At 41.1% G+C, this 288,358-nt stretch overlaps 8 protein-coding genes across 16 annotated transcripts; 4 read left to right on the top strand and 4 right to left on the bottom strand.

Annotated features, from left to right (window-relative positions):
* The first annotated feature begins 14,944 nt into the window (after positions 1-14,944).
* On the top strand, positions 14,945-18,718 carry NFKBIA (NFKB inhibitor alpha). The gene is made up of 6 exons (XM_030452355.1): positions 14,945-15,319; positions 15,681-15,789; positions 16,304-16,514; positions 17,017-17,105; positions 17,223-17,483; positions 17,990-18,718. The coding sequence occupies exons 1-6, from the start codon at positions 15,096-15,098 to the stop codon at positions 18,035-18,037; spliced, it is 942 nt and encodes a 313-aa protein (XP_030308215.1). The 5' UTR covers positions 14,945-15,095; the 3' UTR covers positions 18,038-18,718.
* A 27,687-nt stretch (positions 18,719-46,405) lies between these two features.
* PSMA6 (proteasome subunit alpha 6) lies at positions 46,406-57,872 on the bottom strand. 2 transcript variants are annotated; one of them, XM_030452168.1, is made up of 7 exons: positions 57,503-57,872; positions 53,412-53,506; positions 52,594-52,675; positions 52,191-52,346; positions 50,165-50,343; positions 47,958-48,052; positions 46,406-46,614 (listed from the first exon to the last, which is right to left on the bottom strand). In XM_030452168.1, the coding sequence occupies exons 1-7, from the start codon at positions 57,576-57,578 to the stop codon at positions 46,557-46,559; spliced, it is 741 nt and encodes a 246-aa protein (XP_030308028.1). In that variant the 5' UTR covers positions 57,579-57,872; the 3' UTR covers positions 46,406-46,556. The 2 variants fall into 2 exon arrangements, with proteins under 2 accessions (XP_030308028.1, XP_030308029.1); XM_030452169.1 differs by lacking the exon at positions 53,412-53,506 and having other exon boundaries at positions 57,503-57,593.
* Positions 57,873-61,633: 3,761 nt separating this feature from the next.
* Positions 61,634-107,322, bottom strand: PRORP (protein only RNase P catalytic subunit). 3 transcript variants are annotated; one of them, XM_030452316.1, is made up of 8 exons: positions 107,204-107,322; positions 105,232-106,623; positions 102,973-103,020; positions 98,969-99,101; positions 86,457-86,564; positions 65,080-65,228; positions 63,432-63,627; positions 61,634-62,044 (listed from the first exon to the last, which is right to left on the bottom strand). In XM_030452316.1, exons 2-8 carry the CDS (start codon positions 106,230-106,232, stop codon positions 61,916-61,918), a joined length of 1,764 nt encoding a protein of 587 aa, XP_030308176.1. In that variant the 5' UTR covers positions 106,233-106,623; positions 107,204-107,322; the 3' UTR covers positions 61,634-61,915. The 3 variants fall into 3 exon arrangements, with proteins under 3 accessions (XP_030308176.1, XP_030308178.1, XP_030308177.1); XM_030452318.1 differs by having other exon boundaries at positions 107,269-107,289; XM_030452317.1 differs by lacking the exon at positions 107,204-107,322 and adding an exon at positions 106,939-107,015.
* A 198-nt stretch (positions 107,323-107,520) lies between these two features.
* Positions 107,521-120,654, top strand: PPP2R3C (protein phosphatase 2 regulatory subunit B''gamma). 2 transcript variants are annotated; one of them, XM_030452319.1, is made up of 13 exons: positions 107,521-107,588; positions 108,786-108,913; positions 110,024-110,128; positions 110,685-110,797; positions 111,374-111,471; positions 114,151-114,221; positions 114,961-115,093; positions 116,097-116,152; positions 116,226-116,301; positions 116,928-117,064; positions 118,646-118,783; positions 119,451-119,510; positions 120,202-120,654. In XM_030452319.1, exons 1-13 carry the CDS (start codon positions 107,540-107,542, stop codon positions 120,388-120,390), a joined length of 1,353 nt encoding a protein of 450 aa, XP_030308179.1. In that variant the 5' UTR covers positions 107,521-107,539; the 3' UTR covers positions 120,391-120,654. The 2 variants fall into 2 exon arrangements, with proteins under 2 accessions (XP_030308179.1, XP_030308180.1); XM_030452320.1 differs by having other exon boundaries at positions 107,562-107,644.
* Positions 120,655-121,406: 752 nt separating this feature from the next.
* FAM177A1 (family with sequence similarity 177 member A1) lies at positions 121,407-137,617 on the bottom strand. Its single transcript, XM_030451778.1, has 5 exons — positions 137,440-137,617; positions 133,145-133,321; positions 126,107-126,173; positions 124,491-124,588; positions 121,407-123,647 (listed from the first exon to the last, which is right to left on the bottom strand). Exons 1-5 carry the CDS (start codon positions 137,524-137,526, stop codon positions 123,435-123,437), a joined length of 642 nt encoding a protein of 213 aa, XP_030307638.1. The 5' UTR covers positions 137,527-137,617; the 3' UTR covers positions 121,407-123,434.
* A 3,512-nt stretch (positions 137,618-141,129) lies between these two features.
* On the bottom strand, positions 141,130-155,307 carry SRP54 (signal recognition particle 54). The gene is made up of 16 exons (XM_030451777.1): positions 155,156-155,307; positions 151,727-151,835; positions 150,936-151,027; positions 150,273-150,357; positions 149,435-149,539; positions 148,176-148,242; positions 148,014-148,071; positions 147,173-147,323; positions 146,137-146,285; positions 144,686-144,786; positions 144,490-144,576; positions 144,003-144,076; positions 143,663-143,771; positions 142,751-142,921; positions 142,231-142,326; positions 141,130-141,586 (listed from the first exon to the last, which is right to left on the bottom strand). Exons 2-16 carry the CDS (start codon positions 151,802-151,804, stop codon positions 141,495-141,497), a joined length of 1,515 nt encoding a protein of 504 aa, XP_030307637.1. The 5' UTR covers positions 151,805-151,835; positions 155,156-155,307; the 3' UTR covers positions 141,130-141,494.
* A 413-nt stretch (positions 155,308-155,720) lies between these two features.
* On the top strand, positions 155,721-177,999 carry LOC103538841. 3 transcript variants are annotated; one of them, XM_030452154.1, is made up of 8 exons: positions 155,721-155,854; positions 166,616-166,737; positions 167,816-167,954; positions 168,800-168,876; positions 170,624-170,734; positions 174,733-174,839; positions 176,224-176,314; positions 177,743-177,999. In XM_030452154.1, the coding sequence occupies exons 1-8, from the start codon at positions 155,758-155,760 to the stop codon at positions 177,857-177,859; spliced, it is 861 nt and encodes a 286-aa protein (XP_030308014.1). In that variant the 5' UTR covers positions 155,721-155,757; the 3' UTR covers positions 177,860-177,999. The 3 variants fall into 3 exon arrangements, with proteins under 3 accessions (XP_030308014.1, XP_030308013.1, XP_030308015.1); XM_030452153.1 differs by having other exon boundaries at positions 168,800-168,921; XM_030452155.1 differs by lacking the exon at positions 155,721-155,854 and adding an exon at positions 158,850-158,876 and having other exon boundaries at positions 168,800-168,921.
* A 33,097-nt stretch (positions 178,000-211,096) lies between these two features.
* On the top strand, positions 211,097-276,434 carry BAZ1A (bromodomain adjacent to zinc finger domain 1A). Of its 3 annotated transcripts, none has more exons than XM_030451938.1 (27): positions 211,097-211,156; positions 212,528-212,677; positions 219,962-220,240; positions 231,656-231,799; positions 237,600-237,701; positions 238,246-238,333; positions 240,114-240,248; positions 240,926-241,028; positions 245,477-245,643; positions 246,454-246,549; positions 248,324-248,462; positions 248,903-249,049; positions 251,862-251,957; positions 252,086-252,310; positions 252,953-253,118; positions 253,376-253,489; positions 254,682-254,806; positions 255,939-256,547; positions 259,796-259,959; positions 260,143-260,297; positions 262,666-262,814; positions 270,320-270,567; positions 270,676-270,902; positions 272,115-272,599; positions 273,036-273,181; positions 274,783-274,870; positions 275,403-276,434. In XM_030451938.1, exons 2-27 carry the CDS (start codon positions 212,565-212,567, stop codon positions 275,591-275,593), a joined length of 4,701 nt encoding a protein of 1,566 aa, XP_030307798.1. In that variant the 5' UTR covers positions 211,097-211,156; positions 212,528-212,564; the 3' UTR covers positions 275,594-276,434. The 3 variants fall into 3 exon arrangements, with proteins under 3 accessions (XP_030307798.1, XP_030307797.1, XP_030307799.1); XM_030451937.1 differs by lacking the exon at positions 211,097-211,156 and adding an exon at positions 211,581-211,798; XM_030451939.1 differs by lacking the exon at positions 211,097-211,156 and adding an exon at positions 212,034-212,093.
* The last annotated feature ends 11,924 nt before the right edge of the window (positions 276,435-288,358 follow it).

Here is a 288,358-nt window from a genome sequence, read left to right as displayed (position 1 = left end):
TCTGCATGGGGTCTGGGGCTTTAGGCCCTCAGCAGCTGAAATCCTTTGCTACCTTAAAGGGCTATATTTGTAGACTTCAGGACAAGGTCAGACATCAGCTGAGACAATGTTCTATCATCAAAGCTTTGAACTGAAGCATCTGACCTGTTTAAGTCCCATGACTGTGTCCCTCCTAGAGCTGGATCCTCACCTGCCAGTCATTGCTTTTCTGTTCCTAGTGCTGGTGCTTTGTCTAAATAAAAGCTAATTAAAATCCTTTAAAGCTGTTCCTACAAGACTTAGTATAATAACAATAATATTTAAAAGATACAACATTAATGAACATGCACTAACCAATATTATTTATTTTAAATAATAACATTACTACTTAAACACACTAATAACATTTTAAAGTACACATAATAGCTTTTTAATTTTTAAGAGAAATAATCAGAAGAATCACCTGCTTTCCCTGCCAGATGTCAAGCAACAAAACAATATTTCTTTGTCTCATCAGGAGACCTAAGTAATCTTTTCACATATTCATTTGCACAAATCAGTGAAGTATGCCAGAGACTCTCTGCCAGTCTGAGGTCTTTCTGAAGGGGAAGAGGAAAACCAAATATGAAGAAAGATGCTTAGGGAGCTTTAGCAGGGAGAGCTTTTGACAGCCCTTGCAAAACATGTGCATAAAAATGAAAAAAAAAAAAAAAAGAAAAAAAAAAGAAAAATAAAAAGAAAGAAAAGAGGGTCTGCAGCTCAGCAGTCAGTGCTGCTTGTGGTCTGGGGATCTGGAGCTGCACCAAGACACTGATGGGAAGAGTGCAGTCACTTAATGGCTTCTAGCAGCTGCTGCTGAAGGGACTGAGGGAGATGGCAGGTTAGCAGTAAAACACAGGGAGGAAGCAAGGACAAGGGCAGTACTGGAGAATTAAATCGACATTGCCAGCATGAAGGTCCCAAGATGGTTAAATGTGGATCAGCAACAGGTGGATCTCCTTAACCTTTGCCTTGCTCACAGTCTCGCTTGCCTCAGAGGAGACTGTACAGTTAGACTGGGACAGAGGAGAGAGGTTTCTCTGAAGCAGTGACACAGAGGCACAGGGCAGTGATCTAAGGCAACCGGAGCTGGAGGCTGTGGTTTGCAGGTCCTGCACCTTGCTCTTCCAAAATCTTTGGTTTGGTTAATGCTGCACAGGACAGGTTACAAGCACCTTCACTGGGCTTCCTAGCATTCACATTTGACAGAGAAGAGCAGGCATGTGTCATGGTTTAACACTGGCCCAGCAATTAAACCAAATAACAGACGCTCTCTATTAATCTCTCTCTCCTCCTTGATAAAGAAAGGGAGAATAAGGGAGACTTATGGGTTAGAAACTAAACTACACAACTTTAATGAAACAGTAATGATAAATAGGAAAAATTACTAAATATATACAAATATACAGGAAAATGGAAACCACATTCCTCCCCCTCTTTCCCCCAGTAACTCTCATGTCACCACTGAGGCTGCAGGGCAGCCCTTGGAAAGTCCAGGCTGGACTCCTGGAGTCAGCAGCAGTCAGGAACTGGAGGCAGGAACACACAGATATGGGCTGGCACAGATCAGGACCACAGGCAGACGAACGGACGGGATCCTTCCAGGATGCCGGGTGAAGGAAGGGAAGCAGGAAAGGCAGGAAGGGCAGGCAGCCGGAAGCTGGAAGCAGGAAATCACAGCTTGGCCCTTGCGATCCCTCAGATTTATACTGAGTATGACATATATGAGATGGAATACTCTGTTTGGTCAGTTCTGGCACCTATCTTGTCCGTTCCTCCCCAAAGCAGGGCTGCAGGTGAGACCTCTTTACTCCTTCTGGAGAGTAAAAGTTTTCCTCAGAGCTGAGCAGTGTCCTTGGCTCTGCATACCAGTCTTTAGCAGTAACTATAAACATCAAGTGTTATCAGTTCTAGAAGCACACACTGTCTGAGAAACTTGCTGTTAATTTCAGCAAGTGCAACTACTTAAAGAGACTCAGCTAAAAGCAAAAGTACAAGACAGAAAATCACCTTTATCCTGGCCCAAACCAGGACAGCATGTAATGCTGCTTACCCAGAGTAACTCCAAATATCTCCGGAAGGTGTGGTGCAGGGCACCCCATCCTCAGGCAGGACACCTGCATGCAGGGAGGGCTTCCTCACCTTTGGGCTCAAGCTAGCACACTCTGTACCATACCAAGCCCTTGCCATTAAGGATCTTTGCAACATACAGTCATCGATGGCATTTATATCACATATAAGAGGAGATGAAGGATTTAGCTACTTCCAGCTTCCTTGAGATGTGGGACATTTCTCAAAGGATTTGAAAAACGCCTAACCAAGAATATCACCACCAAAGCTTGGAGGCCCTGCAAGCAATGGTGGAGAAGCAGCTTGCTGGAAGACTGATGTAGGAGCAAGGGTATACATGGTTGTTATTTGTGAAGGGTTTCTTGTCTGTACAAGGTATTTTACCTCAGTTCTGATATATTTAAGTCTTTCTTCCCTGGAAATTTAAAGCATGCTTATTTTCATCAATTCTCCTCAGCTTCTGCCTATTGCTCATAATAGTAAATCACAGTGAATTAGTGAAAGGGTCCCAGAGTCTGACACAGACTTCCCCTAAAGGTGTATCAGGTGATCAGGAATCAACCTTGATGCTCCAGCATCCTAACACAACAAAGTACAGATTCCTGAAAACAGGCTCTTCAAGTGTGTCACAAACACTGCCCAAAGGCCAGCGGGCTCAAACTGTGGGCTGCACCAAACAGCAAATGCAACAACCATCACTTCACATGTACAGGGAAAGAGACTTCATACAGCCATATCTGGGGAGTCTAATGAAGGAAATTAGTTGTGGGTAGGTTGTGGGTTTTTTTGGTTTGGTTTAGTTGGGTTTGGTTTTTTTTTTTTTGCCGTAAACGCACCGCGCGGGGACATACTGCCACCGCCGGGGACCGGTCACTGAAAGAAAGATATTTGGCGAGCTTTGAAACCCGTCGAGCCGCGCCGGTCCCTCGGCGGGGACACCGCATCTTCCTGCAGGGCTCCGGCACCACTAGAGGGAAACCCAGCACCGCGCCGGGCGGGACCGGGGCAGCGCAGGGGAGACGCAAGAAAGCGTGAACAGGAAAGGACGAGGGGGAAGTCGTAATAAAATAAAATTATTTTAAAAATAATAATAATGTTTACAATTAAAATTAAATAAATGAAGTCCTAATAAACTGAGGAGGGACTGCTGGGAGGGATGCTAAAGCTTCTGAGGATGTACAGGTACTCTTAGACCGGTGGGCACAGGTTTTGATTTGAATTTAATTACTACCCAGAAACAGCTTCCTCCTCGTTCTCTTCATCTCTCCAGCATGGAAATCTCCCCCACTGGCAGGAAACTCTTGACAACACTTTTAGCTCCTAAGAAGACGGTACTGTTCCAGCTACAGAAGTGTTTGTTACTAAGAAGACCATCTATCAAAGGAAAGAGCAATGGAAAAAAAAAAAATTATAACTGACTACACTTAGCTTATATGACAGACGTGTCTCAGATTTTGCCTTTAGAGAAAGGAAAGCCCAATTCTTCACCATAGCCATAAATAATATTGAAAAGGGAGTTAAGTGTGAAGTAGCAAAGGCTGCAGACGATGCAGAATTATTCAGAACAGATTAAACTACGGTTGAGAAATGCAGATATAATACAATGTAGAAGAGTAATAAGAATTCAGGTTTTGCATCACATTCCACATCAACAAATGCAATATACAGCATCCAAGAGGAAAAATCTATACATGTACAGTCATGGGCTTTAAATGAATTGTTTTACTATGAAAAGAATCTCCGCGGTCGATACTTGAGGTCAAAGCTCCATGGTGGGCAAAACAGCAGAAAGAATGAACAAAATTCATGGAATAAGTAGAGACAAAGCTGAAAACATCATTTTACCTTTCAATAAATCCTTCTGAAATGCAGTTAGTACACTGTATCAAAGAGCTAACCAGAAAAACATGACCAAGTATGGTAAGGCTTCCATTTGAGAAAAAAACTAACCAGGTTAGAAGCAGGAGTAGCTGAAGCTTGGAAAGGAGATTCACATACCAGAGGTATTCCTTTTTCTCAATTAAACATCACCTAGTAGTTTCAAAACAAACACCAAGAAGTCTTGGTGGAGGGTTTTTTTTTCAGCACATCTATTACTAAATCTCATTCTTGGAGGATATCGTGGAGGCTAAAGATGTGCAGAAGCCCACCAAGGGGTTAGATAAACTCACTGCAGCTACATGGACAAGTGAACGCTATAAACTGGTGCCTGGGAAGCTCCTACAGCTCTGAAAGCTGGACAGACAGTCCAGGAGGAGGACCATTATGTATTTATCTGCTCACATATTTTTGTCCACAGGTGTGTTCAGTTGGCTCGTTTCAGAGATAACGATTTGGACTAATAGACTGACATGGCATAGCCAAGGCTGTGATTTTCTGAAGTTCACATGAAAATGAGAATGGAGTTGGGAATTGACTTTGCACTGACAAGGCATCATCCGAGGGATACAGCAATGCATAACTGCAGGGGCAGTTTCCCTGGACAACTGTGTGCCAGAGTTTCACTTGCTGGTCTGAAAATGAACGAGGCAGCAAAAGTGATTAGCAGTGGAAAGACACTAGACAGCTGTAATTACCTAAATGCCTTCCTATTAACCATGTGAGAAACTAAATCCTCACAATCACATTCGTTAGTAAAAGCTAATGACAAACTAACTACATGAAGTTTCATTTGATTAGGTAGAAGAATTCTACTCCAATGTGATTATATTACACTGAATGACTCAAAAAACCAACCAACCAAACAAACAAAAAACAAACACAACAAAACAAACAAAAACAAACAAACAAAAAAAAAACCACAAAAAAACCCAAACCAAAACAAAACCAAAAAACACAAACAAAAACCTTCCTGACTTAAAGAGCAAATGAATGTTAATCGTAGCGAACAGGCAGAGAAGCCCCATCCTCGCGGTACAAGGGCTCCCTCAGCTGAAGGCTGGGAATGTTCCCGGCTCCCTGGGGCAGCTCCTGCCCCCCCTGCCTGACCTGCTGCGGGTGATGATTGCAAGCGGGACCGAGCTGGTTCCGCTGCGGGTGCCGCTGATTCACTGTGTATTGCCCTCGTTTAGAAGTCCCTGCCATGTCATAGTGAGAACAGAGAGGGGCAGCAGGAGAAATTTGCCTTGTTGATGCCTGCGCTGTTTTTTCACCCAAGGGGAAAAACGTGGTTCAGTGGCTGGGGCATCGGCATGAGAGGCGAGAGCACAACCTGGCGGCTGCTGACCTCACTGCTGCCGGGTTTGCGCCCTCCCCGGCACCCCGCGTTGCAAAAGTGCGTCACCGGTACCGGTGCCAGACACACTCACTTCTTCCTGCGTCTGCAGAGCACAACAAGAGCTAAACATAACAATTTGGACAGACGTGTGAAAACACCACGGCACACATCAGTTTTCAGGGCATGCTGCTTTCCTGGTACCTTTGCTGATTCCCTTCTTGAAATACTGATAAAAATCAGGCTTTTCTGAGTCTGTCTCTTCAGAGCATCCACGGATATTGGCTAAGAAGAGTGGGCCTGCTGGAGACAGGGATGGAGGAGTTCACTGTGCCTTTCTGGGAAGACGAAGGGCAATTCCAGCACCAAGCTGAATCCCACTGGATATACAGCATCCATCATTTCTAGATATCTAGGCGCTGTGGTGGCAAGCATGATGCCAATGTCCAGACATAACAAAATAACACCCATACACGACAAAATGGACTATGTATCAGAGTCCATCCAAAACATGAACCACTTCAAAGAAAACCTATGTGCATCCAGAGCCTAGGTACCACAAGGACATGAGGAGAGAGTAAAAGTCTGGTCCAGAGGGTCTGTTTCCAAACTGAATAGAGAGCGATTTGTTCTCGGCTGAAACTGTCGTTGTAATTTTTAAGCATTAGTTCCCTCTGTACCCTTTATTTTCAGGCAGATGATATGCATTTCTAGTGCTTGTATGATTTTTGCCCAGTTGTCCTGTTCAGAAGATTCAGATCCCCACAAAACCCTTCAGGCAAGGAGGCAGAAAGGAGAATGTAGCCTCTCATGAGGCCGCACAACATTTCTGTGGGGGCACAAGTGTCTCTGAAACTCATGAGAGCTGCTGCCTTCCCAGCCAAAAGACCCCTAGACATTGTGTCACTGCTCCTCTGCTCTCCAGCCTGACTGGTGGACACTATGCGTGCTGTTGGCAGCCTGGGGACAACATGTGTGCAGGTGCCACAGGGCAGGCAGGTGCCAAAGCAACCAGCTGCTCCAGAGTCCCATCCTGTCACAACACTGCAGGTGAATTCTTTATACATAATCAAATAAACCAGAAGGTTATTACATTTGAATTAGCATTCACTAACACAATTGATCGTGTGGATTTAGCTATCTAAATGGTCAATGGTAGGACATTTGGATAATTATTACTGCTTAGTGATATTTCTTCAGCTAATTGTTTTTTATTGAATTATTCACTTTGATGATGCAGCTGAAACAAGTGCAGCTGGGCTCCTGAGGACAGGCTTTTAGCAGCCCAATCAGCCTCCCAGAGGCTCCATCATTCCTGTAAGATGATGCATTTGGGTTCTTCTGGATGGTCCTTAGGAAAGGAACCCTCTGGGGACTATTCCTGTCCTGCCAGTGCATGCTTTCATATGTGCGATGATTACTCATAACAGCTCAGCTTATCAGGGTTAAATAAAACTGAGCTAAAATAAACTGAAGTTGGTTTTTTTGAAACCCCACCTGATTATGTTCCATATGTGAGGGCATCAGTGCAACAGTGCACAAAAGCTGAAATACTTCCTTCTCCACCCTCTTAAGCACACACCACCCACACCCCCACAAGCAAAGCCCCCCTCATGCTGCCCACTGCTTTCTGCTCAGCCCCATTGCCTCACTCCCCAAACCAGGCTGAGCCCCAGCCCCATAGCAGTGCCAGCCTACATGGGAGGGCTCATGTGGTGGTCAAATTCTCAGCAGCCTCCTGCAGGCAGGCACAAGGAGAAAGAAGCTGCATACCCCACCCGGTAACCATGGCCCACACTGGAAAAGATACAGGTAGAAAAGCTCTGCCCACACAGCACCATGCCACTGTAAAAGCCAGAAAGCTCAGAGCTGATATTAAAGCTTTCCCACCTGGAAAGGTCTGGAAAAGCCCAAATGAGCAAACTGCTGCTCCAGCAGCAAAAGCATATCCATGCCTGCTTCCCTGCCATCAACACCTTCCTCCAGGTATGACTTGTCCCCAGATCATTATTGTGCTCCCTATGATTAGTAGCATCAAAACAAAGCTTATCAGAGATGAGACAGCTGAGAGAGGGAGCAAAGGGATACAGGACCGTGAGTCTAGGCCTCACAGTCATGCTGTGCCTGAAACTGGGTGATCTGGCTTGGTCTTAATTCTTCTCATTTGAGATCAGCTAAGCCAAGCATAGGGAAGAAGCCACAGAGATCTGGCAGGTAGTTCCCAAGCAAAAGGAAATACTGCACCTCCAGCCCAGAGAGTGGAGAGATGCTGCTCAGGCTCACACAGGATGGCTCAGACTTCTTCATGGTCACGCAGCCTCGGCGACCTTGAGGTGACAGAAACTTGATGCTGCTCACTTCAAAGAGTGAGAGAGAGCATCTCACACGCACAATCCACAGATACCCTTTTGCTGTTCATTACTCACTAGCTAATTGTTCACACACATCCTAGATGTCTTAGAGAATGGGACTGCATGGGCATATGGCTTGGCCAAGTTGTTCCAGGAGACTGTTTTGGGCAGAGCTCTGAGCACAGGGATTCTAGCACAGGGACAGATGAACAGGGCTACATCAGGAAACAGCAGATAGGTGGGGCTCTGTAGAAGAGAAGATGTGACTATAACATGATGGACAGGGCATTGCTTTATATATGTAGTGGGTGAGATGCAAGGTAATGCTACAGCCAACTGAGTCCTGCAAGAGGTCAGGTTCTTGTAGGCTCCTGGGAGATAAAGATATTTTGATTTTTATGTCTTCTACTTCCCAGGTCTGCGGAAGCAAAGAACCGTCAGCCTGTGAGGATACACGAGGTAGTCATGATGGCCATAGTAGGATGCTGGGTTTTGGGAATCCAGGGATGCAGCCAAGGAAACAGTTTGTGTGCATGCAGGTAGGTAGACGGAGCTGAACTGTGTGACTGTCTAAACACTTGCTTCAAAGAGTGACCAATTTGGCTTCTCTGCAGTGCCCAGGGGAAAATCACATTCTGCCACCTCAATTTCCTCACTGGCTTTCCCACAAATGTGTTTCAGAGCCTTTATGAATCTTCCTGTCTCAACCATAAAACCAAAACCCCCCAGCCCCAGCTCTGTATTGCCAGAGGTCAGGGTTTTCCCAAGCATGCTATATTTTTCCCTGCTCAGAAATTTGGTCTGGAAAGGACCCATTTGTCCAGGGTTCCCGGACATCTGGGAAAGGCCAGCACCACGTGTTGCAGGGATTATGTTGTGTGCGGGCTCTTCAGATGTCACCACGGCTCACGCACAGGACAGGGAGTTCACAGAAGAACTTAATATGTTTGTGCCTATGCACAAACTGTCTCTCCAAAAAAGGCAGAAGAGGTATTTCTGTCTGGGAAACACCACAGCTTTAAGTTAGTAAACAACGCCCACGAAATCTGAAGAAATCAGAGCCCTAAATGGCATATGCTAAATGGGAAATCATCCCAGGAATGGATGTGGCCTTGGAGAGAGATATATTTAAACTTTATCCAGGCTGGAAAATCTTCGTGCTGTCTCCATCTGCTCCCTCTTCCTCCCCACCACTCTAATAATGAATCACTGGCCCCAGCACTCTCTGAAAGAAGTACAATTGCTTCCAGTTCCCTTTTACTACATGCAGCTTGCGTAGTGCAGGACAGGCAGGAATGCCCACCCTCTGACCACCGGCCCCTGTAGCTTGTCCTCCTGAGTTCCTTCAGGTAGTGGTGGCCCAAAACTTGCTGCTAGACATCATCCGTTTAGGGGAAGGTCGTGCTTGTAGTGCATAGTGTAAGGAAAGGAGGTTTTTATTATAAACCAGTCTGAAGCACCTTTGTCCTAGCAATACACTACAATACCCTTTACATGCAGAGAACAGGATGCTTGGAGTTTGGAAGAACCTGCTTTTAACTCCCCTGAGCCTGCCTTTAGCCTCTCTCAGTCTGTAAATCAGAGCTCACCTAACACCCCTATAAATGCAGCCCAGCTCTTTGCTGTCCCTCAGAGGTCTTCCCTTAGCTTGCTCTCCCACAGAGAATACTAAGCTACCCCAGGTGCTGTAGTCCTCCTCTCATCAACAGCCATTTGTATCGGCAGAGGAGGAAGGATGGGCTGGACCAGGGCATGGCACCAGGAGCACATCCAGCCCTTGGCAATGCTGCACAGGCTCCCTGCTTGCACAGCCAGTGCTCCAGCTCAGAGCACACAGCCCACAACTATTCTGCCGCTGGAAAGAAAAAAAAAAAAAAAAATATCCTTACGAACGTCCCGAGCAGAGTCCCGGAGCACTCTGACAGGCATTTTGCCCCAGGAGACTTGAAGCCGAGCCCTCCTCGGCAGCAGAAGCTGACACGCGTTGTCAGCCGGGGCGGCAGATGGGGGTTACCCCTCCCAGAGCTTTTGCGGTCTGCTGGGTTTCAGAGCTCCAAAGGACTTTCACCGGGAGAAGGTGCAGAGAGCCTGTCGCGCTGGCAGGCCCAGAGCTTTTTCAGGAAGCTCATAGCCCAAAGTTCAATTTCTGTTGTGTTTGGGTTTGTTTTTTTTTTTTCTTCTTTATTTTCAGGGTTATGCTCTTAGTATTGTCTAGTATTTCCTGCTTCCTCCTCTGGCAGCTCCCCGGCTAGCTCCGAGGCACAGCTACAGCGCTCAGTGCATTAGCCCCTCCTGCGTTTGCCACATCCGTCCCCAGGGAAATCCCTGGGCCCACACGCATCTCAGCTTCTCATTAAGGTTTGCCGTGTGCCTGTCTGCGGCGCCGGGCTCCCACTGCAGCAGGGTATTGGCTTTTTATGTTTAGTCAGGATGGTTTGCACCCCGCATCTTTAGGCACAAGGGCTTCACAGGAGCACGAGGAGGTTCAGAGCAAACTCTGTGTTCTGGGATGGATGCCTCTCACTGCCCAGCATTGCTCAGTTAGGGTCTTTACTGTGCTCAAAATGTCACTTAGTAACACAGGGAAATTTGTGTCTGGATCCAGCTTTGAACTTCTGGATCTGTAATCCAACCAGAAAGGAAAGCAGCTTCCTTCTTGGCATGGCCCCACTGGCTCCCCCTCTGCTAGGCAGAGCTCCCCATTCTCAGTTCTCAGCAGATGCATTTTCTGCACAGTCCTACCATGCTACTCTCTCCACCTTTGCAAGATCCCTGCTTGCTGAGAAGAACTAGAGACTGTAAAATTACCAAATGTCACAGCTGCCTGCAGGGGGAAAGTCCCTTTTTAATTATTAGTATGCTCCCAGTTCCTATTTTCCCTGTCAGATGCTTCCACTCTGCAGCCACAGAGGGGGCTGTACTGATGGGGACTAACATCAGTTGTATTGCTGAAGGGTAAGTTGTACAAGCTCAAGAGATTTGCCTCTGCTCCCCTGGTCTCTTCCCCCAGCCAAGGTCTCTTCTTTCCTACATAAAACACATGTGGCAGCAAGCTTTGCTGCAAAAGTCTCTGAGCATCAGCTTAAAGCTTTGCAAGCAACATGTTTTAACAAAACTTCCATGTGAGAAGTGTGAGTGACAGCTGAGAAAACATCTTCCAAGGGTAGCTGATTTCAAATTACTTGACCTATATTTACCCTTAAGGCATAACAATAAAAGCAGTTTAAAATAACATAGTACATCTCATCCCTAAGGATCTCCAGAAATGCAACCAATTGATACATAAACAGCCCACAGTTCACACAGAGAAATGCAGTGAGCAGGGACACAATATATCAGTTTAAGATGCCAAAAACAAGCTGGAGTCTAAAAATAAAAACCAGAGACTAGTGTAGTCAGCCAGAAATCTGGATCCATTAGACTCTGGCCAGGACATCCTAGTTAACTCCATTTCTGCATCTGTGTGGCCTAGGTAGGTTCTTCAATGCCCTTACTTAGACCTTGGCTTTATGTGTCAAAAATGACCCCCGAACTGTTTGCTTTGAAATTATATCATCACAAATAAGGTGAAGAAATGCTTCCTACTGCATCTACCACACTACTTTTTGGAGCATCTGACTGTCCCATAATGAAAAAGCTTGAGAAGGTAGGATAACACTTTAAGCTCTAGTCCAGCTGACAAAAATGGACATTGCTTATATTTGTCCCTTCTCATTTGGCCATTTTTATAAAAGCTTTCAAATTAGTAACAGTCATATTATTATTAGAATGCAGGAGGGAAATACATTTTACTTGTTTACTGCTGGACTAATTGTTTGGGGCTGCCTGGTTCTTATCTCTACAGCAGCTGTAAATGGGAGCCTGAGATAGTGGATTCTAATGGCAAAATGTTATCAGAATGACAGCATTAAGTGCTCCCTTGCTTCCATTGCACTAGCACAGTCCTCAGCCTTTTGGAGCAGTAAACCAGAGTCCTATTCCAATAGGGTATCTGCACGTGTGTGTACACATGCAGCCAGCAGGCTTACTTCACTCTTTTGCTTCGCTTTTGGGTTTAACAACCTGGCATAAGGTTCCATGCTGTGAACTACCTTTCCTGGAACATTTACTGCAAGCCAGGCATAGTCCTGGAGATTAAATGGGAGGAAACAGTAATAGGTATCTGCAGCAGCAGTCAGAAAAGGATAAAACTGAGGGACCAACACTGGTAAATCAACAGCACCTCAGTGACAGCACTAGACAGTTCTCATTATTAGTGTGGCAATCAGTAAATTACAGTTTAATGTGTTTGCTGGAGGAAGCAGCATGAGAACCTTTCATATACTTTAAAAACTGATTAAAACCCTACTGCTCCTTTTCAGCATCAGGCACGGAAGGCTGCTTCTCAGAGACATGACTGCTGCTTTTTGCAAGACAAAACATCTTGTCCCTGCAGCTCCACAGCCCTGCCAATTGAGTGCTCAGGGCACCCAAAGGGGATGGAGCCTTTTGCAGAACCTAGACCCTAGCCATCAGGTGCAAAATCACCTCTCTTGGTTCCAGCTTTTACATTGTTAAAGTGACTTTTAGATAGAGATTGCTAAACCAGCTCCATATACAGTACTGCAGAGAGCCTTATCTCCTCTAAAGCTGATGAGCATAAAAAGCACTTGAGTGAAATTAATACACACAGAGGAGAGGTATTAAAGCAGAATACATGAGGACAAATGACCGAGGGGTCCAGAAAGCTTTGCTGCTGTTTCAGCAGGACTATCCCCTGTCCCTGGACAAGTACAGCTGCCCCATCCCCCTGGGGGCATGTCTGAGCCTCCCAGGACTGGAACACCTGGGTGGGAGGCTGTGTAGGAAATCAGAGTTGTGATCTGCATCCTGTATCTAAAAAAACAGATATCCAAAAGACAAATTTGTTTTTTTCTATTCTATTTCCCTTGAGGACCATGTAGAAAGTTATATTGAAGAACTTCTATCATGTTAATTTAAAACAAAAACAAAACCAAACGAACAAAAAAACCCCAGTACCTCAGTAGCACAAAAGCAGCATCAACGACCTTCACCCCCACTTCAAATGCTTTGCTTTATACTATCCTCTGTATGCCACACTTTATGCAAATGTTGTACAATGACCTTGTTAGCTGTGAGGAGTTACAGGGAAGGGTTCTGCTTGCCCCTGCATCCATGGCTGCCTGCTACTTTACATGTGGGTCAGGATTTGGAGCTGAATCCCTTCTTGATCCGTGCTTTTAGCTGCCTAATACCCAGGGGTGCTGGACGATGTGGGGGCCTCCCTCTTCCCCAATACCCCAGGCTGGGCTGCAGAGCAGCTGTGGGGATGGCAGTGTCTCGCTGGGGCAGGAAGTGGGCTGGCTTCAGCATAACTTTCCGTCCAAAAATTACTTTCCATCTCCTTTCTGCCACCTACCACCAGCTGCAGTACCACTGAGTTAAAAGGCACACAAAATGAAAGCATCCTGCACACCTCTAAAAAGAGGTTCCTGCTGGCAAATGCTCACTAAAAATAACCCCATGTTAGCCCATGACAGCAGCTGGTGGTCACTTACAGAGGAAGCAAAGAGCTTCCTTTGCTGAACTCACCTCCCAGCCACCACAGGGAGGATAGGAAGGTTTAAAGTTTAATTTCTGTATGATGTTAGCAGAACACCAACAAAAAGCAGCATGGTCCTGGCTGGGCTTGGTTTCTTGCCAGTCAGGGCAAGAGCTTGCTTTCCAGCTCCCAAGCTTCCTTTTTTGCAGGGAAGAAAGTAGGAGGAGATTTGTTAATTAAATTTCCCCAGCCAATTTACATGAAAAAGGGGAAACCATTTCAAGAAGCTCATAAAAACTTTCATAACCCTTACCCTATAAAAGAAAGAATTGTATGGCTTTTTTTCTAAACCTGCCCAAAAGCACCAGCGGGTTGTCCCAGGCCAAATTATGAATTATGAAAAAAAAAGTCCAGGAATGGTACAGCTGCACTGAAAATCAGGAACATCTGCTCATAGCAAGTCAGGCGTTCACCCACTCCTCTGGCTCACCCTTTCATCTTTGGATTTTCTCATAAGTTGTTGTTCAAAGGGATGCCATCCCATGGGAAAATGACAAAAGGAAAAAAACACAGACACTGTTACTCAGTGAAGCCAGCAATAGTTGCAAGAGAAGAAAAATTCTTGATGGGAATCCCCCACATCTGAGAAGTAGAAGAAAATTCACCAGAGAAAAATTCAGCACTGTCAGTCTCACAGACAATGCCTTTTATCCATGCGGCTGGGTGCATTTTCTAGTTTTCGTTATGCACACATGGTGCAGTAACAGTAAAAGCAGAAAAGAATCATTAAGAATTGTCTAGAGAAAGTCAGAATAGTGACAGAAGATGTAATTTCTTCTTTAAAATGTTTGTTCCTTTCTGGATATGTTGAAAGAGGACTGTTTAGTCCTCTTCCTCAGTTTAACAGAACTGAGTGTACAGGAGTAGCACAGAAATCTCCTTTTCATTCCTGATTCCACTGCACCAACTGAAATTGTGAAAACTTCTACAGCAGTGATGTAAAACCCTTCAAACACTGTGGCAGCACCTGCACACCTGCAGGCATCGGTTGTAGCACCAGTCATGTGCCATACTATCTGCATGTCTCCCAAAATCGATACCCCCTCCCAAGCAATACAGGGCAGGCATATATCTGTTCCCGATAAACGAGCTCTGGTTAACACCTCCAAAGGCAGACCCTCTCACCAGCCTTCAAAATTATCCTGGCTGGGTCAAGGATCTGATGTTGTGCAGATGAGGGCCGTGGAGGCAAGCTGTCGCGCCATGCTGCATCTCGTGTAGTGGAGCTTCTCCGAGTGTGGTGACCACCACGGTGTATCTGCCCTGAGACATCCTACAGCCCCTCATACCAAACAGAAGGATGGCGGGGTGCAATCAAGGCCGGCATGTGCAGGGGGTCCTCAGAGTGCAAGGGGCCTCCGCTGGGACCAAGGACCCCCACAGCATGCAATGTGCCCCACAGCGATACAGACACCCGCTGCCCTGCCGGGGAAGGGGCACGGGGAGATCCATGACCGGGCAAGGCAGGGAAAGTCCCCCCGGGAAAGCAAGGAGCAGCCTCCCCGGGGCGCAGCAGGGAAGTACCGACTGGGACGCCGCTGAGGCGAGTATTTCCCCCTCGACGTGGAAAAACGCCAATTCCCCCACCAGCCGCTCTCTTCCCTCCCCTTCGCCTCTAGAGGGGGGGTGGCGACGAGGGGAGGGGCCGTCCCGATCTGATCCGCCCTCCCTACCACCGCCCGCGGCGCCGAGCAGGATCGGACCCGTCGGTCGGGCTTTGAGTGGCTGGAAATTCCCGTCCTCGGCGGCTCCTCCCCCGCAGAAATCCCCTCGCCGGGGTGTATATGCCCAGCGCCGCCGCCTGCGCCGCACACTCGCATCGCGCCGTAGCTCCGCCGCCATGATCAGCGCCCACCGCCCCGCCGAGCCGCCCGTTATGGAGGGCTACGAGCAAGCGAAGAAAGAGCGTCAAGGAGGGCTCCCCCTCGACGATCGCCACGACAGCGGCTTGGATTCCATGAAGGAGGAGGAATACCGGCAGCTGGTGAAGGAGCTTGAGGACATTCGCCTGCAGCCCCGCGAACCGCCCGCCTGGGCACGGCAGCTGACGGAAGACGGAGACACGTAAGTGAGGGCCTCGGGGAGAGTGGAGGGGCAGAGGGACTCGGGGCCGGGTGGGGGAGGGCTAAGACGGGGACAGGATGTGCTGCCGGCCGGGAGGCGCCGAGCTGGGCTGTGGCGCGGCGGGGAGGGGAGGGAGGGCGGAAAGTCCCTGGAGGGGCGCCAGGGAGAGGCGGCTCCGTGGCGGCGGAAAGCCCCGTCCGCCGAAAGCCCCGGCTTGCGACACCCGCAGGGGACCCTGCCCGGGCCCGCCTCGCCCCTCTGCCCCTCCCCACTCCCCCCGAGGGGGTCTGGGGTTTTTAACGTGGGATTTTAATGTCGGTCGTTTTATTTATTTGTTTTTTTGTTTATTTATTCCCTTCAGTTTTCTCCATTTGGCGATTATTCACGAGGAAAAAGCCCTGAGCCTGGAAGTGATCCGGCAGACGGCCGGGGACCGTGCTTTTCTGAACTTCCAGAACAACCTCAGCCAGGTATTTTAACCTCTACAGCCCCAAATGTGGATATGCGCCCTCCATTCTTCCAAATATTCTCTGTGGAATTCCCTCCCCTAAAAGTCCTTTTTATTTTTTTTTTTTGTCCCCTCAATTTTTTAATTGATGGATATTAAATCCAAGCCTGCATTTGGGGAAGTCCCCAGCTGGCTCCAGCCAGAGTTAGTACAATGCTTCCTCTCCTCCAAGAGTGGCATTTAACACCCACATTTTTCAAATATGATGCAATGGGTTGCATCCCTCTTTACTGGGATGTTAATGATACCCTTCACACGGATTGGCTGTTTTGTATCCAGCGAGCCCTAAATTGTCCACTTTCAGACTAAAGGGCAACTATACATTAAGTCAGGAAGCGTAAAGACCTGAGTTTCTGGGATGTGACTTTATCCAGGGGCACAAATCACCAAGCAGTCAAGGGGTATGTTGGCCCAGACGTTGTGGCCAAGTTTGCAAGTTGTAACTCACAGGTCTGCGTTTTCTGTTTTGCCTGCAGACTCCTCTTCACCTGGCAGTGATCACCGATCAGCCTGAAATTGCTGAGCATCTTGTGAAGGCTGGATGTGACCTGGAAATCAGAGACTTCCGAGGGAACACCCCCCTGCACATTGCCTGCCAGCAGGGCTCCCTCAGGAGCGTCAGTGTCCTCACACAGTACTGCCAGCCTCACCACCTCCTCGCTGTCCTGCAGGCGACCAACTACAACGGTACGGGCATGCTGCTGTACATCCATGTCAGTGTGCTGTGTTGGGGGTAGGGCTGATGTCCTGTAGGGCTCAAAGGTCTCTGGAGACGTGGAGCAGAATTATGCCCATTTGGGAGTTGAGGAGCCCAAAGCATGCAGTGGTGTCTGATATCTTTAAAATGTCAGTGGCTTTTAGGCCTCCTCACTGCTGATTATTGGCACTCATGGCTTTGAGTTTTGCATTTTTAGAGAGTATTTTGCAGTGCTCCATCTTTTGAGTTTTTTGGTTTTTTGTTAAATAAGTTGTAGTCAAACACTGGAATAAAGGCTCTAAGAAATCTTTTCAAAATCCAGCAAATTTTTCATACTTAATGGAATCTGAGAAGCTTTTCTGGAAAAGGCCCTCTTGCCATAGGTGAATTGCAAACCTAAGGTAGTGACATGTCCTATCATCTTGACTCTAACCTAATGCCTTACCATTCAGTTAGACTTACTCAAATTTTTCCTTCATTTGTGTTTTGCAGGACATACGTGTCTCCATCTGGCCTCTATTCAAGGATACCTGGCTGTTGTTGAATACTTGCTGTCCTTGGGAGCAGATGTAAATGCTCAGGTATGTAATGTATACCATGAATTTAGCTGAGCAAGGCTATGTAGTTGTAAGAAATGACAGGTCTGGTACTGGCTCTTGCTCTCCTAACATCCTGAACCTTGTGTTATTTTCACACAGGAGCCATGCAGTGGCAGAACAGCACTACATTTGGCTGTTGACCTGCAGAATTCAGATCTGGTGTCACTTCTGGTGAAGCATGGGGCGGATGTGAACAAAGTGACCTACCAGGGCTATTCCCCCTATCAGCTGACGTGGGGAAGAGACAACTCCAGCATACAGGAACAGCTGAAGCAGCTGACCACAGCCGAGCTGCAGATGTTGCCCGAAAGTGAGGATGAAGAGAGCAGTGAATCGGAGCCTGAATTCACAGAGGACGAAGTAAGTAGCTATTTGCGCCTTCTCAGGAGAAGGGGGAAATCCTGCCCTTTGTAGCTTTTTTGGTGTTGCTCTGATGACAAGCTTCAGTGACCTCTTGCCTTTGTTACGAATGGTTACAAATAGGTCATAAGTAAAGTTACACTGTCAACCATCAGCAAGATGGCTGTGGGGGCAAGCTTATAAATAGAATAAATTTAAGAATAAAATGTAGATAAATAATTTGAGGGAATGGAGATTGATGCAACACAGTTCTCTGAACGCCATTCTGTTGCTGATACCTACAGAACCTTGTGAGATAAAATTGTAGTTAGTGGGTGGTTTTTGTCTCCCCATCGTTTGTTTTTCTACAGTTCTCAATGCTTTTAAATGGCAAACGTAACCATTTCAGTGTAGAAATTGTATATGCTGCCAAAGTCAGGGCATGCAGAATTTGGCAGTTATCCCAAAGTGGATACAGTACTCCCAGTAAGAGTTTTGCATTAATAGTCTTTTGTTTTTTCTTGCAGCTCATATATGATGACTGCCGTATTGGAGGACGACAGCTGGCATTTTAAAGCAGAGCTTTCTGTGAAAAGAAGTGACTGTGTATCTCTGTATAGAAAAAGGACTGACTTTCTTCATTTAAAAAGCAAGCCACAAGGGAGAGGAAAAATCAAGGAGGGAAATACAAAACTGCCTGGCAAGGAGCACGTAATTGTAACAGGATGGTTCCAGGTTCTGGCCTATGTTTAAATGCAGGAGTGGGATGTGTAACATCAGTAGAGATCTGTGATTAGTCACGCCACCTCATAAAGAGCCACATAGCCAATCTTCTCAACCCTATGGAGGTAACAGACTACACCTCCATCCTGCTAGTTACCTTGTGGCATTCAGTACCCCGAGGAATTCATGTCCTTTCATGGCCAGACAGGCTTATACGAACACCCCATCTTCTCAGTGACTGTTAATCTGTGTTGGACCAGGGGTGCTCCCTGGCCTTACTGACTCACCTCAGCTGCTCTCAGTGGGGTGTCCCAGGTGGAAGAGTCCAACCAAGGGACTGGTGACCTCCTGGCTGTTAATACAAAGTAGCAATAATGTTAACTGTGGGCATTGGAAACTGTGTGTTTCACACCATGTGTGTCATAATTGCTACACTTTTTAGCAGTTGTATATTGTGTAAATATTGTACATTTTTTTTGTTTATAATTATTTTGGTACATGTGAGATGTATTTATTAAAAAACGATTACTGTACCTGGTCTGTGAAATGATTCATTGCCCACCTCGTTGCCCTGAAGTGCATGGGAATCCACCTGGTTTGCTTTTTAAGAAATATGTAACACCTGGTAGACCAATGGGGTCAGAGGCTCGGGGGTTTTAGGTGGTTTACCCCAGCAGGAGTGAGACATCTGAGCAGCCCATATCCCTTCTGCTGCAGCTAATTTTGGAAACAAACGTAGGTGGTGTTTCCTGTGCCTCTTCAGCAGGAAGGTCAGGGAGATGGGATTCCCCCTCCACCACCCAAGCGCCAGGCTGCTGGGCTGCCAGAGAGGGGTTTTGAGGCCATCTTTGTCAGCACCCACCTGCCCGCCCTCACAGCACCTCTTATTCAGCTCTGGGACTCAGCAGCTCTTGCTGGGACTTGCCCAGGGCAGGAGGGGGGTTTGCAGCACAGCCCCACACCCACCCGCCCGCCCTCTCGTTTATCACCAACCCTGGGTCTGGTTTGAACTCGGACACCTTTGGATTTTCCAACGGGGATTTCCGTGGGAAGAGGGAGCATACGCCTGGAAACGTGCTGCTGCCTTCCACCCCTGAAATTCAGCCACAAGGCCTCCTCCCTCCCAGCTGCGGGAGCCATGGATCCTTCCCTGCCGTGGAGGAGGATGTGGCTTTAACCCACTGCAGTTACTCTTGCCTGTTTGTCTCCAGCATTCAGGCAGGCAGAATCCTCACCTAGAGCTGATCACTTCTTGGCAGAGTGTCACAGCACAGGACTGGTTCTAGATTTTAGCCCATTGTGTGACCACGTAATGGATGGGTTGTGAGGAGGGTGTGTGCCCCGTTCCTTCTCTGCCGTGAGCCCCTGGATGGACACTGGGTGCAGCAGAGCTGCTGACACAGAACAGGGCTCTGCCAGGAGTGCTGGCCAGGGGACTTCTGTGGGGCTGGCAACCAGCCTGGCTCAGGCTGCCAGAGAAGGCCATGGCTCCAGGTTGTGCAGGAACACCCATTCCGTTTTCCGCCTCACTCTTCCCAAAGAGTTCCTGCTACACCACCTACTCTAAGGAGGGCTCTCTGGTATGAGGAAGAGCACCACAGCTGGCTGAAGGTTTCCTAATTTGCATGGGAGCCAAAGGCCGTTGTGGAAAGGATTACACAAAATTGTCATCCTGAGTCATTTTTATTTCTCTTCCACTCTCATTGCATGAGCATAGCCCAGGTGTGTGCACTGGAACTTCCTTCTGGCAGACAGAGCCATGCCTTCATTGGAAACCCACAAAATCTTCCAGGTGTGGGACTGTGTCAGAATCTGCCAAACCTTTCTTTTTCTTCTTGGGGACTCACCTTGCACTCACAATGACTGCTAAATCTCATCTGGGGATAGGGACTTGGGGGGTGGTTAGTCTTCTTGCTGCTACAGGTTTTTTGCTGCCAAAGAATTCTGAGTGTATTCTGAATTCTCAGCCTTTCTAGACTAAACACGATGTTGCCACAGCTGGAAATAGAAAAGGCAATGATCCTCTCATTAGCTATGCTTCAGTTAATTTCCTTTTGCAAAACAGGAGCTGAAATGCTGTCAAGGCTCTGCAGTAGTGTTCACCAGCAATAGATATCAGTGTTCTGGAAGTGCCCAGGTACATGGCTGGACATGGTATGCAAATATTTAAATAGATACCATCTGAATGCAAATACTTTATTTGAAGTCCGGAGGGAGGAAAAGTGTAGTTATCAGTAGGTTGATGGAGGAGTTCCAGAGGCAGCAGTAGGTTCTTGGCTGCCCATTGCAACATTTATACAAACAGTATCTTAGGAAGGTGCTGCATAATCTTGCAAGAACTCTATAATGACTTAATAAATTAAGCAAATGTGTTACTGTACAAGGAAGTTTTGCAGCTAAACAAATCATTGCCCAGGTACCGCATGCTGGTTGTTACTGTTTGCCTCTGCCAGTCATGCAAAAGTAACCAAGTATCCTATGCAGAGAACAACATGTAAAGCAAGTAGGACAGAGATTAATGTGAGAATATGTGTGTGTTAGCAAAATAGGTTGGGATGTGTTGTGTCTCTGTGCATTGCTAACATGAGGCTGTTCAGTGCAGAGCTTTTCCTGCTCACTTGATGATATGATGTGAGTGTCCACTAAAGGTCACCCCCAGCTCCCAGTTTCAAACACATGCTGCATGTCCGCTCTCTGGCTTCTCCACAGCCGTGCCTTTAGAAAGATCTTCTGAGAGGGGTTTTGGTGGTGACCTGCCTTCATGCTACTTTCTTGGCACTCTGGCAGATATATTGCACATTCTCTTTGTAGGACTCAGAGGAAGAACTACTTAGGCATTCATTCTGTTAGCATCACTTTTTCCTTATCCAGCTGCCATGACTGATATTAGCAGAGCATGCTAGTTTGCTTTTGCTTGTCCTCCTTGCCAGTGTTTTGCTACACTGGCCCGAGATTCAAAATTCTCTCCCAGCACCTTTGGCAAGGTTCTGTGGATTAAGGTCCTGTGAAGTTTATTTTTAGTTTCCTGACTGACTCTCTCTCCTTTAGCCTTTTTCCTTTCCTCAGCTCCCTCCATGTCTGTGTCCTCTGCACTTAGAGTCCTTGTCACCCATGTCCATCTGCTTTGTTCTCATTTACGAGGTGATCACCATTCCCCCGTTCCCCCTTTCCTTTTCTCCTGCACACGAGCTCACTGTGAACTACCATTCAATCACCACGATACTGCATAGCATGAGGCTGCTTTTTTTTTTTTTTTCCCCAGCCTTTCCCCACTGCCCATTCTTGTAAATATATTTGATAATCCCAGAGGGATATTCCCATACTTCCTTATATTGCACACAAAGACCTGAACTCCCCATTTCCTCCCACACCCTCCTCCTCCTCCTTGCACTTCACCTTCCTGCAGGCCTCCATCACCCCAACCACAACCCAGGGACCAGATTCAGGCGCTTCTCTCTTGCCTTTCAGCCCTCTCAGCATCAGCCCTGGACCTCTAGAGAACCTTATGGTGATGACAGATAAAATGCAGGCTGCCAGGGCAGCAGTGGTGGAAAGTGGAGTCCAGATACTGATACAGATACTGATTTTTCAGGAACTGCAGCTTTGGGAAGTGTTAAAAACAAGGGCAAAAGTGAACCCTGCAATGCAGTGGGAGGCTGCATCCTCCTGGTGTCCACAGGGCCAGCCCAACCTTTGCAGTTATAGCAAAAACCTTTCACCACCCTCCCCTCCTGCTCATTCTGCTGCTCTCTGGTTATGGTGTATTCTGCTTCTGTCACTCAGCTTGGGCTGTGGGGGCTGTAAGGTGTCTCGGCTACACCTACACATAGGTGTAAGGTGTCTTGGCTCCTTCAGCAGAGACAAGTGGGACAGGCAGCCCTGAGAGCTGCCTGCCTGCTGATGGGCTTGGACATCATGAAAGGCCACAGTCCTAATCTGTGGGCCTTAACTCTCACTGTCTTGCCCCTCATCCTTCAGCCTTTTGATGTTAGGAAGGGGCTCCTTACTGATTACTTAGCATTTTACACACCAAGAACTGTAGGGCCAGGCAGGGGCCAATGAATAGTGTTTACCAGCCATGGACCCCGCATCCAGCTAGTGGACGCATCTACTTGCCTGCCCCAGCAGGGCTTGATGCACCAGAAGGCAGTGAGGCCAGCAGAACCATTAATCTATCCCCAGAAGTGGCAGACCCACTGCTGCTGGGGTTTTTTCCCACAGCTTCAGTACACATTTGGATGAGCAAAATAACTGTGAGGAAAGGAAAATGTAGGACCTACAACAAAACCTGAGGCAAGACAGCATAATCTCTGAGGAGTACAAGTATAATTTGTGACTTGTTTTAATGGAAAATCTTCAGTGGTGGTGGAGTCTGGGCAGAGGCCCAGCGCAGATCATTTTTCAGCAGAAGCTGAGGTATGGAAATAATTAACCATCTGGTTGTTCCTAGAAGAAAGAAATGCAGAATGGAGTTCAGGGGCAGCAGGGAGGACCATCTCCTGGGAAAACAGCCTGCCCTCACTTCAGGGAGGTGGAAGAAGGGCTTTTCCCATGTTGCTGTGTTCCCAGCACTGGTATTTTTTCGAGAGTGAGAGTTGTGTGGGACACATTCCAGCCAGGACGGCACACACAGCCAGAATGGCCACTGAACAGCCTCCCCCCGTCTCCATAGAAAAGTCTGGCAAAGCTCTGGCACCTCCCCGTCCCTCCAGACAGCCATCAGGGCCAAAAGCCTCACCTTAAACATGGACACATTTATCAGGTCATAATGTAAGAAGCCGAATTCCAGAGAGGTTGAAACAGAAATTCCCCCATCACCCTGGAGGTTTCACTGCCCTCCCCTTGCTCCAGCGCTCAAATTTTCCCAGAACCATCTCCTTGTCCAGGTTTCCAAACAGGACTTTCCAGTCCCTGTCAGAGGAGAGCTGGGGTTTTCCCTGCTCACTCCTTTCTGCAGTTTCACCCCTTTACAGCAGCCACAAACTGTGGTGCTGGGGTCGATTGCTTCTCCAGCAGTGGGAAGGCAGCCTCCTGCCTGCCCCTGGGGATTCCCAGCTCTGAAGGAACAGGCCTGCACCCCTTTAATTTAAATCCTTTCCCCATTCCCAGTGTTAGCTAATTCAGAGTTATTTTCCTGCCTATCTTTCAATGGAAGCTTATCATCCCTCCAGGTGAAAGCAAAATATAAGCAAACGTGTGCAAAGGGATGCAAGAAAGCACCTTTTAAGGTGCATTTTAATGCAAATATTTTTAACATTCATGCACCCTGTGAAGGGCACACAGCTACAATTACAGTACAACACTTAACTCTGTTAATTATTACCCCTGGATTTCAGTAGCTCGAAGGAGGGATTTTCCCGAGGCCCTACAGAAGATCCCTGTGAGCAGTGCTGAGCATTGCTCCCTGTTTGCACAGGGAAGTGCCCAGGGCTCCAGCAGGGCACATAGCCCCCCTGGAGGAGCACTAGTCTTAAAGGATAGCCCATGGGGTTTGCTCATGGAGCATGGGAGGATCCCCTTGGTGCTTTCCCTCTCCGTGTGGTGAAAGGAAACACCAGGTCTCAAAACTCAGCATGCTGAGCTGAGAAGGACTGAGAGATGGCTGCCAAGCCTGTGCAGCACACAGGACAAAACCACACTGTTCTTTTAGCTTTTTCTAAGTGGATGGGTTTCCATTCTGGAGTGTGTCAAAGCTGATGTTTCTGGATATAAGCTGAAAACTTAGACCTTACGCCTCCTAGAAAGTTCTCTGAGACATTTTGCCCCAGCAAACAAAGCCCCACCCCAAGTTGCATGGAGGCTCCTTACCCTGGGGCTTTGCCGAGCCAGGCTCGGGGAAAACCCTCTGGAGGAAGGGCATTCACACCATCTACTCACCCTTGAGCACACTTGACCTTCACCCCCTCTCGAACAGCCTGTGAAGTCTCCTGAGCTGTAGTAAAACATCTGACATTGTCCATCTGCCCCAGACCTCTCCATGCTCCTGTCCTTGCAGCTCTGACCCCCAGCAGCAACAGATTGGTGCCAAGCTGAGGGAAAGCCTGCAAATTGCCCCTGACCATCACACTGACAGAGCCCAAACCTGTGGCAATATAAATAATGGTGTGGAGATGGTGTGGGAGGCTGTCAGGCTTTGCCTGCAGTCAGCTGGGTTTAAACAGGTGATCAAACAGCATGAGGGCATGTTCAACAACTGTGAAATTGAAGAAAGGCAGCAGGGGAAAAGGCAGTAGTATCACAGGATGCAAAAGCTAGGTGAGACATCACCAGCAGCAGACATGGGTTCAGTAGCTCCCCCATGTCCACTGCTGAGGTCATCTCACAGCCCAGCAGTAGAACTTTTCACACTGAAATGCTTTAGCTTTTCCCACTGCATCCTTCCCTCTGGCTCTGTCCCCAGGGGAGGGGAACTCAGCAGGTCCAGGAAAGGCTGGGACTTCTGACAAGGATTGGCTTCTGCTCTTGGGTGATGGCATGCAAAGCCAGTTTTCCTTCTCCATACAGCTGACTCCCAAAATGATCTGATCACCCACTTCCCACTGCAAGCCACCCCAGTATCTGAGGGACTTGTGGAACAAGAACTGATAACTCTTAGTTTCCTTTTTCAAAGAAGTTCAGTCAAAGTGAGAAAGTGAAACCACGCGTCCTTCCATGAGAGTTCCAGGCACAAGGCAGCATGACCAAGCCTTCCTAAACATGCTGCTCCAGGAAGCCTCTTCCAAAAAACAGTCATGCTGAAGGGCACAAGACAAGAGGACCAAGCTGTATCTATGCACTGCAGAAAATAAGAGCATCTGACTAGAGCACTTGTGCCACAAGTAGGACCACAGACATTTCTCACAAAGATTTGTGTGTGCATCAGGCGGGAGCCCAGCTGCATAGCAGCATCTTCATAATGAGTGCAAATATCTCCAAGTTTTCTGCTTAAATTTAAGAAGTGGAATAATTCAAAATAGCCATTCTTTTCCATTTTTCTAAGGAAGTGTTCTGCTCTGATTTTTGCAGTTAGAAACCATGCATTGTTTTAAAAAATCATACTATTTAAATCATATTGAGATCCTCCCAAATGAGACATTACTTCTGTTGAGTCAGAAAACAATAATTTATTTCATTTTTTCTTACTCATTGGGAACTTTAGGTGTTTGTTTTCTCACTCACCTGAAAAATATTTTCTCCTAAGCTTTTGTGGTTTCAACATAGAAGAATTTCCTCTCCCACTCTTCTGAGTCATATGAACTGGGCATACCTCTGACCTGGGGCTTACTCTGTTGTCTCTGAAAAGCCACCCCCTCAAATTTGCATCCAATTGCCATCTGCATAATAGCTAATAAACTCCTCATGCTTGCATAGGAGCAAGTCTTCCCTTTGCCTTACAGCTAGCAGCCTCCCATCAGGTCTGCTTGGATGCTTCTTGTGTAGCAGCATCCACTCCCTCACATGCATACATCCTATTACCTCTACCCAGTAACTCCATCTTTAGGCTGCTCTAAATTTAGAAAACTCAAGAAGAAACTCAAGAAAACAAGAAGAAAACTCAGCCTATGGGAAGTGATAATTTCAAAACTGATCCTGAGGGAGCTCTTGTACTGGAAGGTTTGGGGCTGCAAACCAATCTGTGGCAAGTGTGCAACTTCTGGCAGGTAAATTGATGCTGGTTCTGACACCAACCTGTATCCTGCTGCTGGACATTTTGCCTGTGACTTAGACCGTGTCTGGAGACTGATTCAGCCCAAGGCATGAAGCTAATGCACATGACCCAGGGAGTGTTAGGTATTTCCCACGCAGATGCTTTCATTCACCAGTAAAGCAAATGCAGGTTGGTGTGTCCTCTTCCTGGAGGCAAATCCCTTGCATTTTAAGCACGTTTGTCATGAAATGCCACCACACATGGCTTCTCAACATCACTGCAAGAAAAATGCTATCTCCACAGCCATTCCATTTCACTGAGTTTAAGCTGGGCCCTTGAATACTGTCAACAGAAACTGCACGGGATAAAGAGAGTTCCATGTAGCCTGATTAACCATTTTGCTTAATGACACATGGAATTCTTCATCTCCAGTTCCCAGAGGATCTGAGTCCTGTCCCTGTAGGAGGTGGGAAGCCTCCCTCCTGAGCTAGGGTGTGCAGGTGAATGCTGCATTGGTAAAGATGCTGCTGCTCTGCAGGGTGCTGGCATGGCACCAGAGTTCTCCTTTCCCTCATTCCCTTCCAAGTCTGTCTGCTGGCATGGCAGGGAGATCATGGCCCAGGAGCTTATGCCCCAGTCTGGATATGACCGTGACCCAGCACAGAGGTGGAGAAGGATGCAGCCCTGCTAGGTCTCATCTCAAAGGTGGCTTTTAAGGGTGAACTAAAAGGCAACTGTGCCCTAAAGTTAGGCAAACATTTTTATTATGTTTCATCATCACTTAGCCCAAAGAGCACTGCTGTGACACACGCTCAGAGGTTGCTGTTTGCCTCTGGTGGTGGTTTGGTCCCCATCTGGGTTCATCCATCAGGCACAAGTACTCTTGACATCAGAGCCCACAGCTGGAGCAGATGTTCCTGTCTCTGCAGCACCCCAGCACTTGGCATGCCAAGTCCTACCCTGTTAGCTGTCGCTTCAGCAAACCACAGAAGGAAGTCAAAGACAAGGTGTGTGAGATCAGTGAGGCATGCAAAGCACAGTCCTGCTGAACCTCATCAGCCTGCCACCGGTGTGTGGAAATCCAGAGTTCAGGGCATAACTCACTGCAGTGGATGTAAACCACCGTGACAGTCAGAGGAAAGCAAGCTTCTAACTGAGAGCAAGCACGGAAAACATCACCTGTCAAAGTGTTATAGCAGAGAGGTGCCATGTGCTTTCAACCTTTGTTGAATCTAGCAGGAGCTCCCCACCTCTGAACTGAGCCTCCAGGAGCCCTTCAGAAAGGAAAGTGTAAGATGGAGTAGAATGACTGGGCTGTTTTGCATGGGATTTCATTTTACCTTGTTCTATGAAGCTGTGGTGAGGAGAAGAGGCAATGATGGTAAATGCAAATATCTGCAAGACATCAAGGCCTCAGTGGGGACCCTGCTCAGCTCTGCAGCCCCTGAGCACAGGAATAAGGGAGCTGCATGGCTGTGATCCACATGATTGATGTGGATCTTGGTGCAATGATTGACCAATCTACTGGCTGGGAAGTAAGTCCCTTTATCTCATCAACATCAGTTGGGGCTTATTTTGGCTCCTACTCAGACATGACTGAAATAAGTGCTGAAGATCTGCTCCTAAAAGTGAGAGCTCAACACGCATGGCTGCCTTTGGAATTACAAGAAGTGCAGAAGAAAGACGAAATTATTTGAAGTGTCCATGCAGCCTGAGCTGCATAATGCTGCAGATAGGATGATTCTTCTCCGATGTACTTCAGCAGCTACATCTGTCTCTCTCAGTGCTGATAGCTAAATTATTTCTTGCACAGCTATAATCATGCACCTAATGAACACACTCCTGCATAAACCCAGACCATCTGCCTTTTGCTTACTGGCAACCTGTTGCACACTGTATCCCTGCACAGTGCCTCACAGATCTCATGTGCAATGTCAGATATGCTTCCAGCAAGGTTTTCAGAGTCCCCATGAGGGGCCTCCACACAAGCTGTGTGCTTCCAGCATCTGCCAACTGAGGCTGCAGATGTCCTGAGGGAAAACCTCCCTGTGAGAAGCCAGAACAGAACAGGCTGATCAGTACCAAAGGCATGAGGGAGAGTGAAGGAAATGTTTTTGCTAGCAGACAGCCAGCAGTTTAAATTAGGAATTGCATTGAGCAGTGGGCCTGACCGAATGTGGTATTAGCATCGCAAAATACTTGTAGTATGAAGGCTCTAAATTCCCAGGGGAGAAAAATGAGGTTCAGATAGTCATTGGTTTATGCTGCAGCATAGGAGGGCTCAGCCTGTTCCTTAACAGCAGGTAGGGCAACAAGTAAAATATTGTCTTTCCTTAAAGGCATTTTCTGGTAACAACGGTGAAACAGGCTGGCAAAGGCCAGGGCTGTCTCCATCTCTGCTGCTTACCATGTGTGTGGCTGGGGCAAAGCCACTGCCACCCTGTGCAGCTCTGCTGCTCCTGGCCCCGTCAGGCTCACGTGTACCTCAGGGCACTGCACGCCAGGGTGTACAAAATGCTGCTCTGGGACATGGAGTCACAGCCCACACTGGGCTTGTGGCCAGTGGCACCTCTGCCCCAGCTCTGGGCTGTCAGATCCCCAGGGCAGGCACTGTTTTTAAGCAGATTTTTGTGGAGCTGCCTGGAGAGCATAGACTACCAGTCTCCTCTGCAGAGCCACAGGAAATACAAACTGGTAAAACCAGCACCTGTGGTGTTGGAGCAGTTGGTGCTTCCAGCTGGTAACATACCCTCTGGTCTGCCAGGAGAGCCAAGGCTGGGGCTGTGGTCTCTGCACTGGGCCTCCCTTGGGGTGCTTTAGGCTCTGCCAAATCAACAGGCTTCCATCAGCAGTGTGCAATAAGATAAGGTAAAAGGCTGTGGACCCTGGTAACCAGAGGTATGTGGAAACTCAGGAGGATTTCTCGCTGGGCAGGGGCCCTGCTGTGCTGTCAGGTTTCACCTTTGCTCAGCCCTGCTGGCAGAAGTACTCTCTGCAAATTCCATTCTCTGAGCTTTCACACGAGGGACTTTCAAGTGGTTCATGCTCTTCAGAAAAAAATTCATAGGATCAGATTTTCCTATGGCCCCTCAAGTCATTTTATTAATCATCAGGACCATTCTCAAACATCTTTCAACACTGAGAAATTCCACTTAATCACAGCCTGCCCTGCTACAACCTTCTCAGCATCAGATGGAGAAAGAAATGATGCAGTGAGGACCTTAGTCACACTAAGGCTGCTTCAAGGCTGATCTGGGGAATGGGAGATGAATCATCTTTGCCTTTCCTTTCAAGGGAAATAAAGAAGCTGAGTGCTGCTCTGAGGGTAAAACACATGAAGCAGTGACAGGTCTTCCTGTTTCCTTCCCATCTGAGGTCCTTACTCCATGCACTTAGCTGAATCTATTGAAAAAGCTCATCTCTCTTTCAAGCTATTCCTTAGAGATTCATTTACCACATCTCAGCAAGTGCAGATCCACGCAGATCTGTTTTCCAGGACCAGCTGGCAGAGTGAATTGCAGGATATTTTCCAAACAAGCCAGTTCCTCTTTACGCAGGACTTCTCCGTGTGTACAGATCCGTAAGAGCAGCGGGATGTGGTGCTGGGAGATAAAAGACCAGCTCCTTGGAAAGACATAAGTATGGCAATGATAGGCATTGTATGGCCTCATTTTTACAAGCCTGTCTGCTTGTTAGAGTCTACTGAGCATGCCTGCTGCCAGGGTCAGAGGGAAAGCAGCTGCTTATGGAAGCAAAGGGGAATGCCAAGGACAGAGGCTGTCCAGGGAGGAGGTGAATCGGGATCAAAGGGCATGGCACAGCTGAGCTGTGAAACGTGCTCTCTGTGGCCTCTCCTTTTGTCCCCAACCCAAGACATGCAGAAAGGAGCACAGGAGAGCACAGGGCTCTGCAGACCATCCCTATCCCATAGCAGGATAATTGAGTGAGGCTTGCTCCAAGACACCGTAATATTACACTCTCTCTCTTCTAATGGAAAATGCTTAACCACAACTTGCCATGGGTGCAGTCCCTCAGTAGAGAAACAGAAGAATCCAGCATTTTTTATGTAGATGTACTCTGAGCAAGGCTTAGGTAACACTCAGCTAGAGAGCCAGGAGCTGAAAGCCACACTAACACTACCTCCCCCACTTCAGTTAGCTCCTGCCTGAATAAATGCTAAGATCTTCTGGGGCAGGCAGCCCAATGCCTCAGCTGTGACTCCCTGCCAAAGCAACTGGGAGCTGCAGCCCCTGCATCTGCAGCCAGCAGCTGGGCACCCCACAGGCCTCTGGAAGATTCCAGAACAGGCTGGGTCCGAGCTGTAGGCTTGGGTGCTGCAGTAAGGAAAAGGATGCAGCTTGCTGCAAGTAAGCTGGGTCATGGTTTGCTGCGGAAAAAACCCCCAGTGCATTGCTAAGGAGAAATGCCAGCAAGCTGCTTGGGGTTGCCCTATTTCTGCTTGGGGTTTCCTGGCCTGAAACAAAGGTGTTTGCTGTGAGAGAAGCTGTTTGCAGGCAGTGAGCTTTGGAGGTTGCATGTGTGGAACGATTGGCACAGTACAGCCGGGGCACTCCAGATGCACTTGTGCAACAGAGTCCAGGATTTCCAAACACTCCAGTGACTGGTTACAGCTGCTGTTTTGCAAGGGTTGCTTAATGTCAGCCAGCCAAAGACCTCAGCTTTAGCACAGACAACATTTCCAAGGGTGAAAAATGAGCATGTCCAGTGAGGTAGCAGATCCGGGGCAGGTGGCCTGTGCTGAGCAGATCTCCTCCAATGCAAAGGTCAGAGGAATCATCCCATGCAGACTCCATCTCCCTAGAATGGAGTTGCACTGCCCTGCTGGCCCCTTCCACGTTTCCATGCACATGTACTGGCAGGCTGGCAGTGTTCCTGGCTGCACTCAGCCCTGGTTTGGACAGAAACTTGCCAGTAATTCAGCAGCCAGGGCTGTGCCTGGAGTAGCCTGTCATTAACTTCTGTGCAGCTTGCTTTTCTGTTGCTGGGAGTTTGCAGCCATCTGTACTCAAAGGACATGGAGAGCTGGGAATCCCCCCACCTCTAAACCTTTCTATCACCTGATTAAAGTCACCTCCGTGAAACAGGCCATCATCCTAGTTCCAGCTGTTGGCAGGATGCCTGCAGGAACATGCTCCAGCCACATAGCAATGCCAGAGCTGGGAGACAGGCACCCACCCGGGCTGCAGAGCTACCTATAAGAGACAGCTTCCAGGGTTTTTTTTTGCTCTTTTGATCCCAATGCTCTCCCCTCTTTCTTCCAGCCCACTGCCACCCAGGAGCTGCCAGCTGTGGCCACTCCTAGCTTCTGGCCAGCAGCACTCTGGTCACACAAGCTCCCATGTAAAGTAGGTTTCTCAGCTCACTGAATGCTTATGTTTTGTTTGATTAGATTTCTCAGCTTGAAGGGGATAAACAAGACTGTTCCTAGAAGCTTTGCAGCAGCAGCTGGCAACCTCTATTGGCCACCAGAGACAACTCTGCATGAAGGTGGTGCCAAAAGTTACATAAGCAGGGAAGCCCCCAGCAGTTTATTTTGCAACAACATCCACAGCATCCAGGATGTCCTGGCAGATTCCACCTTTGCTCTTCTCCATCGGCTCCAGCATGTCTCTTTGGTGGGTGCTGCAGTAGCTGCACACGCTTGCTGAGAACTTGCATAACTTGAGAATCAAAGCTGTGCTTGGGGCAATCTGAGCTCATGTTTTTTTATACTTATGCTGCAAAACAGAGGCCTCATCCTTGGAGTTGAGCAAACCCATAATTTCTGCTGGGGATGATCACCTCGGGCACACGCAGAGCCACTGAGGGAGCTGCTCACGTTGCTGGCTGCACTGCTATTTATTTGCTAGCCAGGCTATTTCAAGCTGTGTCAGGGACACTGAGTTACATGAAGAAAACAACTTGTTGAGCAACAAGCTGAGTTTAACAGTTAATAGGGCCACTGCAACCACAAACCCAGAGGTCTTTCCAGTCTGGTGTGTTGTTGTCTTCAGCCATGACCAGTCCTGGAGACACTGGGGTATAACCTCGGCTCCTAGGCAACTCGCAGGGCAGAGCTGTGCAAGGACATGCTTCTTCCAAGGTCAGTGACTATCTCAACTACCCAGAAGCAGAAGAATTTAGAGCAGTATAATCCAGTCCCAGCTGGAGCTGGATGCTTCAGGGCCTACAGAAGGGTCATTCTAAAGTGCCACAAAAATACAACAGCCATTACATCCCACCTTCATGAAAAACTACTTGTTCTCCAGTAGCACCATAGAAACCATGCCAGAAACTGGCATGGATCCCAGAAGAGCCTAAATCAGGATTCTGGTAGGCTCTGAAAGCCTATGCTCAAACCTGCCATCTGGAAAGTCTGTGCCCAGCAGTTATCTACCTCCTGCAATGTGTCCTGCTCATGAGTAGCTTCTCTCTGCTTGGCTTGGAAGTCTCTGGGCAGTTTGCGTAGGTACATGCCTCACCCAAGGACCCTCTGATGGACACTGCATGTACCCCACTGGGGGAAGGACTGCTAGATCTTCCTCCCAGCTGAGCAACTTAATCCCATAGTCTTGTCCATTCTGCACCTGACCCTTTGCCACTGCCCAAAATCCTTGGCATTAGGGAAGGAGGGGAGACAGCCTGTCTCTTCCTACTCACTCCCCTGCCCTGGAGGCCAGTTCTTACATTACGCAGAGATGTGCCTGGCTGCCCTTGGGCTGTGAGGCAAGAAACCCATTTCTTGGGTGGCTGCCCAAGCTGGAATTTTGATTATATTCACCTAGGAGACTGTTTTTTTCAGGAGGAAATAGAAAGGCTGTAAAAGGGCAGTGCTGTTCACACCAGACCCTAGGAAACAGCCAGCCCCAGCTGAGTCAAGAGTCTAGGTGTTAAGGGAGGCAAATCTTGAGGCAGAGCCTGTGCTCAGTGCTCCATTTAGCACAGGGATGGTTTGTTTTCATCCCTTTGTGGAGAAGCACACCACCAGGACAGGGCTTGCTTCAGCCCCAACTTTGCTGGTGGAAGAGCTGAGGACCCTAGTCTGCCTGGCCACGACAGCACCCTCATCACTGCTGCCAGAGAAGACTGCACAAGCTTTTCCCTAGTTCAGTTCAGATTGAACCAGCCAGTGTAGCTTAGAGTTCAAATCACCCCGTGTAATTTTGCCTGAAGCAAACACAGGGCACTGCACTAACTACTCCACCAACCATCTGAGGGGAAGCAATCTCCAGTGGGAGGGGTAAGTGAAAGCAGGGAGACTGCAAACCTCTTCCAGAGATGGGTCCAGAGGAAGAAGTCATTGTGGCCCAAAGTATGCAGGAAACACCTAGAAATCCACCAAACTACCAGTGTGAGCAGCAGCAGCATCTCTTCCTAGCAGCTTTCACTGGGCCCAGAGGAAAGGAGAGGTAAAGTTTGTGCACTTTCTGTATAAAAAGACTTTCTCGTGGAAAGAAGCAGGAAAAGTCAATAGGACTGCCTGCAAATGCCTGGAAGCACGGAGCGGGTCAGAGGCAGAAGAGGGTCCCCCTCAAGGGAGCAGCCAAGGCCAGAAGGATGTCAGGGAAATGGATGTTGGACAGACTGGGAGACGGGGCTGCTGTGAGAAACTGTCAGGCAAAACAGTGACTTGCACGGCTGAGTGTCTGCAGTAGTGAAAGAGACAAAATAGAGAAAATTAGGAGAAGAGTCTGCTGGCCCTCAGTGCTTCATCATGGCAACCTGCAGTGTCAGTCTAGAGCCCTTGTAGCCCCTGGGACACTGTGGGTCAGGGAGGAGAAGAATGAGCAGGACAGCCGTCCCAGTATGCAGGTATTGCCTCTGCTCATGTACCAGGGCTCACCTTGAAAAGAGGCCTGGCACCAGGTAGATGGGCACTGAGCTTGAGGTCTGGCTGTCAGCCAGAGGAGCCAGGGCCCTTCTCAGGAGCCTGCAAGGAGGCCAGGGAGGCTAAGGTGGGGCATTGGAAGGGATGCCAGCTGCCCGATGGAAATGCTGTCAGGTAAACCCACTGCTCACACCTTGGGAAATCCCAGGCTCCTTCCACGAATGTGTTGCTCCTTTTGCAAACTTGTTTTGATGGGGTTCCTGCCTACACCCTGGTTGTATAAACAAAACCAGCGCGGAAAGTAAAAGCGTCCATACTGTGCTGTATGCAGGGCTCCTTTTGCTGCTTCTGCTAATTGTGGTGTGATGAGCACCCTCCATCACCTCTGCAGCATTCTCGGTTAAATTTGATCCCTTTGAACAATCTCTGGTGTGAGCAGCACATGCCATCACGTGTGGGTCCTCTGAGAGGTGGCTGGCATTTCCCAAACCAGCTGCTGGCAGAGAGGTGTCCTGGTGACTCAGCTCTCATGAGCTGCTGATGCTCAGCAAGGAGGGTTTTGCCACTTCCACTCTAATTAGCTAATTGAGCAAGGCACATGATTAGGCTGATCTTTTTTCTCTGCTTCATGGATGCTCTATGTCATAACTGAACTGTCAATGCACTTATTTCTTCCATTTCCTTAGAAGGCAGAGAGCTACAGGGTGGATTTGCCTTGAAGACTGTAAACCAGTGATGTGCTGTGCTGAGCACAGGCACTGCAGAAGAGATGTGAAAGGAAAGAACCTTGAAGTGGAAGTGCCCTGGAGTATCCAGTAAAACCCTGGTTTGGGGGGTAAATATATGATGTTACCCACAACATCTCTGAGAACCCAGGAAAACTTCTCAGCAAGGGCCAGGGTTGGGGGCAGAAGCACAGAAACTTGCAGAAACTCCGAGCGATTTGGGAAAGCAATTGTCAGGCAACCAAAGCAGATCAGAGCAGAGATACTGATGAATACATTGCCTGAAATTGTTATCCTCAAAGCAAAATCACCCCTGGATCAAGCCAATGCAATTTCTAGCTACATGTACAGGATTTCAGTAAAAATGGGTGTGCCGTGCAGATGCTCTTTTTTAGGTTTTTTGCTCAGAAAGCAGAGTGTTTCCTGTGAGAACTTGCAAAGGCAGAACTCCTGTTCTCTGGTTTTGAAGGAAGATGCTTTTCCATGCCCTCCAGGGAGAGTCTCTGACGGGACATGCTGGGGAGAAGGCAGGGCTTTCTGGTGGGCTCGGAAGCAGCAGGGAGAGACATCTTCCTGTCCTCATACTCTTTTCTTTCTTTAGAAGTGCCTGGCAGCTGCAGGAGCAGGAGGAGAGGCTGCTCCCCCAGCTCCCGTGGAAAGCTGCAGTGGTGGAGCTGTGCCAGCACTGGCACCAAGCCACTCATTTGGCCTGGACTGTGGTTTTCTGGGGAATCACCCAGACCAAGGCAAACACAGCACACACCTGACAGGTCTTATTAAAGTGTTTCTCACTTCCCTAACACAGGCTGCCCAGCCAGGGTGAGGTTGGTCCTATGCCTCACCATGGCAGGTAGGGGCAAAATCCCCCTTGGGACAATAAGGCACATGAGGTGTTTTGGGCCATTTTCTGGTTAATACCCATTTGCCCAGGGTTCTTCTCACCCACTTTTATAGTGATTCAAGTGGAAAACACTGTCAGCCAGGGCCTGATTTCCACTGAGTGTACAGACTCAGAGGGTCACATGCTGATGGGAAGGTCAGTGACAATCAGCTGTATTCCCCATCCTAGTCCCATTTAACCCCTTCTTAACACTCTGCTGCTCTGAAGCACTGAAGAAGCAGAAGTTTTGATCCACAAGTTGAGATGCCTTTTCCTAATCTAAATGTCATTTGGGATCTCCCCCATTCTTGCTGAGCATTTGCCCAAAGTCGAAACATTTGAGGATATTTCCAACAAGTCTGCAGGACTGGGGCAGAAAACACACACATCTAAAAGTCAGATTGGTTGGTTAGGAAAAATGGATGAAAACTAAGCCCACAGGAACTGTGGGATGGATGTGCTACAGTTCTTCCTTTAAAAAAAAGGCATATTTCTCTCAATTTTTCAGCCAGCTTTGCCTCGCAGCTGAACACAGCGAGAGACGTACACAATGACAGAACATCTCCCTGAATACATTTCCCCTCCCTTTCTTTTTTCCATCTTTTGTTCACTTGTTTGTTTTTGGTTCTTTTCTTTAAAAAAAATTATCTTCTGCTTTGTCCTATGTGGCAACAGCTGCTCTAGGAGAAAAGCATTGCTCTGGGCTCAGCATCCAGTGGTTCAGCTTACTCAGCTTCTCCTCAGGGGGATTTCAGAGGAAGGTAATCAGCACTGTGGCTAAACCAGTTTCCCTTCAGCAGCAAGTAAATAATCCCCGACCTCCAGAAGAGGAGCAAATGCACTTCACTCAGGCAAAATTCATTCACGCAGTCCATGGTAATTCCTGGTGCCCCTCCTGCTGCTGGCAGGGGGAGGAGAGTCAAGGCTTGCATTCCAACATGTTCATAGCCCCTAATTCTCCAGGCTCTGCAGCTGAGCAGTCAGGCTTGAGGCATTTGAAGGGATTTTCCCCTTTGTGAAAAATGTATTTCTGCTAAAGTTAAAAGCTCCGTTAAGGCTGCTTGTACAGCACCTTTTCTTCTGTTTGCACACAGAGTGTTGTACTTTGCTCTTTACCTGCTTAAAATCAGGAACATTTTGGCTTAAAAATGTTAGAAAGTTAGTGGTTTTTAAAAGGTGTTTTTCACAAGCAGAACTGTCTATTCTCCTGACAAAATGGCTGAGGATAAAGGGATGATGCCTCCCTCTTCCTCATGCCAGAAGGGTCTCCCAGGAGGTGAGTCTGCAGAGACTGCAGTGAATGGACCCTGGCTGCAATGCTGGCCATGCTCTCCTTTTCTTGCCCAGAGGACACTCCGGTTGTGTAATGACAAAGCCACTATGTTTTAGGAAGAAGAAAAGAGGAAGGAAACTGTGCAAGACTGGGGTTTCCCAGGCTGTGACACTGTCTTTATACATGGTACTTTTGAATGGAGGGGAAGTCTGGGAACTGGGAAACCAGGAGGGGCTTTTGGTACCTCTACTTCTCCTATCTGAGCCAGTATCCCGGATCCCAGCTGAAGATGTGGCACTTTCCCCACCCCGGGCAGCCCACAGCAATCACCTGGCAGGCCCACACAAACCAGGTGAGACCCTGTAAGCTGTGAGACACAGGAAGCACCCAGAGGACCTCCTGCCTCCTGTCCTTGTGGACCTGCTGACACTACAAAAGGATGCTGGCAGAGCTGGGGCTGACGTGTGACATCGGGGAAGGTGGGACTGCTCCGTCAGCTCCTTCCACACCCACACCCTGCCAGCCTGCCAGCATCACACCCACCAGTCCTTCCCAGTACCTCCCATGCTGCTGCTGCCAGGCAGCTGGGATGGTGTAGTGCTCCCATATCCCTGCAGGGGAGGGTGGGACCGTGTCATGCTCCATGGCACGGAGGGGACTGCAGGGTTGGGTGCCTGCATGCCTGGGTGCAGATAAGCTACAGCGTCCCCACACAGAGCCTGCAAAACCTCACTGCTTGCACCCTCTGACTCTAATTTGTCTTTTAATTTGGTCCTAACAGGCCCTTTTACAGAGCTCACTGAAGAGGCCAGCCCCCAGACTGAAGCTCTCAGATGCTAACCCTGCAGGGAATTTCACTGTGAAGCTGTTATCTGCACTGTAGTATTTCAAGCACAATGAACTTTGACCCCCAGCACCTAGGTGAAAAGATATCGCTGCCCATCTGACTACAAGAGGTAAAAACAGAGACCAGACCACTCTAGCCTTATCAGATGAAAACCCATTATTTTTACCTGTTTGTATATAAAGAAATAAAAATAATTTTAAAAAATTTAAAAAACCACCAAGACCTCACACTGTCCCAGCTGCAAAGGCCACCGTACCTCTCTTCACTGAGCAGATGCCATTTGGTTCAGCTGCAAGAGATTCAAAGATACTAGCAGAGAAAATCTTTAGAGGGCCAAAGGACTCGGAAGAGACCATGCACATTCATATAGATTTCTACTTTATTTACAGAATCTGGAATCAAGTTAAGTTCTGGGCTTGTTGGATATTTGGCCTCCCTGCAGCAGTGCAATTACTGAGCGTGGGAATTCCCTCCAGGGTGGAGCCCTGTGCTGTAGGTGGGGTACCAACAAAAACAAGCACAGGTTTTCACTGCTTCTTTCAGGGTGGGCCTCAGAGCAGCTGGGGGTGGGGAAAATTGCCTTGAAAATTTTCTCCTGTTTACAGTTTAATAGAAGAGTAATTAACATCTAAGTGCATGGAAGTTAGAGGGGACAGGACTAGGACCTCTTTGACAGATTTTAAACTACCCTCATCCTGGTATTGTACAACTTGCTTCCTGCAGAATTTGTCTTCTTTTTTTTTTTTTTTTTTTTTTTTTTTTTTCCCTTGATCTGGGTATAAGATGTTTTAAAAACACCTGTAAATGAGACCAGTTTAGTTAGTTGGTTGGCATGAGACTGCTTTTTAAACATGTTAAAATTGTTGAAATAACCATAATTTTTTATTAAGAAGAGGCAAGAGAGAAGGTTGGCAATATTCCTCAGTGTCACCAGTGGCAGTGGGCTCCAACAAAGCCATGTGAGACACAAGGCTGTAGCTGTGCAGGAGCAAGCTGAGCACCAAGAGGTAACCACTGAGGGACTAAACCAACAGGACTCAAAGCCTGGGGAGATATGTCCTCCCTGGTGCTATCACTGGAGAGACTGCACCACATGAGGATATTTTTAATTGAAATTTCAAAGCACAAATCCAGCTGAAACAAGCCAAGCAGGTTCTGCTGCAACTATATTTAATCACTGTTCTGAATCCTCTCCCACAGCCCATGGCACAAGGCTCACGAGAGCCTGGTGGTTCTTGTGCTGGCTTCCTCTCCAGCTTGGCTATCCTCACGTGACCCTTCCTTACAAAACTCTTTTCTTTCCCAGCTCTAAAAATCAACAGATGTGCAAAACCAAGTGCTTAGGTTTTGTTCACAGTCATTGCAAATACTCAAGTTGTGTAAATACACATCTTTCACCTTAGGTGTACTCCGAGATGTTTGGCTTAATTTTCTTTATCGATTTTCAACAGACCTTCAGAGGGCAAATCAGAGGCAGAACATTTTGGGAGAGCAGGCAGCAGCACAGGAGGCAGCACAGCTCACCTGTCTCGGCAGCTCCGTTGTTTGTCAAGAGCAGAGGGAGGGAGCTCAAGGCTTCCACCAGGAGGAGCAGTTCCAGGCAGTAACTGCAGCTCTCAAATCCATCTCTTACAACCACCTGCTCTGTGCAAAACTGAAAGTTGCACATGCCTGAAGTTTCGTATGCCTCATGTGGGTCTGAATGAGTGAGGTGCCTGCAGAGTGGGCTGAAGTACAATCGGGAGGATGGTCCTTGTACTGCCACGAGCAAGCGATGAGTGCAAAGTTGGCAAAGAGCAATTGTTTATTCTCCTAGGTAATGATCCATCTCAAAACAGTTTAAAATCCCAACACAGTATAACCAACCACAATAATATGTGGCACAACCAAATGGAGGGGTGATCTTTTTGCACTCTGACAGGATGATAAAACATGAGCCTGTGCTGAGCTGGGTCCTGCTCTCCCTGTTTACATAAGATCTATCCTCTCCCTCCTCCCTTGTGCAACTGGGGTGAGCCAGGCAGCTGAGCCAGGCAAAGTTAATCCACAGTGACAAAGAGGCAAGTACTAGCCCAGACAGACTCCTTGAGCTGGGCCAGCTTGCAGTCACATGTATGGCATTGCTGGCACAAGGATGGCACGGGACCATGCAGTGACAGAAGGCAGTCGTTTCCACCTTGGATCTGCTGAAGATAGTGTGGCCCGTGCCCTGACCTGTTCATACCAAGAGCCAAACATTATAAACCTGAGCCAAGAAACTGAAACAAGCTCCTTTGCCTGCTCTGCTCTTGCAGCACACCTTGGCCTTGCCAGCCCTTTTGAAAGCTTCTCCGCACCCCCAGCACAGCTAGATTACAGCATGGATCTATCCACACATGTTGATTCTTGTAACAGAGCACAGTTCACAGACTGTGATGGAATGTGTTTTCATTTGCTACAAAAGTGGGAAAGCATCACTTTCTCATTATTTTCTGCACCTGAAATAAAGTCTGTAACCTCATTTTGTGTGTGCTTCATCAGAGGCTTCAAGAGAAGCAGTTTCCCTCTCATCCTCCTTCTGAATACATTGCATATGACAATAGCTCTAGCATAAGAGAGCAGAGAAATATATTTTATCCTCTATTTTTCTATTAATAACTAAATCCCCTTCTTAAAATTGAAAGGGAAGGACCTTTGCTACTTCATTCCTGTAATACAAACCACTTCAAGTGCTACTTATCATTAACTCTTTTTATCTTCTTTCTGTAGACAAATTTCTGCCCTTTTTCAGACCATCAAAACCCTCAACTGGATATTAGGACATTTGTAAAATTTTTTCTCTCCCATGCAACTCTGTTACTCTCGCCTTTGAATTTCTGGACCATTACTGCACATCAGGCAGATGTCCCTACACAAGAGTTCAGGTTTGTTTCCCAAGTTTGAGTGAGAAAGATGTAGTCGTCAGTGCAAAGTAGTCAAAGTAGGAAAAAAGTTTAAAAATTGCTTCCTTGTGTGTATTGCTGTCACCCAAGAGATACAACTTTTTGATATCTTTGCACTTAGGCAATTTTACACTTTACTATACTGTATTTACTTGGCAAGATAGGTTACTGAGAGAAACTTTTCCTGAAGACAAGAAGATATAATATCATCCCCTATGGTTCTAGCAAGCATTCAGCAAATGTTTCATGGGTGCAGACACCCGTGAGGCAGAACAACCAAGAGCTACAGCCTGAGGAATCCAGCAGGGACTGAGGGCTTGGGCAGCTCACCACTACCTGGCAGCACGCCACCGAAAATCCTCAGGTCCCTCCCAGTCCCTTCAGCTCACAGCCTCGACCCCAGCCCTCTGGCCTTCTTACAGTCACCTCCTGTTGCCTCGAGGGGCAGTAAGTGACTGTGCTAACCTGGTAGCCTGTTTTCAAAGGTCACCACATCATAGAATCATAGAATCATAGAATCATAGAATCATAGAATTGGCTGGGTTGGAAGGGACCTCAGAGATCATCAAGTCCAACTCTTGATCCACTACCACTGCAGTTACCAGACTATGGCACTGAGTGCCACATCCAGTCTCTTTTTAAATATCTCCAGGGATGGAGAATCCACTACTTCCCAGGGCAGCCCATTCCAATGTCTGATCACTCTCTCCGTAAAGAAATTCTTTCTAATATCCAACCTAAACCTCTCCCGGCACAACTTGAGACCATGCCCTCTTGTCTTGCTGAGAGTTGCCTGGGAAAAGAGACCAACCCACACCTGGCTACAACCTCCTTTCAGGGAGTTGTAGAGAGTGATGAGGTCTCTCCTGAGCCTCCTCTTCTCCAGGCTGAACAGCCCCAGCTCCCTCAGCCTCTTCTCAGAGGGTCTGTGCTCAAGTCCCTTCACCAGCCTAGTTGCCCTCCTTTGGACCTGCTCCGGGACCTCGATATCCTTCCTGAACTGAGGGACCCAGAACTGGACACAGTACTCGAGGTGTGGCCTCACCAGCACTGAGTACAGGGGCAGAATCCCTTCCCTGGCCCTGCTGGCCACGCTGTTCCTGATACAGGCCAGGATGCCATTGGCCTTCTTGGCTACCTGGGCACACTGCTGGCTCATGTTCAGCTTCCTGTCAATCCAAATTCCCAGGTCCCTCTCTGTCTGGCTGCTCTCCAACCACTCTGTCCCCAGCTTGTTTGTGTGTTTCCTGTACATGAGGCATTTCCAAATATTGTTAACTGAAACTAAGCTAATAATGCAAATAAATGTCTTCACTATGCCCTGAAGGTGTGCACAGCTACAAGTGGTTTAAGGGACAGGGATAGAAAAGGGAATGGAAGAAATGCTGCCCATCCCACTTGTGCAGTTGTCCCCTTCGGCAGCCAATTTGCTGTAGGTTTTCTTGACACCTTGTTGAAAGTTCTTCCTAAACATCCTAAATCTGCACTGCTCAGAGGGACCTCTGCCTGGCCAGCTGTGCCAGCTGCCAGTTAGATTCCAGAAAGGAGGATTCAAAGGATTCAGAGAACTGATATGCCCTCTCTCTCTAAGGAAAATATTTGCTTACAAGGAAGGATTTTGACTGCCATTCCTACCACACACCACTGGTTTTAGCAGACCCTCCGTATGCATCCTGTCCTGCACTACTTCCTGATCCATGTGGTGATGGCACCATTGCAGGACCAGGATCAAGGTCAAACCAGTGCCCAAACTGAGTTAATGCTACTTCAATGGATGGATATTTAAATTTAATTATTTTTTAAAAAAACACAGACTTGTTTCCAACTCAGATTCCTGAGATTCAGGTAGCCCTGAAAATTGCTGGACTATACAATGGGATATGAGCAGAGAAACCAAGGAGGAACCAAGGTCTGACTCTCTAGAGAAAGAAGGTTGTTTTCTAGTTGAAGGAATTCCATGAAGGATTAAATACCTTATGTTCACAATTCTCTATGCCAGTGGATGTCACAAGACAGTTTTCTGGGAGAAAAAACAAGCAAATTTAATTTTTCTGGCAAAAAAATTACAGTGTGGCTTTTGTGCCCTAATTTGCACTGCATGCTAGGCTGCTAAAGCCTCAGCTAGGAAACTGCATTCCAGAGGCTTCTGGTCCCATGTACATTATGAGCTAAGCCACAATGGGCTGCACAGCAAGGCCATGTAGTGCATCTGCAGCAGAGGGAAGCTCAGTTGTGGCTGATAGGTTCTAAAGAGTATCAGGAGAAAACCATTGTCCCAAAGAATGAAAGCACACACTTCACTCTAGATGACTCGATTCTGCCAAATGCAGTTATCTGGACTTTAACTTAGTGACATGCTGGGTCTGTTTATTCACCAGGGTTACAGTCAAGTACATCACAATTCCCAGATTTAACACTGTAGCACAGAAGTGTCATAGATGATGGTGACACAGGTTAAGACTGGTGCTCGAGAGAAGATTACTGTGCTAAGGAAAGCTTGGTGAACAGCAGCAAATGCTATTAATTTGGGGTTTTGACAGTCATTTAAGACACACAGGTTTATCTGTACATAGTACAAAGGACAGGAGAAAATGTTTTGTGTTATGTTTGGTTTGTTTTGTTTTTTAATGTGAGAATCAGGATACACAAAATCTAGACACTATTTTAAGCAGCTTTGCATAAGCACATGATGATCCTTGTTTTAGTTGGGGCATGAAGGGTTTAAGTTCACTGCTCCAACTGATCCTGAAATACAGGATGTCTTGCATTGTTTCCAAATAGTTTGGGTTACAACAAAACAAGAGAACAGAACAAACTGTTACTAGCAAGAACTGGCTGGAACAAGCTATGACAATTTAAGAACTTCCCATCTCAAGAAAAACATAAATCAGTGATTACAAAATGAAAACTAGTGCCCCTAGTGTTACGACTCTGGTAGTGTAGGGGATTTTTCCTAGAAGAAAACATGAATATTGCCATGGATACGTGCCACAAAACTTGACCTCATGAGTCAACAAGGCTGCTGTTTTGCAGAACTCAAAACATCCCCTGATGCTCTGTGTCAGGGGAAGGAAAAAAAACAACAAACAGGGGAAAGCTTGTGGTCTTTTTTTTTTTTTTTTTCAGATGCAAGCCAGCTACAGATCTACTTGTCATGTTACTTCAAACAAGATGCACTGAAACAAAATATTTCATATTTGGTACACCTGGACATTGGCTTAATAACAGGACAGAGAAGAATCCAGCATACTCCATGTCATTAAAAATGGTTTTATATATCTACATGTAGGTGCTCTACCTGAATTTCCCATTTACTTCTCTGTGCTTAGACTGTCACCACTGGGGGCTTTACAGCATGAAAAGGTCTGGTCTCACTTTGTGCATTACAAGTTCGTTCAGCAGCACATTGCACTTAAGTATCTGAAATCCTGGAGAGTTTCATTACCACCTGCCTTAACATCTTTTGTTTCCAGGATGAATGAACACACAGGCAGCTCCCGGTGACCCACAGACTACTGAAGTTAGGACTCCCTGCTAAGCTAATTCTGTCTGTAACACATGCTGTAGCTGCTTCTACGGCCCCCTCGGGGGTTGTTCCTAAGAAATCCAGATGCTTTTCACAGAGTCCAAAAAACACGGATTTACCAAAGCTGAGGCCATGTACTTGGCATTTGCATCCTTACACTCTCAACCACAAATAATAAGCAAATAACAAGTAAAACTTGATCCTATTCCTGCTTAGCATTCACACTCTTAACTGCATCTGCCTGAGTTTTCAGCACTGGCACAACACATCACAAACATACAGAGTGAGCCCAAGTCTGGTATCACTCCTTACAAGCTCTGCCCAAACCAGAAGTGTCAGGATCATATAATGCATTCTCTAGTTTCTCTGCAAGTACCAGGTTTGGAAGAGCAGTCGATACCAGGTACAGCTCAACACCAGCTGGGGCTGATACAGGATGGTTGTTGGTGCTGCTGCTCCAGGGTGTGAGGAGTGTCATCACGTGGATGTGTAACACAAGGGACTTTCCCACTGGGGCAGGCAACCCCATCTGTGTAGCTGCCCTATCTTAAGCAACAAAAAGCTTTGACTGAGTAAGAAAACGCCTCATAATCTGTATGAAAAGAGAACCGTGAATTTTCATTAATTTCATGAATTTTCACAAAATACTACCAAAAATGGCATTTCAGTTGCTGCAATTTTAACCTTGCTTATTTAAAAAAAAAAATGGCAACACTCCCTGTTAATATATTGTAGGCAGCTTATTTCATCATCTCTGAATATGCTATGGGATGTTCTGCAGTGCAAAATCATAAGGTACAAACACCCAGTGCTCTCAAAATCACCACCTGAGCTACACAATCTTAGAACTAAAGGTGTTAAGAGAGCTTTAATACAAATCACTATGCAAGTGTGCTCCAGTCACATAGCTCCCCAACTGACATCTTCTTTAGAATTTGTTCAGTTAAAAAAAATATTAGCAAAGTTTCATGTATATAAAGTATCGGTGTTAATGTGACAATGATTGAGTCTACTGAAATTCCAGGCTGTTCTACAACTGTAGTGAAGGAAGAAGGGTCCTAGGAAGTTGCAGGAACTGAGATGTCACTTGGCCAGGATTTCACTTGTGTCACTTGACACAGACCTTTGCAATGTGCCATTACTATTTGTTCTGCTAGTTGCTGCACAAAACCACACCAAATTTTCAGGTAACCAACCCAAACCAGAATCAAAGTGGCTTCATCTCAACATCTATCCATTATATGGCAAGAGAGAACCTGAAGTTTGGAGGCACTAACGGAAATTCATGTTAAGTCAACAATTCACAGTACAGTTGAATCTCCTCAACTCACTGATCACAAAAGGCTAGCATTAACTTTTATTAAAACCACCAAACATAGACTTGCATCTCCTTTACTACCATGAACTTGAAAAATACACATTCAAAGAAAGGGCTTAAACTGTAAAGTGATACAAAAAAAATTAAGTTATCCTAATTTCTGATGACTTGTGAGGTCTTCCCCAAAGGTCTCAAAAAAGAAAGAAAAACCAACCTAAAAAATTTCAGGAAGTATTTGGAATAATTTTGAAACCTCTTCAACTGCAGCAAAACAAAATTTCTTCACTTTGACTCAAGTTTTTGCAGTCTCTTCTTTTTTTCCTAACCCAGAACCTTTTAAGGAACCAGGAGAATTGTTTCCCAGAGACATTCTTGTTAATGGACTTTGGTGGCCTCCTGCAACCCCAAGACTGTTTCTGGTACTGCTCAAAACCAGGTAGGTGAAAACCAGCCACAATTGCAAAGTACACACTGCACAAAGAATCTGTTCCCCCAAATAAATGTTAACTTCAGAGCTGCTTAATTATAGCAATGACCATTAAATTCTCTACTTGCACCCCTGTTGGGGAGACAGTTCAGAAATATACAGGTTGTGAGAAATCCTGACTTACTTCAGGCCACATTGGGTTAATGGTTATTGAGGCCTAGTTAGAGGCTTTCTAAAAATGAGCTAATGGGAAAGAGATAACTTAATTGGCAACAGAAGGGGAAAATAATTACGTGAGAAGAATCTTTCCGTGAGAATGTTATGTGTAATTGGAATACAAAGCCACCTGCATGATAAGATGGTGTAAACAAGACTTCTCTATATAAAGTGAGTGCAAGTTGTTAATAAATGATTTCATACAATCATATTGATGTGCACATGGAATCCTTAAGCTTCCACAGACTGTTTTCCCACACACCCCAAATAAATCAGCCTCAAGGAATGATCTGGAATTTGCAGCTCAAGTGTTTTCCAGCTGGTTTTGTCCTATATCCTCATACAAACCTGAGCAAATACAAAGATCTTCATCTCCTCACAGCAGCATTACAAGCCTTGAAATACCCGGGCAAGAAGAGAATGTGTGTAGTTGTAAGACTTATCTCAAGACATGCACACATGATATAAAACTTTACACTTGAAGCCATATACAGCAGAGTATAAAATTTCTGATAAAATATAACTAAAAGGCAAGCAATCATCAGAGAAATATTCTAACTCATCATGCATTTTTATGAGTGTTTCATAAAACTGAAAGTTAAAAAAAAACTACATTAAAAGGAGACATCAAGTATTTCAAAAACCTCTGTTTTATTTGTACAGAGTAAAATACATCATATAGTGAACATTGTTTTACACCCATAACCTAAAGCCATTAATAAGTGTTTTCTTTTCAACAAATATCCTGGCCAAAAGCACCAACAATGCAAATGGGAACCCTAATTAGTCTCTCTCTGCCAGAGCTACAAGGTGCACATCGATCTCTGCTTCTGTAAGGATCCTGAAAGAACAAAAAGAAATGTTAAATACTTTAACTGATTCTTCTCCTTGAGCTTCAATATTACAATGCAGCCCTTTAAAGCCCTGCTGCCAGGGCCACAGGCTGACTTTCCAATTCTTTTTGAAAAATAAAGGAAGAATCAAAGGCACTAGAGAGAAAAGAGGTAACAACTGGTAAGCAAACTGGTAAGAAAAGAACAGGTAATTCCTCATGAGTAATGTATTTGCAAGTTGGGACATGGTGGGAAGGATGGGTATAGTAATTGGTATGATTACTATAGGGGGACACAGATTTTCTTAGCTTTCTCCCTCTCTTTGTTATCCATTCTTCCTGAAAAGAACATGAGAGCAGTAAATGAAGTTTGGCAGAAAGATGGCGTGTGACCCTTGAGCAGCAGTAGAAAAAGGGTAATGCATCTCCCACAGGCTTTCTCCAAAACACTGTGCTGTTCTGTTGTTCTAAACAGACACCACCAAATGCAAAAACACCTCTCATCACCATGTCAACTTTAAACACGTTAAGGAGCACTAAAAATATGCACTTGTAGGACCTAAAGGTTTGAAGCTGCTCTCCAATCCCCACTTATCAAACAGCAAGCAGCAGAGGACACTTCTTTCTCACCTAGTTATTCCTCTTTGCTTTATTTTTTTATATTAAAAAAAAAAAGGCAGGAAAGACTAAGGGAGAAATAACTGAACTCCTCTGCAGCAAGCCAGCCTTAACTAAATATTTGGGAAGACATACCAAAAGGGTACTTTTGCATTAACAAAAAAGCCCCAAAACTTATTTGCTCACATTTAATACATTCTTCTGCAGCTATACATTGTGTTGTGAGAAGGCTGTCAAAGACACTGCATCTGATGTGAGGTGTAACCTTCAGCAGGAAGATTTCCAGGTGTTGTCTCGACAGACTGCCAAATAACCTTGCTGCTCACAGTGCATGGCCCTCAGATTTGGGCAGTAACAGGGGAGGAAGGGAACTGCAGGTGTCTTGGTTTCATACTGGTTCAGAATGCAGTGTACTCAGAAACTGAAAGTTCAGCCAGATCCAAATCACTGCAGTGGTTTTTAAAATGTCAGATTTACTAATCTTGTCAAATTAAAAAAGAGTATTTCAAATCATACAAATTTGTAATCTATTAAGTGAAAAAGGGCAAAATTTTATAGCTTGGTTAACTTTTTTTAAAAACAATGTATTTTGCCCTACACATTCGGTAGAGTTACAAGTAAAATGAGCTTCAGCTTCACAGTTCTCTCAATTATTTTGCATTGCAACAGGAAGTTAAAACTAATTGCACATAACCAGAGAAACACACCAAGTTTAACCAGCACTGATGACTTACCTGAATTTAGGATTTTCCACTGTAACTACACCAACTTCTATTTCTGAAGGTTTGAAATCAATGGATAGTACAGTAGACAGGCATGTTATTGCTGTCTGAAAGGGGACAAAAAAACTATAATTAAACAGAAAGCACTCATGCTTTTTTCTTTTTAAAGCTACACAGCATTACTGACTAGCCTTCCCTAGAGTTTTAAGTTACCTCCTTTAACCTCAAAACCTCTGCTGAAAACTTTCAAACAGTTTCTGATACAGAATGAAGTCCCTCTCTGGTCCTCTCTCTAAAAAACCCTATCAACAGGATGTATCATTTTTGCAGCAGAAAAAAAAAAAACCACCCCACAACAAAATGAAAACCTTTTATCAGACAGAAAAAATCCCCAAGCCTCAAGGACAGAACAGGTTTCATTAGTGGCAAACAAGACAGACATCACTGCAGTCCAAGATTATTCAAAACACATCACTTGAGTAGCTTCCATTTGGGCTTTCTCCTAGGTAATTAAAATTACTCTGTTTCTAAAAGCTGCATTTTGCCAGACCTGAACTTCTTTTTCCACCCTGATCATCACCCATTCTAAAGGGTCTTCTCTGCAACCTCACTCAAACTAAACCCTGCAGTGAGGTCATAATAATGCTAAAGATACATTCCTAAAATGATGACTGAGCACAAAAAGAAGTTCCATAAAACAGCCGTGTAACCAGATGCTCATCATATCAGTTATTATGACAGCATTTAAGTATGATCAGTAATGTTTTAGGAACTGTAGAACACAAGATGCAACTTTTCTAAGGTTTATTTAAAATATACTGGTAACACATTGATTCTGTGATGACCACAGACGTCAAAATGTAAAAAAAAAAAAAAACCACAACACCCAACCAACCAAAACGCAATCCAAAAAACCCAATCAGAATTCTTATCCTTGGAGCATTACCTCTAACACAACACCACAAATTATTATTTTTTTAAAATAATAATGTGTGCACAAGAAGAACATCACAAAAACGTATTTCTTGTTTTCACTTGGCAGCCTTCCTTCTCCCTGACACTGCTGACTTTAGAAGAACAGTGACTGATTGACACTCACAATCTCAGCATTTTCACAAAGACACACAGGTACAGTAGAGCATCCAGGATTTCACTGGAAGATCATTTACCAAGTAAGAATTTCCACCATACCATGGAAGATTTATGAGTTATAAACAGTAACATGAAAATACTGTTTTACCTACCTTCAACAACTCAACTAAAACATTGACACATGCACATTATAAACAAGCAGTAATACAAAAACACATTTAAATTTGAAAAATATTTAGCCAAGCTAAAAAAAAGAATGAGGGCATTTCAAATACATTCAATTTCAGTATGCTACAATTATTTAACCCTCTCAGGATCTTCTCTTTAGAGAAATCAGTACTTCCCAAGATGTAACACTGATGAGTCCTTGCTGAAAATCTTTGTTTAAAAATGGTACTTGCACAGTAATGTTGACTTCAGAAGTAAGTTAGCTGAAGGTGTGAATATGCACAGTATTCACATTAATACAATTCTCTGTTTAATCTTACAGGGGAGTTAGGCTACAGCTAACTTAGCTTAGGTTATTGTTCCTCATTTCAACCACTGGTCCTGTGATGCAGCAAATATAACACTATGGGAGAAGAGCAAGAAGGTGGGCCATGCAAAAGGACTGTTTAGACAGATCTGTACAGAGTAAGTGAAAAAGTAAGGATGATTATGAAATAAGTTCATTGACCTATTCTATAAGTAGGATACAATCTTATAATGGGCCTTGAATAACAGCTTTCACAGTAGACATAACAACTGGTCTTGTATTTACAAACCAGACAAATAAGCACTACCCCATCCTGTTTGGAATGGTTTTTAACTTGAAGATTGTTTTAAGTGCCACTAAAAGACAACAGTAGTGGTATCCACAGAATTGAGCACTGCAGTAACCAACCAGCTACAGTGGGAATGCTACAATTACAGGTTCTGTTTCAGCTAATGTAGAGCAGAAAAAACAGATTACATATCTATTTAAACACTTCCAAAATACCTTCAGAAAATTTTTTTGTTGAAATAACTGTACTTTCTCTGGCAGTAATACAGAATTGTAAGAAAACAGGAAATGCATTCCTTTGTATCACAAGCAAACATACACCACATTAAAAATACTTCAACAAATCTTTATTCTGCTGGCCTACCTCTACTGTTTGCTCATACGTCCAATCAAATTTCTTCTTTACTTTCTTTTCAAGAAAACTGGTTGACTCTGTCTGTTTAACTCCTGCAGCTGTGGCCTTGAATCCACAATAGTAACCTGCTGGGTCACACTTGTACACCTGAGGGCCATGCTCTTCATCGATACCAATCAAAATCATACCTTGAAGAGAAAATTTGTTAATGTATTTTTTCACAATTTTAGCAATTTCATTCAGTTGCACAACAGATCTTCCTCCCCTGTGAAACATGAATTCACAGCAGTACATTTTTGGGAACCATTCCATTGGGAACCATACCTAGACCTGTGATTTCCTCTGTATTTCTAATCTGCTGGTGCTAACCAGCACCTCATCACCAAGTATGCAACTTGGTTTACTGCAAACCAGATTTCTTTCATTCCCAAAGAAGGGAATTTTTGCTACACTGTATATAGAGAACCACGTCAGGGAATACAAAAAAGTTTAATCATGATACAAAGTTAACCCAGATACAGGTCTCTTCCTGTGCACTGCATAATATTTTAATAGAGTGAACAACAGTTCTAGTAAGTGCCTTCTATCAGAAAGTAACTTCAGAAATATGCTGAAAATAATGAAACTATTAAAACAATCAACTTTAGATTTCCTGACTGTAATCCTGAAAAGGACTGCATTACATCCCTTTTCCTCCTTTCTTTAGAGAAAAAAAAACTATCTGACGTGAACTGTGAAAATACCAGAACATAAAACTGAGTCTTTGAAGACCATTTCAAGTTGGACAGACTTCAAACAACACAATAAGGTCACACCAACGAAAGGCATCTGTGTTTACTTCTACATTTATGGTTGTATAGTCTCAATATGCAAACTAAAAATAATTTAAAAGCAGTACTTGCAAAAAAGAAAAAAATCAGAACAAGGACAAGGATCCGAGTCTTTCTTTGCACTTGTGTAATTTTCAACTAGTAGTTAGAGCTGATAAGCTTCTGAGCAACTATTACTACCACAGGAAAAAAGTATTGCTGTCACTTTTTCAAAGAAAGGCTAAGTAAAATAATAAAAAAAAAATATTCACATAATTTAAAAAAAAAATCACTATCATGGCATGGGAAATTCCAACAGAAGAAAATAATGATCATTCCTGCATGTTACAAGCATAGGAAAGTTGCCCCATCATGGAAACTGTGGTGCAACCCTGAATGTGAGCTCTTTAGTGAGGAGTTTTAGTGCCTACTATGATTACAAGAAGTGATTCATCAAATCCTAAAAGAAGAAAACCCACAATAAACCCAACAAGCAAGCAAAAAGAAACCCACATAGAACATATAATGAAAAAGCAATTGAGTAAATATTAAGTGTTTTATCTCACTTCCCAGACAGCCTAACAGTATGGTCATAACTTGGTCACAGCCAAATATAAGACAAAAAACCAATCAGAACCAACCTCAGAACACACAGATGATCAAGAATTTCTGAAAAAAACTTTACACAGACTTTTTTTTAAATTTAAGCTTCATGTGCTGTTACCAAAACAAGATCGGTGTAAAAATGCACGAAAGTGAAATATTTTTAAGCACCCCTTTTCTATACTATACATACATAGTAGTTAACAGTACCTATTATGTAGATTTTTGCCCTATACATATTACTTAGATTTAAAAAGGTCACAAAATCTGCACAAGTGTAGTTTAACAGTGATGTTTACCTACACACAGACAGTAAAAAGAGCATCTCCCACTCACAGACATACATCCCTTTTAAGTGCAAACAGACTAAGCCTTAAAAACAATGAAGAAATAGCATTACATGTTTCAGAGAGCCTAAACCTTTTACTCCAATTCAAATGCTGAGCCAATGGCAAAATCGTGGCTCTAGTTCAAGACTTCCCACACTGCTCTCTCATTTGGCTGTTCATCCCTTCTACTCCTTCAGCTACATCTGTATCTTGCAAAGTTTGAAACTGGGCGAGAATTTCTTATACTTGAAGTTGCAAGAAACAGAAAAGATTAATTTCATAAACTATACTTACAACAACCAAGAGGCCTCATTTCTGCATTCTGTGTATAGACCTGAGAAATATCTGCAATCCTTTTGCACAGCATATCCACAGGGATGTCATAGCCATACTTGTACTTCCAGTTAGCAGCCTCATAGCGGGCTCTCTGCACCTGGGATCTGCTGTCAGCTAGAGAGGAAGAACTCATATTAATTTCACTGAACATTTACCACATTATTCCTATCATTGCTTGAGAATGTGAATTCCAGGCTCAATTTTAAGTTGTATTTCAGTGTACCTAGCAGAACTAGAGAAGTTCTCAAAAAAGATGGAGTAGAAATCTCCTAAAGCACTTGTTTTACATGATGCAAAGTAGATGAACTACATAAAAAAGCTGACACATTTCAGATACTTAAAAGGATGGTGAATTCAATACCTGTCATTCCTGTCATCACACAGCCAATATTTTCAGTAATCCTGAATAAATGAGTCACTGTGTTGGAATCCAGTAACTTGTCCTAAAGAATAAATAGAAATAAGCTGATATAAAACACTGTCCTTCAAAGTACAAAAAAGACAGACTCTGGTATTTAGAGAAAACAGAAAAAATAATAATCAGCTAACAGCTAGAAATTATCTTTCAGGCTCTCTACTATTTACTGCTACAGGCATATGAAGGAAAAAAAAAAAATGAGGGAGGCAAAACCTCAGTAATTGGAAAATGCTGACAGCTAGAGCATGGCCAACATCAAAGTCCTTTTACCTCTGAAGAATCTCTTGAGAGCACACATACAAAAATTTGAGCAATTATTGCACTCTGCCCTCAAAACATAACATTGTTTTCCCCCTTAGTCAACAACACATCACCACTGTGCTGAAACACTCATGAACATCTGTTCTGCATGCTACTGGTATAACATCTTCTGAGTAGGGATGAAAGAAATCAGGAAACTGATTATGGACAACTCAGCCCTTACAAGCCAGAGTAATGCAGGCAGGCCAAACTACAGCAGGACCAGCTCTGTATTTTAGCTTTAACCCTTCAACAGCTACAGAGAAAACCAGTATTACAGTACTTAGTGAGGAAACATACAAATGAGCACTAAGTGGAGCTAGAATTTGTAGTAAGTAGAATGATAGTAAGATATCCAATATATGTCAGTGATAATAAATACAGTATCCATGTTGCAGAATCTCACCCCCATCTTTTTTCTTGTCTCCTTCCAGCCTCCCCCCCAAAACCAGACTACTTACAGGTACTTTCTTCTGTGTTACAATTACTGCAGAATCTTTCCCACGAACAGCTACAGATGTAAGTCCACCCTGGTTTATGGCCTTAAATGCATATTCTAGAAAAACATGTAAAAGTCAATAAACCAGCATTAGAGATATCAGTACAAATCTGACACACTCTCTGACACACCTCCCCCAACACAGAAGTCTCACCAAGTCCTGGTCATTTTAATACTTTAATATTTGTGTGACTCTTTGTGTGTTTAAGGTCTCTAATGCAATGTACTCAAGAATTTTCTGATAGGAATTTGACTTAAATTTGTGACTCTCTTCACAAAACCACTACTACTGCTTCCTCCAATATTTCTAGTAATTTACCTTTTTGTTCAGTTAGCATCAGAACATCTCAGCAGCAATGGAATCTTTTAAAACAAAAAGGCTGTTCTGCATCCAAAATGGTCCACCCTTAACCTACAGTAAATCCTTACATAATACTTTTTAACACGCACAGGTTTAGTAATTCAAGCATTATTACCATTGCAAGGATGCAATTTTCTTTTGCAGATTTTAACCTATACAGGTGAAAATTGAAATGATGGACCAGAAGATGGCACAGAAGATTGGTTTTTATCCTACCATCAGATTTTCTGACTTGACATTACAATACTTCAATGCTTTTATTCACTATTTAAAACAAAACCTATGCACATGCATTCTAAATAGTATTATTTAGATATATATAATGGATTCAGATATATTTTGTATGATCCATTAAATGAACTTCCCTTGAGTGGTTTCAAAAGCCTTAAGAAGAAAATTTTAAAAATAATATATCTTGTGATATATGATAAACATTCAGAAATCCCCAATAACTTTTTAGGAGAGGCAAGTTTCAGGCAGTAGGTAAATGTAGGTGATTTTTGTCAGCTATGTGAATGAACGTGTCTAAAACAACAGTGCAACAAACTGTTAGATCTTCTAACATCATGAGAACAAGAAATGCCTAAGTTTTAAAAGCTGCAAAGCATTCAGATCCATGGAACAGACTGCATATAATCTGAGGAATAATCTGAAAATGAAAAAACTCTTGCAATACCAGGACCTTGATGTTCAATTTGCTGAGTCAGTGTTATGGAAGGGAGCTGCTTGCCATGTATTTATTACTCTTGGGCATCAGAGCATTTACTGGTTACCCAAACACACACTAAAGAATGCTCTCCTTTTCTCTCCATGAGATGCACAACTCAGCTCACTTCTTCACTTGCCTTCCCTGGGCTGATCAGCACTAGCCTGCAGTCAAGCACAGAACCCAGTGAGAAAAAAGCTAGCACTGCCCACAAAATGCTCATGTTTGAAGCCTCAGGACAGGGCTCTGCAAAACTTGTTTATTTATGTGTACAAATATCTGAAAGGAGGGTGTAAAGAAGATGGACAGGGCCAGGCTCTATTTTAGTGGTGCCCAGTGACAGATGGAGAGGCAATGGGCACAACCTGAAACACAGGAGGGTCCATCCAAACATCAGGAAATGCTTTTTCACTGATGTGAGAGTGACTGAACTCTGGTACAGCTTGCCCAGACTGAGGAATATCCATCTTTGGAAACATTCAAAAACCATCTGCACGTGGTCCTGGGCTACCCCTCTAATAGCGGGTTGGACCAGGTGACCTCTGGAGGTCCCTTCCCCCCTCAACTTTTCTGTGATTTTGTGACACTTAGATGGGAGCAGGTACAGGTGCCCTCACAAACTGGTTTTGCTCACAAGTACTGATAACCAGACTTGCTGAGCTGCATGCAGTCCCTTCTTGCCCTGTTCTTACCATCTGCACTGCTCAGAAACAAGTAAAAAAGTGGCTCTTACGGTACAACAAATTCAAATGACTTGTGGCGTTTTAGATCTGTTTTCTGCCAGGTATTTCAGTAGTACTGCACGCCTACTTTCTGAAAAGAGCAGTCTCTTCTTGTTCCCTGAACACATCACACAACAGTCAGAAGTTTGATGATAATAATTCTCTTCACCTCCCAAAATCCCACTTGGATGAAACATCCCATCTGAAGACTGAAACTAACAGGTGGCAAGATAACACTGATGCTCTGGGAGATTTTTAACTACAGCAATGAGAAATATAGGTGAAATAACTCTTTACTTTTCTAATATGAGATCACTTCAAAGCCACATGAGCTTTCTGAGCCTTGGAAGCAGAAGACAGATCCTAAGGTAAAGCATAGGAATTTCAGTCCAGTATCACTACACCAGAAATACCCGTTCAAGTAGTGCCAACTTCCAGAAAAAATTCAAGTTTTAAGGTGGCCTTAAAGCACCACACATCCACGGCCATCCCTGACAGCACCTGGTAAATCTGAATCCAAGGATATACAGGATTGAAAAAGAAGGGAAGAAAAGGAGCAAGCTAGATTCAGCTCTCTGACCACAAGCCAACGTGAGTTTTCTGTCCATGCTGTGGCTAGATGATGGCCAACAGAGACACTTGTGTGGCACCATGCCAGAGTTACCAGCCTGGCCACTGGTAGTGTGAGTTCATACTTACTTGAAGTCAACTATGCATGCCTAGATATTTTTTCTTCTCATAGCATACAGGTCTAAGACAGCTGGTCTGTGAGCAGAGGCTCAAATGCACATGCATATACTTGCTGCTAAGAAGACTTGAGTAAAAGACATGGAGGTACTGCACATTTCTCACACATTAATCTGAAGGCTGAATACACCCAGGATGCAGGAAACCAAGGCTCAATTACCTCTTCACTACAGGATGCAGAAACCTTTTCCAACAAGTAGCACTGCAACAGAGAAACAGCCAGAAAGGCAGTGCAGACCAACCAGCCCGTTTAAATGGCACCAGAAGGTCAGAGCCCATGACTCTTCCACCAGACTCACTGACATCCTGTGTGAGGAAGCACTGTCCTTACCACCCATAAAGTGTAAGGCTCAGTACACAAGTTGCATGCAAGCCTCATGCACACTCAATGTGTAACACAGCACCCATATGTAGGTATCCAGTAGAGGTAATTTTCAGTACAGGTAGCTTTCTACCTATGTATAGACATGTACAGAAAGGCACTTTGCTAGTTCCTCTTTGGAAAACAGACTGCTTGTGACTGGGATGCCTGCTCATGAAGATTATTTTACACAGCCTTTTTCCTAGGAAAAAAAAACAAACTCAGGAGCAGACACTAAAGGATCTATTGGCTAGCACACACAATTAATGCAGTGTGGTTCCAGCAACCTCCTTTCCAGGAGAACAGATGGAGGTATGGACATGCCATGCACTGTATGTGCAGCTGGGGAGGAGCTGGTAAGCTCCAGGGGAAGATGGCATCAGGATGATGCTGCAAAAACAATGGATCTGGCCCTGTTGTGAGGCTTCTCCAGGCACACTCCCAATTAACTCTCCTGCCAGACTGGGGAGCTGACAATTCTGCAGAATCTGCTGCACTGTACAAGTATGAATAAAAGATTCCCTGGCCTGCAGAAGAAGATGAAGCTAGGCTGCAGCTTAACTGCAGAATGTTCAAAGAAGCCTGGAAATAAAGGATGGCTGCTGCTGTCTCACAGACCACAATATGCATAACACATGGCATTCAGGTGTGACGAGAAGAGAGCTTCAAAAACTAAACCTGTTACTCTGGCACGCAGGGTTTGAGGCAGCTGGAGTCCCATTTCTAACAGCTGTGGTTAAGCCTCACGTTACAAAGCACAACGCTCCTAATTTTACAAGACTAACTAAAAAAAACCCCAAAAAACCAAGTTAGTGGGAATAATTAGCTTCAGGATGGCGGCCAGTCTGGTCGCCCAGCATTTGAGAACAAAGACGGGAAAGGGGGGAAGGTCTCTGCCCATGCCAGGGACCACCCTGGCTCGAAGCTTCCTGAGCCGGGCCCGCGGCACCGCAGCTGCTCCGCACACCGCGGGCCCGAAACTCCCCTGCCACGGGAGGCACCGCGATTTCCCCCTCCCCAGAGGCAGACGGGTTCGGCGGGAGGTTTTCCCCGCAGGCTGCGGCCCCGCCGGGCGGGAAGCAGAGGCGGCAGCGGGAGCAGGCCGGGCCCGTGACGGGGCAATTCAGCGGCAGCATCCCCCGGACCGGACACCCACCGACTTGGTAGAGGCGGCCCTCGGGCGAGAAGATGGTGATGTGGCGGTCGAAGCCGGCGCTGGAGCCTCGGGACATGGCGGGCGCGGGGCGGGGGCGGCGGCGGCGGAGGGGCTGAGGGCGCGCGCAGGGCCCCACCGACACCGCAGACCGGGACCCGCCGGAGCACTTCCGGGTCACGCGCCGCGCGCAGGCGCCGCAACACGAGCGCTGCTCTCGCGCAGCCTCACTGCCCCGCCCCGTTCTCCTCCCGCCGTCGGGCGCGCGCACGCGGCGTGTCGTGTCGCGACAGGCGGCCCCGCCTCGCGAGAGGAGTGCGGGGTCTGCGGCAGAGCGGCTGCAAAGCGCTGAACCCGGAGGGGGGGGCGGTGGCTCCCTCTTGATCTTCCCCCCACGCAGCCGACGGGGCGTGAGGGGAGCCGGGGGGCCCCGGCAGCCGCATCCGCCCGGAGAGCCGCGTCGGGTCCCCTGGGTCGTGCGTTGGACGTGCCGGAGGGGGCAGGCACAGGGCCAGACCGGAGAGCGGGAGGGAAAGGGTCATGGAGAGCGGTACAGCAGCCAAGGAAACAACACCCCTCCTGAGCCTCGAAGTATTTCCATTGGTTCTCTTCTCTGGGTATAATTTTAAAGTGAAGAAATAGCCTAAACAACAACAACAACAAAGGTTTCAGATGTTCATAATAATTGTTGCTGCAGCTGCTTTATAATGTGATGGTTGAAAGTGTTTTTGTCAGTGTCCAGTACCAAGGGAAATTCCCCAATTTAAACTCATGAATGTCTGCTCTTTTTGCCTCTCAGCATCTTGGATTTCCCCTACTCTGTGGGAAGGCTTTTTTAAAAGTCAGTCATTAAAACAGCTGGAAAACTGTGTTTTGGTATCCACACTTCTGTTTTAAAAGATCATTATTAGATGATTTTAGTCTTTGTTGAAATAACAGACTGCAGGTACATTTTGTGTACTCCATACGTTTAAAGCTCCCCGTTCTTGAATTTTGCAATATTCTTTCCCTCACTTATTAGTAAGATGGGAGAACAACTGTGTATTACCAGACACAGAGTCTGTCCCCTTCATTAGGAGAGCTCTCTGTGGGCAGACATGAAATGTTTGAAGCCGTGATGCAGAGAACACAGAAACGTAAGAACGTCTGTGCTGGGTCAGATAGAGTCTGTCCAGACCCATGCCGAGCCTCCAGCTGCTGCCAAAACTCAGCGCCCGAGGAAAAGTATTAAGAGAGCCTTTAATGATACCCTCCCTGAACACTCACCCCATCTCTGACCATTTGGAGGGACTTCCCAAGGCAGAGATAATGTCTGGTTATTTATTATCCCTTGCTGGTCTCCCCTTGAACTCACACAAACTTCTTACATCCATGACATGCCGTGGCAAGGAGCTGCTTAGCAGAACGATGCGTTGTGTGTGATTTCATCTGAAACCTCACCTCTGACTGCCAGCACCAGTTGGTGCTGCCTTCGTACTGGGAGGGACACCAGTCGATCTCTGTGCATCCCCTCTGCAGCACTCATGGTTCTTACAACCTCTGTGCCTCTCCCTGTGTTTCTCCAAGCTGAGGATTCCCACCCTTCCTCCCAGTCCTTCCATGTACAAAGCTCTTCCATTCTATAACACTGGAGTTTAATGTCAGATTTTTTTCCCTTGAGAAAAAGGAGATGGGAAAATGGAAGTAATTAGCAAGCATTCAGCCCGATGCACAGAAAATAAGCAAGAAAATCATTAAGAGTTTGTAATCAAAGGTTCAATATTTGACTCAGACCAAGGAAGAACAAACAGTTGCCCAATACCATGGACATGAATAACTGGAAGTCATACTACTTTCAGGATATAGCTTCTAGAAATTTTCTCCATCTTTATAGCAATGTTGTCAGTTTCCAAAATGCAGTTTTGTTTCAGGAAAGCACTAATGTCTTTTTCTGGTTAGTGTTTATTGCCTCTGATCAACACTATGAGGGTCAAAGTCTGTGTTGCAGGATGCTGAGGAAGACTGTTCTCACTGATGTGTTTTTAACATACAAACAACGAGTGGGTCATCTCAGAGATGAAGCTATTCACAGAGTAGCTGTAAGCACAGGCTGTCAGTTCAGATCTCTTTAAGTCTATCTTGCCAGTGTGTCTCTGTCTCCATGGCACGCAGCAGGCTAAATTAAGCGTAAGTTCCTTCCAGTTCCCATTCTCCTCACTCAGCATGCTAGCAAGGGGACATTGGTGTCATCTGCCATGATTTCAGGTGTGATGATTTCAGTTCCAGCAGTGTTTGGAGGACTTGCCTTTCAGGCATTCAACATGGACCCATCAATCTAATAAACTACTACCAGACAGACTAAAGATCCTGGGATTCTTACTGTACTGCTGTAGTAACAAGCAGTAGATTCAAGTAGGTCTGCTGCTGGCAGGTGTCAGTAGATTCACTGGTAGATTGCTTCAGTTTGGCTCTCTGATTTATTGCCAATGAACAACACTCCCCTTCCCCAAAACTCCTTTTATATACTCAGAAGCAAATCCTCATATTCAGTGTTAACTCTAAATAGGCTGTTTCAGTGATCTGGTATTTCCAGACCTATGGCCACATGAAAGCTGTAATATTTGACCTCTGACAGAACTGAGCCTCTGGAGACTGTATACCTCTATATGAACAGGTGGTATGCAATTGAAAATACTGCAGTTTGATTACTAATAGTGCTTCCTCTTTGGTTCCAGAGAGGCCATTAGCTCACCATAAGGATCTGCACTACAGTGTGTTAGTAGCAACAGTAAGAAGAAATTCTGATACTAATGTCAGGACATCTTCCTGTTGTAAATTCCAGATTCTGTTCCCTCTTCCCCTAAATACACTAAGAAAGTGTATTTTGGAAGTGTTGCTGTTTAGAAGCTATTATGGTATTTTTGTAAGAACAGCTTTGAGATGAAAGTCTAGTGACTGATTATGGACATGTCTGTTCTCAGTCAAAAGGAAGTATAGGATGCATTTATTCCACTTAGATGTTGGCATTATGCATGGCTGTCAATGATCACTGTGGGGTCAAACATAGACTTCAGTGCATGAACCCTTGTGATGAAATGGATAACCTGAAGGTGCAAGCTGACCTGAGGCAGAGCTGCAGGGGCTCACCTTCTGCACCCCCCTTCCACACAGGTAGCAGTACTTGTGCAGTGGTGTATTGTGTATTCCATACAATACCTCCAATTTCAACCTAGTAAAAATATTTTTGTAAAAGATTTGCATTCAGCTGACCCAGCTCTGAATTGCTTAGGACTGCATGAGCATTGGAGTTAGTCCCAAACTGGCACTGTAACAGCACTGATCAGGACCAGTTTATGCTGCAGCAAAACTCCCTACAGAGCTCAAGTAACCCTCATATGGAGCAACAGTTGCTAACTACATAGTCCTGTGGAGAAGACACTTCATTTAACAAAGCAGTATTTACATTTTCAAGGAGATGTGGCAGTTCTCTGACTTCCAGAACTGTAAAAATAATCTTTTGACAAATTACAAGTAAATTGGTTTGAGGAGCAAGAGAAGATCCAATCTCTCTGCTGTCCCTGTCAGACTCCAGAAAGCAAATGACACGTGGGACCTGGGCACATTCCACCAGAAAAGGGGTCTGTGATGAATGCTACCCAGGTTCTAGATTACTTTAAAAGGTATCCAGCTCCTCTACACTTTCTGCACAGTACCTGAAGAACATGACTGAAACATGACTGCTGGTTTACAAACCAGGAGTAGAAAAAGTGTTAGGATAGCTCTCTGATGTGAAAAAACCCAGCAGGGAACATGCTTGAATGCTAAGAGTCCCGTGGGAGCTTGTTGCACATAAGATACTGCAAAAGCTCAGGCAAATACTATATAAAACAGATCTGTATGGAGGATTTTTCAGTGTGTACAGCAAATGTGACAAATGAAAAATATGATCTTTCATCTGAGATTAATGTGGCATTTTCATGTTTTGCACAGCCAGCCCTGCCCATTTTGTAGGGACTTCGAAAGTCCTTCGGAAGTCCCCTGTAGGGACTTCAAAAATTTCTTTGAGAATTTATAAATTTCAGTGTAGATGGAAAACCAGGAAAAAAAAACAACCAAGCAAAAACAAGCCCACAAAACAAACCCACAACTTGAAACTCCAAGAGAGAAAACCAAGTTTTAATTCAAATCACATTGAGAGGCCAAAGAAAATGCCTGTAACGATGGACCTAATTCATCCCTGGTGGACCACCATAGGTGTTAACAGATTTACTGCAGGAATGATTTTGATAAAACACAGTTGCTGAATTTTCTTTAGTTACAGGTCTCACACATTAATCCCATGATTGTACCTCTGAGTTCTCTTAGTTCAGCAACATTGATTAAAAAAAAACCAAAACAAAAACCAAAACAAAGCAGCTTCAGATTGTGCAATCTTCATCATTTCCTTTGAATGCAGAGCCATTTTCTTGGCACTTGATATGAATATTTTTCCTCAAAGATGTCTTTATAGGGGATATGCCAAGTATCACCTGTGGTTTGTACCACACAGTCATAACGGAAAGCAGGCTGTTGGGTCAAGACAGATAAAAACATTTTTTCAGCTTTACACAATATATTACTAAAATACCAGTTATAGGTAGTTATAGCTTGAAACATTTGCCTTAGAAATTTCCATAGGTTCATCTCTAACAGCTCTCATTTATTTCCTTACATAAAAGGAATTCTAAATTTTAATACTGGAGGAGGGTCTAGTTGAACAAATATAACAAACTATTTTTCAGGTCTATTGTGTTACGGGTATACTAATTCAACACACATAACACAACACAAATACAAAAGAAACATCATTGTTTGGCAAATTATGGATCTCAGGACATACTACCACTCTATTTATAGTCTTGGAAGCCTATTTTCTTATAATGGTTTCCAGAATAACCTAGAAGACAGCTATGACTGTGAACATCAGTCATCCAAATCACTTTTATGGGAATTAAGATATAAAAATTACTACCCTTTTGTGCAAAAGAAGGAAACAAGATCGAGCTAAAGCTGAGTAAAGTTACTCAGGTAACCCCACATTCAGTATTTGGTTCCACAAAAAGAAATATACATATGGCAACACTGAATTAAAGGTTCCTGTTTTTATAAGCCTGCATCATTATGATCTGTTTGTTATGAGTATTATTTTACAATTTTATCCAGAGCAGCAAGAAGATGAATCTGCATAGGTACAGTACTGCTTTCAGTAGGCAGCAATGATGCATACAGACCAGATCACAAAAAAAATGCATCATATGGAATGTAATATGATTAATTTTTCCAAAGAAAAATCTTAAAATGGCTGCAGTCCTGTTGAGCTGCTTTTCATGGTTCACAAGCATACATGTCTCCCAGACAATAGCAGCACAGTATTCTGCTATAAGATGATGCAATGTTTGGAAGACTGTAATTTCTGAACTGAATACTGACTATAAACCTGACTATCCTGGGCTTTCCTTCATGAAACTTTATACATGTGTTAGGCTAATATTACAGTGACTACTGAAATACCTGTATTTTCCTGCTTCTTTGAAATAAAGATGAAAGAAATTGTATTGTAAAATTAGAAGCATAATTTTTTTTAATAGCACTACAAAGGAGAATAATGTATTTCAAAGGTTTAAAATGAATGAAAATATTGGGACTTACATTTTAAAGCCATGGAAAGTTTTGTATATAATGTGCAATCACATTTTAAAAATTTAGACAGCACTTCTTGTCTTTTTCAAAGTTTTCATGTTTGTGGCATGCTTTGTGAGTCCAGTGAATTTTCAGTAAGCATGGGAGTTTTGAGCCCATCAGCACAAATCCATTTCCTAGACTCCAATGAGAATCTTTTTGCTTCCAGAATTTGAAATTGTGTATCTTTAAAGAATAGGCTCTGTGTGCTTTCTGACTGCAGCAGCAAACTTACCAAAAATTTAATAGGCTTTCCTCCTTCAGAAGGGGAAAACACGATTTGGTGTCCACGCTGCCACTTACGGAAGAGGTGACGTGTCAGGCTGTCGGTAAGACAAGCCTTGTGATCCCGGAGGAAGTCTCTAGTAACAAACTTGCAATGTTTGCCTGATTGAAGAGTGGCGTATAACAAGAAGGCATCGTCTTCAGAGCTTAAGAAAACCCATGGAAAAGACAGACATCAGGAAATGAGTCAAATGCTGATCTGAGATTTATTCATCAGCAACTCTGAAAATTCCCATCACTAGTCTAGTTCCCTGGTAAAATAAAGAACCTCTGCTTACCACAGGATACCTGAAGTTAGAGTGCAATAAAATTTATTTGCATGCTACAAAGTATTCTTCCCTCCTACCACAATCTGATAATACAACAATACAATCTCTTGCCACATAACAGTGCTATGTGGAACAGAACTGCTAACACCTGTAAGGGTTCCCCAAAAACTTTGTTGGTAAACAAACAATCACCACAGCTGACAATAAAGTGTAACGTAGTCAACAGTACAAATTTATGAATCTTTGTCTTTACATGGGTAAAGTTTCAAAGACCTTTCAAAAGGTCCTATGATTATTTGGAAAATATACTCAATATTAACTACTATAAAACAAAGGCAAATTGAGGAGAAAATATCTAAAAATACAATTATGGTGGGCATGAGATAACCCATACTTGGACAAGCTGAGCAGAACTTCACTTGAAAACACTTTTTGATTGCTGTAATAGTAAGTGATAAGACACGAGATTAGCAAAGATTTCTGGCCTGAGGAAACCGAGTCCCCTTTGCTGGTGCTCAGATAGCACGAAAACAAGGAACAGGATTCAACAGCAAAGAAAACAAAAGGCAGGACTGGGAAGGGGATGAGGGAATACAGATCAGAAAGAAGGAGTCAGACAGAAGAGACTTGGGACTGGCTGTTGGGACAAGGAACTTGGTCTGAAGTTCTGGGAACTGGGATCACAGAGGAAATGGAAGAGACAGGCAAAGGATTAACAGTGCCCAACTCAGATGGAGAATAGGGAGAGCTGGAACTGAATAAAAACACTCATTAGATGACAAAAGAAGGCTCAGAAGAGGGGACACTGAGGCAGAGGCAAATACCTATTTTAGACACAAGGACAGGCTTAACTGGGCAAGAGCAAGAGGGCTGAAGTTCTTAAATTAGAGAGGCAGAGGGTCTGTTTCCACTCACAGAAATATTGCCCTGCCTGTGCTCCAGACTCTCCACACTGCTGGGCTGCCAAGCAATGCTGGCTGGGCATGAACTGTGTTAGCCAGGCAGGGATAACACAGCACACCACAATTGTACACTGGTGCTATCAGATGCTCTGTAAGTTTACTGTGGTCTTGGCAGTGGTTTTAACAGTTACAAATTCTAATAAACCATACAAATATCAACATGATTCTAAGTGATTAAATTCTTCATAATGCAACTTCTAATATGTATTGTTTTTTGAAGAAAGTATAGTAAGGGATATGTTTTTCATACACACAGAGATGGAGATACTAGCAATGGTTCTAGAAATTACACCTGTTCCTACTGATTTAAAATGCACAAAAATCAGCTGTTGATGCCCATTACTTTTAGCTATTTTCTTAAACTTACATATTTTCAGCGAAGAAGAAGTCTGCCTTACTCTGCATCTCCTTCATAATCTCTCTTCTCCAATTTGAAGAGTTGGACAGCATGTGTTTGCGTCCCAGCACAAGCACTCGGGTTTTCCCTTTTGCCAAGTAGTTGACAGCATCAAATAGCTGCAGAAAATAAAGCAAATCCAAAGATTTTCTTAGCTGTAAATACAGACTGACAGGAAACAGTTTCACATCTGTGTCTCAACTAGTGGGACTTGCAGTGTACCCTCATTTCCTACTGTTCTCAACTGCAATATGAATTCAGTAGATACCTAGTTTAACTCCCTAATGGCAAACAAAAAAAAATCCCACCAAAACAACTCATTGCAGGAAGCTGCTCTTAAACATACAGAAAATATACTGGTATTAGAAATCTCTCCCAGCTCCTGCAGCTTGAATGACACAAATGAACTCAGGAAGAGTTGTATGGAGATTTCATAAATTCAGCATCAGCTGAGGGAACTGAATTACACTGGGATTGAAGTAGTACCTAGTTTTGGACATGATTCAGCACTGAAACCCTTATTGGTCTAAAGCATACTGCATTTCCAGCCCCATCTACTGCTGAAATGAGAGAACTGGATGTGATCTGGGCTGCCCCATGGGGAAGAAGCAAACAGCAGCAAAAGGAAATCTTTAACCTCAGGATTGAGGGTTTATGAAAGCCACATCCGGACTAGCCTCCCACTTATAAACTAACATCCTAAGGTGGCAAATTCACTGCTACACCAGCTTCTCTTCCGTAGGACTTCTCACCAGCCTCTTAGGGCTATGCCTGTTCAGCAATAAAAGCTTCACAGGACAGGAGTTGGTGCCAGTGGCTTTCCTCCCCCGCTTCCCCCAGAGTTGATGGAGGACAAAGGTTCTGCCTTTCAGCACGCAGGTTACAGCCCTGCAGAGCTCACAGAGCAATGGCATTTCAGTTCTGCCCAGAAAGAGAGAAGAGACGTTTCCTGAGATTGAGGCATTGCCTTTGAAGGCTGAGGACAGTAAGCTCAACCTCCAAGGAAAAGTGTTTCCTAATTTTACCTGGATTTTCTGCCACTGTCAATATACAACCTCTTAATTTTTCACTTACTCCTCTTCCTGTTTTTCTAGCTACTTCCCTCTTCTATACCTTCAATTGCCTTGTTCCTTCTCTTGATTTCCCCCCTCATTTCCATCCTATCTATGATCCTTATAATTATTTGGGATCATTATTTTTGTTTAAGGAACTAAAAAGAATTGTTCTTCTAACTCTTCTTAGAATGCATTTAGCTTGATCAGCCTGCAATGATAATGATAAGCCAATGATAAGCACAAGGGCCTAACAGTACGTATTGGAACTGACTTTCTGCTTCCAGATCATGCTGGACATGCATACAATCTGCTTTTCCCTGGTTAAAACAAACAGGTCATAGTGTGGGCAGGAAATGGCCAAATGCAGTATTTTCTGCTTATAAAACAAGGTAAAACCAAAAATGGCATTCTCTCCATTGCAGGCCCTGAATCTTTGGAGATATGTTTCAGAATTTTTGCTGGAACACAGGATTGAAAGATAAAAACTAAAGCAACTTGTTTTATGTTACTGCAAGGTTTTCAAAGTAACTACATTAAGTAATCACATATCATCTTATCTATGTGATATAATTTGTTACTAAATTATGAGTTTATTAAAAATTTCAAACCTGAAGTTTAGTTTTTCAATACTGACTTCCCTTTTTGGAATGTCTCATCTGAGTGTAAAAAACTGGCTTAGCAATTCTATTTGTTTACAGCTACTTGTATTTTTTGGTCTCATACTTGGCCAAATCCTGCAAGTATCTGTATACAAATACCAAAGAATTGTTTGTTAAGCTGAGTTAATTAAACTTAGTAAAAGTCAGGAATGTACCTACTGCATTCATACATGTTTTCATGCAGGTAAGTCAATAATGAAGAAATATCAACCATGAGTAAATTAACAAACCTCTGTCCTGGTTTGGGCCAGGATAAAGGTGATTTTCTGTTTTGTACTTTTACTTTTAGCTAAGTCTCTTTAAGTAGTTGCACTTGCTGAAATTAACAGCAAGTTTCTCAGACAGTGTCTGCTTCCAGGACTGATAACACTTGATGTTTATAGTTACTGCTAGAGACTGGTATGCAGAGCCAAGGACACTGCTCAGCTCTGAGGAAAACATTTTACCCTCCAGAAGGAGTAAAGAGGTCCCACCTGAACCCTCCTTTAGGGAGGAACGGACAAGATAGATGCCAGAATTGACCAAACAGAGTATTCCATCCCATATACGTCACACTCAGTATAAATTTGAGACATCACGAGGGCCAAGCCGGATTTCCGGATTTCCTGATTTCCTGCTTCCCTTCCTTCACTTGGCATCCTGGAAGGATCCCGTCCGTTCGTCTGCCTGTGCTCCTGATCCGTGCCAGCCCATATCTGTGTGTTCCTGCTTCCAGTTCCCGACTGCTGCTGACTCCAGGAGTCCAGCCTGGACTTTCCCAGGGCTGCCCTGCAGCCTCAGTGGTGACGCGAGAGTTATTGGGGGAGAGGGGGGAGGAATGTGGTTTCCATTTTCCTGTATATTTGTATATATTTAGTAATTTTACCTATTTATCATTACTGTTTCATTAAAGTTGTGTAGTTTAGTTTCCAACCCATAAGTCTCTCTCCCTTATTCTCTCTCCTTTCTCTATCAAGGAGAGAGAGATTAATAGAGAGTGTCTGTTATTTGGTCTAATCGCCGGGCCAGTGTTAAACCGTGACAACCTCTTACGAATTCCAAATTAAAACACTTTCTCTTCTTGCCTTATGTTTTGCTTCACGACAGGAAGGGTTAGCAGAAAGTCATGTAGTAAAGAAGAGAAGCTCCAAAATTTTTCACAAAACACTCCAGAAACTGAGTCTAAAATACAAAACTTGACAGCAAGAGCACTCTGATGGGACAACAGAAGAAACAATTTCTAAAAGCAAACTCTGAGTCAAAAAGAGTCTCAGGAACATAGCTGCACTGGTGGTACTGCACATGATTGCCAGTAGTTGAACTGCTGGAGTTTGCCCCCAGTAAAATAAAGGAACATAAAGGCAGATGGATTTCCAGATACATTTTGGTCAACTGGGGCTTTTCCCAATTTTACAAAAACTTAACTGGCTTGGATCCAGCTCTCTAAGTCTTTCTTTCTGAAGGTTATAACTGGTGTCACTTTCTACCTGTTAGTCACAAGGACTTTTTTCTCCTACATATTATTAGCGTACAAGGTTCACTGGTATGAAGCACTTCTGGGAACAAATTGAGGAGCTGATGTAAATTACCTACAGTTTTGCAATGGAAAAACTCAAACCAGGCTTAAACCATAATGAAATTAATGGGAATAAACCATTAAAAAATTCAGAAATTTCTGCACATATACAACACACTGTCACTTGTCTACTTACCACAAAGATTAACCTTTACTTACACAATGAAACTCAGGAAAGAGAAATTATTTTTGCTTTCACAAGATAATAATGATTTTGTTCTGCACACCCCCTTGCCTGATGCAACTTTAGTAAAGAGAGTTTAATCTCACTTTAGGCTTGTGTGCTTACCAGGAGTGGTCTACAGGGAACCACACAACTTATGTGGGGGGTTTCCTAAGTGTGCTACTCCCATACCTGGCTGCTTCTCAAGAAAGGAAGATGTGAGACACACAGTAACACTTGGTTTAGTCATAGAGGAAACAACATAATACTGTTAACAACAACAAAAAAAAAAAACGGCAGCAGTGATCTCTCGCTTAAAAAGATGCAAATATTAATCTAGTATTCCCAAAAGTTATCTAAAAATCAGTTATCTGTCACTATACAATGCAAATATGCAGATGCACCCTTTGTATGTTTACACACTATTTAGGCAGCAATCGTCAGAAGCTCAGTAGGATAATCTGTTCAAAAGGCAATCTGCACAAAATATTAAAAGGTATACTACAAATATATTCCCTATGCTACTAATTTTCCTGAGACTGAGGATTACAAATTCTGTGAAAGAATGACCTTTTATGAATATTAGTATCTTTCCAATTTGGACAGCAGAGCATATAGAAACACATTTTCTCTGAAAACAGGAATAGTTAGATGCTGTTTTGCACATAAGGGGAATAAGCATGGGTAGGCTGTCTGCTTCAGTTGGCGAGGAAAGATGTGGCTGAGGTAGTGCAAGAAGAAGCTGAGCATCTCTGCTGTTCTGCTCAAGTCACTGGTCACACAACAAGGCACTGGAAGTATTATTGGATTATATAGATAAATACAATTGCATTCAGTCTTGGTTTCTTTTCCTCTGACAGGGTGAAACAGAATCCATGTTTCTTTCTGAACTGCACAGACACTTTCATCAATGGTGAAGATCGCTAGATCCTTTTCCAAGAAACTCATGGCCATTAGCACCTCCTGAGTATGTTCTGAATGCAATTCCTTCCATCATTTACCAGCTACATTGAAATGATTGCTCTCTCTCAGTCTTTGTTTAATTAGATCTTTCTCAAGTTTCTCCTAAAGCCTAACATGTCACTTACAATGCAAACACTTCTGTGTTCACAGCACTTGGTGGAGCCAGGGTGAAGGCACAAAGAAGTACAGAACTATACACAGATCTATGGAAGAGTCAAGACCAGCTGTTCACAAAGATATCAGCTATCTCCCATTGTGGTTCATCTACAGACACTGCTAATCATTTCCCTATTTTAAAAAAATTATTAAAAATAATGCAAAGCTAAATGGATGTATATAGCTGCTGTGCACATTCTAACTCTGACTTCTGCATGCTAACCTGTGATTCAGTGAAAAACTAGCACACTTGTATAATACTTTGGCTGAGTGTATGCATTTATCTTTTCTTGGGACAGTCCCAGAGATATGAGCTACTGCCCCACACATAAAAAAGTTCTTTTTTGTTTCTGCAGCAACACCATTTTACAGAATTTCCCCTTCACCATCAAGCTCCTGCCCTCATACCACAACACACCTTTGTTTTTTTGATTTTTCATTCCCCATGTACTGATAAAATCTATTAGTTAGGCCATGTTTTCAACCAGATCATGGCACAATCACAATTGCACTCACACACTAGGGCATGAACTTCTGGATCGGAGGAGACAGAATGAAGAGAGGTGGTGAGACACAGCAGTGGTACACAAAATTCATACTCCCCTGGATCACTGTGATGTTGAATTCCTCACATCATGTGAAAACCCTGAGCCTTGCCAAAATGAAACAAAGTACCCAAAGATGCTGTACCTGCCAGTTTTACACTTCAAAAATCAGCAAGTTATACCTCAAAAGAACCCCTTCTCGGGTAAGAACAAATATTAACAGTTTCCCATCAGAAGGAAACTTTTCTATACGAATTCCTGAAAATGGTTTTGTACTGTTTCACATTCACAATTCTGCACAATTTAATGGGAATAATAATAAAAAAACAAAACAAAAACCAAAACTAAACAGGAATTAAGATGGGATAACAGGGATTCTTTGTCACACTGCAAGATCACTTGTCATTCCTTAACATTCACAAAAGCCTTACACAGTACATGCTTGATTACATCTCCATTTTACACAAGTGCATAATGAAGCACAAGGAAGACAGCTTAATTACTCCACCTCATACAAGAAACTACCAGCAGAGCAGGATACAGGTTTCCTAGTGCTTTCTTGCCAGTCACCCGTTCTGACCCAGTTTCAAAGGTTGGTTTGCTGGAGGACAGCCTGGCTCCTCGGGTGCTCCTGGTGGTTTCCCACTTGTCAGATGGGAAACCCCTGAGCATTTCTGCTAGCAGGAACACCATTCAGTGATTCAGCAATTCATCAAAAAGTGGTTTACCTGTATATGGGTTTGGGATGAAGAAGGAATCAGCCAGAAAAAAAAACTAAATCAGATTTGTTAATAGATCAGGTTTGCCGTTTTCTAAATGTTTGGTTTCACTTACTTTCATTTAAAAGCAAAACACACCTACAATCTGCTAACAACAACATCAAACAGTTCCATTATTGTTACTTTCACCTGTTGTTAGTACTGCCTCCCAACAAACACTGTATCTGTGAAACTGCAGAGGAAACCCCAACACTGACCCCAGGTACAGAGCTGCCATAAAATACACTACCAGGTGGGGCTGAGCATCAGCATTCTCTCCAAAGGTTAGCAAAGAATGAATTTCCACCATCACTACAATTATTTGATACAGTTTCCTAATTTTTAGTTCCCTTTTTACATACTGGAGACAAAGAAACTCAAAAAACCTGTGTTTTTTTAGTGCCACACACAGGGGTGACTCAGTGGGAAGCCAGAGGTTTTCCCACAGCATGCCCAATGACCCAGGGAAGGCAAGGGTGCTGCTTACCAAGACAGACTGGACTTTCTCACTGAGCCTGGCAATTCAATACCATTATCACAGCACTAAACACAATGGAAGCTGCTTCTTATCTCCTCTACATTATTACTGCTAGCACAGTGTAACTTAGTCTCAAAGTCCTCTTTACTCAAATGAAGGGGCAGCATACACATTTCTTGACCCCTCAACAGATTACCTGCCCCTGACTAGCAAGGGGGTAGCTACTTGGAAGAGAAAGCAGTAATGGATGAGTAACAGTCACTCAGCTTAATCAGCCTGGTTTATGTTTGATACAGCCAGCAGCTGACTCTTGGGAATTACCCCTTATGACTCTGGGGATCTCTGCAATATTGCAGCAACAATGCTGTTGAGAATATTTATATCCTGTTTCCTGTGCAGGACAGTCTAGATTGATGCAACACACACATCATCACGCAAAACTCAACCAACAACAGCACTTAACACATCAATGATAGCAATCACACAATGTTTATCATGTTTTAACCCAACTACATTGACTTCTTACCTAGAATTGACTTACCCTCTCTTGATACATTCACTAGAGATATGTTTTCAGTCCCTATCACAATTCATTAAAATTTGCAGTTCATTTTTAGATTCCAGCTTTTGTTCCTGACTTCAGTCAACTGTTAATCAAAGGCAGATTACTGACTGAGCAGGAGAACTAAACCACAGAAGCAAAGATCCCTGAGCTGACTTAATTTAGACTGAGGATGGTAGAGTAGCTTCAGTTTGCTCAGAGGATGTGTTGTCTAAACGCAGCTCTGCTGCTTAAAGGACATGCTTGTATTCAGAGGCATCTTGAGGATGCTTTTCTTGACAGATTCAAAACTGACTGCGTACTAAGAGACCTGGTGGCCCTGCACAGTCCAGGACTTGGCTCAAGTGTAGCTATGTGTGCTTTACCTCCAGGTCACAATTGACTACTTGGATATTCTAGGGACTGTGTCTGAGCTAATGAACCATCTTGAATCCTGGGTAGCAGGGAGAGTAAAGCAGGGTAAATGTAAACAGAGTCAGGTTAGGTAGAGAAGCAATAGCTTATAATAATAATTTATCTTTTCCTGTATTCATAGTACCCTGGCTGTTATGCCAGTAACAGAGACATCTTTAATTACAACTCTACTAGATTTCAAGTAAAGATGCATCTTTAAAACAGTTCTTAAGTAATATGTTTGTAACTAGGCTCTGACATTGCATTCTGCTATATTATCAACTGCAGGTAGAATTTCCAATTTCTAACAAGCTTTCAGAGCCACCCCTGCTTTTTATTCTACTGATCAGCTCAGAGAACAGCAAAATACAAACCAAGCCTATGTAAAGTAACTTTAGGTTTGGAAAGACTGTTACTAATTTCTCCCATGCAACATGAAGATAGGGATAGATCCCTATCCTTCCCAGCACACAGGCATGTAAGACATAAACGTTTCAAAACAGATATTGTCTAATATATAATCTAATAACAGCCATATCCTTCTCTATCTTATTCCAAAAGAGGCATGGGAAATAGTGGTTCTATGGACTGTGAAGCAGCATTTCCTAGGAGACTAAATAGAACCAAGGCAGGATGCATGCAGAGCCCAAAGAGATACATACACAACTTAAACACAGAATTCAGATTTTGTGTATGACATGAAGGATGGGAAGGTAGGAGCAGGATCATAAGGCAGAGCTAACATGAACTTTCTGGAGTCTTGGCTTTTCAGAATGAATTGTCACTTTTAAAACATCTCAAACACTTTATCAGATATTATGCCTGACAAGACTTCTAGTGTGACCATTCTTGCTAACACTTTTTGAATGTTACTCCTTTTGAATGGTAATGACAACTGTCATCCTAATGATCTTTGGATTAAAAAAGGTCAACCACGAATAAAAGAAATAAATATGGGTAGTGACAATAGTTAGCATAGCATATTATTAAATGAACAATGCCAAGAACTCTGGAAATTATGGGTAAAGAAGAGATGGACAGTTGGGAAATTGCTGTATTTATTTTTGTATTATAGAACAAATTGCAAAAGAGAGAAACAGGCAATTTTTTCTGACTTTTACAACAACTGAAGAAATATGCGGACAAACACTGTTCAGCTGCATAATGGCATTTCTGGAAGTTGAATTTTGTAAATCACTGCAGTCAAGTTCCTCAGTCCAAAAGTTTTGTTAACCAGCTACAATACCGTTTACTTTCCCAACGACTTAAAAAAATATAATATTGGTTTAAAAGTACAAGTAGATCCTTAGATGTTGGCTCAGTAATTACAAAGTAGGCATAAAGATGAAGAGAAAGTGTGAATTTGAAATCCAAAGCAGCATTTTGATACAGCAGCAATTGGGAAATGTTCAGTCCACAATTAACTATAGCCCAGTCCTGGGAGCTGTAATATTTGTATTTTAATTATGGACTGGCAGGAAAACGTTTCCTTTCATTAATTTGAGCTTTACTCAAGAAAGGAGGACATTCAGAATGTAAAAGGGCAAAGATAGTTCTCTTTTTCTGATCTTTATCTCTGAGATATTTTTTCTACATAGCTGACACCATTGTACACTTTTATCTCCCCTCTTACTCATCTTTCTTGCAACAAAGAATACCAAGATCTTGACCATACATATGGGGCATCTTACATGGCATCTTTTTTATCCAGACTTCTCCTATTTGTAACAAAATCTGGACAAATGCGAAGTATTTTAAAAAGAGTTCTAAGTATCAATCCTCCACACTAAGCTGAGCTGGGTGATTCTGTCTGTCCATGAACATACAAGAGTAGAAAAATAAACATGTAAATGCTGAATGAACATGAAGCTCTACCCATGCATTTCCACACATCAGTACTATCCTTTGTTCTTACCCTTGAATTCTTTCTGCCTGCACTGCTGTTTCTTCAACAGTAATATGTTACGGATCATTGCACCAAGTACAAAATGCACATGATCTTTATTTTCATAAGGAAGTAAATGACACAAAAAGGAAAGGGTACAAAGGTTTTTTACTTGTTTTTGTATAGGATTCAGAAGTGAAACTGTACCTATCACAGCCACTGAGTGGAAATGCCATAATTGTCCCAGCTGAAGTTACACTGCCATCTTTCACTGTAAATCCAGTCTTTGCCATTACATTGGTACTTTTGTATCTCTACTATTACTGTAGCAGGTGTATACAACTACTTAAGGCCATAAGAGAGTTTCTCTTAGTATTTCTCCCTTTGGAAAGAATGCAAATGGCCAGCTATTAGAAAGGAACATTTGTGAACTAAATGCAGCTGTGCCAGTCTTAGATTTTCACTGCATGGATCAGAAGTTTTATTTAAATACTGAAAATCCAAAATGTGAGAGGATCTCTGGGCACTGGTGGCAATGGTGGCATTGGGGTGTTATGAAAATGAAAACACAAGCTTGACTGATCCTTTCCATTGATAGGAAATAACTTGGTGCAGGACTGAAATTGGCTTTTTAAGACTGAAACTGACAGTTTAAGATACCAGCTCTCACCACTGCCCTATGAAGATGTCTGCACAGCATAACAGACCCAGTGTGATGTGTTTTTCCCCTCTCCAATCTGTGGTTCAAAAAGCCCCAAGCGGTACTTTTATTCTCTAAGAAAGGTGCTGCAGCAGTTTGGGGACATCAGTGTTACAGAAGGCACATTCAAGATGCATTAAACCTATGTTCCTGCAGTGACATCCTATGCTTTAGTAAACTTGACAGTTCCACGGGAACTTTATTTTAAAGTCTATATCTATGCTTACAGATCAACAGCCTTATTGTCCCTGTAGAATGATGCCATAACCAGGGAAACTCATTAGTAAATTGATTGCTTGCAATTGAAAAAAAAGAACTGGATTGCAACATTCAGTGCATGCATTTATAACATAATTTTCACACTACTTTTCTTCTGTTTCTCATTACTACTATTTTCCATGAGTACTACATGTAGAATAAGTGTATGTTTCTCATTAGTACTGTATGTAACAAGCAAAAGATTATTATTCAGAGGTAAAGAGGATAACTTCAAAAACAATTGTTCCAATATGAACAATTCTGCAGTTCTTAACACAAATAAATACATTGACAAACACTACCCAAGTGAATGGTGATTTTTTTTTTTTTTAAGATCAGAAAGATGAAAAGTTGTTTAATATGAAATGGAACATACAAAATGTTCTTCCTCAGTATAGCACAGATATATTGAGATATATCATAAGAGAGATAAATCAGCAGAAGCAAACTAAAGCACAGAAGTCTGAACTGGAAGAGCAGCTGTGTGGTCAGTCAGGTCCACCTACTCCCAGCAGATCATGCACCAAAGCTTTCAGCAATAAGGGACCAGGGAAGCAATCTGTTTATTACTGATAAGAGTATAAACTTAGGAGACTTTTGTATACACCTTGCACTGCAAGTTTCATGAGTCAGAGGTTCAACTGTCTCATTTAGATCATGGCTGCACGCTCTGGTAAGAAACACTGCAGACTGATGCCATTTTACTACCAGTAACCTACGCCTGGAGATCCTAGGCAGTGAAGGTCTGAAAGCCCCCCAAAAAAGCTACAATCCACAAGCTCTAATATACTAATATATATATAATGCTTTTAATAAAGGTTTGTTGATAACAGTCTGCAATACTCAATGGCCGGACAATGTCTAAAGTGTTTTCTTCAATTCAGGAGGTAAGATACAACAATTTGACAAACAAATAATATTGCCAGCTCCTACAAACTAATAATGGATGATATTTGGCATTTGTTTAATAGCTCTACCTCCTGAAAACAACTAGTTATATGAAAATCTTAGTCTACTTGGTAATTTTTCACTTCTGTAGTCAAGAGAAAGAAGCTTAAGAATATGAAAATATGAATACCAGAATGACTTGAACAACAGAAGCCAAGTAAGAACCATCCACCCCTATTTCGTAAAAGGATATATCTATTTTAAGTAGGTTTTGGGACTCAGCATTACAGTCTCCAGGTATCTGCATATGATTATACATATCAGCACACTTGAGAAATTGATGTATCTCTTCCTCCTCTCTCCATTTCCATGTGGAAAATGGGAAAGAATGCAGATACCCACATAACAACTCCTTGAGCACCCAGGACTGAACAGTGGTGATCAAGTGCAAGGGAGAGCTAGTTTCAGAAGTATTTTGTTTACCAAATTTATCAGATAGCTAAAAGTTAAAACTCTGTGTCATACTACTGATTGTGTTAGCTAGGCTGTGAGAATGAATGATTTGGGGAAATGAGAATGAGTGTAATGGGAAAAAGGAAACCCCTAACCCACAGCATTCATATTTCTGAAAGTACATTTGGGGATGCCCATTCAAAGGAAAGTTAGAGCTTTTCTTAAATACCAATGAGAAATTAAAATGTCAAAGCCCTTCAAGTCTTTTAAAGACACTTCCTTTAACTATTAAGACTTAAGGCCATTATACATAAATGGATTTAAACAGTACATTGCAATGTGTTACAGGGGTATCATGTAAATTGCTTCAGATGCTATCAGCTGCATAGCAACATTACCATGAGACAAGCCCAGGATAAAAGCTCTTAATAAGGAGCAGGGTAAATTAGCACCATTAAGACTGACTGGGTCTGCTCTATGACTATCTGCTTGCAGCCCTCTTACTACCAATTCACTTCCATTTTCTCAATTGTATGGCAACATAAGGCTGTGATGGAAAACAATTCCTATCATCATTCAATCAATCATTTAGCTAAGGGCATAGGTAGTATTCAAGGAATACTTACCTTCCACTGTGCTTTCCTCAAACTTGCACTGAATGTAGAAGTTCAGATTCCAGTGAACTACAGTTCTAACAAGGACCTGCATCATACTTCTACTTTTTTTTTTTTCAGTCCATAGTATAAGCACTACCCAGTTTACCCCAAAATTTGACTCCTTAAAAGCTCAAAAAAAATCAAAACATCAGAGGCAGAAGAAATATTGGAGAAATACTGCCAACTCACTTTTTCCCTCTTGTCAGTCATTGAATTGAGCAGGTAAATGGATGAATGCTGGACTATTTATACATATTAGGTTAATCTAATGTGTTGTAATTTAGATTCACACCACAATAAAATGCATCAGGCTGAATGACTCTGGGGACCATTTTATTTTGACCTTTTTTTCTTTCTTCCCTGCTTCCTTCCCCCTCTCTTGTTTGGGATAAATGCTCAAAGATACCTTTAAATAAAATAAGATAGAATAGGGATAGCCTCTTGCCTGGTACCTCTGCATCTGATGCACAAAGTCAATACTGGAAAAGGTGAAGTTTTCATAGCATTTTATTCAAACTGTCACCTGAACAGTGTAATTTTTCAGAAGTTCAGTTTGAAAGAGGAATTACTGTGAATTGGTTTTAAGCAAGTATGCTGCCAGCCTGATCATGTTCCCAGCACAAAATCTTAACTCTAGTGAAAATGGTCTCCTAGATTCAAATAGAAGTCACTATTTCCATGTTCCAGGCAACATGAATCAATCAGTTCATTAAGAGATTTAGAATTAAACCTGTGGACAATTGTACTTGACTTGCTATGAGTCTAAAATAAAATACTTATTCTTACACAGAACTGGCAACCAATTCGTAACCCAACCTTAACATTTTCTGGCCTGTTTCCCATATCTTAATAGCTCTATAGTTTCCCACTATTATAGAGACTTTCCATACAAGAATCACTTCTAAAGAAGCAGTTCAGTTCCCTGAACATAAGGTTTCCAATTTGGAGGCCCAGCACACTTCTTAATGCCACACTGATAACAGTTCCATTACTAGGTGAATCAGCCAGGTTGCCCAAAGAGAACTCCTCTTGTGGTTTCCAGGGAGAAGTGAAAACAAGACTGAAACTCATCCAGTCCAGAAGATACCTTCATAAAGTCCAAGATGACTTTATCACCCTGATTTCAGCATACAGCAAACAACTTGTTGCTACAGTTGCCAAGTTCAATGGGACATGAATCATCAAGACCTGTTCATTCTGCTCTGCTGAATTTCAAGCTTGTATTCCTAGTAATTAGAAGATTATGGAAGATATTATGCAATTCCTCTCATAAAAAAAAGGAGTGCTTGGGTGCTCATGTACTTACCTCAACTTTTATTTTACTGCTGTCACCAAATACAATGGTAGAAATTATGAATGCCAGAGAGAACCCAATAGAGATAATAATTTAATAAGAATTTTTAAACTAGTTTTATAGCCAACAAGAGAGGATGGAAATAGAAAGGGGCTGCAACACCAGGAAGTATCTGACTTTGGTAGAAAACAACAGGGAGAAGCTGTCAACATGCCTGGGCAGAACCTCAAATCTGCTCAGTTTCTGCTGCTCTGTTCTTCTCATCAGGAAATGCAAAATCAAATTGTAAATCTTTGAAAGGAAAAACAGCTGCTTAGAGTCAACTGTTAGGGAATCCTGCCAGCCTCCCCCCCTTTTCACAATGTTGGGAAGGTAAATCTGGTGAGAGTGTCTTCCTGTATTCTCATGTTACCAGTCTGACATCTTATTTCTTTCCTTAAGAAGTCCTAACTACCTCCTACTCTTCTCTTCCAATGCTACAAAAGAGGCAAAGGATGTAGAGTCAAACTCGGTGGCTCAAGGTTTGTAGCTGATGTCTGTGCTCCCTCCATGAAGATCATCTGCTAACCACTTGCATAAGTACTTCTAGAATCTCTGACACTCATGTCCAAAACATCTTTGCTTACTGTGTATTGGTATAGAAAGCTGGATATATTAAATGCCCTTTTATTTCTCTTTTAGCCACAAATGGGAACTGACAGGTTTCAGAAGAACTGCAAGGAGAGCAGACTTGCAGGGCAAGCCTCTCCCTCAGGTTTCACAGGCAAACGAGCTCAGTCTCCTTTAGCTCTCCTAAGCTGCTGCAGAGCCCTGTCCTGCTGGATCTCGTGGCCAAAATTTTTGAGTTTGAGTAATCCTATCATAGGATGGCCACAATATAGGGGGGAGGGAGGGGGGGAAGAAAGGGAGGGAGACTTCAGTATGTCACTATCAATGCCTTATATGTGATTTCAGAGAAGAACTTGACTCAGACCACTTGATGAGATATTCAATAAACTCCAGAAACTAACAGATGAAAGATGAATACAATGATGAATGTTCCAGTCACACATCTCTTAAAACAGGAGAAGCTGCAAGGGTACCCCTTAGTGCTTGAGGTCCTTTTTCTTCTAGGCTCATGTTATAGAGAGGCTGCAGGTGATTTTCTGATAACCCTTCATGTTAACAATTTGGGCAACATTTCAAGGAAATTAAAACACAGGTCTAAAGAATGAAACACATGTTGCAAAGACAGAAATCTCTCCAATCTTGAGCAATGGGGCAAATGTTTTGTTATCATGGAAATGCAAACTTGAACAACCATTAGAAGATAGGAAAAAAAAAGAAATGGAAAAGGCTGGGAGCAAATGAACAAATATGTCTGTCTGCTTTGCTGAGTGGTAAGACAAGAGTTGGTGGGTGAAGAATTGATGAACTGTCACAGTATGACAAATAAGATCTCAGTTGCATGTATTGATTCTGAACAGAGAATGACTCATGGATCTACTTAATTCTTGCTTCATTTACAGACAGTAAAGCACTAGAACACATCACAGATGATGCCAAATGAATCAAAGAAGAAAAATCTCTTTTCCATGCATGACTTTTTTGGGTCAAATTTATTAGTAAGTGCTTTTTTTTACAGGACAGCTCAGAAAAGTAGAGCTTGTAACTTTGTTTCAAGTAATCACTATTTCTAATTGCGCAGCTGACCTCTCATAGGCATGTTGCATGGTTAAGATAGAACTTGACTGGGAAAAATTACCATATGAAAACCTGAGCATTAGTATGTGTGTTTGCCAACTATGTATGTATGCACAGGTTCAATTTGTCTGCTTCAGAGCCTCAAGTTAATTTTTAGTAAGCAAGACTCAGGGAGAGAACATTTTATTTATTATTTGTTAAATATATTAACATATGCTATTTTATTATTATATATATTAATATATTATTATGTTATATTTTAATTATTTACTTAATATTTTCCCCAAATACTATAAGCTACAATGCTTTTCCCCCCCTTTTTTTCATTATAAAGGTTTATAGGCACAAGGGTAGTGATTTCAAAGAAACAAAATTATTCTTCAAAACTGATTTGGGCTACTAAACCCAGAGAACATCAGTCACAGATGCCCTGTTTTTGTGAGAGTTCTTTCTGGCTCTTTGTAAACTTTATTTGAAGAGTTATTATTTTTGTCTTGGTATTTGACTTTATGTTTGGAAAATGAACTTTAAAATGTAAATAACATGCATACCAAAGCAATGGTTCTCAGCTGAATTCACAAAGCATAATTCATCAAGGTTCTTCAATTTCTGTAGCCACAGATGGTCTGTATTCAAAAATTTAACATGACCATTCACCATTTGCCTGTAGACTTGTATTCTACATCCTGGTTTTCTCCCCTGTCCTGATGAAACTTTTTTCTCAGTTTCAGCCTTCCCTTTCAGGCTGCAACCTCTCTCTGCTCATTGTTTTCCATACTGCTGAAGCTGTCAGAGTGTCAAGGAATAATACAGAACCACTAGAATACCTAAAACTATAATATCAGTTTTAAACTTTAAATCCCCTTAACAGATGCTATTTTTTAAATATTTAAAATACGGAAAACTGAAATGCAAAAATCTGGTCACATAATTACTGTGCTACTTGTCACCACGAAATTCATTTAGTCCAGAAACCCTTCTCCAATTCTGAGAGCACTCCACAAGTCTGATGCTTCTTCCCTGGAAGAAACAAGAAATATCTGCAAGGCATGTCCTGTCCCCTCTGCCTGTCACAGAACACCCCACTGCAGCAGTCACTGCCTGGCTCTTTGTGGCCACCTGAGAGGTGCAGGAAGGCAGCTCTGGCAGCTCTCCAGGCAGAAGCTGCTGCTGCAAGTGGGAGATATGGCACGGGTGGCATCCCAGCCACTGCCACCAGAAGGCGATGGAATGGGATGGGAGGGGAACAGCAAGGATCTGGCTTTGTCAGCTGTTGCTCAGGCCTAATGTAATTTACATGGGAATTAAATGAACTTGCATAATCCATTTATAGAAATGCTGATTAAGTTTGGGAGCAACCACTTTGAACTCTCCGCCAAGAGCAAAACCTATTCCTTTGTGCATTGTCACCCTTTAGGGACTCAATCTGGAGCTATTTTACCTCTTTCAGAGGATTTACTTTTAATACAGAGATAATAGAAGGTAAAGTTAGGGCAGGGCTGACCCCAATTTCCAAACTATTTGAAGAAAGGAATTGTAAGTTAACTTTGATGCAATACACATTTGAAATCTGTGTTCCATAAAGTCTAACACCAGATGGGTACAGCTGACAGAGAAGCTGGCTGCATACTGCATTTACAATATATCTATCTCCACGTAAATTAAAAATAGTACTCCTTAAACTGCATTTGCTGATATTGCTCCCTCACCCCCCCCCCCCGGCCCTTTACACTCCAGGGCTAGTTAGAGCACAGCTCTTCATAGTTCTTTCACTCCTCTACCATAGCAAAGCAAGATGCTCCAGAGCCCATGATACTACAGCCCAAGATACCCAGATGACACTTGGATTCCCCCTCATTCCAAGGAATACTTCTATAGAAAACTGTCATAAACAGGAAAAATACATTTAAAAATTATGTAAAAGTTTGTGTTTATTAAGAGAAACAAGCAATTAGAATGTGGAAATTCCCTCTCTTGACCTTTATAAAGGTGGGGACACTAGGGGGAATCATGGCAGCAGAGGACAGAGAGTACTAAATGTCAGTGTGTTTTGCTAAGGATTTATGTAATTAGATGCATCTGGAGAAAAGGATTAACTCAGTGTCATGATACAGCCTGAATCAACTTAGTTGAACTGCAAGGATATCTCAATTTATAAACCGCCACGTTTGCAGTACAAACAGTGATTGAGTCACTGGCAAACATGCATCAGGTACAATCTTAAACAGCAATGCACAAAATACTGGAAGAATACAAGACTGAATGCTTTTAGGCTTTTTAAAGCAAAAAAAATTTCTATTCTATAAAATCTTTTAAGGGGAGGCAGCTTTAATTTAAAAAACTTTAAACTGCTGTAGTAAGGAAGGAAAGGGTTGGAAAGAGGTGCTGGGTAGTGTCCAGTGTTGCAGTTTTACAGCTACTCTGTGCAGTGTCTTCAAAACATGATCTCACTATTCCCCAGCCCTCAAAAATCTTTTTTCCCACCCTTGTGCTACCTTCTCTTTTTGTCAGTGATCAATACAGCCACATGCTGTTTTTACCAGGAAGCAGAACTAGTATGAAACCTACCTGGAAAAAAGGGACTGTAATTACAACCCAACTGTGTCATATCCTAGAGAAATTGCCACAGATTATTCCTGTAAATCTGCCAAGTCGATAATATTTGTGATGATCTGCTAAGTAAGTGTTGGCTGTGAAGACTGAAGTTGCCTGGGGCTACTGGAAGTCACATATCTAATTTTCCAGAATGTCAGAGCACTTTGGGGATTAAATGAGTAAAAAATCATTCTTCCAGCTTCTGGTTCTTTTCTTTCTATTCTCATCTCTCAAGGTACTTGTGCCTTGTCTGCACAACACAGCCCTTCCCCAAGATGCCTAAGGATCGCCAAAATGGAATTACAAATGTTAGGACGTTCAAAAAAAGGGAATATTTTATCAATGTTTTCTTATATTAATTATATGACTAAGAGTTAGCTAGAGTTGGTCTCCAGCAAAAGTTACAGATCATAAAGTAAATCATAAACTGGAACAGTATTCTTTGTTAAGTTTAAGGAAAGATTAGAAAGCATTTAAACTACCATGTTATTGTCACACAAATCTGAAGCCCTCTCTTGTATTTAACAGTGACCTTTATTTTGCTATTCTCTCTAAGCATGCAAAGGGACATGGTCAAAAAAACCCCAACAACTTGAATACAGTAACGCTTTGAGTCACTTATAAGCGGAGAGCAACAATTTCATTTTCTCTTTCAACCATCGCTGCACACTAAACTATACATGGGAACCCCTGAAAAGAGCACAGACTGACTCCAACCTGGAAACTTCAAATAATTTAGCAAGGAACAAGAGTTGGGCAAACTTCAACACTGGTATTTGGAAATACTGTCCCTTTATAATTCCCTCTCCAGTCGAACAGAAGAGGTCACTAGCGAGTCACAGCCTGTCCCTCTGCAAGGCGCTGGCATGCTGTTCTGCCCAGCAGCTTGGACTCAGCAGCCAAGCTCTCACCTTTCCATCCTTGGGGCTCTGCCGCCAGCTCCCATTGCATATATTTCTCCTCTCCATCCTCTCAGTTACTCACTACGTTTCCCTGTGTATATTTAAGAGTCTCATAAGGCAAACTGTGAATGTTAGAGACCTGCCACTCCTCATCTATGAGGAGGGCAGGGTCTGAAAGGGGGTGTTTTGTGTCACAGTCAGTCACAAGACAGACTGCAGCTCTCAGGTCAGCGTTCACAGATGGGGGACTACAGCAACACCAGTAACCAGGAGAGCAACGCGTGGAGAGATTCCTGGGGCCTTCCTTTCCCTCATCTGGAAGAAAAGCTTGGAGAGAGAAGAAAGAATTGCTCTGCTTTCCATGTTTTTTTGTTTTTTCTCTTTTTAGCAGTCTTGAAAAAAAGTGTGAGAAAACAAGAATACATGCTTTTCAGAAGTATCCCAAAAAAAGAACAGAGACACAGTCCCTTTCTGATACAAGTCATACAGGAGTTCAGAGTAATAATAAAAAAAAAACCCACAGAATTCACTAGCATCCAGCACCATCTTGCATTTAAACAAGGTCTGCAGTGGAAAAACCTGTGAACTCAACAGTTAATATTGCGATTGTGTATCCAGACATCTATCATAAAAAGTAAACTAGCTGAATGAATAAAGAGGCTCAATACAGGAAAAAGTATTTAGGAGTTCACATGTCTAGAAGAGCTATTTTGTTGCTTACAAATACACACGTCACATGCCAAAAAAGGTACTTTAAAGTGAGCGAGTATTTACAGGTACAAGTCAGGAGTAATGGGCATGTCCACCCTATCTCCACACTCAAAAACAGGGTCCATATAACAGAAGCAGCAAAACACAACCTGGGGGAAGCTCCAGTGATTTACATTGATTATGCATGACAAAATGCAATCATTATTAACAGCAACATAGCACACAGAATACGTAAATTTTAGCTAAACAAATCTTCTGGAGTGAGTCCAAGTTGCTGTTCTGTTGTGCAGGAAGGACAGACAGATCTTCCTAAAAATCCTCCCAATTTGTAAATATCTGGAATTAAATATCTGACCTGTATCTCTATGGAAAAACTAAGATGGAAAAATGATGCCCCCACACTGCCTTTCTGGAGATCCCTGGCATCATGAATCCCAAAGTCATACAGACATTTCTTCTTGTTCTATTGCTTGTTATTTGGTAGAAGAGACCAACTCCCCACGTTGCTACAACCTCCTTTTTGGCAGCTGTAGAGAATGATAAGGTCTCCCCTTCGGCCTCCTTTTCTCCAGGCTTAACAACCTCAGTCCTCTCGGATGCTCCCCATAAGACTTGTTCTCTAGACCCTTCACCAGGTTTGTTGCCCTTCTCTGGACTCTCCCCAACACCTCAATGCTGTTCTTGTAGTTAGGGCCCCAAAACTGAGCACAGTATTTGGGGTCATTCCAATACAGCAGAAGCTAAGGAGGAACACAAAGGAGTTTATGCTGCTCTGCATACTGATACCTTGTAAGATTTCTGATCAGAATTCTGCAGTAATTACCCTGAAAAACCAGTCTGGCTCTCTTCTCCACTGTTTCCAGTGTTTACAGAACATTCAGGATCCCACACTAAGGAAGGAGCTTCATTTTTCTTCCCCTTCTTTGGCAGCTACAGAACCATCATTCTAAGTCTTAAAAACATTGTGCCCCTACGTGCTGCCTGGGATTACTCTCAGATAATCAACAATTCTTCCCCAATGCCATGAAAAAAACTTGTAAACTTCCTCTTCTATTTTCATTGTAAGGAAAGTACCGTCTTCATGAGCCAGTATCTCATGAAACTTCACTGTAGTTCTCAAACAAACATCTTTCAGCAAGTTTATTTAACCTCTCTAGCTAAGCTGCTTTTATCTCCATACAAGAAAGCATATCCTGCTTCTTAAGAATAGATATAAAATAGTCCTTAGAAAAAAAATTTTCTTGTAATTATGGGAAGTAAATTACTTCATTTATTTTGAGGCTCATTTATAACTTAGTTTTCATTTCAAGAGCATAAGAATTTAAATTCTGACTTTGGAATACATGTAAGCAACTATTTAATTATTCCTAATTTAAATTAATTATTTGATTGATTAAAAAGAAAAAAAATCAAAAAACAACCTTAAGCCATTTCTTAGTGAAATGCTAAAAGGGAGTGCCTAAAATTCTTAAAAATAGGTATCAGAATTCTTAAAAATAGGTATCAGTGAAATATCACCAAGTGAAAGGAACTGAATCCAGTTCGAGCTGCCCTTGCAAGAACAGTACTCATATGCTTAAGGCAATAGGAAATGAAATAAAGCTTCAACTTGTATAGGATGTGGTCTGAACTAAGCAAGGGGTTATTTTAAGAGGAACTGTATTAGCCTAAATTTTCTGTATGGTTGATTTACTCTGTTTCCCAAAGTCCCTATTATTATTAAAACATACACACCCACACAACGTATGTCCTAATAATGTTATTATCAGTAACTGAGATGTAACTATGAGCATTGTATACACAGGGAAATTTAGACATGCTATTTTACAGTGAATAAAGTCAAATAAGTAAGAAGAATCACCTACCTATTGATAATGTTTAGTCTATAAAGTCTAAATAACGCTTCAAACTTCATTGTAATGTGCTATGAAAATGTTTGATCAGTTTCTCAAGAAGATAATAACGAGGCACTAATTGTTATACAATCAGCCAAAGCATACACAAAACTCTTAATGAATATTTAACCAGCACTTACATTTTCACACTGCATCTTTTTGAGTTTTATGTGGGAAACATTGAGTCCATCAATAACGATATCAAATGGAAGCCTGTTTTCCACAAACGTTTGAAAGGCTTCGAATTCCTGAAATAAATATACAAAGAGGTGGGAAGAATATATTAAGTTTAATAGAAGCAGCTTTCATTCAGTTTTTATCCAAAAAAAAAGCAACAATGCCTAAATCTCTCACTTTTCCTTTGCTGACTACATTCTGCATCTTTACTTGGACATTTGCTAATGGCATAAAAAAAATTATAAAAATCTTTAAAAGCCAGAAGAGCAACACTGGATATTTCTAATATAACTTTAAATTATATTACAACAGAAAATCAAAACGTTACAGTTATCCAGATTTTCATAATTATAATCCAAACTATACTTTAATAAAGATACATGCTATAACTATTGTTGTGCAACAGCTGCAAGACAAAGCAACTTTACATATCAGTAGTGCCACAGTGACACTATCACTATCTCTTCACATTTCCAAACGTAAAATAAGCATTAAATCTAGCTTCTCTGTAAGAACTCTGAAATCTCTGAATGCCTGCCTTTGGATAACAGACCTCTATTATTTAAAGAAACATTCATTTAGAAACACAGCACTCCATTTGTGTGAAATACACAGCTTTAAAGCCATCAAAACAATAAGCTTTCTTACTAGGTCAGAAATGCAGTGATTGAGCAAACCAACAATATCCATCCAGTTTTTCCAACAGAAGGAAAACTGCAGTTGTTTTAGGCTTAAGACCCCATAGGATGACAACAGAATACAAAATAAAAATAAAATTGTCAGGAATTCCTCTGTTTATTTTTGAGGAAAGATCCAGTGCTTTTAGTAGACACTTGCATTAGATTTCCACTTCCTGATTTTGTTTTTAAAAGGCACAGGAATGCTCATCCACCCGGATGGGCAGTGACCTGTTTCATAAATGACATTTCTACTAACAGATAAGATGTATATAGTGGATAATACATATTTCATAGTCCCAAGGCTATAAATGAAATTTCACAGGACCTCAAAATAACTGCAAAGTTTATGCTTTCTACTCAAAATTCGAGAAGCACTTTTCTAATCTTGCCTTTTCCCATGTTGCCATATAGTAATATGTCTAAAGAAAATAACATCCCCTCAGCACCCAAACAAAAAAATATACAGCACGTACAATTCTTCCTCAGAAAAAGCAATCAAAGAAAGAACTTATTTGTCCAGAAAATACATTGTTGTCAGGCAGTAACAAATGATCAGCTACTTCAGATTCAGTCAGAATGGTTATGACCAATTATAGTAGGAAAAGGTTACTTGTAGCAAGAGTACAAACACACCAAATGAGATATGGGTGCCTTGCTCAGATGTCAAAATTTCAGTTGTGATTTCCAAGCAAACATAGGTGTATTCATGGAAAGCACACTGATGGGAACAGACAACAAAATTCTCAGTCTAGCACTACCAGAATCAATTGACTTCTATGTGATCTTTCATTTCTCTGTGGCTTAAATAAATGTTGTAACTGAGGAAGTATAAAAATCTGGGCAAGAAAACAATAATCTCAAACATAAATAAATTTTTGGCATTGTTTACTGCTTCCCCCGGCCTCCCAGCTCTATTCTCAATGTATTTAATATAGATTAATAAATATTCTCATTGCCATCTGCCAGAGACTCGAAGACACAGAAAGAAAGTCATTAGCATAGGTTGTGGAAGGGAAAAGGAGGAGAAACAAATGGAAAATGAAACAAGGATTCTTGACATCTGGGCTTATGCCATTCAGAGGACTCCCACCAGGTTCAAATTTAGATGAATCATCACTGAAATACTGGATGGGTGTTTGAAATGTGAGAAGACAAAGAGAAGGAAAACATATACAGACCAAATGAAGGTAAAATAAAATCTTAAGACGAAGATTAGTGAAAATGATGAATACAAAAGAAAGAACAAGCAGATGAAAAGGCATGGTATACAATCACATACAGCTTTATTTTCTTAATGCCAACAAATGCCAACGTTATTTGAAGTAACGTTACAATCAAGTAGACCTTTTTATAAAATACATGAACATGTAATCTTGTCTTCAAGAGCTCAGTTCAATTCAAAACAAACACTTTGTGGAGAATTTTTAAAGTGCTATTTTATTTCAAGTAACAATTGTTCCAGCACAGTTCCTGAAGGGCAGGTTTTCCCTGGTGGGCAAAGTCAAGTGCTCTGCCAATGCAACATTACAGCATGAGTTGGGGGAGCAGCAGCAGAGTTTGATGGGTCAGTGCTCCCCTCTGCCCATTCTTTGCTTGGCTTCCTTTCCTCTTCTTATCTGCCAGGAGATCTGTGCTGACAGGTACCAGGATAGGCTCAGCACTCCTGAAAAACCAGCTCCTGGCTCTCTTGGGTTTACCTTTGGAGCTGGGAAGAAGCTGCAGCCTTTTCCACATTATTCCCTTGGTCACCTCAGCCTTCCCAGCCACCTCCTTCTGGCCATGCCTCCTATGCCATTCCCAACAGATGCCTGACTGCATGCCCCTGCTGTCTGTTTAAATGTTTTTGCCTCACTGCCAGTAAACTGTACAATACAGCAGGGAGAGGTTTGCTGCCACTGGAGATTCTTACTCACACAGGGAGAGGGGGAGCTAATAACAAAATAAATGCAGAAGATAAATGGCCAAGTTTGATTTATATCACAAATACAGAAGACTCCAGTGGAAAGCATTAGACAGACTGAAAATCCCCAAGGATCTGTTCATTTTCTCCTCAATGTCCCTATTTTCCCAGAAACACACACTAGAGTGATCCTTTCCTTTTCCATTAAAAAAAATAGAGAGAGAACCACAGAGATTATCCGTATCTGCTCCCCTGAGCTACAGTTTTTTAGTCATCGTATTTTTCATCCTCTCCAGATACAGGGAAGAAAAAAAAGCAAAGCTTGGGAATAACTAGCAGGCTACATCATCTAGGTGCAGTCTAAAGGATTACTAAAACAGAAGACAGACTTACAGCATAGAAGAGAAAATATACAATTTGAAGGATGCTGATATGTTGCAAAGATCAGGATTTGTCTGGATTTTATGTGGATCCTTCTCACAGCCACAGTAATAAAGAGATGGTTTACCCACCATCTCTAAAGATATGTCCCTCAATGGACAATTTTAAGAAGAAATTAAAGATCTTTACAAGCAGTAAATGATGGAAAGCCCAGCTGAAGGTACAGCTGACCAAGAGAAGCCAGACAAAGAAACAACCGATGCAGGACAAGGATGTTGTGAAGGTTGACTCAGGCCAAAAAAAGTGAACTATTCATACCAGCTTCCCCTTCCAAATGACGAATGCAGTGTGTGATCGACATACAGCCCTGTGTATGCCTCAGGAATGTTTATATGGAAGCTTCCTGCTGAACACGACAAGGGGCACTTCTAATGAACCCCTTCAACAGGCCAGCGAGTAGCAAAACATCTTTCCCTCTTTCTCAGAAAGAGCACTGAAACAAACACAGCAAAACTTTCTCACTTGTTCTGACCAGGTTAGTCTCACATAGTTCCTGACTAAAAGTTCTCACAAAGTTCTGAGTAAAAAAGGCTCTGAACCACTCAAATTTGCTTCAATAGTTGGCAACTGAAGGGACAACACTTTAAATGCAGTATTGCTTACTGACATGACCTGCTTAATGCCCAGGAGCTATAGCAGAGTGCTGCAATACATCCAGGCTGCTACCTGACTGCAAGGCTTCCCCGAGCAGCCCATGCACCAGATGAACATCCCTCCCCACAGCAGGAACATCTGACATGCAGCAAGGTGCTCATGGCAGGCTCCAGTGATACTCTGGATTTGCTCTGTCACACCATGAGCAAAAGGAAAGGCAGCTTTAAAAAACCACACCTGATTTCATCCATGCTTAGTTGGGAAAAAAGGGGAATGCCAACTATTCAGCTGGTAAGAGATGATTCATCACCCCTTTTCCTAAGAAAAATTATCTGTACAAATGGACACTGTACTGACTAATGCTGTGGTTCTGCGATTTGGAAGCAAGAGCCAGCCATAACAAACCCGTGATGGAATTTATATTGGCATGAAGAATTAGAGATATTTAAAAATATTTTTTGTTGAACTACTGGCTCAAGTCCCTTCCTATCTCATCAAAAGCACAAAACAGTCTCGTAGTTTTTTGGAATTCCACACCAGCTGGATGACCCATGCACTATTTCATCATTATTTCATACTGGTATATACTGATGCTGACATAGAAAGAGGTATCTCTACCTTCTGTCTTCCCTGAGCCATTGATTCCCAGCCTTCTCCTCTCCTCTACCTATGCACACACATATGTTCAGACAGACTGAAGTGGATGAACAGAGTCCATGTGAACTAAGTCAGTGTAACAGCCTTTAGTCTGCACAGGCCCCCCTGTTCAGGTCAGAGCACAGAGGTTTGACTTGACATGAAAATGTCCTGGGAGAACAGGGAATAAGAACGAGACTCTAGCGAAGACTACTGGGATCACCTTCTCCCATAGGTAGGGCTGGCTATGCTGACTGATTGGACTGTGGAACTACAACATTTTATGAGATTTCTCTCTCAACCTGGGGTATTGTAGCTAAAAAACAGATAGAGGTTGGTTTAAAAAATCTAGAAGTATGGGAAATACTGTTTGAAAAACAAATAAAAAAAAACAGAAGCCAAACAAACATATTGGTTATGCTATATTAAATTAGTTTTAAAATGTTTTAGAAAAAACATGACCTAAAGACTTCAGAAGTCTGCCTTACACAGCCCACAATATTTGCAACAGCAACAGTAATAAATCTGAGAATAGGACTTTTCTGTAAGAATATTATTATTAATTCAACTTCTGTAAATACATTTATAAATAGGAATGTATGCTTTTCTTTCAGTATCAGTGCATATACAAGACCTCAAAAGCACAACAAAAATGAGGGGAGGAATTAGTTATTAATATTTACAGATTTACTATGTTAAATATGATAACGTATAAGTAAACACCACAATTCAAGACAAAACAAAGAGCTAGACAAGGACATCTTTTGATAAGAACAATGAGAGTAGTTCTAAAATCATTTCCATGTCCGTAACAGATCTAAGGGTATGACATTTTGGATCAACGAAAGGTTTGATTACTTGAGCATTTTCCTCAAGTCTAAATAGGAAATGTGTTGGAAACTAGAAATAAAAATCATGGCATTGCCCAAATTATTCAACATCCAAATTATCTATTAATCTAAATGCAAAAAAACCCCCAGCACCTAAGTAGTATAATATATAAAGGAGATACATGAGAAAATGCATAGAGGACTTTCTAAATACAAAAAAGAAGCTAGTATCTTTCTGCCAACACATGGAATTTGAAACAAAAAGGGGAAAAAAGAATAAATTATTAAAGTAATCCAACCCTACGAAAAACTATTACAATAACTGCAAAACAGGCTGCTTGTCACTTCTAAACAATAATGGTCACTCATCAGGAACGGTGGAGAGACACTAAAGTCAAAATAAAAAGTGCAAAAACTACAGCATTCAACATGTATTGTTTCCAGATGCATTCACAATAGTTTAAGCTTTATACAACAGAAAAAGCAGTGCTCCCCCTCTCTGTATTTAATGACAATATACTCAAGTGCAAGGAAATAGCAAATTCTCATTAACAGCGTATTGTACGGCACTTAAGAATTATGTTACTCTACCCTTTATTATCAAACAGGATGTTTTTCAACACCATAAGAACAGCTTTTAGAGAAGTGAAAACATTCACTTTTTAGCAGTTTCAGAAAATAAAAAGTGACAGGGCTTGCTTTGTTTTCAGGAATGTTTCTCTCATCAAAAGAAAAACACAGGAACAAGCACCAGAGTGATGAAATAGAATTCAGCTGTCAAATTGACATCCAGCCAATTTTTTCTATGGCGCCTTGCTGGAGCACTCTTAAATCTGTTTGTTGCCATGCCTGAAGGGTTTGAATATTTCCCCCCCAGTTTCAAAGCCTGGAAATCCCCTTCGAACCCTTGTAAGCAGGAAGGCTTTTCTCACCATTGTGTATGGTATCACTATGTACTCTGGATTGCATACAATTTATTTGCCCTCTGTTAGATGCTTCTAAAGTTCACAAATAATCCAGGAGTCACAGACTCCTTTGAGATATTGCCACAAACAGGAAGGTTCTCCTAGGGACACTGACAACCTGGATGAGACATGCTCTGTGTTGCCTGTTGGTAGTTTTCTGATAACCCAGGCTGTTCTTTTAGGGAATCTTGTTCCTGCCTGCCCACATCAGACAGCAGAGGGTCAGTGCCAAGGCCAATGCAAAACTTGGACCTCAACAATCCAGGCAGCACACTTTTGAAACCTCCTTTCTGAGCATATTTAACATGGAGGGAGGAAGAAGTAGTTTGTGCTGCTGTCTTCAGTGGAAAAACACCCTCATCTTTGCAAGGCTGCCATCATAAACACAAGAGTACAGAAATGGACCACACCAACTTTTCTTTTAAAACAAACTAAAAAACCTTGCAAAGGCAAAAATATTTTGAATTCAGTGCTTTCAAAATTAAAAACATTATTTTGGAACATTCTCAGCTTATGGCAAACCTCTTAACAGAATGCTGAAGCAGGAAAAGGTTGACTTGAATGCTTAAATGTGATGTAAGGGGCATTATAGAAAGACAGGGGAATAATATAAAAGTAATGCACAATGAACTTCATAGAAAAGACAGCATTCCAAGTAAGTGAGGCAGACTAGTACTGAATTACAGATGATCCATAACACCCATGTGCAAAATGGCTACATGAATATCAGACAGCTGGAAACACCTCCATGCTGCTGCCTCTCCCATGCTTGTGAAAATGTTTGAAGCAAGTCTGAATGAGGAACTGAACTAGCTGAAAAACCAAAAACCACAAGAAAACAAAACATTATTTTGTCCCCTAGGTCAGTATCCTGCTTACCATGGGGTTGTGCTCACTTGTTTCCTGGCACACTGGCAGGGCCCAAAGGGGTCAGGAAAGAACAGCTGGCAAGGTAGTAAAGGCACGTTATGCTAGTTTGAAAATCACACTGCCATCAAATACTTATGCTAACTACTATTTGCAACAGCAATATAAACAGCAACTGTTATGGGAGACTGAATGGCACTACATGTTCTACCCTTATTTAATATTTCTAGAAACAATCCAGAGAACTATAAACCTATACTTCTAGCATCTGCACATGGTAATATGGCTGAACCAATTACTCAAAATTGTGCAGAGCCTCTGGAAGAAGATGATCTGGTAGAGTTTGATGCATACACTTTTTGCAATGGAGTATCATCTAAACATAAGACTTCATAACAAACTACTAAAACACAGAACTATTTATAGCACTAAAAGAGGCAATATGAAAAAGCAAAGGGTCATGCTAAAAAATTAGCAGCATCTTTCAAAGTTCTGTACTAATTCCCATATATATGAAATGAAGAAGCCAAACCAATGACAAATACAAAACCAAACTAAATGTAGCATTAGAAACAATGCATAATACAGGAAGAGAGTGCACTTGCATTTTACAGATTTCTGAAGGAACTGTATCAGCTGAAATGATCACCACAGTGTAATGAAAACATCTGCTCTAATTGCTGATGCTCTAAAACAAATCCAATTAAATGCTAAGAGATAAGGTATTGGATAGATAACATGAAATTATTATAACTTGTTAAGCTGTTCTAATTGTCATAAATAATAATAAAGCCCTGCATCAGACAATTCCATATAGGCCTCTGAAAAATTTGAAGAAACTGTCTTGGACCATAGCTGGGGAACACCTCCTCAGAACCTTTGGCAACAGACTAAATGACCAAATGGTAAAGGACTATTTGATAATGCTTGAATTCAAGAGGTAACATTTTAAAGTGTCTTAAATAAACATCTGCTCACACTAAGTTTACTTTAGAAGTATTATCACAGAACGTAGAAATATTCAGAGACATCAAACACTTAAAAAGGGGGTGGTAGTGTATGCAGTCTGCAATATGTAAACACGTCTCAAGATCCTACTTGGTGGAACGCATGAGCTGCAAGTCAATGACCGTGCCCAAGAGATTTCTGATAAAGTGATCTCCTTAGAGAACAGCTTCTCAAATAATTCAGGTTAGTGTATTTCTTTAGTTATAAGTTCCTGTTCTCACTTCATGTTTATGGTCCTGTCTACCTCTGTGATGAGTCAATGAACAGGAAAAAAAAAAGAAATACATTGTCACGGTATGCCATTCTTAAACCTTCAATTTCTTCTATTTCTGTTTATTTATTCTTACATATTCTTGCTAATGTAAGGAAGATACAAATGTGGGAAAAATCACTGCACCCACATGCTTAGCAATTATTTTGCTTAGCAAGATCTTCAGATGATATAGAACGGAAACAAGTTAAGGTTAGCAACTGTATTTTAACCAAGAACTGGTTTCCAAATAAAAAAAAACCAACCCTACAATAATTTCTTACTTGATTGCACTAACTGGAATGTATCGTGTTAGGAGAATTTCCAAATGCAGAGACAAAAAAGTAGTAGCTTAAAAAGACCGGAGGACAATGAAACAGGTTTAGACAATGGAGTGGAAGCAATGACCATTCTTATGTTGCAAGCTGAACTAATTTTACTGTATAACCATTTGATGGAGATAACCAGTTATAACCATTTTTACTGTATAACCATTTGATGGAGACCAAATGACCTGAACAAAATCTCAGCTCATTTCTTTCTATATGAATTGAAAAAATAACTGTGGACTGCCTCAGAAGGATTCTGATCCATCCCTAAGATTCTCTACCACTGAGGTAGCTGAGGGAAAGAAATATGTGATGAATTTATAATCTTTTCATCTAGATCTCTTTCTTGCTGCTAAAGAAGCAGATAGGTCTTTTGTCATCCTGCCAAAAGACTCTCTGTGCTTCTGTTTTCTTTTATTATAAGGAGTCTCTGCGGTAAGGGAAGATGCAAGAGAAACCTTAAAAAAATTCCAACTGTCTTTGTCTCTCATTACCCATTTCCCATTTGGTCTCCCCTCTTCCCCTTCCTCCCAGAAGTTCCCTTCCCTCTAGCAGATCATATCACAAAAAGCATGCAACATCCACCCTGACTTAAATGGAGGCAGAAGGACAAAAAGTAACCCTATCTTCAAACATCTTGTCTCATCTCTAGGCTTCCCCAGACATATGACTGCACATCTTCATGATCATCTTCATGATCTTCAGGAGTCTCCAGGCTTGCTATCAGTGTATTTAATTCCAATTGCAATGCCACCACTAAGTTAATTCTCTGGCATAAGTGAGTTCTTCAAAATATTTTAACTCCCAAATACCAGTTCTTTACCTTGGTCTTATCTGTAGCCCAACACAAATATGTACCAAATATGTTTGGAGTACACAGGGGTTTGGGAAGTAAAAAACTAATTCCAGAACAGGATTGACATACACCACACAGGCCTTTGGGCATATGATGGAGCTGGAAAACATGCTCGTGTGGAAGAACCAAAGCATTACAGAAAAAGCATCAAGCTAAAAGACAAAGCTTTACTTTCAAGGCTCCTTGAAAACAGCACAAGAAAAAATAACTTGAAAAAATAATACTGAGAACACCTCTTCCCATACATTCTCTTATATTCCAAAAGAATATGTGAAATGCTAGTTTTACATACCTAGTGTGGGGACTTCACATGCCCACAGACTCATCTCTTCCTGCCTTCTTGATAGCACTTAGACATCTCCCATGTGTTTCCGTCCCCCTGCACCAAAGTTCTTCCAGGCTTATCAGGGTTATGAAGTAGCCATGAAGGCCTTTACATATTTGAGCAAAACGTGGGAGAAGCTGCAATATGGAAATGCTCACAGCAAAAGTTGATTCTGCCACCAATTACATCATCCTATGCTCAATGGCATAGCTCCAGATATATGCAGCCAGAGAAACTGGCTAAAACCTGACAGAAAACATCATACAGACATTGCTACAAAAGGTGACAGTATTTTTACAATTGTTTTCTTTCTACAGCAGCCTGCAAGGTTGCAGCTCACATTAAATCATCATATGACATCTTAACAGATCTTTCAGTAGCTGTGCATCAAGAGCTGAACCCATGTCTATTTCTATTGTGTAACAGGTATTTCCTTATCACAGATAATCAGCTTTAAACAGTTCATGCAAGTCATTTTTGCAACACATTTGTAAAGTGTTCACTACCATTCTGATGTACAAACCTAAGTTGTCTGATTTTCTTTCCCAAAACTAATTACAAAAAATATAATTTTTTAATCACAACACAACAGACAACCTTTGGGGGATCTGCAACGAACCAAATCTTTGCTCCTACTTTTCTACACTGATTGCTTTTATTGTAAAATAAGGCAGTGATGGTGTTGTGAAAGTTTGACAAAACAATATTCCTCTTTAAAAAAAAAAAAGAAAAATTCCAAATGCATTATAACTTTAATTTGAAGTACTGTTGGGAAAAAAAAAAGTTTAGAGCTCAGAACAATTCAAACTGTTACCCTGAATAATCATTTAATTGCAGGAAACACAGACAACTGAAGAAAAAACTAATTAGGAGAAAAGAAGAAATAGAAAGCAAAAATGTTTTCTATCTGAACTGCAGCTACTACAAAAAAAAGTGACTGGCTGGAAAATGGAAACCCCCCCTCTCAGATATACTTGCTTACATTTCAGCTATTTTCAGCCTCTTCACCTAGTTTCCCCTCTGGAAAACCCTGGCTCTAGGAGAAGTCACACAGTCTACCATACCTAAAATGGGCAGCATATTTTCATCACCATACGTATGCTTTCACACCTCAAAGTCAACTAAAAAGTCCCAAATTTATTTCTGGAAATGTCTGGCACATCCTGACATCCTGTGCCTCTACCCCCACAGCCACGCACAAAATTCACTGAGGGAGCAGACTTTAAGCTCTATGGCCAACAGTAAACACAAACAACTTCATCTCCATTCAGCCTCCTGGTGGCTGCCTGGCAATAGGGAACTGGAACAAGGTCAGCTTGGACCTAGCAAGTCAGTGGCCCCAGACTGGTAAATGACAGAATTTCAGCTACCACACGGACTAACACAGCCTACTGACATTAAGACTTAAAATAGTGTATTGAGTCTTTGCTTTGTTAATGTGAACAACCAGGTTCTTGAACAAGGACAACATCATTTCCCCTGCTGCTCATCTTAGCTGTGAATATCTTGTTACCCATAACACCCTAAATCTCCCAGCATTCAACCAGTACTGCCAATCTATCTCTGTGTACTTGACAAATTTGATATTTTCAAGCCAGCAGTCACCACAGGGAATAGAAATGAAACTTAACAGACAAGGCAGTTGAGAAGTTGAGAAATGAAAATTTTGTTGGTGTTGCTTTCTTTAACAAACCAACCTGAACCATAACTTTCTCAAAGGCTTCTACAGAGCAGAACTGTTGAACATACAATAAAACACATCCTTTTGTTTATAACATATAATACCACTACCCACTAAAAATTTTTAATTATTGCTACATTTTTAATGATTGTTTTACTCCCTGTACAATTTACATCTAGATCACTTAAAAGTTCTGAACTGAGGAAAATCTGCATGGAAATTAGATGTGTGAACAGTAGGCTCCGTGAATGAAAAGCATGACAACACCTGCTGGTTTTAGTTCCTTTATCTGTTACACAGGCAATGTCTGTGTCTGCAGAAACCCTAAGAATTAAACCTGGTGTCGCCTGCCATGCTTCCCGAACCGGTTCGGCACTGAGGTTCCAGCTGCAGCCAAGAGACATCAACACGGAGCTCACCACGCACCCCTCGCAGAGGTCACGCAAACCCCCCCAGACGTGGCGCGGGTGCCCCCTGGTGGGGCCGAGGCGGCGACAAAGGTAACGGGGACGGATGCCAGTGGCTGGGAATGAAACCTCTGCCATGCTCACCCCCGAAAAGCCTGACATCCTTGAAGTGGGCTGTAATACAGGCGCGGGAGTTTATCTTAAAATTGAGGGGCTTAGTGAAAGCTGACTGAACAAAATGGTATTTGATTCTTTATTGTGGCTGGCAAAGAGCTGCTCGATTGAAGAGGTGAAATACTCAGCACATAAACATAAGCTTCAGATACAATACTGCTGAACTTAAGACATACTAGGACTTCTACTTTTTTTGCAAGCTCAGAATACTTGATTTCTCACTCTGGTTACTGGGTTTTATTCATATTTTAAATTTAGCTTTGAAAGGGTTAAAAGATTTCCATACCTTTTAATTTTTTTCATGTAAAAACAAATTACATTTTACTTACTTCAATACGCATTAATAGCTGACTGAAAATATAAGAACAAAGACAGTATGAAGGAAGTGAAGACTTATAACTATTTATAAACACATCCAAAAAAGACACACAAGATACTTCAGCACCCAAAGGCCTATTAGTGTTTAAAGTAAGGAAAAAAAAGTTCAAAGTAGCTGAACATTAATTATGTCACACCTGTGTTCAAGACCTACCTGTGGACTTGTCTTTCTAAAAGTGTCAGTTCCATGTATCACATCCTTTATTATTCTTTCTCTAAGATTATTATACTCCTCTTCAGTGAGGTCACTGTCCTCCAACTGGTGGCTGCAAACTGGGCACTGTCCGCTGTAATAATGTTGAAATAAGAAAATAAAAGGATAAAGGCTTTTAAATAAGAAATACCTTAAGTTTTACTATCTATGTGAATGTCTGTGTATGACCACATTACTTGACAAGAACTCCAGCACAGTACGCTCATCAGGAAATTATTGTGCTCTTTCTGGGATGAATTCAAAACCTACTAAAATCACCGGAAATATTTTTATTTGATTTAGTGAGATCAGGATCAAAGGTCTGAGAGACATCTGAGGATTTAGGACTAAAGCTGTTCATGAGCATGGAAAAAACAAAACAAAACAAAACAAAACAAAACAAAAAAAACAAAAAACTAAAAAAAAAAATCCACAATAAAACAACAACAACAACAAAGAGCATTTAAATATTCACCAACATTTACTCAGGCCTTGAGAGTTCAATTCTCAGCATTACCACAAATTTCCATATCTCTAGTATTGGAAGTTTCCCTGCTACACAGGAAAGTCAGCGTGGATACAGTGGGAAGGTGATGCAGCTGCACTGGCCTAGCCAGAACATATGAAGCAGCCATGGGCACACTAGCTGAAGCTAGCAGGCAGGGCACTGAGCCTTCGTCTAGCTAGAAATCTATTCCATCAAGAAAATGCACCAGTGAAATCTTCCACTGTTGCAACTAGGCTAAGACTGTTTGTTCAGATCTCTCCAAGGTGATCAAAGTAAACAGACTGAGAGCAGTGTGTCACTAAAACAATTTGAAACCCCTCAGCAAGACTGAGCCACACTGGCACTGCTTGTCTGCATAACCCCCAGTTCCACCAGTATCAGGCTGACTGCACCCAAACAGAAATCAGTTTTACAATGCTGTCTCCTGGTGCCTCATCACTTCTCTGTAGCACAGGATATACATCCACAAAGATCTAGGACTGCTGCAGATCAAAAAGCTCTGCAGCTACAGTCAACCAACACCATCACTTAGGCATCATTTCCCAGAGCCAGCACCACCACCACTCTTTCATGCCCAGCTGTGGCAGTGACTGTACCACTGCTTGCAGCCCTGGGACAGTTTCCTTTATCATTCCTATCATCCACTGCTCAGTACTCTCAGTTTCCCTGTTGAAGAGCCAACAGCTGTGGTAACAATTGTGGTTCTGCAAATCCCAAATTATACCTTGTTTTGTGTATGACACAATAACACTCCACTAATCTGCCCATGCATGTTTTTAAGACTTCAAGACCAAAGCAAATGGAAATCAATTGCAAAAGAAAAGATTAGAGAGTAGAACAATTGGGGATGTGAACAACTAGACCTCAAACTCCTTAGTTCCTCAGGAGGGGTGCTGGCATGTCATAGCAGATCTTGAAAAATTTTCCAGAACACCCTAAGTGAGGCAATACTACAGAGAACACACAGATCCCTGCCAGCCAAGGCATAACTTCTTCTCTGGCCAACCTAGTGCTGCAGAAACTCCCCAGCACTGTGAGAGACCATCAAAACCACAACCATGGACTATGCTATGCCCAACAACTGCTACGGGTTGGGTTTTTTCTACAGCCTGCTTGCTGTAGAAAAAATAGGGCACAGCAGACACGTAATTCCAAGATGCAAACCAAGACAGGCCTAACTTCTGTGGCCACCTCTAGATTTTTGTATGATCCCTCAGAACTATATACTAAGAAAAAGAACAAACGCATTTTTTAATATCTAGCCTTTTCTGCTGTTTTGTGTCCCACAGCCATGACCTCTGCCCTAACACACAGTCTGAAGGAAATCAAACTAGAACTGTCACCACTTCCATGTACCATTTATTCACCTTTTTCTTTCTTAGTTGTCTGTCGTGTTAGCCCCTATAAATTAACCATGTAATCAGGACAATGCACAACTCATATGCCCAGCTCATAAATGTCCACCATACATCAGGCTGGGTGAAGAATAGATTGAGAACAGCCCTGAGGAAAAGGACTTGGGGACGCTGGTTGATGAGAAGCTCAACATGAGCCAGCAATGTGGGCTTCCAGCCCAGAAAGCTGGAATTGTGCCCTGGACTGCATCAAAAGAAGCATGGCCAGCAGGCCAAGGGAGGTGATTCTCTGCCTCTACTACATTCTCATGAGACCCCACCTGGAGTCCAGCTCTGGAGCCCCCAGCACAGGAAGGACATAGAGGAGGGCCACAAAGATGATCAGAGGGCTGGAGCACCTCTCCTATAATGACAGATTGGGAAAGTTTGGGTTGTTGAGCTTGGAGAAGAGAAGGTGCCATGAGGATCTCATAGCAGCTTTCTAGTACATGAAGGAGCCTACAGGAAAGCTGGAAAGGGACTTTTCACAAGGGTATGTAATGACAGGACAAGGGGTAATGGCTCTAAACTGGAAAAGACTAGATTTAGATTAGATATGAGGAAGTAATTCTTCATTACAAGGGTGATGAGACACCGACACAGGGAACTTGTGGATGCCTCATCCCTGGAAGCGTTCAAGGCCAGGTTGGATGAGCAGCCTAGTCTAGTGCTAGGTGTCCCTGCCCGTGGCAGGGAAATTGAAACTAGATGATCTTTAAGGTTTCTTCCACCCCAAAACCTTTTTTTTTTTAGGCACTTGTTCCCACTTGAGCTTCTCTTACATGCAGGGCCATGTTGTTGATGTTTCACATTTTCCCTTCCTATCATGCTCTGCTCAGAAGCCTATATTCCCCTGTCTGGGACTAGTTTGAACTGAAGGAGTAACCATTCTTCACCATAGCCATCCAAATACTTTATTTTCTCAAGCACAACCTCAGAACTGAACCATAGGATTTGAGCTTCAAGTATTAAAATGGAACGAGTTACTCTCCCCTGCCTGCCTCTACAGAGATATCCTAAAAATGCCAAAGCTAAGTTGTAATTTTCTAAAACAATGGCAATGAGAAATCTCGAATTCTCCCAGCCACTGATGTCTAATATACATTAATGCAAATGCCATAAACCTTAACAATGTGCTTTCTGAACCAAAGATACTACATGTGGAATCTCAAAAATGGACATTCACTGCTGCATACAAACTGCACTCCAGCTCCTCACCCTATGGTGGCTGCTGCAGGCTTAGCCTCCCTATTAATACATGCAATGACACTGGCTCCTCATATAGCTTTTAAGTTACCATTAAATATGTATAATTGCATTAAGGAACTTCACAGTTTGGCAACAGAGAAGAAATACCTAACAAATTGTTACGAGGCTATTTCAAAATCATTAAGCCTAAAATTCCAAGGATCCTGTCCCCATTCTTGTTCCTGTCCCTATAAACCATTGGAGGTATTCTAATACAGTTGTCAACTTGCTACAAAACCATAGAATTAGGTTTCAAACCGTATAACATTTAGAGTAAGAATTTATGAATATCAGAATAACTGCACTGTAATAAAAACACATACCCAAATTATCTCAGTGAAAATCTAACATAAGAATTATTTTGTCTGCACTGAAGATCAGGTGGGGAGAACCCTTCCATGTGTAGAAATTAACTGCAGCATCTGCATAGTATCAGTTTTCAAGATATCCATTTACATATCAAAGATGCCCTGTTAAATATTGTATAAAACAATGGTATTATAAAGTCAAACAAAATATTGCCTTTAATTCCAAAACAGTAAACAAATAAGCCACCCAGCACTTATTTTTCTCTCCATTTTTCTGTCTTGACTCTGCTTAGCATAACTCCTTTCCAAGTGTGCGTGTTGGATCTTGTTTAATGCACAATGAGCTGGAACTAGAGTTTGGGAAATCACAGGTCCACAACAAATATTCATATTCTCAAGAATTAAAATATTTTCTTACATAGGAAAGCTGTTTTTTTACACTCATGAAAGAGGTTCAAGATAGAATAATCAAGACAATAACTCACTTTTAAATAGTATTCTACTTACCTGTCTTTGATGTTGGTCAAGTGTCCTCTCCAGTTCCCTCCTGGTATACTAATATGTACAGAGGGAAAAATAAATCAAAACATTAGATTTGTATTTAATAAGTCCTGAATTACAGATAAATAACACTATTTCAGTCAACATTTAGAAATAAGAGACAATCGATCACCTACCTGGCAAAGAAATCATACAAAGATTTCTATGATTTAGCAACACTTGAAAATATTACATAAAGAACAATAACTTAACAACATACAGAGAACTAACACCACCAACCTCCCCAGTTTGTTGTCAAAACCAGACAAATAACCAGGCTGCACTGACAATTTTTGAGGTACTGCCTTACACATTCATAAAGCACCTCAGAATTCAGATGGGAAAGCAGGAATCACAGTTTCTATGTAAATGTCATGCTGAAAGATGAAGATACATATCCTGCATTGAGGCTTTTTGACTTCACATCATTATCATCATCATCATTGCCACTACCACAGCTGCCATCACACTGCTGTAAATATTCCTTTTTGCCCACAAGACACAAAGTGGAGCAGGTTATAGAACAGGAATACAGATACCAACGAGCAACTGCAGACACCTCTCCCTTTGCCATTGTTTATTATCATAGGCTGCACAATTGGCACATGCTGTGGGCTTTGGAATAACCCTCCTGCTTCTGCACTCTTCCCATTTCTCATGCTGATACACAGAGGTTCTTTAGTTATCTTACAAAGACAACAGAAAATCCTGTGAGTATTTGTTGCAGACAGATCTCTCCATCAGATCTGGCTTTTTACTCACTACTCACTATTAGAAGTCAGTGCCAGTCTGTTCTTCAGAAAAATAATTTTTTATAACTAACACTTCATGTTACACTCACAGAGGCCACTTCTGTACTTACTGCACCAGCAATTTCTTTTCTCAACAAAAGTCACCTCCCAATCTGCACTGTTTTTGCAAGACTAACAGTGCTAGAAGTCATCAGATTGTAATTCTTTTTAGTAACTCCACATAAACTGCTTGTTTATTTTCAATGACCAGCACATACAAGTTCAGTGCTATCAACTGGACCAGATGAGAAAAACCATTTGACACAGGTCTACAGATAAAAAACCAGAAGAGATCAGCCAGTTTCATCCCTCTGTTATGGTCTTTGTTTCTTTTCCATTTTGAAACATGTACTTTAGGGAAACACCCAACATTAATCTTAAAATATGAACCTACCGCAATCTCTTGCAAATTGCTTTAACAGTCAAATACCATATTAAAGATACAAACAGGAGTTTGTCTATGTTGTTTGCCAGTCTATACAAGAAATATATAGAATTTCAACGTACTCACTGCCCCTGCAGTCTCCTTGCCAAGGACTTTTTACTACATTGGGTTTCCTGCACATGCAGCACTCACCTACAGGCAAGTCCCTCTCTACGTGCTGGGGTAATAGCAACCCCTACAAACTTTCAGCCACTAAACCAGTTCAACTCAAGCCTCCTCTCTCTGCTCCCTAGCTGTTCCCAGGAAAAAAAAGCAGCTAAGCCACTCCAATAGTGGTAGTGTGTTCTCACAGCCATACCTTCCACCCAAGATCAATTTGTACAGAGGTTGTGCAGCTCACATAAACCAAAGCCAACACTTAAAAATATGGGCTCACATACAATAGCATGAGACATATAAATGGGCTCAGGTCAACTACACTGCTTATGGATGGTGTAACTGGTTACAATTTGCAGAGTCTGTCAGTACTCAGGAAAACAGACTAGGTGGCTCCCTAAGTACCGTGCTAAAACAAAAAGCCTCCTATCAAGATTTCTCCCCTCCTATTATTCTCTACAGTTTCAACACTTAATCTTCACTTAACCTAAGCTAAATTTGCTGGCTCTTTCGAGAAAGAAACTACCTAAATTTTCAAATAATTTACTACTTCCACACTATTGACATATTTTGTGAAAAATCATTATACCTGTCAGTATTTCTTATGTACCAACCCCAGAAAGAGATTAAGCTGGGTATTTGGACAGTCATGGTCCTTCACAATTTCCATCTTTTTCTCCCCAGAAATAAAATTTAACAGGTAAAATCTTTGAAGAGAATATGAAATCGGTAACTTTACACTTGAAGCAAAAATCAAATGCATCTTTTCATTACAATATGTCTCTCATAGAGAAGCAACAACTAAACTAAAATGCTGAGGGATATTTTTAGAGTTGATTTATGGAATAATCTGAATCCCATTCAAATGGAGCTTGCTATTGAAATATTATTTACCTTTCAAACCATAGCTTTATACTCCGCATAAATGTTTTGTGAGGGTATATCTGGTTTTCTCTCAAATGTAAGAGGATACCAAACAGCTCTTTTTGTAACTCAGCATCTTTCATACCCCTGCTGAAGTCAAATAAGGCCTTCAGGATATCCAAGGTTGGCATCAAATCCTTAGACAACATGTCATGGTAAAGTTCAAATGCAAGGCTCATTTCTTGGTGACGACCAGCTGCTTTGATACAGGATTCATAGTTTGTCCGTGAGGGAATCATAATCTTTTTTACTTCTTCCAAAAGACTCAAGGCCATCTTCCATTGATCTGAATTACTCAGCCCCTTGATAAGAAGGCTGTAAGCCCCACTTTCTAAAGTCTTAAATCTGATTTTCATTATATCATACATTTCCTGAATTTCTGCAGTCTGCCCCTGCTGGACACACAATGCCAGATATTTGACCAACAAATTATATGCAATGTCACCATTACTCTGTGCTACCTGGGTCAGCAAGGACTTAGCCACATCAATGGGGCTGTTGGATTTGATCATACTGTTAAGCATGACTTCTTCAAATACTTCAGGTGATTGAAAGTTTTCCCTCAGTCTGTTCCACTCCTCAGACTTCAGGGGTTTTTCTGGAGGCTGTATGCGGCTAAACTTATGCCTTGACAGAACTTGACTCATTAACTGCTTCTTTGGAGCTCCAACAGAGGAAGAAGAGTGGAGTTTCCCTTCAGATACTTCTTTAGTCTCATCATCCCATCCTTTTTCTTCCTCATAATCAATTTCAGACCTTTTCTTCGTAGGAACGACATCAGTTCCTTTGGGACTCACTGGTAATGCAGTGCTGGAAGAAGTCATAAAACTGAAATAGTTAATCTTTTCCCCGTTGGGGATGCTGAAAGAAACTGCAAACAGTTGCTGGAATCTTGAAACAGGCCAGAACAGACGACATTTCCACAGCAAGGCCTGAAAACCCTGTTGACTAACTTGAGAAAGGAGTGCCATGACAAGAAGAAATTATCTCACTGTTAGTTCAAAGAAAGTTATATAATGCAGTTTGCATGAGGACATTTATTATAAAAGCCCAAGGGCCGTCAGTGTCTATAAACTTGAGTTTCAAAATGCTTGTTCTACGAGTCCTTTCTGCCTCTTAAAAAGACAAAAAATGGTAAAATCTCTTTTCCCAAAAATCACTCTCTTAGCCTGTGAGAACATTCATCCAAAATGAGGAAACCTTTCTTTCTAGAGCAGATGTTTTGCACATTTCCAGCTTATCATTTCTGTTTGTTGGCTTCTGTATTGAGTGTGTTGCACCCAGGCAGGCAACTGATGCAGCCAGGCAAAAGCCAGAAGTTTTCTTCTCCCCGTCTTCACGCACATCGAGTCTGGAGATTTCCTAAAAATTAAAAATAACACTGCACAATCATGACCTCCTCAATTCTTTCTTGACATATTTACAGCTGCACTCTAGCAAACAAAGTTCAAGGTCCCTCGACAGTTTTAGGTCAGGAATCCCGATCCTGATCCCTCGGGCAATCCCAGCATGGGATTCCTAGGCTGGTGGTTCTCACACCTTTCAACCAGTGATAAACTTACGTTCAACACGATTCCCCAGACATAAACCCTTGGTAACGCTGCTGCCCCTAAGGCAGCACCCCTAACAGCAATTACAGCGGAAATCCCACAAGAAAGGTTTTATAAACGCAAATACCGGCAGGCTCGCCGGCAGCCGGGCTGGCAGCGGGAGGGTCTCAGGAGGAGGCCCCGCAAGGCCCCACGTCCCTCGCTCCCTGCCCTGCGGCCCCGCTTCGCCCGCGCTCCCGGAGACTACAACTCCCAGCGTGCACCGCGGCCCGGCCATCGGCAGCGCGCTGCCCGAGGGGAAAGTCCCTCTCTCCCTCTCTCCCCCCGTTACCCCGCCAGAGTGTAACGAAGCGCGGTGCCGGTGCGCCCGGTCGCCTCCATCATGGGCTTACCTTGCTGGGTGCGCGGCAGCCATGGGCACCTCGGCGCCGCCAGCCTCCAGCAGGGAGGCGCTTACCGCAGAGGCCGCCGCACGCCGCCCCGGGCGCTCTCCTGACGCAGCCCCGGAAGAGCTGCCGGACCCGCGCCTGATCCGGGAACCAATCGCGTTTCACTGGGCTGCCCAGCGCCCGACTGCCCGGGCGGAAGCGGCAGCTCCGCCATCTTGGTTACGGGCACTGCGCTTCCCGATGGCTGCGGCGCGCCGGGGAGGGGGGGTCGCGCATGCGCACGGGGCCGGGCGGCGGGTAGCGCTGTGGGTCACGTGGCGCCGGGCGCGCGGGGCGGCCATGGACTGGAAGCGGAGCCTGCGGGGCCGCCTGGCCGCCCGCCGAGCGCGTGAGTGACCCGGACCGGACCGGACCGGAGGCGGCGCTCCTCGCCGCGGGGCTGGGGTCCGTCTGTCAGGAGAGAGGGGTGGGGGGCAGGGAATATGTCCCATAGGTGGTCGCACTTGCCGGGGGGCTGTGGCCAGGCTGACGGGGCAGGCGGCGGCGTCTCCGGTGTTGCCTGAATCCCCCTTGGGTCGGACAGGGCTGGGACTCGTTCTGCGGAGAAACTGACTGAGAGGTTGAGAGGAGGGGTGGGTCTGAGGAGCCGGTGCTGTGCAGGGCGGTGTGGCTGCTGTAGGGACCGCTGTGACAGCGCTAGCGGGTCACGGCTCATCGGTGAGCCCTCCCAGAGCTCCTGAAGGCAAAAGAACAGCAAAAAATATGAAACGTCAACAACAGAGAAGCTTAAGGGGAAACGAGTGCCTAAAGAAAGTATTTTTGGGTTGGAAGAGACCTTAAAAGATCATCTAGTTCCAACCCCTCCTGCTATGGGCAGGGACACCTCGCAGTAGACCAAGTGGCCCAAAGCCCCATCCAAAATCCAGCCCAAAGCCCTGAGAATGTCCCGTGAACACTCAGGGATGGGACTGACTGCATCTTCCCTGGGCAACCTGTTCCAGTGTCTCACCACCCTCACACGAAAGAGTTTCTTCCTCATATCTAACCTAAATCTACCCTCTCCCAGTTCAAAGCCATTTCTCCTTGTCCTGTCACACAAGTCCTTGTGAAAAGTTCCTCCCCAGCTTTCCTGTAGTCCCCTTCAGGTACTGTAGGGCTGCTATAAGGCCCCCCCAGAGCCTTCTCCAGGGATATCTTGATGTTACAGAACAAAAGGTGATACTGTGGTGCTGCTTATGCTAAGCAGTACCTTGAACTATGCTGCCTCTGTAAAACAAGAATGCTGCTGCTTTGTCACTCATACCCATGTGTCTCTTGCAATCACATAACCTACAGAGAATCAGGTTGTGTGCACCTAGTGGAAGAAGTGCTTTGTAGATGCTCAGATAGAGTATGTATGTGACACATTCAATATACGTGTTATATAATTTACATCATATTCCTGTTCTCCATTCTTTTCAGCCCAGTGTTTGTGTTACTAAAGAGCATAGATATATAAGCATCAGCATTAACTTTTTTTCCAGCTCCTTGTTAGATTAAAACCCTGTTTGAACTACAACAAGAAATTTTTTTCTGTGTTAATCAGCCAAAAAGACTGACCAAGAGCTAAAAGATGAAGAAATGGAATTGTTCACAAAATATTACATGGAATGGAAAGGAGGAAGAAAAAGTGGCATTACATCATATACAAACATACCACGGTTTTACTACAGGGTAAGTGAGGTGTCCAGATAAACTTCCACAAGAGCTTATTCTATGTTTTAAAGAAGGTTGTGCTTATTCAAATGGGCATTTCTGCTTCAGAAGCTTAAGTAGCTTGAAGTCTGCATTATTGCTAAGCATAATTTTTTGTTTTGTAAAATTGTGGTTTGCAGCAGTTTCAGATAATTGCTAAGCATCTCATCAAAGGCCATGAATTAGTTCTGTGATCAGGCTTGGCTGTTTACTAATAGGAGGTCCTTTTTCAGGGAAACTTCCTGTTTTAACTAAATTTTGACATACCAGTGTTAAAAGTACTTATCTTCGTGGTTCTCTTAGGACAGAATGGGACGCTGCTTCATGAAAATGTTGGGTCACTGGTCTTTCAGACAAAAGATGGGCTTGTTGTAAGCATCATCCAGCAGAAACACCTGGTCAAGCAGTTTGTATGTGAGATAGGGGATGGGGGAATATGGGTGCACAAGTTTGACATCTTGGTATTACTGTCAGTTATCAGCTTGACTACTCATCTGCTATCTAACCTTGCAAGGTCCCACATCCCTGAGGTACATGAGAGCTTAATCAGCAGAAACTCACGATCCTATGTTTTAGTTGCTGTATATATGCAACAACCCAAGTTCAGCTGGTTTTACATGTAGTTTTACATGTAAACATCAGCAGAGCATTCATGTTAAGTGTTCTTCTGGCCAAAACAATTCTGGTAAACATTCACACTTCTGACAGTGAGCCCTGCCACAAATAGGAAGTGCTGCTCTCTCCTGAGTAGAAACACAGCAGTAAATGTCCCTTACGTGTGAGCCCTCCTATATTGCAACCAAGGGGAAGTGCTTATTGGATGGATTATCACGTATGAGGTAGGTCTCTGTCTCTTGTGTTAAAGATGTCCTGCTTTAAATAAATATTAAAATAGTTTGAGTATGCAAGTGATATCGCTGTAAAAGAAGCAGGCACCATACAGCATTGTGGTAGACAGGTTGTTACTTTCTGTCAAGTAAAAAGCTTCATTGTAGTGTGTGAGTCATGACTACCTAAGAGTACTTGTTAGATGTGTCATTTTTGAATGGTACCACTGTACAGGAGATTAAAGTGCCATGATGTTTGTAGTTGCCAGCTGAAGATGAAGTCTTGCTGCAGAAATTAAGAGAAGAATCCAGAGCAGTCTTTCTGCAAAGAAAAAGTAGAGAGCTGTTGGATAATGAAGAGCTGCAGGTAAGAAAATATTTTCTGCATGTCTCATAGTGGCTTCTGACAAGTTTTCCTCTTTCTACAGTTTTATTATCTCCTGTCCATCCACAGAATCTTGTGGTAGGGTACTTTTTATTTAGGCTCATTGTCTGGTTGTGAAATCCTAGCTGAGGCTGAAGTGCTGCATGATCTTGGGCAGGTGATGTCAGTGTAAAGCTTCCTCCTAACGATGCATATGAGGACTAAATCTGTGGCTTCTGGTTTTCCAGCACATTTCAACAATTTCTGTAGTAGGCCCAGAAGAAATAAGTTCTCTTTATGTATCACTGAGAGAGACTCCAAAGATGATTGAGTTCACTGCAGTGTAAAGACCAAAGGGATGTGACCCTAGAAATCCTAGTGAGTGAGAGAGTGTGTGTTTAAGAGCAGTGGAAGCATCACTTGCTTTTTTGGCTTAACTGATGATGTGTGCTGATTAACTGAGATAACCTTGCAGCAAAACTGTTTTTAGATGCTTTGATTTAGGCACATTGATGTCTGTAGAGAATGTCTTCTTAACAAGATATAAATGCCTTTTAAGAATCTGTGGTTTCTACTGGACAAACATCAGACATCACCAATGATTGGGGAAGAAGCAATGATCAACTATGAGAACTTCTTGAAAGTTGGTGAAAAAGCTGGAACTAAATGCAAGTAAGGCTTTCTTCTCTTGTATTTGCTATAGTGTTAGTGGTCAGTGAACAGCACATTTTGTACTTGAAGAGGAAATCATGTCTCCAGTGATATTGCCAAACTTTCCCTAATATCTTCTGATGGAAATTTTCCCTCCAGATAAATATTTCTTCTTTTTGCTGCTGCTGGAGACTGCTGTTGTGCATATAGCTTTGTGATGGAATTTTGGGCAGAAGTAGATTAGTTGTCAATACTGGCAGTTCCTTTTATGTGAATATCATTGTACAAGATTGGAAGTTACCAAATATTTTGTACTAAAGAAACATTAAATTGAATGAAAGCTCTCAAAACTCCTGCATCACTGAAGAGTCAGTGATGTGAGCAACAGCAGCAGTTGCTTTTTACTGAGTTTATCATTGTTACTCAGTAGGATTTTACTTGGTGGTTGTTAGCAAATTAACCTATTTGGCTACACAGAACATGTTCTGTATTGTTAAAATAATATTTTAAAGTGTCTGATGTTTTGATACTGTAACTGGATTTGTCAGTGCAGTGTAATCAGATGCATGAAAGTGACTTTGTGGTTATGCTTTACAGGCAGTTCTTCACAGCGAAGATCTTTGCTAAATTACTTCATAATGATCCTTATGGGAGGATTTCTATCATGCAGTTCTTCAATTATGTCATGCGAAAAGGTTAGTTGGTGCTTATTCTGTGTTCAGGAGAAGCTGTTTGATTTTCAACACTATCTTAAGCTTTATTACTTGCTGTTCTCTTCAGCAGCAGTGAGATCTCACCCTGGGTAGCTAATTCTGCTTTCCTGGAGGCTTGGGAATTTTTTCTGGTTACTAGGAGGGGTGGGAGTTCACCCTGTTTCTGAAATCCACCTTTCCTCTCAGCCAGAGATACTCTGTTAGTTATATATCTTGTCATTCTGGCTTGCTTTACTCATGCCTTACTGTGAAGAAGTTCAGTGAAGTTCTGTGGCAAGCGTGATCCTAACCAAGTTGTGATCAGTCTGTCTGCCAAATATATTGCTTTGCTATTCTTCCTTCTACAGAGTGGTGTTTTCTAACTGTGCTTATCACTATAGCCTTACTATTCTTTTATCTATTTTTATTATAAATAGCCACTTGGGCTATTATTTTGCAATTATTTTGTTTTCTTCTAAAATCTGTATTAGATCTTTAAAAAGATGAGGCTGGCTAGCAGAAAGGTTGCCTCATTGCCTTGTCCCTGGCTACTGGGTTCTTAGGTTTGGTAGAGCCTTCAGGAGGGGAGAATGACACCTCTCTCTAAAATCTTGTGGTCCAAGGGATGTGAGATGTGCCTGCAGGAAACCCAGTGACTGGATGTGCAGAGTAGGCAGGAAAGGAGTAACGGGCACGCTTGTAGCAACTGGCAAACACAAAACTTTCATGATAGGAGATCTGTGAAGAAGTCTGTAGAAATTGGATACCTTTCAAGAAGGTTTACCCAGATGGACACAACAGAGGTTCTTTCAAGAGATCTTTATTTCATTTGTGTCACTAAGAAGTTTTAAATTCTGCGTATTTATGATGGTAACTTTTTTTCCTAAAAATACCCAAAAAAAGCACCAAAATAAGGAAACAAAGACAAAACACCCACTAAATTTAGACATCGAAAACCTTTTTGCATGTCCCGTCTTGATAAAATTTAATTTTCAGACTCTGGCCAATGTTGGTCCTATTGCAGTGGTTTTTTGCAAGTCCCTCTTGGGTCGGTTGGATAAAGACCCTTGGCTTTGCTAGCTGACAGCATTGGAATTGCCTAACAAAGTTAGCCCAGTAGCAGGTCTGTGCAGTAGCTGAGATAATTTCTGGTGTTGGTTGTATAGCATTCTGTATGAGGGCTAAAGGCCGGATAGTAAAGGAAGAAAAGACTTAAATTTCCTGTAGGAGCTTCCAGTTACTACTATAGACTGGAATTAGTGATTTTCATCTATAGTTACTGCTAAATGTCCTTCAGTGAGGCACTGAAAGGAAGGGAAAGTATCAGATGATTAAGTGCGTTACCCTGCAGCTGCTTGAGCTGATCCAGGTTAGGACAGTGCAGTCCCTCATTTCACCTTCTTTTGATGAAGCTCCTGCAGCAGGGACTCAGCCTGCAGAGTGGTGCTGCAGCAGAGAAAAGGCCATAGCATCCTGAGCTTCAAAAATGTTAAGCTGTGTGTTAACACGTGTGCCTCACATGTGTTATGCAGTTTCCTAACCAGCTGAACTTTAATGTGAACTAATTTTTAATTTAAAGCTGAACTTCAAATAACGAGCTTTTGAGGTTTTTCTTTTGGATGCTTGTTAAATTTTTAGGAGTACCTGTATGTATTCACCTGCATGTATTATACTTGCGCTAAACATGTAGCATCCTGTCTTTTTCCTTCCTACCTCCAGCTGGAAGATTTCCTGCAGTCCATGCATTACAGCTTTTCTTCTTTCTTCGTGCTCTACACAGTCCTTTTGGGTGGGGGTGAGAAAATGGTGAAGTTAATAACAGTGCAATGGCAAAGCATTTCCCAAAGCACCATCTGCCTCCAGTTGCACTCACCCTTCAAAAGGAGAGGAGGTTGAGTCTGTTGAATCACTTCAGGCTGTATGATGCACTTACCTTCAGCCAACAAAGAAACAGCCTCACCATGTAACCTCTGTTATCTTTGAGTGATACTTAGTTCACCTTGACAAACACCTTCAAGAGCTGAATGTTGGTATGAAGCACAACTTGGATTTAATAAGAGGGGCTTTTAAACAGCTTCTTTATGAAATGGAAGTTAAATTTAACATGAAGTGTGTGAACAATAGTTTTTATGTTTAACCTGAACTCCATCTCTGCTAATGTGCTGCAACAATGGCCTCAAGCACATTGTCTGTAGGATATCTGATTAACATGGCTCATTGCAAAAATAGAAACATTTGCTATTCTAATTCTCCTGTTGTAACTCATAAAGGAGGACAAGACCTTTGGCTGTAGCTGCAGTGTCTTGCAGCACCAAGGTCTATAGCAACCTGACAAGAAATCTGTATATGACATTGTACCTCTGTTTTTAATGCAATAAAAATGCACTGTCAGCCAGATCTCTAGGTCAGCAAGACAGAAAAAAAATCCATGTTTCATGCAGCATATACAATGGTGTCTGCTCAGCTGTTTCCCACATCTAGTTAGTACAAGGCAGTCTTGGTCACAGCAGACCATGAACCACAACTTAGACTGAAATGGCATTTCTGGGCAGGACTGGTACATATCATGGATTTGCTTCCATAAAAATAGGAGATAGAGTTCCAGTGGTGCCTGTGGCATTTAAATAACTCCAAACTTTGGTGAGGCTTCAAAAACCTCTAATTCTGTTTCCTGTTTTACAGTGTGGCTTCATCAGACAAGAATAGGTCTTAGTTTGTACGACGTGGCAGGACAGGGCTACCTCAGAGAATCAGTAAGTAACTTCTTGATTAACTTAATGTCTGTCTTTACTCAAATGACACATCATCTAAAACACTCCAATTTTCTTCCAGTCTTATTGCATAAAAGCTTGTATTGTAATTGAAGTTTGGGGTGGGCCCATTTTTTTGGACAAACAACAATCTCTGTATTCTAGAGATACAGTGAGGGGAGTGCTGCTAACCTCTTCCACCACACAGGTAATTCTCTGAAAGAGAAATCAGAGATATGAAGGTTTCATGTTATTATCACTTAACTAGATTTAGTCAGATATAGTAGAAATCACAAAAAAGGATGGCTAGCGTGTGTCTCAAAGAATTATTCTCCTATTCTCATAGGAGTTAATGCATGTCCTGTCTAACAGGAGTTAATATTATAAATAAGAAGGTTCTAGTTACCACTCTAAAAGAGATCTATTTAAGAATATTCAGCCATGGGACAATCCAATTAGGAGTGTTGCATTTTTATTTGTAAAAGGTACAGTTGAATGCTTTTGCATTTGCTTGTAAATATAACCTACTTTGTTAACAATCTGCTGTTTGCAGACTGTTTCAGTCATGGCATCACACCTGTATTTATATAACCTAGGATTTCTTGCAGAGAGACAGTTTTTTGTCTGCTTTCTTGCTCTTTCCTGCAGTGTTGCAGGAAATGTAGTGGAAAGCCAGGTGGAATACAGCAAACAGTGCAACCATAGTAGTGCTTAAGGCTTGTTTTCTTTCTTAAATCTTCAGGATTTAGAAAACTATATTTTGGAACTCATCCCTACTTTGCCACAGCTGGATGGTTTAGAAAAATCTTTTTACTCCTTCTATGTCTGCACAGCAGTTAGAAAGTTCTTCTTCTTTCTCGATCCTCTCAGAACAGGTAGATTTCAAAATTGTAAATATATGGCTATGTTTTTACTTTAAAACTGTTCCACTGAAGCTATTTGTGTTTTCAAAGTAGTATGTAGTTCTCCTTGTAGGATTTTGTTTATCAATCTTGTATTTTAAGATTAATGTCCACTGAAGATCATGAGTCTTTATGTGGGTCTAGTAACCTTCTTCTCCAGCTAATTAATTTCTGTGACATAGCCATCAGTTGTGGAGTTGTGGTACTATAGAGCTATCTCACAGAAACCAACAGATGAAATACTGTTTCATCATACTGCATCATTAGCAGTAGCTAATTTTATAAGTGTTTAGGGTGAATAGAAAATGCAGCAGCTAACCACAGATATGCTTGGCAGAACATCCCTAGAGCTCTGGAAACGGTCAAAAATTTTGACGTGCTTCTGTTGTGATTAAATTTGTGTGCACCATGTAAACTTGTGGAAAAATGTTTGCAGTTAGGACTGCTAATCCTGAGCAGGCAGATGGAGCTCCCTCAGATGAGAGCTTGCTCAGTCAAAGCTTCAGTTTTGCACCAGCCAAAGCTACACCAAGAGCAGTGCATTCTGCCACCTTAGCTTTATGTGACACCTGTAGTGTCTGAAGATTTAAAAATATCACACCAATTAAGAGACTCTGTTTTTCAAATAAATATTTTAAACATACAAAATAAACATTTTGTATTTTGAGTTGAACACTCCCATTTTTTTAAAATCTAGTTTTCTGGCTTTTAAGGCTTCACAATGTTGCTTCTGCCAATATCAGTCTAGTTTTATTCAGTCATTTTTATTTCTATAAGCTTATAGGCTAATTTTATCTCTTAAGTTACAGCTTTATCCTTTATGTTAGAAATTGGTTTTCTCTGATTTAGTTTTTTTAAAAGGCTTTGGTTTTCTGCTCAGAATATTCTTTTCTTATATAGAATGACCTAAATGAAAATAATCAAATGTATATGTTGGCTGGGCAACTATTAATGTTTTTTCCTTTTCCTGTTGCAGGGAAGATAAAGATTCAGGATATTTTAGCTTGCAGCTTTCTAGATGACTTACTGGAGGTAGATATCTCTTATCTTGTACTATTGTATTTTAATTTACTCTTTCTGAATTCTAACTTTGTGTTTTGCTTAGTTAAGGGATGAAGAACTTTCTAAAGAAAGTCAGGAAACAAATTGGTTTTCTGCTCCTTCTGCATTAAGAGTTTATGGTAGGTTCCTTTATGTGTGTTCGCTTCACACACAGACATGCTTTTTCCTTTTCCTCTAATCCCTGCCTTGTATGACTTAGTCACAATAATAATATTATTTTCCTCTAGTTTTGTCGATTTAATCCTCCTGGTAGCTTGTCCTTTCAACACCTGTAGCCATCCCTTCAGTATATCTTCCTGACTTTCTTCACAATTTAAGTTCTTCACTATTGCTCTTTACCATGGTTTTTGTCCTCCATCATTTTTTGCTGGTTGCACAAGAAGTTTCCTCTTTACCTTTCCCTTTTCCCCTTGGCTGTTCTGTTCATGCTTTTGTGTCACCTTTAGCTCTTCTTTAATGCTTACAGCAGATCTGTTTAAAACAAGATGCCTTTAGCCTTCTGCTCCTTAGTATACACAGCCTTTGCTTCTGAGTCTTGAGTAGAACTGCCTTCATGTTCTGTGCTCATTTATGGTACTGTAGGAGTATTATTGTGGATCTAGCATTTTCACACTTAAATATGTGTGAAATATTAACTTAACTTTATGGTGAAAATTATATAAATGTTAAGGAATTTTTCTTTCTTTGTTGAAACAGTTCTTTGCTGATATAAGTGCATTATGTTTTGCTTTCTACATCTCCCTAGGCCAGTACTTAAACCTTGATAAAGATCACAATGGCATGCTCAGCAAAGAGGAACTGTCTCGGTATGGAACAGGGACTCTGACCAACATATTTTTGGATCGTGTCTTTCAGGAATGCTTAACTTACGATGGTGAAATGGTAATCCCATATTTTCACTTTCTTCACAATGTAGAAGGTTTGGCTTATCTAGATGGGAAATATCTCATCATCAGTATCTTAAAATAAGGAATAGCTTGAAATGAAGTAACTTTTGTTTATCATTGTACACATAAATTACTATGCAGCAGAGAAGGAAATTAATGTTCTAAACAGCAAGATGATCACAGTGTGGCTTAAAGACAGTTTGCTTGTTTTGAAGAGCAGAGGTGATACAAAAGTCAGACAGGGTAAGATAAATCCTGTAGATTCAGTAACGTAAAGTGCATACTGAAAAAATGTATGGATGTAGCAATGCTTTTACATACATGCAATTTTTTAAAGAAAACCAAAGACTAGTGCAAGGTAGGTGGTCTGTCTAGTTCTTCATGAAGACAACAGGGATTTTTGTTGAAAGCTTTCCATAGGTCTGAAAAATGAGAAGTCTAACTAAATCAGAGTTAAAATAACAATTTTATCATATAAAATTTATATGTGTATTTATTATGAAAGCTTTACTTAATGTATTTCTAACCTTGTCATCTGCATTCAGATGACTGAACTCTCAAAGTGAAAAATTACAAGTTCACTACACAGTCCTTCTACTGCCTTAGCAGTTTTTTGTAGAATCTCAGAATCTCACTGAACTCACTGCACTAGGCTTGTCTTTCTTTTCTATGGAGGAGTCCAGCACAGGACTTGGATGTGGTCTAAGCAGTGCTGAGGAGAAGGATCATCTTCCTCAATTTGTCAGCAAAGCTCTTCTGAGGCAGCTCAGGATGCTGTCAGCAAGGGCACATTGCTGGGGTGTGTTCAGATTTGTCACCTTTAGGACTTTGAGGACTGTGCACAGCTGCTTTCTGCCTAGTCAGCTCCCAGAGTGTACTGAGGTGCATGAGGTTCTTCCTTCCCAAATCCAGGGTTTTTCATTCCCTCTGTTGTACTTGGGGAAGTTGCTGTCAGCCTGTTCTCTCAGTCTGTCAAGCTCACTCTGAATGGCAGCACAGCTCTCTGGTATTTAAGGTACACAGGGTTATTATGTAGACAGGACTGAAGGATTTCTGTCCTTGTCAAAACTGTATCTTGATTTGGAACCCAAAAATTAGTACTATTGGAAAAGAAAAGTGTGATGCATACTTCTGATGTCTTTTAATGCTTCTACCACATGATTTGCTAAAGTATTTACTCTGATCTAAGGATTATGTATTTTAATTTTGTATTTAATTTGCTGTTAATGGTTAAACTGCCACTGGACATTTTTGTTAGTAAAAACCTTTTATATGGCTCTTCCTCATTACATGAGCAGTCTAAAGATGTATTAAAAATTGATTAAAATATATATAGCATGTTAAATTTAGATTTAGGTTTGGAATCCTATTTTACCAGGATTTTGTATTGTCAGCAGTCATGCACAACTCACTTTTCTGTTCACGTTGGAGGTAGCAGCCATTTTCTGTTTCATGTTGCCTTTTTCAGAAAATAGCCTGATCCCCTACGATGAAATAGCTGCCAATTATAAAGTTCCTGCTTGCAAAATCGATTTAGAAAGAAGACTATAATAAACTTGATTATATCTACTTTTAGGACTATAAAACCTACCTGGACTTTGTGCTTGCATTAGAAAACAGAAAGGAGCCTGCAGCTCTGCAGTATATTTTCAAGCTGCTTGATATAGAGAACAAAGGATACCTGAATGTCTTTTCCCTTAATTATTTCTTTAGGGTAAGTCTCTTTATACAGGTAGGCCATTTTCTGTGTTTGTAGTGTTATAGCCTGTGTGCTTCTACATGCAGATCTGCAGGAAATCACTTTAAATTACCAGTGCCCACTGGGAGGCTAGTAACTACTTCTAAGAAGATTTAAAATATTTTTTTGAAAAATTCCAAAACTTGGAAAGAAGTCAAAAGGTGTTTTCAACAATTTATCTGCAGTTGAAATGAACTGCTTTGATTTTGTTCAAGAAAATTAATTTATAAAATTAGGATTGTCCTAAAATTGCTTAATGATTATTTACTAAAATCTGTTGTGATGGTTCTGATTGATTATTGCCCCTGGTTTTAATTTCCACTGTAATCCTAAAATTCAGTAAAAGGAATGAAAATAATGAAACGTGCAGTGATGGGTGTTGAATGCTTTGTTACAGGGCTTTACAGCTCAATATCTCCGTCCCTGGAGATATTTAAAAAGAGACTGGATGTGGCACTCAGTGCCATGGTCTAGCAACTGCAAGGGTGGTTCAAGGGTTGGACTCGATGATCTCTGAGGTCCCTTCCAACCCAGCCAATTCTATGATTCTATGATTCTAAGATGCAAAAGCATTTAAAAAGTTCCATACAGTGTCAGTATAATACTGCACTTCCTATTCCTAATTTTTATTTTGTTTTCCTAGGCTATTCAGGAACAAATGAAAATCCATGGACAAGAGCCTGTTTCTTTTCAGGATGTCAAGGTTTGTTTTACTGAATAGAGAACTACTTGAATAAGCATTTCATTATTCACTCCTATTGTAGTTTCTAGGTTTTTTTATATTTAGTTGCAAAGTAGTAGGGATGGTCAGACTTGTCCTACTCATAGGTTTGGAAATGTCTTTCTATTCAACAAAGAATAAGAAATCTGTAAGAAATCTGTTATGCAACTGTTCTTGTAGTTTCCTTACTAATAGACAAAATACCTGTTAAATACATAATTGCTGTGCCTTACAGTTGAAGATACTTGGCATGTCTATTTTATGGTTCAGGATCATCCCTCTGAGGCAGGGGGTTCTACACGCCTGTCTGTAAAACTCTATTACTGCCTACTTTGCATTTAGCAGTTTTAGTACTTAATTAAAAAAAAAGTACCAGAGCTATAAAACTTAGTTCATTTAAGCCAACAGAGACTCAGGTTGCCACTTTGAGGCTAAAGCCTCTCCTGAAATGCAAATTCTTATTTGTGATGTGGGAGCTGAGCACACTGCTCCAAAGCCAGTTACTGTGCTTTATTATTTTAACTGGTTTGGGCCTTAACAGCAATTTTGTTGTAAATCAGTGGAGGCAGCACTGGTTACCTAAAGATCATTCTGTATCTGGTATGAAGCAGCCATTATTGTGCTTATAAATGTGCTGGGGTTTTTTTCCACAATTTTGACTTTTCTTTCATAGGATGAAATCTTTGATATGGTGAAGCCTAAGGATCCATACAAAATCTCCCTTCAGGACTTAATCAATAGCAGCCAAGGAGACACTGTTACCAGCATTCTAATTGATCTGAATGGGTTCTGGACATACGAGAACAGAGAGGTCCTTGTAGCAAGTGATAATGACAGTGCTGCTGATGTTGATGATACATGACTGTGAACAGGAGCAGACTCTGTCCATAGAGATACCTCAGTCTGATGCAGCAGCTGTTTGAAGCTGGAAACATTCATTATTTCAACCAGTGGCTCTTCCATTTTACTTACCTTCCTCCCTTATCTCCCTCCCCCACATGATACAAAATGTGGTATGTACAGGAATAGCAGAATTAATTTCTTAAATCAAAAAAGCAACTGTTGTTGTTTAGGAGTTTAAAATTCTTTTTTTTTTTTTTTTTTTTAAATAAATATTTTTGGACTTCTTTCCTGTGTACCAAGCCCTATTCTTATTTGAATACCCTATACTAAACGTGACTTTACCCTGAAAGTAAGGATGTGATTCTTGGTATCTTCAGCACTGGCCTGTACCCATCATCCAGCCATCCCAGGCCTCCCTCTGCATTCTGTTTGGCTTCCTCTAATGATAGCACCGTCAAGCATTCTGTTGTAAAGGCAAAAGTCTTCAGTAAGAGAGGAAAAATTTAGGTTTTTTTTTTTTTTCCCTTATGTTGTCCAGCTTTCTGTTAGACACTTGGAGGATGAGTAACTAACTACTGAACTGACTGAATAGTTACCTTATTTTTCAGAGATTAATTAACAGAAACAAAACTGCACTAGCTTTAAAATGAATCCAAATACCTCTGTAAAGGTTTTCACCAATTTAACTTCCTATGCAAGTATTTTATGTTATTTAACTTAATTGTACAGCAGAGCTATAGCCATAGTTAAAGCAGTGACACTTTGAGATGAAATTACAGCAGCTCCAGGCCAGAGGTTGCAGTCCTACCTTATTTGTTTGAGGTAGTGCTGAACACATGCAGTACATTAACAAGTGCTGCATGAGACAGTAAGGAGAAGGGGAAGGGGTGGTAAGATCTTTTGAATTTCTGTGCTTGGATATTCCCCCAGGATTGTGACTCAGTAAAGGTGGAACCAGTGAGGAGCCACACGCTGTGGTGTGCAGGCAGAAAGCTGCAGAGACCGCACGGTTTTAAAGGAAAAGCCGTAGCCAACTTCCAATTCAAAAATTATATTAAATATAAAATAACTAGTTAATGCATTTACAGAAAACTTAAACCATTATGAAAGTAATCACTTTCATACAGTTTGCAAAAAACTGAAGGAAGGATTAAGTTAAGGCACAGTGAGTAATACAGTATTTTATACAAAGAAGTTCAAACCCAAGGCAGTGAGAGAATTCCCGATGCAACACGTAACAGGGAGAGGAGCAAAGAAAAGCAATGTAACTGACATTAATTTCTTGGCAGAAAAACAAAGCAACCTTCAGCTCTAAAGGTTCTACTCTTGAGCTTTGTGAGGCTTTCAATCTTTTAACATTGCAGGAACTCCCAACAAGCTGTTTTTCTGTGTGTTCCCCCAGTGTTGAACTCTGCCTTGCAGACGCTCAGAGCTAAGGAATGTTTTTACACAGCTGTCATCACCCTCTGTCTTACAATTCAAAAACAGGCAAAGAACAGAGTATCAAAGCAGGTAGAATAGAGCTGATGATTAACTGTGATGATTAAGTGCTGGAATGCTCATGGCAGATAACAGAAAAAGGGATTTGTGCTCTACAGGACACTACTTCAGACAAAAGGTTATCTGAAATACCTAACTGGAAACCAATAGCCAAGTTGCTTGGTCTCTGATATTACATTAGGCTCCTTTGCTAGTTGGTAGTGGGACCAAGGCCAGGGTTGACATGATGCCAACTGACACAAAATTTCACTGAAGACCATTTTTACATTATTATTTTTTTTTTTAATCTCAAATAAGGGAGTGTTTCACATTGTAGCTAGTGCAGGTTCTCTGTCTACAATAAATCTCTATGGAAAGTGGCTGGGGCACTGACACCTGATTGTTGCAAAGTCAACTGTTCAAAACTACAGGCAGAACAGCAGTCACTGTCATAAAATAGCCTGTATTGATATTCAGAGCCACTTAAAAAGCTCTGGAGCTACCTCCATCTCACTTTCACAAAAATAAAAAACTACTGTTGTTGCAGTATTGTGACAAAGTATTTTGTTTATTTCAGAAGAAGGAAGTATCAACAATGTTGGGTTCATGATTTCTAGTTATTTATGTACTCTGTGCTAGAGAGGGACAAGAACATCTGTGATGGCACACTCCTTACTGATACTTTAACATGAAACAAATAGTCTGTTTAGGTTAATCAAGTGATCAACACAGGTAATCTATGCCCAAAAAAGTTTTCATAGTTCTAGATTGATACCATACACAGTGTCCAGTGCATTCAGGATAATTTAGTGAGACTCTCAGGGACCATTCAGAGGATACAAAGTATTCAAGCAGGTGGGTGTCTTAATTCTTGGACTTGGAGTGAGAACATCATACACTGCTGCTAGTTCTGTGCTTTGCTGTGGCACTGAATGGAGCAGCTGAGCACTATTCACCTCCAAGACTGCTGGTACTTGTTGTTAAGGGTGTTCACAGCCTCCTTTGGGGTTGTTTTTTTCTAAGAAAAAAGTCAGTAGACCCTTCAATCTAATTAACATTAAATCTGACATTACCTCATGTTAAACAACAGAAAAAAATACATGCATACACAGTGACAATAAATAGGGGAAAAAGAGACTATTAGAATGACTTGAGAGTTACAGGATATTGATTCCTATTAATCTATTCACAGAGAGCTGAGTTGCAAACAAGACACAAATCAGAAATAGTTGTTTAGAAATAGGAAACAGCACTGCATCTGCAATCCACAGGTGTTAAGAGAAATAGCAGTTGGAAGAAAAGACATTTTTTACTTGCTTTACACAGTAAATCTGCTCACAGGTTCTATTTTAGGACAAATATTTGTAGTGCAATTTTCATTTAACTGTAGTGCCCATTTGTCAGAATGCCTCAGCCTTTATTAGGCAGGCAGACTGAACAGACATCACCCAGCTCTCTCCTGATCAATAAGAATGCCAGAAGCTTTATTTCACTGGAAAAATTTAATCCTATTTATTCTGCTTCTTCTAGCCAGATTGTGACACCTGACACTCCCTAATTCCTACATTACACAGAGCTTTACACTTAAGGAGGGACAGGAACTACATCTTGTTTATTTTCCCCAATGGATTGGCAATTTCCCTCATTTTCAAAGTTTACATTCACAAATGAAGTGCATGCTGTTGCTTCAGGCTGGTCTGTCTGGACTGGAGTTTCTGCTTGTGGTTTGTTCTGCTGTTCCTGATGCTGCCTTTCTGCTTCTTCTGACATTTTGTTTTCCTGTTCCTCCTCTTCTTCCTAAAGATAGATAACCAGGTTTGTAAGCTCTTTACCACTTACCTTCACTTTAAGTCTTTCTGTAAGAGCATACCAGTTCCTGTGACAAAACAAGGGCATTTGTTCACTAGAAAATGGTCACTAGTTGATTATTAGATGAGGTATATTCCAGAACTCCCAATATAGGGGAAAAAAAATTACCAAAGTGAAGGGTTAAACTGTATTAAATAAAGAGAAAAATGTCATGTGTCTAAGCAAGCAGTTTTTAGTCAACAGCAACACTGATGGGTCTGCCTTGTCTAAGGCTTTTTCAGCTCTTATAAGTAGTAAAGCTTTAAATATGTTCCCCATCTCTTCCAAATGAAAATTATTAAGGTTTGGTGTGGTTTTTTGTTGTTTGTTGGTTTTCTGGTTTTTTGGTCTTTTGCATTAAGCACTGGCTACCTATTGGTCATTTCCAGTTATGGTTTAGAATAAATGGTAACTTTATGCTCAATTTATCCTTGACACTTCATTGATCAAGGTTTAGAGTTGGAACACCATGCCTAGCAGCCACCTCTGTAGTGTCCAGGAACTGCTCCATCCAGCTTTCTCACACCATTGACTTAAAAGTGCATTGTTCTACAAGAGAAATAAATAAGAGCAGAGGTCAGGACCCAGCCAGTTCTAAGACTGATGAGCTGGTGAGAAAAGGTGGATGGATAAGCAGGCATTAGTCATGTATCAACTAAAAACTGAAGGCAAGATGAAACAGAGGTTCTAAAACTTCATTTTAATGCTGGAATACAAAATCATTTTTTTTAAAAGACCAGGGAAGGCAACATGGAGGCAGTGGAACCCAAGAACCATATCTCACACACATACCTCTCTCTTCATTCTGTAATACTCATCAATGGCATACTGGTATTTTGGTGTGCTTATGCCCAGAACAGATGCAATCTTTTCCCCAAGGAAATCACACACTAAAAAATAGAGAGATTTAATTACAATTAGTATCTAGAAGAAGATTCTTAAGCAGTTTAATTTTAAAAGGTACCATCATCTTCCCTGATTCACTCAGAATACAAACCCAAAATCTGCTAGGTTAACATACTTAAGATGTAATTATTAGCTCAATATACTAATTTTGATTTAAGATAAAGAACAAAATGAGAAGAACATGGAAATTAATGGTGGTGGTGGTAGTGTTTGTTTGAAAGCTACTAATTTCAGCTTTGGATCTAGGTTTGTTTTGATAGGGGATAAGTTAAAGGATAAACCTTTAACTGAACTTTAACTGAAAATTCCAGTTAGACAAAAATACATGGTTATCAGCTCTGTTGGTACTTCAGTCTTACAGCACCAGCAAACTAGAGAGTTATTTATTTATTTATATATGCATACTTGGAGTCTGTAGCAGTTTTAACAGTGTTCTGTCTTGCATACTAATGGACTAATAAAATATTTAGGTTTGAGCTGTCTCAGTTTTCAAGATGGAGCACTACATGCAGCAGTACAAAACCAGCAGTGCCCAGTCAGAAGTATGGAATGAGTAGGCTTGTGTCAGTCAGCCTCTTTACAGTGGTGACAGCTACAGAACTCATCTATGAGTAAAACCAAGCAAACAGTCAAATATATTGCATAACAAACTCCAAATCTGCCCTGAAGATGCAAGTGAGTCAGTCATCTTCAGGGAAAACAAGTTAGAATTCAGCCATTGACTACTTCAATGAATATTCACTGTAACTACTTTTATAGATATCTTGGCATCCAGAGCACTGTGAGAAAAAAACCAATTCTAATTACAAATGTATGATGCAAAACTGAAGTAGGAAGAGTCTCTAATCTTCAAATTCATAAAAGACTTCTGAAAAAAAGGCAAGCAGTATCTACCTCTGTGTATGAAGAACAGACATGAAAAGGAATGGAATTACACTGTGCATTAGAGAAAGAAGTGTTTCTGAAAATAACAGTAGGTAACTTTATAGACTGCCAATAGTTTTAAAAAATATTAAAATATTAAAAACTAGGTGTAGAATGACAAACTCCACAGTACTTGTCAAATAAAACCAAAACAAAAAACCAAACAAAAAACCTAATAAAGATACTTTTTATCTTGGAAAGAAAACAGACAAGGACAAACATTTTTAAAACTCTGCAAAATTTTATGAGGGTCACAGGTCAAATAAACTTCTATGCAGTGAGCTTAAGGCTAGTTTAGTTATCAAAAGAGCATTCTTTTCAGATGACATCACATAAAAGAGTTTCATAAAAACCTAATAGAAAGCTGACATACTCCCTTGCCAACACCAGCCTGCCTATATATGGAGAAAAAAGGGGAAAAGTTGATGAGTTGATTGAAAGTAAAAAAAAAAAAAAAAAAAAAAGCCTTAGGCAAGAGAGTAGAGGCAGTAGCTCACAAAGATGATTTACAATCTGTCAAAGCAACTTTCAGCAGTCCCTTACTGGTTCTGGTGTATCCAGGATGTAATAAGCCATACCTGATAAGGTTGATGTGGCAACTCGCAGCATGTGAAACCACAAGTAGGGTCCCCATGTGAGTGTTGTCTGTAAGGACAAGAGCAGGATGAATAGGTATAGCTGTACATTCATGGCACATAATAATAACACATCAAAGGTCAGAGTGAGAAGAAAAATCTGCAATGTTTCCTGTTTAACAGCTACCAATATATTTTTGTTTTAAAACATGTCTATATCAGAAATACATGAAGCAAGGTATCACAGCGAGATGTGAACCATGGTTTACATCTAGGAACATTTCACTGTCTTTTCCCACTCCCAGACTTGAGGAATGACCAGCATCCAGCTCACTCCCAAGGTAACTCCTATAAATAGAAAGACCTTTCCATGATATTCTGAATTCCATCAGGCAAAGAAGAGAAGTGGGCTAGCCAAGAAGTCCTTCATTACAATTGGGTCTGCAAGATTCTTTAAAATCAAATCAAATGTTCAAAGTGGTCCCTGAGCAAGATGCTGCTTCCAAGTATTTCACACCACCAACAAATTATCATTGCAACTGGAAAACAAAACCAGGAACCATGAGGGAGGGAGAGAGCTACTGCAGCTCTGGGGGAGTAGTGGACAGGCTGACAAGCAAAGCACCCACAAAATGAACAAAACAGGGCTCAAAGGGGGTCAAGCATTGGCATGTAAGTGAGAAAGTCTCTCCAAAGTGCTTAGGCACAAAACATGGGAAGTAAACGTAAGAAATGCAAGATCTGTATGAAGCTACAGGGCTGGGACGTTCTTGGGATTACAGAGAGGTGCTGGACGGCTCACTCGACTGCAGTGTGGCTGTGGAGGGCACAGACTCTTTGGGATGGACTGGATGGGAAGGGGGGTGGGGGGTGGATGTGGGGAGGAGTTGTCCTCTGCATAACTATGCTGTATTTACCACCACAGAGGAAGTACTGCAGCCTCCAAACAATTGAGATACACGCAGGAAATTAAAGAAAATTTAGAAGTTAATGGACATGCATAAGCTATCCTCTTCAAAAAAGGCTCTCTCTTTTTTTTTTTTTTTTTTTTTTTTAATAAATTAAAAAAATAAAACAAGCAAAAAAACCTCAAGCCATTTAATAAAAAGGAGAAGGGAGAAAACCAGATTGGAGTCTAACTAGGAAAAAGCTGTAGGCTTTCACTTTTGGGAAAAAGCAAACTCAAAATTCATAGTGAACTAAAACATTTTAACAGTCATACTGTGTTCAGGAAAGCTCTTTGTTACATATTCCACCTCAGTAAGGATCTCTGCAGAGTTACTTTCCTTCTTGAAAGTAGCAATTAAAAGTGTCAGCTTCTATTAAATGAAACCCATGAGCTTCACCCAGTTACATATGTAACCTGTCACTATAAACTGTTTGAAAGTAACCATTTCCCGTGATCTTATTTAATAGATATCTGCACAGGACAACCAGTATTACTGTAAATAACACAGCCTCAGAGTTTAATTGCTATAGCCTCAGTACACATGTACACAACCAGACCTCAATGCTTTCCAAACACAGCCTCTACAAATAGGTGCAGCAAAAAATCATCTGTCAAGCCAGAAACTCAAGTCGGGCAGGCTGAAAAAAGCCAGATGCTACATATTTTTGGCAGTGGGTATGGAAAATGTCCTGCCAAGGTAAAAAACGTGTAAGCAAAACCAGCTGCTGTCCTGCTTGCACAAAAGCACCTCCAGCTTGTTGATTATGTGCTCAGCTGGCAGGCAGCTGAAGTCAAGAAAAGTGCTGGAAAAGCTTTTGCCACAGGTGCAAATAATGGCATTGACAGGGCTCTGTACAATCCTTCATAACAAGGTGACAAGGTTAAAAAGCGTTCACACAGTGCAGAGGACAAACAAGGGCCTGCTGTGCAGCTGTGAGCAAGAAGCTGCAAGAACCCCGCTTCAGAGTGAAAAGACAAGCTGAACTGCAGCATGACAGAAGCAACTCAGACACAGGATATTCTAACCATATGTGTTTTCACACAAACATAGGGAACATCTGAGGCTTGGCATACACTGAGGTTCTATTCCTAGTTCCCTCACCACAACTGAAAACCAGTCTGGTATGTTAGAAACACTTTTAAGTTCAGCTTCATGGAAAACTCTGCTTTCTGACAAGGCCAACCAGACACTTCTTCACCTCCACCAAGCAAGGCTTTGCCAGTCCCTCAATTTATAAAAGGAGCAGTTCGAAAGGCAACATAAAACCCCAAGTTACTTCACACAGGTTCGACAGGAGAAAAGAGATGGCTTGGAAAGTAAACCACCAAGAACAATCAGGAACATGGGCACACATTCAAGGAATAGTAATCCTTTTTTTTTTTCCTCCCTTAAATCCTCAGAAGAAGTCTGGATGTTTCCCAGAGCACCTCAAGAGATCAAAGCAGCAATGGCAAACATGAGGTGGAAGAGGCACTGGGGAGAAGCAGAGCCTCTGGGGTGGGATGAGCAGGGCTGCCAGGCAACAGCTCAGCACAGACTGACCCCACTCTGAAGGAGCTTCCATGCCCTGAGCAACACTACAAAACAGCACCCAAGAATCACATAGCAGGTCCTGTGTGTCAGCCTCCTCTGGCCAGACAAGCCCTGTCTTCAGTGAACCCAAAGACACAGTAATTCTGTGTTTCTTGACTGGAAAGAAGGGGCAGCAGTATGAAACACAGGACACTGGTTTATAATGAGGGGACAGTATTTCTCCTGCCAGTAGTCTCTTTAGTACATTTCTATAATGCTTAACTACACTATTCAGCTATCCTGACTTTATTTTTTTGTTTAAAATAGAAAACACAATGGTTATGATACCTGTACAATTTTAATCCAAGTGCTGTGTTTTAAGTAGGAATGAACATACTGGATTAGACCACTGATAAAAGCAAAAAAGCTCTGGTTCAACTACAGAAAATGATTTTGTTTCCTAGTACAGGGCTGCTGAATGAAATACACACGCACTCCCTTGAACTTCTGAGTACATCAGCCTCCTAAACAAGCCACATCTATGCTTATTTCTGCCAGCTTTCAGTTCCTAATAACACTTACACTTTCCAAAGAGTGCAGGGTTTGGGCTTTTTTGCCAGAGAAAATGGCAAAATGAGGAAAAGAAAAATTTCTTGATTAAAGAAAAAAACAAATCCAATATTTGAGTTGATATACACCACCAAGTAGATACTTTTCCCTTGTTTACTGTACCAAGATACCTTTTGAATGTTTAATTTTTGCCTCTTTACAGCTATAATAGGTCCGTCAGTGCATGCACCATGTAAAACTGTGTGTGGCATCTCAGACAAGCCAGTGAAAACAAGATCAGAAACACAAACACCAGCTTAAAGAATCACACACACAAAAACAACAACAACAACAACAAAAGGAAAAAAACCCACACCAAAACCAATAAAAACCCCACAACAGATGGACACTCTGGTCCAATAACGTCCATGAACTGAGTGCTGACCTAAAGAAGCATAAAAATTATTGTTTCAAAGCAAATATTAAGACCCAGTCCTTTTTAAGAATTTGCTTTAAGTGGCAGTCATCCATAACACTGAGTGCTTTGGTTATCATTATACCAGGGTATATATATATATATATATACACGTGTGTCATTTTGCTTAGTAAGAAAGGCATGGCCATTGTCTGCTTAGCTCTAAAACACAACTAAGCCAAGGTACTTGCTGAGGACATTTCTTCACAACACAGCAAAATATTTGTTTCCCTTAAGCTCATTCAGAAGCTGCCAGGATGCCAGTCCCAGCTGAGCTTTCAAATTTCGTGATGAAAAGTTTCTATTCAAAACATAAAATGCGCTTTTCCTAAAAATAATTTGGACCAGAAACAGCTATTACTTGCAACGTACTTCTTCATATCCCAGCTGAGATAACAAGTTTTAGGCATGCTGGTCCCAGCAAACTGGCTATTTAATTGCTTTTATAGAAATCCTACAACAAAAACATTTTTAAGGCAGTTTTTGGCTAAAACATCAAAGCACAGCTTGGACTAACATTTCTTCAATTGTCTGGCTCAGCTGGGATATACAAAGCATGCAGCAGATAAGGTAAACTACACTTAATCACAATCCTTAGTCTAATCAAGTTTATTCTGTCAAGGTAAAAAGCAACACATAATAAGGCATACTGTGCCCCACAACAAACTTCTGGTTTGGGGGGGTCCTTTTATTAAGAAGCATAATAAAAAATAAGGATTTCATAAATCACTAAAGGAGAAAAAAGCAATCTCAGTTGTGCCATACAATAAATTTTTTGGTATTAAAAAACAATCGGTATTAAGAAAGCAGGAGACCAATCACACTGCATTCCTGGCTGTTGTGCACATTTGAGGGGTCTTTAGTTAAGTGTCCCTTTGTACAGCAGCATGCACAGCTCTGGCCTCACAACACAAACATCAAGGCTCGTGAGCCTTCCATCACTGCACCACAGTGGAACTTTTCTACTGAGAGGAAATGGCACCAAAAATTACACAGCTCAGGTCCTTCGCTACTTAAAGTAGAGAAAACACCTCTTATACATCCATGGATACCTGACATGATCTCCATAGTGAGGAACAGATCTGACAATAAAGATACCTGAACACTACTGTAATATTCAGTAAATTTCACAGTTTTTGCATTTCTTTGACCAGATCCTTGGGAAGGAAACAAAACCCTAACACCCGCCAAGGCAGTTTAATGTCTGTTCATTGTTTGTGAGTATAATACATGTATTTTCAACCTATAAACTTCAGGAGTATTTGATCTTGATTATATCCTACCTGCTCTCAGAATAACATTACTTTTTGTTGTATACAAAAACAGCCTAGCAAGAAAGAGAAAGTGGTACCATCAATAGATCCAAGAGAAGATACAACAGCTTCACCTGTGAATCACTTGGAAACTCCAATCCCAGCTGAATTTGCATTGTCTCACTGCAGCTCAGTCTTCAAAACATTTTTTTTTCCTTCAAGATAAAGTCATTTCACAGAGGGAAGAAAAAAGAACTGATTGACACTCCTTCCCAAAGCAAAGCCCTTATGTCTTACCACTTCTTCAGAATGTAATGAGCAGAAAATCTAAGCCTTCACTGCAGTCTCCTCAACAAACCAAGTTCTTCCAGGATGGATAGGGACATGTATATAAATAAACACAGAGCCTATTATCATGCTGTAAACAGAGAGCTTCAGCCACAACATATCTTAATCACAGATTCCCAAACCATGGTGCAGAAGACATTTCAAGAGAAAACTGTGTGCTTTCCATGCACACAGACTCTTTGAAGTGTGGGAACAAGTAGCTCTACACCTGCCTGCAGCATGCAAACCAGGCAGGGCTGGCTGCTGCACACAGCAACACCTCCCAGCTACCTGACCACACACCAGCACACCTGACCACACACCATCAGGAAGGACATAGCCTATTTTGGAGCCTCCACCTCTAGCTCACTACACGCAGCCAAGCCCAGAGGGGGCCAGAGAGGGAGGCCCATGGGCAGGCAGGGAAAACGACAGCACACTCAGTGTATTGTGGTAAGAAAAGAGGTGGCTAAGACCATATTGTGGGAGTGTCATAAAAGAAACATGAGACTGGGGATGTGGAGAGATGAAGAAATGGATGTGGATGGTCTCTGGGACTGATTGCCAGAGGGTGTGGAGCTGCTGCCACCAAGTGCTGGCACGCACAGCTGCGAGCTCTGCAAATACACCACCACTACAAAACAGATAGTCAGACACACCAACTGAATAAAACAGATTATAAGTTTCATTTTGCCTTTAAGTATAGAACCAGAATAAATGATGAGAAGGAAAACACATTTCAGCAGGTACAATACCTACTGCTGGAGACAGCTTCAGTTGTCAAAACTCCACTTAAATTTGGATCAATTATTGAAGACTCCATTCATAGACTGAGCAACATCTTAATGGCTTTCAAGACAGATGAACACTAGCAAGGACTAGACAGGTCCTTTGAAACCTGTTTTTGATGTATCATGAATTAAAGCAGCTTTTCTTTCCTTCTGCAAGTCATCTGCTTCTTTCCCTTCTACACTCATCAAGGGATGCTGTGTTGCTGAGGGGAATTGCTTCAGAGTCAGCCTGACCCTCAATGGAGTGGGAAACCTTGGCCAATGGGGCTTTTTTCCTCAGGAAGGGAAACACCAGGGCAGCAAAGAGACCCATCAGGAGCCAGCAGCTCTTGTATGAGCCACTGACCAGATCTGGGCACTGCCAGGGCTATGGTGACCACCCCCACACCTATCAAAATCCACCTGGGGAGCACAAGCAAACAGGGAACGGGAGGGCAGCTTGCATTGAAGGGTGCACAGGAAGGGAGTAGTGACCCTACCAGCTCAAGAGGTAAGCTCAGCTGGTGGTCATCACCCTCTCATAATGGAGTTTATCTATAGTACTCACCAGGAGGGGAGCTCTGTGCTCTGCAGTCACCATAATGGATGTGGCCACCAAGACAGAGCTCCCAGAAAAACATGGAGGGAAGTTGTAGATGCCCCTTTCTCTGGAAGTGTTAAAGGCCATGCTGGGCTTTGAACAAACTGCTCTAGTGGAAGGTGTCCTCAGCCATGAAAATGGGGTGAAACTAGGTGATCTTTAAGGTCCCTTCCATCTCAAACCATTCTATGGTTCTAGAATACTCTTTCAATTATATCAAATTGCTGGTATGGTAACACTAAGTACAGGTTGAACTTTCCACTGTCACCAAACATAAGGAACTAATACGTTCCCTGCACGTTTTTTTAAACAACCATACAAATCAAGGACACACCAAGCAAATATTATTAGAGAAGATGGATGATGCTGGAGATGACAGATCAGAACCCTGAAGAAATTAAAACTGAAAATGGGGCTACTTTAGTGGAAGAGGACTCCAGGACAAAACTTCTCAGGAACTCTTCTCACAGATTTCTCAGTGCCCAGAGCAAATCAAATTAAGGGAAGGTTTAATACCAAATCAGATTTGCAGCACAACAAAGTATAAAATGTGGGTAGTCACTCAGTGAACCACAAGCAGCAATTTATCAAGTAAAATACCTACAGGATCTACAGGAGGTAACAGGTCTTTTTTCTCTTGTTCATCTTCCTCTTCATCTGTGCTATATTCTTCCATTGTTTCTCCACTTGCAAAATGAATCACCCTCCTTGGAATTTTCTTCTTTTTTCCTATGACACCCAGCTCCACATTCTCAAAGCCTCTATCTCCAGTTGCAAGTTGCTATGAAGGAAAAAACAACATTATCTCAAGTACATGCTTCTGGAACTGGAAAAATTTCTCCTTGAAGAACTTGATGAGGTTTAAAAAATACTTTAAATTGATTAGCATACACAATGGGCATTTGCAAGAGCTTGCCTGTAGGTAAAAGATAAGAGTGAAACACTGTTTGCAGATACATAAAAACTGATCTCTTCACTAAAAATAACAAAAAGTTTAGTGCCTTCACTTTAGCATGGACAGGTGGTATTAAAAACATCTATTCCGATAAAGCACTGTGTTATGTAGGAGTTTCTAAGCAGGAGTCTCTTATTTAAATAACATGATGATCACATAAATGTTAATATTTAAAAGTATCATTGGTGCCAGAATGAATAAATAGTGAAACTAATCAAGTAGTATACAGGCCACAGCCACCTCTGTGAAAGCTTAGACAGACACCTCAAGCACAGATGAGAAGTGAATGAAGGATAAGCTACCAAGCTCAAGCTTTAACAAGATACATCAAGGAATCTGCTTGATTCCCTGTGGGCTTTCATCAGCAATCACAATTAGTGCCAGGGACCATGCTAAAAGAACAACACTTAATTTTGTGGCTAAGGACATATGAAAAGAAAAGTACAATGTCTGGTTTTGTTCTTCCAGCTGCTGAATATTACAATGCAGTCTTTGGGTCACAAGCATTAAGAAATATACTTCTACTTCAAAGGCCAATGAATAATTCTTTAGGCTAGTAGCCGCTGTGGCCAGAGAATTTTATTAAGATTTTGTATCATATCTATTAAAACAGAGACTTCAGCTTTTAGCTATTACTGCATCAAATGCATAAAACTGTTTTGAAAACAATCCTGTCATGTGGAGAAGGACACAGAAGCTAGGAAATGCCAGCCACATGGTTTTAATGTACCACAAAGGTTTTTAAAAATGCATGAGCTCATGTAACTTAAAACTTTACCATAAGGAAAAAGATGTGTGTATGGGTGCACAGAATTCAGGTTACATAAAACTGCTGTATTCCAATTTTTGACTGCTTGTCTTTGCAACCTTCACTGTCTTCACAGAGGCAACTCAAAATCTTGGTTAAAATACACACTGTATCACATAGGCACCCCATAATCACTAGAAGAACTGCATCACCATTCCCATCTTATGCTAAAATACTTAAATTAGCTTTACAATGCAAACAGTGGGCATGGTAGAGAGGCGCAGGAGGGGACCATGGGGAGCAAAACAGCTTCATTCATTCCAGGCACAGATTTTTTTCCATGGCCACAGAGCAGAGGGAGGGGAGGAGAGGGAAGGTAAAGATCACGTGCCGAGCTCTACAGTGTGGAGACACATTCATCATCTCCTCCAGCCCTCCTACCACTGCTGCTCAAAACTGCAAGTCATTTCAGCTTCCCCCAGTATCTCTTTAGCTACCAGGGCTACTGTTTTCCTGGAGAAGCAAAGAGAATGAGTGGCAAGTTTCCAGGAGTGTAATTCAGCTGAAGCAGCATTATATTTCTGGGCAGAATCCCACTGTCATGTAGAAGTACAAAACTTACTATCCTACCCAGAGCCCAGCACATTCTCTCAGCTGTGTTTCAGCCTTGGGAACAGATCAGGAGCAGAATGGCAGAGCTACAAAGATACAAATACTGAAAATAGTGAAGCAACCTAAACACAGGGAGAGCTCCTCACTACCACTATAAAAGTGGGCACTACTTACTGTGACTCAGTTCTATATTTTTTGGAGCAGAGAGCACCACAGAATTAGCCTTTTATGAACATTCCAGGCTCTTTTATTGGCATCATACAATAATACCATTTTTCATGTTTGGTCACAGTGCTGAAGAGCACTATTTCTTTCAACACAGCATCACAAATATTACTGTGATTAACAACAGCAAGCAGTGTGAGCTTCTCCTTAGAGCTCCTCTGAAGGCACAGTCTCTTAATCTGATTTTGGCTCATTTAACTCAAATGCTTCAGATATTTTAATTTAGAAAAACACCATATCTAATATTTAAATTTTAAAAAGCAGACTTTAATTCCCTGTATACTCATCCAACACTCCACTGACACTACCTACAGAGAGCAGCTCCACATAGCTGGTACTGCTACAAAATTTCAAGACAGTAAAGATTCATCAAGCAACACTGAATCTGGTTCCCTTAATAATCTATTAGGTCCAAAGCTCTCAATCATTAAATAAAATAATACATATGGACTGCCACTTTGGTTTTTATCTAGTCAACAAACCTTGATGCAGGTTTTAGTCATTACTGTAGCTTCTATCCTTTTAATTTTTACATGCACAACATCAATAAAAGCCAACTCTCCTAGCTGCAAGCAGAAAGTCCAGCACCAGTAAATTTTATTTATTTTTCAAAAACTGTCAATGCAGTCAGCTAGAACTCTCAGCTAGACTTACTTTATAGCTCAAATGTTACAGCCTCTCCTGTTTGAGGCTTGGTACCTTTGATATTCCTTTACATATTTGACCTTCTTTCCCAATTCAAGAAGTTGTTACACAGATCACTCTTCTAGTCCACAGCTTTGGTCAGGTTGTCACCTTGTTTTATTTTACAAGCTCATCTCTTTCCATCACATTGTATGGGTATTGAAAGTCTCAGTATTTGTCTTAACCTCATGCCATAAAGTACTGACTTTGGCTTTGATTCCAGCAACTATTAGACACAAAGACCAGTCACCCTTCTGCTTTCACCACACTGGCTGATCCTTTCAAGGTACTCAATGGACACAGTAAAGCAACTTTCTTTTTCTGTCAGATGCCCTCTTCGAATTTTCTTTTGTCTTTATGGCACCCATCCAAACCTCACCTGCAGGAAGTCAGCACCTGAAACTGCTGCTCCTTACTTACCCTCTCTTTTATCTCACCCTTTGGCCAGAAACAGAGGGAGGGCAGGGCACAATTTGTTGGTGTTGGTACAATACTCAGTACAATGGTGTTTCAGTCCACAACTACAATGCCAAAATAAATAAACTACAATTAAAGATGAGGTGTGCCAGGACACCTGCTCATAAGCTAGGAGAGCTGAAACAACTAATACTAGGTAATGCAATAACACAAAGTTGCCTCCTCCAAGAGAAGAAGAAAAGCAAAAAGTAATAAGGAGAGCAGATAATTCACATTGTCATATTTTAATGTCAGGGTTGGATATATTTATAATATGACCCAAAATGCCGCAGTGTGTGATGTCCACTCTGCCTCACAAGATGAGTAGTTCTCTTTGCAGAGATCTGCTGACCTGACACTGCTAGTTACTAGAAGGCTGGTAACAGTTAATGAGAAATACTTCTACCCAGCCTATCGTGCCTGCCTTGTTTTAATTTGTGTTACTTTTTTTGGATAGAGTGTTTTGGGGGAGGGAGGTTGTTTGGTGTTTGGGTATTTTTTTTTTTTTACACATTGCTTGACTTTCCACCCTATTGTTTCAACTACAATTAACCAGCACAAGTCTTTCTGAAACAGAAGCCAGCAAAACAACAGAGTCAGAGAATGTCTGTAAGAAAAGACACCCTCGCAATAGCAAACCTTGGAAAAGCACCCTAACCAGTGAAGATGCAGAGCAGGAGACACTCCGGGTGAAGCCCAGGCCACTGGCAGGGACATCTGTGGAAGGGTAAGAGAGCTCCCCAGGTCAGACTCTTAATTAAGAGCCGGTGTCCGTGACCGCCTCCAATTCCTCCGCCAACTTGGCAGGGCGGAGGGGATCGGACGCCTCTCGCCATTTAATATTTATTGGACTCGTTTGTCAGAGACATTATCTGCCGGTCAACAGGAGACACCGGAGACACGCCTGCCCGCCGTGCTGGCTGTAATTACAGAGCGCTGGAAGGCGGAGGGCGGACAGACAGACGGACGGACAGACGGACAGACAGACAGACAGACAGACCTCCCCCCCGGCTCAGCCAGGCCCCCAGCGCCGGGGACTTCCCCCGTTCCCGGGTGGGACAATGCCACGCTCGCCACCCGCGCCCCGGACGGACCCCAGCGCCGCTGCCCCAGGAGCCTCGCCCTTCCCCGGAAGCGGCCTCCTCCCAAGCCCAGTCCCGGGCGGCCCGGCCGGCAGGAGCCGGAGTGAGGCCGCCCAGCCGGCCGCGGCTCCGCTCACCTGCTCCGGCTCCATGGCGCAGGCGGCAGCCGCGGCTCCGGCGGCGGGCGCGCAGTAGAGGGTGATGGCGGACAGCCCCTGCTCCATCCTCCCGCCCGCCGCGACACCGGGGGAGGGCGGCAGCGGCCCCGCCGCGGCCCAGGAAGGCGAGCAGGCGGGCGGCACCGCCCGTCACACCGCCCGCCGGGGCGGTGCTTGGAGCCCACCGCGGCCTCGTCCGCCTCGGCGCCCCGAGGGGTGGGGCGGGTGCCCCGGCGGGGCTGCCCGCGGTGTTAGCACCACCTGGGCTGGGGGCGGCTGCCCGGACCCTCCGGCAACGGCAACGCAGCCTCTGCGGCCTCCCCTCTCTCCCTGCGGGCTCTGCAGAGAAGAGAAAGGACGGAAGAGACCAGAGGCAGCCGGGCTCCCAGGCACAGCCATAGTAGCTACAGCCGGGAGGAAGCGTACCCCTCTGCAAAGAGGGAAAGCCCTGCGTGTTTTGGGGAGATTCCTAGAATATTGGACAAATCTGCAAATATATATATATATATATATATATATATTTTATTTGGGAATCAGATAAAGTTACATGGCAGTATTTAGGAGTCCTTCTCTTTCTCAGAGCCCAGCTTGCTGAGCCTTGCAGCCCCTGCTGTCCGTTCAGGCATATCAAAGGACAAATCATAGAACAAGGAAGAAATACAAACCAGGGGTGCCCTGGCCCCTGGAAGCACTCTGGGTGAGAATATAATGTTTATTCCCAGCATGCAGGGTAAAGTGTTTGTGAGATACTGGTTTGCTGAACTCTAGTGGAGAGGGGAAAGTCCTTTTCCTCCCCCCAAGTCTGTGTCCATACCTTCTTGCGGAGCTCCAAGTGCTTGCTACAGGTGATGAGGGCCCAGCCTGAACGAGAGGCAAAAGGCACACAAGCCACTGCTAGTGAAGGCAGCTGAAGATAAAAGCTATAAGTAATGTAAAAGTATTGTATAATGAACAATAGTTTCCAAATAATTACAGTTTGTAGCATAGGTAGATTCTTAGACACCATCTTAGTTGTATTTTAGAGCCATAAACATATTTGGACTGGAAAAAACCTTTATGATCTATTCAACTGTTATCAAAGCATCATCCAGATCCCATGAGAAAATAAAAGTCACCAGCCTCTAGAGCAGGATGCTCAAAGCCCCATCCAACCTGGCCTCTTGAACACTTCCAGGGAGGGGGCATCCACAATCTCCCCAGGAAACATGTTCCAGGTGTCCTACCACACTCATAGTAAAAAAATTCCTTATATCTAATCTAAATCTCCCCTTTTTTCAATTTGACACCATTGACCCTTGTCCTCACACTACATGCCCATGCAAATAATCCTATCCCAGCTTTCTTGTAGGCCCTCTTCAGGTACTGGAAAGCTGCTATAAGGTCACCTCAGGGCCTTCTCTTCAGACAGAACCACCCCAATTTCCTCAGTTTATCCTCACTGGGGAGAAGCTCCAGTCCTCTGATCATCTTTGTGGCTCCCCTCTGGACACATTCAAGGAGCTCCATGTCCTCTTATGTTGAGGACTTCAGCATAGGACACAGTAGAAACAGCATTAAAGAACAGCATTTCATCATCAACAGGCAAATATCAGTATCAGGCAAGTATCAAATATTACTGTATCAGCTGTACAGTAAAACTGAAGTTAATCTTTCCCTCCCAGAACAATTATCATTTGCAACTTAGACAATCTTAATAGATTTAGCAAGGGTCAATATTGAAAGTGTGTGCTAACAGTCCAGCTCCTATATCTATTGACCATCAGAACTGTTCCCTCCTAGCAGGCTGCTCAGCAGAGAGGCTTAAGAATAGTTGCCATGAACTAAATGCATCCTTTGCCCTACCTGCAATAAGAGGATATTTATATTTGACCTGCCACGGTCCTCCTCTTTCTTGAAGGTGTAAGAAAATCCAAACCTATCGTTCTAGTCTTATGGGTAGTTTTCCTTAAAAATGCAGCAAACGGATAAAGCACCCACCAACAACACATTATTATTATTATTCCACAGCTTATAAAGGTCTTCTACTTTTACAGAGCAACTGTTTTCCAAAGTAAACATGCCGTAGATACCCATTTCTGTGTTCGTATGCTGAATGTCAAAGCTTACTAGCATCCTGTCACCAAAGAAAAGGGTGACTGGAGGATGTCTTGATACGAGGGTGCATTTCTGAAACAGGAGTCGAGCTTACTTTTATACATCACTCCCTTGTCCATTGGCTCCCTCTAGTGGCCTTCCCCATGCGCTGCAATTACTTAGTTAAGGCCCTCATTACCTACTCTTAAATTCTCCACGAACTTCATTTAGCCCTATGTCCAGACACCAAAAGATCACACAAATTTCTGAGCAGTAGCAACTTCCAGTAAGATACAGACAAAAAGACAGTCTTCAGCCTTCTAAGTTTTTCCAGTGAACTTTGTTTGCCTCTAACTTTTCAGGCTTCTTGTACTCCAGAGAAAACTTCTGCAGAACACAGCGAGGTCCTGTGGGAAAGTACAAAAACCCTAACCAAAGAAAATGGAAAATGGTGCTGTGACAGCTGCTACTTATGGCACTGTTTGACAGTGTTTGACGTGGCCTCTCCCATCTGGTGCAATCAACTCTCCAATTCAGAACACAGAATTGAGAACATCAGTAACATCCTCCCCTCTCTTTTCCTCAACAACCTTAGGGTTTTCATCTACACATTGTGCACTGTAGGATCCACAAAAAAAAAATTACCCACATTTCCTATGAAGCTATGAGAGCATTTTATAACTGCTCCTACATAATTGAACTCTTCTTTGAAGTGCCTCCAACATTCTGGGTTTCTTTTGGTTTTGTTTTTATTTTCATTTTCATTTATTTGGGGTTTTTAAATTATTTTTTAAAGAAACAAAAAAACAAACAAAAAGATCAAACAAAAACTTGAGATCTCTAGGCAATTATTCCAAACAGGCTCCAAATTCTTCTCTATGTGGCATGCTAGGGTCAGAGTAACGCATTGCTATTTGCAGTGTATTGCTATTTCCAGTGTATGCCTTAGGTTTAACAATTGACACATACTTTAAAGGAAATGCTTCCCAAACTTGCCCATGTCTCTGCCAAAACAAGTGACAGCTCTCTTCCCATCTGGTAGTAGTTTAGAAATTATGACTAAAATTAAATGGATGCAATTAATTGAAAATAGAGTTAATTGTTACTAACTGGACAGTCTGACTGAGCCTGTCCAGAAACATATTGTTTTTGTCAGAAAGCACTCCCCCTCTCTCCATTTTAAATTCTAGCACAGAATTCCATCTAGTATGTATTGGAAATTATCTCCCTAAGAAAATAACTGCTAAGTTGTCAGCCAAGTATGAAGATTATCAATGGTATCCAAGGCTGCCTGATATCATCATACCTGTGTATTTTCAGTCCCTTCATTCTTTATGTACATGGAAATAAAGATACAATACTGGGAAAAAAAGTTTAGTACAAACCTGAGCACAGCACATATTCCTTCTAAAAATGCTCCAAGAAGAACACCCAAGCAGCAGCAGCAGATTTGCAATACTAAATTATTCTTATAATATCTATGCCAAGCATGAGCTACAGTCATGAGAAAAAAACAAAACCAGAAAACCTAAAAATAATCTCATTACATACCGATGAAGCACTGTCACAGAAGAACTGAAGAAGCAGGCCATTCCCTTGTTTATAACCACTTACATTTTATTTTACAGAATATTTGTGACATTTTATGTTACTATAACCAAAGATTAGAGTTGTTTACAAATATAATGGCTGCCATTTGATGTAAACAATTAAAAAGTGTCTCTATTAAAATTTTACATCATGATTTTGTTTTATTAAATTGAATTACTCTTTGTGCCATCAGGTATTAGTGAAGAGGAACTAATTTAAGCAAAAATAGTTTCCAGAAATTAGATATAGAAACTGAGAAGCTGGAATAAGATTTCAAAAGACTACTCCTCCCATCACTGTAAAAAGAAAGCAAATTCGTTCACTGAAGTTGCAATTAAGAGTCAACCAAGTCCATTTTTATTAAGGCTTCTTTACATATTGTTAAATCCCATCATGCCTTTCATATTCCCAGCAGCACCTTGTTGAAATTGTCTCATCATTGACTGCAATCCTGCCATGCCACCTGCAGAAAATAAGTGAGAACATGGATCTGTTAAAGAACCCTGAAGCACAGCTACCTTGCTTCTGAGGCCTCATTACACCACACACACTGTTTCAACAACATGCAAATTCAAAAAGCCCAAGACTGTCAAGCCAGGTTTAAATGGCTATCAGAAATAGACAGCTGAGTGACTAACTACAGAAAGGCCTGCAAAACACCAAGCTTAAAACAGGTTTTAAGATGACCTTGACAAAAGAAAAAACTTGGGAAGAATGACCATTATCAATTAGTCAGGTCCCAAAACAGAAGTCTTTATTTCAAGCTGCTCTAACAATGTTTTATTATTTGAGGCAAATCTTTGAAGGGAAGAGTAGATTTGCTTTACTACGCTCATACTTCAAGTCATCACTATACTATTTGAAACACCACTCCAGTTGCTCGTTTTGAGAGTTGAATCCAAATGAAGAGAGCAGATTAAGTGCCGCTAAGTGCAAAGCATTCATAACATATTGACTGAACGTCCTGATTCTTGTTAGAAAACCTAGAAATACTTGACACTGGTACATAAAGAACACATTCTCACATCACCTTCCTCATGTCTATACTTCAAATACTCTGCTATAATTGGAAGTCATCACCTGAACCTGTAAAAAGCCAACACATACCCATATGATGAAGAACTCTTGGATCCATCATCTTTGCCATCTGTTGATTCAGTTTAGCCAACTGAGATGGGTTCACATTCTTCGACATATCACCACCTGAAAAAAAAAAAGCAGCAACTGTAAGAAAGTGGATTAATACACAGGACTAAAATTAAAATAAATCAGAATTTAACATCCTAATTCTAGATAAAAATCCACTCTAGTCTCTGATCAGCAATTAGGATCAACAGTCGCTGAACCCCATGTTGTTACTACAATGGTGACACCAGTCTGTAATGAAGTCTACACTGATAAAGCCAAACACACCCCTCCCTCCCCCCAGTCACTTTCACTGCTAAGTTACACATTACTGTCCTGAAGAACAGTGCTGCTCTTATAAGAGATTTCAAACATCATGAAAATGAATTAGCTAGAACTTACCTTGCCTTCCCCCAACACCTAATGAACATTTTAATATTTCCTCTGTGTTCACACATCAAGTGACCTCCCCACTGAGTTAAATGTTTTTATTCTCTTTTACCTTTGAAAAGTCCTTTGATGCCTCCCATCTTTTTCACCATCTGTGCAAACTTAGTGTATTGGGTCAAAAGCTCCTGAACATCTCTGGTAGAAACACCTGAACCTCTTGCTACTCTTTGGATTCTTCCTGGCTGCTTACTGAAAACTTTGGCACCATCTGTACTGTCAAGTTCTGCAGTTACAGTGTGGGAAAGAAAAAGCCATTAGTTACTGACATTAGACTCTGTTACAACTGGTAGCAAACTTGTTATTGTTGAGAATTTAGTTTTGAGCTAGAGAACAAAAACTTAGTTTTAAAAGTGACAATGCAGAATTTTACATAATTGAGATATAATATTCTGGGAAATAGTACTGAAAAGCTGTTGTGTTTGCATGCTAATTAGACAAAGTTGCCTGAATAAATTATGGTCTTGGCATACTTAGTCCTAAACCGTATTTATGTGTTCAGCACTAGGGTAAGAGCATGCTCCTCCTACAAGAGTTATGGGTGGTTTAGAAACAATACACCTGGAACTACAGACACCAAGCTACTTCAAGTAAATTTGAGGCTGGGCAGGAAGAAAGACAGCAATGACAGATAAAAGATTAATGTTGTTTTTTATTTTGCAAGTGTAGCGTTAATTTTAAAAGCACAGTTATAGTACAAAAAGTAAAGATACATTAATTTCCAATAGAATACTTCAAAATCCCACCTATTCTACACAAGACAGGCCAGCAGACAAGTGCCAACATATCTCTCAAATGTTTAGACTAGAGACACATAGGTACTCTGCCATTTTTAAGAGCAATAAATGCTCCTTGTCATTTTTTGTCACTGCAGATGCTGCTTTATGTCCAGATTGTTTCTAGAAAAATCTCTGTAGATAAACTTGTTCAGCAATGGAGAAAAAACAGTGAGTGAAATTTGTTTTACCTTGGTCATTCATACTGTCCATTATAGTCATCAGTTTCTTTAGCCTTGCCATTGATTCCTGTTCATTGCCTTTACTCATGAAGTCAGTTCCAAAACCAGGGATCATACCCTTGTTTTAAAAGCAGAACACAAAAGCTGTGTCAGAACAGTCAAAGCTAACAGCCAAAAATATAGACAGTAAGTTTTAATTCAGTATTTACTGCAGTAGGCAAATCATTTCACCTTTTTGAAAAACAAAGCACAAACTCTAACATCAATTTCAGTGAAGAACTTTAAGCTTACAGCACAACTTGATCAAATATAAATCAGAAAAAATGAAATTATTCTTTGGATAACTAACCAAGATCTGACTGAATGGTCCCATTTTCATGATGTTTTGGAATTGTTCATACATATCTCTTAATGTAAATTGACCTGAAATACAATTTAAAAAAAAAGATCAGCAAAGGTCACAAAGCACTTTGGTCTTCCTGTCCTTTCCCAATTCTTGTTTATATTTACAAGGTAAATACTAAACTTCCTAGATCAGCAGATAAATAAACCTCTTCTCTACTATTAACAGAGCTAAATTGTTTCAAATGGCACACACTTAAGAGTTAAGTTCTGCAGTTATACAGTTACATTCTTACAGATTTAACACTCAAAAAACCCTAACTCTATTTATTTGCCTGCCACATTTGTCAGAGAAAGAAGAACCATTTTTCATGAAGCAAGTTACTTGTCTCTAACACATGACAAATTACATTAGTGGCCTACATCTCTCCAAGAACTTGCCATGATGAGGTCATGGTCATACACCCACTATTCAGGCTTTGGGAATAACTTACCATGTTTGAGCTTTTCTATGAGTGCTTCATTGTCATCCAACTTCAACTCATTTACTTTATCTATCAATCCTTCAATATCACCCATACCTGGAAAAACAACAAATAGCACTCAAGTTAGCATAAAAAACAATTACACTTTGACTTTCTATTATCCAATTCAAAGCATCTTTTGAGTACAGTTTTATGTAGTACATACCAAGAAGTTTGCTGATGAAAGGCTGCGTTTTAAAGGGTTCAAAGTCATCTATGTGTTCTCCAGTTCCAATAAAAATAATAGGACTCTTTGTGGCAGCAACTCTGCAGTAAAATATACTTTATGAAATGGCCTCTGAAAAAGCACCTATCTTTTGTACTACCTATTAACATAATGAACTAGGCATCATCAATGCAACACATCCTCTCTCAAGTATCTTTCATACTCCTCAAACTACTGATATTCAAAAACAATGAGCATTTAAGATTAGTAGCTGAGAGCAGCTGACAAGATGTTTCTGTATGTAGTACTTTGTAAAATACAAACTGCTCTGAAAAACCATCAACAGAATAGAGGTTGCTCATTTTCATTGCTACACTTAAACTGGAAAGGAAAGAAAAATAAAATCATCTCCATCTTATGATAATATCAGCAGTCAGATGAAACAAGCATTGATTACTTTTTAAATTCTGCAGATACTTCCTACAGACAGCAATCTCATTTTCAAAACAGGGAAAAAAGCTTGAAATTAGAACTTTTTCAATTGGTACTAGCTTTTAGATTAACTCAGCTTCTGGTCTACAGAAAGTACAGAACAAACAGACTTAATGCATAGAAGCACAACTGAAGCAACTGAAACAAGTTTTTCACATTTTCAATTAGCTCTTAAGTTTACATTTCCATCACAATGCTATAAATAACAGCATACTACATATGGCAGTTTGTGAACTCTATCACTCAATATCAAACCAGAGAGTGATTTAGTAGGCAGGTCCCAGTTAACTTTGACTGTTTTGACAAATGATCTCAGGTCAGTACAAGCTATGTCACTGAAACAGAGCTAGAGATAAGCCCGACATGCCATCATAAAAGGCTGTACAAACATGTAACACTTTCTAGTTGATACAGTCTGTCAAGATGCAGCACATGGGAAGCACACCAAGAATGGAATTCAAGGGCATATAATTGCAGACTGATTTTTTTAGCACATTGATAGACACTGGATAACTAGAAGTTTTATTTGCATCAGTTTTAAGGCCACTAGATAAGACTACCTATTTTTTCCCTTCTGAAAAAAAATCTTGGGCACTAAACAAGAAGCAAAACTTTTCAGGTAAGCCATATCTATTAAGTCCAAATTTATATCTGTTGTAAAAATACCAGATACACAAAATGCAATAAATATAATTGCTTGATGCTGTTTTAAGAAGACAGAAGTCTGTCATGTGTCAATACACACTACTGTTCTGGAAGTACACCATAACCCATTCTGACCAATGTTAAATATTGATGAGGGATCTTATCCACCAGAAGGAGGGTAAAAACATCCCTATTACTGGCTTAAATGTCAGATTCTGTGCAGTTTGAGAGTTTCACAAGAGAGGTTTCTGTGACACACTAACATCTCATCATGTCCACTCATGGCCAGATCACTTTCATATCACAATACTTACGCACTAAGAGCTCCACCTCCTTTTGCATGTCCGTCAAGCTTAGTAACAATAACAGAAGCTACATCTACTTTATCTTTGAAAGCTTTAGCTTGAGCTTCACAAGCTTGGCCAATGGAAGCATCCATCACATAAACAATGTTATCTGGTTGCTAGGAGAAATGAGAGGTTAAAAAAAATAATTTTCTGCATCCTTAAACAGTGTTCATGCATTCTGTTCACTAGAAGAACCTACTGCAGTAACAGTCTGTAAGGGCTGTGCAGCTTAAAACAAAAGGGTAACCATTTTATGATGAGTATTGTCTAAGGACTATCTGAAAATTCTGGTGCTGTAATACTATGTGGAAGATTTATCTACAACACAGAATATTAAAATTTAATGGATTATTATTTATGCTTTGAGTGATTTTAGCCAGTATCTGAGACAATTAGCTAATTGTTAGCCATTAATTGTTTGTAGATACTAACATCTTCCATTTACATTAAGAGCTTTTAGACATCCATCCATTCCTCTGAAAACAAGTTAGCAACCAGCAGGAGTTGTGTGCTAAGTGTCATATTGGCATGCAAGACCAGAACAAATACCCAGACTTTTTATCCCTACAAGAAACAGCAGCTTCATTTACATATCAAAACTGTTGAAAGTTATCCAATTATCTTTGCTGTTTCAGGGCAATTATTCGTGGCAATCAAAGAAAATGCAGTACCCTTAACTACAGAAAACCAGATCAGACTGGTTCTTTGATCTAGTTTCTCAATGCAAAGATCCTGAAAAGCAAAGTTAAAGCCAGAATCGTAGTCTAGATATGTACTAGCACCCTTGAATTACAGATACAAGAATTAAAACTGACACTACCAAGCACTGATAATCCAGTCCTTGTCTACTCATAACCATTTTTAATTTCTAATATAATCTAGGAGTTAAAGTGTTGATGCATTCCAGAGGAGCAAAAACCACACAGAATATTAGAGATAAACATAAACAAACTGGAGTCAAATTACTGTAACAGAAGCTATTGTATTTCTTGAAACTACTCACTATGGCATTAGCAACTTGCAACATTTCTTCAAACAGAGAGTCTTCCTGTTTGTGACGTCCACTTGTGTCAACAATTATTATTTCAAAGTTTTCATTCTTAAATTTCTCAACACCTTCTGAAGCAATAATTACAGGATCCATTTCTGTGTAACTGATCACAAAAACAAACATATATACATATGTGTATCTCCAATTCCGTGTTGCCAAAGAAACTAACTCAAGCTTTCACCACTCAACTATACACTTGTTAATTTTAAATCTACCTGGATCTCAAGAGCAACTTCCTCTTATATTAAGCCAAACCTGACAAAAATTACACATTCCAAAGCCATTTGCCTTTACTATTCAGTAAACTGAAGCACAAAGGACTGTCTGTCTCATTTGCTGAGGACTGCACAAAGTTCTACAAGCCCTTCTCTGAAATAAGGTTTAACTGTGCACCTAGATAGTGCACATCCACTGAAGCACTGGGGAAAAGTTATTTACTGCTTTATAAAATCTACTTCAGGTCTACTGCTGCCTTTACTTGACAATAAAAATTAAGGCTCAAAAATAAAAAACATTCTTTCATCTGTAAGGATATTTCCTGAAAATCTGACTGTAAAGGCCTATAAACTGCTATACACTAATACAGCATTCTAGGGAATTAACCCCAGATGCCTGATCTCTTCTTACACTCTTCCTACCTGCTACTACTGAACTCAGCAGAATTGTCAGCTGCAATTATAATAAAATCTAAGTATTTAGGCAACACTGAATGGGGCTTAGTGAGAGATGTACAATAAAGAACTCATTGTTGACAGTTGAATCATTCTCCAAAATGATTCTGAATGCTGCTTACCTCCCATAAAAGGGAATTCTTGCTTTTGTGGCATTCTGCTTTAACTGGTCAAAAGCACCTGTAAGACAGGTATAGTTAGGGGACTATTTTAAAAATAATAATAAAAAAAATAATCAGTTAAGTATCAGAGATGAAGAACCACACCAATAAAGACTACATTACCTGCTCTGTATGTGTCTGCACATATCAAACATGTCTTCCAACCTTTCCTCTGATAGAAGTATGCTAACTGTGAAAAGAAATCCAAACCAAGTGGTTACAGCAAAATCTCACCAGAAAGCACAACACTGTGTAATAGCTTCCAGTCACTGAAATACGCACAGAGGTTACTAAGTCAAGGCAGCCCTACTGTAACTGAGACAACTTAGTAACACTGTAAAAGTATCAAATATTGACATCTCTGTTAGTAGAGTATGTTACAAATAATTACTAATGGTGAGATGAAACAGCTGCTTGATTCTGCTTCTGATTTCAGTCTTCTGAGCTAGAAATATTGCAAATAATTCCAGTTCCCATTTTATTATCTCCTGGATTCTGCTTACTGTTAATACTACAGACAGGACTTGTTTTTAGAAACCACCCAAAGCAGTAAGTGCTTCGATATTAAGTACTGCAATGGCTACAACTTGTACAGCTCTTCATTCCTGTACTTTCAGATGAACAAAAACAGTTCCATTGCAAGGACATGTTTTAAAGTGATGGAATCCTTCATTTTAACAGCTTCACAGGTAGAATGTATATTCACAGAACATCTGACTGGCCAAAAACAAACTTTCAAAATATAGTTCACCTACAAAAGCACTAGGAAAGTCTTATGAAATCAGAGCAGTGGTACATTTGGTATAGCCTATGTCTGACGCTCAGCTGCAGAAGTTGGAAAAAGAATGATGCAACTTTGTTGCTTTTTCCAGCAGGATAATTATTCTTCCCAGCAACCATCATAAATAGGTTAAACATTGAGCCAAAGCATTCTTTGTAGCCTTAATAAAAATAAATTTTCTCAATAAATCTGAGTCTGGAAGAAGTTTCACACCATCAACTCATATTCGAGTTATCTAACACAGAGGCCAACTTCCACTGGTTCCCTGAATAAGTAGTGGAATGAGGTAGGCTCCATCCATAGTACTGGTATTAAACCCAGAAAGCAAATAATAGAAAGATTCTTTCTTGCCCATATACAGTATTGTTTCAAGAGTTTTAAAAAAAAATATTTCAAGGAAATCTTACAAGCCATAAGTTGTCCAAAAAGAATATTAATTTGGACATTCATCTTAGAACCTCTCTACATTGTAATCAGTTAGTACTTCCCTACTAATAGAAACAGCACAAATCACAAGCAAATCCTACCAAAGGAGTCCCCTGAGCACTACCTCCCCAAAGGAAAAAAGAACACCCACACAAACTGATTCAGTGCAAGTTACCTTTGAACAGGTTGTTGTTTTACCACTTCCTTGTAAACCAACAAACATTATAATATTCTGTTTTCCTTTTGTAGGTGTCCATGCTTTGACTCCAGGATCCACGAGCTAAAGAACAAAGTACATGTTGCAGAACTGAATTTCAAAAGCACAGAAGTCCGTGTCACAGCCATGCTAAATGCTTGGTTTTATATTGAATAGAGCAAACATATTTTTGTGCATTCTAGTATCAATTTTGCTTAGATGCTTGCTGATTTACAGTGAATAGCAACAGCCCATGCAAGCTATCTACAGTCTTATGCATAGTAGTCTATATAGTGCTACACATAATAATTCAGTAACAGTGTTAATTTCTTTCTAACACCAACACAGAAACTTGCTGGTAACCAAAGGGGAACAGCTCCCTCCCACCATCACTGCTCAATATGGACCTCTTTTGGTCAGAATCCTACGGTATAAAAGACTTTTTAGAGCTCCTGCCTGACTTCCGAAGTTGAAGGTGCATACATCCCAGAACACCATCCTATAGCTGGTAGGTAACAGAGTACAACAGAACAAGAATCTGTGTTCTTAACTGGGCAGATGACAGAATACTTCTACCCAGGTGCTGATCTGACCAAGCAGGCAGAACTTGAAGCTTAATTTGTAGTTACTCAGAGATGTCCAGGAAGTAATTGGAATCAAAACACTACTGTATGCAACAGTAAGAAGCCTTAAAACAGAAAGCATCACTGCAGGTACCACACAACAACCTTAAAGCTTGGCTTGCTGCAGTACTGCTTCCACATCCCAGGCTATACAAGAGAAGTGGCATAGCACAGAATTTTAAGGTAGGTCCTACCTTAACAAGTTCCTTAAAAACAGCATGCTGAATCATTTTTCTTTTGTTAAGGCCAGATGCCATTTCTTCAAGATCAATTGCAGACCTGAGTTTAGGAAAACCATGAAACACTATCATAATTTAAACCATCCCTTTAAACAAGTAATAAAGGAAGTCTTTGCATTTAGAACAATACTCTGATTTGCCTGCAGTTCAGATGACAGGATGTATGCATGCACTGGAGACATCACTTCTGCATGCAGGAAAAAGCAGGTTTCTAAAATAATTGCATCTTTCAGACTTGCATCTGCTTGAATTACACATCTGAAAATAGCCAAGGTAACAGTACTGGTCATATACACAGATCTATTTATATCCAGCAAGAACATGTGAAGATGAGGTGTCCAGGAAGTAATAAAGAACTTGTTTATTATACCACTCAACTGATGATAGATTTTTTTTTTTAAACAAGACTATTACAGCAATAACTGGCTAAATTTGACAAAGATTCTTTTGATGGAACTTGCCAGACATTTAGTTCAAACTGTATTTGTGTAACTATATAACTACATTAAAGGCAAACTGGATGTGTCTAAGAAAAACATAGAAGTTATTCTTCTGTAACCTCAAATTACAACTTTCACAAGCACTGGAAGTTAAACCTACTTTTGTTATTTCACTTACTTGACATTTTCTCTGAGTTGCTTCACAAGCTTAATATTAACATCAGCTTCCAGTAATGCTGTACATACTTCTTTTAACATAGCATTTAAAACCTTTGGAGTATAAAAGAAAAATGGTTTTACAATGAACAGTATTGACCAGATCAGTATCGGTTCAAACTCAAAGTGAAAATGTACTTATATTATAATCAAGGCTTTAACAAACTAAATGCATGCAGTCCTACTGTTACTTTGCCACAAAAAGAGTCTATGCATTTGTTTAGAATTAATGAATGAAATTTAAACTTGAAAGGGTAGTACTGGAGAACAAGGGCTTTCAATTTGTAATGTGCACACTATAACAATGTAACACAGTCCATTAGGGACAACAGCATCTTGTAGGATAACCAGACTTCCTAAACTTCCCCTCAGTTCCACACTTCAGCTTCTAGCAGCCTCGTACACATCTCCATAGTCCAGCTGTGCACACATATATAAATCAGAGCACTATATGTAGTCTCACAGCCTACCTCTCCACTTAGGTACATACTGCCTCCTCCAGCATCACCTCCTCAAAACACTCTCTTCTGTAAACACAGCCATGGGGCTCAAGGTCCCTTTGACCTGAAGTGATTATACATCTCTAAATCTGGTTTTTATTTTTGGCAGTAATGGCTGGAGATTAAAACATCTAGCTAGAAATGTACTTGAACGAAGAAACCTCAGGATAACATCAACTTACTTCAAACATCAGCCTTTGAGAACTTTACCTCAGGACTTTGCATTCTGAACATGAGCAGACACACCACATACCTCTTCATTGATAATCGTAGCATTGCTCAGGGAGCGCAGTGCTGAAGTTATTTTTCTTCCAAGATCTGCTAGGACCATTTTGGCAGCTTCACGTACAACTCAGGAGAATCTGGAAAAGAAACATTCATTCAGTTTAAAACTATTTGAAGCTATGTCTTTGCAAATTTATTACTCCAGTGTATTTTGGGCTAAGAAACCTGCTTTGCGTTCCAGAAAGTGCACGAGTTTTACATTTTAAGAGTTATTTTAAGGAAACATTGGCCTGAAATTAATTTTAGGCTATCCTGATGGCCTACTTAAAAACAGATACCACACTGCAATCAGAAAGTATTTCACTGTCTGGACTATTTGAGCATTGAATTCATAATGAAAGAACAGTCCAGACAGACATCCAGAAAGAACACAAACTGCTTTTTATCTTCTGATAAGCAATATGCTACATGACAGAATAAAGTCAAAGAGAACATCCTAGAACTTCTGCATTCTGTGAAGATAGTGTGATCAGAAGCAAAGTCTTTTTGCCATCAAAATTGAACATTTACTAGTTATATTTTCCCATTTCAGTAATCTTACAAACATACTTGCATTTTATTAAGCAAAATTTACATTGTATTTTTAATAGCTTTATTGGAAAGCCAGACTAATTTTGTTCACTACAGACACAAATCTTAAATAAAAGCATACCACAACTTATAGTTAATAAGCCATAAAAAGTTAATTTCTCAAAGGTATGCATAAGCTAGTCAAAATGCTAAACTACCCCACCTCCTGTATAAAGTGGCAAGATATTCAGAACATGTAGCAGATACAGCAACCTAAAATTCTGGTAACGGGCAAGCCAAAATTTGTCTCAAGAGCAAAAAATTTGCAACACCATAGTTACTGCTGAAATGGCACACTTCAGATACTTCTTGTTTATCTTCTAATCTCACAGCTGTTTTCTTGTACCCAGCTGAAACCATTCCCTCACTGATAATTGAATTCAGCATTTCATGTTTGAGTTCTTCCTATCAGAACTCAAAGCAACCTCCCTAGTAACGGGCTGCCTCTGTAACCAAAGTAGCTGACAGCTTTCAAGATTTCTGGGACTTGGTCTCCCTTCAAGTAATAGAAAAGGAAAACAAGAAAGGCTGGTCCATCTGATGAAATGAAGACCATATCATTATCTACATTCTTATTTTACTTGAGAGTGGAGCCCAGCCTAGGTAAGATAGAAAGAAACTCAGTTGAGAGTTACTAGATGCACAGGCCCTAGAAAGCAAGATTTGTGATGTGTTTATAAGAAAGTACAAAGACATATGCCAAAGCAGGTAAGCCAAATCACCATTGTAAGTCAACTTCCTGAGTGATCTGTATAATTGGGAGTTAATACTGTCACAAATTTGGCAGGTTAAAACAAAAAATAGCAAAAAACAAACAAACAAAAAACCCCAAGTCAGTTCAACCCCTCTGCTACTAGGGCCAAACCACAGAACAAAGTCTCCACAAGTTTCAGAAGATGTAGCATAAATAAACCCAGTCTAAGCACAGTAGCAAACGATGCAAATAAATATATTTACAAATTTGAGATTGAATTGAGATTGGAATTGAGAGGCAATTCCAAAGTGATATGCGTTACCATCCCACCTTGGTACTTCATTAAAAATTAGCCTATGGTTCCTAGCAACTCTACCCATAAAACGTTTGCAGATCAGTACACTAATATGTACAAAGCTACATCTCATTTTTATGGAAAAAGACTTCTACATGATACGTTAAGTAGGAAAACTCCAAATTTTCCTTATGAGGTATCCAAGTCTCATTCCTGCATAGTAATTCTGAAAGAGTGTTATTAGCAACATGATCTACTGAAGAGTGTCAGCAAAACAGCTGTTCAAAACGTACAAAAAATGTATTTGTAACTTCCCATGAAAATCACAACACAAAAAAAGTCTATTATGAAATGGCATAGCATTTCTGTGAGCTCTGAGCTGCTGGAACTGCAGCGATGGTCAAAGCTTCATTAGCACACTTGGCTATAAGCACTAAGAAATTTGATAGAATAACCAATATCCAGCAGTTAAGTGAACACTCAGTACTTAAAATTAGCTGCCCAAGTTCTATGGATCCTCAAATACAAAAAGTTAATTACTTTCTAATAAATGTTTCCACTGCAGAAATCCAAAAGCCCTACAACAAGTATAATGTAAATACTATGTTCAGGAAAGGAACTGCTTTCTCTAGCATACTAAGGATTTATAAGCCATCAGAATTACTAAGGGATGCCAATCACAGAAATTAATGTAACTTTTCACGTAGAGCCCACACGAGTTGTGTGCCACACTACAGACAAAAAGGCACATAAGCTATATCAGCAGGTAGCCAGCTCGGGCTGGCTGGTAGCCAGAAGGCCATTAGCAGTGACTGCACTGCAGAATGTGAATTTGCTGTGTTCAGAGCATCTGAAGTTCTGGAAAAGCTTTTTAACCTTGAAGCAGCACTCCCCAGATGCACAGAACAGGTTTAAAGCTGGCAGAGCCTCACAGTAACCAAGCCAGGCTGGATCAAGCAATGTGCTGAGCTCTACACAGCCTGAGCTCTCAGGTCATCGTCATCCTACTGTCCCCAAACCTCTTCTTTTAGGTCTGACAAGTATGGGCAGCACGAAATAGAAGGTAACACTGGTGAAACTCCCAGGAGACACTGTCTGCATCTGCCTACCCAGCTGGTATGAGCCATTCACCAAAAGTTGCCCAGTTCAGCTAAAAGTACTCTTTAAAGGATGGAATTTTTAAAGGGAAAACTGTTTACAGGTAACAGTTGTTTAAAAGGCCAAAAGAGATGGTGCACCTAAAATCTATTCAGCAGTTATACTAACACAGACACACAGACAGGCTAAGAGCCGCAGAAACCCTGCCCTGGGAACTGAGGGACTGGTGGAATTCTCTTGAGCCACAGCAGTGCCTCTCAAACCCCGTTAGCAGCTTCCCCCTTCTACAATTATCTGACCGAGGGGCGGGAAGGCTCCCCCGGGCCCTAGCAAATAGTCACGGCCTGACGCTCTCGTTTTCACGGAAAAACCCACAACACTCCGTGACAAGATACGCGCCCGGCACCCGCCTTCCCGGCCTGGGCACCCAGAGCCAGACACAGCCAAGGGGCAGGTGCCGGGCTGGGGCGGTCCCGTCGCAATGACGCGGGTGGCCGAGGCTCCCCCGGAGCCAGGGGGACGCGGCAGAGCAGTGCGTGGCAAACCGGCGGCCGCTGCCCGGCTTGTCCGCACGGTGCCCGAGCTACCGCAGGACGGATCCGCCGCCCGTTTCCCCCAGAGCCACAGGGTCCTCGGGCGCCCGTCCTTCCTTCCGCCGCACCGCCGAGTCCCCGTTTCACCCCAAGAAACGGCCACCACGACGGCTTCGCGCCGGTGGCGGCAACAGCCCGACCACTCACCCGGAGCGCGGCGCGGGGCCCAGCTCAGCCCGCCGCCGCCGCCGCCAGGCGAAGTCGCGCAGGACTCCGGCTCCGCCGCCGCCAACAGCGAGACGCCAGCTGCCCGCGAACAGGGAAACGTCACCACTCGCCCCTCACCCCCCGGGCCTCGCTCACTTCCCCTTCCGGGACGGGGGCGCCCGCCTCCGTTTAAGGTGGCCCCGAGGGAGCGCGCACACGCGCACGTCCCCTCTCCCAGCGCCCCGCGCCACGTCCAACAACTCCCGCGCGCCACCTTAAGGGCACGCGGCGCGGCCGCACGCGGGCAAGGGGCGGGGCTCCCCAGCGGATCGCGCGCCCTGAGGGAGGCGGGGCCAGCATCCTGAGCACGCGCGGGGAGCGGGGACTCGGCCGCGAGACCGCGCACGCGCGCAGGCCCCCGCCGGGTGGTGGCGCGCGCGCGCACTGGCACGCGCCCGGGCGCGCAAGGGGCGGGAGCGTCCCGAGGCAGAGCGCGCCAGAGGCACGTGGTGCCGGCGGAAAGCGGCGGGCAGAGTGCGCAGGCGCGGCGCGGCGCGAGGCCCACGCGCGTCGGATGCGCCCCCCCGCGGCGGCGCGGGGCGATGGAGCTGGAGGCAGCGCAGCGCGCGGTGCTGGCTGCCGTGCGGGGCACGTGCGCGGCCGACCTGCCCCGCCTGCTGCACTGGATGCGCAACACCAGTAAGCGCGGCGCGGCTCGGCTCGGGCGCCGCGCTCTGGGTGGGGCCCTGCGGGCAAGCACCGATGGATGGCGGGGGAGAGGCCCAGTGGGCGTAGCGGGTGGGCAGGGTAACTCGCCGTCGGCCCTGCGGCGTGGCTGCCCTGGCCCGTTACGGTGGCAGTCGTGGTGCTTCCCCCCCCCCCGCGGTCCCAGTCCGTCGGGAAGGTCCCGCCGGTGAAGCGAGAAGAGGGGCCGCTGCGGTAGCCAGGGCCGGGGCCTCTTTCTCCCCCTCGCGGGGCCGAGCGCGTGCCCGCCTAACAGTCTCCGGGCCGAGGGCCGACGTGCCCGGGATGGTGCTGCCGGTCCCCGCCTTCGGCTCTGCCGGCGACGCGGGGCTGGCAGGGCCCCTCTCGGCGGATACCGGCCGGCAGCCCCCCTCCCGAGGCAGCCCCTTTCGGAGCCCCCTGGCGCGCCGCGGCTCGGCCTGCCGGGGGCGAAGTGGGGCCGCCGCGACGTGGGGTGCGGTGCTTGGGGGGGCTGAAGCCGTGGCGCGGGCAGCCCGTCTGGTGCCGCCCGCCCTCTGCGACTCCGAGCCAGGGGTTGCTGTGCCCGAAGCTGTTCCTTGGCCTGGCACGGGCCTGCCCGTTTGTCGGCCGCCGCAGCCTGCAGGCGGTGATGTTTGTCTGACCTGGAGTCAAGGGCGTGGGTTAGGGCTGCGCGTGTTGTGTCAGGGATACAGATAGGGCAGGACAGCTGGAGGTGTTACCCGAAACACCAGTGTCAGGGGTCATTGGGAGGTACTCTGCTTCTGGCGTGACTAGAAATTTTTAGGCATCAGTCTCGTTTAGCTTCACACATGTTCATAGCAAGCTTTCAGAAGCTTGCAAATAGCAGTGCAAACTGTTGGCAAACACTGCTTTTCCTATTTAATGTCATCTTAATATAACTTTCTGTTTACTTTCTTGTTTGTGCTTTGCTATAATTTCACTAAGATTCTGCAACTAAGCATTTCAGGACAGATGAGAAGGAAATGTGGGTCAGTGTGCAAGCTGTTAATTTGCAATTGAAGAGAAGGATGACCTGGAAAACCTGAATATAGGCAGTGCACTAAAGCTGTGGGCACATAGTGCTATACTGAATAAACTGACTTACCTGCTGCTTAGTCTGTGGGTATATTTGTGTTTTGCTGTCCCATATATGAATCTTGATGTCTCACCAAATGCTTAGATCCAGCCTTAACAGAGCGTGTCCTGTTTATTAATCGTTGCCTATTGGGGTCGGTAAATCCAATCCGTGGTGATCCTGTGTTGTCAGGAAGAGATTGTTGCCTGATACTTTGCTTCCCCAGGTCGTGCCCTGTTGTGCTAGGATTATTCCTGTTCAGGTCTTTAGTTCCAGCACCCCCACTGTACGATGGAAACATCTTCATAAACAAACACGTATGGACTGTTGCACAAAGGCCAGCTATGACACCTAGTCCGGGTGCTAAAAACTAGAAACTCACAGTTGCTTTGTGGATTTCAGCTCCCACAGCCACTCTGATGGAGAGAGGCAGCAGAGATCCTTCTCTGGCTGCACAGGCCATCTGCTGACATTACCGAAGAGGAACCAGCTGGGAGCACAGTTTACCCTCTTTAGTGGGCACCCAGTGCTCTCACCCTAGGAGTGACATAGCCAGATGTTTTAGAGCATTGTGAGTCACCTTTTACCATTGCAGCAGCAGTGGGACTCACCAACACTTGCAGGCTGAAGTTCAATAGATGTAGTCAGTCTTGTAACTAAGCATTCTTATTTTCTGTGTGTGTGTATATGCATGTGTGTACACCCATATATACACGTATGTATTTTGTGTTGGCATCATGATAAAGCAATGTGCTACAAGCATTTTTTTCATCCCTTTTTAAGTGCTTGTCTGGATGCAGTAGCATACTCTGCTTACTCAGTTGTTCCTGGGTTACTGTAAATAATCTTGTAAGAAGTGGTTTTCTTCTGCCCAATATGCTCTAAGTTAAAAATGTAATTGAATTTCATATGCAATCATTCACGTAGCTTGTTCACTTAATGTAAATCATTACAGCTCCTTCTACTCTACATTAGTTTGTATGGTGCATGTACATGCCTTTCTCAGCTCACTGATTCCTAGACAGTAAAGCACATGGGAACTTACCAGAAAAACTCAAAAAGCTAAACTCTTTCAGTTAAGAAATATGTAATTACTATTTTCTTCACTTTGATTTTATGATCATGCTTTACTTGTACCATAGAAATTTTAGCTAATTGCGTAATTAGGTAGACTTGTAAAAATCCTTTGTCGAGGAGTAACATTTAAAATTTTTATGCTGCAGCCTTCAGAAATTCTCACAGATACAGATTTCTGTGGTTCCAAGCCTTTTTGAAATTACGGTATCTCAAATATTTTTCTGAATTCTAATGATTTACATCTGTGTGTAGGCCTTTCAGTGAAAGGAAATACATATCCTTGCTTCATACGTACTCTTCATAAGCTAAAAAGTAGATCAGGTTCCAACAACTACTTTATGCTTAGTGCATCTGCAGTATGTGTCCTTCTATTTTTATATTGTTTGCATCAGTGCTGATTGCTGCTGCTTCACTGTGTACATCATCCTAAACCTATCGTAATTAGTTTTGCAGTTGTCATTCAATGGCTTATTAGCTCATGTGCTTCATATCAGGGGACAGAGTAGACAAGATACATAGGGCAGTCAGGATCGGGCTGAAGTAATTACTATAATTTCATCTTTGTAGTCTCCTTGACAGACTTTTAGAATTTTTTTTGGCTTAGGATTCTTATAGTTGATATCTGTGATATTTTGTTCTTTTTTCCAAGGCTTGTGCTCTAATAATAATTTATAAATTCTTTTTCAGAAAAAAAAATGTAAAATCCCCACTGTTGTCCTGGCTGGATGCTATTAACTAATTTTCTGAGAAATTAAATTGGACTTTGGGCATCTGCATCTTTTGGCCTTTCCTTACAGTTGGTGATTGTATTTTGCCAAGTGCTGATGCACTGTAAAGCTCTGGGTAGCCATGTTTGTTCCCAGATATGTTAACTGGGATATGTGTGACTTGGGCTAATTTTATTTCCCATATTTCTACATTTGTGGAGAAATTTAGAGCCTATAGACTTTGGCCTCATGCTACTTCTTGTAGAAGTCGCCAGTTTCTGTATCTGTTGATAGTGATGCTTTAAGTGAAAGTATTAATGTTTGCCCAGTTTTTCTATTATCTTGAGATGCTGCAGTCTCCCACTCTAATGTAAATATATATATATATATATATGCATATGTAAGTATATAATAGACGGGAGGAATTTAAAAACTGATATTTTGATAAGATTTGCAAAGGTATTTTGGATGATGTCCCCAACACAACACTTGATGATATTTAGCATTTTATTGTTTCTCTAAGCTGCTTCTGTGGCTCCACACTGACAGTAACTTTTAACTGTGATATTTCTCTCTCAGAATTGTTGTGTTTGAGGAATCACATTGCCCATTGTAACTACTAGATACTGGTTGGACAGAGGTTAGTGAGAAGCTGGTACCTAGGTTCCTGCTGCAGTACCCTGAATACAGCTAAATTATTTGTGATCTCTCTGTGCAGAAAGAAAACAGTTTTATGGGAAATTATAAAAAGTTACTAAATCTCTGTACCATGCAGAAATAAAAGCCTGGTATTTGGCAGATACAGGAAAGGAGCAAACGTGTGATGAACAAAAGAAAAAAGCTGTAGGGATGGGGAATATATCCTGAATGAAAAAACTGTAAGCAAACAAGGATAGGATAAGTGGAAACAAAAGTGGCATCATCACAGACAAGTTGTTTTTCTGTGGTGCATGAGTTTCTCCCCCACCTCCTACTGCCATCCTATTCCTGTTCCTGTCAAAATTTGAGCTCACAGTTTTACTTCCAGCTGAAGAGGACTGGGCACAATTCCAGTGTTAGCTGTAGTCAGGCTTTTTTCCTCCCTCATGCCTATGTCTCCAATAAAGTGTACATGGAGCCTTAGAGTAAAGCCCTGCATAAAGTGGTTGCTCTTCAGGATTAGCGTGGTTGAAGACAGCCTTGTTTAATAATTTAATGTAGTTGATATTTTCTGACTGACATGCTGTATGTATGGAATGGTACTGAAAATCTTTTCCATGGAAAAGCCAAATTACAGTAATGCAAGTTATCTGAAGAAAAGACTGACATATATGGAACTGGGAGAACACTGTACAAGTTCTCTCTGTAATGATTTCTGACTAATATCCCCTTGCAATTATGGGAATGTAAGTGCATGCAAGATGCTGTTCATTTTCTTCTTCCTATGAATGCAGAATAAAATAGCCAGTTTGGTTTTTTTCTTTATTTGGTATTGCGATTTTTAGAAATTCCACATCTTCACGTATGATGAAAAAAGACATTACTCTTTTAAGGCAACTGCTTAGCAACACTGCTTTGCTGTTTCGCAATCAGCCAGCTCAGCCCACACACTGCAGTGAAATGTACGTCATTTCACAGTGACTTGCATTCCAGCTTTTCTTTTGAGTTCATCTTAAATCTCAAAGAAGATGAAATAATAAGAGTTGGAAAGAATAACAGGAACTTTTGGTGTCTTAACGTTTTTTTTTTGTAATAGGATGATTAATGCTTTAATATCCTTCTGCAATAACCACGTTCCAGAAGTTCTGGCTAAGAAAAGTTGGGTGAAGCCCAAGAGCTAATTCAAATCACTTGGGGAACCCCCCCACGGAGTTCCCCCCTCAGTTTGGTCCCGCCATTTGATGTATAGCTTCTGTGTACATGTGTGCATGGTCATAGTTGCTCTTCCTTCTCCACTGCCCCAAATCTTAAAAATTTTTAGTACCAGGAGAGGTTGCATTTGGTAAGAATGAGTGCTGGAGAAGATAAGCAGTTACAGCAGAACTGATCAGGCTCTCTCTATGCAGTATTGAGATGGAAGTTACCAAATCGGTCTGCTTTCCGGCAACTCTTGAACAGTGTTGCTGTTCTTAGAGCTTTAATGCAGGTCAAAAAAGGCTGTCTTTTGATTCATGTCACTGAAGCACAAATAAGGTGATAAGACCCTTTATGTTTTTTCATGTACCATCAGGTCTAAGATTAACAAAATACTTTTTTCAGCAGAGCTAAAAATACTTTAAAAGTAGCTCTTACTTGATTTTTTTTCAGTCATGTAACAGTAAAACAAAGCAATCTTACACTCTTTTTCCAATCTGTGCATTTCTTTAGAAACAAATATAAAGCTAAGGTTTCAAAGTGATGTCCTGGTCTGAGTTGCTCATTTTAATACAGCAATATATTACTCAAAACAACCATAGAATAATAAACTATTGCAAGTCCTCTTTTAATTTAAGGATAAACAAGATAATTAAGTACAAATTAAGTTTTTATTGTGGATTTACTTGGGCTGGAAGCAGACCAGCTTTTTAGGTGATTGGCATAGAATTTAGTCTTGTGAAGTTGAAAGTTGAGGGCAGTCAGTGCTATAGGTTCAGGCTTTTAATGTGCAGTGTGGGAGGGGTATTCTAGAAAATTAGCTTAAGCAGACATGGAGGATGTGCAGCATTTTAGTAGTGTTCTGCATATGGAGAATATGCATATTCTCATCATACTCTTAAGAACAGACCACATCTGGCCAGCTTCTTCTAGTATATGCTTTATAATTTAGGCATTGTAGTGATTCCAGACCTGATAGTTAATCAGATGATGGTTTTCACTAGACCACAATAGGAAATAGTGCAAGAAAAAAACTTGACTCTTTTAAAGGAATTTGGTGTTTCCTTTCGCTGTTGGTGGAACTACAGTGAAATGAGTTTCTTCAAAAAGATGAAAGCATGGCTTTTTGTAATGTAACAAGTATAGTTTGTAATTTTGTCTCTAAAAAAAGCAATTTAGTAGAAGGCTTGATATCCAAATTGGTAGAATTGATTTATCCAAGTAACATATCCCTTCAGAAGACATCAAAATAGCATTGCAGAGCCATATAAACTGGAATGTATTTCTTTTTAAAAATTATGTCATACCAAAAATCTTTTCCACTACTCTGTTCTTAGGTAAACTAAAATGAGATGTTACCTGTAGTTTGATAAATCACCATCTTTGAGAACTGGCTTTAATTTTCTTTGTTTTGACAAATGATACTGCTGCAAGACAGGTCTCAGGAATACTAAGTACTTCTAAGTTGTTAGTCACTGAAACTTAATGTTGGGGAAAACTAGTGATTGTAAAATAGCAATGTGAGTTACCTCGTTTGAAATTTAACTATGAAGCTTCTTTCAATTTACAAATGTAAAAAACTTTAAAAAAAAATATTTCTGGTTATATTCCTGTTGGAAAAAGATTATTACTTTCTACCAATAGCTAGCTATGCTTGAGGATAGAAATAGAGTTATTTAGAGTTCCTGAATAAGTTGGTATACTGAGGTCACAAATTTTTTCTGAAGTTTTTTAGTCAAAAAAGGAGATAGTAATATTTTACAGATATGGGACTTCCTCCTTCAGCTATTTATTCAGTATGATTTAAACACTGAATTATTACTTTGAGCTTGTATTAAGTAACATAGATGTTAGTGTTTGATTTTTACTTCTGTGAGTCTAAATATCTAGAAAAAAGCTATAGGATGCTTGCTGTTATGATTTCCTTTACTATATCCTCTTCTTGTGATGTGACACATAATCTGTTATTTAGAAATCATGTATTGCTTGTGTCCAGTCGTGTATTTTGTAGTGTCAGGATCTTCAGATGTTGCTATAGTGGTGATCTCTATGCAGTGTGAGGCTTTATGATGTTTTCAAAGCTTGTGTTCTGTTTGCCATAGAAAGGCTGAGCAGCACCAGGTGTTAATTAGGCTTTTTGCAATGTGTTAATTACATTTTATAAATGCATGTTGAGTAGATCCAGTGGAACCGGTTTTTTGAAATAAAATACAAACACTGTGCACTCAGACTTCCTCTATAAACACATGATTGTGATTCATCTTGCAGTATTTCATGAACTGTACGGTTCTTTCCTGGTTAGTTGTCTGTTCAGTAAATACAGGGATTGCCTCACATACTCCGTTTCGTATATATAACAGGTGCTAAAATAATACAAAAATAGTTTTCTGGTTTTGTTTCTTATTTGAAGATCCCTTGAAAGGTGATAGTAAGATTCTTAAGAAGGAACAATTTGTTAAACACGGGGATGGAGTTGATAAAACTACTGGTCTGAGGCAGAAGTGCCTAATTTCATATTTGGCACCTGTGGTCCTTACTTGATGGCAATCTATAAATATTTACATTCTGTAAAAGTAAATTAATTACCCTGGTAGCTGTTGCTGCTTCTTGCTTTGACAAGAATGAGGAGACTCTCCAAATCTGAGTTCAGTCACAGACTATACACGCAAGCACAGCGTTGCATGCTCAGCCTCTACTGAACCTGCCATTTTGTTATCTCTGAAAGTGTGTTCAGATCTCCTCCTCTCTCTCTCTTTTTTTTTTTTTTTCTCTTTTGTTCCTGCAAGCCTGTGCTTTACAGTATTAACTAACAGTTGGGAAGGAGCATTTCCATTCATAATTTGTGTTTCAGTATCAGTGTTTCAGCAGTTTTTTGTTTTAGTTGCATATGTGTTGTAAGATTTTCCTTAGGACCTGCTTCAGAGGTTCTACAAGAACTTCTGTGTCTTAACAAAACCTCAGAGGGTCTCTTGTAAGATGGTCGGTGTTCTGACCAGTATTGTACAAATGGATGTTAAGGCATGGAAGGGGACATTGGATTTAAGAAGGAAGAGTGTGCTACCTGTATACTGCTGAAAGTATCCATTTCTCTACAGTAGAATAGTATAGCCTGTAGAGCTTCTGTTGGCCAGAAATGGTGATCCACGTCATGAGGGAGCAGATTCTATTGACACATCAGCTCTGGGAGAAAGGGAGATGAAGTCCTGCATTTACAGTGTGATGTGGCTGGCCTGGTGGTCTGTGAACACTTCCTGCATGTCATTATATGGTATATATGAATTCGATACTCTTAACAGGCAATGTAACAGCTGGATGAGCTCACTTGCATAGTAATAGTATTGTTTTAAAGCTTGTGCCAGATGTAGGGGCTTATTGCCCACAGGCACTGGTCTGTACAGCTGCTAATATCAACTTTCTAGACTCTTGCTCTGTCTACCAGTTTTTCCCCTCACTTCCTCACGTTACCCACCTCAGCAAACTGGCCCCTTTGTACTCTGAGGGCCTGTCATGGCACTGACAGTCTTAGTTAAGACACAGTTAAATGTTCACCTTCCTTTCCCACAGTCTCTGGGTTTACTTCTGTGATTTGTCACCTCCCTGAGCTGATCAGAAAAATTATTCACTGCTTCTGGGATGTTCATTACAGATCTGTGAGCTGCTGGATGGACCATGAGGTTAACTGGAGATAGATGCACATAAGAAGTCTAAAATTAAAATGCTGTTAAGCTGGAGCTGCTGCACTGCACCTGTCTTGTTTATGCTGCTGCTGTTGCAGCTGCTGCCTCTATCCCTACAGTTCCTCAGTGCAAAGTCTCTATCTCTTTAGGAGGGGGGTTCTGGAAAATTTAACTGTGAGTTCTTTGTAACAGTGAATTTCATCCTGTTTGTTGTTGTTGTTGTATAACAACTACCAGTGTTATGGTGCCCATCAGGGCCTTGGAGCATTGTTGCTGTGCATTTAATAAATAATAAACCAAATAGATGTTATGGGAATTCAGATGACTTTACATTTCTTCTGCTTACTATGAGGGCTTGAGGATTATCGGTTGGAGTTAGTTTTGGAATGCATTGAAAACAAAGTTTACTCTTTTACAAAGAGAGTGTCTTGCACTAAAGAATGAAAGTTTAATTATACTCTTCTCACTTCGGTGCTTAAGCAAAAAGCATTTCAGAAGCCACTTACCATTAAAAGTTTGGTTGGTCTCTGTTTCTCATACTAGCCTTAAAATTTCTCACTCTCTCTAGAATTGCCTGTGTTCCACAGGAGGATTGACTATATAAGCACAGAGAAACTTGTAGCGTGTCTGTAAATTTATACTGACCCTGCTTGCCATCAAGCTTGCCTGGTCTAATGTTCCTGCCTGGGACAGCAATGGTAAAAAATGTTAACTTTTTAAAAAAGCTTCTAAAGGCTGTCAGATCTTCTTTTGGTGAGTGATATATATATATACATATATATATATATATATGTAACATATGCTCCCTGCTTAATTTGGTAGCAGTCTAAATAGATCAAGAAACAAACCAGAAGGGGTGGGGAAGAGAGAACAAACATTTCTATTTTCAGACAAGAATCAACAGATGGGTTTGCTGTGTTTTTTAGGATTAGGATTATAGTTGCTTTTTGTTGTGTGTTTTTTGTTCCTTACAGGTTTGTAGTTTTGACCAGAGATGTGCCTTTGTTTAGAACCAGGTCAGTGCCCTCAGAGCAGTGAGATGTCCAGATGAAAAGAAATTTCATGTAGTCCTTTTGCGGCAAATGTAACAAAAAAGGAACAGAGTACAGGTGTACAGGAGATCACATGCCGAGTGTCAGTTGGGAACACCATACTCTGGGAAGAAAGCTTAACATGAAACTGGAGTGTGTAAGCAGGATCTTGTCTGCAAGATGTGGAAAAGCTGATTAGTGCAAAAAACTTTAGGTTGGATTGATGTGTATACTTCTTAATACTGCAGGTCATAAAGAATGAGTCTAGAAAATCCAAAGGGGAATGAGGAGAATGATCAGACCCCTAGAAAAAAAAAAGGCAGGAAAGGGCTGGATAAGAGAAGAGAAAACTGATGGGGGCACTGGTAAGTGTTGGAAGAACTAAAAGGTTGCTATATTCAGGAGAGAAACAAACTCCATTTCCACTGCAAGTGGGACAGAGAGTATGGAGTTTAAATAGTGGCAGAGGAAATCTAGATTGGTTATTGCAAAATATATTATTTTCTAATAGTAAGAGTAGTCAAGCATAGGAGTAGTTGCTAAGGGAGGTTGTGGAGTCTTCAGCATGAACAATCTTTTTTTAAAAGAATAGTTTGGATAAGTAGTGACACTTACTGTTTCAGCCGTGCAAGAAGAAAGGTTTGGTGGCTTCCCAAGGTTCCCTCAATCTTTTCTTTAGATGTCTTTAAAAAAAAAAAAAAAAGTGTTCAAATAATGCAGGGATATCCTGGAAAAAATAGCAAGAATTTATAGTGTGGCTTTGCAAAAACATAATGGTTTACATCCGTTCCTGTTTTCTTTCACAGTTGAAATATTTCGATAGTTGAAGTCAGTTAAGATGTATTGTAAGTTGAACTGTTGAACTGTGTATTATCCCTGATTTTTCTGTAACTCTTTTATTAGAAAGATGGTATATATAAAAAGAAACTTGTATTAAAAAAAAAAAAAAAAAGAAAAGCCTGCACTCAGGCAACTATGAGTTTTGTAATTTCTCCAATAGTTCAAAAACATCTTTGATGTTTTTTTCTCTTAAACTGAAACAGTATCACTTTGGTGGCAGCCCAGACCATCATATGTGAGTTATAAGTTTATAAATATGAAAATAATTTGAGATTTCAAAAAAGTGCTGTGTTTATTTCAAGTGGCAAAGTTAATACAATCCAAATCTGTCATGGGCTGAAAAAGCTAAGTCTGAGAAATGCATTTCAAATAAAAACCTTAACCTTATCCATCTGGTATTGTTTATGTCTTGCAAGTGTATTGTACTGGTCATCACTTAGTCCGCATGATCTATATCTGATTGTTCAGAGATTTTTGTTTGTCTTGATTAATAGGTGACTTTGATGAGCTTGTGGTGAGTAACAGTGATGTTGTGCTCAAAAATATTGCCGAAGATTTGCGGAATCATTTACCCATCGAGGCAATGTTCAATTCGGAGCATCGAGCTGTTCAGAAAGTAAGCTAATGGTACAGTCTTGTGCTGAACCACATCATTTATCTGGGCACTATGCTGATTTCCATTTTAGTAATAGTTGATAATAGAGAGTGAGCACTGAGTTGGAGTATAGGAAGTCTTCATTTGGTTCTCAGGTCTGTTGCTGCATGATTATGTGACCAAAGGAAAGCTGCTTCATATTTCTTCATACTTTGTTCATAAGTTACTTGGCATAGCTTTCATTCGGTGTGGTATGGCACCTGTCTTAGTAATTCTTTAATGCTAGCTTCATAATTGTCTGTAACAGCCCCCTTAAAGAAAACAGAAATACAGGACCAGTGTTTGGCTGTTGCCATAATGTGGGCAGCCCAGAAATGATTTCCAGCTCTTATCAGATTCTGATGGCTCAGAAAGAGGTGGGCTGTGTGTGCTGTGGGAGGGCAGAGAACCTTTTCTACTTGAGCTGTCAGTATGGGTGGAAAATTAGCACATTTCCCAGAAAAGTGGTGTGTGGCTCTTAAATGGGAAAAGTGGATTGGCCACATGCAGCAAGCCCAGAAGAGGGAGGAAAGAGTAGGAGGGTAAAGATTATATTCCTTGAAATGATGAGAAGGCAAGCATCCCAACTGGTATGCTTTTGATTGAAAATGACACCCATGTTATTCAGGGGTGTTTCTAGACTGAGGTATAAGACATGAAGATTGAAATAGTCAGACAACTGAAGTTGAGGTGCAAAATTGCCCTTTCCACTAAATTTAAGCTACATTCTTTTTGTTAAAGGGCAAGACAAAAAACTTCCTTTACCCTATGCCTCCTCTGTAGGCAAGCAAGAGCTAAGGATACAAAATTCACATCAGGTCTCCTACTCAGCTCTCAAAACAAACTTGCTTTCTATTGTTGACTTCCACTTACTAGTTATGTCAGTGGAATTAGATGATCCAGTTCACATGCAGGTTTCCTGTTATTTAATTTTGATTTGGAACTTTTGAGGAGGGAAGAATTTGGTTCTCCGATTTTGGAAAAGCTTGGATGGTAGGACTTTTAACTGTATAGCAGTGTAGATGAAGAAACCTTTCTTAGGTGGTGTTCCTCTTTTCAGATACACCAGCATCCACTGCCCATGATTCATGTTGATGCATTCCTTTATGATGATGATTTTGTTGATTCATTGTGTGAGGAGGGGAAGATGAGTAGGAGCTACTGCACAGAGTGTGGCTCATTCAAGACTGCATCTTTAGGTAAGTGCTCTTCTGGAAACACAAGAAACAAAGTTTAACTAAACTGGTTTTTACAGTGACTCAGCTGGACAACACAAGATCCAGCTGATGGAGGACTTCATCCAGGCTGGTGTAGTATACGGGCAAGAATTATTTCCGATAACCAATGGAAGGAGATTCCTACACATGTAAGTTTAATGAATTTGCAGAGTATGAGAGGCACTGCTTGCCCACACAAACAGGCAGGGAGGAGGCAGGGTTGTGTACTACTGAAAAGGAAGATAACAAGAGGAAGACAATGCTGTCCATGCATCAATCTCCTCATGTGCACTGAAAAGCAGCAGGAAGCACCATCTGTCTTAAAGCTTGTGTGGTGTGGTACAGATCAGTGCTGTTGCCAGTATAGCATAAGCATTGAAGGAGGAATGGTCTATATGGGGAACATTTCATTCCTTGAAAACCTTGGAGCTGAAATTCAAGCTATTAATATGTCTGCCCATTCAAAGATTTGCATTAATTGTGTTGAGCCTTAGGTACCATGTTACTTTTTTCACTTAAATGATTCCAATTCACAGATTTTGGTATTTTTTAACACATGTAACTGTGCAGAAAAAGGCAATTCATTTCCTTCGAAGGATTTCGGATTTCTCCATGAGAGGGAAGGAATCCCCAGACTCAAGACAGACTGCTTGGCAAGCTATCTCCCATCTGCAGCCCCTGTTTTTTGAGGATCCCCAACACTAGTTCAGGCAGGAAACCATACAGGTTTTCAGTTATGATAAATCTTCAGATTAATATTTCATTGGTTAATAACACAGTAGTTAGTACTGCCCACCCAACACTTTTGTTCTGTTCTTATTTCCCAGAGTTTATTTCGCATTCCTTTTCTCTCACGGAATTGAAGTTTCTTTATCACCATGTACTGCCTGACCTGACAGGAAAGGTAGTGGTTGACGTTGGCTCCAGGCTTGGTGCAGTGCTATTTGCGGTAACTTCCAGCACAGGAATTTGTGTTTTATTACTGTGACAAACACTTTCCCTCTTCTGTGACTGCCTACTCTTGTTACTCCATCTTGGACAGGTCATTCTGAGAGGCACCTCTGATCTGAATCTCTGAACAGTATAAGGTGCTATTTATTAGCAATTTCAGTTCTTGTTCTGTTCCTCACAAGAGGGAATACAAATGCTCTTGCTTATGGAGTTGAAAAGTCTGTTGTCCAACAGAGAAGCATATTGCTGTCACACATGCTGCTCTTTTGCTAGTTCCTGCTGTCTTCCCTTCATGTAGGTTTGTCCTCTATGTCTTGACCACGTCTATATATAGATTACTTATGTTCAGCTTCTTTATGAAGCTGAAAAACTGTTAAATCAGACAAAGGACGACTTTGATATTAATTTTGTCTCCAAAAACATATTGTCCTGCTCTACATTCTAAAATGCACATAAAATACTTCATCAAGAAACTTGAGTGCAATTTTGATTGCTTTTGGCATGGCTGGTGCAGCATATGGCCAACAGCAACGCAAAATACACATTACAACTTTCTTACAAAAGTCAAGGGCTGTTTACAGCTCAGCCTTGGAAACACTGTAGCATGTAATTTTACTCATCTGAATAATCTAATTTGGGGACTACTCAAATTGGGAAGGTTACTCCCATTTGTAAATATTTGCAGCATTGGGTCCTTAAGTGGTAACACTTCTGCTAGTCCAAATTTTTTTTCAAGTACTGAAATGCTTGTGTTGTTATAGTAGAATGTAGTCTTAGAATAAAGGGAATGAAATGTTTTCTAAAAGTGTTCTCCTTGTTAATCATGTTCTTGGCTTGTATTGGAGGAGAGGTGACTTCACAGGTTGCTCTCCTGCTCTCTGACTTGAATGCTCTCAGGAAGCTTTAATAATTAGATTGTAGTACACAGATATCCCAGATACTCTGTATCTTTAGCATTATTTGTTTGCCTTTGCCATTGTTGGCAAAATGCAATTACGGGGTTCAGTGGAGACATTGGCACTTAAAGCAGTGCCTCTTCATTAGGGCCCTGTAGGCTTAAATATTTGTACTTTTTTTTATCCCTAACATTTCCAACAACTTTTAAAAATCTGAGTCAGAAACAAATAGAGCTCATTATTAAGAGATAAATTATCTCTTTTTTCATAAATACCTATTGGAAGCACCTGAAAATGGCAGTTATACAACAAATAGAGGTGCTGACAAAGACTGGACTGAAGTCTCCTATTGCTATTGCTGGCACGTTTTTCTCCATTTTCAGTCACACTGAGTATGTATAAGCTTTGAGGTTGGTTTGGGGTTTTTTTCCTCTTGCTCTTTTCTTCTCTCATTCTCCCAAGAACTAAAAATGTGGAGAGACTTTTCCTTTCGCACTATTTTTGTAACTTGGTTCGTACTTCTCTTTTCCTTATTAGCCTGTGTCTTGCAATTGAAGTTGGAACTTTACTCTTCTTTTTATTATTTGATATGTCATTTTGGATATTTTATTAAAATTTGTGAGATGTATTTCCAGAGCAGGGGCTTAGCTCTAAAAAATATGTCCACTGAAAAACATTTCTTAACTTGCTGTTTTAAAGTGCTTCCTTAATCTTAACCTGTGTTTTATTTTTTCTATTTTAATTGAAAATTTTTAACTTGTTGTAAAGGCACCACAGTTACTAAATTTCCTTTTCCTGATGTAGGGTTATCTTTATAGTTCAGCATCCCAACTGTATGGAGTAGAAATGAATGCAGACTTTTGTCAGTTGCAAGAAATGATGATTGCAAAATACCAGTTCATTGACAGAATAAAGGTAACTAAGTATATGGTTTAGAGTGTGTATTTTTAACCAGTGTGTACTAGGTTTTCTGGTTTACATGAACGGCTGGTGAATCACCATTCTGAGAAGTTTCTGCCTTTGCTTCATGTGGTCTTAAATAAAGGTTTTGTATTTGGGGGGGGGAATCTCATAGGAGAGAGGAAGGGGGAAATCATCAAAATATGATAACATGTTGAGTTGCTTACCCATTTTCCTGAATGAACTTAGCTACTGGATCACACAAACCAGATATACCTTAGATTTTTCTCACAGTGAAATCAGTTAGATTATTGATACCAACTTCTGTGCAACTCAGTGTGTAAGTTTCTGTCATGAATAACAAAACTAAATGTCTGTGTTTCATTAAAGTTATTAGAATTTTATAGGATTTGCAAATTTGCATCTGAGGACATGTAGAGGACTTAGAGCTATTGGTATTTCTTTCCTTGGAATGTCACTGCATGTCTACCTTCCAGAAACAAATGCGTTTCAAACAATGTGGTATTATTATGGGGACCATTACTGTAGCCCTGTTATGGAAATTACTGTTGTTTTAATGATTAAAAAATACTATTTTTTTTCCTTTCTGGGGAATGCCAGGTATTATGTTACTGGCAAGAGTTAGTAAATTAGAATATGCTGGGTAGAATGCTGACTTTAATCCTGTATTGCATGCAATGTGTTGAACACAAACTGTGGTTGTAGTTATTTCTTGAGAATTAAAGTAACCAACTTTAAACTGGAAAATAAAAAACATGAAATATTTAACACAGGGTAAGAAGTATCATTGGGTTGCCCAATTCAATCACAGTTGCTGCCAGGTTATCCATAACCTCTGGTTTTTGCATATGTTTTGTGTTCATAACACCTTGCTGTGTTAAGACTGAAAGTGCAGTTGGAAACTGTCAGGTTAATCCTATGGAGCTGGAGATCTGTGTGCATTCTTTTCAGTATTGTATATTCTTTATTATAAGCCTTTCTGTTTTTCCTTTGCACCTTGTAATTCTGCTGAAGTATTCATTTCAGAGCATAAAGATAAGAAGATAATACATTTTCAAAGTAATGCCTGAGGACTTCGCTATTTGAGTCTCATTAAATGCTTATTTAGTCACGTGACTCCTGTTATCACACTGCTTTGAACATTTCAGTCTCAGATTTTTTTTTTCACCCCCAAATTAATCATCTCTAGGGATACATACCAACTTGAAAAATAGTCAGAATCTAGTTTGCTAGTAATTATGGCACAAATACTTCTTAGAGACCCTTCTTAAATAGCAATTGTTATTTCAGGATAGTCTGAATTTTTATTTAAGTATATTCTCAAACAGCAGCAGAGTACAATTGGATCTTTAGTGGCTACATCTCTAAATCAACCTTGTGTTTCTTCACTCACCATTTGGTCTGTTAAAGTACACAGAAAGTTGCTCGGCATATTTTTCCATTTGAAGAAACACTTCTTAACACTGGAACAAGAAACACTGGAGCAATACCTGGATCTGGCTCATGGTGCCGCCACACATGCTTATGTAGTCCCACGTTCCTCAGTAGCAATGAGGATGTGTTTGGGGAGAATGGGATGCTTAGGTCAGGTTAGTCAAAAAGGTCACCTCCTCTGCCAATGCAGACTAATTTTAAGTTAAGGTTTAAGTGTTACTCAAGTCAAGGAATCATCAACACATGTTCAGAATTTCTTAGTAGTTTAAGTGTATTTCTAAATTGAGACTTAAAATATGAGGGCTGCCATTTGTAGAGCATTAAGAAAGTTTAGTGCTAATCATGACTTCTTGTGCTACATGAAGTCCACTGGTAGAACAGTCCACCAATCACTTGTGTTAGGATTAAAGGACTTCTGCTTGGGTTTTTTGTACAGAAATTCTGTGGGCTTGTTATTTTCGCCCCTTGAAAATTAGAGTAAAGTAAAATGTCTCATTAGCCTCAAAATAGTGAACCAAATCCCACTTAAACAGTTTGGGTAAATCTGGGTTCTGATGCATGAGTTTTGGCAGAGATAGCTGAGGCATGTTTATTCCCTAGCTGTCTGTCCTGCCCAGCTGCAGGAGGCTGTTGCCTGTGCAACAGGGCAGTAGTCAAGCCTGCATCCATAATATCTCTACCACTCCAGTTTATGGTCTTTAATTTGAATCTACACTTAGCAGTGGCTTTATGCAGAGAATACGCGTTGACAGCCAGGACCCTACAGTATTTAGGCTGGCTGATGGTGGCCTGACTGGTTTGTCTTCTCTCTCTGCTACCTGAATGCTTGAACTTCTTTGTCAGCTCTGTACTGCTATGGTTCACGTTACACTGTTTTAAGATAAACTATTGCTAGTCTTAATTGTCCTAAAAGCTCTTTCATGAATGAGTGGATAAATAGTTCAGATGTCCACATGCTGGATGTGAAAGTATAAATTTGACCAGTCATTCTGACAATTATCTGTATTTCTCAATGAGATAAAGCCCACAAACCTGCTAGTTCTGGGTAAGGAACAAGAACACAATTGCTTCTATTCCACTCACTGCAAGCAGTGATGGACAACTTGGCATGGTAATGCGTCTAAGGAGATAAAGCTGTTTGTTTTACTGATATGGAGCACTCGTGGAGAACCTATGGGATATGGTTCTAAGGATGAAATGCTGTGTTGCCTGATTTTTTATGAACAGTGCTATTGTTTCTGTTGTTACTGATAATTGAAATACTTGGATATAATTGCAGCTGCTGTAATACATTCTGACAGCATGAACTGGAGTCATAAACTGGCAGCTCATCATCTTTTCTGCACTTGATCAAGTTGCAGAGGTGGCAGTATCTGTTTCCTCCGTCAGTCAAACAGCATTCTTTGCATGTTCATTATGAGGGGGAATACATAATGTACCCTCCCAACAAGTAGTGATACATTGTTAGGTGGGCAAAACGTTTTTCAACAGATGAGTGTTTTTCATCTTCTATACTAATATTCAGCATTCCTGTCAGAAATAAGAAATCCTTTGTACGTCTGTCCAATATTGGAAAGATTTGACAAAATGTGAAATACTGATACCATCAGGTTAGTGTGCGCTCAATGCAACTTACTAATATGTCGCACAGGAAAGAAAAGCAGCTGTTCAGATTTTCTGTCCATTTTTGACATGCAAAAATGGACTTTCAAAAAAATGTATGGAATGGAAGTAGTATTCAGGTTAGCTTTCTCTCCCATACCATTTCAAAAGAAAGTTCCAGTTAATATTTCTTCTCAGATTTAAGACATGATGTATTTCTCTTTGCTTAAGAAGAAATCAAACACATCAGAGTGTTAATGAACATCCCTATTCTCCTGTCACCATAATCTCACTTGTTTGAAAATGACATGATGTGCTAATATTCTTTTTTGGTATGTGAAGGTAGATGAAATCAAACCAGTCAGCAGGCTGGAGAGGCAGTTGTTAAGCAAGGTAAAGCACTTGCTGTCCTCCAGTTCCACTGAGCTTCCTGCCTTTCCAGGCATTCCCAGTCCCATTATGTGTCAGGAGAATTGAGGTGTCAAAGCTGGGTCTGTGGTGTCTTTTCTAGCTACAATCCTTTAGTAACCCACTGAGTGTGAGATGCCTTTTCATATCTTAAAAAAGCTTTAGCTAGCTTTGCTCTTTTCATTAAATCAATGACCATTTGTAATAAAATATAGGTAAGTGAAATGTAATAGCTATCACATACCTCATCCCTTCTTCTAAGGCACACAGTGTTCTAGACCAAAAGTCAGATGTAATTTATTTCAGTTAATGTACTGAATCGAGTGTTTCAATTAGGGAAGATAAACCTCATTTTTATTTTTATTTTTCATTTTTAAAAGCGTATTCTGATTAATTACTTCTGGTTTATCTACTGTGAAGCCAGTGAAATACTTTTGTGGCTAGTTCAGAATGGTGGTAGCAGGTGCTGTTGACAGGCTTCATGGCTACTTGAAGGCTGCATTTGTCTCTTACTTGAATTTATGCCTTGTGAAATTTTTCTCCTTCAGGTGTTTCATGCAGACATCTGTACTCAGGCTTCACTTCTTCAGAGTGCTGATGTTGTTGTAATGAATAATGTCTTTGAATATTTTCTTGACAGACAGGAACAGGCCAGGTAAGCTATGTGTCCAAACAGGTAATATATTTCTTTGGCAATGTGTGTGCAGCCGTGTGAGTTAAGGAAAACCTTACGGTTGTGCTTTCTGAAGTCAGATACCTGAATTACATAAGGAAATAGTTTAAAACTACCTACTCTTAATTGTTATACTTAACTGCTAAGGTGTTATGGCAGTTGTTTGTTGATAAACCCAGTAAACACTACTGCCTTGTTTACCCAAACCTTGTCCAAAATCTTTGCACTGATCTGTTAAAATAGCATCTTGCAGTCAAAGGATCTGGAATTATTCTATCAGCATAAAACTTAATTTTCAGAAAAAGGTGGGTCACTAACCTGTGAGCTTTAATATAGATGCACTGCAAAACATGGTCATTAATGGTATTTCTGATAAAGCTTCATAAGGATGTGATAGCAAACAAATATATATGGCTTAGGTTCTTCTCAACCAGCTACAAGACACAAATGAGCTTTTGCTAATCCAGCACTATCAGCTTGAAATGTAAATAGCTTTGCCATCCACAGTTACTGTGCCTTGAGAATGGGCAGTCAAAAAGAAAGGGTGCCTGTGTCTCCACTATCCCAGCCAACAGTCTGACAAGAACTACCAGTTCCAGCTGGGGCTTGTCCTGCTGCCCATGATACCAAGTGGTTATGTCAAGTGAAGAAGCACAGAGTGGATGGGTGGAGGGTAGTGGTGTTTTGAATTGCCAGGAGATTTGTTTACAGGCACATGGCTGAGAATGCATTTGATTCTTCAGAAACTCAGTAGTAATGGTTTAATGTTGCTTTAGTACTGTGAAGACAAATGACATATGAAGAATGCTGGAAATTAAATTCTTTTCAGCCTGAATTGCCATGCTGTGAGAAATGATCTGACTTGAAAAATCAGGAAAAAGAAGTGCTGGGGGCTGTAATTAAATGCTTCAGCGGTTAATGTCTTAAGAGAAGCTTTTTGTCACAACTGCAAAGTATGTGTATAGAGAGCAGCTTGTTGTTAAGTTTAATAAAGCAGCCTGCAGAGAGACTGGGTTTTCTTCAAAACCAAAACTTTAAAGAGGCCAACTGTTGATGTTTAATCCTAGTCCAAAGTGAAAGTGTTGCCTGTGCAAAATGATACGTGTATGTATCAGAGTTAAATAGTTACAATATCTAACATTGTAAGACCATTTATTTCCTCTGTTTTTAATATGAAACTTGATTTTGTTCATACAAAGATATTTTCTTAGGTATTAATAGTATTAGTGGTGGTTGATAAGCACATATAGCATGTCTAAGTTTAGTCTACCTCTGAGCACTAAACTGTAAAAGTGTTACATTCATTTTATATCAAAAACTTTTGGTTTTGTCCTAAACTGGTTAACTACTTCTAAATATGTTTCAGAGCTTGGGAATTTATTGCTTGTAATGTAAGGAGAAGAGGGTCCTTATTAGTGACAGTTCCAAGCCTTCAGGAGTCACTCTCAAAGCTCCAGGTAAGTTCCCTCAGCTGGTTGTATCCAACACCAGCACTTCCTATGAAAGTGTCGGTTCTGTAGTTGAGGTTGGCTGCTTGCCAGTATTGCTGTGAGGAAGGATATGTCATTTTGTGTATAGATGAAAAGATGTAGGACTCTGGCTTCTGTTCCCAGGTTGACCACCAACATATCTTCCTGTAATTTGATTGTCCCCACCTGTAACATGGAAATCCCAGCCTTCGTCAGTAGGCTGTATGAATCGTTATATTATCATATATATTATTAACAATACTGTAGCAGGGAGGTTTAAAAATTCCCACAAAACATTAGCAAAGCCGTATTAAGAGGTAAATTTTGTGCTAATTGTATCCACTTGCATCAGACTTCTTCCAGGTATAGGGGCAGAACTTCTGAAGTACAGATGTATTTATAAACTTCTAGAGGCAAAACCTGGAAATGTTTTCTCTGTTTAGCTCAACATTTGCACGTTGTCTTGAAACGTGACAAATGTTTTGTTACACCAGAGGGATAGAGGGGCATATTAAAGAAGGACCATCCCTGAGGATATACTTGTCTTCTGGCCTGCTGTCAGCATAGAAAATTTTTGATATTACATTGGTACAAGTTGTTGGAAGTACAGATTAGGTCTCCCAACTAGCCAAGTGATTGCCATCAGGGGTGTTGGATCAGTGACATAGCTTTAAATTGCAGCTTTCAAAGATGCTGAATGTCCTGTGCTGCTGGTGTTCCCTGAGCAGTAACCACACCAATGGACCAGCCTCTCCTCTGTGTCCATTCTGCCACAGGTCATCAGTCAATTACAGTTGTTAATGTGTATGATGCCTAGACAAATCATGTAGGATGGCTTTAGTTGGGAAACAAAGTGCTGATGGTACATGACAAGGTATTTGTAAGATAGATTTCTTGCCATAATAGTCCGCTTCAGAGAAACTGGATCAGTTGTTGTGTGTATGCTAGTGTGTGAAATAGATCCTCAGCCCCAGGAGCAACAGTAGTGTCATTCAAACTGTTCTTTGAGCAGGCAGTAGTTACATAGCAGCTGAGAATACATAGCCTTAATATCATACTCCTGGGGTGTAGAACAAGAAAATAACTGATTCTTCCATGGTACAGTTAGCAGCTCCCTCAGCACTTCCATCAGAATGGAAGCATCCTCTGATCAGGATGCTGAGGCTTATACAAATTCATGTTGATAGCAGTTGTAACATGCTAGCAAAATATCTAGACTCATCACAAATATTTTTTTTAAGTTATTTTATTCTCTCCTATTTAAGTTAAGCATCATTTACAGAAATGAATTATGCTGTGGCACTTGGAATGACTAATCTCATTATGTCTTGTTGCCTTAATGTTGTACTGACCTTGCAACTCCTGCTGTATTTTTCAACATCATGTCAATCTCATTATTTATTTTCGTTGTTTCAGACAGATGTACAGCTTGACCAGTGGGTCCAGGAGATGCAGCTAGACTATGATGTGTGTATGGAAAAGGATGTTGACAAAGAAGCACTCGAACAAATACATTTATACAAGATTCTCTAGTACCTGAAAAAAATTAATACTATCCTTGTAATAGCATATAGATTGGGTATAAAATTAATTTTAATTGATCTGTATTAATAAATCAGGTCAAAATTCTTACTGTGATTAATCTGAGTCGTATCTGTGGTTGGTAATTTAAAAGTTTTTTTTTATGGAGGCATTCTCAACAGAATATACTGACTTTTATTAAGTAGGAGATATCATTATCCTTTTGCAGAAATGTTAGAAAGAGTGGCTACATACTGATGCTATAAGAATTTTTGTTCACTGGCATTGTGCACTGCTAATATTTGTTAAATATATCAAACCTAAGAATAATGAATCATTATGTGTTATAAGAATGCACTTCAAGTAGTATTACTTAAAAGCACATAGGAGCTTCCTGTTCTTTTTAGGTCTAGACCATTTGTTATTATCAATAATAAGATTCATTATTAACAGTATAATCTTTTTAATGGAATTTGCAGGTTTTCTTTCCAGGATTTGCTAGATAACCAGATCATCTATTGGCATCAGTTATGGGAAGCAAGTCCTTCCATTCAGTTAGTTGTTCATAAGATGGTGATTATTGTAAAATACTGAAAGACACCAAGGAGTTACTGAGAATTAATACAGCAAGTCCAGGACAACAGAACTCTGTTTCACTTCCTGCACTTCTGCTGGGGATGGTAGGAAGTATAATAAAGGGGTTAAGAAGCTGAAAATTCTGAACAGGTGTCACGGCTTTGCGGAGGCTTGGTAGTGGCGTAAAACATTGGAAATTCGTAACAGAGCCTCCTCAGAGAGGAGATCCACATACGCCCACCACATTTATATTTAGATTTTACATTTTAAGGATATGAAGCTTTCAGTCAGTTGAAGAATGTTACAGTTTCTAGCAAACATTAACAATCCACTTGCAAAAATATTAACTTCAGGAGTTTTGGACTAAGTGTGTTGTGTATTTGAAAGTTTGCTACACAACTGCTGTCTGTTGCAAATGGGAAAACTTCAAACTGGATTTTAGTCTTCAAATGGTTTCTAGGTCTGTGAACTTGATAATATGTGCTGTAAGCAAAAAGGAGCAGTGGCCATTAGGCACTCACTCTCATAGGAGGTAAATGGTTCTGTAGAAAGGATAGTGAATTTTAAGAAGTCTTATTTTTCATGGTCTGCTTGGAGTGGAAGAGGATGTTTTAACTTGAGTGATACTGAACTGCTATTGAATACTGTGTTGAGTCTGTTCCTCATGCACTGAAAAATGAACAAGGATGGAAAGCTTTTCTTAAAATGTTTATTTTATCAGAGAACAATAACTGAACTGTTGATTACTTAGTTGTCAGTGAGACAAAGGGAATCTAGGAGAGGCTAAGCAACAGGGTGGAGGTAAAACAAGGCTAATGGATCTGACAAAGAATAAAAAATAACAAAAGAAATGCATGTGCCATTCAGAATGAGGAAATGAGCACTATAGTAATCAGCACAGTACAGTGGAAGCTGTGACTGAATTTGGAGTGTATAAATAGGCTGCTATAAAAAGAAAAGTGACCGGGTCTTAAAAAGCTACTTCATAGCTGTATTATCATGTGAGAAAAAAACACAGTCTGTAAGATCTCCTGTCCTGTAAGATCACCCAAATCAATTATCAGGACTTTGGGCTCACAATACTGAGTATAGTGTGTGCCCTGCACCTTGTTTTGGTAATATGGGAACTATAGCTTTCATTGCAGTTGTTTTCACCCTTGATGCTGAGTCTTCAAATACTTCTTTTGGGTGTTGATCTCAGATAAAAAAAATTTCAATAGACTGGAGCAGATCACCAGCATATTTAATGACATCTGTATCCTCTGACTCTGGAAATAGCATGCATGCATCTGGAGCTCATATGCAACAGAGGGTGCAACAAGGAAGCTCCCCCTATCTTTTTTAGAAATCAGGAGAAATTCAAGAGGTGAGTTTAAACTGGTGAAACATCTGTCTTCCTCTCCTGCCCTTAGCAGGTCCTTTATTTAAACCTGCACCCCATCATGTTCACAGGGAAGAGGTGCCAGTAATTAACTCTTTTTTTGTTAAACAGATATTTGTCTCTTTAGACATCTCTTCCTAACTTGACTTCACAGGGATGGAGCTCATAGGGCCATTCTTAAGGATGTAATGAATGGCTTAACTCATCTGCTGAAGAGCTAGAAACAACTACTGTGTGAAAGAAGGTATTAATTAATTTTGTTCTTTTTCTGGCTTTAACTTTTGTTACCTAGCTCCTTTTAGTCCCATTACAGATTCCTACACAGAAGGGTAGCAAAAATAAGGTAGTGTGAAAGTGGGCAAATCGCTCCTCCATGTATATGCTCAGAAGGCCTCAGATGCCAACTGGAATCCTCCTGAGGGTGTGTGTATTAACTTGGGCTTCACTCATCTGGCTCAAGGAAGCTGCAAAGGGCATATGCAGTGTGCCTGGTGCCTGTTCTCAGTTTTACTATTGTTGTGTTGCCTGGTATTTGGCAGATGATGGAACTTTTCCCTGCCTCAGTGTCTACAGTGAAAATGGGAATAACATATCCAAAATTGGAGCAAGTTCGCAAATTCATTTGGTATCGGTTGCTTTGAGATTGTCATGTAAAAAATGGTAAACAGACAAGATGTTCTTTGTCAAGTGACCCAATTTAAGACCTGAAAGGCAAAGAAAATACTAGTACATCTCTGAGATAAATTTCTGGCCTTTTTCTTCACAAGACAAGTTGAAAACATTGGTGAACAATAGTACAGTGTTGAAAACATGTAAATAATTATTCCCTAGTGTCCTCAGGTTTTTTTTACACTCTTCTTGCTGTTAGACAGCCACTGGTGTTGGGAAGAGGGGAGGGGAGAAGCAAACTGCCACTGGTATCCAGATTTTTAGTTTTGTGTGCTCCATGACAGCTACTGCAGATGGCACAGTGGCTGTTGCAAGCTGCCAGGCCCTGATCTGCCTGCTGCCTGAACAGCTCTTTGGCTGCACAGCTGGTGTGCCACATCTTCCCATGGAAAGCTGCTCCATACATGACCTGATGGATGTCCTAGCCCTGTCTCTGACACCAAAACCCTGGGGTCATGAACAACTTGTAAAATATGAATTTTCACATTTGCAGACCTGAATTAGAACAAATTAATCTGAGGGAGATGCACAGCTGCAGTGCTTGTCATAATCACCAGGAGCCTCTGGCACATGGAAAGGGGCTCTGCTCTTGCCCAGCAGCTTGACTTCCATGTAGTACTCTGGCTTCTGCAGAACAAGCTATCTGAAATTTAAATCCATCAAGAACTACTTCTGTAAACTAGAGAAGACTTCTTGGATCTGCTGTAATAATGAAAAAATATCAAAAATCATAGATCGACTTTGCAGTCAGGAGACACTGCTAATACTTTAGCTTGTGATGGTATTTTCAAAAAATCATCAGATGCCTGGTGTGGGCATCTTTGCTCTCAAAGGTAAGTAATTTTCCATGTGTCCTTTTTCCCAGTAAGTGGTACTGGAAGGGTCTAATAACCCATGCTTGGAAAAGCTTGACAGTGGGGAAAGCTTGAAAAACTGCAAATCCAGCTCCTTCATTTCTCCCGTGTTTCTCCTGTCTCTTCTCAGCCATCTCCCTGCTCCCAGTGCCAGGACTGGCCCGTGGTGCAGCAGGAGCCATGCGGAAGCTCCGCCTGAATGTGGCTGCACTCTTTGGAGTTTTCTCTCTTCCTGGAAGACAGTAATAGCAATAACAAACAGTAATAGCAAACGCAGGTGGTGACTGCAGCTGAGCAACTTCTGGGGGTCAGTGCTGATGAGTAACAATGGAGATATAATTAGGGGGCTCCTTTGCACTGTCCAGGAGTTCATGGCATGGACTTCAGAGAAACAGGGAGAATCGGCTCCATGAAGGCTCTAAGGCTTCATGATGGACCCAAGCTCCAGCTCCCCTTCCTAGGTAAGGTGGTAGCTGGGCATGCACAATGTCACTGCTCCTTGCCAGGATTTTAACAAATGGCCTGTAAATTTGCCCTTGGGCTGTCAGAAGACCTCTGCAGTAGAGGGGCTTGGATTTGCAGAAATAAGTGGAGAAGGAAGCAGTGCTGCTTGGCCAACAGATATATGTGAAATAATCTTACTTGCCACATTTAAGAAATGAAATGTCTGTGGCCCTGGGGATTATTTTTTTTTCCAACAGGAACAAGCAGTGTGCTTGAAGGCTTGGAGCTTTTCACCTCCAGAGTCCCTTGTAGTTTGTGATGTAGAAATCTCTTACGTGAACACGTGCTGGAGTTCATCCACGCCTCTATTTCAGGAATGCCAACAAATAAATCTTAGAAAACCAAACCTTAAAGTTTACTATTAGTTTAAATCTTTTCTACTAAGCATTTTGCATTCTCCCCTTTTTTTCTGCTGCATGACATCCACTCCCCTCCTGCAGTTGTGGTACTTTACCTGTAGACCCTATCTTAAGGATTTTTTGATTCATTCTCCACTTGATGGGACAGAAAAAAAGAGGAAAGCAGTTTTCATTTGTCATCTGAGGTTACAGCAGAGACCTCTTGGGCTCCTAATCTTCCCATTTCTGCATGGAAATCTCTGGGAGGGCAGGGTTTTCCATCACCTGCCCTAAGACGCATCAAAGGCTTGTGGGGCACTGGGGGAAGAGTGGAGGCTCTGCTTCTCTCCTGCCTCTGCTCAGCTGTGCTTCCCCAGGTTTGCTGGAGCATGGAAGGCAGCCAGCCAAAACTGTCAGCCCAGGCTGGAAATATCCAGGATAGGGAAAGTCAGCAGGAGATTTTATGCTAAAATTTGAAGCAGAGTATTTCACCAGAGCTCCTAGCAGCCCCAGCAGTGATCAGGCCCCAACTGTCTGCAGCATTGTGTGAGCATGTGTATTGTGTATGTGTTTATATATATCCACCCACAGCATGAGACTGCGTATCCTCAAGAGTCTACTACATACATGGACAAAGGTAGAAGAAAGGAAATATTATTTCCTGTCTTCCACATGGGGCATTGAATTTTGTGTCGTTATTGTGATTGTGTAAATGAGGTAATTGCACGCACATGGTCTGCTGTAGGATTGGTGAGTGCATTTTTGGTGGTAAATATATTCAGGGCCTTAGACTTGTGAGCATGAAAATGTACACATAGCTGTTAAAATAAATAGTCTGTATTCTGAAAGTGCCATTCAAAAAATAAATAATACACAATTTACTTGGGAGGGTGGCGGGGAGGGGGAGAATCACAGACAGCTTCCTGGCAAAACATTTAAGATGCTAGAATACAGGCATCAAGCTGACACACAGATAAACATTGCAAGGGCACTGGTGTAATGAAAAGAAGAATTTGGGTGGAGCTGCATGCTTCCAACTGCTTGAACAGAGACCCAGACAAAGGAAAACCTAACAATTTCAGTAGCAAGTTAAATGGAAAGATAGTAAAACATGAGGCTTAGTGTCTTAAGATGAAACTAAGTGTGATCTTGCGAAAGTTTTTGCCAGTTAACTGGGGATGGATGCTGAAGAGCAGTTTTCTGTACTGGAGATAATAGATGCCTGTATGTTTTTGTTAAGTCCTGCATAAGATGTGCAGGCTGAGGAGGTGCATAAGCTGGTAAATTTTCTTGGTAATATTGAAAGCATTTTGAAGGTAAGTACATTTCAGATATTAAGAATAACAATTAGGGAAAAAAATTACTTGAGCTTACTAGTAATCTTATAAGTAATCTTCAACTACAATGCTATGTACATGTACTAGAAGTCTGTGTCTGCAGAGGAGCGTTTCAGACCTCACTGCTCCTTTCCCACTTGGGGATGTTAGAATGACAACAGTCAGAGCTCTGTGCTGCTGGGGCAATAACCCAGAAGGTCATCAGCATAAAAATCCAAAACAGAGCTAGGCAATGAGAGGGCCACAGTAAGCACTCAAAGATTTTATAATCAGAACTAGCATGCTTGTAAGTACAACACATGTTGCAGCACTGTGAGTCTTTAATTCTAATGCACTTAACTGGAATTAGGACCTCCACTGCCTCCTGGTTAAAATCTGTGCTTCATAGACTGACTCACTGTTGCGATGTCATCGAGGTGTCAGCCAAAAATTCTGAAGCTACACTAAGATTTGCTGTGGAGGAGAAGATTCCAAAATATGTACAGCTTTTGGCCTTCTCTCAGGAAGGGACTGATTGTAGAGTATAGAACATGTTGTTGGGCTTTTTTTATTTTTAAATTACTCATATTTTGGACCTTATTCATATTGGTCTTTCAACATCAAAAAGAAATTGCTCTTTAGGTTAAGCTGTTGTTTCGGTACTCATAGAAACAGACATCAGGTTTGTCTATGGATTTCACATCTATGCATTTTTCAGAGTGAAGTTGCCTCTTTAGGCTACTGCTGACATTCAGCTGTGGCAGTGTTATGCCAGGCTTAGTGCTACCTCTGCTATGTTGCTTGTGCACACACAGTTGTGGGATATAGCTAGGGAGTTACCTTTCAGATGCAGCTACTTTTTTTGTTCATGCAAGCGCTGAGTACAGCATCTTCTTCCAGCTCCTGCTTTTGGGCCACCTCCTGCTGCCACCACACTGTCCTGGCTGCCACCACACTGTCCTGGCTCTTATGTTCTCAGCTCTTCTTACCCACTGGTGTGATTCTGCCTCTCTGCAGGGCTGTTTCTTAACCCTCCGTCACCAGGCTTTCGCGTACTGCTTCCTGATGTGTGCCAGCTTTGGAGAGGAGCCTCAGCTCAAACCTAGCAGATAATTTTAACCCTGTGTTCTGCCCTGTGCCTCATCCTGGATGCCAATGTGCCTCTGCAGTGAGGCACGCTCCCCTGCTTCCCTGAAACAAGTGACTTGGAGGCATGCACAGGAACAGGAGACCTGCTAGCTCAGGTGCCAGAAGTCAGGCACCAGCACAGAGGTTGCTGCAGGCCACTCATCCCTTCCCATCAGGTAACTGATGGGGTTAATGAAGCACAAAGTCTGCACAATTTTAAGCATTTTCCCTTTATAAAACCCACTGTGACCTATCACATGGTGCTGAGAACAGACATTGTTAAATAAAGGGGAGCATGCTGGTTTAACTCCATGCATGCAAGACTTCAGTGAATTTCCTTCAGGTCTTACAAGCTGAATATCTGGCTTTTCACCTTTAACTCAGGGCACGAAGACTTCTGAAAATGGATCTTTACACCTATTTATGCAGATACTCAGATCCTGAGCTACAGCCAAAGGTGTGGGCAGAGGGAGAAAGTACAAAAATGCCTTTAAGCTACTTTGGAAGTTCTTCCATATCTTTATTATTTTGTTAGCTCTGTAAAAAAAATATTACTTTAAATTGCAGAATAGCTGATGTGAGCTAGTTAGCAGTTATTTCAGGGACTCCACTACCAGCTAACATCTAGAAGACCAAAATCACCTCTTAAAGCTACAGTTTTCTTCTCATCCTCCTCAGGCTTTCCTGCAGGTAAGAGCAACCTTAAAAATTACTTTAGTTGTCCTATTCTGAAAATGCTTTGCTCACAGGAACAGCATGACTGAGCACAGCATGAGAATTAGATTTATTTATTTTTACTTACAAAGATGAGATGGTTTCGATGAAATTTTCTAAACCCTTTCAAATTAATCCCCTTTTACAGCACCTATATTACAGATAATCAAACCTCTTGTGTTGTCATGATTTGGTTTTATTTGATGGTTTGTTTGGTTTTTTTTCTGGTCAACAATAATGTCTAGACTTTCTATTTAGATTATTTGATGCCACCCTGAAACTCTGGTAACAGAAGGATTTTCTTAGGTGTTTCAGTATTTTTTCTTCTTACCACCATTGGTTTGGGTTGATATTCAATCTCTGAATTACCAGAAACCAGTTGCAGCAACCACATTTTGTCATGTATGTATGGTTTAGCTCTCACAAATAACAGAGATGAGTTCATATTTACTAGCTAGAAAGAGGAATTTTACTGAGACATAGAAGCAGACCATTCAACCCAGAGCTACTTGCCTTTCAGTTATATGCAGTTATGCTTTTTTATGTACTTGTACTTTTATGTACTTGTAACTACAGTATCCAGACTTTTGATTATTCCTTTGTCTTTCCTGCAAGTGATATGAAGGGAGTGTAAAAGACACACAGCTGATCAGATACTAATTCCCCCTTCCCAGTGCAGGCCTTAAGAATGGTGAAGGAAAGGAGAGCAGACAAATATCCTGCATGTGTGTATGATACCCACCCTCACAGCCCAGATTGAACTAGCGGAGCTATCTAGGTTCCAAGGCAGGTTTTTCTAGCCCATGGGAATGGGCTCGCCTCACTGCTGTGACCACAAGGTGCATCCCCAGAGCAGCAAACACTGATAGAGGTCTGCTGGAGAAAGTAATATACTGCTCAGTGCCTCAGAAAGAAGAGGTAGAGCCTACAATCCCAGTGATGACCTGAGTCTAGGGATACACCCTATTTAGTGCTGCACCACAGCTGAGCCCTTTCCATCATTTGCAGCCCTGAAGAGCTTGAACCCTCTGCAGCTGCAGCCACTGGATCTGCCAAGTCAGGACCTCTCCCAGGGGGTGAGCTTCCCTTTACTCTTTCTACAATGTTTTCAGAAATGCACGTGGGCTGCCCCATTACCCCTCACCTTAGCGAAGGGAGTTTGAATAGGAGGTCAACAGACTGGGACCTTTCTGCCCAAACTGGTTCACTGGATGTTGGTTCCCAGCCAGCCTCCCTGTGAGGTGGGAGACAGGCAAGACAAGAAGGAAAAACAGGAGAGATTGGGAGCAACAAGACTTGTTCTGAAAGAATTAGGGAAAACTGCTCGAGGCAAGCATATGGTTTCTGTGTCTCACTAGGAGGAAGCTGGGAGGATGCCCAGCTGGTGGAAGCCTCACCTGCCTTCTCTGGGTGCTCCCTGTTCCCAGGGCAGTTTTAAGGCCCTTGGGTATCCGACACAGAGGAAGAGGAGGATTAAGAGGAAGAGGGGCTGAGGAGCTGGCTGGCAGGAGACGGCTCTGCCAGCGGAGAATTTCAGAGACTGGCAGCACCTAGTGTGGGTGTAGTATGGGATGGCAGCCAGCACTCCTTCCACAGGGAACAGCCATGTTTCTAGTTCTTAGCTGCTGTGCTGGTTGGTCTTCACCTGTTACCTGTGTTTTCTACAAAAATTTGCTCTTTACAGGCTTGGCTAGCAAGAAGGCTCCTTCCAATCTTCCCATTGCTTAAACCCTGGTACCTGGAGGAGCTCTCCCTGTAAAGCGTAGGCTCAGCCTAAGACTGTTAAACAACCCTAAAGACAGTGTTTTTTCAGAAGTCTTAATGACCACATATAAATTAGATACAGATTGCTTAATTTGCATGAGTGCCAGACACAGAGATGCACAAAATTTGGCAGGTATGCCCAGATGGAAGGGGGGTGGGTGTTGGAAGAAGGGGGAGGCAGGGCCCATGTTCGTGTTCCTGTTGGGATTGCTGCTGGCAGGGCAAAAGAGGTTTACTGGAACCCAAGAAGTCTCAGATCAAAGCTGTGAAAGGGCTTCTAAATACATGCTGCTCTCTGTCTGGACTGTACCAGCGCTCCCTTACGCTTTGCTTTAAGCAAAAACTTTCACTGTGGTCAAATTATTATGCGTGTAAAGAAGCTGCCTTCATAAGGCAGCTACAGAAGGTTTTGGCAAATCAGCTAAGTGTGAAACATCAGGGTTGGACTCTGTCAGGTTTAGCAGTGACAGCTACACTACTTTGCCAGCCTCCCATCACCTCACTGCCAGGGGTCACTGCCTCTGCACTGGCAGTGGCACTCTGCCCCACAGCCTCTGCACCAGACATGGCCCAAGCAGGGGCTTGCTGCTGCACAGATCCCAGGTCAGGCTTGGAGGTGAAGCTGCCTTTATCAGCATCTGCTCTCATTTCCCCTGCTGCTGGGACAGACAGCACAAGGAGAGAGTTGCAGCCAGCATGGGGGAGGTAAAGTGTTAAAGATTGCTGCTGTTCAATCCAACAGAGCCCATCTGTCAGAGCCCTTAATGTGCATTTGGTCCAAAGATGGAGGTTTCCATTACAAATCCAGTGGCTTTAGTTTGATGCTATTTAGTAGGGTCTGCTTATAACTAACTGAAACTTGGACAGGCACCCACTGCCAAATCTAACCTAGCAGTTAATGCATTAACACAACCAAATTTCTACTCTTCTCCCCTGAGCAGAACAGGATGGGTATCACACCTTGCCCCTTCCCGTTCACAGCCCAGTGTTTGGGCTCAAGCCACCAATGAAGGTGAGTTTGTGCTAAGTTTCCAAGTTGTACATGAGGATGTCCTTCACAAGGCCTCTCAGTGACTTTTCATGACTGTGCTACCTTAACAAAGGTGACATTCAGAAGAGGAGATTCACCAGAGCTCTGCAGACCCTTTGCTCCTGAACAAGAGAATCCACATAGGGTTTAAAATATCTGAAATTGTTCATGATGTCTTCATGCCTTTAGCTGATTCATCTGGAGTTTTCGAAGAGGAGGCATGGCATAAATTTGCTAAAAAGACAATGGAAATTTTGCCTGTAGGCAGAAGGCCAACTACGAGTATTTATTGTGAAGGCACCTGTGAGGGTACTTACATCCTCTTTGTTTCATCACTTCTCCTTGTTAAGCAGAAAGCACATCGGAAATTCTGCTGTCTGAGGATGAGTATAGATTGGGGATGTGGTTATCTGCCTCCACTTACTACACTCTCAACAGTTCTTCTCAGAGGCTGAGTGGGATGGCTAGAAAATAGGGAGGATGTGGTTTCTGAATTCTGAATCATGACAGTTTTCACCCAATACTCTAATCTGTAGTAATTAAAAAATTCTAGCCTAGTAATTAGACTGGAGCTGGTCATGGGCTCTGTGGGCCTTGACACTAGCTTCTTAAATTTCAGGCCTAACCAGAGTAATCAAATTAAGGTTTTTTTAATTATCACTTCTACTAAACTGGTACTCTACCAGAGGCCAAGCTGAGCAACATTTTAGAAGTCATTCTGTTACTTCCAATCCCGTTTTCACTTCTTCCCTGCAGGGCTGTAGGTCCCATACTAATTCTTTCTGTAAAATTCCGTAGCAGCATCAGACTCAGGCTGCACACTAGAAACAGATAACGTGAGTGAAGCTATTCTCACAAATTGAACTGCGCTGTTTCAACTTGCCTTAGAATGGAGACTGGATAAGGCAACCTTCAGAGATCCTTTTTATCCCTATTTTTTTCCAGTCTTCATACTTTCTATGGGAACACAGTGCTCAAAAAGAGGATAGAGCCTCTTTCTTCCGAAGATTTATTTTCAGCTGGTAAACCCATTAAATACATGTGTAGTAAAAACCAAAACAACCCACAAAAAACCTTATGAGGCTTTCAGAATTTTAAACAGGTATCTCAGAGAAGCTGAGCTCTAGAAATGTGATTAATATTTCTTTTCAGATCTGGCTAGAGCCTTGGAAGATTTTACACTAGTCCTGCCTGAACAGGGGTTTCAGCTGGTCTTTGGGTCCCTTCCATTTTCTGCTTGGGTAAAAATGGGTGAATAAAGCAGAAAATAATTAGTGCCAGTTCCTGCAGGACCTCGAGAGGTGCCTTTTGCAAATCTCTCAGCAGACTTCAGTTCAGTTTGGTGACAGGAATATTTTGGTCCCTGATCAAGACCAAACAGGGATGCACCCTATCCCACACATATTGCCTATGAGAACTTGTGCTTACAGCCTGGAGTTCTGCTGTGCTGTGCACTAACTCCAGCAGTATGCAGAGGATCAGATACTGCTGTAATCCCTGATCTTCTATGTAGTTTGACACCAAATTCAAATTCATTCATACATTCAAGCTTCACTTTAATTATCACCTCATTGCATGTTTTCTCAAATTAAAGATTAGCTGACACTTATGAACTGGTACTTATTGTAATATTAATTTTTTCCTGGCTGCTGCTCAGCTTGTCCCTGAAATTGATTTCAGGCTTTGGACCACACTTACCCTGAAAGCTAAGCAATACTAAAATACAACGATCTCAAATACTGTCACAGAACATCTTAAATTGTCTACACCTCATGGGAAAATCTGACAAATGCCTTACTTAGAAATGCTTTGGTTTAGGTATGGCATTCTATTCTATTTCCTTAGTACATTTCTATGAAAACAGGGTTATGGTTTAGAATTTAATCTTCTGTGTATTCCTGAGTTCAGTCACATCAAAATTAGCTGGGCTATTACCTTCACATTACACACCAGATTTCAAATTATTTTTTCATAATTTTTTTTCTGTAAAGAACTAAAAACAAAGCAGAAAAATAATGAAAAGAGTCTATTTTCATTTCACTGATGTGTCGTGCTCAAAGTTTTCTCATCCTTTTTAAATTATTCTTAGTGTGAATTGATTTTGCAGTATTGATTCTAGGAATACTATAAGCAGTTATGCTTTGTGCAAGATATGAAATTGTAAAAAGGATCTGGGTGCACAAATTTATAAAAGATAGAATAATTCTTTTATACATATAACACATACACACTCATAGATATATACACACAACCACAGAAATTCAATCAGTCAAGAGGTAGTACTGGTTACGATGCTGCACTTGTTTTTCAGTTTTCTATGTTCTCACCAGAAAAAAGGTAATGACCCTGCAGTTGTCTTCTCCAGTGCTGAGCAGCATCTACATTTGAAACTTACCAGAGAAAAATCCGTAAGTAGTTGAAAAGCTGAGTAACAATTCTGATGAAAGATGCATTTTAATAATATAGAGAAAAACTAGTGACTTATACCTGAAGTATAAGTATTCTGTATACTCACTACAGAAAAGTGTATTTAAATTCAATGTCAGAATGCTGTCACCTGCCCTGGCTGAAACTGTGTCTTATGGTGGATTTAAGGAGGTTGCATCTGAGCTATTAAAAAAAGAATCCCAAAGTAAGCAAACCCACTCTTTCCTTAGTAAGTTGCTCATTGTTCCTTGCTTCAAAAGGATCCAGGAAGTGGTGAACATATATATATACTGCAAATGAAAGGCAAGAGCATGATTAATAGGCTACCTGACCTTTCCCAGGGAAGGACAGCAGGGAGGGCTGGAGAAGACCAGAATGGGGAAGAAGGGCTGTGTAGCTCCATGGGGCTCTCCATAGTCAGGGCAAGAACTGTATTTATGCATCTTTCCAGAATAATTTCTGAACTGCACATTCTCCAGTCTTTTATGAGTTGTTTGATAATGATTAAGGGCTCAAATATGTGCTGTTCTGGGGATTGCTTTAAGTGTAGATCAGTTCAGAAAGAGGCAGCCATACGGGTACAAGCTACAGTGATAGAAGCATCATTATCTTGGTGTAACTGCATCCATTCTAACATGGTGTGAAGTAATTTTAATGATATTTGTAAGTAAAAAACATTACAAAAATATGTTTAAATCTGCCCTGAGAGCAAAGATAGCATCTTGCTATATTGCAAAAGTTGGCTGGAATACCTTAGTGTTAATAGAGCTACTGTTGGTACTTTAAAATAGTCTGCATTATAGCTCAAAAATAATTTGATAAATTTTTCAATTTATTTTAGTTGTGACTAGTTTGTCTTCAGTTCCCTTGTCAATGTATGGCTGCTTCACAAGAATTGAAGCTGAAGCTTATGAAGTGCATTTTTTCAGAAGGATTTCTTAGAAATCTTAGCTTTCCATTGGTTGTTTTAGCCTCCTTGGTGTCACAGCTCAGGACTCATCTGCCTCCCCAGGATAAAGGAACAATTTCCATCATTTCACTTGAGGTCTCAGAACTTCTTCCCTCCACAAAATGCTCTAAGAATCAAAGGATTTCAGAAAACTCGCTCAAATCACATTTTTAAAAGCATTTTCTAAAAGTGACTATGTTAATAGACTTTATTGTCACCAGAAAGCCTCTGTTAATCTAACAAAGCATCTGCAATGAATAATCTTCCCCTCCCCCACTCTTATTTGCTGCCAGAAACAGCTTATAAATGCTCAGTTGAAAACACTGCCAAATTTTGCTTTTAGGCACACTGTTCTAAAGAGAGAATATTTCTACTGATTCGATAGAATTATTCCAGTTTTACTTGGATTCAAATGAAAAGCCAAATTTTGCCTTTCCTTGCCAGCTGCCACTTGGTGTCTTGGTTAGCACCAGAACTGCCACCACTGGTGTCAGTGGAAGGCAAGTACTTGAGCCGAGTCTGCCCATCATTTGACAAATTATTATAAACAGATTTGAACAAATATTTCTTTACGAAACAAACTGGTCAGCAGGCTCCAGGCTCTATTCTCCTGATGCATTTTACAGGAAATAATATCAAGTTAGCTATTATGAAACTACCCCCTCCTCACACACATGTAATTGCTTCCAGCTTGCTGATTATTACCCTTGCCTTAACTGATAGAGTGAGAAGAGAAATAAAAATATCTCTCCATACAGTGGGCCAAATCCTCATCTGGTATAAATCGACATAGCTCCATCAAAGTCAATAAAACCATGTTGATTTACACCAGTCGAGGAGCTGATGCACTATACTTTTTTTTTACTTGCTTTTAAAAATAAAACCTTATGTGATTGAGTAACCAACATTGCAACAGAACCCAATATTTTCTTTTGTTAAGTCAAGCATGTGCCCTCCCTTTGACTTTCAAATATCTTCCCTTAGTTAGTCCTTCTATAGCTTTATTTCCCTCACCTTCTGGCAGAATGCTCCTACCACCCTCGTTACCATCCTGAGCAAAGTACAAAATGGGCAGAATGGTGACCAGACACAAAATAGTAAGTCCATGGAGTAACGAGGATAAGGGACAAAATGCTACCACTACTATTTCACCCAAAAGAGGAAAAAGGACTAAGCAAAGGAAAGGATACTTATTTCTCTATTCACATTCTCTCTGATCTCCACAACACTTCCCATTTAGCTAACATATATTAACAGCACCATCAATTAATAATTCCTACCCAGGAATTACAGTACTGGAAGCTACTATTATTGATTACATTTCTTAAATAATCTTTAAAATAGTACGATGAGACACTTTACTTTCTGAGTAAACCTTATTACAAGGCTTACTAAAGCTGATAGAAACTGTGTACTCTGCCTGGACAAAGTGAGTTTTCTAAAGTCTTTCTTCAGTCTTCACTAAGGGCTGTCAAACACATGGTGAATTTTTTGAGAATACTCTGTCTCTTCTTCTGATCAAAAGCACTGAGAGATTTTCCATGACAAATCTTCTATATGCATTGCAGGGGCTCTAGGCGTTTCAGTGCAGTATTTTGTCAAAGAAAGGTCAGGTCTTTCCGAAACCTGCATTCTTGACTTCTTGTTTTGATTGATCTGTGTATTCAGAAATTCATGATAATTTCAGTAGCATCCTAAAAAATCTGAACAATCTTATTGTTAATGCTGACATAGTTTTGTAGTGGCTGAAAAAAAGACTTTTAAGAAAACTTGTATTTATTAATTATAATTAATAAATTATAATCTTGGTATTTAACAGCCCCTAATATCATGCTAGTAGTTTTATTAAAGTTAATGGTGTTTTTTGCAATATCAGAGTCTAAATCAATATTTCCAGTGCCTTTTTTGAATACTGTGACAGATTAAGTTGTAATAAAAAACTGCAATAGCACGCATCTCCAAATGATTTTGTGCAAAATCTGGGCAAGATTAAGCTCACTTTAAAATACATATTCCATTGCTTTGAAACATGTTGAAAAACATTCTATGATGTCGGGGTTTCAGTTGCAAAGACTGAATCAGAATTCAGTCACACATTCTGGTCTTTGTTCTAATATATATTTTTTAATTCATAGGCTAATCTGAAAAGCATTCTGAATTGACTAGAAAACTTTTTACTGTAACTCTTGAAAATTTCCTTATCATATTTGGTAGGTACCACTGCAGTACTTATTTTAGGTTGGAAAAGACTTTATCAAACTGGAGAGCCTTTGGTTTGGGGATCCTGCTTTTACCATAATCATCCTTTTGGATTCCAGCCTTTATTTTGTAATGAGGGTTTGCCACACAGTTGAGTAAATGACTGAGATGTCTAATGCAGAGAAATCCAATTCAAATCCTTCATTACCTGTCTGTTTCCATGGCAAGATATGACTTGAAAACACTGTCTAGTCCCTGGAGAAAAGTGGTTCCTCAAGCACCCTATAAGCAGGTATTTATAGGCAGGAACTCTCCAGGTCTGTGCAGAGGAAATTAAAATAAAATGCAAATCAGCACTTTCCATTCAGTTGGGATTGAAAGAGCAGCCCTGAGTGCTGGTTTTGTCTACAAGTCTAAAGAAAGGTAGTGGTAGATCTTGCCAAACAGTTCTGTCAGAGATAGGGAAGGACAGCCTTGAAGAACATGGTCAAGAAGTGTCAAGGCCTGATAGGGAAAAGAAAAGGTATTTTAAAAGTCAGGTCTTCTCCTGCCTGGGACTGGTGGGGACAGACAAGATGCTCCAAAATGAAAGCACACGAAAAGACAAGGAAGCAAAAAAGGGTTTACTTAGCTAGAACGTGCAGCCTGTCACAGGGCTGCAGTCCAGGCTTGCTGACTCTTGGGAGGAAGTTTCTGGGCTGCAGGAGACTGGCTTCCCAGCTCCTGGTTTAACAACCCAGAGCAGTCAAGAGGCTGCTCTCTACCAGCCTGACCCCATTTCCTACATGATAGCAAAAACACCATTCACATGCCAACATCCACACTTGTGAGGCTTGAGCTTTTCCTGGAAAAATCACAAATTGCTCCTTGAGGAAGTTGTGTCAGCTGGTATCAAGATGGATGATTTGGATGCACAGATCATTTCCCAGTGGGTCAGAGACCCGAGACCTGCTGGTGTGGTGCCACATTTTGGGCAGATCAGCTTCAGATCCTATTGATGAAAGTTTGTCAAAGCTGAGTGCTTCCAAAGAAACACTTCAAGTTCAGAGCTTGTTTCAGCAGAAAAAACGAATCTAATCAGATCCAACTCAAGGCTCCTTCCTCTGTGTGTAACACTTACACAGAAGATAAGTAGAAGATTTAGGTAATGTCTAAATATTTTTATTTTTATTTACAGCAAAACTTTTCTTTTAATCCAAAGTATGGCACCAGAGATCGAAAAAAGCACAGTGTTGCCTTGCCTTAAGCATGCAGAAGCTTTGTGGCATCTTTAGACTGGATTCTTGGCTTTGGAGACTAGAGAAACCTGAAAGTGTACTGGATATAAAGCCAAAACAGCTTGTTACCCAACTTGCTTTCTTCCATAGTATTGAAATGTTAAGAACACAGGCAAATAACACTTGGATACAACTCCCTTTGTTTGTATCAAGGTGCATTTGTTTGTTTGAAGCCAATCTGGGTGGATAATTTTGCATTCTTTATCTTAGCAGTGAATTGTGTTGTTCTGAAATTTGAATAAGATAAGATCACAAACAAGTAAAAACGTGTGTAGGCTGAGAAATCAATATGTTTCAAAGTAACAGCTGAGAAACAAATTATTCCAGTACTAATAATGCTGAAAACTTAGGTTTAGAGATTCTGCTAGGGCCGATAGTATTTCTAAAAGCCAAAGCAGCATTGTAAGGAATTTGAGCTGCCTTCATAGTAAGATGTCAATCATGCCTCCACCTAAAAATAAAGATACTCAAAATGCTGATAATGGTAAACTGCAACACCAAGGATTTTTTAAGCTTCTCAGTCCTTGCATAATAATTAGATCTTAACAACTGCAATTAATTTTAATCATTCATACTGAGGCATGCTCTCTCCATTTACCCTGAAATTTTCAAATATTTTAGTTGAATTGTTCAGAAGAGCTACTCTCTTGCTAGGATGTGCCTATTTTTCAGTTCAGGACTCCATGTCATTGTCATTGAAGAGTGGCAGAATTCCTGCTAACTTAATTGCATTCAGACCTATATGGTGCCTAACATCAGAAAACCATTATTAACTAGTTTATACCAACCCAAGTCTGTTCTGTCAGGGATGACACATCTTAAAAATAGTTTCCTGCAAGTCTACATTTATGTACAGAATTATTACTTGTTGAGAGTGACTTGGGTAACCTCCATGCTTTGCTGGAACAAAACACTCATTGCCCTTGAGAAACACCTGAATAAGCCATGCCAAATATGACACAAGTGAAGAATAACTAAAGGCAGTAACTGAAAACTGTAGGCTAGCAGCAATATAAAAATTTTCTTTGCCAGCAGAACTGGACTTTTCTTCTTTCAGTCCCTGCTTCACTTAGGGCACTTAGGAATGGTTTAGGACTCAAACACTTCACTTTTCAAAACTCCCCAGAACCCCCAGTTTCTGTGTCTGGTACATAATTCACTACGGCGGAATTAAACATCTCCTATATATACCTCTCCCCATATATTGAAGTCTCCTGAGTGCTGGTTTTGTCTACAAAAATGCCATATATGTACCATAAACATCTGTGTGTCTATTGCACAAAATTCCCCCAAATCTCAGCACCTGATCGGATGACTGTATTTTAAAAAAAGCAACACATGCAGTTTCAGTCTCATCCTCTCTGCAGGTATTTGTTTGGTCAACAGCATAATTTAGAGAAATGCTGTGTTGGCAGGAAAAGGGACAGGTTGTTGAGTTCTGAGGCTGTGTGAAAATTGTAGGCAGGACTCAGCTGCTAGGAACAGAGCAGTAAACCAAGATGGTTTAGTCCTTCAACAATGCCAGAGTGACTCAAGTGGTGTGCTGAGGCACACCATGCAGACACTTATCTGCTTAGTTCTAAGAAGTATAATATAAAATATAATATAAATATATAAATATATAAATATAATATATAAATATATTTATATAAGTATAAATATAATAAATATTATATTTATATGCTTTTATATTGTATTTATATTTTTATAAACATAAATATAATATAAAAGTATTATAACAAACGAAAAACCAAACCTAACAAAAAAAGAAACAAACAAAATCAGTAGAACTACATCTTTCTCGTATGGATCATACTAACAAGGCTTAAGATGGGTATTTTTCCAGAGCCCTCAACTGAGAGCATGCAAGTCCTGTTTCCCCTTTTTTTTTTTTTTTACAAGATGGGGAAGAAGTGTTTTTTAAGGCAGCTGTGTATTTCCTTTACAAAAGAAAAATCCTCACACACAAAGCCAAATTGTAGAGAAAAGAAATAAAGGAATTAATTACTTTTTAACCTATTTAATGACTGTAAATATTATCAACATACCCCTGACATTCCACATTTATCTCAGAAGTTTTAAAACAGCTGTGAAATAAATTATTACTTGCCAATTACAGTATAACTTTGAATAATCAGTAACCATGGCCATTCTAAAAGAAGAAGAACAACCTGGCAACTGAGCATATGTGTTAAGAGGGATGTTTATGACTGGTTTAAGAGCAGCAGTTGGATGGGTTCAGGGCTCAAAGCACAGGCAAGGCAAGAGAAAGCAAGTGGGACTGGGGCATATAGGACAGAAATGTGTCATTTGAAAGAAGGTAAAAACTCTTGTAAAAACGTGAAGTGTGAGAAGCCATCATAATTTTCAAGGGAGTGGGGCTTTCTAGTCTGGAAATGCCTGAATTAAACATTAAATCTGGTAAAATTTGGCAATTTTTGTTAGAATTGGTCCTGGTCCTGTTCCAGGAAGACTTTTAGTGTTGGGAATGGACCCTACCACCACAAGGGCAATAATTATTAACTCTTTCTTTCCAGCCAACTGTTAATTCCACATCTGGGATTCTTCTGGAGCACTGGGAGCTTGTTTAGATTCCAGAAGTGGTATCCCAGCCATTCTGAGTTGCCAGTGGTCCTCACAGTCTCTTTTGCTCCTCTAACCCAAGGCAATACATGCTGTAGCCATCACACTGTTTGTTGCTGTGTTTGTCAGGATACACAACCACCTACCCTGGGGGCAGAAAATGCACTCCTAAGGAGAAGCTGCAGAGCAGAAGTGGGAGGAGGTAGCCTCCTCTGAAAGGGGCCAGCACTTGGAAGAGCTGGAATCTCCCTCTCTGGGCCTCTTGCCCAAACCATTCCCTGTCCATTTTCTACCCCATGGTAACACGAGCCACTGTCCCACTGACAACTGTGTTGAAGATTTAAACATAGTCCATTGAAGCCACCAAACTGATGGCTAAAAACCCTACTTAAGAGCTGCATTCAAATAAAAAATCAAAATACAACGTGGCATTAATGAAATCCAAATGGAATCCATGCAGTAATACACACATGATCTTTATGTTTTATACAAAGTTGAATGTGAGTCTTGCTTGAAAAGTACCATAATATGCATTACATGTTATGAATAAAAAACCCACTTATGACAGAGTACCCGATGGCATCTGCCAATACAGTCACATAAAAGCATTCTTAAATGCTATAAATATCCTGAGGAACTGTGACTTCTTTCTCCCCAAAAAACTTTTTATAAAAACATCAGAGCAAACTATCTTTTGATGTACACTACTGCTGAAAAGCTGGATATGACAGTCCAGTGCTGTGCTGTGTTTCTGATTGATAAGGATGCACTTGAAGTAATACTACCAATTTATTTTTCATAATGATCTAAATTATTCTGGAACTAGAAATTACGGGAAACTGTAATATGTTAAAATATATTACAAGAAAATAACAAGCTGGAAAGGGTGATATCAGCAGAAATGTTACAAATGTAGTATTTTTAAAATCAGACAGTGAAAAGCAAGGTGAAATTCACCTTGTACAAATAACATTTATATACCACTTTCCTTGCAGAGTGTCAGAATGGGGAGTCAGCTGAATCACTTGGTGCATATAATCTTTTTGTTATCTTTTCATGAGACAAAGTTCACACAAAGTGATAAGAAGATGGAGAAAATTAGGAGAAGGTGAGTGCAGAAATGATGGAAAGAGTATTTTTTTAACAGTATATTTAAGAGTATATTTTAACCTGTGTTGCCTTTTAAATTTTTGGCTGTTAAGGTTTCCATGCTGTCACTGCCTGACCTTCAAAAATATGGTACTGATTAAGATCCTTCTTTGAAACAGGGATATAGAGGACAGGACATGATAATCACTTATTCCAGTGAAGCAGCTGAAATCAGCATCTTTTTCAGGTGTCCTTGTTCTGTTCCCTTCTCAGTCAAACCTGGAAAGGGACTAGCCTGTGTCAGAGAACCTTAGCTGTCATTTCATTTTGCTAAGCAAGCCCTGAAAGTTTATGGTGTCTCTAGATAAGGTTTTTACATGTTCCCTACTTCTCTTTAAATTACTGTGAACCTATCTCTGTGCTGTTTAGGCTATTTAATGTACTGGCAACCTAATTAGTGTAGTTTGAGGGCGTAAAGTTCTCTTTTCCTCATAACTGGCATCACCTATCTCTTAGATGCACATTGAGTGTTCCTCCCACTAAACATCTGATTGTCATAAAAGGGGAAAATAACGTTTTTTTCCTGGCTTTAGAAGTTACTATTGCAGTCTTTGAATTAGCATGCCTTAGAAGGGATAGTATCAGCTCTAGACTTTCCACTAAAGTCTTTGTAAATAAACAGACAGCAAGCAATTTCTTGTTCTCAAATCCTATGCTTGGTCTTCAGGCCCATTCAATGCTGCAGAGGACTCCTTCTCTGTTCTTTCCTCCTCACACGTTGTAATAACCCAGTCATCCCCAGGATTTGTAGCTTGCTGTAAAAGGGCAAAGGTTTTACATGACCATAGGCAACAAACGTACAATAACAAAATTTTTGTCCCCTTGCTCTAGGCTTGCTAGACAAAGGGATATTTTTTTGTTCTCTTTTGTTTTGGGGTTGGTTTTGGTTGTATGGGTTTCTTGCTCCTGCAGGCAGTGCCTTTGGTCTTAATTCTTTAACATCAGCCTGGGAAAATCGCATGCACTGCCTGGACTACTTCTTGCTCAGGCCTGCAAATTCAACTTAGTGCTTTGGGCAGCTGCTACCTCAGTGTTCTCAGAGTTATCACCGTACCAAGATTCACAGTGTGGAGCACCCTCCAGTTAGCCTTAAAGAAGAGGCAGTAGGGCAGCCAGGTCAATAAATTAAGTATATGACTGCCAACAGTTTAAAGCCTTTTGAGGTTGATTATTAACAGTTTTGAACATTGTAAAATGTTGACTCTTTTTTATTACTTCACAAACTCTCATTACTTCCTCACCAAACAAGAAGCTTGAGAGGGTATTTGTATGAAACAAGCAACATGAACTCTAAAGTGATACTTAGGCTGATTCACTAGAGACCAAGGAGAAGCAAAAGCAAACATGCTCAAACCCTATCAGGTGACATTTAAAAAATAATACAATGCTGATTCAATCCAGAGATGAATAACTAAGAAAAAAAAAAAAAAAGTGAATGCTTTGTTTAACTATCTTGGGTTTTGTTGTTTTGCTGTTTAAAGAATTAATCATCTGCTTCTACCCCAGGGAGAGTGTTCTGGAGGGAGAGAGGCACTGCATAGCAGGTACATGCTGCCTGTGCTATTTGTTTCTTTGCATATGTTCTGGGAGGCAGAGTTCAGAAGCAGGGAAGCCCCATTGTCTCAGTTGGTCTATGCCCTGCAGAGCTGTTTCTGGAGAAGTGAAAATAATCATGTCTGGGGCAGTTAAGCTGGCTCTAGACCCATTTTTGAACTGCTGGAGTAGGGCCAAGGACCTGGCTTGACTGATAGATTTTGTTTTCAAGTTACATTAGCTCAAGTAACCTGTAAGACTTGATTAGTTTTTTTAGTACAATGGTTAAATTCAGATGGGAATATTAAAGTAGCAACTACAATAGGACCAATGTAAGCATTTTTCACTTCACCTTAACCATCCTCCCAGGTGCTGCATCCTTGTTTGTAGGCCTTTGAGTTCTGATCTTATTGCTGCTCAAGGTTCTTGTTATACTGAGCACCACTGAATCTTTATGGATCCTACCCACAGTGGGCTGGTGTGTATATGTGTATTCACCTACTCCCCAAGAAAAATTGCAGATCATATCAATCTATATTATTTTTATTGGGAAACTAATCCGGTTTCCTTTCAGTATGATTGAACTTACAGCAGTAACATGCCCTCCTTCTGGATTCTTTTCTATCTCAGTGCTCAGTCTACTTTTAACTTCTTCAGGAATTCAAAAGCTCTTTTCCTCTCACAGACCTTTTGCAAGGGCTTTGGAACATAATTGTATGGGGAAAATACTTGTCTTGAAATACATGACTCACTATCTAAAAGGAATTGAGAAATTCCTTTTAAGTGTAAGGAAAATAGCATATAAGTCAGCAGTTATGTCTGGATTTCTAGTTTTACTAGTACTATAGGAGGAAAGCATATCACATTTCAGCTACTTCAAGGCAAATTGCCCTTTGGTGGGACAAGCACATACTTATACTAGTTATCTGATGCAGAATTAGGTAAACTCCAGACAGAGGGAATTTAATTCCAAACAATGATAAAACTAATCTATGCACAAAATTTGTGCTGGTTTATTTAGATCACTTTTTATACCTACTACTAACTAAATAACTAAATCCTGAGTTAATGTTCAAATGTAGTATTTTTGCCTTGTTTCTCAGTATGACCACCTGACAGTTCATATCACAGCAGCTAAACTGATGCCAAAATAACTCTGGTTAAACCAGTTCACGGTCTGGTCTGCATGCAAAGCTCACAATACATCTAACTGTAGGATTTAGGAGTAGATTATCTTTAAAAAAAAAAGAAAAAAAGAAAAAGAGGAGTCACAAAAGTTTCCTCCTGTTTTGTCAGACACTGTGAAACCACAAAAATTTACAGGGGCTTTTATCCTTCTCTAAATCGTTATGAATTGTTAGTTCACAAAACAAAGGGACAGAAGAGACAGACTTGTTTCTACGGGAAGATTGTCACATGCAGAAGGTCTATACACCATTAAAATGTGAAAGACTAGTTATATAGATTTAATTCTGGTTTCACTGAGGAAACAGTCCAAATGATTCCCAGCAGCATTTTATTGTTGACCCTCATTGGAACTGATAACATTTTACAGCTCTCAGAAGAAGGACCTCTTAATTCCTGAGAGGTTTCATGTACCCCATGTACTGATGCCGAGCCCTGGCTATGCTCTGGATGGTGTGTGGGGAACAGTGCAGTTTGCAGCTCCAAACCCAGTGCCACATCTTCACCATCATTTAGGGGTTTACCAAGCCTTGTGCACATGACCCACACATTCCAAACCTTTATTACACGGCTTGGAGCCCACGGACACTTCCTACTCAATTTCAGGGAAGGCCTAGAGGGTAGAGAAGGCTATGGGGCTCCTTCGGGCAGGGGCTGACCCCGTCCTGGCGGGCTGCTGGTGCGCGGCTGTTGTGGTGGGGCTGGTGTCAGCCCCGGTGTCCACCTGGGCTCCTAAGCTGTCATTGCCCCTGTACTCAGCGCTGGTGAGGCCACACCTAGAGTACTGTGTCCAGTTCTGGGCCCCTCAGTTCAGGAAGGATATCGAGGTCCTGGAGCAGGTCCAAAGGAGGGCAACTAGGCTGGTGAAGGGACTCCAGCACAAGTCCTGTGAGGTGAGGCTGAGGGAGCTGGGGGTGTTCAGCCTGGAGAAGAGGAGGCTCAGGGGAGACCTCATCTCTCTCTACAACTCCCTGAAAGGAGGTTGGAGCCAGGGGCGGGGTTGGTCTCTTTTCCCAGGCAACTCTCAGCAAGACAAGAGGGCACAGTCTTAAGTTGTGCCAGGGGAGGTTTCAGTTGGATATTAGAAAGAATTTCTTTATGGAGAGGGTGATCAGACATTGGAATGGGCTGCCCACTGAAGTGGTGGATTCTCCATCCCTGGAAATATTTCAAAAGAGACTGGATGTGGCACTCAGTGCCATGGTCTAGCAACCGCAACAGTGGTTCAAGGGTTGGACTTGATGATCTCTGAGGTCCCTTCCAACCCAGCCAATTCTATGATTCTATGATTTGGAGAGGTGGATGTGTAGAGGAGGCTGAGCAGGAGGACAGCGTGGCCCTTCCCTGGCAGCCACAACACCTTCTGGGGCCGCCCGCCTGAGAAGCAGCCACTTCCAGCCTCTCACGGACCCCCTGCAGGACAGGGGGGACCAACTGCGAGGCCCCTCCCCAAAACCCCCCCTCCCACTCCCCTCCCCGGCCCGCTCGGGTTAAGGTTTAACCTCCAGCCTTATCTACCACCAGCTGCATGCATGCTGCACCCGCCACGAGGCTGCCGCTTTCCAGCGCCTTGTGAGGGCTTCGTGGCGCGGCCGCCATTTCCCGGGCAGGGACCCTACGGGGGGCTGCGACGGCACGCACCGCACCCACCCCACGGCCCCCCACACAACCAGCACCGCCAGGGGAGCAACATGATAGGGCCGCACCTCTCTGTCCTTGTCCCTGCCCCCTGCCCTCTGCCCCCTGTCCCCTGTCCCTGTCCCCTGTCCCTGCCCTTGGCCCTTGGCCCTTGGCCCTGGCTGCAGGAAGGTCCCCATGGTGGATGGGTGTTGCTGTCCTTGCACCAGTGCCGAATCTCTCATGGCTTAGGCAGATGTGAAGTGGCGAGGAGGGGCTTGAAGGCAGCTAGGTGGCTGGGCTGAGGTCAAGAGAGGTTCTCCTCCCCTTCTACTCTGCCCTGGTGAGGCCACACCTGGAAGGAGAGGAAATTGCTTGAAAAAATCCAAAACAGAGCATCCAAGATGATTAAGGGAGTGGAACATCTCCCTTATGAGAAAAGGCTGAGGGAGCTGGGTCTCTTCAGCTTGGAGGAGAATGAGGGGTGACCTTGTCAGTGTTTATAAATATGTAAAGGGAGAGAGCCAGAAGGATGGTGCCAAGCTCTTCTCAATTATGCCCAAATATAGGACAAGAGGCAATGGATATAAGCTTGAGCATAGGAGGTTCCATATAAACACAAGGAAAATTTTTTTCCCAGTGAGGGTGACAGAGCACTGGCACAGGCTGCCCAGTAGGGTTGTGGAGTCTCCTTCTCTGGAGACATTCAAAGCCCACTTGGATGTGTTCCTGTGTGACCTACCCCTGGTGATCCTGCTCTGGTGGGGCAGTTGGACTCAATGATCTTTTGAGGTCCCATCTAACCCCTAACTTCCTGTGATTCTGTGAAGGTAGCTAACAGGTTTAAACTTCCAGTGAGATCCCTTCCTTCAGGGAAGCTGGTAGCCATGCATGGGAAAAGCTCCCACCATTGCACGGGCACCGTTGTGGGGCCTCAGCTGTTAAAAACCATCTGGCCCTGGAGATAGGAGCAGCTCCAACCTTTTCCACACTCATCACAAAACAGTTTCTGAAAGTGTTATTCTTCCAGATCCATGGTTAGGACCCAACGCTGTCCAAATCTCGGTGGCAGTGTCAGCCTGATGCTAAGATACAAATGATAGCATCGAGTAAGACTTCTCCACCAGCATTGACTCCTTCACATAGTCAGACCAAGCTTTGCCAGCCAGCAGAGGTCTGATTCTATTTGCTTCTTCAAAGTCGTTTGGAAACTCATAACTTTTTGTAACACATTTTTATGTGAACCTTAAGAAGAATTCATGTTTTTTTCCTGAGACATAGTCTGTAGTCATGGACTGTTTTGTAAGTAATTGAGAATCTGACCATCAGCACAGACCCAAGCTGTGTTTCCTGTCATACCTTTCCCTTTCCTCCTCCCACTTTTTACAATAAATTATCCGTCTTCCAGGAGATTCCTTCAGATAGTGTCAATACAGTATTATTTTGGAGGGGGGTTGAAAATAGTGTTTTGTTTCAACTTATGTCAGCTGTTACACATTTTTATCCAAGCATGTGGGCATGCAATATGCACAAGTATTAGATAATGCTGAGGTTCTAACTCCTTTTGCTGCTAAACTCTCAGTTGCACAAAAGGCAAAAAATGGAGAATTGAGGTCATGCATGTGCCTTGCATGGTTAAAAAACTATCTACGAAGCAGGAAATTGTCTCACTGAACTTTACTTCTGTCACAGAGGCACAACACACCCACTCAGAGACATAAGAAAACAGAAATCAAAGTATTTCAGGGAAGTAACGGGAAGGCATGGGCATTTTTAAACCTGATCTGACCTTTTAAACCTTTCTCCCTGGTACTGACTATAGTGGGGGTACTTATTAGGCATAAAAGGACTGTCTTGCACAATATTTTTTTTTCCTCATTTTAGCTGAATTTCTGTCACTGGACCTCAGATGAATCAGTGGTACTAGGAGTAACTGAAAGCTTTTATAAAGGAGAGGTCTAAATCGTTGCATCCCTTTAGGGACTAAGCAGAGCTATAGGTGACCTTTTCTTTTGCTCTAAAGGAGGCTTGCAGTTAAAAGTAACTTTCTGATTTCTGGGGAATGGTTGACATGGTGTGTAACTATCTTTGCAAACGGGGGTTTTTATTCATTTTCTATGACATTCTGAAATTCTAGTAAATATTTTAGCCTGAGAGATTTGTACAAATTCAAGCTTAAACATGGGTACATTTAGAGGTGCAGAATGATAAAACTGCATCACTAGAAAGTGTTCCTGTAGAACAATAAACTATGGGGATATAAGCATTTTTACAACATTATGTCCATGCTGTGAAACTGTGCTGAATTTACTGTACTGTAACTTCCATGTGTGAAGCTGCTCTTTGGATTGCAAAGTTTTGCCTTTGCTTTTTGTTTAGGAACTTCTTGGGTGACTGGAAATCACAACTGAAATAATTTTCAGTTCTTGTTGCATGTGTTACTGAATCTTTAACAATTTCATGCCATCAGTTGTTGTGGTAAATTGGTAACTGTAACAAAAAGGTATACATTTTTTTCCTTGCTATGAATGCTTAGCAACTGTATGGTAACAATCCTACTAACTTTCCAGTTGTGTTCCAAAGCCAGCAAGACCAAAGCACACACTGGATTTTACCAGCTTTTAAACTGTTTTTTCCTTTCCTCCTGCTCTACATGCATGTTTGGTATAAACCAAATGCATTTATAAGTGCCTGACTTCTAAGAAACGTAGAATTTATGTCAGTATCTCACTTTCTCTTGGGTGTGAGGCTCCAACATGGACATCAAGGACATCAGTGTCTACCTAAAGCATGTCTGTGTCTGGATCTGTGGGAGGAGGAAGAATGATCACGTAGGCTTATGCCTCAGGAGTTCTGCTTTCGGAGGCTCTGCCTTGAGTGTAAAATTCCCCTAAGAAATATATTCTGTGACATAGTATCATGGGTTCCCCTCCAGCTTTGGGACTCAGCACGCCAGACTTGGCTCACTCTGTTCCTACAAGCAGTTATGGAAAAGCAGTGTCCTGCAAAAGCACAAAATAAAAACTGCAGCTTGTTTTGTACCCAGGGCAAAGCACTAGTACCAGTGCTTACTCCAGCCCTTGTCTACCTGGGCTGAAATGATGGCCAGGGTCTAAGCATGTGCAGGAGTGCTGTGGTGGAGTCTGTTCCATGGCACACAGCACCACTCACCCGTGTGTTTTCAAGTGAGGAGACATCCAGAGTTCCCATCCAGTCAGGCTGAGGCTCTAGCAACTACTGGCTTCTTCCACACTGCTCTTATTTGGCATTTGTCATCTGTCATCAGAATAATGCCCAGATAGTTAATCTCTTTGCCTCACCTTTCTTAAAGCCCTCTATGAGAAATGAATAGAAGGACAGAGGAAAATAAGGTGGGGGCCAAATGATTCTTACATTAAATGGGTAAGTAAGTCACAGTCGTGAGTCATCACATCTGTCAAATGAATGACTCCATGAAAATCCAATGTAGTCTGTATTTGAGCAGAATTACATGTTTCAGTTTGGCTCATCACTGTAATCTTTGACTAAATAAACCAGATAAGCTACTGGGCCAAGTTCTGTTCATGTGCTCCTCAACAGAAACTGCCCTGCATGAGATCTCTTTCAATATGCAAGCAGGTTTGTCTAATCTTGGTATTACTGGAAAAAAACCAGTTGGGACCATATAGCCACATAACAAAATCATAAAGTAACATCCTTGAAACGATTTGGTTTACTCTTCAACTGGACAGAGAGTTGTTCAGTGCAAGTGAATCAAATAAGATGCAGACAAACTTATTAAATGGTAGGTTAGTATTATGCTGCTTGAGAGTTCTCAATATTCAATTCAGGTGCATAAAGGATATCTTACTTACAATCAGATCCATGTTTCACCCAGGCTGATGCAGGATATTTATATATGTTCTGAAATGCTGTATATCACTTTAGTAGTGACAAAGTGTGTGTGTTGCAAAAGACAGCAAATTCACTCATCATTCGTTCAAAATCATTCATCTAATGAGGAATGCTAAATATTGGTTACCAATGAGAAATTCAGCATATTTTCTGTCAGAAATTGCCACATTCTCAATAATCAGTATCCTGTGCACTACAACTGTAAGAAAGAAAATGCAGTACCAATTCCCTCAGAATTTCAAAGACACTATTATGAAATGAATAGAGGTTTCACAACATCATTTTATCATTTTGTAATCAGGTTAGAGGCCAATCATACACGGTCATCGCTGCAAAGTAGATGAGGTCAGGGTTCCTCCCTACTAGTATAAGGTTAGCTGCTTAGCTACCTTTAAAAACCTTTTTTTTTTTGAGAGGGAAAAAATAGGATATGATTAAACTTTGAAGGAACATATTTCCTAGTTTCTGGAGTTGCATGGAAATTAAACATGTGATATCTATTAAAAGTAGTGAGAACTGTATGTCTAAATCCTATTAAAGTGTGAAAAAAAATTGAAGATGGAATGCCTTTCTGTAGAGTAACCCTGATGATATAAGACACATCTTGGGGCACCCCGTGGGCTTTGTTGAGGGATGGGCCCTGCCTCACTGGATGGTATTTAACCTTAGCAAGAGGCAAAGCAGACTCCATGGCCCAATCCTCCCCTCTGTGGTCACCACAGACCCAGAGATTGTCTCAATTTGCAACTGAGGAATGCCTGGGTTAAGACTATTAAGAAACTACAAAAAATGTGACTATACCAAAAATTCACTGACTGCAGGGATTGATTCCTTTACCTTTGTGACCCATGTGAAAGCAACAAGTGTTGAAAACATCCAGCAGCTGCAGAGTAAGAAGCCTCCTATCCCCTTGATTACAGAACGGCTTTAAAAGCATGTTGAAATACAGCTTGGCTTGAATGAAAGAAAAATGAAATGTGTTGTGAAAAATCATCTGTATATCTCTTCCTTTTTTATTATTTTTTTGGACTGGAGTATGTTATTTATAAGTCAGTATGTTATTAAAAACTAAGCATAGCACTTTACAGCCAGTAAAAGACAATAGACCAAATGTTACTGTTATCCACAGCTGGAGTGGATTGATAAAACCCGAACATTGTCTTTGCTCACATAGTTTAAAGTCTAAATAAAGATATGTGATCAAAAGGATAAATTGGCCCAGCAAGGTGGTGGAGAAAGGGCAAAAGGTGGAAAAAAAAGAAAAAACTATATCAGTAAGTTATAAAATGCATACTCAAATAAATAAGGTGGGTTTGCTGGGTACAGTAAAATTTAAAACGGTGATCTTTGGTTTGTTTGCATTATGGAAATGCAGGTTTTTCAAAACAGTGTTTGGAAACAAAAGAGATGATACTACCCCCCCTAAAATCTACTCAGTGCATTAAAATGAGTCAATGCTTACATATTTGTGTGTATGGATACTTCTTTCTCACATGCTCCAGTCAACTGATAAAAAGGCAGATACTATTGATACTATGTCATCTGACTGAACAACTTACTAGCAAGCTATCGTTTACAAAAGTAAGTGCATTTTTCACATTTATCTTTTCAACCTTATGTTTTTTACAAAAAAAAATGAGTTGAGAACTAGGGTGTAATTCAAAGTCAAGGGAAGTTCTTTGTGAAGAAATGCAATGAGTTTTTTTTCTCTGACTTCAGCCCAGCCCTGAGAGAACAAAGTGGCAGCTTTGGGGGAAAAATAAAATGAACAAAATGCAAGCAAGCAAGCAAGTGGCTAAAGAATCTACAGAAAACAAAACTCTCCTTGTTGGATGATAATATAGGTAAAACTGAGTTAAAATTTAGCTTTTGCATAGTTTCAAGTATATAATTTGACTGAATATTAGTTATTCCAAAATAAAGTTGTGTGTGAATTTAAAGTGTCAGTGCTCAAGTAAAATAATCCCATGGACTCTACGTGTTCCAGAGAAAAGAGTCACATGTGAAATCATTTGGTAATGGATACAGGTGAACAGACATTTTGGAATATTTTAATCGATATCTTGGTGCATCTTTGTGTTAAGCAGTTCTTGATGGTTTGAAGACAAACAGGAATAGAATAAGGCAAGGAAAGAAATTCTTGGGAAATTTGAAGAAGCAGCCTGGGCTGACACTGTCCCCATGAAATTGTTCTGCCCTTGTGAAGCATAGAGACCAAGATTTTATGTTCCCTGTAGAACTATTTTTAAAATTCTATTAATGAGTATTGCAACATCCCTGGCTAAGACACTCTGTTTAGTATGGCTATTTGTGTAAGCCATCTTTTAAAAAGAAAGCAGCTTCTTTTCTGTTTTTTTGTGGCAAAATCCACATCAACAACCCTATTGAATGTCATCGATACTCCAGTCCTTGTATCTCAAATCAAAACTATACTTTCATGTTGAAAAAAACCCCAAATAATCACAAAAAATAATCCGAGCTCAAAAATACAACAAATATCCCCATTGAAGGAAACTAACCTTTTTTAGATTTCTCAGAATTATTTTCCACTGAAGTCTCAATGTCCACTTAGTATACATTAGTTAGTGTCATAAAAATCATCCTAGTTCCTGGTGACCTTATTGGGAACAGAACCAGAGGCTGGATTCATGGATTTTAAAAAACAGAGCTGGATTCACAATAAATGAACTTCCCCTCTGGATCCTAAGAACATGAAAGCATCGTGCAACCCTATTACTCAGTGAAGATCTGTTCACTGGAAAATCACTGAGGGAATAATGAGCGGGGAAGAACAAGAGGAGGAGGAAAAGGTGAGAAGAAAAGAGAAAGGGCAAGAGAGAGCAAAAAGGGAAAGGGGATTTGCTTTTGATGTCACAGTTCTATCAACTCATGCATTTTTCATGGATACCAACTAGTGCAAAAAAAAAATAAAAAAAAATAAAAAAAATGCTGTGCTGACAGTCTGAGAATGAAAAAAATCAGCCATGTTCCCAAACATCATAATACTGGTTTAAAAATAATGAGATTTGAAAAATTTTAAAACTTTCCCTTCTAATTTGTAAACCTTTTGGGTTCTCAGACTTGAGATCTAGAAATATAATTGCTTTTAAGGAGGGCTGGGGTTGCAATTTAATCACATCTGCTGAAGAGCTAGAACGTAAAGCTAAGTGTTGCAAAGCCTCATTATAATCATAAGAGCTAGCAATACTAAATGTCATAATGATGGCATACTGTACAGTTTTGATGCAAAATGAGCTAAAAATTACCAGATGTTAGATACAAGTGCATTAACTCAAGTTGCATTTGTGACCTTTGCTAGAAAGTAATTAAAAACTGAAAGTGAAGCCAACTGGGAAATGAAAATAAACTCAGGAGTTAACCTATTTTGTAGCTTAAGCTTCATATTTTGCAAACTTAGCTAGAAGTGAGCATTAACATTTTTCAGTGCTTTTGATTAAAAGCTTTAACTTTTTAAACAAAGTAATTCATGGATTGGATGGAAACATTCTTTTAGGTTTTAGTCACACAAGCTACAGCAATGTCGGCTGTTGCCTTTACTTGCAGAGGTAAAGAAAACAACCTATGAACAGGTGCAGGAAACAGCAAGGACCTTTATTTGCAGGCAGAACGTTTTAAGTTGTAAACCTATTTTGCTTAAGTCAGATATTATTCACCTTCTTTGTTCTATGGGATTTCTACAGATATTCTGTAGCAGGTTTTTCATGTAAGTGCTGGACCTTTTGATGATGAACTAGTAATAATGGATGCAGAGTTTCAGTGTTTTTGTCTTCAAGCTGACCAGCACTCTTAAGAACACCCTTAAATTAACATCCCAGTTTTAATTACCAATGGCATCATTAAAAAAAGAAAAAAAAAGAAAAAAGAAAAGAAAAAGAAAAAAGTACAAAAAGAAAAAAAGGTGGCGAAAAATCAATACACTACAAAACCATAGAGTGACATTTTCAGTGAACTGAAAAAAGACCAGGAAAAGACGTGAGGGGCCCACGTACAACTTGTACACTCCTCTTTTTTTAATGCAATCTCACATTCAGCAAAATATATCCCTGCCTGTGCGCTCTGACAGCACTGTACGCCTTGGCTTTGGGGCTGTAACCGAGGGAGAAATGTCTCCGGAATGGCACTGTCAAGCGCCGAAACGGCTGCGGGTCAGCCGAGGGGAACAGCCCTGCAGGAGACGCGCCTGCCCTTGTTCTCAGGACAGGTACTGAGGGCAAGGGGTCCCTCCGGTGCCGGGCGGTGGGCTCTGCCTCCCGCGGGGTGGTGGTCTCCCAGGGGCCCCTGGTTTCGGAAGCGCTGGTAATGCTGGTGGCAAGAGGCGCGGGCGGGCAGCGCCGCAGGCTTGGCTTGGCCGCCCCCCCTGTGCTGTGCTGTGCTGTGCTGTGCTGTGCTGTGCTGTGCTGTGCTGTGCTGTGCTGTGCTGTGCCGTGTCCTGCTCTGCAGCCAAGCTCATCTCGGCCGTCGGCACCGCACGGAAATAGCCGCCTTCCCCCCCCTCCCGTCTCCCCCCGCCCCGTGGTCAGCCGGCCTGGGCCCACCCCCTCCGCACCGGAGATCTCCGGCTGATAATTCAAAAATGGAGGATGCGCCCTCTCAGCCATTAATTAATAATGTAGCTCGCTGTCTTCCTGTGTGACACACGCTGGAAGGCACCGAGCGGCCAATAAAGATGTAGGGGAGAGCAGGGGAAGGCTCCTCCCCGCAGCTCTTCCTGATTGAGGGCTTGAAGAAGTAGATCAAAAACTTCCCAGGAGCCGGGGGGGGGCCGAGGAAAGGGGAGAAACGCGGCGAGGGGGACCGCGCTTCGCACCGGCCGAGCAACGAGGGCATCCTGCGGCCGCACCAGGTGGGCAGGAGGGGCGGGAGACCCCACGAACCCCACGCCGCGGCAGGCCGGAGAGCGGGCAGCCCCCCGCGCCACGGACGCGCTGTCCCGCGGCGGCGGAGCCCGGCGGCGGCCGGGCCGGGCGGTGCCGGGGAGAGGCGCGGGGCTGGAAGGGCGAGGACCCCCATTAGGCAGCGTCCCGGCAGGGAGGGGAGGAGGGAGATGAGTGGTCGGCGCTGCCCCTCCTGGGTGTTTGCTTTGCGGGGAGGAGGAGGCGGCGGTGGCGGAGCGCGAGTTGGTGTTCGGCCCTGCGTGTGTAGGTCAGGGGCGGGGGAAGGGGGTGACCCAGGGGCAGGGGAGTCGCAGGAGACAAAGCGCGGCGGCGGTCGGGGTATCCCCGAGCCGAGCACGTTGCGCGGCTGGGGCGGGGGGCGCCGCCTCCGCCCGCCGCTCGGCGTCATGGCCCCATTGTGAGGTAGAGGGAGGCGGAGGCGGGAGGAACGATCCGCCGCCCGTTCCGCGCGCAGTTTCCAGGCAGGCAGCGGCGTGTCAAGTACACAAAAGGCCGCCGCGCCGCCGCCGCCGGCGCTTTCTCCCGCTCCTTCTCAGGCTCCCCCGGGGGAGGGACGCGCCAGGCCCGGGCCCGCTCCCTCCTCCCCGGGTCTGGGGGGCACCGCTGCCCACCCTCGCTCTTTCCCTACCTCTGTAATTTTTTTTTTTTATTTTTTGTTTTTTTCCTCCCCCTTGAAGCGGGTCCCGGGGCAGGAAGAGAACGCGGAGCAGGGCGATGCCGCTGCTGCACCGAAAGCCCTTCGTGAGGGTGAAGCCCCCCGCCGACCTTCGGCCGGACGAGCGCGTTTTCCACTGCAGGGTCACTAACGAGATCTTCAGGGACTACGAGTAAGTGACAAACCCTGCGTGTCCCTGTGTCCGTCCTGCCCCCCCCCCGCCCAATCTCCCAGCCGTGTCCTCCGGCGGCGGCCGCCGGGAGCGGTTTAGCTCCGGAACGGCTGACACCTCGGCGGGCGGGAAGGGGATTCCCCGGCAGCGCCGCGGGGAGCCCTGATGGGTGAGGGGGGGCGCGGCTGGCGCCGAGCCCCTGCCCTCCTGAGGGGGTGGGGGGAGAGGGCGGATCTTTAGCTTGGGGCAGGGGGAATCCCTGCCCCTCTTCGGCGGGGGTATCCCGCGGCCCCCTCCCCTTGCGGGGAAGGAGGGGAGCCGGCTTCTTACTTCTTGCCCTCCCCCCTCCGCTCCGTCTGCGGTGTCACCCTCGCCCCTGTCCCCGCCGGGGAAGTGAAAGTTGCGTGTGTGGGAGGCTGCGGGCGGTAACGAGCGTCTGCCGGGCCCGGGCTCTCTCCCTCCCCTTCGCCCCCGCTGGCAGCCGCGTGTTGGCTGCGGAGGGCGCTAGGCCGCCTCACGGAAGGGGCCGCGCTGGGCGCGTGTTCAGCCGGTACCGCGGGGCAGCGGGGCCGCCCGCCCTGGTGCGGTAGCGGCCGGGAGCGGGGCGCCGCCTGCTCCGTCCGCCGGACTCGGGGGGGTTTGGTTCTACCGCCGGCTCCCGCCGCGGTTAACCCTTCGCGGCCGGCCCTCCGCTGGGCCGGGGTGTCGGAGCCGCCCCGCCGCCCAGGGCCCCGCTCGCCCCGCCTCCGCGGGGAGCAGCCGACTGACCCGGTTGGAAATGGCTGTCGTGCCCCGCGGCCCGGCGGCAGGGAGCGCTTCCCGGGCCGGGGTTCGCTGCACCTGTCCGGCGGGGCGCGGGTCCCGCAGCCCTCCCTTCCCGGGCCGCATCGCCGGAGGTTAAATTCGGCCTGAGACTCAGCAGGAGCACCTGTCCCTTCAGAGCCTCCCTTTCTCGTGAGGTCTTTCTCCCTCTTTTCCTGCCTACCCTCTCTCTTTCTCTCTCTCTCTCTTTTTTTTTTTTTTTTTTTTTTTTTTTTTTTTTTTTTTTTTTTTTTTTTTTTTTTCGTTTTCCCGTTTCTTTTTTTTTTCCTTCTCTGTTTGTAAAAAGAGGAATGAAAATTGTGAAATAGCCGCTAACCGTTGAAGGTGCATTGCACGGACAGTCCCGAACTTGCTGCCGCTTTCTGTAGGGCTTTTAAGAACAATGGCCAGAAAGTCTTTTAACGAGGCGTTTTTCAGGAGCTGATAAATGTATGTGCTTTCACCCCCCCGAGTCTGTTCCAGCACCAGCCCCGCCTACATAAAGGCCCCCGATTCCAAGCTGTCTTTTTGTTTGGTTTGGTTTTTTGTGTTTTTTTTTTTTAAAGACTTGCAGACTAATGAGATTAAATCTGAAATAGTTTTCATTTGCAGCATATGAAATTAGAGCACACCTAAACCTTTTTCGTGTGTAGACTTGCTTTTCTTACTCAAATACACTTTACCTAATAAAATTTTAAAGAAGTTGGATTAGGTAACTTTGAAGGGTAATGCCTTACAGTTTCCTGGATGATATACTCTGGGGTGGGGGAGTGGGGGCATGTTGACTGTTTTGTTCCAAGTTTTGTAAGGACCGTTTTCATTATAGGGTTTATAAGAACCGAACAATCAAGAGCTGACTGACAGCCTACTGTTTCTGTAGGAATTAAGTTTCCCCTCCCCCAGCTTCCAGTATTTTGAAAGTTGCTTTTCTGGTTACAATTATTATTATCATGCAATTAGATGACTCTCATGTATTTGTTGACACTGCACTGAAATACATTTCAGGTATGTGTTGTTCTGCAAAAATTTCAGCATGAAAATTATCCTTTTAAAACATCTTTCTGCTCTCAAAGGTTTGGTGAATATTTTAAGTAATGTGACAGGCTTATTTACACTGCAAGTATGTTGTCACTAAGAAAAAGTAAATTCCATATTTAACCAAAGCTCATGAATTAAGGGATAAATTTAGACTTGTGTTCACACAAGCAATCCCTAGAAATGTCTGTGGGTGGTTAACTCAGAGGTCGGGGCTTAGAATATGGTATTTGGAAAGCTGTAGAAAACTGCTGTGCATTTTTCTTGTGGGCGGGGGTGGGCTTGAGTGTTTTGTTTGGTTTTTTTGCTTTGTTGTTTGTTTGTTGTGTTTTTTTTTTAAAATTTTTTGCTTCTTCTGACTTTTTTGTAAGGTTGGGTAAAATTGGTGCTTTGGATTGTAAAGTGTATTATTTTTTATCTAGCGAGGTATCCTGGCATGGATCAGTAAGTTTGGATTAATGTTAGTTATTTGTTCTCGTGCTGGAGAATGTAGGGTCATCTTACAGCAGGTTTTAAAGATGCTGATCCTTGCGTCTTCTGTTTGCAAAGTGATGCTTCAAATATATATTGTCTTCTGAAAATTATATATCTCCCATTTCCTAGGTCAATTAGATTAATAGTGATAGAGAGGACCCATTAAAAAAATTATATTAGCTATTTCATGAAAGTTGTCTAAATCAGGCTTCTGTGATCAAGCAACTTGAATTTTTTGAGGGGATAATTTAAAAATTACAGTCTGACTAGATTGAGTGGGCTGTATAGGTACATATGGTTACCTGAATTCACTCCCTTCCCCAACTGTGTCAATGCTTCCAATTACTACAAAAGGTTAGGACTTGTTTGTTTGGGGTGGTTTGGTTTTTTGTGTAGTTTTTTTTGTTCATTTGTTTGTTTTAATCAAGCACAAGCTTGGCATTGAAAAGCTTCTTTGATATCCATGGTAGCTTTAGTAGAGATGAAAACAGATCTTGTGTTAATATTACTCTATATAAGAAATCATTATGCTAATAGAAGGGAATTTGGCAAGACGACTATTTCGTAAAGTGACTTTACTGTTAAGAATGTATTTCCTTTTTAATCTGAAATAACATTGCATGATTTTGTAACCCTTTAAAAGAGGGTGTAAAGAGGTGGCAGGGTATCAGGCAGTTTATCAGGAGTAGCAGGAACTGGGGGAACTGATGTTCTTTATGCTTGGTTGTACTCTTGGTTAGAAGGACAGAACAAGAGAAGAGACTCTGGAACCATAGTAGCAGCTGGAAAAGCAAGGAGGGGGATGCTATGGGATACATGAGAAACATATGAAAGCAGTGGGGTTTCACCAGTCTGTGTCTGTGAAAGTTAATAGCTGATGTAGATGTGCAGTGCAAGCAACTATTAAATTATGGAAAGTCTTGCTTGTGAAAACAGCCTGAAAAAGAAAATGATGAGATGTATAGGTACAGTGATCAGAATGGTCATCATTCTAAAACACTGGAGGGACTGGGAAGAGCAGTTTTACATCTTGAAAACTTTCTGAAACTTCTTAGTAGATTGGCTTGTGGAATTTTTGATTGCAGTCAAAAAGAGATGTGTTCAAAAGTATTTTTAAAGTGTTCTTTGTTAAATTAGCTGGATTTTCCCATTTTGTTGAAAAATTGCTTGAATTGTATTCCTTAATACATAATTGACCTGTAATTGAGGAATAAATGTCTCTCAGTTTTGTTTGTTTCTTCATTGTGTTACTTTTAAGTGCATTATTGACCACTTCTGCAGACAAGGCAGAGTACAGGAATTCTGCTGTGATCCAGAATGCCAGAGTCGGTCTTCATTATTACCCTCTTTCCACAGACTAAATAGACTAAGTAACTGTATGTTAGAGGCTTATGAGGGCTTCATGATTAAAAACAATTATTACGAATTATTAATTCCATAGACTTTCTTCTGCATTTTCCTCTTTCTTAAATATTATTTCTTTAACATGACTTTCTCAAAATATGAGTTAGTTCTAAAATATTTCCCCAGACATGTTCTCTGATATGTAATTCTGTTTATAAAAAGAACACCTCCCCCAGCTTTAGACTAAGACAGTGAAAGGAAATGGTTTGAAAGAAACATGTTCTTGAAACACTGAAAATACAGTGAATCTTAGACTCAATGGGAACACTTGATTAGTTCAAGCAAACTGCATCTATCATTTCTAGGCTGGATTTTTACATCTATTGGAAATGCAGTCAGCACTGAGATGGCAAGTAATTTATCTCTAGCTTCTGTCAATGAGCTCCTTGCTCTCAAATACCTACCAAGTAGCAGTATGAAACTACTCCATGATTTGCTGATAATTCTCATGTTTTCTGTTCCTCACATGGAAAACTAGTTCTATAATATAAATGAAAATAGACATGCAGTTGAGAAGTCAGTATCAATTATTACTACAAAGGGAATTCAGTTTTTAGTCCCTGCTCCTTGAGTTAGTTGAGCTGATGTGGACATCTCCACTAGAGCACAGTGGGTCCCTTTGTCTTCGCACCAGCAGATGGGATCATGCAAGTGAGCTTTGTGGATTCCTGTTGTATGAACTTCTTTCTCCATGTTGTCAAGAGTTAGAGAGATCTTGAACCAGTGAGAAAGACCAAGGCTGTAATAACCTAAAAAAGTAGATAAGGCTTCAGGTGTGACATGGCAGCAGGTGCACTTGGATTGTGAATTTAAGTTGGATGTAGAATGTGATGGATCAGATGCATTAATACTCCAAGTAAATAAAAAGGGTGTCATTGCTGCTGATACTGTTCTCTTGCTTTGGCAGCTGTTGTGTCTGCTCTTTGTAAATCATTCTGTGATAAGGATGTGCACCAGAGAGACAGGGACAGAAGTACTACTAATAACATCTATTGCTATAGTGTTGGGGTTTTGTTTTCTCCTCTCAAACCAAGTTAAAGTGAGATCACTAAAACATTGAAATAAAACTGTGTTAACCACAGATGGTTTTGATGTGCTAGAAGTAATGACTAGCTACAAATAATGCCTTCAAAATCAAATGTAATGTTTTTCTGTACAATAGTTTTTTCTTCCCTTGTAAGTTCATGGGGGAAAATTCCACACAAAACAAAAGAGGAAATGAGGGGAAAATTAAACTAGATACACTGACGACTCATGTATTCAAATGGCAAAATGTTTTCCTCAAGTATATTTCAGTTCAAGTAATCTTAGAATTTTACACTTGTAATTAGAATGTTTGAGAGATTTTTTTGGGGGGTGTGGGTTTTTTGCAGTGTTCTGTGTTGGTTTGTTTTGTTGTGGTTTTTTTTTTTTCCCCCCTCTAAACTCCGTGCTGTTGCTTTAAATAGCATGACTGCACGGTGTCCCCTCACAAAGAATAACAGCAGCTCTTAAAGGGATACTGTCGACGTCAACCTCAGTCTTTTTTTTTTTTTCCTCCTTTCACAATTTATGAAAATTACGTTCTTGTACATTTTTGAATAATGTAACACCTCTCTTGGGATTTTTTTTTCTTTCGTGGGTAAAGATAATTATCAAGAACATCTTTGAGACACAAAAATACAGAGAGACATGCAGCTGCATGAAGATTTGACTTAAATGTTTCATATCCATTGAAGTCAGTAAGACTACTAAAAATTATTGTAAATAACACAGAAGTGCTGAAATGTGGGGCAGGAAGAGACCTGAAGAGCTCATGTGTTATGTATTTCCATCACCTTAAAAAAAACCACCAAAAAGCAACCACCCACAGGTTTTGTCCAACCTGTTCTTTAAAATGTTTAAGTAACTGTTCTATACCTTAAAGATACTGGTTCACCATGGCCGACAGCAAAAAGAGAATATTCTGCCCCACAAACAAAGAATGACTGACAGCCATCCATCCTTGCTTCCTGTTTCGAAGATTAATTTTTCTCCTTCTCCTTTGTTCTCTTTTTCTTGTTTAGCGTGAGCAAACCTGGATTATTGCTTGTTACTTATGAGTGTTAGACCCATATACTGTCAAATATATTAAGTAGATGCAGGTGATAAAAAATTAGAAATGTTGTAGCCATTAGATATTATTAAGATAACATCTTTTCCTCTTCTGCCCTTTTTCCCTTCGTGCTCCTGATGTTATTCCTAAAGCATCTTTCTCTCTCACTCAGAGGAATCTTGTGCTTATGCAGAAAGGATTATCTGAGCCAGGACACTCCATTGTCATCACTCTGAATCTCCATTTTGATTTGGATAATATCATGGTTCATCTGTCCATCTGCAGTGAACATTGTCATCTCCACTGGTCTGATGCACATTTGCTGGCTTGAGTTTGTAGGGAGCCTGCAAAAAACCCAACAACTTAGTGTGAAGTGTCCAGTTCTCTAACAGAAATTATTTGAACAACTGTGTCCTTTTAAAAACAGGAATGCTGCACAGTGTAAATTTTAAGAATTTAATTTATTACCTACACTCTGTGTAGGTATCTCATGTAAGCACACCGTGCCTTGAAATAGCTATGCTGAACTGATAGAAGGCAAAACAAAACTCAGTTTGTCCTGTTGCATGTTGCATGCTTACCAATACTAGTCTGTAAAGATTTTTAAAGGAAGGCAAGTAACAAGCATTGTCTGAACTGGGGCATATTGGAAGCTTGTTCTGTTTTCTGATCACTGATCCATATGTGCTTTGTTTGAATAGGGTTTATAGCTACACAGCATCTACTTGGTCCAGAAAGTGTTTTGAAGAACTGGTTTTTATGCCTGTCAAAAATTGACAGATACTGGCTGATGAAAGCTCTTCTTTCTTGATTCCAAGCAAGCAATAACAGCAATGTAATTTTAGCATTAATTGGAAATACAGGAAAGGAGGAGGGTCAATATTTGCTAGTGGAACAAGGGAGGAGAAGAATCTGTAGGAAAAAATAGCTTAATGCTTTTTCTAAGAACAATGCAAACAATGAAGGAATAAAAACTATTTAGAGAACTACTTGACATTAATTTTTTTACCTCTCCCATCTTTTCATTTGTGAGCTAGAGCACTCAAAATCTGTGACTTACTCAAGTTTCAACATGTTTCTGTGATCTTAAGGTTATTTTATGTTTGTACAGTTTTAGACCCTCCCCTTGCAAATATTTGTGGAAATGTGGGAGATATGAGGAGGATATGATACCTATTCAATTCAGTGTGTTTATTCCTATTCATAAGGCTTGTTAAACCTGAATATTTGTTTGCAGCACCTCTAGGTTTTGCTGCTGTTACTGTAGTCTGTATTGAGAGGAGACTTTGGTTTTACAATAGTAGTTTACCTTGTCATGGCTAAAAAGTGGTAAATAACCCTTAATTATCTACAACCTGCACAGTAGAGTTGCCTTTGCATTTCAGGCTTGTAAAAGAAATTTGCTACTGTATGAATTGTAAAATTGCATTTGTTAATTATTAAATGTCAGTCAGAACTTAACCATTTTCTTTCTCCCCTCCCGCCTTTCTTTTCAGTGAGTTTTTTGAACGCACCATTCTGTGCAACAGCCTGGTGTGGAGCTGTGCTGTCACGGGTAGACCAGGACTCACATATCAGGAAGCACTGGAATCTGAGAAGAAAGCCAGACAAAATCTTCAAAGTTTTCCAGAGGCACTCATCATTCCAGTTCTCTACTTGGCCACCCTTACCCATCGCTCCCGACTCCATGAGATCTGTGATGAAATATTTGCTTATGTCAAGGATCGGTATTTTGTTGGTGAAACAGTGGAAGTAGTAAGAAATAACGGTGCAAGGTAAGTATATTTAAAAATAAATATGTTTCTTGTTTGGTGGGGGTGGTTTTTATGTGGGCTTTTTTTAATCTCCCAAAATCGGGACAATAAGCTACAAACACAGCCAAAGTGAGGTGTGATCCTTAGGCTGGTGATACTGTTACTGCTTCTCCCTGCTTTAGTTAAAAGTAGGATTGTCTGGCCTCCTGTCTCTTTCTTTAGCTCAGAAGCAGCTGTGGAGGTAGAGTCGGTAGCTCTTCCAGGTCTTGACACAGCAACTTTCTGGCTTGTATGATTGGTCCCCTGGTGTGAGAAAGGGGTGTTGTTTGTAGAATAAGATTAAATGAGAAAGTAGAATAAGCTATCAATTAAGAATATGACATTTTGATGAAATAATACAGAATGTAATTCATGTGGTGTTTTTTTGTACTTAGAATGGCCAAACTATTGAAAACTTAGGCTTTATGGAAGTTGAGTTTTTACTTTTTTAGGTAGTGGTCAAAATTGTGACTCCATTCCCTGAGAAACTGGGAATTAATTGTAAAATGCTTGTAATAGGTAGCTATCTGGGACTTAGTGTGATGGTTTTTCTTCCCACTCAGAGTTAGTGTTATGCTTACTCTTATATTGATGTATGTATTGCAAGGGTTTTTATTTTTATCTTGGTCTGAGTAAAAACTTTGAAGAATATTGTGCCTCAAATGCTTTCTTTCTCAGGTAATTGGTACATATGTTCTGTGAGTGAGTTGTTTTACATCAAGTATCTAGTTTGAGTATTTAAAGCAGCTTCTGGGAGAGGACTAGAAAAGAATTATGTTTTGTCTAAATGAGTTTGCAGTTCTCACCTAGCTGAGGTTTAACATGGGAAAGACTTGAACTTGCTCAGCTTGAACATAACGACAGAATGTGTGCTAAAGCCTTGTGGGTTCAGCTGTGGGTAGTCTGGGGTCTCAGTGTGTAGTCTGGTATATACTGTGTGACAGGAGTGGCCTGGTTTAAAATGATCATTGGAGAACTGTGTGAGTATGCTGATCCAGATCTTACTTAAGGCAAATTTTGTACTATACCAGGAAGAAAAATCTGTTGATGAACTGCAGGAGATAAAATCTAAGGCAATTTTTTTGGTATGTATATAAGGCCAATGCTTAATAGAAATTCTTTCCATCTCTTTTCCATTTCCCACTCTGATAAGGGACAGGGCAAGAACAACTTCAGTAGAATCACTGTTTTCTGTACAGAAAACTTGTATCCAAAGTTTGTTTCAATCTCTGTTCTTTATACTTGTCTAATGATTACAACCAGATTATCACTAGTATTACAGTATTTTTGCTTAGATAGTAAGGTTTTTTCTTCATTATTTCTTAACTAGAAACCTGAATGCAATGAACTGTCAGTGTCATTCAGATACTGGTTTTCATTTACTCAATGAAATGCCTTTGTTTTTAATCTTTGAAGATACTGTCAGTTTCCAAAGTAATAGCAAAAAGAATGCTTTAGAAGAGCAAACTTTTTCTTCAAGAACAACCCTCCTGTCTGCTTATATAAACTCTTTGGTAAAATATTTATGCATGTGCATCTTAGCTTTTCAAAGCTTAGATCAAAAGTATGTGATAAATACAACCATCTTGTTTCTTTGTATTTTGAAATTGAGGTCTTCTCACTTTTATTTTTAGACTTTCATAAATCAATTTTAAGTTTGCCCTGACAAAATGGTTTCTACTTAACGTGTAAGCTAAATGCTGTTCAGATAAAGTTGTGATATGATTCTGTCTCATTACGATAATGCTGTCATTTTTTTCACCAGCCTTTTAATTAGATCTTCTTGGTTATTCAAAGTTGTGTTGAGATACATATCTAACAATTTTTGTGTTTGTTCCACTTTCACTGATATATATGCAAGAATATAAGCTAAGTTTCTTAAACCTTTGGGGTGGGCTAGATACCATTCAAAATACTGAAGATTATGTTTCCATTGTAAATTAACCTGCTAGAGATTGTATGTTTTAAACTTTGTAAGTATAAATTTGTGTCTGGTAAAATGAAGCATGAAAATTTTGCCTTAGCTGATGGATGCCACTGGTATTCCAGACAAACCTGTAGCAGAGAACTAGTTCAGACCTCTAATACTAAATGCAGGGAACAGTGCAAATAACATGGTAACACAGAGGGGTTTTCATGCTTAGGGATATATAATTAAAAACACATGAAGTAAAGCATGGTTATTCTTCTGCCCAATTAGCTGTTGACTTTGACCTGTATTTCCAAGCAGTACATTTGGGGTTAAGTATACTAACTCATGTTACTTGTAAATGACACAGCTGTTCATCAGAACAATTTTCATGTTTGTCCTGTGCAGCTAAGTTTTTATGATCTTTCATGATAGCAAAAATGCTCACAATCTGTCTATAATGTAACAGCATTCTATATGACCAACAGAATTTGGTTGATCACAAAAACTCTGTTGTGTTGTGGTCTTGTCTACTCTTCCACTGTATGAAGTTTCTTGCACATGGAGTGTCAGCAGGATTGTTTATCTCAGCTCTGCTCATCATTTAATGTGAAGCTTATAAGGTAATGCATGTGTAACCAGGGGTTGCTCAAGCAATTAAGTATTCATATTTTGTAACTCCTGACTTTGCATGTGTAATATTGTTGTAGGATACGTTGCTTTGATGCAACTTTCTAGATTTTGAACAAGGTAAATGGAAGGGAACCCAAACACTTAGAAGGCTTAGTGCTTTGGATTGATACAAATGTTTTCATCGTTATCATACTAAGTAGTATGTACTAATGTAAGCAATGGACAAGGGATCTAAAAAGAGTAAGAGAACAAGTGCCTTGTGAAGAGGCAAGGCAGAAGGCTTTTTTTCAAGACTGGTGGTTATTGTATCCAGTCCATGTATACTGGGTGTTGCAGAACCTGATGTACCATTGTTTTTTCTGGTCTTATGTCTCTGTCATGCTCTTCTGGGCTTTAGCTTCTTGTGCTTCTCAGTGTTGAATTTGGATGCTTCCACCTTGTTGCTGAGGTCTGGGAGGAGGGACTTGGAGAGCTGGGGAGATACTCTATCTTCCTGTTTGGTATGTCTGGTGTTTTAACAGCCCTTATCAATCAAAAGGAAGTTGCATAGAGAGTCCCCCAGTCCTTTGATGTTGGTTGTTAAGGCAGCCTCTGAAAATGATGCATGCAATTTGGTAATCTAGGAGAAGCAACAACGAGATACTTCTGCTTGCTCTCTAGCTCTTTCAGATGATGTATTGATTAAAAATGGCCAGTGTTTTTTGTTTTTGTCCAGCTTTTCTGACCATTTCAAGCTGGGGCTCTTTTCTCCAAAGTGACAGTTGTGCTATGCTTTAAAACAAGAGGTGCTTGAAATTGATTTTCAACATCATGGCATCCAAAGGCAGTTACCTGAAACCTGGAACTATGTGGTACAGTGTGTTACCTGGAACAGCCTCAGTTAATGCCTCAGACCTGCCAAAGAAAACCTAGAACTGTGTAACTTAGTCAGCTGTAGAGCCTATTCCATTCTCCTTGAGGTCAGCAGTGTGTTTTTAAATTATTTTTATTTATCAGAGGAAAAACTAGAATTAAAGCATGTGTAAATAACCAGTTGTGATTTATCATCAGTGTTTTGAGACTGGAATTTATCTCAATAAATGTCTGTCTCTATTAGGATACAGAAGTAAGTGGTGTAGTAACTGTCTGTAAGCTTGGTCTGACTTGAGCATTGAAGAGTTTTAGGTTGGACTCTACAGCTTGTCCACTCTGCCTCCCCCATCCTTAAAATGACAATGACAAAAGGCTTGTGCCTTCCCTTCCCCAGGGTTTGGAAGAGAAGGAGTTGTTGTCCAACAGTTAGTACAGAACTTAGTTTAAAAGTCAGTCTCCTGCAGACTAAATAGATTGTTTAAAGGAAGTGTATGAGAAGGAAGAAATCACACAGAATGTGGTAGATATTACAAATTTTTTTTTCCATTGAATTTGGCCACTAGATGACACCACTGCAGAATAATACTTGCCTAATGTCTATGAGCAGGCAACACCAGAATGCTTTGAGAGCACTGTTTTTAAAATGAACCTGTTAACAGGAGTAATAAAGTTCTCTGTTAGAGGAGTTCTGCACCTGATCATGCATTTGGTATAGGTTAACATCCTTTCTCTGCTTTGAAGCTGACCATTGTCAAGCTGTAGAAAATGTAGATAATCACAGAGCAACCTTGTCTGTACGTGAAACTTTTTTTTTTAACTCATCAATTGTTTGGCTGGTGTCCCAGTGCTTCAGGACTGTTCATAGTGGATTAACCACCACATTAGGCCAATTAAAAGATTTGCATACTGTTTTAATCTCTGTAAATCTTAACTAGGGCACAGGAAGCATGTTGCTGGCCATGGTTGTGCCTAGCTGATAGGGATTTAGGATGGTACAAGATAATCTTTGTAAGAGAGAAGGTTATAGCTATTTTCCCAACTTTTTCATTCAAACTGGCAACAAGTTATTACTTATTTGTATATATATAGCTTTTTTCTGATCACTAGGACAGGTTAATGTAAGACTGCTAGGTAGGAAAAGGCAAAGAGTCTTTCATGTTTAGACTAATGACTTGCAGTAAATTTACATTATTTTCTATTCCACCAACAAATTTTCCCTTTGACATACAGGCTTCAAGGCTGACTGGTTACAGAGGTACTGGAGCTAATGTCTGTGGAATCATAGAGTGGGTTTCTGTAGTGATAAGGCTTAAGCATGAGTTCCTGCACACAAAGAAAAATCTCTAGTTTGTTCTGAAAAGAGAATTTGAATTCCAGTAACAAAGTGTGGTGCTTATGTCAGCCAAGCTGATAGTACTGGAGAGCAGCTTACCTATTCACAGCTTGCCTTCTTTCAGCATTGTTGCTTAAGGATCAGTCAGCTCCTGGCCTGGAAAAATCCCATTTAGGACTTCACTTTCCACTGCCCTTAAGTCCTTTGAGATATAAATATATTTGAGTTTGTTGACTAATAAATACATTTGCATTTTACTAATGAGATAATGGTGTCTGGGAGAGAATCTGCAACTCCTAATAGATTGTTGAACAGCTGTTAAAACTATTTTTAGGTTCTGTCAATCTGTTAGCTCTCATTTCTACACACTCTTTCTGCTTCTGTGCCTATAAATTTAAAGACATGGGGGGTTGTTTGTTTGTTTTACAATTTTTGTTTGTTTTTTAATCAGGACAGTAATATGAACCAAAGGCTGCGCAGTCAAAGCAATGCATATACTGGTGTTGCTGTTAGTGCTGTCCTAATTCCAAGGGAGACAGCAGACACAGCTATTGTGTATATAGAATTCTCTTCTCCTAAGTAAAAACGTGCTTCTCTGTAGTTTCTTTGAAGATTACAGTCTTACCTATAACTTGACAGACAAATGAAGATGCTTAAACTCAAAACCAGCAGGTCTGACTGTACTTCAGGAAGCCATTATGTGTATAGAACTTGTCACTTTATTGTGTGCTTTTGTTTTGTGTATGCATTAAACTTTACCAGTTAGCTTAGTAAAAGATGGCATTTATTACTTCAGATCTTGTCATGCTTTTATCTCTGTAATTGCTTTCAAGTGTATGAGAACTGTTAGGACAAGGATATGAGATGTTGAACTTAAATGACATTTCTTTTTAAAAGTTACTGAAGGTTGACAAAAGAGAATGAAGCTACAGCTTTTTGATACTTCTGGGTATTTGCTACTTGTAGCTTCTTGTATTACTGGTTCTTTTGGAGTATTCAACTATGTTTACATACTATTAGAAAAGGTATGCTTTTTAATTTTGGCATTTGAAAAACTTGCTTTCATACAATCATAGAATCCTAGAATGTTTTCTGTTGGAAAGATCATCTAGTTCCACCCTCTCTGCATGTGCAGGGACACCTCCCACTAGACCAGGTTGCTCAAAGCCCCATCCAACCTGACCTTGAACACTTCCAGGGAGGGGGCAGCCACAACTTCCCTGGGCAACCTGTGCCAGTGTCACCACCCTCAAAGGAAAGAATTTCTTCTAAAATCTAACTTGAATCTATGGTTTAGCCATTACCCATCATTCTATCACTATATGCCCTTGTAACAAGTCCCTCCCCAGCTTTCCTGTAAGCCCCCTGAAAGCTGATATAAAGTCTTCCTGGAACCTTCTCTTCTCCAGGCTGAACAACCTTAACTTTTCCTGCCTGACTTCATAGAAGAGGTGTTCCAACCCTCTAGTCATTTTCATGGCCCTCCTCTGGACTCAAGTCAACAGCTCCATGTCCTTCCTGTGTTGGGGGCTCCAGAACTGGACATGGTACTGCAGGTGGGGTCTCATGAGAGCAGAGTAGAGAGGGAGAATCACCTCCCTTGACCTGCTGGCCATGCTTCTTTTGATGCAGCCCAGGACATGGTTGCCTTTCTGGGCTGCAACCATGCATTGCTGGCTCATGTGTGAGTTTCTTATTGGCCAACATCCCAACTTATTTTCCTCAGAGCTGTTCCCAATCCATTTTCTGTTCAACCTGTGATTGTTCTTGAGATTGCCCTGACCCATGTGCAGGACTTTACACTTTGCCATATTGAACTACATGAGGTTGGGCAACCCTTGAGGAATGTCACTCATCACTGTTCTACATTTGCACATCATGCCATTGGCCACTACTCTTTGAGTGTGACCATCCAACCAGTTCCTTATCCACTGAGAAGTCCATCCATTTAATCATTTACTCCATTTAATCTGGATCTCTGTTTCCAATTTAGAGATCACTGCTGTGTGAGACAGTGCTTTGAACAAGTCCAGGTAGCTGTCAGTCATCTCCCCTTGTCCACAGATATTGTGACCCCATTATAAAAGACCATGAAATATGGCACTATTTGCCCTTGGTGAAACTGTGCTGGTTGCCACCACCCACCTCCACGTTTCCGTATGCCTTAGGCAGAGCCTTCCGGAAGATCTGTTCCATGATCCTGCTGAGTACAGAGGTGATACTGACCAGTGTGTACTTCCCTAGGTCTTTCATTTGGGTGTATTTTTAAAAATGAACTCTCATTCGCTTCAGACTCATTGGTCATTGTTTATTATAAAGCTGGCCTGAATGAATGTTCTCCCACCTCCCCATTTGAAAGAGACTTCTGCATCTAAGGGGTGCTTTTGTTTGCTTATTGTAAAACATAAGAGTCATGAGAACATAAGATACATATAAATACAATACTATTGTACAATACAATACTCAAACACTGTTGTAGAACATAGAAGCTTCTTCATGAGGTCTCTATAGAGGCATGTTTGTAACTCACTTGGGTTTTCAGGGGTCTTGTTTTTTGATATGAAGTAAGGCCATAGCAGACAGCCAGACTATTATTTATATAACAGAAGTTGGCACCAATCAGATCAAAAGTTGTTGTGCAGTATGCTCAGCTGATGGGCAGTAAGAAGTGGTCTCTCACGGCTTGCAGCTCCAGCCTTGGTTGGGTGTAAAGGCCTATTCAGCATTTGGGAAGAAATTCTCCAACTTAAGTGAATCTGTTGATAATTGCAGGCTTAAGGTTTCTTCTTGATGTCCTATGACAGCTGGTTTTGGCCATTTTCTTCAAATAGCAGCTTTTCTTTGAATAGCATTCTTCTGCTGCTTCAGTGGAGGCAGATGGAATACCTGCTTGTCCCACAACTCAAAGTAGCTTGTGTATAGCTTTGAATTGCTGAGATGAATGAATGAGAAATGTGGCAAGTAACCTTTTTTTTTCTGGATTTCCCTCAATCCCTTGGACTACTGGTGAGTTTGAAGCATGTACTGTGTCTTGCCCAACTACCTTGTTAGGTGTGTGGTTTCCCTGGAGCAGACTCTCCTAGTGCTCCAGTGTTCATTTGTTTAGATGTCATGCAGTTAGGAAGGATAAGCTACTGAAATCATTGAGCTACTACAGAAATTGGAGTGTCTCAGGGCCTCTAAATGAGAGAGAGGTCATACTGATTTTCCTTCTGCTCTTTGCTGTGGCAAATATTTGCCACATGCTCTTGTTCTCATCACATCCTTCAGTGAGCAGCTTGAAGTAGCAGATACTTAAACACAAGTAGCTTTGTGTTTAAAACTTCTGGGCTTCTATGTTATTCTTCTCTTTCTTTGAAAATAAGATTTAATCATATAGGCCAAGCACTTCTTTGAACCTTTTCCATGATGTAACAGGACTTCAGAGAGCTTGGTTTTTGAACTTAAAGATAAAATAAAGCTGTGAGCATAAAGGCCATCCCCGGTACAGGTCAGAGGACCTTTACCCTGTTTTTGATAGCAGCCCATACTGCAGAAAGAAGTATGCAAAACTGTTGGGGTACAGGGAAACCCTTCTGGAGGTTTACTGTTCCAGCTTTCAACAGTCAGTGTCCAAGCTAGAGTTGCTGGAACTGTTGTGTAGAAGTTCACGATGGCTCTTAATTTATCTGATCCTTTTCTCAATACCTTTGGGATATTGTATAGCCACTTAGTGTGGCTGTCTGCTTTTTCACAGTATTTGCTGTTAATTGAAGAAAGTGTTTCCTGGCAGATGGGGTATTGGGGTAGGTATTTATTTACTTTCAATTTACTTGTCTTTTTTAATTGAGGAACCCTCAGTTCTTACTTTATGGAAAACAGTGACTATGGCTTGACTTTGACATAAAGTCTGTAAAGATCTTATGGTATCCTTTTTGGAAAGTTTTTCAAATAGTGAACTTCATTTTAGTGTCTTGCTTCAACTTTCTGCTCAGCTGTTCTTTGTGCCTTGTGATATAAAATGAGAGTCATAGTAAGTGAGCTTGAGGAAACATGTTATTGAGTAGATGTTCCTTTGCACTAGAAGCAGAGTATCTGCCTCTCTTAGTCCAGGGAACTGGCTGCTATTAGCCATGACTTCAGTGTAGCAAGGCTAAAAAAAGTCTTTATTTGTAGGCTATAATTTTTTTTAATGCCAGAAGGAACAGCTACATCACTTTCTTTAATCCCCTGTCTATCAGTAATCATTAAATTTCATTGGATTATGCTTTTATTGAGCCAGATAATGTATGTTTCACTTGATTCCTTCCCCAAAGATTTCTGGTAATAATTTGAATGAAGGCATAGTAGATGGAGAATCACTTGCTTTCTCTGATAGCTTATTCCATTAGTCATTCTCCCTGTTTAATAATAAAAAGGAAAAAAAAAAGCAGTTGTACTGGGGATTTTGCTGCTTAATAAATCAAGTCTAAAGAATATATAATACCTATTCTTACAGAAGGTGATGTGATACCCTGTAAATTACAGGGCTGTCTGTTGGACAAACAGGTAAATTAAGTGTTGGTAAAATACTTAGTGACTAAGTATTTAAGTCTTTTTGTCCAGGGGGATTGATTCACGTGTGTGTTTTTCAGCCTCTTTGTCCTTCCCTGGCATTGGGTAGCAGAGGTTGGGATTTAGCTTTCATGTGGCTGTATTAATGTGATTGCAAATTTGGTGTTTATGCGCTCCCTCTTGTGGTGTTCAAATGGTAAACAAATGGGAAGATGTGTCAGTAGCCTTAAGGATTGGTGCTTTTTATTATTTTCCAATAGAAATTAATTTTAAAATGTATTTTAAATTGAATGGAACTCTCTAGGAAAAATACATTTTATAATCTGAAACAGGATTAATTCTACTAAGAAGCCTTTTTTAGCATAATAACACATTCTGCCATGCAATCAGCCCCTACATTATTCAGTCTGAAGGTGATGCTGTGATGTTCTAAACATTGGAAAACCAAGGAACTCTAATGACAGACTTTCCTCTCAGGATTCAGCCGAGTCTGGTGCCTGGCCACACCTTCCTAAGCCTTGTTGGACTTGGACTCACTGTGTGAACAGCCACTGTGCTCTGTCTCCATTACATATGTGGGTGCTCTTGGTTCTTTATACAGAGCCTATTTAGAATTTCACAGTTAATTAGCTTGGGCTCCACTCACCAGAAAAACGTGTCTTCCAGCCCCAAACCAGCCAGCTTTGGAAATGGAGCTGGCTGCATTGGAATGGCAGCGTGCCTGCAGTCACTGGGTCTGCTGGGCTCAGGCTGCCTCTATACACAGGCAGCTCTGGTGTCCCTGGGGATAATTAAGCACTGGTCATATTGTTATCCTTAGGAATGTATATGGAATTTAGCAATTTTTTTTTTAATTACTTTTATATCTTTTAAAGTAACATATCTGTTGGAGTGTCCTGGAGCTCTCTCCCTGTTGGAGAGAGGCCTGGGGAGGATAGTTAAAAGCACTAATTGCATTACTCCTCATAGCTAAATTCACAAGGGAATGGAACCTAGGATATTTTTGTTTTCAACTTTTCTCCCTCTGCCAACTACCCCCTCCCCTCCTTTTATTTTTTTTTCTTTTTTTTATTGTGTCTTTGTGTTCAGATCTGGGACAGTACTGTCTGCTTGCAGAAAGAGGTGTTTAAGAAACGGTTTGACATTGGTTCCTTTTTGCCAGAGTTTAGTTTGCATAGAAGATGCTTAGAATTTGTCTGTAATGGATTTGTTGGGTATTTTTGTTTGTTGTTAACTGAGCATGATGCCATGCTAACTATGGCACTGTTCTTCAATCCCCACTTTCTTAATTTTAAGTAACAGTGTTTGGTACTCAGAGAAGAGAATTATTCTTTCTCCCCCTCCCTTTGAGTGGTAGTGTGTGACAGCAAACACTGACCACAGTAGTTAACATTCATGAAGCAGATAACACTTTAGAAGTTTAAACTAAAAAAATTGTGAGCCATGGAATTCCAGATAAGGGTGAAAGTTAATGGTTAAGAACCAGGTTAGTTATCCAGGATGAGCTGTTGATTAATTATACTTTTTAATATGTAGTTAATTCTGCCTTTTATAGCTAGCATTCAGATGTCAAAGGGATAGACTTGTTTTGTCAATTGTGTGCATGCCAGATGGAGCCTTAATATGTGTCAGCAGATAAATGGGCCATTATTAAGATTAGATGCATAATGATCATTTCAGCCTTGTTTATTTAGGTCATTGAAAGCAGTAGAAGATGATCTCTTATAAGTAAAAATACTTCGGGGTATGACAATATTTTGGTTTTCTTAGTCTGCTATCAGTGCAAAAGTTGTTGTATAGTTTTGAAATAAAATATTAAGTGTACTTTTAATTAAGTAAGAATTGAAGAAAAAAAAAAAATTACAACCACAATTACTTCTAGCAGTGGCTTGATTTGTTGTCCCAAGTAGTGAAGCTGATAGCTATGTGAGCAGATGAATTTGTTTATTAGATGGAACTCATGAAATTAATATATTTTACTTAGTGTTTCAGTGCAGAACTCTTAGGTATTCCCTTTGTAGTAGACAATACAATGTTCAGTTATATTTCTATTCCTAAAACAGCATTTGCTACAACTTTAGACTCCTTGCACTAGTCAAAGATTTTGACTGTAATAAATGTCTGTGTTTTATTTCAGGTGTCAGTGTAAGATTCTGGAAGTTATAGCTCCAGCCCATCACAATGGGATGGCAAATGGCCATGGCAGCAGCACCGAGGGAGACACAATTGTCATCAGTGACAGCGATGACTCAGAAACGCACAATAGCTCTGCACAAAATGGGTAAACCATACTTTTACAGTAGAGAGCATTTGGGCTGGGGGGAAATGGGACTGAAACAGACATGGCAGGGTCTGACTGATCTGTATAGATCATGAGTGTTCAGCCAGCAGAAGATGACAAGCTGAGTATTCACAGGTGCCATTTATGCGATGTGTAATCCACCAGAGAACTGTGCATTATGAGAAGTTGAGTACCTACAGAATAATCATTGTTAATCTGTTTGGAATGACAGTGTTTCTTTTGAGAGATGGTGGAAGACCCATGTATGCCTATTGCTAGTACTCTCTCCTGCAGAACCATGCTGCTATAGCTTGGAAAATGCAGTCATATTCTGCATTTCTAGAGTCTGGTTCTACTGATCATGATGTATTACTTCAGTTCCATCATGGGACTCAGAACTGAAATTGCCTTATAATAGGAGGACATGCACTCACTGTAACTGTCTGAAAAGACTTTCCGAAGACTAAATGTGCTTCTGTCCAAAATATAAAAAAAACACACAAAGCTTTCTTCTCTGTGCATGTGTCCATATGAATAAACACCATTGTATTTCATGACTTTGATTATGATTTGTGGTGCAGTCAAACAGTGTGTGTCTTGTCTGAAGAAACCATCTACAGGCTGGAATAGCTTAAAAACACTGAGTAATAGAGCCTTATGGCTGTAACTGCTGTGTTTAATTTGGAGTATCTCTTTACTGACCAGTGACTGAGTTTATATATGCAGCTTATCCTTGCAGTATAATGAGAATAAAGATACCTGGGCTTCACAAGCACCCCGCTGATAAAAGAAGTTTGAAGTCAGCCCTAGTCTTGTATCTAGCAACCTAAAGGCTTTATGTGAACTGTCACTGACTTTGAGATCTCATGTGCTGCAAAAGTTATTTTCATTAATTGCTGAAGAAGGACTTCATGTCCTGACATGCTTTGAATAACTGAGGTGTAGCTCCTCACTTGCCTAAGAAAATAAAATAGGATAAATAATTTTTTTTATTCTTCACTGTATCTTGAAGGCAATGTCCAAGTTGCTCAAGAAAAGGTCCTACACCTCTGACAAAATAAATGCATTTTTCTGTTCTACAAGGCATATGGCACTTGAAAGGATATTATTCTTAGAATAATACAAGCGTGCACAGGAGCTGACTGTGGGATTGGTCCCTTTATATTGCTGTCACTTCCATGCATACAGAGCTGGTAGTAAAACTGAGTCTTACACTCCCAGGAAGTCTGTGGTTCTCCCAAGCTGATTACTTTCTTTGGCATTGCAGAAAAAGAAGTAAAACTGATTTCTTTGTCTCAGAAAGAGAAATCTTGTGGGAATATACAAATTTTGAAATCATTGTTCTAAGGCATGCTTAACATTTATACTATACATGCTTAAATTGCAAGCCTCTTATGGCTTTAAAATGCTGACTTGAAGTTTTAAGGGAGTCTTTTCATAAAAAATGGAGTGTAATAGCACTTCGCTTAGCTTCTGGATATAGTCTGGGTATATGCAAACTTGGGAAATACTGCTTGCTGTACCTGTAAAACGTATCTGAAAGTAGAGCATTGTTAATTTTTGTATATTGACATCTATGATTTCTTATGCATAAGAACAAGAAATCCCACTGATCTGAGTAGTATCATTTTGCATTCTTCAAGGACTATATTTTGCTGTTTATGATGAAAGTTGGATGTGGAGAGCATGGATGTTTTTCACCTTGGGACTAATGTCAGGTTGATATGTGCAGAATCACAGTTCTGCCTCTGTCTGCACTCAGATCTCCAGGTTTTGATACCCAGCCTCTGTGCAAAGCTGCAGTGCCATTAAACAATGGTACAGCAGATGCTCCCTGTGTTTGTGAGAGAGGGGGATGGGAGCTCAGCACAGATTGATGGGCCATCTGCAAATATTTTTCCTAAAGAATCTGTAAGGCTAGAGAATCTTAACTGAAAATAGCTGTCATTAGAGATCCCAGCCTTTCTCTGACCCTATTCCTGCCCATGTGGGGCAGAAATAGCCGTGTGTTCTCTACAAGTGTTCCTGCTGACCTTTTTATTGTGTTCTGCAATAGGAGATGAGGTTGTACAGGGAGAAAGAGGCCAGGTTGCTCTCACTCCTGCACTCCCTCAGAAAAGCAGACTGCTTTGTAAGGACTGAGTTGCAAAGCAAAAGGTAGTAATCTTCTTAGCTTTTAAACCATTGGCACTACGCCCTGGGACCTCCTGATACATAGGACTGTGGTCATCATAGAATAGCAGTGTTCATCATACCTTAAACTGCTAGACTTAGGGGTAAGCTTGAACTCATATATTTGCTTTAGCACACTGCAGAAGAATGAATGTTGTGGGGTTTGTCCTGCCAAATCTATACAATACTGGCTGCAACTTAATTCATGACGTTCCTGCTGCCAGGCTTATGACTAATGTAAACCAACAACCATGACAGAAAAAAAATCTTGGCTTGCTGTCTGGTTTGGGACAGTAAATTTGGGTGTTTATTCAGTTTGAAGTGAAATATCTTCTTTCTTTTGGGGAAGGGTTAATTAAATCTGCAAATTTTGGGATGCAAGCAGAGTAACAAGAAGTTTTTGGAACTAATTCAAGTGGAACCTTACCATCCAGATTTTTTATCACCTTAGTACTTTTTCCTGCCTCTATTTGGAGAAGAAATTATGAATAGGATATGTTAAAAGATGCGGTCATAGCTTTTCATTAAAGATATGCAGTACCTTCAATAGAAAAACATATTTTCTCATATTTAATTTTTATCTTTACTCTTCCTTTCTTATCTTCCTGTCTTATCCCTCAATCCCCTGAATTCAATAATTCTGATGTTAGGTCCAAGTTGTTTGCATTGTCGAAGTAGTGGATCAAAGGCAGCTTAAAATATTCATCAAAAGGTTTAAAGTCAGGATTTTGCTGGGAAGTGCTGTTTCCTTGTCCCTAGAGTGGTATAACGAGCATGCTCTTAGTCTTCTGTGAGCTGTTTTTCCATGTTGAAGTTTTTGGTCAGAAAATATTTGCAGTTTAAAATGGGTCATTGTAATTGGTATAGAGTAGCTTGGGAGCAGCAACCTTTGAAGGTGTGCAGAGGCCACGTTTTCTTTCAGTTTTGATACACTGACAGGTTACCTCTGTGTAAGACTTGCACTGGAGCAGGAGGAGACCATATAAATGATTGTGTTATTTAGCTAGCTTTCTTCAAGGGAGTTTTTTCCGTTCTCAAATTTGGTCAGAAAGAAGAAGAAAAGCCACTGTGCCTTTTGGAAAAGGAGGACAGTATTCATTTTAGATTTATTGATAGGTATAAGTACATAGAGCAAGACTTGGACCGGATAATATAGAAAGATAATCATGCCTTGGACAAGGTAACTCAGAAGGACAAGGTCACAGAAGTTTCTTGGTAAAGGTGTCTCAAGACAATGTTGTCTGAATGTACTACAACAGGACTATAGGCAGAAATTTGAATCCAGGTCATTGGGTCACCGTGCCAAAGTTATTGAAGGGCTGATGAGATTATCTGTCAGTGGTTCAGAATAACCTCATTAAAAAAATGCCAGATATGTTGACTTGAGTACAGTAGAAACTGGTATAATCAAGTTCCAACTTTCATATATTATTCAAAATATACTCTGTTCTTACTTCTGGATCTTGGTGGTCTAGCAGAGCTGACCTGTGAAAACTTGGTCTCTGCTGCAAAATGGGTCTAACCTTTGGTAACTCTTATGCAGCCTATATATAGCTCTATAAAATAAAATATAACAAAAAATAAAGCTGTGGCTTTTATGCCCGATCTATATAACTTCTAAATCTTTCTGTGTTTAACAAATGATCTTTTTCTTCCTCTTCTGCACTAAGTAAAATTTTTACTCTAAATTTCGAATTATGGAGGAGTATTTTGGTAATATTTTAACTACTTAGGTTAATCATTGAAACTCAAAATCTAAGCAGAAAAAAGTATGTTTGGAAATTAGGTTTAAAGTCTTTACTGATGGTATGAATGGAGGGGGATAGAGTGCTCCCTCAGTAAGTTTGCAGAGGACACAAAGCTGGGTGGAAGTGTCCATCTGCTTGAGGGGAGGGAGGCTCTGCAGAGGGATCTGGACAGGCTTGATCAAGGGGCCAAGGCCATTTGTATGAGTTTCAACAAGGCCAAAACAGGTCCTGCCCTTCAGCCACAGCAACCCCCAGCCGTGCTCCAGGCTTGGGGAGGAGTGGCTGGAGAGCTGCCCAGCAGAGAGGGACCTGGGGGTACTGGTTGACAGCAGCTGAACATGAGCCAGCAGTGTGCCCAGGTGGCCAAGAAGGCCAATGGCATCCTGGCCTGCATCAGGAGCAGTGTGACCAGCAGGACAAGAGGTGACCTTACCCTCGTACTCAGCCTTGGTGAGGCTGTACCCTGAGTACTGTGTGCAGTTCTGGGCACCACAGTATAGGAAGGACATTGAGGTTCTGGAGAGGGTGCAGAGAAGGGCAGTGAGGCTGATGAGGGGTCTGGAGAACAGGTCTTGTGAGGAGGGGCTGTAGGAGCTGGGGCTGTGCATCCTGGAGAAGAGGATGATGAGGGGAGACCTCATTGCCCTCAGCATCTACCTGAAAGGAGGCTGTAGTGAGGTGGGTGTTGGCCTCTTCTCCCCCCTGAGTAGTGATAGGGCAAGAGGTGATGGGTTCAAGTTGTGCCAGGGGAGGTTCAGATTGGGTATTGGGAAAAAATTCTTCACCAAAAACGGTGAAGCATTAGAACAGGCTGCCCATGGAGGTGGTGGAGTCACTGTCCCTGGGGGGGTTAATAAAACGGGTAGACATGGTGCTTCAGGAGACAGTGGTTATGGAGGTGTAGGGCTAATGGTTGGACTTTTTAATGATCTTGAAGGTTTTTTCCAACCATGATGATTCAGTGATAATTAAATGAAAATCTCAGTAGTCTAACTCTGTTCATGAAGTGAGCCATGCTATATAAATTATAAATATTTGTATACCAAACTATTTAAATTAAATTGTATATGGCAAAACCCCCTCTCTGTTTTTTAAAGGAGTGGTAGCACACCCGACCTGGATAGTTATTCTTCTAGGAAGAGGGGTAAGAAAAACAGTTCTGGTTACGTTAAAACTGAAGGAATATTTTCCATGGGGGGAAAGATCTAGTTCTCTGTAGCTGATGGGTATAAAAGGGAACTGTTCTTCAGGAAGGAAAAACAAACTGTAATTTGATAAGCATTTATTTTAAGGTATAGACGCATTGTTTTATGATTCCTGCTATTTTCAGAATGTTGCCAATGAGGATGCTTTTCCTGAACTGGTATTTCAAAAATTGTTCTGGGTTTTATTAACTTTTAAATGTGACCTGTAGGTCTGTGGTTACTATTCTTACTCATTTTATTTAACTATGGCTTTTAGACTTTTTCCTCATAATAATTTTCTTCTTTTTCTTGTCTTCCTACTGCCATCACAAGTACTGACAGTATTAAGGAGATGATTTTATGAGGGACATAAATGTCTTGTTACTTGTCTCCTGATCTGTTCTTCCTTCCCTTCTCATTTCCCATCTCCGTGTTAAGAAAACCAGCGTCCCTGATCCCATTTTCTGTTCTATGCAATTTTACTGGCTCTGTGGCAGGTCTAAATGTAGTGGCAGAAAGGTTGGTAGAATTAAATAGGGCCTCTTTGGTACCAGTAGAAGTTACCACCTGTACTAAATATGACTGGGTATTTTTAAGATGTCCATTTTGTAGGTGCAAAGTATATGAAGTGTGTACAGGAAAAGATGGATGTTTTGTTATTATAGTTAATGTTATATATTTTTTTTTTAATTTTAGGGAGAAGAAAGCCATAATTGATCCTTCTTTGTTCAAATACAAAGTTCAACCTATTAAAAAAGACCTATATGAAACTGTTATTGTTAAAGCATCTCAACTAAGGTAAAAATTAGTATATGAAAGTTAATACTGTGCTTTGATTTTGTGAGTTGTTTGCAAAATGTTTTTAATATAAAATAGCCTGTCCTGCAGCAAGGAATGCCACAGCCTGACCAAGTAGGGTGTGAATTCTACCCCTCACTTGCTGGCTGAAGCCTTCGGTGCCTTACCACCCCAGTTGGGGATTTTAAAAGCTACTCAGATGGCGAGGAATGTTTGGAGGATCTAGTGGGGATGAATAGGTTGTGGATTTTGTCTGCCCATATAAAAGGCAAACAAAAGGATCTTAAAAACAAGTGAGGATGCAAATCTCTACTGTTTTGAGTATTACCTGAGTTTTGTCTCCTTCGTAAGGAATCTATTAATTAAATTGTGGTTGCAAAGAATGGATGTTAGTTACAATAGTAAGGGTGTAATTAATAATTATGAAAATGGAAAAAAAGTCAATTATATGATCTGTTACATGTGTTCTTGCATGTATATTCAGCTGTACTTAAACAATAATTAAAGAATTAGTTGATAATGCTGCCTTTCTTTCCTAATACAGCCGGAGGAAACATCTCTTTTCTCGTGATAAGCTTAAACTTTTTCTGAAACAACACTGTGAACCACATGATGGAATTATTAAGACTAAGGTAAATAAGAAGGAATAATTTGTGATAGAATATCGACCCTATTCAAGTGTTTTTTTGCTCTTGTCTGCTAGCTGCTCAGAGCTTCTTTTTAAAACTGCATCAAATTATCCTTTTGCATTTGACTTTTCCAAAATAAAACAGTGAATACTGCAACTTCTTCTAAAAAAAAAGTTGTTTGTTTGTTTGTTTGTTTGTTTTGCTTAACCTTTCCATTAATTGCCAGCCCAGCATTAAAGACCATGACAGCTTGTAAACCTGGTGGTAGTTTTCTCTACATCTAATTTCTTCTTTATTGACCAGTTTGGAAGGTTCCCCAAAATAAGAACTGAAGCTTTTACCTAGAAAGTGTTACATATTAAAACATATTTTTGCTTAGTCTACCACACCAGTTGTTTTCATTCTTCAAGTTGTGCAGATGGTATTTCTAAGTCAAATAAAAAAATAACTATTTCTGTTTTGGTACAGTAAGTTAGTGTTATTTTGTTAGAATGCTTTGAGTGGGAAAATATTTTAAGTTGGATTCAGTCCCCAGTTCTTCAGTGAGACAGGAGTACCAGAGGGTTCAGGTGGCTTGAATGGGCTTTTGATGAGGCCTTAGGTGTTGCAGATATTAAGATGTTTTTGTCATTTTATGTGGGGGTATATGGTACAAGTTCAGATTCATCTTAGCCTGTGACTGTGAGAATTTTTGATTCCTTGCGCTCAAGGAGTTGAACATCTTTTCTCACACTTAGCAAGTAGGCAGTAATTTTCCCTGCCTTTCTTGCTGTGCCACAGGAGATCCTGAACTCACTGCAAATTGCAGCCTTGACCCTGTAATCCTTCTTATCTTCATCTTGTTTTCAGAAAGCATGCTTTTTTATTATGTGTTATGTCTTATTTTTGGTGTGTAAGAGGAATCCTCATACAGCGGTAGAGCTGATCATTCTGCACAGGAGAGCTTTGAGAGAGGAGAGCATCAATGAGAATCTTGCATCTAAAAGTTGTGGAGAGTAACAAAAGAAACTAAATTCTGAAAAAGTTTGTAACTTCCAAGTCTATCTCTCTAAAAGAGATAGTGATAGAAGAAAATAGAGCTGAAAGGGATAAACCACCCCATTCCTTGGACTTGTTAGCAATCATGTTGTCCTTGAGATAATACAGTGTTGTTGAGTCTAGGGATCTATTAGACATGCTTTCTGGTGCCTCAGGAAAATTGTTATATTCTGTGTATGTGTGCTTTTGTCATCTTCTCTTTGGGCTTTTTGTTGTTTGTCTTGCATTTTATCAGTTTACGGGAACCTGTCTTATTTTTAGTGTCTCCTTTGTATCCTCATACCTATAACTCAATATAACTTCTTGAAGCCACCAGGTAGAGACTTGAAGAGAAACTTAATACGTTCAGAAGGAAAAAAGTAAAAAATTATCCTTCTTCAGAAACATTTAAGTAGGATAAGAGATTTGTGTGATCCTCCCGTTAGTTTTCTCTGTCAAAAGTCCTTCTCAAAAACATTTCAGTAGCTTTGGGTTTAGTGAACCAGCTGTGTTTGCTAAAAGGCATCAATTAAAAAAAATCATCTTAACAAAAGAGGCCAAATTCTGTTTTCAAATGTGAGCTGCTTACAATGTTATCCACTTGGTGGCTTAACTCAACTGTTTCAGAATTTTACTTCTTATGCTAAGTGAACCAGTTGTGACTCTAGTTACTTCTATTGTTTGTGTGAATTAACAATTCATTAATTAGCTTATATTTATGAAAAGAATCACACAGTAAATACCTGTTTTCATCTTTCTTTCTAAGGCAACGTCAATTGCAAAATATAATTTAGCAGAACAGAATTTCTCCTGCTTCTTTCCTGATGACCCACCCACATTTATCTTCAGTCCTGCAAGCAGGCGGCGAGGGAGACCTCCAAAGAGGGCATCTGCTAGTCTTGTAAGTAATAACATTTTTATTTCATTCCAGATAAAGACACCTTATCATGGTCTTTAAGTTCCTCCGTTCTCTGAACTTTCAGAACAGTTGGAATGAAATATTGATAATGTTTTGGGTTTTGTATTTAAAGATGAATTGGGATATACTACGTAATTGCTATTAAAGTAGATTGCTTTATAGTTAAGATGGGAAAAGGGACCATATCTGATATGTTCTGTACTTGTTTTTCTTTCGTATTTCTGTTATCCCACTGAGAAACTAGCTTTCTGGTGTGTTGTGAAGGCACGTAGAATACTTGTCCCTTTTGGGAATGATTAATTTTGGAAAAAACTTAAATTTATATTCTTAGATACTATTATGCCACTTGCCCTCAGACACAGTTATGTCACTTACCTGTATTTAAACACAGTGAAGCTTAGTGCTCTAAACCACTTTATTTAAAAAGAAAGCTGGAAGCAAAAGTTTTAGGTTTGGATTTTCTTCCCATACATTTCCCCCTCCCACCCTCTCCCCATTAGACAGGATCTTGGTATACTTAGTATGTTTGTGGGAAACACTGGCAGCTTGTTTTATTCTTGTTTTAGAGAACTGTTGAGAAATTGGGAATATCTGTTGCTAGTCATTTCACTGTAGATATTATGTTCTTTTTTACACTCCCCCTCCAATTTCTTCATCAGGAGGATGAGATTACTGCTAAACAAAATACTCCAGGAAACAAAAGTAAAGTAACAAAGGAAAAGACAAAGTTCCAGAAGCACAAAGAAGATACACAAGCTGTGGGTAAGTTAAGGTTTAGTCCTATTACTAGTAGAACCAGTTTTTGCAGGTCTGAGAGCAAGCCATAATTAGAGTATTTTTGGGGTTGTACCTTTCAAAGGGAAAATGTAATGAGTACACTGCAACAACACTATTGTAAGGTGCTCCTTATAGTCATTAGAATGGTTGTTTCCTGAACAATTTTGTTTATTTTACTTAACTTAACTGAGGAAATATAGGAAGCTTGCAATCCAGCTCTTGATTTCTATCTCAGATAAAGAGGAAAATAAAGTTTTGCAGAAGTTTGGATTTTGAAGTCAGATGTAAATTATACTAGCTGAAGGTATATCAAAACATTTACCACAAATCACTCAGTATGAGGAAAATCCAAAAAATGTAAGAACTAAATGCTTTCTAAGCTTGTAATAGTCTTAGGGTACTCCTGAGTCTTTCTGAAGATGTGCATGCATGGATAGTTAAAGTATTGTCTACAAGTTCTGCAGGATTACTTACAGTAAAAACATTTTACCTTTAAATAAAGTTCAGTTGGAATGACAATTACTGACATCCATGAAGTCTCTTACAAAGCACTGCTGTAATACTTTCTTAATTATGTGGAAAGGTTGGAAATCACTAAGTACTTAAAAAATTGTCTCAGTATGTAGAGGACAAGGGAACTTCTTGTGTTGAGTGAGAGAGAGCCACTGCTGTATGTGTAGTAGCTATCTATAAAAGCAGCCTAGTCCATTTTCAGAATTTTATATGAAAATGTAATCTTTTTTGAGTGCCAACCACTTGCTAATGGAAGTAGGTTGCTTTTTTATTCTTTTTTTTTTTTTTTTTTTAACTTGTGATTCTAGCTTTCTGGCTTATTTTATTAAAATGTTAAGCCCTCTGATCGCCTTTTATTTGGTAATCTGTGTGTGGGTTGATAGACATTGTCCACAGAAAGTGGAAATTTGTATCCTGCTATTTTTCTGCAGGCAGCTACAAAGAATTCTGCATCTCCTCAAGTAATAACATTTATTACAAAAATTTGTAATAATTGTTATTACAGTTATTTTAATTGAATAAAATGTATGATTAAATTTTATTTAATTATAATAATTTGTTTCCAATTATTACCCAGTTCAGCTTAAACTGTATAGCAGAAATAAAACTTGCACAAGACGTGCTGAAATCCTATGTAGGTTTCAGACATGTTGACTTTTAAGTAATAATTAAATATTGAAAGATCACTTATTTTAAGGTTTCCACTTTTCAAGGATCATAGGCCAGCAGGAGAGCACGTGAAATGCAGGAAAATGTAATCCTAGCCTAGCCAGCAGGACAGCTTCAACTGGGGCCCAACTTAAATGCCTCTATGCAAATACGTGCAGCATGGAAAACAAACAGGAGGAGTTGCAGCCATGAGCGTGCCTGCAGGGCTAGGATGTTATTGGCATCACTGAGATGTGGTGGGATGACTCCTACAACTGGAGCATGGGAATTGATAGGTACAAGCTCTTTAGGAAGCACAGGTGACAGAGGAGGAGGTGTTGCCCTTCCTCATCAATGACCAGCTGGGGTGCATGGAGATCCATCTGAAGATGGATGAGGAGCTGACAGAGATTTATGGGTCAGGGTTGAAGGAAAGACAGGGGCAAGTGGTACCATAGTGGGGAGCTGCTAAAGGCTACCTGACCAGGAAGACCAAGTGGATGAAGCACTCTGTAGACAGATAGGAGCAGCTTCATGCTCAGGCCCTAGTCCTGATGGAAAATTTCAGCCACCCCAGCATCTGCTGAACAACACAGATTAAGGTATCAGCCATCCAGGAAGTTCCCAGAATGCATTGATGACATTTTTCTTCTCTAAGTGGTGGAGGAACTCAGAGGAAAAGGTGGACCTTATTCTCACTGGCAAGGATGGGCTGGTGCAGCTTTGGCTGCAGTGAGCACGAAGTGGTGGAATTCAGGATTATTAGGGCAACAAGGAGGGTGTGAAGTAAGCTCACTTCCCTGGACTTCAGGAGAGCAGACTTTGACCTGTTCAAGGATCTGCTTGATATGGTACCATGGGATAAAGCCCTGGAGGTGAGAGGAGTCCAAGAAAGTTGGTCAGTATTGAAGGATCACCTCCTCCAGGCCCAGGAGAGATGAGTTCCAACAAGGAAGGCAGCAGACAAGAATGTCACGAGACCTGCATGGATGAACATGAAGCTCCTGGACAACATTTAGATGTAAAAAGAAAGCCTACAGAGGTGCAAACAAGGACGGGTAGCCTGGGAGGGGTACAAAGAGATTGTCTGAGCAGGTTTAGCAGGAAAGCTAAAGCCCTGATAGTCCTGGCCAGGGACATCAAGGGTAACAAGAAAAAATTCTGAGGTATGCTGGGGCTCAAAGGAAGACACAGGAAAATGTGGACCCTCTCCAGAAGGAAACAGGAGGACTGGTCATGTGGAATATGGAGAAGGCTGAGGTTTTTTATTACATTTTTACCTCTGTCTTCACCAGCAAGGACTCTCACCTAAGTTGCAGAAGGCAAATTCAACGACTGAGAGAAGAAATATCCACCCACTGTAGAAGAGCAGGTTCATGACCTTCTAAAAGTTCACAAGTCCATGGAACCTGATGAGGCTGATCCATGGCTCCTAAGCAAATGGGTGGATGAAGTTGCAAAGCTATTGTCCATCATATTTGAAAAGTTGTGGCAGGCTGATGTTTCCACTGATTGGAAAGGGGAAATAAACACCCCTTTTCCAAAAAGGGAAAAAAGGAAGACCCAGGGAAATATAGGCCAGTCAGTTTTACCTCTGTGCTCTGCAAGATCATGGAGCAGATCCTTCTGAAGGCTCTGCTAAGGCACACGGAAAACTCAGTGGTAGTTGGTAGCAATGAGTATGGCTTCACAAAGAGCAATTAGTGCTTCACAAATTCTGTGGCGTTTTTACAATGGGGTCACAGCATGTCTGGAGAAGGGAAAAGCAACTGATGTAATCTTTCTCAATTTGTGCAAAGCATTCAACACTGTCCCACACAACATTCTGGTCTCTAAATTGGAAATACATTAATTTGATGGATGTACCACTCTAGATAAGGAACAGGCTGGACAATCACGCTCAAAAAGTTGTGATCAATGGCTTGATATCCAGATAGAGACCAGTGATGAGTGGCATTACTCAACGGTTGGTGCTGGGACCAGTGTTGTTTAATATCTTTGTCAGCCACATAGACAGTGGGATTGAGTGCAGCCTCAGCAAGTTTGGTGACAACACCAATCTGTGTGGTATGGTCAACATGCTGGAGGGAAGTGAGGCCAACCTCATGAAGTTCAGCACATCCAATTGCAAAGTCCTGCACATGGGTTGGGGCAATCTCAAGAACAATCACAGGTTGAACAGAAAATGGATTGGGAACAGCTCTGAGGAAAATAACTTGGGATGTTGGTCAATGAGACACTCACACATGAGCCAGCAATGCATGCTTGCAGCCCAGAAAGGCAACCGTGTCCTGGGCTGCATCAAAAGAAGCATGGCCAGCAGGTCAAGGGAGGTGATTCTCCCTCTCTACTCTGCTCTCATGAGACCCCACCTGCAGTACCATGTCCAGTTCTGGAGCCCCCAACACAGGAAGGACATGGAGCTATTGAAATGAGTCCAGAGGAGGGCCATGAAGATGGTCCGAGGGCTGGAGCACCTCTTCTATGAAGTCAGGCAGGAAAAGTTAAGGTTGTTCAGCCTGGAGAAGAGAAGGCTCCAGGAAGACTTTATAGCAGCTTTCAGTCCTTGAAGGGGGCCTCCAGGAAAGCTGGGGAGGAAGTTCTTTTATAAGGACATGCTGTGATAGGACAAGGGGTAATGGTTTTAAACTGGAATAGGTTTAGATCAGATATATAGAAAGAAGTTCTTTCCTTTGAGGGTGGTGAGACACTGGAACAGGCTGCCCAGGGAAGTTGTGGCTGCCCCCTCCCTGGAAGTGTTTGAGGCCAGGTTGGATGGGGCTTTGAGCAACCTGGTCTGGTGGGAGGTGTCCCTGCTTATGCTAGGGGGTTGTAACTAGGTGATCTTTATGGTCCCTTCCAACCCAAACCATTGTATGATTCTGTCACAAATACTTAGTGGTTATATGCCACACCTAGTTATGACATGCTTTTATTAAGCAAGCATTACTACATACATTGCTGTAATTATTTGCAGTTGGAATAATTTCTCATCTTTATATGTGACTTGATAGAAACCAATAAACAAGTAATAAACTTGTGTATTTTACAGTGATGACAACTTTGTAAAACATGCATAGTACTTTGTCTTAAAATTCGGATTCTCTAAAGAACTCTCAAGTGATTGAATTTCTGGTTGGCATAGAAACAATTCAAATGTCTTCATAACATTTTTACATGTGGTAATTGTAAAAAGATAAGATTTAGCATGGTTAAACAAAATGAACATTTTATGAAGTATATGTAATTTTGATTTGTTTTTTCCTTTGTAGCTTTTGAAAAAGCTAAATTAAAACGTGAGAAGGCAAATGCTATAGAAGCTAAGAAAAAGGAGAAAGAAGATAAAGAAAAAAAGAGAGAAGAATTGAAGAAGATTGTGGAAGAAGAAAGGATGAAGAAGAAAGAAGAGAAAGAGAGACTCAAAATAGAAAAGGAAAAAGTAATGCATTTTCAGTAAATCTGTTTGATATACAAGTAGTACAGTGGGTTTCTATTTCACTTATATCCTAGTTATGTGCTTCAAGTTATCTTCCATTAACTTTTCAGTTCATAGAAATGCAGTCTAGAAGAACAGACATTCACAAGATATGATAATGGATTTGTGTTTCTGGATAATATCCTCTATATTATAATTTTAGTTCACAAAAGTTCACTTTGAACTTAATTCTGAAGTAATGTGATGAGGTTTGTTTTGGTTTCTTTTGACAATAATGCATGACAATTTTTGATCTAATTATTATTTTCTACCAAAGTGGTAAAGTCACTGTATTGCATCAGATTCACAGTGTATTAAATGGTTGCATGTTTCCTTGTGGGTTCTCTATGGATGGAAATTGCTAAGTAACATTTTGTCACTTTTAATTGGAAGAAATTATTTATTCCACTATATTTTACCACAGTCACATCCATGATCTATTTTTATGGTTTGGGTTTTTGTTCTGTTTTGGGTTTTTTTTGGTTTTGTTTTGGTTTTTTTGTGGCAGCTTTCATCGATGTCCTTATTTTAGATAATTTTCCTTAGCTACTTCCATTTACAAAAACCAAGCAAACCCTAACAAAGCCCCATATCTAAAACTGTTTTTCTAAACATTTTTGCTAATATCTTTATACAAAGTAAAAAATACTAGGTTGTTTCATTGTAATTAAAAATGTTCTATTTTTCAGTGTGGTTGAAATAGTAAGCGGTGCAATTACAGAGAAATAGGGCAGTCCGACTGTACATTATATACAGTGTGATTCTCTTTTTCAGGAAAGAGAGAAACTGCGTGAAGAAAAAAGAAAATATGTGGAATATCTGAAACAGTGGAGTAAGCCTAGAGAAGATATGGAGTGTGATGATCTTAAGGTATGATTGAGTTTGGAGTAGTTCAAGCCTGTACTTTACCGTGTCCCCAAAACAGATTCCCTAATGGAGAGGCAGATCTATGTCTGATCTGAAAGGTAGGGGTTGTGAATCACTTGCAGTCATGTGATATTTCCCCGTGGTGAGGCAAATAGAATTATCTGCATTTTCACTCTCCAGAAAAACTTTACAGCCTGTTCTCAGTCTTAATGTGGAACAGATGTATTTTTAAAGCACGGAGCTTACTAAGCGGAGGGTATCAAGTGTGCCTGAGTTTTCTGTTATATATACACCATGAGCTCTCCCAGAGTAAACCTGAGTTACTGAAAAGATTTCAGTTTTGGTTGCAAAATATAGAAAGGACAAAAGACACGAGCTTGTTACTCCCTGTGGTGTTCTTCAAGTTTCAACTCTATCGCTATCTTTGCTTGTCAAGGTTCCTTCTGAATGATCCTGGAAATCTAGATAAAGTAGTAAGGATTTACCTTCCAAAGAAATCAGTGTTCTAAACAAGAGTGTAGTGTGGCTACAGGTAATGGAAGATGGTCTAGTGTTATACATTTATGTACATTTTTTTCTGATTAATTTTGCCAGGAGTTAGCAAAAAGTGGGAATAAAAGAGAGTGTTGAATGAATTGAAGTGATAGCACTAGTTGGGAGGACTGAAAATTTAATATATTTGCAAGGAGAGCTGTATAAGCTCTTGAAGATGAGCGTGAAAACTCTTAGCTGTGTCTAGAAGGGAGAAAAAACTGAAAATCATTGTCAAAATGGGAGGAAGCTGTGCAAAACCATGCTGCTGTACTTCAGCTGGGAAAGGGAGGGGTGGGAAAGAGCAGTATCATCACTGCGGTGAAAATTGAAAAGAATATGAATAATGATGAGTTATGGTGAGGAAGCAAGATCCACCCATGGACTGCTTTTTTTTTTTAAAAAAAAAAAAAAAAAAGTTCCCTTCTCAGGAAATCCATGAAATACTTAAACTATGTTCTTCTGAAAGCATAGTATTTGGAATTCTTCTCACTAATGTTTGTTAAGCACCTCCTTTGTGGAAATGAGCATCCTGCTGGAAATTCCTTTGCTCTGCTAAGAAACATAAAGTGAAGACAAGTCTCAAAGAGTTACATCAGGAGATTATTTTGAAAGTCAAACATAGCGTTAGATGCTGTCATCTGTGATTAGTGTCTCTGTTAAGTTGTCTTGTTACATGGTTACATCACTACCTTTACAATGTCCTCTTCAGCTATCATAACTGCCTTACCAATGCAGAAACCCAAATACCAGAACTCTCAGTCACTAGACATGATCATGCGTATCCTAGTATTAAACGGGTGTGTTTTTATGCAAATGTGTTGCTTGTCTTTGCAAGCAATAATGAGTAACTTTTTAAGAATATGTTTATTTTGGCTTGTCTGCACAGTTCCAGCAGACTTAAAGCCAAAGTCTTGTGAAATAACACAGATCTAAAGCAAACATTGTTCTTAACTTCTGGTGGATTTGAGTTCCACTAAACAAAGATAAAAAATTATTCAAATGTGTTAATATCAATAAGCTTTTATCTCAAAAGAGTTACCTACAAGTTGCATGCTCTGTTTTTTTAAGTAGGCACTACCACAGATATTACTGTGTTAATTGAGTCTGTGTCTTGCAGAACTGTTTTCAGTAAAACATAAAGAAACCTAGCAGATAGACTCCTTAGGATCATGGGCTGTTTAGTTTTAATCACTTGTGTATTCAGCAGAAACAAAATACATTATGTTGTCTCATTTTATTTCAGGAACTTCCTGTCCCAATGCCAGTGAAGACAAGACTTCCTCCTGAGATCTTTGGTGATGCTCTGATGGTTTTAGAGTTTTTGTATGCCTTTGGGGAACTTTTTGATCTTCAAGATGAATTTCCTGAAGGAGTGACTCTAGGCAAGTTGTCATTTATGTGGCAAGGTGCTGCTGTTTTGTGGTGTCTCTACTCCTACCAACCAAACAAACATCTTCAGTGCACCCAAGTACCAGTGTTGCAGAATTTTCTGTGTTGCTTTATTATGTTAGTGCTTACATGTGCTTATCAGTCCAGTTTTCTCTTCACAGTCAACTTCTTACTCAAGATTAATTGCAATGTAGAAGTTGTTAATCTACTTATTAAAATGTCAAGTTGTACTTTACTCTTGCAGTTATATATTGAGAAAATAATTTTTTGTCAGCACTCTTTCTGACAGCATCGCCTTAGCAATATTTGCAGTAAAATATGGAAAAGTAACTTGGTTATCATAGCTGAAGAAAAAAAAATGTATTCATTCTTCAGTACATAATTGTTTTCCACTTTTGCGGCAAAAGTGACCCTTCTTAAACTTTATTCACAGAAGTTTTAGAGGAAGCTCTTGTAGGAAATGACACTGAAGGCCCACTATGTGAATTGCTGTTTTTCTTCCTGACTGCCATCTTTCAGGCAATGGCCGAAGAGGAAGAGGAAGTGGCCAAAGATCAAATAGCTGATGCTGAGACCAAAGGTCAGATCCTTAATTTTTCTGCTGAAAAACTTAAATTCCACTGGAATTAACTTTAAGCTGCATGACTTATGGCATTCCTTTGTTTAACCTTGTCTTATTATGCATGGATATTATATGTAAATGGACTTGATAGTTCTCTTTTATCTGAAATGAAAGCTTTAAACTGCTTGGGCCTGGGTGGAATAGGGAAAAATCAAGTTCATTGTTACTATAGTTGTATCCTGCAATGCATAATAAGCTTGTAACAGCACTGCTTATGATTTGGAAGTGAGGGAAACTCATCACTGCTTCCTTTTCCTTCAGCACTGTTCGATGTTTCTCCTGAGGGTCAGGAAACAAGACATTTTCCTAAATCTTCTCAAAGGTCTTTATCTGTAGTGATTACAAAAAAAAAAAAAAAAAAAAGTTCTCAAACGAACTACATTAAAAACTAAAACTCCCCAGCCTAGGTGCTACCATGTCTCTGTTTCTTTCAGTAAGAGATCTCAGTCATTCTGTCTTCACTGGAGTTGCCCATGTTTCCAGAGGCATTTGCTGTATGCTGACCACTAATCAGAAAGAAGTGTAGGGTTTTTTTCCACATTACATATGCATTTCATCCTTAATAGACTTTCTGTTCTGTGTTCAGGCAACTCAGGTTTGATCCATGGTCTGAGAGTGCTCTGAGCTTCATTCTGAAGAGTGTTCTGTCTGTCAGGTCTTACTGATGCTAAGTAGAATGATTTGTAAAGAGTTTGTCAATAACACAAACTTAAAGTATTCTTTGTTTTAAGTGCCCTTTCAAGCTGCTTCTCTCATATTTTTCAGCTAATACATTTATGAAACCTTGATGTGGATCAGAGAACTGATTTGACTATTTTGTTATGCTCATCGGGTATCTAGGGATGGTCACGCAAAATAGGGCATTGGTGTAACTTAGGAGGTAGAAAGAAGCACCAGAGTGGAAGCCTTGAAAATATTTTAAACAGTTGCTGTTGCATGTACCTTCTTTGTTTTGAAGCTGAGGTTAAGATTTCATCCAGGTTTTTTTGCCTTCTGCAATGCTTGGTGGAAGGGGAAGGCAACTGTTGCTGCACTGCTGTTGTCCAGTGTGTCCTGTGTTTAATGGACTGCCAGGTTTGCTGACAAGTTAAAAAAGCTTTGACTCTTCCTGCTAGTCTTAATTGCATTAGAGGTAGATAGAACCATAAGAGCACTCCCATTTGAGGTCAGGTAAATCTTGTGGTTCCCCAGTGAGACAGCTGAGTGAGGAACAGGAAGGTTCCTTTAATTCCTCCCCTGAAGACAATGTGTATTCTCATGCTTAAGTTTTATGTCTAATCTGTAAAATGTCTTCATATACATACAAATATGAGCACTGTCTTTAGCAATAGAGGCTGCTCTTAATTGAACAGAGTTACAGATTTGACATGGTGTTAACAAATACTGGATTTTAGTTACTATTGCATATAATAATCTGGATCTTTTAACTACTGAGAGCATTGCTTGGGCAATAGAAGGAAGGATTGCCTTACCAGGTAATCATAGAATAGTTGATTAGATTCTTTATTATTCATAAGACTGATCAGAAAAAATGTGCTGTAACTCCCATATTTTAATTTCACTATGTAGGACTGGCAATTGAAAAATCTGCTGTTTCACATTATTTTAGCAGAGCTGTGGGCAGGGCACTGTATCAATTATATTTTACTTGCTTTTGAACTCCTTTTCTTGTCACTCTTGTTTAGACATCTTTCCCATAAAAGGATTACATGTTCTCAGCTTTGTATTCTGACTGAGCTATTAGTAATCAGTGAGTTTGCTTCCTAAATTCTTTACAGGCGGTGTTTTTGCAACAGAAAACAGTGTGGGTGTGGAGTTTTGGTGTGTCCAATATTTTCTCAAACACTATTAAACAGATACAGCAACAGAGGAGGTGTAGAGGTCAATTTTGCAATGTCTGGATGGTAGTTTTCAAACCTCAGTCATCATACAAGACTGTTACTGATTTGCTTTTTATGTAGCCTAGTTCAGATTTGTGGCTCTTTATTGGCTTTTTGACTTTGTAACTGCTTAATGATTTGGACTGGAGCGAAACCATTTAAACAGCATACAAGGCTGAAAAAATTGTCAACCCTCTGGAGAAATACCCGTACGTGTTAAGGAAACTTTTGTCTAAGAAATAGGAATTTTGCTGTTCCTCCCTTTCAGTGCCCTGCTTTGCTGGTCAGTTTGCTAATGTGCGATGCTCCTTATTAAGTGCAGATGCTTGTTTGTTGAAATATGGTTTTTTTTCTAATGCCTTAGTAATTGTATTTGTGCAGAACCATAAGGCTATATGTAAATTACAGGTCAGAAGTATAAAGTGGGTGCTGATAAATAGTATCAAAATGTCTGATTGGTTTGGATGGTCTTTCTTTAAAAAAATGTTGATACGACAAAATAGTTCATTTGAGGGAATGCAGTACAGGTGTTCTTGCATTATTATTTCTTTTTGCTTTGAAGTGTGTTTATGGATTTGTTTTTGCTGCCTTTTATGATGCCATTGTGCATGTTCTGTGCATTGGGATTTCCTTAATAGCTTATATTTAGGGAGAACAGCCTATAGCATGTGGTGCATGTTGTTAGCTTTTAGTTGGATTTTAAGTTGCATTTAAAGATACCTGAATTTTAATTTGGATGTTGAAATGAGTTTTGAGTACCGTGATGCTTTTGTAAATATCGGCCCTTTTTTTTGCTTTGTCTGCAACTTTTTTTAAAAATGGCTTGCTTTCCTCCCCTCCACAGTACAAGTCTTAATTTGCACTAGAATAAAGTGTTTATTTCCTTAAAGATTTAACAGAGGCTTTGGATGAAGATACAGACCCCACAAAATCTGCACTGTCTGCAGTTGCAACTTTGGCAGCTGCATGGCCCCAGTTACATCAGGGTATGTGTGGGTTTCACTTCTTGTTTTGTTACTCTTCTACTTTTTGTCTATATTTTAAAGCACAATTTTTATATTTATGTGCATTTAAGTGTTTATATAAAATAACTGTTCATTCTTCTCAACTGTAGGCTGCAACTTGAAAAACTTGGATCTTGATAGCTGCACTCTTTCTGAGATTCTCAGGCTTCACATTCTAGCGTCAGGCGCTGATGTGACATCAGCCAATGCAAAATATCGATACCAGAAGAGAGGAGGGTTTGATGCTACTGATGATGCTTGCATGGAGCTGAGATTAAGTAACCCTGGTCTCTTGAAGAAACTTTCAAGTACCTCAGTATATGATTTGTTGCCAGGTAATTAAAGGCAGTAAATGTTAGAGATTATTAGATTGCTCATCAAGTTTACCAGTCTTGTAACGGCTTCAGAACAATACTGGTCAAAATTTACTTTGTGATAGAATAATCTAGACCTTGGAGGTCACCTAGACTAACACCCACCCCCTATGCTTCAGTGCCCACAAGCAAGTCCCACCATATCAGAGATTTTAGAGCTAAGGAGTCTTCTGAGTAGCTTTTTAAAATCCTATTAAAAAACCATTAGTTTTACTTCCAGAAGGGGGAGTCTCCCTAGAAGAAGTACATCAGTGTTTGAATCAGCCCCTACTTTTTATTGCTGTTGTAGTTTGCATGTTTTCTTTGATATTTTGAAATTGCAGGAGAAATTACTATCTTGTAGTTCAGTTTTGAAGATAATACTGCATTTGAGTTGTTTGCATGTTGCAAGTTAATAAAATAAAAATGAAGTTTCACATCTGTGAGCAAAGCACGTATGTCATGAAATGCTTCTTTGCAATTGCAGCTGGTGCACTACAAATGTTTGTTTAACACTACAAATGTTTCTTAAGTGAGAACCAATCTTTATTCTAAAATCTGCAAGAGTAGGGCATATTTATCAGTAGTATAATGAAACAGAAAAACTGGTCTGGATTTTACCAGGAGAAAAGATGAAGATCCTTCACGCCCTCTGTGGGAAACTTCTGACTCTTGTCTCCACTCGGGATTTCATTGAGGACTCGGTCGATGTGTTACGACAGGCAAAACAGGAGTTCAGAGAACTAAAAGCAGAACAGCATCGGAAAGAACGAGAGGCAGCAGCAGCAAGGTAAAACTAGGGTGTGGAAAGCTAAATTGTGTTACTGCAGATTAAATTAATTCCTCGATTGCAAAAGGGATATGAGAAACAATAGTGGAGTTTGTGTTTTATACCATTTTTTGAGACTCTAGACAAGAGTGAAACTTTATTGTGCTAAGCAGTGTGTTCTCCCAACTTGCTGTTATTTTTAGATGATGCTGTACTGTGAAAGAAAAAAGACATGGCCAGATAACAACAACTGGCTTTTCCTATTCTTTTCCTGTTAGGATACGTAAGAGGAAAGAAGAAAGGTTAAAAGAACAAGAGTTAAAAATGAAAGGGAAGCAAGAAAAGCTGAAGGAAGAGGAGCAAAGACATCCTGCTGTAGAAGTATCTGTTGGGTAAGATATGAAGTATTACTGTGATGTATATAATATAGCACTTTTCAGCTATGTGACCAAACCTTACCTATGTAATTTTCATTGACTTGATCACATAGAAAGGTATATTTTAATCTAAGTATATAGTAGGTCATAATACTGATCAGAATTTTTCTTCCTAGTGTTCTAGAATTGAAAGTGATTTTGTTTTTTAAGTCAGCTTCTATTATACTCATAATTCTAGTGAAAGCTCAGTGGTATTAACTACTAAAAAACGAAACTTGCAAAATCTAATTTTTTTTTCATTAGTTTTTGTCTTGTGTTGATTTTGTATCTATTGGAGTATCTTTATAATAGACCAATCTAGTTTGTTTTCTAATTTGAGGATGTGGTCTGATTTAAGCTAGATAATTCTGACTTCACATGGCATCTTATTTATCAAATTTAATATCATTTTTTAAAATGGGGTGCTATCCCAGGTGATTTCCATAAAACCAAGGTTTTTTGTTCTATTAATAACACTGTATGGTTTCAGGTGGTACGACTCATGCACATGCAGCTGTATGAGTTAAGAAAAAAAGCAAAGTGTAGATACAACACTATTATCTTTACCTGCTTGAGGAAGGGAGTTAGTTAAATAAGTCTGCTTGTAAAAGGTGAGCATAGCCCAAAGACAGATTTATGCAATGTTTCTGAAACTATAATAAAAACAGTAAAATAAATGACACCTGCTAATGGCTTGCATGTAGCTCTGTACTTTTTAAAATGATATTTGTTAGAGGGAAAAAATGTGTAAAATAAGCGTTTTATAAAACAGTATAAATTTTGATAAAGACACATTTTTTTTTAGTAATGCATAAAAGAATTTGGGTCAGTAGAACTACACTGAGATGTCTCCAAAAATTATCTGATTATAATAATGCTCTTTGAATGAAGAACTGAATACCAAAGGACAGGTTTTAGTCTGTATTATGGAACTTTTCATTTACAGTTCATTTGGTTTCTTCAGGATATATATTCTATTAATTAAAGTTTATTTTTAAAAAAGCGTTATAGGGTCATTTACTTTAGCTTTTAAATACTTCTGAGAGGAAAACAGTGTTTGTGTAGAAGATGCCATATTAATGTGTTTGTTGGTTTGGTTTTTTTTAAATCCCAGTCATCTTTTAATACAAGGCTAGTCAGTCACTTTCTGTTTATTTTATCATGCCAGGGAGGAGGAACGTGAAGAACTTGATACAAGTACAGAGAGCAAAGAAATTGAACGTAAAGAGCAAGACATGGACGCAGTGACAGAGGATGAAGAAGAGCTGGGACCAAACAAGAAACGAGGAAGAGGTAATGGCTGTAATGTCTTTTTTCATTTGTGTATATTTGTGCATACACACATGCATGTGTGCACCCAGGAAATTCTTGTGTTTTATAGTAATTTTTCATAATGATCAATCTTTGGTAGATTTTTTTTTAAAGAAAAAAAAAAACACAAACCAGAATCAAGCATGATCATAGTGAGCTATTTTGCATTGAGCTGGCCTAATGTAGTTCTAGCAGTCCTGGGTCATTGTGTACTTAAGATTGCAAACTCACACTGTTACTATAAGAGTGCCTGGGAGAAAGGTTCTGAGTTGTTCAATAATACAGATTTGCATCTTCACAAGAGCTTTATGATGGCAAAACAGTGAGGTCTTAAACAGAAATTCAAGTTCCTCAAATGCCCATGTTTGAAACATTGTGTCTGGAGAGCAAACTAATGTTGCTTCATTCCTACAGTTGGGGAAATGGAAAGTAAGGCTGGAAACCAGTAGAGACTGAGTGCTGACAGCATATTTCACCATGGCATGTGTTAATTGCAAGATGTATTTTTTATCAGGACCTGATTCTTTAGTAAACTGAGATGTGACCTGGAGTATTTTCAGCTGATACGACTTAAGGAGAAAAAATAGTAGAATACATATATTTTTTTTAAATGGGTAAAGTAACATAACTGAATTTACTAGACAGAGTCTTGTGTCGAGATTTTGGTTTTGCTTGAGGTCTTTGAGGGGGTTAAAGTTACAATTTTTGAGTATGATAAACTCATGTCCAAACATAGTTTGTATTCAGTAATGAAATAGTTAGTTATCATTATAAGATACTTTTAGAACATACCTTAAAATTCTTAAAATTTTGTTTCTTTTTTATAGTGTTAAAAATGATGGTGTAAGTATATGAGAGTTGGTCTTGTTTCTGCAAAGTGGAAGTACAGAAAAGATGGCTTGCTCTTCATTGAGGAAAAGGGGAATCAAATTCTAATAACTTGAATTGTTCTTTAATAAACTGGTATTGTTTCTTGACTGAGCTGATGGTCCTTGACAGTGTAGGTTTAGATAATCAGAAAGAAACAGAACCAAAAGCTACACTTTACATGAGTTTTTGTTAAGGAAAGAATTTATAAACATAATGCTGTGATTCTTCTTCCTTTAACTTTTAGGAAGGAGAGGGCAAAATGGATATAAAGAATTTACAAGACAAGAAGAGACGACTTGTGAAAAGAGTGAACCTCTTACTGCTGAAGATGAAGAAGCTTTAAAACAGGAGCAACAAAAGAAAGAGAAGGAACTGTTAGAAAAGATTCAGAACGCAACAGCCTGCACAAATATCACCCCATTAGGTCGTGACCGTCTGTACCGGCGCTACTGGATTTTCCCCTCTGTTCCTGGATTGTTTATAGAAGAGGACTATTCTGGTCTCACAGAAGACATGTTGTTGCCTCGAACCTCTTCCTTTCAGAATAGCCTACAGTCTTGCACAAATGAACCTCAGGTATTCAATAAAACTGGAGAGTCTTTGAAATCCTCTGAATCTACCTCCAATGTTGACCAAGATTCACACGCCAGTGTTGTTGTAGAGGTGCCAAGGCCAGTATACAAACCAAACCGGTGGTGCTTTTACAATTCTCGGGAACAACTGGACCAACTCCTAGAGGCTCTCAATTCCCGAGGACATAGGGAGAGTGCCTTAAAAGAAACTCTTTTACAAGAGAAAAATAGAATATATGAACAACTAAGCAGTTTTCCTGTGGAAAAATTCCATATTCCAGGTAAATGAAAGGTTCCTGACCTTAATTTTGCTTCCATGGCTGTAATTTCAATGTAATATTTTAGAAATCTCCAGTTCTCATTAAATTGTAGTTCTGAAGAAACAAGAATTATTCTTAAGCATTGTTCAATCTTACGGAAAGCAGGTTTGTTTTTTTCCCCTTCTTGTTCTTTTTTCCTTTTTTTGTTTTTTTCCTTTCTGATGGATCTTTGTGGGGGTGGAGGTGGTGTTTTATGCTAAAAAAACAGTCATTTTCCTGTTATCTCACTGCTTAGTAAAATGGGATTGGCTTTTAAACAAATATATTTAGGAAGTAATTTCAGCTTTGGAAAAACGTTGGCTGGGGAATAAAGATTAATATCTACTTAAGGTAAATTACACTCTTGATCATCTGGTGTCCTCATTTCCAGTATGGTGAAAGGAGACTGGTGAAGGGATCCAGTGCAAGTCCTGTGAGGAAGGGCTGAGGGAGCTGGGGGTGTTCAATCTGGAGAAGAGGAGGCTCAGGGGGGACCTCATCACTCTCTGCAACTCCCTGAAAGGAGGTTGGAGCCAGGAGGGGGTTGGCCTCTTCTCCCAAGTAGCTACCAGTAAGACAAGTGGGCAGGGACTTAAGCTCTGCCAGGGGAGGTTTAGGTTGGATATTAGGAAAAAATTCTTCACAGAGATGGTGATCAGGCATTGGAATGGGCTGTCCAGGGAGGTGGTGGATTCTCTGTCCCTGGAGGTTTTTAGGAAGAGACTGCATGTGGTACTCAGTGCCATGGTCTGGTAACCACAGTGGTAGTGGATTAAGGATTAAGGGTTGGACTTGATGATCTCAGAGGTCCTTTCCAACCTGAGACAGAAGATATGGTACTGGAGACAGAAACATCACAAAGAAAAGCAATTACTATCACTTGGTTTGTTGAGTAGGATGTATTCTTTCAAATCATTAGAACACATGGAGTTACTCAAAAGCATTTCCTGCCCTATTGTGAACTCCAGAATGATAGCATGTTGCAGGATAATACTTAAACCTTTGGGAAGGAGGAATCAGAGTAGCTCTCATTGTTACGTGGATTAACATCAGTGCAGTGTATTCTCATATATTACAATTTTCTGTTTATTTTCCCTTTTCTTCTTTTGACAGAGGCTTGTTACAGGAGGAGGAAATACTTGACGAGCAGTATTGTTTTTATGGGTTTCAAACATAGAAGTGTACTTTAAACCATCCTAGACCTAGGATTAGGGCTTTTACTCTGTTCTCCTAGCCAAGTATTTTGGTATTTATTGGCAGAGTATTAGCTCCAATCACTGATAAAATTCTGAGTACATAAGCTTGCACTTGGTTTGTTTGTGGTGTGTCGGGGAGTAGAGGTTGTTACCAAAACCTCCCTAGGGTAATGTTTAAGAAGTTGCATTTTGTTTCGGATTATGCCAAATTACTGGGGAAATTTTGGTGTATCTGTATTGAGGCAAGGGAGAATTATTCACAGCAGAGCTGAGTTCTGCTTTACTGGAGTGTGTATGCCAGGACATACTGTAAATGCATCAAATAATACTACATCTGTAACTGATCTACCATTTCTTTTGGTGGAAACTAGCACAGAACAGAGTTTCTGCATAGTAATTGAGCTTTACTGGGAGGCCTTATGGCTATGTTTGTGATTTTTTGAGAGAAAATGTCTGTCATTTTCTGATATACTTGTGCTTGTGTGTATTGTTTCTTACTTTCCTAGTTGCTGCACCTTCATCTGTATTTTGTGTGTTGCTTTCTGCCCTCAAGCAAGTAGATTTTCGCTCTTTTTCAATATTAGAATTGTAGAATAGCACTGATCAGAAAAACAAAAGACAGCTTTGAACTTGACTTTAATAGAGATAAAGAAAATTCATATGCCATGGTCCATTACCATATGGCCTCCTCTGTTTGATAAGCAGTGATACATGGCCACATGCAGCTCATTTGGGAGGGAGTTTTATTGCAGTGGACTCCAGCTGCTGCCCTATTGCCTTAATTTAAATGTTTTAGGTCAGCTACTCCATGATTCTCTTGTGCTGTAGAATGCCCTTCTCTGTTTTCTAGTTCCCAGTCAAGAGAGGATAGAAATAAAATATATAGGTGCTATTACTTTATTTTATTCCAGTAACTGTTAACTTTTTCTCATCAATTAATTGCAAGCCACTGGCTCCTGCTTCAGTTATGCTTGAGAAAAAAAAATATTTTTTTTAAACCAAAAAGGATGTTTTCCACGTGCAGACATCAGAGTAGACTTGTATAGATTATGAAGATATTTGCATAGTTGCTTTCAGTTACAGGGAATTGTTTCTAAAATGGAGAACGTCTTAGAAATTCGTTCAGTACTTCCTTAACAACAGCTTTATGGTAATTTTTTATTAAATACCTCTAGGTTCTTGCATATATTTCTTCAACACTGCACTCATGGGATTTAAGGTAAATCCTGTGAAATGTTTGCCACCTATGCAGATTTTTAAGCACTAATTGAGGATCTGGGCATCCTGTCAGGTTTTTCCTGTGGCTTTTTTGAGCTTTTGCATGAATTTTGCAGTTCTCTTACTTAGAGGTTTTTACTTGACAACCCATCATCAGCTCTTCCTTTATTTTTCATAAATTATCTCTCTATCTTGTTCCTCTTCTTTCTCCTCATATAATTACAGGACCCAGTCAGTCTACTCTGTGTCTGTGCTATCTTATTTGTTTGTTTTGTTTTAAAGTTCGGGTTTTTTGAAAGCAATAATATTTTGTTGTTAGTTTTTGCCATTATCAAATTCACATGCTTGTTTTAAATGTTGCCATGATAAAGATTCATGCAGGAAAGAAGAGTGAAGAGTTCCCCTGTAAATTAAAGGCCATCAAATATGAAAAATACTAGGAATGTGACTTCCTTGGGTTTTTTGTTTGTTTTTCCTCCTTGCACTATAGCAGAGAGCTGTTGATTATCTACCAGTTAAGCAAGCATTTTAAAAACAGAAGAATGCCTTTTAAATTGATGGGAATTTCTCATCCTGTGTGTTGGGATAGGTGAATGCGAATCCACAGATCTTCCCTTAAAAGTGTACTCCACCTGGTTGGTTCAGATGCCTTGGTTGGCATGGAGATGTTGGTGTTGGCAACTGTTGCCACAGGAAGGGAGATTTGAACCTCTGTGTTTACTTTGTTCTGCCTTGTATTAACCTTTTTTTCCTTAGTCAGCGCCTACTTCAAGGAAAAGAAGTCCACTAACATGAAATTACTTGGTATTCTTGCAGACAAACCTCAAAGTGACATCAGAGCCCCTTCAGGACGGGGAAGGATGCAGAATGCTCATGATGGATCTCACATATCTGCAGAGAAGCAGCTTGAACTCAGACTTAGAGACTTTCTTTTGGACATTGAAGACAGGATCTACCAAGGAACATTAGGGGCTATTAAGGTATTTGTGAAGTGTAGAATACTTAGGAGCATGGTGGTGCCGTCAGGTCTGTAGTGTAAATGAGAACTCTTGCATGTTACGGATTTTACTAGAAGCATAATTAAATTAAGAGTAGACAGTAATTGGCACTAAAAGTTCGTGGCCTTTGATTCTTTAGAAACTACAGTTTGTGTGTTCCTTCAGGTTGCAGACAGACAGTCTTGGAGAGCAGCCTTAGAACATGGGAGGTATGAGTTTCTGAATGATGAAAACAAAGAAAATGGTATAATTAAAACTGTGAATGAAGAATCTGAAGAAATGGAAGCTGATGAGCAAGAAAAGTTTATTGTGAAAGACAGGTAAGAGCTGTTGTTTAAAAGATGTCTGTTTTCTTGGAGTTCTGTGGCAGTGTTGTTTGGGGGTTTTTGACCTTCAGATTCTTAGAATGGTGTTTTTTAAGATTTGAGTTACAATCTGTGATTTTTTTGAGTGAGTTTGGTTTATATTTTCTAAATGACACTGTTCTGTTGCAAGACAGACTGGGACACCTGCAGGTCAATTTTTACAACTTCTGCTATTTGGATATTACATTGCTCAAAGTGATCATTGTAGTTATAAAATAAGAAATATGTTAATTTGATTTAAAATCATTTAAGATGCAGAGAAAAATTAATGTGGTAACTTCTGTTTGTTTTCTAGAAGAAAAAAACAAACAGAAAAAAACCAAACCCATTTTGTGGAAAGAGTAGGAGTGTTTAAAAGGGAAAATGGTAATAGTAACAAATTGCTGGTTGAACTGGGCAGTGTTCTTCATGAGTCACAGTAAGAACTGCCAGTGCAACAGGCCGTGGTCTGGATTAACCTTTAGCATTGCAGCAAAGCAGAGCTACATGATGATGGTTATTCTGTAGAGCAAACTATGACATAGTAGAAGAGGAGAAACCTCAAATCATACAGTGTGGCAACTATAAAACTACTTTGTTGATTTTTTTTTTTTAAAGAATCTTTTGAGCAGGTGTGGGACACTGTACCATAGCAGTGTTGTGAATCAAACTATAGAAATGATGATTATTTAAAAAATACTTAATTCTCTGAAGTTACATACTTTTCAGAAATATCTACTTTATTTTACTTATTACATATAAAACTGTATATCTCAAACAGATGTGAATGTTGATGTATTGCAAGAAAAAATAATTGGAGGTCTTTAATGTACTAACATACTATTTTCTCATGTGTTCTGTGAGTTTTTCTGCAATTAGACTTTTAATTTATGAAAGCTTTATTTCTGGGTGATTCTTGAATGCTGTTGTAAATGTAGGAGTAGAAATAATAAAGTTGTTCAAGGCTTTTTTTCCTTTTTACTTCAGTGTGTTGGATTAGTATTTTCATGGAAGACTGCTTCGGATCAGAGTTCTCTGGTTGCCTATAAAAAGATAGGGTCAACCTTCTTTATATTAGGGATGCAATTTACAGACATTTGTTTCCTGAAAATCACAAAATAGAAACATTCCACTGTTTTAATGAAAAAGCTCAAATTTTTCTGTCTCCAATTACCTTAGGCACTTGCTTCCATTGCCAGCTCTCATTTCAAGTGTAGAAAACTTGTTGCTACCCCCCCTTTTTTTTTTCTTTTTCGTTTGATATTGACTCCCTAAAAGTTTCTGAATTAATTCTACTCTAATATAAAGTCTTGCATATTAAAACAGAGAGCATGGGATTCTGAAATCATGTGACATATTGCTTTTGATGCTGGGCTTTTTATCTACCTCAGAGCAAGTGACATCTCATTAAGACCTTGGAGTTTGACTAGTGAAATGTAAATAACTATGCAGGGTTTTTTTGTTTGCTTTCAGCCTCTTGAAATGTGTGGGATTGCAAAATATAATGAACAGCTTTTAAGTGTGAAAAAAGAACAGGGGCAACCAAAAGCATTGCTCATTCACCACAATAAAGCAGAATCCAGACAGTCTTAATTATTTATTTTTTTTTATACACCCCAAGTAGAAATTGAATTTTATTTTCATTAGTGCGAGTTTCTCTCCTAATCTGTACTTAGATTGTAGTTCAGGAGGATTAACTGCACTTTGAAATCATTACTGAAGTATTTGGTCCAAGAAGGCTATTTCATTTGAAACCTACCTTTCTTTCTTTTTTTTTTTTTTTTACATAAAAGATTAGTATTTTAGAAAAATTCTTCAAGGATGAGAATTTAATAATGAACAATCCTTTGTTTAACATTCTAAAAATACTTTTTGATTTTATTTAATTTATTTTCTTTTCAAAAATTTTGTATATTGTGAGGATATGTGTAGTCGAACTTCTACAGATAGAAGTACTGTAAAGGCAACACTTCACCACTGAAAGTGTTTTCAGTGGAATATTGTTTGGATTGTACTTTTCATAGAAATCTTTCATATGTTGATAGATGTTGCACCAAATCTTCTTGGAAATCTTAATTGTGTGGAAACATCATCCACATTTCTTGGGATCTAGATAACTTTGTTACCTGAGATGATTTATCTAGATTAATTAGGCTCACAAAGTAAACTATAGAACTGGGATAACTGATGACACTTCTGCAGTATCTGTTCACATCCCTAGTCCATGCATGCAAATAAAGTGAAAATAAAAATCTAATGTGGATATAGTCTTGTATGAATATCTGTGGTGTTAAATTCCAAGTATGTTAAACAAAAGAGGTAATTTCAAACTTTGCCATTCTAGACTCGTTGGGTTAAAAACTGAAGCTCCAAGTGCTGCATCAACAAGTACCAGTACTCCTCAGCCAGTGAATAACGTAGTCCACTACTTGGCATCTGCACTGCTCCAGATAGAGCAAGGAATTGAGCGCAGGTTTCTCAAAGCACCTCTTGGTAAGCTATCAGAATGGAAATATTTGTTCCTAATTTTGTGTAAGATTTTGTAACAAAAAAACTCTGTCACCTTCCCCCCCACAAAAAAAAAACCAAAACCACACACAAAAAAAACCCACCACACACCCAAACCCATTTGCTTCATTTTTTAAGACTGGATGCTTTTGAGGGATGTGTTGGGAAAAAGAACAAATAACTAGCCTATTGCTATGTACACTGTGAAATTAAATAAGTTTGTCAGTTTACAAGGCCATAGAAGATCATGAGGAAATGTTAATTTTTTCTTACTATTCTACATATTCTGAATTATATGTACTAAATAAGCACATATTTGACTCTTAAATACATTCCTGTTTAACCTTGGATCGTTTAAATGCTTGTGGCCCTACGATTACACTGATGCATTGGTAGACAAATTGTACCCTTAGGCAGCAATGTGTGAGCTTTCTGAGTGAATACTCTAATTCAGCATCATGAAACTATATAATGAGTTTATCTTGTGTGGTTTCAGATTGTAAAAGTGTATTCCCCTTTTTTTGCTGTTTTTTGTGAAAGCTGTGTAGGTCTTGCTTATCTGGATCACATGGTTCAGCAATAACAAAACATTTACAGAAAAATATACTAAAGATTTACACTATAGACATACAGAGCCTCAGGTTTTGTGCTTATGCTGTAAAACTTGGAAACAAAAGGTTGCAAGAAGACTTTTAAACCAAAGCATGATTATAACTTGACTTTGTCACATATTCCTTTCTTTAATTCCTCTTGGGGATTCAAGGTGCATAAAAGGCACTCTTACTCAGTCATCACTTAAGTCTGGATTTCTTAGGGTGCTTTTGTGATTCAAAACTCTGATTTTTGTCTTGGAGAAGTGTGTTAAGGTGGCTTATCCTTCCCAAGGCAGCAGACTTGGCCAGCCTTCCCTTCTGGATGCTGCACCAGGGAGGAGCTGTGGTCAGTGCTTGGCTGGAATGCTTCACCTCTCACCCTAGAGCATGCAGCAGGGCTTAGCAGTGCAGCACATACCAGGGGTCCTCCTGAGCATGAACTGCTACACATCCTATTAAATGGATACTCTTCTGATAATGACTACGCTCAAAATCCTCAGGTTCTGGCATATTTTGGTGCCATAGTTGAAGGTGAAAATGCAGGTTTTGTTGTTAACACTTAAACATTAGTGCCCTATGGCACAGTTGACCTAAAACTTTCTGCATCTTGGCTGCTCCTGCGTGGAGTCTGGATATCAGTTGCCACTGAATATGGGTTTGAGATTGATTTGTGCCAGGAACTGACATGCAGGCAAGGATTCCCTTCCAAAAGCTTTCATTATCAGTGTAATGACCTCTAGAAGAAGGAAATGCAGCAAATTATTTGAAATTAAAGGGGAGAGCAAAGAAGTGGTTTAAACAGCAGCTGTTAAAAAGATGGGGCAACCTGAGTTAGAGGGAAAGGACAAAAGCAAAGTGCCCCTGAAGTATTGGAGAGAACATGTTTTAATAATCCTCCTGAACCATTTATTTTTTTGGTCCCAACCTTGCTGTAGTCTAATAGTTCATGTTTTTTCCTGACCTTTTGATGGTGATGAAGCTTCTTGTTTGTTTTTAACATGAGAATCCTGTTTTCCTTTAGATGCTTTATACTGTGGGACAAAGAACATATAGAGAGAGTACAATCTTAAATTATTTGCATGTCTTAAATCTCCTCTGTTTGTTTACCATGCTGTGCCTGTGCATCTCTTTTGCTCGAAGAATGGTACTGCTGTAAGATTACAGTAATTTATAGAATAAACTGCATAGCTGAGGGAGCAGCAAAGATCCCAGGTCTCCTCTGCTCTGGCTTACTGCCCTTACCATTAAGTAACAGTGTCAGGTTCCCTCTTTTCCTTGCTTTGCGTTGTGCCAAGTGTCTCATGTTTTTGGTTGTGTAATGGGCCACTTTTAGCTGGACACAAGTCTGAATGAAGACAAGATTCTAGTTTTGTCACTTGAGAGTACTTGGAGGAGCTGCAGCTTTGAGTGTCAGTAGTAAAGAAAGCTTAAAACGCATGCCTATTTGCTGATAATTTCTGATTTCTGGGCAGTCAGTTATATGAAAGGTGCTCAGACATAGGGAATTTCTGGACATGATCAGAGCTGCAACTGCAAAGCATCAAGGAAACCTGTGCTTTTGAGAGGCATCTGGCAAACTAAGCTCTTCAGAGGCGAAGAAATTCTGGATGGAGCCCTTTCTGGATATAACTCTTCACTGTTTCAGACATGTTTTACATGCATAATCTTACATTCAGCTTAAACTGCCCAGGTAGAAACAATGTCTTTGCATGCTAGCACAGCAAGTTCTGTTTCTTAGTTTGCAGCTCATGTATGTATAACAGAAAAGAAAAAAAAAGCTTTCTATTTAGAGTTTCAAGGAGTGCTCGTAGTGTCACTAAGCACCGCTTGCTCGGAGGGAGTGCCTTGTGCTCAGAAGTGTGGTGCCCTCTTTCATTGACACTCCTAGAAAGTACAACAATAGTTTGTAACAACCAGGTTTTGGTTTGTGGACGTTTTGGTTTTGTTTGCCTGTTCTTATATAGATCATTGTGTTTAGAGGCTTTTTTAATGGAACCAACATCCCTTAAAGAAAATGCCTGCATTCCTAATGTTAAACCTGACAAGCCCAGCTTTTTAGGCTGGTGTAATTATTACTGAAGTAAAAACATTGGAAGTCAAACGAGTGCTAGTAGTTGTGTTTTGCTAGCAGTACAGGGGAACGCTTTTGGTAATAAGAGTACCCCTGCATTTCTGCTTTAAAGCAAGCTGAACATGTTTTGTCTTTGTCACTACTTCAGTGGTTGTCTTCACTGCAGATTTTCTTCTCCCTCTGTTCCTCCTTCACTGTGCTCTGTTCCTATTAGGAAATGGAGCCATACTTAACAGTTTTTAGTTTTCACTCTATTTACAGCTCCTAGTACTAAAGACAGCACAGTGACATAACTGGCAAGTTTGTCCTGGTGGCCTCCAGGGTGCAGAGCAGACAAAGGGACCCAGCACAGCAATAAAAGGGCCAGCTGCTCCTCTCTGCTCCGTTTTTGTTCTGAGGCTCTATCAGGCTGCCAAGAGCCCCACTGGTGATTCTGATAAGTTCAGAGTTGAGGTGCATACCAAATATTAAAGTGGAAAAACAAGACAAGACTGACATGGAAGATAGCAATACAAAAGGAGATCTGGAAACCCCAGAAACAGCACCCTCTGCCTTGCAGAGCTGCTAGATGGATGCTAATCTTCTGTTGTCTGGTGATTAAATGTAACATGACTTGAATAATTGTAGGCATTTCTTAATTATGAACTGCATTCTAGAAACCCTTTCATTACACACTAGATATAAAAATTAGTTTTTTCTTCCTTTAGTCTGGCTCAAGGTAATGTTTGGGGAGAATCAGAAAAAGGGGAGTGCAGCTTGCAGAACATGTTTTTCCTGCAAGAATTTTGAGTTAAGATGTAAAAAATCTTTTTTTTTCTTCTTCTTCTTAATGGCTGTTTGGAAATTCTGAAGTGCTATTGCTCAGATAAAACTATGTTTGGGGAAGAACAAATATAGTCCACTTCTATTGTGCATTTTGCTTCCTTTTTGTTATAGATTGCTTTTCCTTGCATTTCAAAATACTTCACAGTGGAAAATTAGGTCTCATCATTCCTATTACATAGACATGAAAATTGAGGTGTAAAATAATGGAGTAATTTGGTTGCTCTGGAGTTTATTGAGGCAGCCATACAAAAACTCTGCTTTCTGTACTAGTGTAGGATTTCAGTCATAAAGCATCCTTCAGATTTCCATGCAAAAGGTTGCATTCTAATTAATGAGAGCACCTTTGTGACTGATACTGGGAAGCATCTACCTCCTTTTTAGCTTGTGCCATGCACTCCTTGTAGGACAAAAATCAGTTTTTTCACTCCTTTTTGCTTGTTGTTATTCCTTTTCTTTCTTTCTAGATTTTCATTTTTTGTTTCCTTTGCTCCCAAAGTTGTCTTTTCTCTTTATAGTTTTTGTCTTCATAACAGCAGAAGATATCTCCCAGCAGTGAACTGGGATAGGATTAGTATATGTGGATGCTTTGTTCTTGTGCTTTCATTACTTACCAGCAGAGTTTCATGAGCGAAGGCACCAAAGGTGGAAGTGGGCTTTTTTATAATGAAGAATTATTGTTCACTCTTCAGAGAAAGCATTCAAAGACAGTGCCTTGCATTTAAAGCAGATGACCTTTACTATGGCTCTTAATTCCTGGGAGAATAATTTCATTATTTTAATATTCAAGAACTGCTACACAAAATTATCAAAAGGATGTTGTTTCACATGGACAGGAGAGCTTGAGGGCTCCTTGAGGACTGTGCACATAAACCAGCTCTATTTTTGACATGCTGGGAGGTTCATGATTACCTAGACCTGTGAAGTTGTTGGCTGAGAGAGAAATCTCTGGTCAATAAGCTGCTCCTGTAGCCAGTGTTACTGGAGATGGACAGAAAGGTAAGGGAGAGTCTTAGAGCTTTCAGTTTGTCTTCTGTTTGTAGCAGGAGTCAAAGTAAATCCTGACATGCAATTCCTCCATGCACACGATTCTCTTATCCTTCCCTGCTACCTTTTTCCAGGTGCACATGTTGGGAACTACTGTTCTAGTTAAATTTTTGGACTATAAAGGTATGGATTGTAAGAATTAATTACAAAACAATCTGCCGCAAATGAAAAAGGTATTTGAAATAACTTTATGAATTTAATGTTAGGTAATGCAGAAGAGAATAGAAGGAACCACAGGGGGGATAAAAAGAGGAAGAGAGAGGAAGACAAGACTAGTCAGAGAGATGGTAAATTTTAAATGTTACTTATATTGCTAAGAATTAGAAAGTATTGAATATTTTAGCAAGTTTTTTTTTACTTTAGTAATTTTGTAGTCAGTTCCTTATACTGAAATAATTGCAGTATTGAAGGCAAAAGTTTAAACACAGGTAGTAAAACTAATAGAGCTCTAAGATTGGAATTAATTTTTTTTTTTTTTTAATTTTTTTTTTTTTTTTTTAATTTTTTTAGTTTTAAAATTATTTTTATTTTCTACATCCAGACATAAAGAGCTGGATTTTCATTTTATCACTTTGGGACAGAAATCTGCATGATCACATAATCCTTTCTCCACACCCCACCCTCCCCCCTTCCTTTTATATGCCTCCATTGTTGGTTTGTTGGGGTTTTTTGTGGTTTTTTATTTGGTTTGGTTTTTTTTTTCTAATTTCACAGCGTTGTGCAACTATATCCTTTCTAGAAATACTAAAATGGAAAACCCTTTCCTGAACTCAATTAGCTATTGACAGATGAGTGCACAGATCTGTCAAACAACTTCATTTGCATTGCAGCAAGGCTTGAAGAGCTTATCTGACAGAGGGGTATCCCACTGTGCAGTGTAGAGCTGTTTAGACACAAAGGAAGAGGCCGTTTCTCCCACTAAGTTAACAATATAAATGAGAAAGATGATGGATGGAAGAAAAAAGTCTTATTCTTATTTTACAAATTGGGATCTGAAGCAGCGGGTGTTGCTTGGCGTGTTGCATTCAGCAGCAGGACGTGCTGGAGCAGGGCATGGGCAGTAATTTCTGTCTCTGTATTTGGCAGTGCACATATTTGTTGTGTTGTGTGGTGCACTATGTTGGTTAATCAAGCTAGAAATAAGTGCTAAAAAAAAGTAATAATGCCCAAGCTGCTATTGTCATCAAGGAAATGCTATATATATGCGTAAGAGCAAGTGTCTTTGCTAGAGATATAGTAGAAATCTCCTGCAGAACCGAGAACTGAAGTGGGTCTCGTGTTAAGGTCTAGTGTTCTGACAAGTGGGTTTAGTTTTCATCTTACTGAATTTTAAAAAATACATTGGGAGATACACTGCAGTACTGTGAAATGGGGCTTGTCCACTATTGTTAGTATGACTGAAGTTGAGACAAGAAACCAAAGGATCACGTAGTAGGAAATATTTAAAAATTTGTATTTGTAGTTCAGGAGTGGCTCTTATTTCACTGATGAAACTGTTGTCTGTTTGTTTACCTTCTGCCTTCTCCCATCTCTTCCCTTGTGCTGCTTGCAGCTAATGCAAATGTATGCAAGATTAGGCAAATCCTGGCAGCCAGTTGATGAGAAGGCAGAATGGTGTTGCCAAGAGAGCAATTTGTCTCATTTTTGTTCTTTTATTTTATTTGTTATTAGTTATTTTCTCTTCCTGCTCCTTGGGAGAAATAATTTGGCAGGCAGGTGGATCATAGGCCTTGCCTGTGCCCACTGTGACTACTGCAGCTGGCAGGGCAGTGTTTTATTCTGGAGTGCATCATTAATCAGCTAGAGATCACACAGTAATAACTGAACTAGCCTTTTTAGACGATAAATCTGTGGACATTGCTATAGTCAAAAACCTGCTATATTTTCTCTCTCCTTAAACCTTCTTGCTTTAAAATGCAAGAAATAGCTTTCAACAGGCATCAAGAAATTCCCTTTCTGCTCAGCAGCAGCAGTGCAGGGTGTCATTTATACCTTCTCGTTTCTCTAGCTCCTCAAACTTCTGTAGTTTCATTTTGCATATAATTCCATTTGCTTCTGTAATTTCCAGCTGCTCATTCATGTTTGGCACCACCCTCTTGCTAGTCTGCAGGGGGATTTTTGTGGCTGCTTTGGCCTGGATTGCAAACAAAACCTGCTTGAAAATACTATATAATTCCTCAACCTTGCTCCCCCCCTCATTTACTTCTACTTAATTAGGATTCCAGGTCTTACCCTGCTTTGCCACTGGGTGTATATCACAGATGCACATGTACTATGCTGCTTATAAAATATCAGGAAAACAGTTATATTTCTACCATTCCAGTCACCCAGCCTGGTTAAGCATACAGATGTGCAGGTTCCTGTGAAGGCAGCACAGGGCAGGAATGAAGGTGCTGAGGTGTGAGGAGAGGGCTGACGGATTGTCTGCTGGAATGTACTGGGGCAAATGCAGTTGGGGAGAGCCCCTTTTGCCACTGAAGTCTCTGTTGAATGCTAGGTACTTTAAATGTAAATATTTTGAATCTTCAAAATGTACATACAAGGGAAAGTAAACTGGGAGTATGTGTTTTGCTTTGTTTTTTAATCTTAAGTAATTTTCTTGTATACTTTATGAATTGAATCAAATTGCTAGGTTTCCAAGTTGACAACTGAGATTTTTTTGTCTTATTCATTGTCCTGTGTATGTGCAAGCTCTAAGTTGAATTGGTATGGAAGTGTAGAATCTTTGGGCTTCTGCATCTTGGATTCCAAGGAGAGAATACTTGAGTTTTGAAGAGATATGACAAAGAGATGTGACAAAATACTATCTATGTTTACTACTGATATCTGTTTTAAAGTCAAAGCCTTACCTCATAGTCTAGGATAACCTGGATGATTTTTAAAAAGAAGCTGCTTAATTTTGGATTTGTTTTTGTTTTTCTTTCCTTTTTTTGTAAAATTCCTTTCTTTAATGGAAGATGCCAGTGATGGTGGACGGTCCTATAAGACAGTTTTGGATCGCTGGAGAGAGTCCCTTCTTTCATCTACCAGCTTGTCCCAAGTGTTCCTTCATCTGTCCACGTTGGATCGAAGTGTCATCTGGTCCAAGTCCATCCTCAATGCTCGCTGTAAAGTGTGTCGAAAGAAAGGGGATGCTGAGAGCATGGTGCTATGTGATGGCTGTGACCGAGGCTACCACACCTACTGCATCAGGCCCAAGCTGAAGGTATCTGAGGAGAAGTGACTGCTTCCTTTTCCTGCAAAGCTTGAGTAGATCTTACAACTTCATTGCCTATTTCCAATGCTTTCTTTCCTTTTTTAATTCTGTCCCTAGGTCATTCCTGAAGGAGACTGGTTTTGTCCAGAGTGCCGACCCAAGCAGCGCTCTCGACGCCTCTCCTCCCGGCAGAGACCTTCTGTGGAAAGTGATGAAGAGACTGCTGAACGACTGAGAGAGGGGGAAGAGGAGGCAAACTATGATGAGATGGGACAAAGTGAGGATGAGCGTTATGATGAAGAGCAGGATGAGGAGGATGAATCTCAAGAGGAAGAAGATATATGGTAAATAGGCATATGTTAAAGCAGTTTCCTACTGAAGTGTCATCTTGATTATTAGGTAGAGTTGTTCACATGAGCACATATGTTCAAAAACCCAGTCTGAAAAATGTTGTGTTTTTTTTTTAAATCACAGCTTTTTATGAATTTGGTGCTTTGTGAATATTAACAAAAGTGAGGTTCACTGGACTTAGACTCAATTTCAGGATAAAAATTTCAGCCTTGGATATGTGGGTGAGAGGTGGCCATCAGAGTTGCAGTTCTTGTACATTTTCTGTTTGAAATTAAAGTGGACAGAGTTTCAAACAGTAAATATTTTCTGGAGGAAACCTGGTGTTGTTTTTGTCAATTTTTTACTAGATGCATGCAGTAAATATTGGAATGTTAGAGGAAGACAAGGTCATTTGTTGGAGGCTATGTAATACTGGGAGGACTTGAGCATTTCTGCAGTAGCTGTTTTGGAAAAGAAACAAAACAAAATCTAAAAGCCACACCAAGAAACCCCCTACCGAAACCAACCCACCAAAACCTCTAACTGAATAATCCACTGTGATCATTTCAGTAAAGTAATGGATTTGAGGCACATGCCAGGAGTGTACATGCTGAAGGAAACTTTACTGATTTTGGAGTATTTTTCTTCCTTTTGGTGCAGTCTTTGAATTCACGTGAAGCTTATTTGCAACTCTGACTGTTGGGATTCAACAGCTGGAGAGAACTTGCATCTCCTTGAAAAGTAAATGTGTCTGGAACCTTCCTTCTCTCTTGTAATGGAAGGAGAGTCTTGAGTATTAATTATAAACCCCGAAGTGCATAACTTTTATACTTAGGGTTTTAGAATTGCAATTCATTTATGTAGCTGATCATATTGTTAAAAAATCCTAGTATTACAGTTGCTGTTAAAATAATTTAAAGGAATTGATACCTGCTGCTCCAGTTAAAGCATTCTTATTACATAAGCTGCAAGGGTGATCAGAATTCTGATCATTTCTTTAAAGTATATGCTCGACATGATATATAATTAAGATACTTCGGAGCAATATTTAAGATAATGGTAATTGTATGACTGCATCAGCTCAAAAGCCAGCTGTTGTACCAGTCCAGCCTTGAAGGGTTTGTTTGTTGTTTTTTTTTAATGCTGAATTAGAAAACTCTGAGAGAAAATAGGGGAATGGAATTCTGGGGTAAATAAACAATAAACATAATTGTTATTTTTTGTAGCCCAGCAAAGCCAGGAAGACACGAGGTCAAGTTTCCATTAAAAATGAGAGCAGCAAAACTCAATAATCCTTTCTCAAGTCACAGCAGCCAGCGTCAGGCAAGATACGCATCTCGGAGTCAGCAAAACACACCTAAGCAAACTGAATCTTCATCTAAAGTTACCAGAAGGGGGTTAAGAAAGGTAAAATCAGCCCCTGCATCAGTGACAAAGCCTTCTTTAAGACTTACTAGCCGGACCACTCGTCAGAGCCAAAGTTCATTGCAAGCAGATGTATTTGTGGAATTACTCAGTCCTCGAAGACGACGAAGAGGGAGAAAGAGTGCTGATAATACACTGGAAAACAGCCCTTCCAATTCTCTCGGGTTTAGAATTGTTGATACTGCAGACTCAAGTGAACGGCTTAGGAAGTATCCAGTTTCTGCTTCAAAGCTTTCTCTTCCTGTTACTGAACCCAAGAGAAGAGGCAGGAAACGACAATCCACAGGTTAGAGAAATGTGTTTGTCCACAGCGAAATCCACATTCTGTTCTCACTGAAATATTTGTGTGGTAGATCACAGAGACTGGAAGTGGTGGTTGAAGGCTTTTTTACCACTTCCAGTTTCCAAGGCAGTTTCCTTCTTTTGCTGTGACAGAAGTGAACCTTAAAAAAAAAATTCAGTCATCCAAAGAACAAGTATATATTTGCCAAGGAGATGTATCCATATTTGAAAATTCATATTGGCACACAATATGGAAAAATTGCTAATATGTGGATAGAAAATGCAGAAGTTATATTTATGCCTTAACTCATGCAAATACGAATTATTTACTTATAGCTTTTATGGGTTTGTTTTATTAAACAGTGGAGGATGCAGACAGGTGTAGGCAAGGTACTGAAATTAGGAATATTTCTGTCTGATGGGGTGTTTTTGTTTTTCAGAATCATCTCCTCAGACCGCATTGAGCAGGAGAAGTTCAGGACGTCAAGGAGGAGTCCATGAACTCTCAGCTTTTGAACAACTCGTAGTGGAACTGGTACGACATGATGACAGCTGGCCTTTCATGAAACTGGTTTCCAAAATCCAGGTAACTGACAGAACTGCAGAGGAAATGACAATGGCTGAGAGTCCTGTTTGCTGCCAGTAAAACTTGGGATTTTATACCATCACCCAAAGGGGGGGATAGAGATACGCAGTGGATTCAGAAGAACTCTCACATTTCCGTCCAAATATTTGGTGCCAGAAATAACTTTTCTGATAAGGAAAAGGATCTAGAGCCTAGTGTTTTAAACGCTCTATTAGAATTAACAGTGATAGCTGTTAAATGAAGAGTTGAAATGGTGAATTAATTGTCACAGATAGCTGGAAGGATTAATGTGTCTGGATAAAAACAATGACGTACAAATGAGTGAAAGACTTAAGTGCAGAGGACTAAAGGAATTTTGAAGGAAACAAGTACTACTATTTTCCTGATAGAGTACAAGATTACACTAGAAAGTGCAAGAAGCTGGTGAATGCAAAGAAACTTCATAAGGACGGATGGAGAATTCAACTTAATTTTGATCCTAAGAGAAAGTACTGGAATTCAGTGCATTCCCGTTTGCCTGAATCGCTCACCAAGGGATAGTATCTGTATAGGTGGGGAAAAAAACCCTGTACTGGAGTGACACAGACTTTCTTCATCGTGACAGAAATTTAGGTTTAAATTTTTTGCTGCCTTCAAGCCGATGTACAGAGTAGCCTGAATGGTCAATGCACAACAAACCAGAAAAATGAAATCACCTTTCTTTTTAGTACTTACATTAAAGGTATTCCTAAAGGGAAATGAATGAAAAATATAACAATCTAATTCTGTTTCTCTACTACTTATTTGTCTAGGTTTGTTTGCAAGTTGCTCTTGATGTAGTAAGGTTACAGGTCATAACTAAGAACTTGATTTTAAAACAGAAATGATGGTGGATGTGGGTATCTTACCTGTTAAAAAAGGTCAAATTTGGATCAGCTACCTTTTCCTTTTGCCCTCTTGTCCTGCTTCGTGAGTGAGCCAGAGGCATCCTAAGCTTGGTGCTTACCTGGAATTCACAATCTGTGATCCAAATGATGAGTGCCCTTAAGGGCTGGGCAATCCTTCTCCTCCCTGCACTTTCATCACAAGAACACTGTTCAGGGTGACTGTTTATCTGTTGCCCTTGCTTAATTTGTCCTGAGCTTTCTGTCTGAGCTACAGAAAGGCTCACAACCTTTTCATCAGCACAACTAAATGGAAACTCAGGCTTTAATTTCTCGTGCAAGACTGTGAATGGTAGTGGAGTAAACAGGGTCATTACCCATGGTTAAGGAGTGTTTAATATTGTAATCTGTTACAAGAAAAGAAAAAGTTTTAAAGTCTTGGTAATGCTTATCTGCTATGCAATTTTCTTACAGTTGTTCAGAGGGTATTTAGGATTAGATGTATTAATTGAATTGCTGACTAACGTTTGTTGTGGTCTGCAGCTTTATTGATATTAAAAATAGAAGTGCAGTGCCTTAAAACCAATACTCAGCTCAGGAAATGGAGATGATTGCTTGGGTCTCTACTGAAAAACAAAACCAAAATGCTTTCTGTTTCTTAGTTACTTAGGGTTTTTTATATAGGTAGAATTTTAAGCTTCCATTTGTTTGTCTATTAATTTTTTAATTTTTTTTAAGGTACCAGACTACTATGATATCATCAAGAAACCTATTGCCTTAAATATAATTCGTGAAAAAGTGAATAAATGTGAATATAAGTTAGCATGTAAGTATTATTTACTGAAAGAGGTAATGTACTCTGCTCTCTCTCATTAAAATAAGTTACTGCCCTGCAATAGATGTGTGTCAGAGGATTAGAATGCTGATAATTGTGTTAGTTTTGGGGTGTTCTATGTTTTGGGTTGGTTTTTTTTAAGAGCATTTAATAATATTTTTAAATAAAATTTTTGAATGTATTTCTTTTGCTACCAAATACATGATGTACAGATAGATAAGAAATTAGTAGCTTTCTCAGGTTATTTCTCAAGCTTTTGATGACAGTGAGCAGCACTGATGAAATAGAAAAGGTACTGTTGTTACTGCTTGAATTTTATTTCTTTAATTTCTCCTATTATCAATAATGTTTACATGGCACTTCAATAATATGATGACAGAAACGTGACACATAGGTGAAGAAACATGACACATAAGTGAAGGCATTATTGTGCACACTCTGTAGGCTCTGTGCCATTCCGCTGTATCATACTGCTCTCTGATCACTTGAGACCTTGTACATTAACTTCCTTTTCATTTACCAGCGGAATTCATTGAAGACATTGAGCTGATGTTTTCGAACTGCTTTGAATACAACCCTCGTAACACAAGTGAAGCAAAAGCTGGAACTAGACTTCAAGCTTTCTTCCACATTCAAGCTCAAAAGCTTGGACTTCCGATCACATCCGGTAATGTGGACCACGCCGCTCCCGCGGCAAAGAAGTCACGAATCTAACCTCTGCCTTCCAAAGGATTTTTTGAGGGAATTTATTCTGTTCATTAAAATGAAATGTTAAATCACACAGTCATACCTGTCTGTATAAAGCAATAACAACTGTTTAACCACCTTGAAGTGTGGCCTGCACTATATTCTCAATGTAATATTAAGCACTCAGGAGAACGTAGGAAAGGTTACCTTTGCTACAGTTTTATTCAGTGTCTAATAATTTTGATAGATGTACTGGATACAGTACTGGTTTACAGAGGTTTTGTACATTTTTAATACATTCATGTGTCCCAATATCTTCCAGAAGTTTTTTCCTGCATCAAATGACCTTGTTTCGTCCTCTAGGTTTTGTAGGAGCTGTGGTATTGAGGGCTTTATCAACTCTGATAAAATCTTCAGCTGTGGCACAGTTGAAGAAACTGTGTGTATTTTTAAAACTTGTTTGAGCATATCTTCTCAACACTACACATGAATGAGTACAACTGCATATCTTTTAAGTACTGTACCAGTGCTGGCTGGAGGTATTCAGTCTGAGTTTATTAAGTAGATATTTATTTAGCATTCGAAGTAATTTGTGAATTTGTTTTGTATTTATAAAATTTGTACTTGGAGCTTAAAAAAAAAAAAAGTTCCATAACTTTTTAATTTTTTCCAGTGGGGTTTTATTGTTTTTGATTTTAATTTTTTTGTTTTGTTTTGTTTATTCCCCTCTAACTTGATGATAAATCAATAAATACCTTCCTGTGTCCCCAGCAGTTCTTCTAGCAATGAGTAAATTTAAAGGACTCTACTATAAGTTTCTACGTACAACTTTGGAAGTGTACAAATAAAATGACACATTTTTAAAGTATTTTGAGCTTCTGGAATTTCCTTTTGTGTTATGCTATGTGTTGCTACAGCATCTTCCCCATTAGCTTTCTAGGACAACATGCTGGAAAAAGAAGGCAGCAGAATTTGGTTTCAATGTGAGAACCCCAACCAACATTTTTGGCAGCTGCAGCCAGTGTATTCCTGGCTCCTGAGTGATGCAAATTTTCATCAGTATGTAAGGAGTAACATAAGTATGTGTTTACATTGTATGGTATTTAACTGGGGTCTTTATTATAACATTGTAAAACTTCATACCTTTGTTTAGCTGTCCAGGAGCTTCCTTAAACTATCCTTGATAATTTTATTTTCAGTATTTATTAATCGAGATTTTTTAAAACTCAGTTTAAGTCAACAGCTTTAAACCCATTTTAAGACGAGTTTTGCCCACCTGGGAGGTGTGCCAGCCTCTAAGAACATGGAGCAGAAATACAGAGGTAGGCATGGAGAATGCAGGGAAAACTGAAACATCAGGTTTGCTGCAGCAACCCTGTGTTTGTGCTGGCTTCTTGTAGCATTAAGGCTCTGTATGCTACAGAGATGACAGATACTTGCTTTGTAGTTGGGGTTTTTCTTTGCTGCTGTAGTGCTTAACTTGCCCTAAAGGTGGCAAGAATGGTCATTCCCTTCAGCCTAGGGGACAAATGGTGATAGACAGGCAAGTGATCAGTTTTGAAGAGTTTTATATTAAAAAAAAAGTTTAAAATTATAACAGTGGGAGGGAAATTGTTTAGAAATAACTGTTAATAATTAAGAGTTTCTGTGTGAGCTTTTCCTTGTTCAGAGCTGATATCTGTCTTGTCCAGCTCAAAGAACCATTTCTTGTTCCCACCACAAAGAATGCTAAACACCGTAAGGAATGTGAGCAGCAAGAATATGTCTTTGCAAGTGTAGGTTGTACTTGATATCCCTGCATCTGTCTAGTCCCAAGAGGATGTACACATCCTGGCTAGCAGGTTGCACAAACAGTTGTGCAAGTTCTTGTTTGCATGAATAGTCCCTATTGACTGATCTGTGAATTCTTTGGGGAGGGGGGTGGGCATAGTGAGCTGAACAGGTCCATCTGTGGCAGATACAATTTAAATTGTTACTGTTCCAAACCTACTTCAGCTGTTCATCCCCATCACTCTCTCCAAAGTGATTTCCTTCAATATCTTTCCCTCAGCAACAAAACTACAATTCTGAGTTTGGGTAGAGCAGGTGGGAACAGTTTAACCCAGATCTCTGCTGGTGAGGGTGGTCTTTCTGTCCCGGTGCTATTAGTGAAGTTACTGATTTGTCACTACATTTGCAAGCCTGCAGCCTCAGTTAAACATATTGAAGGTCAAATTCAGAGAAGTGCCCACTTATCTTTTTAGCAGCTGAATATTGACTTAGGCTACATGTACAATGCAGATCTTACTGTCCTTGGCCTTGGTGGTGCTCACAGGGCATGCGTTCCTTTTGTCATCTTATTGCTTGTCATATGCTCAGGCACAGAGCACGAGCCAAGCTCTCTCTTTCTGGCAGTAGACTCTTGGATGGTACTTTTCATTGCAGCTTTTTCAAACTTCAGCTATGCTATTTCTAAGAAACATCAAGAAGTTCCTTTGTGACTATTTATTTCCCTCTACATTCACCCTTTTGGAAAAAAAGGGGAATTGCTTCGTGTCTCTGCCTTTGTCTTTCAAGGGCCAGGATGTTCATGCCTGAACTTCCATGTGTAATCACAGGGAGGCTGTGATTGCCAGACCCCGAACAGCCCAACACTGCCCAGTCACTGCTCCCCGCTGCCCCCAGACAGCCCTCTCTGGAACTGACACAGTCCAGAAATGGAGATTCTTCTCTGGGCATGCTCAGGGAGCAGGTCCCTGGGGACACCAGCCCACATCCGAGTCCTGCTAACGTGTTTCTGCTGGACTGGTAATCTCGTACTTTCAGATTTAGGAGATTGAAAACGTGCTTTATGAGTTTTGAGTTGTTGATATAACCACTGAATTAAGCCTTGCCCTGCAACAGTCTTGTATCTTCTAAGCTACACCTGTTTGTATTCCAATAAACAATACCTAACTCTGGTTACATTGCCTAGTGTGGGTCACTGTCACAACTAATTGCAACAGTCCAGCTAATGCATCCTGAGCCTACCCAGGGCTATTCCTACCCTGCGAGCGCCATCTCACTCTAAAAAAATTTGCCAGTGTCCTAAGGACTGCAGGCAGTTTTCTGTGTGGCATTTGGCTCTGTTGCTGTTACTCCAGGAGATCTTTGCCCTGCACAGTTAGACTGCTGCCTTGAGGTTCACAACAGTGACTTAGGGGTGATCCTTGTGCCTCACCTAGCTTGCTCTAAGTGGCTCCTCATTTCCCAGCCTGCTACCATTAGACCAACTGATGTCTTCTTCCTCCCACCCTTCATCAGCAACCTACTCCTCTCTTTGGTGCTTCCTTAAACAGTGCTGTTAAACTTTGCCAAATGCTTGAATGACTGACCAGGCCTGCATAGCAACCCCTCTTGGAGAACCCCCAGGTGCCACCAATAAGAAAGTTTCTTATTTGGGGCAGTCAGGTTTGAAGGTGTTTGGAGTAAGCTAAATGCAAAAGGAAAGACTGCTGCAAATAAGGAGAATTATGAAGATGGGTAAGTAAGCCACCAACTTGTTTCCCATCTGTTTCCTAGTAAGGATGCTGAAAGAGCTCCATCCCTAAAACATGTCTTTGTATTTGTGGATGTATGTGTATATACTTGTGCAAAGTTTTGTATTTTTAACTGCTTGGAAGCCACTGATTATTAAAGTAATTGTTACCATTCCTGAATGTTGCACTTTTGTGTCTTCAAAAGGTCCATCTCCAGTACCCAAGAAAGTGCTGGTAAAGCTCTGATTTACCCTTCTGCTGCCTCCTCCAGCTCCCAATATCATCCATTGGGCTGAGCTTCGGTGACAACATGGTGCTGGGTTCTGTGTTTAAATTTGGTTTTATTTTTTCAGGAATCAAACAAATCTGATCTGTTGGTGAAATACTCCACCCTCAGCAATGCACCTGCAGCTGCATTCTGGCAAACAAATGCATTTCCAAACCAATGCTTTTTAATGTTTGCAGTTCATTAAAATCCTAAGGATCAATATGAACTATAACTGGAATGCTTACAGTTGCAGAAGGCCAGAGGCTGCATGCATTTTCCAGAAAGTGCATCGAGTTTAACTTCGGGTTTGTTTCTCTACTGTAATTTATCAGTTTCCTGGGTTTGTAGTGTGTCTCTTCTGGAAAATTGCTGAAATCAATTTTAGATACTTTTTTCTTATAACTTCATGTTTTAAATTATTTAGGTATAACATAAGAAAGGAAAAAACCCCAACATTTTCTGTGCCTCCAAAAAAGGAACGTATCAGCCGTTGCTTTGTGCAAAGCCCTGGGCATGTCAGGAATGGCTCCAGCCAGGTCACAGGATCACGGAATTGTCACAGTTGGAAAAGACCTCTAAGATCACTGCGTCCAACTATCAATACTCCCCCAGGTCGCAGGTGTTTGTCCCCATATAAGAGTCCCTCACCCTTTGCCAGAAGGGGGAGAAGGCAGCAAGCACAAACGCTCTGCCTGCTCCCTCCCCGCTGCTCTCAGAGCGCATCCGGCTGTTCAGGTCACTTGATGTTGATGATAGAAATGTTTGGTTGGGCCAAGTTTCCTACAAGGATGTTACATGACAGCGTACTCTCCAAACCACTGACCACAGAAGATCAGCTTTCACTTATTCTCTTCAACAGTCGTTCACCTTTCTTTTCACAGATTTGTTTCAAAGAACCATGCAAGGGTCTTTATTCTAGTAGCAGAGTGCCACTGCCCTAGCATTGTGTTGCAGTGTGGAGGCAGCCTGGCACTGCCTGCATCCTGGCACTGCTGCATCCTGGCACTGCCTGCATCCTGGCACTGCCTGCAGCCTGATACTGCTGCATCCTGGCACTGCCTGCATCCTGGCACTGCTGGAGCCTGGCACTGCCTGCAGCCTGATACTGCTGCATCCTGGCACTGCCTGCATCCTGGCACTGCTGGAGCCTGGCACTGCCTGCATCCTGACACTGCTGCAGCCTGGCACTGCCTGCAGCCTGGCACTGCTACAACCTGGCACTGCCTGCAGCCTGGCACTGCCTGCATCCTGACACTGCTGCAGCCTCTCCTGACAGAGGCCTATATGAGGAGGAACAGAAACCAAAGTGCCTGCACCATAATGTCCCTCGAAACAAAGCTGTCTTGCAGGGATTTTCCTGCTGTGCTAAGGCAGTACACAGTCTAACCTGTGTTTTGTTAATTTGCTGTTCTTAGTTGACCCATTTATTTAGGGTTTATATAGTTGTTTCCTGGATTAAGAGTCCTACAAGAACATGTGTAATAATCTCTGTACTTTCCTGTTTTAATTCCCCAAGCATTTTACAGATTAAATTCTTTCAGAGAGGAAAGGACTTTGAAGACATGGTTTGTGTTGTTGTTTGGCTCCTGTGAATCATGCTTTTAAACTGGCAGAAATGCAAGCCAGGATACTGAAATGTTTGGGGGCTGGATGGCAGTTTTGCATTTGAGTCTGGGCAGTGTGGAGATTTGCTTGTGGGATCAGGGCTCCATAGCTGCCTTTAGTGAGCATTCCTGTGCAGATCCTACCACTGGAGTCACATGTTGGGCTCTGCAGTCCTGGCACCACTCGTGAGCACTGCTGTCACCAGAGGACACTTCTGCACTGACCGACAGGTCCAGCGATCCAGCAAGGGTTATAAATATTCCTGTGTCCCAGTCATCCTAAAGCCCATCCTCAACCACCAGAAAGTGATCTCAACTCATGTATTTAGCATGTTAGGCTTAGCTAATGTTTTATTTTTAGATTGATCTCTGAAAAAGAAAAACTTAACAGTTTTAAAAGGCAAGATCAACTTCTTAAGCAGTGTACTTTGTGAGGGGGCTTTGCAATGCTTGAGTAGGTTTAATCTGTGCATCCTGTTTCCATAACTGTTCACCTTTGCATCTAAGAGGGTTCTTAGAGCCAGTCCTTGGGTTCAACCTTCACCAATTACAGTTTCCTTCTGTTCAAATCCAATACTGCAATATGAGTCCGAGGTCTGTCTGAAGCAATTTTAATAATATTAAGACCTCAGAAGCAAAAGCATCTGTTCTCCTTTTTGTCTTGCCTTCAAGACTTCCAATCTAACCAAGCCATATTAATTAATCTCTCCTGTCCTGGCACTTTCATGATGGCTTCCTCCATCTCCTGGAGAAGGTTTGATCCTTTCCTGGTGATTATTTTTTGTATTGCAAAGATATCTCCTTAAATCAGACCTACAATGTCATAGAACTGCCGATCATGGTTAAAAACAATCCATTTTCCTAGGACTTTATTCCAATGTGATGACATAATCCCGACAGGATGAAAGCACAAAGCAATGAAGTTTAGTAGCAGAATCAAGCCAAGGGTGCAAGACTTGGGATTAGTGTCCAGAATCTGCAGGCTGCCTTGCACTTGTGCAGCCATAGGAAAACAAGGATTCCTTGTCCCACTGGGAATCGTGGCTGTCTCAGGGGGCCCACTTTTCAGGCCCACTTTTCTTCTGTAAAGAAGAGCATAACAAAGTAGAATCCATACATGGAATATAATGCAGGGAAAGAGCCTTCTGAAATCATTGCCACCTTTTACTGGAGGTGCAGCAGTTCAAATTGTCTCATCTGATGAGGCCTGATCACATCCTAACTTTCGGCAGTCTTCCTCCTGAAAATCAGGCTGAATTTGTTCAAGAAATTACACCTTCCGGCTGTCCTGCTTCTCTGCTGAGAAAAGTTGCTGATCTGTGGCTGAACAAATTTTTAGAAACCTAAACAATATGAAGTCCATGTTGGGAAAGTTGTAAATGTTGAGGCTTTACTTGGGTCTCCCTCCCCAACCTACACTGACACAGCAGACTGAATTCTTTGGTAGCTCACCATCCCTCAAACATTGGCATTCCACCCCCAGGCTCATCTCTAGTGAGTCTGATTTTATCCCTTCCTCCCTTCGAAATCCAATTGAAAGCTCTTCCTATGCACCCTGATAACTGCTGTGCAAAAATCTTTGCTGCCCTTACAGACAGGTGTACCCTGTGTGTCACCAGGGGCCTGAGGCCATGTAAACTAACCCATGATCAAAAAAACCTGGAGACAGGTATTGATCTGTTGGCTCTTCCTCTTTCTTCCCTCATCTTTCCCTGCAACTGGTAGGATAGAGAATAACACTATTTCTGCTCCTGATCCCTTAACCATCCATTCCAAGGTCCTGAAGTCTCCCTTTGTTGCCTTTGGACTTCTAGCCCCAACTTCATCACTGTCCACCTGGGTGCAAATCCATAATGGCAACCTGAGGGCTGTACCAGGGCAGGAAGCTTACTCTTCACATTTTTAACACAGCTTCCAAGGAGGCAGCCAACTTAAACCAGTAGTTAGGCACTGGAATGGGCTGCCCAGGGAGGTGGTGGAGTCGCCATCCTTGGAAGTATTTAAAACTGCATAGATGAGGCACTTCAGGGCATGCTCTAGTGGGCATGGTGATATACATCTATTTTATTTTATTATTAATTTATTTTATTTTATATTATTTTTTCAGGAGGGGGGGGATGTTGATGGTTGACCTTGGAGGTCTTTTCTAGCTATGAGAATTCTGTGATTCCCTCAGAATCAGGGTCGAGTTTGTATATTGGGCCTTCTATTTCCCTCAGGAGAGAGGCTCCTATGACAATGACCTTTGACCATGACACTGTCTTTTTTTCTTTATGGAAGTGGTGTTGACATGAGGTGTAGGCTCACTTAACCTCAGCAACATTTCCAAACTGGATGAACCATTGTCCTCATCAGTGTTTGGTTTGGACTTGCAGAGCCTCACATCTGTTTTGCAAGGGCACCGGGGAAGTTGTGGTGGTCACAGAACTGTGACCTGGGCAGGAACTGTTCCTGTGCTGGGCAGGAACTTGTCACCATTGCCTCCTATCCCTTGAGTCACCATGTTCAGCAAGGTAGAGAGAGGACATGGGATCCTCTGCATCATGTGTCCTGCCTGCCTGTTGGGCCTGTCCCAGGGAAAGTAGTGTGCAATTCCAGAAGTTTCTCTCTCTCCAATACCTCTTCAACCTCCTCATCTCCTCCTGGAGCTCTGTCACTAAGTGGAGGAGTTCCTCTACCTGGCCACCTCCCACAGGTGTGCTCAGTAGGTTAGGGATGGGTGAAATTGCTCCTGAAGAATCACCTCTTGGGACCATTGCATTGATTAACATCCCCACTAACCTCATGCATTACAGTTTCATAGCTCTGCTAGAAATTCCTGACAGACATGGGTAAAACTATTATCAGGATCTCTGCTGTGCTACTCAAATGTGTGTCCTTGAATAGTGGGAAGGAATATGAAGCTGGTGGATTCAGCAGCAGCTGTGAGAGGATGCTGTGGGCTCGGGGCAAGAGCTCCCATGACTTCCCATGTGTTCTCTCCCCTCTGTGCAGCAGCTACTCTGCTGCAGACGTACATAATGAGAATAATGTATTGCAAACTAAAAGTGGAGTCCTTCAGTTGAAAACATGCTGGCAGGACTGGGAAATGTTTTGGGTTTTCCTCCTACTGGTTTCACAGTTGGCATGCTTTTAGGATGAGAAATTTACACTTTTTAGGGGACTGTGCCACTAGCTTCTTTTATAAGAAAACGTTACATACATGAAACAGGAACACAAAGGGAACTGAAGGTTTTTTCAGGTGATTGATACAGACAACATATTATGCCATTGCTTTGCTGCTTGAAGAATATTTCTGGACTTTTGTTTTATTAGAATAATTAAATAGTAAAATGTATACTTTGTTTAGTGTTACACCCTATTCTTGCAAAGCACTCTGTCAGTTTTTCCCCTAATCAACTTACCAAGTATATAGGTTAGCTATATACACCTGGTTTTTTAAAGGTCACTTTGGCTCCCTTCTTGCCATTTCACTCTAAGAAGTAATATACCGTGATACACAGCAAATACTGTGCCTCAGACAGGATTTAGCACACTGCATCCCTGTCTCCTATATAACTGGGGTTCTGCTTCACTGGATGCACAGATAAATTTGTCCTTTCTGACACACTGGTAGTTGGAGGTATCAGCCAACATCAAACTCCTCAGACCTGGTGTTGTCAGAGGATGCTTACTGAGAAATAATTTCTGACTTTGCTGTTTGCTTGAAACAGAGCTTTCAAGAAAATAATTGTTATGGCTGACCTACATTTCCTTTCTTAGGAGAGTTGGTTTGTGGTTTAAAGCAGGGATGGGGATACAAGCCTCCCTGCCTTGTGCCTGTGCTCACCACAGACTTCCCAAGTGACTCCAGCAACCCATCCACTAGGATAATACTCATTGGGTGGGGATACTTCATTAATAATTTTAATAAAGAGCTTTGAGAACTCAGAATAAAAAAGTGAAAAATAAATAAAAATACTACCTTTACAATGGAAGTGACAGTTGTCTGGAAAAAAAAAGGTAATACATTGAATAATTGAGTTATAGTCAATGGCTGGGCTTGTAAATCCTTCTTTACCTGAGGTTATGCTGTAAATTTATCTCAGCTGTGAAATGGAGGCAACAAATAGAGAGAGATGTGGGAAGAAACTGCTCCTGGGGAAAATGCATTTTGCAGGGCATACAGAAATTTATGAAGGCTGTCAGAGTAATTAGTAGCTACTTTTTCTAGTGCTATAAATGTGCAAACCTTTGTGAATGTCAAATATGTGCTAATTACTTCAAAGTAATTTTTATCTGCTGTTTTTATTAATAAGGCTGAGCACAGTTTCCTTGTGTTTTAGACATCAGGGGAATTTTCTTTGTTCCGTTTAGTGGTTTTTCTGCCATTACCTTCCGCATAGCTCTCATAGGAAGAAATTTTATTTCCTTTTTCATTATGTTTAAATACCATCTGCAAAGTTATGTCATTACACGACACATAACATTTTAATTAAATCTCCCTTTTATTGTCCCTTGACCAATGACAGGCTCGTGGCTGCCCAGCATTATGATTCACTGGCAAGTCTGACTTACCAGCCCGGCACAGAGAGTCACAGGAGCAGAGAGGGGAATTCCACCCTGCCCCCCAAAACATGTGGCTGCTGCTCCTCCAGCACCTGTGCTGGCTTCACACTGCTCCTGCTTCCTCCTGGCTCCCTCTGCCTGCTCTCCTGGCCCACGGCCATGAGGTGAGCTTGGCCAGGGAACGCGGACAGTCGAAGAACTTTCCAAGGGGAAAAAAAAACAAATAGGAGGGGGAGTGGGGGGGGGGAGGGGGAAAGAAGAGGAAGGGAAGAGGGGAGGGAGCTTTCTACAGCCACACCACCGCTGGGGTAGAAAAGCAGCTCCACTTTGCGGGGAAAGGGGCTGCTTAAACCAAGCGGGGAACCGCAGGACCCTGGCTGGACCCGGGAGGGTGGGACTGCGGGAGCCCGGGGCGGTGGCTGCGGGCGGCGGCGGGGAAGGCCCGAGCTCCCTCGGGCTGGGGCAGGCAGGAGCCCCCCGGGCTGGGGCAGGCAGCACCCTGGGTGCCGCGCTGGGGCTGCTGAGCCCGGCGGGAGCGGGGGAGCAGCTCAGGGCCGTGAGTCAGCCAGAGGAATGTCCTGGCACGGGAGTCCGGGGCGCCCGGCGAGGGTGATGCAATGGTCCCGGCTGAGTCTCCGCTGCGGTGGGCTGAGGCCAGCGGGCACGGCCCAGCTCCTCAGGCAGCAGCAGCAGCCGGAACCTCGCTCCTCCTCACTCCGCCCTGCCCGAGCCATCGAGAAGCTGACTGAGAGCGTGGAGTCCCTGAGGGATTTGGGCACCACGCTATTGGAAAAAGCTGCTTAAACCAGCAGAAGTGACCCTGCCAATGACAGCGGGGCGGGAGCTTCCCTCGGGAAAATTCGTCTCCTGATCCGAGAGCAGAGCTCGAGGGGCATCTGGACTCTGCAGCATCCTGCCCCTGGCTGCAGGCTTTCAGGGTGAGAGCCCACGGGAGGCACTGCACGGCTGGGAACTTCCTGCAAGTTCGCGCTAGGATCCACCACTTAGAGTCAAATATATTTACCGTGTAGTTTTTTTTAAAGAAATGTACCTGCAGTGTAAGGAAAGACATAAAACCCCAGAGTCTGTCTGGTGTTTTTTTTTCTAACACTTACAAGAACTTAGATTTTATTTGGCATTCTTTGCACTCTCACTGAACATACAGAATTGTTGGAGAGAAGTACACATAGGTACACAGGGGAGCAAAGGGAAAAAGGAAGTGACCTGAGCAGTGGATCTCATCAAAGGCAGTTTCCTGTAGATTTCTCTCTCTTGAACGATGGATTTTTTTTTTAGCTGAATGGTATTAAGACTTTCTGCTATTTCAGTGCACACCGATGCAAGCTCCTCTGCTTTCACTTCGTAGTCCTTTTCCTGAAGGAAATATGGTTATGTATTATGTCTCTAGCAGAAACCAACAAGCTCCTGAGTTTAACTGGTTGGTAGACATACAGGCTCACTTTCTTCTATAGCAAATTATTATTTTATGAAACTTAATTACTTAATTAATGATCTTAATTACTTTTGTGACCTCTATCCTTCTGCCAGATTTAAGTCAAATAAATTGAGAAGTTAAAGAGTCACTGAAACAAGAACTAGCCCAAGCAAGAGAGGATGCCTAAGGAAGCCAAGCAGAGGCCTTGTTTCCATGGGAAATGAGTCTGAAATGTTAACATTGGCTGTACTGATGTTGACAGAGAAGCAAAAAGGATGCACAGGATACAAAAAGGACTACAGTTTCACAGAGCTTCAATGTAATAGGTAATTTACTCCATTATTATCTCTTCTTACTAATGAGGATACAGGAGTTGAATCCAAACAAACAGTGCCTTGTGCCTCATGGTGAGTCATTTCTTCCATCCATGGAGGGTGAGGGGATGCTTGGAGGGCTTCCTCAGAGGCATGTGTTCTGCAGAGGGTATTACTGACAAAGCTTTTAGTGCTGCTGCTGGGCTCTCTGAATCATAGGGCTATTTTGGTGGTGCCTGGTGGGATGCAGGTCTTGTGGCACACGGGTAGTGAAACTCAATGCTTCCTGAGTGCAGTGAGATTCCAAGGTGGGGAATCAGCTTTGTCTGGGAGTGCTCCAGCAGTGAGATCCAGCTTGTGGATGGCTGGATATTGGCCATTTCTGGCCTCCAAGGTCACCACTGGGCTCTATCCTAAGTTCTTTCTCTAACAGTTACAGTCATGAGGAGTTCATAATTAATTTTCTTTATTTTCTCCAGTTCTGGTAAACTCATTTTTTTTCTTGAGAGATTTCTACTAAGTCATAAAATACACCTTCTTCAGCCCTTGCTTCTTCTGTACTCTGACTCTGTGCTTTGTGCTCTGATGACTGTCGGGTCCAGGTCAGTGATGTGCAGCAGCAGCCCTACGTGCCTCAGGTATGCATCTTGCAAGGTGAAGAGAACAACAAGTACTTCTGATTCATTATTCAGTTTCCATGGTAGTAAATATGGAGGGTGAGTCATGCACAGTTTTGGAGGTGTCATCCCTGAAGCATCTACCTGGCTGCGCAACTCTGGAAATGGTAACTCTCTCCACCTTCCATTCTATGAGTTTGGGATGTGCAGACAGAGGCCCTGCGTGAGTGGTTGTGGGTGTACTGCAAGGGCACGAGATAAGGGCACTCACACACAGCAGTTCCGTGCTACTGAACAAGCCTTAGAATAAGCCTGCTGAGCCTATGACAGGAGGATGCCAGTGAGGGGACTTTTCATCAGTGTTCAGTGACAGGACAAGGGGAAATGATTTTAAACAGAAGGAGAAGAGGTTTGGACTGGATCTTAGGAAGAAGTTCTTCAGTAGGAGAATGATGAGCCTCTGGAACAGACTGTCCAGAGAAGTTGTGACTGCCCCCTCCCTGGTTGTG

Source organism: Calypte anna, chromosome 5A, assembly GCF_003957555.1.
Source record: "Calypte anna isolate BGI_N300 chromosome 5A, bCalAnn1_v1.p, whole genome shotgun sequence".
In the NCBI taxonomy this organism is placed as follows: Eukaryota; Metazoa; Chordata; class Aves; order Apodiformes; family Trochilidae; genus Calypte; species Calypte anna.
This window is presented reverse-complemented; position numbering and strand designations above follow the sequence as displayed.

Bases quoted from the DNA above. Each gene is read 5' to 3' on its own strand.
- NFKBIA (XM_030452355.1), top strand. From the start codon at position 15,096: ATGATCAGCGCCCACCGCCCCGCCGAGCCGCCCGTTATGGAGGGCTAC. The intron at 15,790-16,303 runs GTATTTTAACCT...TTTTGCCTGCAG, and splicing joins TCCAGAACAACCTCAGCCAG to ACTCCTCTTCACCTGGCAGT. The intron at 16,515-17,016 runs GTACGGGCATGC...TGTGTTTTGCAG, and splicing joins GCAGGCGACCAACTACAACG to GACATACGTGTCTCCATCTG.
- PSMA6 (XM_030452168.1), bottom strand. From the start codon at position 57,578: ATGTCCCGAGGCTCCAGCGCCGGCTTCGACCGCCACATCACCATCTTC. The intron at 52,676-53,411 runs GTAAGTAGTCTG...TTTATTCTTTAG, and splicing joins TAACACAGAAGAAAGTACCT to GACAAGTTACTGGATTCCAA. The intron at 50,344-52,190 runs GTAAGTATAGTT...TTTCTCTTCAAG, and splicing joins AATGAGGCCTCTTGGTTGTT to GTATGATTTTGATTGGTATC.
- PRORP (XM_030452316.1), bottom strand. From the start codon at position 106,232: ATGGCACTCCTTTCTCAAGTTAGTCAACAGGGTTTTCAGGCCTTGCTG. The intron at 99,102-102,972 runs GTAAGTAGAATA...ACATTATTACAG, and splicing joins TTGACCAACATCAAAGACAG to CGGACAGTGCCCAGTTTGCA. The intron at 65,229-86,456 runs GTAAGTGCTGGT...TATTTTCTGCAG, and splicing joins AAAAGATGCAGTGTGAAAAT to CTATTTGATGCTGTCAACTA.
- PPP2R3C (XM_030452319.1), top strand. From the start codon at position 107,540: ATGGACTGGAAGCGGAGCCTGCGGGGCCGCCTGGCCGCCCGCCGAGCG. The intron at 107,589-108,785 runs GTGAGTGACCCG...TGTGTTAATCAG, and splicing joins CCTGGCCGCCCGCCGAGCGC to CCAAAAAGACTGACCAAGAG. The intron at 115,094-116,096 runs GTAGATTTCAAA...TTCCTGTTGCAG, and splicing joins TCTCGATCCTCTCAGAACAG to GGAAGATAAAGATTCAGGAT.
- FAM177A1 (XM_030451778.1), bottom strand. From the start codon at position 137,526: ATGGAGCAGGGGCTGTCCGCCATCACCCTCTACTGCGCGCCCGCCGCC. The intron at 133,322-137,439 runs GTGAGCGGAGCC...TTTCCTTCATAG, and splicing joins GCGCCATGGAGCCGGAGCAG to CAACTTGCAACTGGAGATAG. The intron at 124,589-126,106 runs GTATGGCTTATT...TCTATTTTTTAG, and splicing joins TGCCACATCAACCTTATCAG to TGTGTGATTTCCTTGGGGAA.
- SRP54 (XM_030451777.1), bottom strand. From the start codon at position 151,804: ATGGTCCTAGCAGATCTTGGAAGAAAAATAACTTCAGCACTGCGCTCC. The intron at 146,286-147,172 runs GTGAGTAGTTTC...CATTTCTCCTAG, and splicing joins TGCAAGTTGCTAATGCCATA to CAACCAGATAACATTGTTTA. The intron at 144,787-146,136 runs GTAAGTATTGTG...ATTTTACTGCAG, and splicing joins GGAGGTGGAGCTCTTAGTGC to AGTTGCTGCCACAAAGAGTC.
- LOC103538841 (XM_030452153.1), top strand. From the start codon at position 155,758: ATGGAGCTGGAGGCAGCGCAGCGCGCGGTGCTGGCTGCCGTGCGGGGC. The intron at 155,855-166,615 runs GTAAGCGCGGCG...CTTGATTAATAG, and splicing joins GCACTGGATGCGCAACACCA to GTGACTTTGATGAGCTTGTG. The intron at 168,922-170,623 runs GTAACTTCCAGC...TTCCTGATGTAG, and splicing joins TTGGTGCAGTGCTATTTGCG to GGTTATCTTTATAGTTCAGC.
- BAZ1A (XM_030451938.1), top strand. From the start codon at position 212,565: ATGCCGCTGCTGCACCGAAAGCCCTTCGTGAGGGTGAAGCCCCCCGCC. The intron at 241,029-245,476 runs GTAAGTTAAGGT...TTTCCTTTGTAG, and splicing joins AGAAGATACACAAGCTGTGG to CTTTTGAAAAAGCTAAATTA. The intron at 248,463-248,902 runs GCAAGTTGTCAT...CTTTATTCACAG, and splicing joins TCCTGAAGGAGTGACTCTAG to AAGTTTTAGAGGAAGCTCTT.